Source organism: Phyllostomus hastatus, unplaced genomic scaffold, assembly GCF_019186645.2.
Source record: "Phyllostomus hastatus isolate PE091 unplaced genomic scaffold, TTU_PhHast_1.1 phas_contig_62, whole genome shotgun sequence".
NCBI lineage: Eukaryota > Metazoa > Chordata > Mammalia > Chiroptera > Phyllostomidae > Phyllostomus > Phyllostomus hastatus.
Genome location: NW_025333921.1, coordinates 18,423,583 through 18,668,218, shown reverse-complemented (window position 1 = coordinate 18,668,218; position 244,636 = coordinate 18,423,583). Strand labels below are relative to the sequence as shown.

At 52.1% G+C, this 244,636-nt stretch overlaps 4 protein-coding genes, 1 long non-coding RNA gene and 1 pseudogene across 7 annotated transcripts; 2 read left to right on the top strand and 4 right to left on the bottom strand.

Moving 5' to 3' along the window:
* Positions 1 to 15,446: 15,446 nt before the first annotated feature.
* On the bottom strand, positions 15,447 to 29,075 carry LOC123825287. 2 transcript variants are annotated; one of them, XR_006786864.1, is made up of 4 exons: positions 28,968 to 29,075; positions 23,065 to 23,327; positions 20,556 to 20,635; positions 15,447 to 15,729 (listed from the first exon to the last, which is right to left on the bottom strand). It is a non-coding gene; the product is annotated as an uncharacterized LOC123825287 (long non-coding RNA). The 2 variants fall into 2 exon arrangements; XR_006786865.1 differs by lacking the exons at positions 23,065 to 23,327; positions 28,968 to 29,075 and adding an exon at positions 21,165 to 21,280.
* Positions 29,076 to 52,561: 23,486 nt separating this feature from the next.
* LOC123825156 lies at positions 52,562 to 53,972 on the bottom strand (annotated as a pseudogene).
* An 11,023-nt stretch (positions 53,973 to 64,995) lies between these two features.
* Positions 64,996 to 79,768, top strand: LOC123825290 (cholesterol side-chain cleavage enzyme, mitochondrial). The gene is made up of 9 exons (XM_045848686.1): positions 64,996 to 65,264; positions 69,366 to 69,521; positions 71,062 to 71,258; positions 72,248 to 72,451; positions 73,237 to 73,394; positions 77,859 to 78,025; positions 78,302 to 78,380; positions 78,838 to 79,035; positions 79,637 to 79,768. The coding sequence occupies exons 1-9, from the start codon at positions 64,996 to 64,998 to the stop codon at positions 79,766 to 79,768; spliced, it is 1,560 nt and encodes a 519-aa protein (XP_045704642.1).
* A 1,878-nt stretch (positions 79,769 to 81,646) lies between these two features.
* On the bottom strand, positions 81,647 to 171,651 carry CCDC33 (coiled-coil domain containing 33). The gene is made up of 19 exons (XM_045848472.1): positions 171,643 to 171,651; positions 170,967 to 171,136; positions 158,245 to 158,378; positions 154,482 to 154,591; positions 152,417 to 152,533; positions 149,277 to 149,368; positions 147,985 to 148,105; positions 139,223 to 139,352; positions 138,450 to 138,583; positions 137,419 to 137,490; positions 122,576 to 122,770; positions 86,190 to 86,355; positions 85,824 to 85,912; positions 85,463 to 85,594; positions 85,287 to 85,378; positions 84,209 to 84,365; positions 83,104 to 83,190; positions 82,612 to 82,725; positions 81,647 to 81,754 (listed from the first exon to the last, which is right to left on the bottom strand). Exons 1-19 carry the CDS (start codon positions 171,649 to 171,651, stop codon positions 81,647 to 81,649), a joined length of 2,229 nt encoding a protein of 742 aa, XP_045704428.1.
* Positions 171,652 to 198,435: 26,784 nt separating this feature from the next.
* Positions 198,436 to 238,352, top strand: STRA6 (signaling receptor and transporter of retinol STRA6). Of its 2 annotated transcripts, XM_045848572.1 has the most exons (19): positions 198,436 to 198,469; positions 216,893 to 217,012; positions 222,000 to 222,066; positions 222,308 to 222,393; positions 223,492 to 223,631; positions 224,287 to 224,310; positions 224,494 to 224,660; positions 226,020 to 226,142; positions 228,266 to 228,333; positions 228,468 to 228,544; positions 228,828 to 228,889; positions 229,815 to 229,977; positions 232,835 to 232,910; positions 234,031 to 234,164; positions 235,268 to 235,385; positions 235,468 to 235,569; positions 236,306 to 236,469; positions 236,712 to 236,858; positions 237,525 to 238,352. In XM_045848572.1, exons 2-19 carry the CDS (start codon positions 216,906 to 216,908, stop codon positions 237,692 to 237,694), a joined length of 1,995 nt encoding a protein of 664 aa, XP_045704528.1. In that variant the 5' UTR covers positions 198,436 to 198,469; positions 216,893 to 216,905; the 3' UTR covers positions 237,695 to 238,352. The 2 variants fall into 2 exon arrangements, with proteins under 2 accessions (XP_045704528.1, XP_045704529.1); XM_045848573.1 differs by lacking the exon at positions 224,287 to 224,310.
* Positions 238,353 to 240,934: 2,582 nt separating this feature from the next.
* ISLR (immunoglobulin superfamily containing leucine rich repeat) lies at positions 240,935 to 243,946 on the bottom strand. The gene is made up of 2 exons (XM_045848566.1): positions 243,660 to 243,946; positions 240,935 to 242,858 (listed from the first exon to the last, which is right to left on the bottom strand). Exon 2 carries the CDS (start codon positions 242,848 to 242,850, stop codon positions 241,564 to 241,566), a length of 1,287 nt encoding a protein of 428 aa, XP_045704522.1. The 5' UTR covers positions 242,851 to 242,858; positions 243,660 to 243,946; the 3' UTR covers positions 240,935 to 241,563.
* Between the last annotated feature and the right edge of the window lie 690 nt (positions 243,947 to 244,636).

Below are 244,636 nucleotides of genomic sequence, written 5' to 3'. Positions count from 1 at the left end.
AGCCGGCCTTCCCCCTTCCCAGCCTCCACCTCCCACACTTCCTTGGGAGGCCTGGCCTTGCTAGAAATTGCCTCAGGCCTGCCTGCCTTCAAGGATCCTGGCCTAGCCGGGAAGCTAATCAAACAAGAGCTACAAACATGGGATAAACCTATGGCGATGGAAGTGTGTACACAGGAGTCTGGGGTGGGGGGCTGATGGGGTGCAGGAATGGGGGTAAAGCACTTACTCCAGGCCGGCCCACCAGGCGGGACAGGTGTCGGTCTGGTCTGCACGCAGAGGGGGCAGTGGGCAGGGTTTGTGTGCTCCCTGGAGCTTGACTGTTCAGCCTCAGGGCAGTGACAGGGCTGGGGTGGGACGTGTGACTTAGAAGCTCCTGAATTCCCTCAAAGATGAAGCAAATAGATTTCAGAGCCCAGAAGGTGTGTGAAAAGGAGTCTCTGAGGCTGGGGCGGGGGAGGGGGCTAGGGGCTGTCCAGGTGTACGGGTGGGCAGGACTCGGGTTGGAGGGTGGGGCAAGTGGGAGGATTGGGAGAGGAACCTGGAGGTCCTCCAGAGGCCTCCCCCCACCCCCGCCTTCTCTCCCCTCCCTTTTCCATTCTCACCTGCCCCTTGCCGCAGGGACCCTTGCCTTTGGGGGTTTGCTGGGAGGTTTTCCTGAACAATAACTGCTGGAGAGGGGATGTGGCAGTGGAACTTGGGACAGCTCTGAGCCTGAGCCCAGCTTCTGGGTGGCTCCAGCAGGCCCCACGGGGCTGGAATCACCCTCACCCACCACACTCCCTCTCAGTCTGACCTGGCATATCCTCGGCCAGCCCCACACTGAGGACTGTGCCCGGTCCTTTCCTCTCCACACCTAGCCTTTCTAGAGTGACCAACGTGGCAGCAGGGGCTGGGGCCAGGAGCCTGGGGGTTGGGATGAGCTCTGGGCAGGGGCACTGACTTGGAGCCTCCATCACTTTTCGTGATCCTGGGCAGGCCTTGCCTTTCCTAAGCCTCGCTCTCCTCGGGCTTCTGGGGGGCCCCTTCTGGCACACTGTCCTAGGGTATGAGACTAATCTACTTTGTCTTAGAAGGAGCTTAGAGTCTACATCTTGGCCTCATGTGTCTGTTTTCCCAGAAGCAGCAGCAGAAGCACAGGGGCTTCCCAGACACTCCCCACACCCTGCCCCAGCAAACCCCTCTAAACGGAAAGGGCAGGAAGAGTGGGTTTTAGGAGTAGCTGGTAAGGAAAGTGAGGGCTCAAGCCCTGGCCTGCCAGGATTGCTGGGTGACCTCCTATGAGGTCTCTGCCTTCTCTAGTCTCAGCAGGCCCCTCTTTCATGCAGGGATGCTTTTGGTGCCCTGTGGGCCTGTGGAGGGGAACTTGAGGTACAGAACACACTCCTTTGTTTGTACAGAGGCACCAGGAGAGGCCAGGCTGGCAGGCAGGTGGGAAGCCGTGTGCACGGAGGCATGAAATGAGCCCTTGTAAATTCATGTGAACGAACCGGCAGAGCGGCAGGCCAAGCACAAACCTCCCTGCCTCTGGCTTCCCCCGATGCACAAGTAATGCAAAGGGCCCAGGGCAGCGGGGGGTGCAGGGCCATAAGTCTGGGACTGGGGGCATGAAGATCCACACAATATGGCACCAGTTTTGGCTTCTTGGGGTCAGGCTGGGGCTGGGGTACCAGCCCAGCCATCTGCCCTCTGTCGCGTGCATTACCCGCCGAGAGGAGAGGTGGGGGTGCAAAAGAGGGAGCAAGACTGAAAAATCAAAGTTCAGCTCTCCCGGGAAGCAAGCAGGGAATGGGAAAACTCCTTCACGTCTCCCTCCCTTTCATAAACCTAAAAAGCCACTAAGGTTTGCCCCAGGCACGTCTACGTCTTGCTATCCTGTCCCCCTTGGGGAAAGGCCACTGCCTTCTCTCTCTCCCCACTGTCCCTACCCTTAAACAGCTCCTTGCATGTGTCGACCTGATATCCTGAGCCAATACTCACAGCCCTGCGCACCCTCTGTCTTTTCCATCCAGTCTCCCCTCAGTCCTCCAGCTGCCTTTGCTGAAAATACTCTGCACCATTGCTCCTGTGAGTCTTTCCACTGGGATGCCAGGAGTAGGATATTCCCAGACAGAGGTTCCAGAATGACCTTGAATTCTTCAGAGGAGTCCTGGACACACCTGCCCACCCCCCCCTGCCTCTCTGTCTCAGTCCTGAGCTAAGGGGGTGGGGGAGCTTTATGGCCCGTGCACCTGGAATCGCCCTGGGCACTGGCGAGGGAAGGCACAGCCCCTCCCCTCAAGACCCTCACAGCCTGGTAGCAGAGGCAGATGCGGGGCTGCATGGCGAGCATCTGTGTGATGATCCTAGGTGGGAGGATACCCAACTCATGGGGTGGGGGGGCGTGGTTAGGGAGAGTGTTGGTGGGCTTTAGAGGCTGAGCTCCCCAGGTGCCGAAGTGACTGAAGAATAGTCACTGAAGGGAACAGCACTTCCACGGGCCGGGATTGTGCGAGCACCTGGAATGTCGTGGGCTCGGCAGGAATGACGTGAGCTCCAGGAAGGCAGAGGGACTTTTGCTCACAGCAGCAACTCTAGCACTTAAACAATGCCCATGTAACCACCTCTCTGTTCTTTTAATATTCTGTTAAAAGTGTTTTGTAAAAGATGAATTGTTAACTTACATGTAACCTGTAGCTTATCAGCATATTTGTGTAAGAGTTCCAGGAACTAATGTCCAAGGAAGCTGACTCCAGTAACTGGACGTACCTGCTCCAGGACACTCGCTGATCTTGAGCCATGAAAACCAGACCTCTGCTTGACTGGTTTCGATATAATCACCAGAACGCACTGTACTGACTTACGTGTACACGTGTTCCGCTCTCTCTCCCTCCTAATAAAAAGCCCTGCTGCACTGAGATGCAGAGGTGGCCTTTAGGGCCGGGGTCCACCATCTTCTCAGGTTGGCACCGAAGAAACCGTTTTCCTTACACCAACCCTTGTCTCTCGAGCACTGGCTTTCGAAGCGGCAGGCAACCAAACCCGAGTTCGGTGTCACGTGGAATGCATTCTTGTTGAGTGAATGGATAAGGTGAAAGGAGAGAGTATCTGGAAGTGGGATTGAATGCATCTGTCTGTGCCCACTCCTGGGAGCAGAGGCTGTAGATCTTTGCCCTGCCAGGTATAGGGAGCCGTGAAAGGGTTTTGAGCAGCGGTGGGTGGATGGCGGCGGCGACGACAATGTGGACGATGGGGTCCTGAGCCTCGGCTTTTCTCACACCTCTTCCTTGCTGCCTCACTGCAAGCTCACGCCTCCCACACCCCAGGCACTTGTGGCTGCCTGCACAGCCTGATTTTAGCCTCATTGTCTGGAAAAGCAAATGGACATTCTGGGCTGGGCCATTTCAGCAAGGGTTCTGGCCAGGAGGTCTGCGGATGTGGGCTGGTGGGAGGAAGCTGGAGTGGCTTAACATAGGCTCAGGAAATACTTTTATGTTGGTATTGGTTAACAATGGGAAGAAAAGGCTTTGGGGAAAAAACAAAAAACAAAGCCTGTAGCATTCCCAGCTGACGGAAAGAACCTAGGACCACATCCAGAGGCCCTTGCTCAGTCAGTGTGATGGTGACTTTCTGGAGGGTGGTGCCCATGTCAGAACTGCGGGACCCACACCTGACTGGTGGCTCTTTCAGGTTGGGCAAAAGGAATATGGCTCAGAAGGGCTTAGGAGGAAATCACATGCTTGGGGTTGGACCTATAACACACGGGCAAACGCATGGCTGCAACTTTATCCAGCTCCCAGACATGCCCTGCCTGTAGCAGAAATCACTGCACAATTGTCCTTTCTCCTGAGCAATTTCCTCTGGAACTGCATTCTCCAAGGGCTACTGAGCCCTTGAAATGCGGCTCATCTGAGTTGAGATGTACTGTAAGTATAAGACGTACTGGATTTTTGAAGGTGTAATGAAAAAAAGAATTTACCTTATTAATAAAAAGTTATATTGGTTACATGTGGAAATTTAAATGTTTTGGATATATTGGGTTAAATAAACTATATTGTAAATGTTAAATTCACTTGTTTCTTTTCCCTTCTATTTAATGTGACTGCTAGAACATTTAAAACTGTGCAGCTGACATATATTTCTATTGGCCACCCCACCAGGGCATAAAATTTTGTCCTTTTTGTTCATAGCGAAATCTCCAGCACCTAAATAGTGCTTGGAACATAGTTAGGGGCTCAGTGGTATTTGTGGAATGAATGAATGAACTCTCATCAATATGAGAATGAATTCTCATTCTCTCTTCAGGGAGCCCCCACCAATTGGTCAGTTGGATTGTAGCTGCTGCCCTGCGCCTCTGCAGTAGTTCCAGCACGGTGCTGAAATCCCCCGTGTCTGCTTTCTGATTTTAGAGCTGGTCTCACCATCTCGGGGTTCGCATGAAACCCAGGAGCTGGAGGTGGACTTGGGTGAATGGGCTGCTCCCCTAAGGGTGTTCTGAAAGGGAACTTTCTGTTTCTTCAGATGAGGAAGTAGGACAGTGTGCAAATGATACGGAAATGGATTCTCACAGGCATTTGCATGCTTGAGGTGTGAGGGCGCTTCACATTCACATCTTGACCGTAGCCCCTTGTCCCTAGGGACAAAACAGGAAGCACAGGAGACCTTGAGCTCCAGGGAGAAGCAAGGCCACGTTGTCTTTCCCTAGTGAGCAAGGGTTGTAGCCCAGAGCATCCTTGTCTCTCCTATCCATCAGGAGCCTAAAAATAGTCTGCGGTTCCAGCCTCCCACACAGCCGCCCTTGGAGCTGGGCCCTGTGCCTGCCAGCTCCTCCGAAGCCCAGACTGTCTGCATGGTCCTGCCTCAACCACCAGCTCCCTGCCCCTCACCCTCTGTCCCGTCCTGACCCCTGGGGACCTGAACTCGGCACTCCTACCGTCAGGCCTGCCGAGGGTCTGCCTGTTGCCCTGCCTCCCCGAGCAGACTGGGCCCTCACCCCTTGGACCTCCAGACCCCATGCTCTGTCCACTCTCCTCTTCTTGAGGGGATGTTAGCTGGACACAGAGGTGGGGTGAAGGGGTTCCAGGCCGTAGAACCAGCACGCACAGAACCAAGCAGTGTGAGAGACCACGGCAGGTGTGGTGAGCCCTCTAGGAAGGGCTGGTTGAACGAGGAGGAGTGGGGGCACCAGGCAGAGGCTGGAAGGCAGCAGGGCAAGTCTGCTGGCTCCCACCCTCATGCAGGGGTCCCCTGGGCACCTCTGTCCTGCCTCACGGGGCAGGGGCTGTCCCTCTCAGATCTGACCCCACCCCAACCCATGACCAGGCCATTGCTGTCTGTCCATATTGCCTGTAGAGCCAGGGGGAACTCTCAGTGGCGGGGCTGCCCAGTTTGGGACTTCCACATCTCTGATTTGTGTGAAGCCCTGGTGCCTTCCAGGATCTGAGCTTTGGGACTTCCTTTCTGCTCATCAGGTCTGTGGGGGGCAGTCAGGGCTACCCACTGTGGCCCAGAGAGAGAAGGCCCTCAGGGCAACATGGATGTCTGGCAAAGCTGGGACCACAGCCTACAAATCCTGATGCCCAGATGGGACCCAGCCCCTCACTCTGAGGTCGGGCCATCATAGTTAGGCCACATCCTGGTCTGAGCGAAGAACGGTGTTTGGGAACCCACCCTGTGAGGGCCTTCCTGGTGGCAAGTGTGAATGCACAGTGACACTGTTGACTCATGATGGTTTCCCCTCCGAGCTGAGCAGGGTCCCAGCAGCAGGAAGTGGGGGCATCAAAATTCACATTTTCCTCTTCTGGGGACAAATTGGAAGGAAATGCTGAGTTCACGGGGTGGTTCTTTCCACGCCATGGTGGTTCTTTCCATGCTAGTACCAAAGCCCCTTCTTGCTCCAGCATCTCCCAGGAGCCTGGCCACAGACCTGGGAGGCAGACTGCCAGTGTGGGCATTATTGTCCCCCAGGAGATGTACCGGGGGTGAGGCCAGAGGGAGGGAGCTTTTTGCCCAGAGCTACCTGGCCCATCAGAGCCTGGCCTAGAACCCAGACCTCATGCCTCTCCCCACCCCCACACAGCACCCTCCCCCAAGGAAATAGAAGTGGGTGTTAGCTAGATGCTTCTTGGCTGAGGTATAGGTGTTGGGGAGGTTTTCAGACCCTTGAGGTTTTCTCACCCCCATGCCCCTCATTTCCTAGCACGTGGAAGCCCTCCTTAGTGTGCACACTGGCTGCTGTGAAGAGCCAGACAGTCTCAGGACACTTGACCTTGGTTCTGGGTCTGTCAGAGGTGTTCCCCTCCCCCAGCTACCTGAAGAGCTCAGAGACACCTGGAGCTCTTCTGTACCCTGGATAGCATCCTTGGGACCTCAGGCCCATTTATAGCTTGAAGAAACTACAGCCCTTGGAGGAAGCCCAGACTGTCCCCGTGAGTGAGGGGGTGTGGCTGCTGACATGCTAGCTCTGACACATCTCTTCCTGCTGCCTACTCACCTCCTCTGCAGGCCCACCTCGATCACAGGTGGAAACACAGGTGTAGTCAGAGGAGAGCCCACACCAGGAAAGAAAGACTCAAGAGTTGGAAATTTTTAGTTTAAAGTAAATAGTTATAAGCCTAGTAAATAATGTGTATGTTAAAGCTTTTGTTTCAAATCCTACAGATAAGGCCCATCCTGGCTCCTGGGAAAACAGCAGACCTCCTGGGGCACTGCTATCGATAACCGCCTGGGGACAACTGGAGGCATCCGGGCCTTTGTGTTGCAGGGAGACAAAGAGGACCACCTGACCACCCACCCCTGGGAATAGCTAACTGCCCAGCTGGAGAATACTGCAGTTTTTAATCTAATTTTTTCTGAATTTCAAAACCCCTCACCACACTTTGTTCTCTTGTTATAAAAACCTTGGCCTGGAAAGAAAATGTAAGATGGTCTGTTAGAATGTGAACCTACCTTCATCTCAGATCGCCGGCCATCAGGATTCAATCGCTGTCTCTGCTTATTGGGTTTGGTAGTGACAGGCAGCCCCAACACCCGTGTCTGTTCCAGGTTCACTCTCCTCCATGCCTTTCTGTGCCTCAGTCTCATTCTGTCTCTGTTGGCCTTTGTCTCTCCATGTCCCTCCTGATTTTCTCCGTGACTTGTTCTCTTGTGTCCACACATATGGGACAAGCATGCATACGCATAACACACAGGTGCAGAGGCCCATACACATGACCTGCTCACACGTGCACACAGTCAAGAAGCACATCTGTGCACATGTGCACCCTTCCCCCCTCACCACCACACAGAGCCCTCCCTCTTCGGGTCCTGTCCACATATTCAGAGAAGAGGGGCATGAAACTCTCTTTTTCTACAGATCCAGGGCAAACCCACAGCTGGTGTCCAGGCTGTCCCTGCCTTCCTGGCACTGGTGACTGGGAACTTGAAAACCTAAGCTAGTGTCCCCACTGGTAACAGGACTCTGGTGGGGTCACTGGGCCAACATGATCTGCAGGGGAGCACAGACAGTGGAACATGGAGATTGCTATGGGATTAATGTGCACTGGCCTGGAGCACCTCCAGCCCCTGTCCCATTTGATGCCCCTTCCCTGTGGTCCTACTAAGATAGCCTGCCACCCACCTGGGAGCTGGGGACAGAGGAGTAGGACTAGACCACAGGAAGCCCTAGGGTGAGGTGGCTTCAGAGAGGAAGCCTGAGGGACCGAACAGGACAGTGTACTCCACCCATGAAGAGTGGGGGGTGGGGGGGGGACAGAGGTCCCTAGGGGACATCATGATGACGTGAGACCTGTTTCTGTTCTTTCAAAACAATGGGCCGGATGAGGCCCCGCCAGGTATTGAATTTCCTGGGCGTGTGGGGCATTCCTGGAAGGCTCAACATTCCTGATCTCCCTGGATGTTCCCACGGGGGTGGAAATGAAGGGGTTGTGCAGGCAGGAAGCCCCTGTCGTCAAGTAAGTCACCGAGGACCTGGCATTCAGGCTCAGGCAGTCCCCAGATTCAGCCTCCGTCCACCTCCCTCAGCGCATGGGCCTCTGTCCAGGTCACCCTACTTCTGAGCACCTACTTATTAAGTGCAGGTTTTGACTGTAGGAGGCTTGCAAGGAGAAGGAGGAGCCGGGACTGGGAAACCTGGGAAGGGGTACCTCTCAGGCTGGGGCAGAAGGCAAAGCCCCTCACGGGTTGGGGCTGACCCAGCAGGAGCCCAGAAATCTTTCCGAAAGGTGTCCCTCATCTCCACCCTCTTTGCCAGAGACGCGCATGATCAGCCTGGTTCAGCCTCAGCAGGCAAGACTATAAATCACAAACAGTGATAAGTGGTGACCGTACAGGGCATATCCTGAGCGTGTCTGGACTGTTCTAGAAGTTTTACATGAGTTGTTTTAGTTAATTTTCTCACCAGCCCTGTGAGGTTGATAATACTCTTCTTGTTTCCATTTTATACTTAGAGGAACTGAGGTGCAGAGAGTGTAATCAGTTTACTAAAATTTCTCAGCAAAAAGATTCATCTAATGTTTGTCTTCAAGAAACTGGGATTTGGGAACGTTTTCTCCAGTTGCACTCACACACACTGCAGGGGTGTATTAACCTCCTCTTCTTTGCTGGGCTCCTGGGTGACAGGGGACATACATAGCAGAGGTGAGCTGACAGCGGGGTCACTCTGGCAAATGAAAGCAGATGCCCGTGGGGCAGGGGCAGCCCTCACACACCATCCACTCAGACTGGATGCAGGGACCTCCAAGAAAGGTGATAGGAGCATTGATTCCAAGAAGCTCAGACAGGAGAGGGCCACCTGCCAATCTACCCATCCTCTTGGTGGTGACCAGAGGCAGGCTGGGTGGTGGCCCCAGCCCTTCTGCTCTGGCTGGATACCACCAGGGGGCTGGGGAGGGGGCAGCCCTGTCCTTCCTTTCATTGGCTCCTGCGAGAACCGTCTCAGGGAGCAGCTGCTTTGGTGGCTAAAGGGAGCCCACATCCTGCTCCAATCACTGCAAAGTGAGTATCCAAGGGTGGAGGCCTCCATGGGAGCTGAATCAGGCTGACTCAGTGGAAACTTCTGACCATTGCTGTCTCTAAGCCAAGTCCCGCAGTCAGACCAAAGGAAGAACTTCCCAGTTGCTGGTCAACATGTTGCTGGAAGGCTTGCAAATGAGTGGTGTCTGGGAGGGTGTCCCGTGCCCTGGCACACTCGTCCTGCCTGTGAGACACTGCTGAGGGAGGAGCTGAAGGCCATGCAGACCCTGTGCCAGGGCCCAGACCAGAGCCACCCCTTGAGTCTGCTTGTGGGAGACCTGCCCTGAAGCTGAGGACACAGAGAGTGTTTCCTTAGGGCCCTTTGCCTCCCACCTGCTCCTTACAGGCCACTCTGGAGGCAGCCCTGGAGTGGGGGCGGGCCTCCCCAGGGCTAAGACCGGCTCCTGTGGGAAGGCGTTTCCAGACAGAGGGAAAGAGACAAGCTAACCGATGACATGGACAAGCATGGCCTTTCAGCTCTTCGCCAGAGGGAGGTAGTTTGCCTTTCTTTCTTTGTTTTTTTCATTAAGATAAAAGTCACCATTTTAAAGTGTACAATTCAATGGTTTTCTGCATGTGCACATTTACCAACATCTACTTGCAGAACATTGCATTACCCCAGGGAAATTTCGTGCCTGTCATCAGTTAGTCCCCCTTCCACCTGCCCGCCACGCCCCACCCCGCCCCGTTCACTGTCTGTCTGTAGATTGGTAGATGGGCACAGTTCATGTGAGTGCAATCAGTCTGTGTCCTTTGTATCTGGTTTTCTTTCACTTACCATGTTTTCAAGGTTCATCCATGTTGTAACACGTATCAGATTGGAGGATGTTTATTGATTTAGAGAGAGAGAAAGGTAGAGGGACAGAAACATCAATGTGAGAGGGAAACATCGATGGGTTGCCTCCCATACACTCCTTGACTGGGGATGGAACACACAACCTAGGCATGTGCCCTGATCAGGGATCGAAATTGCAGCCCTTTTGATGTACAGGACACTGCTCCAGCCAACAGAGGCACCCAGCTGGGGCCCATCTTTTTATTGCTGAATAATATTCCACTGTGTGGATATACTGCATTTTGTTTATCCATTCACTGTTCATGGACACTGGGGTTGTTTCCACATTTTGGATGTTGTGAATAATGCTGTATGAACATTGGTGTACATATTTGGGTTTTTAAAAAGATTTTATTTTTTAGAGAGAGAGGGGAAGAAAGGGAGAAACAGGGAGAGAAACATCAATGTGAGAGAGAAGCATCAATTGGTTGTCTCTTGCACGCCCCCAACGGGAGACCTAGCCTGCAGTCCAGGCATGTGCCCTGACCAGGAATCAAACTGGTGACCTTTTGGTTTGCAAGCAGGTGCTCAATCCACTGAACCACACCAGCCAGGGCAGTGTACATGTTTTGTACGGACATATGTTGTCAATTCTTTTGGGGCTATCACCTGGGGAGTGAAATTGTGGGATAATGGGGTAATTTTGTGTTTAATTACCAGGGAACTGCCGCACTACTTTTCACAATGGTCATACCATTTTACATTCCACAAGAGTGTGGTTCCAATTTCTCCATCTCCTCACCAACACCTGCTATTTTCTGTGCCCTTATTCTTTTGACACACATTTTGTACAGTACCTACCTGGTGCAAGGCCTGTGCTCGGGGAAGGGGATGCAGAGGGATTGAGACTCAGGATGCTCTGGCGGGGTCAGGGGGCACAGACAGGAAACAGTGGCCACTGGTGATTAGTCGAGTGAAGGGTGGGTCATGGGGGCCCTATCCGTGCAGGACGCAGGGCAGGCTCCAGAGGAGGCAAGGATTATGCTGTGGTCCCCGGTCCCCGCCTTTGCTCCCTTCCCAGCACCCAGGTACCTGGGAGGGGTGGTGGTCAAGGTGCCGAGTATTGCCATCTGAAAAGTTCCATCCTTGCCTGAAAGCCACCCATTAGAGCCTGTTTTACTGGGTTGCATTCTCATCTCCAGACCACATGCCAGCAGCCTAAACCAGATGAGGAAACTGAAGCTCAGAGGGGGAATGATTTGCCAAAGGTCACTCTAGAAGCCCAGAGCCCTGGCCTCCAGAACCCAGCCTCGGGTCCTTTTAGCTCTGATTGGGTGAGGCCTGGGACAGCATGAGACTGTGGGGAGGGAAGGGGGGGGGTGGCAGGAGGCTGAAAGAGCGGGTAGACTCGGGTAGGAGGAAGCCAAGCCTCAAAGATTTTCCCAGGCTGAGGGGAGGGGCTCTGGGCAGGGTATGTGGGGGGACAGGACAAGCAGGAGTGGTACAGGGAAGTGTTGAGCGATGGAGGCTCCCAGGCCTGCTGTGACCTAAGTCTCTCCTGTCAGTTTCAGCTCTGCCTCACTTGCCCCCTGAGCCCCCAGAGTTGGGGGAGAGTTTGGGCTATGTGGGGGTGACTCAGTCAAACCCATTTTGGTCCCTAGGGGGTAGATGTGGGAGATGAGCCCGACACCAGTCAGCCAGCCGCCCCCTCAGCCTCACTTCCTGTCTGTGACAGGTCCCTCAGTCAGAGGCAGAGGCTGCAGGCCTGTGTGTGTTCCCTCTTTAGCAGCTGCGAGGGAGTGAGGACTGGGCCTGGCTGGCCAACAGCGTCGATGGCCTCTCCTGTTTTGGAGCTCGGTGTGTCCAGTGGGTGATGACTGGCCCCGAAAGTAGATTTGGGAAATATTTGTTCAATGAACTCATACTTTATAGCACTGGATTGAAATGTGCTCACCCACTCACTCTTAGTGACTCACAGGCTTTCAGTTTAGATCCCTGGCTGTACCAGGTGCTGTGGGTATATGGAGACTGCATGGGATACGGCCTCTCGTCCTCCCGGACGGCAGGAGAGGTCCCTGTCCTCCTGTGGCCAGCATACTCAGTGGCGATGGCTCTGACGGGGTTGTAGACAGGAGGGACCAGCTGACCTGGGTGTTCATGTAGGTAGGCTGGCGGCCCCAGGCTCTGCCTGAACCCGGAGGAACATTTTCAATACCCCCATGGAATGGAGTGTGAGCTCAGAGACCGTACCCCAGATTTACCAAATTCAAGGCCTTGGACCCCCCTTGGGTTTGTCAGGGGCCTTGTGGTCCTGTGGGGGAGGTGTTGGGGCCACTTCCGTGTCTCTGGTTCATTCGAGTTTCTCCAGATGCGTCCCTCAGGGGCTGTGAACACTGGCAGAGAGAACTCAGGCTGCCTTGACTGCCTGCCCCCTGCCCTCCCTTGCCTAGAAGTCTCCTTCAAGGGGCCCAGTGGGGACAGGCTCAGAGTCTGGGAGCCATGCATTTCTCCAGCCTACCACCTGCCCTCTTGTCTCCCCGCTCCCTTGTGCCTCCTCATTTCCTCATCTGGGTCTCAGTTCACTCAGGCTGACGTTACCCTTTGTTCTTGTTCCCTGGCAGCCCCCAGGCCTGTTCCAGCAGCTGCTGTGAAGAAATGTGAATAAAACCGGAGTCTGGGGGGAAATCCAGACGATGATGCCCTCAGTGCCTCTTGCCACCCTGGCCTCATGAAGGCCTCACTTCCCCATCACGGAGCTCCTGTGGGACTTTGGGGGCAATTTTTAGGTCTTTAGCAAAGGGCCTCTGAGGGACTGGTTTTTCCTCGGGGCTGCCCTAGTGTTGTGGCCCTGTACAGTGAGGGATTTGGTAACCCCGGGGGCTCAGTGTGGCTGAAACTCCCAGGGTAGGCTTAGCTGTCCATGTCTAAGCCTCTATGCTGTCACAGCCAGGTCTGTGCCATTGTGAGGACAGATATCAGGACATCATCCATGCCTTTGGGACAAACCAGGGAGGGGACATTAAAATCAACAAGGTACTGTTAGTATAGTAGGTACTACTTTAACTGACCAAAGTGATTCTTGCATTCTGCCTTTGTGGGAAAGTAGGAGTTAGCAGGGCAAGGAAGGAGCCGAGGGAATCTACATACATGGTCAGAGGCCCCGAGGTAGGGAGCAGAGTGACCTATTAGGAAACTGCAAGTACTTCCACATGACTGAGTGGAGAGGAGAGGAGGTAGGACAGAAGGGCAGGGAGTGGGCAGGGCAGCTCAGAAAGGTCCCTGACAGCTCCATCTCTGAAGCCAGCAGCAGGGTGTGGAAGTGGGAGGCCTCCCACATGAAGCTGGCAAGGGCAGCCCCACCTTGTGGCTGAGGGCAGCTCACTCAGCTCTGCCTCTGTAAGGGCCAGCAGGCGGTGGCCCACATGAGCTGTATCTGAGCAGTGGGGTAGCCTGGGCTGGCTCCACAGGCTGGGTCCCTCCATGGGCTCAGGCCCCACTTTTGAGGGAGGCAGGTTGGAATAGAGGGGAGGGCGTGAATTTGGTGTAACCCAGCCCTGGGTCCTGATCCTGACTTTGCTGGGGTGCACCCAGGTCGGTGAGGCAGCGGGAGAGAGGCACGTCACACCACACTGTCCCGTTTCTGGAGCCTGTCCTCCAGCAATGCCCGCGTGCACATGGGATAGGCGAAGTGGGGTTATAGTCATTTCGCGTGGAAAAAGACTCGCAGGTTGGTATTAATCCTGTGGGGGAGGTGTCTGGGGCCGCTTCCGTGTCTTTAGCTTTCCTACAATTGCTTTCCTAACTCAAAAGAATTTCACTCACAACCGTAAACCTACTTTTGCCCACACCACTGTGTGACAGCAAGATTGGAAACACCCCGTATACCCATCGCGTGGAACTGGTTTCGACTGTGGTATGCCCCCATGATGGAATACACACAGCAGTAAAAGAAAAAGAAAAAAAAAGTGGAAGCTTTCTATGTATGAATGTCAAAACAGCTCTGGGATTTCTGTCAAGTCAAAAAGCAAGTACAAGCCTGGGAGAGAGGCGCGCCTGCCCAGGCTGGGTTGGAAGCAATGTGGCGTGCTCAGGACACAGGGGAGTTCAGTGCCTAGAAGGGAGGCACGGTGCCAGGCTAGTCAGATGAGACCAGCCTGGGAGGGCCCTTGGGCTCAGGGAAGAAACTGAAACCTACCAGGACCCAAGCCAGCGTTCAGCAGGTACTGATCTGCTTTACCTGGTCACAAGATCTGGCAATTGTAAAGCAATAACCACATGTATACTGTGCTTCATGTGCAGCTCCAAACTCCTTTAAGGAGGTGTTTTTTATTGTCCCGAGTTTATAAATCAGGGAATAGAGCATGGAGAGGTTAGGGAGCCGGCACAGTCACTTTCCAGCTGGTTAATGGCAGACCCAGAGAAAGAATCCAGCCAGTCTGGCTCGTGAGCCTGCACCTCAAGCATCTTGCGGCCCTGCCTCTCAGAGTAGTGGCTGAGGCAGCGTGTCCTGGAGGGGCCGGCTGCCGGAGAGGGAAGGTCAGGAGGCTGTTACAACAATCTGGACAAGAAGCAATGCGGGTCTGTGGGAAAGCAGTGACTTTTGGGATTAGGACTCAGGTGTACGTTTGAGAACTTCTAAGGAACTGGAAACAAGCCATGGAGGTGAGTGGGGTGTGGCTGCCGTGGAAGGAAAGGAACCCAAGATTTGTTCATCCATTCACTCGCATAACAAAACCACCGAATGCCTACTGGTTGCCAGCTGCTCTTCCAGGAGCTGGACTTGCCTCAGTAGCCAAGACAGACAAATATCTCTGCCCTACAGAAGCTTGTATTTTAGCTGATGGAGAAACCATAGATGTGTAAGTATGTCAATGATACAGTCTGTTAGAACTGAAGAAGCATAAAATAAAGATAAGGGTGATGAGTGGCCCTGGTCAAGGAGCTGCTGAGGGTTTCAGTCAGGTGGTCAGTGAAAGCCTCACCCAAAACGTGATTTTTGAGTGAAGAAAAGAGGTGAGGGGTGAGCCTTGCCATACCTGGGAAAGGGCATTAAGGCTGAGGAGCAAGGGCTGGAACATCCGAGATATCTGTTAGACGTCAAGTGGGGTGAAGACTGGGCAACGGGGAAGAAGTCAGGGTGGGGATGGTGGGTGCATGTTTGGGTGTCAGCAGCATAGAAGGTGTTTAATGCCTTGAGACCAAGTGAGATCAGTAGGCAGGGAGTGAAAGGTGGTGCTTAGTTTTAGACTTTGAGCCAAGGAAGGGGGAAGGAAAAGGGAGGGCAGGTTTCAGAGAGATGACAAGCTGTCAGTGCCCAAGGGTCGTCCTGGAGGTGGTGTCTAGCAGCAGGGGAAGAGCCAGGGGCTAATGCCTGGCAGAGGCAGGAGGAGGGAGGGGTGGGGTGGGAGAGGTGTGCCTTTTTGGGAGGAGGGGTGCCAGAAGAAAAGGCCCAAGGCAGAGCTGGCAGGAGGGGTGGGGGGGGAGGGGGGGCTCACTGAAGGTAGCACTGGGAGGAGAGGGGAAGCCACAAAAAGGACACTGGGAGGAGCAGGCAGGGAGGTGGGCGCAGATCTGGGTGCACGTCTGGGGGGCGGAGAGCTGCGTGTTTCGAGAGACTGAGTGGTCAGCAGTGAGGGACCGTGTAGAGGATGGCCAGCAAGTAACAGGCTGCCAGTGGGCTTGGTGGGGTGTTGGGACAGGATCTCAGAGGGTTAGGGGAAGTAGGTGGCGACAGAAGCAGTGAGGGGAGACAATGCTTTCAAGAGTTTCTGGGCAGAGGCTGGAGGTGGGGTGAGGGGCTCTGAGAGGGTTCCTGTAGGCTGCAAAGTCGAGAGCAGCAGGTCTGATGCCAAGACGCTGCAGCTGAAGGCAGAGGGAGGTGGGGACAGGGGAGTGTCTAGCTCCCCAGGGTCTCTCTGAGACAAGGGTGAGGCGACTTCCTCCTGCTCCACTCTGGCTCCTGAGCCCTGTGGAGAGAGGAGAGGAGACTAGGGGAGGGAAATGTCTGAGAGAAGGGACAGACAAAGGCACGAAGGTGGAAGGGGAGGGAAGTGTCAACATTTTTTACAGACAACATAATGGTTGTTTCCACTGTGGTAAGAAGACCTAAAGGAAACTAATGAAAGCAGGGACGTCTTGGAAAAAACTTTTCCAAATGCGAATGTGTAGGCCCCTCTCCCAGCCTGGCCCTGCCTTCAGGCCTATCCTTGCTGCCCTTGGAGGACCCCCAAACAGGAGGGCTTCCACGTGGGGCAACCCTGCAGACACCGAGGTGGGAGGAGGGCGGGCAGGGCCAGAGGGCAGCCTGGGTAGAGACAAGGAGGCAGGGAAGCTTTATGGTGTTTGGGGCAGAGCCTGAGGCTTGTCTGTGGGGACCAGCTAGCCGAACAGGCCAGGTGGATGCTCGTCAGCAGGCCTTGGCACCAAGAAGTCTTTGCTGATTGTGAGATGACCGGAAATGCCCACCACCTGGGAGGGCCTCTGGGCGGTGGGGGCGGGGCTCAGCACCCTCTCTAGGTCCCGGGCCGAAGGTCCCAGGAGAGAATGGACACCTGGAAGCAAGGCTGGGGCCAACTAGAACTCAGGGGACAGGTGTTGGATTTGCTAACTTGTGTCTGGTCACTTGTCCCTTTCTGGGGCATACCTGGACCTCACCTACTGAATCATCAGAACCGCCTGGGGGTGGATCTTCCCTTCTGGCCTACCACTTCTTCAGAATTCACCTATTTCCTCTTTTCTAAAAATAGGAACTTTGTTAACTTTAGGGAAGAGGAACTAACCTTTGCTGATAGCTCTCCCAGTACCTCCCCCTACACACACCGGGTGCGCTTGCAGGCACACACCCGGTGTGTGAGCAGGTACCAGGCCCCAGCTAGTTATTACTGCCTGGCATCGTCCTTATAAAGCCTCGTGGAGAGGACACTGTTGTTGTCCCCGCTTGGCAGGTAGAAGCCAAGGTCATGGGAGGTATAGTGACTCACTCGAGGATGCTTTACTTGGTGAGTCTATCAAGGTCACTGATGTGAGTTGAGTGTGGAAAGGCCTGCACACGGCGTTATCTGTCCCCTGCACACGGCCAGCCTGCCACCCCATGGGGCCGGGTCACTTCCTGCTCTTCCCTCCTATCTCTGGTGCTCGCTTAACAGATGCCGTGGGTCTCCTGCGGCTCTCACGGACAGAGGTCTGGCATGTCTGGTGACAGGCATTCCAGGCCTGAGAGAGGCTAGAAGGGGGGACTCGGCCATGGCCTGCTTCACAGAAACCCCTCAGTCCCTAGGGTACCCCACTCCCAGGGTTGGCGACCAGGGCAGGGGATTCCAGGCGTGGTGGCCTGACCTGGCTCCTTAGTTTTGACCCACCGAGTCCTGTTCTCCACTTGTACCCAGCCCCCCACAAACACCCCACACTTCTCTCTGACTGCTCAAGTGCAAAGAGCATGGGTTCTGGGCTCAGAGATGAGGTTTCAAAGCCATCTATGTGACCTTGGGCACATCCTGTAAACCTGCAAATCAAAGGCGCTAAAAATAACACCTTCCCCAGAAGGTTCCTGAGGACTGGGAGACTGATAGGAGGTGTTCACTAAGTATGTCCCTTCCCTCAGGCCCCAGCCTCCTTGGGCAGGCATGCCCCCTTGGCTCACAGATTTTGCCCCTGCTGTGGGAGAGGGTGAGGCCAGAGGGGGGCTAGAGCAGGTTCCTCTAGAGCAGGGGTGTCTAACTCATTGTTACTGGAGGCCACAACAGCCTTGCGGTTGCCTTCAAAGGACTGAATGTAATTTCAACTCCTTAATAGTTGAGGAGTAGTTACATTTATACAGCCCTAAAATTATTTCGGCCCTTTGAAGGCAACCGCGAAGCTAATGTGGCCCCGGTGAAAATGAGTTTGACACCCCTGCTCTAGAGTGTGGGCTCCTGGGCAAGGGTGCTGCTTCTTGCCTGGGCTCAAGTCCATGCTGCCTGGGGTATGTTGCCAGGACCTGGTTCCAGAGTGTCGCTGCTTTGCTTGCACCCTGGCTCTTGAGCCCCACTGGACTGTGGTGATGCAGGCCACATGCCTTGCTGAGCGCTCAGTCTATGGGGCTGCCCCGCTCTCCTCTTGACACCAGGGCTTCTCTCCTGCACTAGCAGACCCCTTCCTAACCAGGGTGACTCCCTTGTATCACACAGGCATGGGGAGGCACAGTACCTGCTACCATCTGACCCCCGCCTCTCTGGAGCCCTGACATTACCCTGCCTAGTTTGGCTCTGGGGACTGCTCAGCATTAGACCCCGAGGGCAGCGGGCAGCCCTCCCTAGCTTTGCCGGGAAAGTGGGGCACCAGCTCTACTTTAGCCAATGTTCTTGCTCACTCAGCTGAAAAGCCAGAGCTTCCTAACCCGCAGGCTCCCAACCCTCACTGGGAGCCAGCAGCCCCTTCCTTGGTGCTCTGTGACACAGTCCCAAGGCAGGGCTGCCGCACTTGTCCTGCTGCTGGGTGCCTGCCTCATGGGGCATGTCTGCCACAAGACTGTTCGTGTCTATAGGCCTTCCCCCCATCAGTGCCGATGGCCCTTCCTGGGCTCCCTCCTTACACCCTTGAGGGGGTTGGGGGAGGGCAGGGGGAGGTGGGGATGGTGAATAGACTCTGTTATCAGGGTGGACAGGAAATTCAGAGGCCTTTTCCCTTGGGAGAGGAGGGCCCTAGGCCCTGCGGAGGGGGTGACAGGGGTTTCCCGGGAAGGCTTAAGCATGCCCCAGCTTGGCCATGAGGAGCCTGTGCCACTGTTTGATCAGTTACATTGAACACTGGACACTGGACTGGACACTGAGGGGCAGCCTGTGCCATGCCTCCTTCCTCAGCCACATAGCTGTGGTGCTGCCTCAGGACTGACTCCTGCGGATGTGGTACCTTCTAGCTCTCTGTTCACTGCGGGCCTCATTCTCCTGGCTATGTCCCAGTGCGGCCGCTGTCCTGCAGCCAACGTGGCTCCCATGGGGTGGGGGCTCCCTGCTGGTAAAGACCAGGTCTGGGCCCAGTGGGGGGTGCCCACCTCATCTTGCCAGGGCAGCTGGGGGCCACCCTGGGTGGCCTTTCCTCCTCCTCCAATGGATGGACCTCATCTCCCTCCTGGCAACAGCCCCCTTGCCCCCCAGCTGGCCTGACAGGGACCAGTAGCCCAACCTGTCAGTCTGTGAAGAGACTCCAGGATGGGGGCAGTTAACACCCTGGGGGGCTCATTCAGGCCAAACCTGTGGTGGACCACGCACGTGCCCAGGTTCCCCTGCAGGCCAGCTTACCTGGCTGAGACCTGACGGGGGCCAAGGGCACTCTGATCTGAGAGGTAGTCACTGAGCCCTCCTATCCTCCACACCTTTGCACCTGAGGCGCTTGCCGTCAATGCTGTCCTCCTTTCTCCCTGCCCTCGAGACCTGCCCAACCCCCTTCCTGCAAAGCTCTCCCGACTACTGAGCTCCCCTGCTGGAGTTCAGGTGAAAAATCTAGCACAGGTCTTTCTTTGTTCTGAAAGTTGAGACTCCTGGGAACTGGCCTAGGCACCCTCCTCAGCAGGTGCGGGGCCTGGGGAATGAGCACAGGCTGTCACTGGGTGCTCCGGCCTGCAGACCTGCGTCTCAGCTGTGTCACAGCCCGGCCTGCCCCGTTTCCAGCACAGGCAGCCAGCTGCGTCCTGATGGGAAGCACCTCCTGCCTCTGGGAAGGGCTCAGGAAACAATCGAGGATGTGACCTCATGTTCGAGTCTATCCAGCCCTGTCAGTGCCGGATATCCCAGGAGCTTCTGCAGGAGAGGGAGTAGGGGCAGGAGATGGGGCTGCAGGACTGAGGCTGGAACTGTTCCAAGCCACTCCTGGGGTGACTCCACTTTAACTGGGGTCCCAAGTTGAGGAGCTGCCAAGTTACACAGCTAGGCTGCCATGCCTCCTTGCCCAGAACTATCCGTATGCTGGAGACTTCCAGGAAAGAACACCAGTGTGTATCAGGCCGCAGGGCTGCTCGAGGCACAGGGGCTGCCAGGAGCCTGCAGGGGCTGGAGGCTGACTTCATCTGGATGGGGGGGCGGGGGTAGTAGGGGACCCTCTGAGGTGAGCAGGCTACCTGAGAGGCTCCAAGCCAGAGCCTGGGGAAGGGAGCCTCTGGGACACTTGTCTCTCTGGAGCAGGCCTGAGATTGGCTGGTGGGATGGGCTAGAAGACTAGTCACTTCCTCTTTCTGGACCACACCTTTCGAATAAGATTACCTCTTACTTCACTGGCTGTTGCAGGATCAAATAAGGTGATGAAGAGACTAAAAAGCATAAAGGTGGTATTATTAGCAGGAGTGTTATTTGACTTGCTAATTAGCTTCCTAAAAATAGCTACGTTTATTATAGCACAGGGAGAATCCTAAACTGGAGCCAGCCGCCTGGATTCTTGGTGGGCGCAGTGGCAGTCTTGCTTGTGAATTTGAGCCAGGCCCTGACCCTCTCTGGTCACCTGGTTTCAGATGGAGCCTGGACAGTCCCCGCGGGCCAAGGCAGCCGATGCAAACTCAAGAAGGATGACTCCTTCCATTTGGGGCTGGTTTCTGAAGGACTGGCTTCATCTGAGTCACTGGGTCAGAGCAATTGGTATCACTGAGTTTATCATCAGCACCTGTGAGGGAACCTGAAGGGTTCTTGAGTTTCTGGGAAGCACCCTGCTCAGTCCCCACCACAAAGTCATTAGCAGGCTCCAGGGATTGCAGACAAGAGGTATCGTAGAGAGGAGTGGGGCCTGGTGGGCGAGGTTAGTGATGGGAGGAGAGGGGCTGCAGACTCACCTGTGAGACATCCAGCTGGCTGGGGAATCCATTCGCTCAATGCATGTTTACTGAGCACCGACCATGTGCCAGGAACTGTGCTGTGGAGGCAATGGAGGCAAATTAGACCCGGTTCTGATTTAGTGGGGGAGGCAGACACTCATTACCAAGCACATAACTAAACCTCACCATGTACTCAACTCTGACAAGAGCTACAGAGAGGCATGTTTGGTGCCGGGGGCACATCTACTGGGTGATTTGACTTAGTTGAAACCTCAGGGAAGGTTCCCTGGAGGAGGTGATGTGGGTTGGAACCTGAAGGGTGAGTAGGCAATGCAGGAGGTGGAAGGGAAATTCCAAGCAGAGGGAGCAGAGGAGCAGAGGTGGTGTGGGCAGGTGGGTAGAAGGGCTGAGGAAGGGAGGGCTGGGGAGGCCCAAGTGCAGAGGGGAGAGCCTGGAGGCCTGCTTTCCCTTCCGTGTGACAGGAGGGGTGGGGGGACTCGCCCTTTCCCTCTCCCCAGAAGGGAAAGAAGATTGTGACCGTAAGATCGAGAGCAGTAAAACGTGGCCAGACTCAGATGTCAGCGTCAGAGAGCAGGAGGGGTCACTGTGACTCACGGAACTTCGGACCTGGAAGTGCCACCTGGGAGGACAAAGGCTGCCGGACGTGGCGTCCCTCCCTCCCCGTCTGGTTTCATTGCTTGCTTGGGGGAAATGTTCCCTCTGTCAGTGCCTGTGAGTCACCCGCCCCTCCGGGGAGGGCAAGCCTGGGACCTGCCAGGATGCTGCCCTGACCCCACGTGTCTCCACCTCCATTTTCTTGGTTCCTGTCCCCAGGCTGCCTGGTGTGACTCTCCAGCCGCCTGCCTTGCTCTCTGGGAGGGGGTGAGCTTGTGGGAACTGAAAGGTAACTGGGACAACGGTCCTTACCGGGGGCTGTCCCTCAGACAGTGCTGTGACTTCGGTCATGTACTGACATCTACGGGAACCTAGGGGCCCCTGGGAGACCATCCGGTTTGATCCCCTTGGGACACAGCCAGGTTGGGTGCTGAGGACAAGGGAGGGAGGGTATGACTTACCCCAGCGGAGCACAGCATCCCTGCACGAGAGCCCACAACCTCCCGGGCATTTTAAATCTCAGGGGAGGCAGGGCTGTGGGTGTTGCCTTGCCCTCTGGCCCGAGAAGTTGGACCTCTGGGGGGTAGAAGGGAGGCCCCGGGAAACAGCGAGCTTCTCCCCTCTCATCTAAGGGAGGCCTCGGACAGCAGCAGAGACACCCAGCCCCTCTCTCACAGCAGCTTGACCATATTCCTCACCCCCGAGGGTGGGATGTTGATAAAAGGACAATCCTGGAATCCATCAGGGACACTCAGGGTGGAGACCTCAGAAATTCCAACTTAGGTCTAGCCATCTCTGCAAGACAGCTTTCAGGGCAAGGCTGTGGCCTAGGATGCATCCTCCTTCCCAGGAAGCGAGGCTAGATGGAGCCGGGTGCATTTCCAAATTGTTCTTTAAGCTGGTGGGCATGTAAAGTGGGGTTAGAAGCTTATTTCCTCCAGGGCTCAGGTGACAGGGCCCAGGAGATGTGGTGTTCGGCTCTGCGTGCTCCTCCAACCCCCGGAAACCCTCTTCTGACCCTCCCACCCCAGCCTCCCGTGTCCCCAGCCCTCACTCCTGCCCTGGGGCCTTGCTTGGACCATAGGGAGGCCTTAAGGGTGGGAGCTTTCACTCCTGGGGCAGCACTGCTCCCTGCTGGCCACCCAGAGAAGCCTGGGGCACTAGAAGTCTCATCCTCTCCCTGCCAGTCAATCTATTGTGAGCTGCTGGGGCCCCAGAGGGCTGGGTCCTTGTCTCCCCAAGGCCAGGCTGGGTTCTCCCTGGGACCCAGCCTTAGCCTAGGCTTCCTCCCCTTGAGCCCCAGCCTAGGAATAGGTCCCAGCTTGGCATCTAGCAGGCTGAGCAACCTTGGGCAAATTTCTGTTGCTGCCAGGGCATCAGATTCCCTATCTGTACAATAAGCAGGGGGACTTGGGGAGGCTTCCTCCAACCTTAGTTTCCCCCCCTCTCAGCCCGCCTCTCAGTTCTCCCGACCCCTCTCCGCCTCTCTCCGTGTCTGGCAGGCCTCGGTTCTGGGAGTCCTCACTAGAAGCATGCGCGCACCTCCCCCCACCCCTCTGTGGCCCCTCTCCTGCCCACAAGCTCTCCACACTTGGCCTCCATTCTGGGCCCATCTGGCTCTGCTGGCTTAAGGAGCAACCCTTCATCCTTCTTCCCACCCAGGCACTAACCATTCTGAGCAGACTCCTGATGGGCACCTAATGGGACCATGGCATTCAGTTTGCTTATAGTAAAATAGATAATGACACCCAGCTCCCAGTGCTGTTACAGGATTACACAAGCCAACACTATGTTTGCAAAAGAGCTTTGTGGGTGGTGGGCCTGTGTCAGAAGAGGGGCAGTGATTCCGGAAGGATGCTGTGGTTGGTCCCTGAGGCCACTCTTCCTCAGACCCCTGCCCGAAGGGTCTTACCAGCATGAGCGGCACTAGCTGGCTGCAAGTCTTCCCCATCCCCCCCAAAGCTGGAGCTCAGGTCAGACCCTTGGTTGCCCAGTTGTGCTCCCCTGTGGTGAGAGAGGACTGCAGTCTGGCGAGAGGAGAAGACAGCTCCATTACTTCTGGGTACTAAAGTGGACGCGGGGGCTGGTGGGGGGCTGGAGCAAGACCTCCCGGCATCCTGGGGGCAGGGCAGGCTCTCATCTTCTGCAGAAGGCAGGATGTCCCCTGGGCACCATCTAGGGCACAAAATTGATCAGAGCGAGTTCATGAGCTTTAGTAGAACACCGAAGGTCTTAGGGACCCGGACCCTGTGCCTCTTTCTGTCTCATTTTATCCCCTATTGACCGCTCCGAACTTCTCAGCAGCCCTACCATTCGCAGGCAGCCCTAGGACACAGGTGCCGTGTGGAGGAAACGAAGCACAGAGGCGACAGTGGCCTGCGAGCCTGGCTGTGAGTGGAGGGGCTGGGAATGGACTCAGCTGGTCCCAGGCACCCGATCCCAAGGCTCTGCTGCCTTCCAGACTCAGGTGGGGAGATGAGCTAGGGGGCTCTGCATGGTTCTAGGTGACAGAAGCTGGTAGCCTGAGTGGGGCAAGGCTGAGGGCCTGAGGAGAGAGAGATGACGTTTGGGAGAAGGCAGTGCTGGAGTGTGAGGCTTTGAAGACTGGAGATGAGGGTCAGGGCTGAGGAAGCTGGTGAGGCTGGGTTTGGGTACCCTGGGGGGTGGGGGGTGCAGGCCTGAGGGCTACTAAGAGGCAATGGGCCTGGCTCAAAGGTGGAGCCACCTGGGAGTCAGGAGCCCAGTGCTGTGGGATGTGATGTGGGCACCGGGAGTACGGGGAGAAGTCCCAGGGAGCTACAAATTGGGAGCCTCTCAGACACGGTTGGCACCAAGGAACCAGACAATACTCAGGGTCCAGGCACCTGCCTGGGAGAGGAGCAGCGAGTATCGGGTCCGTCAGTGCTCCTAGGACAGAGGAAAGAGTAGTTCTAAGAGCCTGCAGGTAGCAATTACAGAGGGATGTTTCTCGTGGTTTAGGAAGAGGCTTCTCACAAATGCAGCCCCCAAATGTAACAGGCTTCTTCTTGGGGTCCAGAGCTTCCTGTCCCAGGAAACGTGTGAGACAGGGCTGGATAGCCCCTCTGCAGGGCGGGGGCCGTTGCTGAGGGGAGTTTGCAGTGGGTGGTGGTAGATATGAGGAGAATCTGCACACAGCAAGGGTTCTGGGGGTGGGGGGGGGTGGTCTTGCGTCCTAAACAGTGAACAGCCCCTTTCCTTGGCTGTGAAGCCCTGACTGTGCTGATTGGCCCAGCACTGCTGCTATGGGAATGAAGGCCTCCTGCCTCCCCAGGGAGAGCCCTTAGCCCTCCCCAGGTCTCAAGCCCCTCTTCTTGGGGCACTTCCCCTGCTTCCCTTCACCCTGTGCCCACTCCAGGGCAGACCTCTAACCAGGGTCTCCTGCCTGGCTGGCAGCAAGGGGGCCACCGAGGGAGGTCCAACAGCAGCCACCAGCCAGCCGCTCCCCCCCACCCCCAGTGACCCCGACATTCTGGTTGGCCTGGGGGCTGTTACTGACCGTCTGGCTCTGGGGAGGGGCTGCTGAGATGTTTCCTTAAACATGGAATTGGAATTGCTCAGCTTGGTAATTAGGAGGCAGCACACTACTCTATAAATGACTGTAATTACAGCTACCTTTTCAGCCGCCAAACCAGGAGTTTGGGGGATCACTTGGGATCTGGATGGAAAGGGAGAGGGGAGAGAGGTGAAGGCTTGGTTGTGGAGGGCCAGGCCTCCACCACGGGCTTTGTGTGCTCACAGGCCCTGCAGATGCCTGGCAGCTCTAGAACACTAGCAGCCTCGGATACCATGTGCTCAGTGCCCCATGTGCTCAGAAACCTGGAGAAGTTTCACCTTTGTCACCTCAAGAGACAGAGGTGTCAGGGGCAGGACCTGCACTGGAACCCAGCCTTCCCCTCAGCCAGACTGAGTCTCTCATGTTTGATTATTGGCCCATGCCAAGTGCTTTCTCCTCTCCCGGTCTTTCCTCAAGGTTCCCTTCAGCCTGGCACATTCTCCGCTTGGTGCCTGGGGCACCCTTACTCTTGCCTCAGTCTCCGGTGACACCATCTCCTCCAGGAAGCCTTCCCTGAATATTTGTGTAGGGTCAGGGCTTCCTCGGGCTCTCCGTGGCCCCAGTGTGTTCCTCTGTGTGCCACCAATGACCCTGCTCTGAAAAGGCCTGTCTTCCTTAGAAAGTACAGTCTTGAGGTTATGGATCACATTCAGTGATGAGTGTGGGGCTAGAGCTGACTTGTTCTGGCAGGTGAGAGCTATGATTAAATTTGCAGAAATTCTGTGAACTGGTTGTTATATGCAGCCATTGTTAACAATTAAATTACATACATTTTACAATTAAATACATTATTAAAAAGAGAAATGCACATTAAAGTCTCCTCACTTCCTGCCCTGGCTGGTGTGGCTCGGTGGATTGAGCACTGGCCTCTGAACCAAAGGGTCACTGATTCAATTCCCAGTCAGGGCACATATTTGGGTTGCAGCCCAGGTCCCCAGTAGGGGGCATGTGAGAGGCAACCAACACATTGATGTTTCTCTCCCTCTGTCCCTTCTTTCCCTTCTCTCTAAAAATAAAATTCTAAACAAACAAACAAACAAACAAACAAACAAATACCAACCCTCATCACTTCCTAATCATTTTACTGTCATCTATCTTCATAAGATTATTTATGTCTATTGGGTCTGATGGTGGAGGCACTAGATAATGGTGCGAACTAACTCAGTGTTAAGAGACACTGCATTGGCAGCTTGCTACTCACCACGGTAGAAATACTGACACTTCGGAAGTGGGAAAATGCCATAGATCAGGGCTCTTCACTGCATCCCAGAAAGCTGATTGTTAAACATCTTTCAGTTTACCACCGAATTCACTGCTGCCTTTGACCCTTACAGCCGAGCTTGGCACATGGCAGTGCTCAGTGAAGGGCTGCTGGCCAGGAGAGAAAGAACACAGGCATTGCCTTGGGCTGTGAGGTTACTGGCTTCCAACATCTGCCCCCAGTACTGGCTCCAGCCCTGCCCACTCCTCCCAGTTCTCACGGGGCACAGGAAAGACTGATGACCTCATGGGGCCTGTGTCTATGGGCACTGGGGTGGAGGGGAGTCATCTTTCCCAGGCCGGGGCTGAGGGCCTCCAGAGAGCTGGCAGGTGTGGGCGGCCTTAGCAAGGTGAACAGAGAGCTGGGCATGGAGGAGATCCTGTTGCTTTCACCCCATGGTGTTGGGGACTGCCCTGCCTGGTCTCAGGAAGCTGTAACCACCCATAACGAAGACTGAGTGAGAGACCTCCGGACCAGGAGCCACTAAGGAGACAAAACTTATTTCCCTGGCATGAATGCTGCCTGTTCTGTGCCTGACCTCCTAAGCTTGATCAGTTAGCCAATGACGGGTAATATTTCCCAAGGAGGGAATCACTTAAGACAGGCATGATCATGAGGAGGCTTCTAGGAAGAGACTCGGGGCTGTGGAAATGAAGGGGTGATGGACATCAACTCCTGCCCCCTGGGCTTTGTCAAAGCCTGAGTCCTTGTTCTTAGATGTGAGAAATCCAAGTCTCCTGGCTGCCTTTGTCTTCTCTGTTAACTCAGGCCTGCAGAAATAGCAGGGGCGGTGCAGCCCAGACCAGAAACAGTGGACCCCCGGGGTAATCAGGCCTGGGACATAGAATATGCAAGATCCTGTGAGATCTGTTTGCTGGAGGATGTTGTTAGATTAGAATATGAAGGCACAGACAGGAAACCAAAACTAGCCCTTTAAGCAATATGTTAAAACTCCAAACTCTGCCCAGAATCACAGTGGCGGTTCTGTCTACACCTTTGTAAGTCACCTACTTCTTTTGATCTTTTCTGCTAGACTGTGAATCCACAAACCAAGTCTGTATTCTCAATAAAAATCTGCTTGGGAATGGATACGGGGCATTCCCCACTAGAGAGAGTGGTTGTTCTGTTCCTACTTCCCCTCCCCACAGGACCTGGTTGTCTCTGTGTATGTTTTTCTCGTGTGTTGATGAACCATCCGCAGTGTTCCGTGCTCACTGCAGGCCGGTGAGTGTGCATCACCATGGCATTATGCCACCTTCCTGCACTCTGAGGGGCAGCAGAAAGGCTGTTCAGCTGGGCCGACCTCAGAAAGGGCACCTAAAGTGCCCCCTCCCTTAGAACTCTGGGTAAGAATTGGTCCTTCCAGGCTCTTTCTTAAAAGTTGTACCCCCTCTTTTAAAAACAGAGTTAATTAATTAATTAGTTAATTTATAGAGAGAAGGGAAGGGAGGGAGAAAGAGAAGAAGAGAAACATTGGTCAGTTGCCTCTCACACGTACCCAACCAGGGACCTGGCTTGCAACCCAAACATGTGCCCTGACTGGGAATTGAACCAGCGACTTTTCACTCTGTGGGCTGATACTTATCCAACTGTACCCCCTCTTTTTGGGTAGCAGGCCCCGTAAAATCCAAGAAGGTCAGGGATAAGGAAGAGAGTGAGGCTGAGCACTTCCTACGCAATACTTCATTTAACAGTTATCACACACAAGGCCACCTCACTCCACCCCATTCTACAGAGGGCCACACATTCCTATCTGAGGTTTGTTACCAGCTGCGTGACCTTTAGGCAAGTTACTCAACCTATTTCCTCAACTGTAGAATGGGGTTAATACAATTATATCTACCTCATAGGGTTGGTGGGAGGATCAAATGAGGTGATCTTTTATAAAGCACTTACAAGGATTCCGGCCTAGAGTAACCATTCAATAAATGTGAACTATTATTGGTATTGTTTTTATTATGCTCCTCACACCCTCTGGTGTGGGTAGTAATTAACCAAGTCTCTTCTTGCAGCTCCATCTCTCTGCTGCCCTCTAGTGGACTCTGACTGCACTGTCCTGAGGACACAGGTTTACTTGGTGTGTCCAGAGAGGTAATTTCTTCCTTTAGATTTCAAAAGAAGTTTGCCATTTAAGGAAACCTTATGGTTGATTCTTGAATAGAGCCAAACAACTAATTTATTTCCTTTCTTACCAAATGAAACTCACCTGTGGTTGCACATTTGCATATTGGTTTTCTTGAAGCAACACCTCACTACAATGGAAAGGCAACAAGGAGGAGATTTTTCTTCTTGACATTCACGGTAATTGACCATTTTTAGATTTTACGGGGGTCATGACCTTTAGCCCCAACACATTTCTGTAAACCTCCTTAGCCCACTGTTTAAGTCAGACATTGCTCACTCACATCTCCAGTGTGGGGATAATTTATCAGTTTCCTCAAATTCTGTCTCTGTCTCTCCAGGTTTGTCCTACAGTTTGGTGTGAAAACTGGTAACAACAGTGACTGTTTCTGTTTAACTCCCAGCTCTCTCTGGTACCTATCCCAGTGTCTGGCACACAGCAGGTGCTAGGTACATGTCTGTGGAATGAATACTGCACTCACAGCATCCAGGTGGCCATGTGGCTCCCTAAACCTGCCCTTCCCCTCTCCAGACCTATTAGAAGTGGAAGAGCAACCCCCGAAGGGTGAGGGGAATCTACTGAGGCAATCCTGGTTGGGGGCTTCATGCTGAGCACTGGCTGTGCAAAGGTAAGTGTAATGTAAGGGTGGACTCTGGAAGACATTTTTATAAAAGGAAAGGTGAAGGTAGAGGTGGTTAAGGCTGCTGGTGAGAGAGGGTGGGCAGGATTGCAGAGGTCTGACACCTACCCGGTTCCTCTGGTCAATGAGAGCACAGGGCAAGGCAAGCCCGAGTTCTGGATTCAGGGCTGGGGAAACGGAGAGAGTCTGTGCTCAGGGACAACAGGGCTGATGCTTACCCCAGAAGCAGGATCAGCTCTGTAGCTTAGGCCCTGGACTGCAAGGAAGGTACTTCAACTGCGCTGAGTCTGTGTGTATTTTCCTGGCGTTCAGTTTCCAGGTTTTAGGGCTCTCAGCTCCGCCCTTGGTCCCGCCCCCTCATCCCCAGCCAATCCGAGAACCCCAGCAACCCCCAAGTCCACCCTCCACTTACTGCCCCGCAGTAAGGAAGCCTTTCCACCACAGTCACCTTCGCTGGTTCTCTCAAGTCCGGACTTCCATCTCGCCCCGCCCCTGCAGATATTGGAGGGGACAGCAGATCCGGCGCTGGGGGTCAAGTGTGTACCCCGGCAGTGCCCGCTCTGGGGGTCACCCTCTCCGGAGACAGCACCTTCTTCACGTGCTCATTCCCCAGTGGCAGGGTCTGGGTCCCCCGAGTGACTCCGGCTCTAGTCTCAGCCCTGTCCTGGCACCTCTTCACCCCCTCGCAGGGTCTCAGGCTCCTCACCTGATAAATGGGAGTTCTCGGTCGGCAGGGGGGTCCGCTCTGGGGCCATTAACCTTTACTGCTAGGACAGACAGGAAAGAATTTGTAAGTCAAATAAAGCCATCCTGAGCTAGGTCTGGGGCTGTCTGTCTCATACCCTTCCCAGGCCCCTTGGTAGGACCCAGATTCAGCCCCTCTCCTCCCAGCCCGCTGCCTCCCGAACCCGCCGCCCTCTTAAACTCAGGCGTCTGGGGTTGGGGATTGGGGTGGGGGTGGGGGGGAGTTACGAAGGTGGAGAATGGGCCCAGCCAGATGCTGTGGTTGTGGGCTTTGGCTCCACCTAGTGGCACAGGCGCTGGCTGAGGTTCTGGGCAAGTAGCCTGGATGCAGTGAGTACCTGGATACCTCAGAGATCATAGCAAGGACGAAGTGGCAGGTGGCGTTTCTCTGCCTCTGGTTCCAGGGAGGATGGGGGAGTGTGTGTGTATTGGGGCAATTGTTACCAAGCACAGATGCCTCTTCAGACCCCTCTGCCTTTGCCTTCCAGAAGGCTGGGGGTAACATCGTATGTCCTGCCAGCCCACGCCACCCCCACCCCTGGGCTGGCACTGACACCCAGCTGTGGCTGCTGCTGCTGTCTCAGAGCCACCACCATCCTGGGAGATCCTGCTTCCCTTCCCCCAAGCACTGTCACACAAACCAGCTCTCTATCTGCCTTTCTGCTGTCCTCATTCCAGTTCCTTTTCTGCTATTTGCTCCTCCCACCCCTTCCTTCTCTCCTTTTTGCACCACTGCACCCTCTGTGTGGCTGTGTCAGCATTTCCACACTCTTCTCATGGGGCACTGCCCTTGTGCCACAGAGAAGCCTCTCACAGCCCTCCAGCCCCAAGGTCTGCCTGCTTGGAACACAGAGGCCATAGTCCCCAAATAGTTTCAGGCAGTGGCTCTGTGGGTGACCAGTCCCTTACTCACCTCCCCTAGGAGGGAAGAAGTGCCCATGCCAACCTCCAAAGCTGGGTTGTCTCAGCCTCTGTGTTTTTAGCAGCTCTGACTGAGGTGGAACAGTAAGAAGCTGGGGAAATTCCTTGGCAAATTGAATAGGGAAACTGAGACAGACAGTTGAACACAATGGCTGAGCAGTTTACAGCCAGACACAGAAGGTCATCTCCTTAGGGATGACATCTAGGCCTCAGTTGAGTTTCAGCTCCAGGCCCAGAAAAGCAGCAAAACCAGGTGGGTGACCCCAGGAACAGCTGCAGTGACTAATGACCACTGTGCTGGTGCTGATCCATCAGTGGAAACAACCACCCTGAAGGGCACATCTGGAGAAGCTGATGCATATTCTATGGAGACCTGCCCTAAACTCCCAGCATTTAAAGACTCTCAAAACAAAGGACCCAGCATGTGTTCTTCCTCCCAGGAGCATGCCCAGGCCTTTTCCTTTGCCCTCTTTTTCTCCCACAGGTATGCATTTCCTAAACTATAAGGGACCCTGCAAGACTTGCAACCAGGGGATCAATGGATAGTAACAGCTTATCCCAAGCTAACCCTCAAACCTGTCCCTAAAGCCCCCTTTTCTCTGACTTCCCAGTGAGTCAACAGCCTGCCTCGGTCATTTCTTTCTTGCACCACTTACAGGGAGCCAAGGGAGACCCACCTAGTGTCTCCTGTTGCTTCTCTCTTAGTCCCGCCCATGTTCCACTGTCCTTAGCTTTAATAAATGTAGCCTTAGAATCACCTGAATCTTCCCTAAAGCAGCCAGAGGTGACCTCTGAAAATAGTTCACTATTCACTTGACCCAGAAAACCCCACAAAATCATACAAATCAAGAGGTTTATATCTTTGTGTTCACTTCAAGAACTCATGAAACTGCCCAGGCCATCAAGGGTATGCACATTTGAAAAGCCACCAAGTATGTGAAGAATTCCAGAAGCAATGTGTGCCTTTCCGTCATTACAACAGTGGAGTTGGTAGGTGTGCCCAGGCTGAACAGTGGGGCTGGACACAGGGTCGGTGACCCAAAAAAGAGTGCTGGATTTTTGCTGCACATGCTTAAAAGTGCAGTTAATGCTGAGCTTAAGGGTTTAGATGTAGATTCTCTGGTCATTGAGCACATCCAGGTGAACAAGGCTCCCAAGATGCAGCGCAGAACTGACAGAGCTTGTGGGCATGTTAACCCACACATGAGCCCTCCTTGCCACACTGAGATGATTCTGCTGAAAAAGAGCAGGTTGTTCCTGAACCAGGAGAGGATGTTGCACAGAAGAAAAAGATATCCCAGAAGAAACCGAAGAAACAACGCCTTATGGCCTGGGAGTAAATTCAGCATAAAATAAATATTAATAAAAGTTTTAAAGAATCACCTGGGCTCACGTTGTGAAATCTCTTCTGCACAAAGTCAATAACCCACACATTATGGGCAGGTCCAAGGTAGAACCCTCAGGGCTAGGTCCCCTTTCTGGTAACACAGCCACTGGTTGCAGTAAGGAAACCCCTCTCACATGACATGACATTGCTTCCATCCCTGCTTCTAACTGGTCCTGCTTGTTATAGGTGCAAAGTTCCTGTGCCTTATGTTTCCAAAAAAAAAAAAAAGGCGAATATTCAATACGTTAGAGTTTGGGATTAGGAAAAGTTTGTTGAGAAGGCCCAACTGGAGAAGATGGGGGTGCCTTAAAGCTCCCACAAATCCATCTTAAAAGAGATTCTAAAATGTAGGTATCTTTTATTGTCAAGGGAAGGGAGGAGGGGCAAGGCAAAAGGTAGGTGAGGGCCATAGACAGACAGCAAGACAGCTAGGTGTCGAAAGGGGTCCAAGGAAGAACTCGAAATTTCTAATCCCTTTAGTTCCGGGTCTGTTGATCCCCAGGTGATCTGAGTCCAGTTCTGGAGAGACTCCAGTATGTTTTGGGAAAAACAGTAATTACTCTGTGCATATTTTGAGGCTTCTCAAGCCTGAAGTATAATTCCTCTAGTTAATTAGTGTATCTGTAGTACTGCAGGCAGTTAGACAGATGAGAGCAGAGCAAGGATGATGGGCCAGGTACCGAGGGTCACCAGGGTGGAAAGACCCAGGTTCAAAGTGGGAAAGCAAGGACCTTGCCCCAGGTAACCTCTCCTCCCCCAGCATATCCCTGGTCCTGCAGTTTGGGCCCACTGACCTGTCATATCACTGGTCATAAAATTTAGACTCCCTGGCTTTTTCCTCCCTAAAGATAACATTTAGGCCTTGATAGCTCCAGGCCCAGAAAAGCAGCAAAACCAGCCAAGACATTATCTCTAAAAATGGCATCACAACTGCCTCAGGACCAGCTGCATTGATTCAAGACCTCCTGCCCTGGTGCCAACCAATCAGTGGAAACCAGGACCCTGACTGAGCCCACCTGGAAAGCTGATGAATATTCTAGCAAGATCCTCCTGAGACCTCCCCTAAGATTCACACCTGCAAGGGAGAGGTAAAACCCTTGGGATGAAGGACAGAGCTCATGGTCTCCCTCCCCCTCTCCCTCCACCTCTTCCCCCACATGCACGCATCTCTTAAACTCTAAGAGACCCCATGGACTTGCAATTAGGGGAGCAATGGGCAGTGGCGGCTCCTCCAGGGCCACCTCCCTGAACCTGTCCCCAAGGCCCCCTTTTTCTCTAACTTCCCAGTGAGCTCCAGCAGCCCAGCCTGGGCTTTCCTGTTGCTTCTTTTACCTGAGTGCACTTTTACTGCAGCCAATGAATTCTTGCTTGCTTTTCTATGTCTCTTGACTGAAATCTTTCCTTCAAGAAGACAAGAACTGAAGCCTGGTTGTTGCTGGTAACAATAGCAGGACCATTAGCTCCTGAAGGCATCAGAAAGAGCAAGTATTTAATTCTGTTACACACAGTCTTCCTCATCTGGAGCTAGACTCTGCCTGCAAAATCCAGTTGAGGCGCTGTTTTTCCTCAGTGTTTAGTGTGTGAGTGTGCATGTGTGTGTGTACTGGGCTGTGTGGTTTGTAAGGAGAATAGGGAAGACCTATTGACCCAGGTTACTTATGTGCTGCCCACTGGAGGGGTCACTGGCCCAGGCTCTCATGGGGACCCACTTGAAAATTTGACAGCTGAAAAAAAATTACTGGCTCTAAAATATAAACACTGCAAAATTAAAAATAATAAATTCTTAATCAAATGTCCAATTGTAACTTTATATCAACCTCATTGTTAAATTTAATATTGATAAAAATTTCATTGCATTGGAAAAAATGTGTGGGCTAGGTTTTTCTCATTTTAGAAAAATTTCACATTGTAATTTAAATCAATTAGCCAAATCACTTGGTTACCAGAAAGGGACAGGGCCAGAATGGTTCTGTCCCTGGAGGGCTTGTAGTGAGTGTGTGGATTCTTTTTTTTTTAATTTTAATTTTAAAGATTTTATTTATTTGTTTTTAGAGAGGGGGAGGGAGGGAGAAAAGGAGACATCCACACGTGATGTTGACCAGGAGTTGAACTGACAACCCTTTGCTTTGTGGGGTGACACCCAGACCACCGGGCCACACCAGCCAGGGCTAGTGTGTAAGTTCTTGCCTTCACACAGGAAAGATTTCACAGCACAAGTCCGGGTGATTCTGAGAGTATGTTTATTAAAGCTGGGGGCAGCAAAACCAGGAAGGGCCGAGGGTAGAAGCAGCAGAGGACAGAACCTGGGCAAGGCTGCATTGGCTCTCCGGGACTGTCTTGGGAAAGAAGCGAGCCAAGATGGGGCTGCTGTCGGCTCACTGGAGAGAGAAGGAGGCCTTGGGGACAGGCTTAGGGCTAGCCTGGGATGAGCTGCCACTGCCCACTGCTGCCCTAGTTGCACGTCTCATGGGGTCCCTTAGAGTTAAGTAGATGTTCACCCGAGAAGGAAAAAGCTGGGGAATGGAAAGGTGAGTGAGTGCTCCCGGGATGGGGAGTGCATGCTGGGTCCTTTGTCTGGAGAGTTTTAAAGTCTGGGAGTTTAGGGGAGGTCTTGGGGGAGAATCTCAATAGACTATTCCTCAGCTTTATGCTGATGAGCCAAAATGAGATTTATTCTCTTAACTTCATCTGTCCTTGGCTGTGGTTGCAAAATGGGCCTAATTGGATTTCTGGCATCTATCTCCTTGAGTAGGGTGGTACCCTCTGGGTGGGGAGGAGAAATGTAAACCATTCACTCCTAAGAGTCCTTGGTTAGGAAAGACAGGATTTTGACATTTGTGAGATGGCTGTAAACTGCTTGTCTGTTTGACTAACTGTTCAGTGTTCCTATTCCACTTGTTCTGGCTAACAAGCCTGTTTCAGTTTCAAGAGCAAATTATAAATATCCTTTCAAGAATTTTACAGCAGATTTTAAATATTTTATTATGTTTGCACTGATGTGGGGGTGAAGTTGTCAAAAACAAAAACTCCAGGGCTTACAGAGGTCCTTAAGCAGTCCTTTGTTTTAGGGTGAGGCAGGAGGCGAGAGTCTCTGAGGCTGCTGGGTGGGGGTGGGGACAGATTGGCCCCAGGGAATAGGTGGGGACAGTGGTGGTGATGAGGAGAGGAAGGGGTGGTGTCTTCTCTCCACTACCTGCAGGGAGCTCTTCTAGGCTAATCAGTGTTGCCTCAAGTTGGGGTACAGGGGCTCCTCTGGACTTACAGGGTATAGAAGAAAGGGTATAGAACAGTTTCTATGCAAAGTAACCTCACAGGTGGTCTGATCATAAATTCCTAAATGGGCAGGTCATGGTGATAGTAGAACTCAAGAGTTTAAGATTTTAGCCTTAGCTATAAGTTGGTAGACTTAAATGACTAATGCATGTGGGAAGCCATTATTTGAAGAACTGTAATGCATGACCTACCTGACTCCAGGAGGTCAACAAGCAATGGAGTCTTTGTGCCCCAGGGGTCTGCAAACAATGGAAAGGGTATATGAGCCACTCTGTTCCAGGAAGCAAATGCAGTGATCAAAGAATTTTGATCAAAGAATTCTTGATCAAAGATGTACTAGGAAAATTACAGCTGTATTGCAACTCTTAGTCAATTAACATTTTTTTCCCCAAACCCCTTACTTGCCCTTTCTTATTCTTATAAAAAGGTCAGCTTGAGATGAGATGTAAGATGGTTTTTGAGGGCACATTACCCGCCTTCTTCTCAGATCACTGGCATCTGGATAAAGCACCCACAGAGTCAATCCTCTACTTACTGGTTTTGGTAGTGATAGGCAGCGTGAATGCAGACTTTCCCCATTTCATTGGTGGGTAGTCTCACTCCAGGCATATAACAACTTCTTCTCATCCTCCCTCTTCTTCTCCTCTTCTGTTTTTTTAAGAGTTTATTTACTTATTTTTAGAGAGAGGGTAAGGGAGAGAGAAACATCAATGTGTGTTGCCTCTCATGTGCCCCCTACTGGGGACCTGGCCTGCAACCCAGGCATGTGTCCTGACTGGGAATCGAACCGGTAACTCTTTGGTTTGTAGGCCAATGCTCACTCCACTGAGCCACATCAGTCAGGGCTTCTTCTCCTCTTTTTAATGTTTATTGATTTTAGAGACAGAGGAAGGGGGAGGGAGGGAAGGAGCGAGGGAGAGGAGTAAAGAAAGAGAAACATGGATGGGAGACAGAAATACCAATTGGTTGCCTCCCATACTCACTCCAACTGGAGATCTAACCTGCAACCTGGGTATGTGCTCTGTCCAGGAATCAAACTATTATAGAACAGACCCGTGGGGACGGGGTGTATAGGAGACCATTCTGTGTGGCATGGGCCCAGCTCCCACTGGGATGCTCAGGACCCATACCCACGGATAGGATCTCCTGTGGGTAATCAAGCCTGCATTGTACCTAGGCTGCTATGAGGCTTACTTTTCCTAAAACTCCCTAACCCTGAATTGAGGCAGCAAGTGCTTACTGTAACTTCCTAAAGTCTGTGCTAAACCTCCCCAGTATGGAGTGTAACCGGTTCAACCACTTTTCCCTTTGCATTTGCAAATATCCTTCTTCTGTGATGTGATTAGCAGCACCCTCTCCTTTGTTTTCTGTAAAAGGTAACTACCTAAAGTGAATCTGTGCTTAGTAAATGAAGACCATCATGTAATGTGCCCAGAAAAGCAATAAAAGCTGCTCATGGCAAGGGCTAAGGCTTTTTCTCCTCTTGAGAGAGAAGCCGTGCTATCCCTTTTCCTCCACAGGACTTGGTAGTTTGTGTGAATTTCTCGTGCCTCATCCACAATGTTGCGGACCCCATGAGCTGGGGCCCACATCAGGGGTGAATAATATACTATTACTGAATGGACCCACCCTTGTGCTCCGGGGTCCCCCACCCCATACTAGGTTTGCCTTGCCTGCTGACAGGGAAAGACATCTCTCAATGCCAGAGATTGGTGAAAAGGAAAGGGATTATTTATTTAAAAAGTTATACAGACTTAGAGTAATGACTTAATGTCTTCATTAAAAATACTAAAGTCCTTTAGAATACCCACAAATGCACAGTCCATCCTTCTCCCCTTTGCCTAGTCCGGGCTACTGTATCTCAGGAAAAGAAGTAGAAGTCTGTGGTTCAGGCAGCCCCTCGGTTCTGGCACCATCTGCTGTGTTGCCACTGTGATCTCCAGTTAATGCAAAACCATGTGGCACCTTCTCATGACCCCCCAGCAACAGTCCTTTCAACCCCTTTTCTACCAGGCAAAGTCTCTCCTGCTGCCTAAGCCTCGTGACAAAAAGGGAGCACCCTAAAGCTGCATGGTTCCAACTTTTGCCAAAACTACATGGCCCCAAAAAGCTCCCACATGGTTGCTGTGCCTGGGTTTAAATCCCAGCGCCAATCTTCTTCTGCCGCACCATTTCCAACTCCTCCCACAATCAGTTACACCTGCCAGCATTCTGATACTCTTTCAGCTTTATTGGGCTGCCATAGTAAGTCTGGGCAGGCATGGCTCTATGGCATGGAGCCAATAATCTTCAAACTTTACGCAGGTGCTGTAACCAGGGGGAGTTACATCCCAGTTACATCTTGGGTTGAAGTCACTCCTATCCCCTTGGCTCAAAGCAAGGTCATAGCTGTTTGACATATCTATGACACCAGTTAAAGGCTATAGATATATAAAATGACTGCTCTAGAGGTTAGCTGCAAAGCTGTGGCTATGCAAAACAGCTCTCAATGGCCCTGCTCAATGTGTCCCATCCCCCAGCTCAGACTGGTGCGGGTGAGAACATTCTATATATATATTTCACTTTCTAATATTTCCTGGACACCCTGAGTTCTGGATCCCATTACAAATCCCCATTTGGGGCCTCCGCCTTGGCTGCATCCTGTTACAAAACCTCCAACCTTTTGGTGTATGGGACAACATTCCAACCAACTGAGCCACACCAGTCAAGGTAGAACATAACTTCTTTAGTAAAAGATTTTTTTGCCTTAAGCAAGCCCTGTCCATTGCTTCTTTGCATCTAGGTTAACACACCACATATATATTTTTTAAAGCTTTATTTATTTATTTATTTTTAGAGAAAGGGGGAGGGAGGAAGAGAGGGAGAGAAACATCAATGTGTGGTTGCCTCTCACACACCCCCTATTGGGAACCTGGCCTGCAACCCAGGCATGTGCCCTGACTGGGAATTGAACTGGTGACCCTTTGGTTCACAGGCCAGCAGTCAATCCACTGAGCCACACCAGCCAGGGCCACATCACATATTTTAAAATTTTCTTTAAATTTTATTTTTTCAAAATGTTTTCCTAAATTTTATTTTTAAATTAGAGTTGACATTCAATATTATTTTATATTAGTTTCACAGGTACAGCATAGTAGTTAGGCAATTATATAATTTACAAAGTGATACCTGAAAGGACAATGCCAGCCCCATCTGCGGTCGTGGCACCATTTGCTGAGTGGGCCTATGGCCTTGTTGAACATGACTGCCGTTGTACTCTTCTGAGATGACATCCCCACGACTGGAAATTACTGGAAAGCAAGAACACAGCTAAGCATTCCCTGCAGCCACAGGAGAAGATAACATTGGAACAAACTGCAGCCTCGTGTTATAACACCTGAACAGTCCCAAGGCCTCACAACAGCACCCCATACCCTTTTAAAATACAATTATAATTCAATAAAAGCTCAAAGCCCCCACCCCTCAATGCTGGTGTATCTCTCCACACCATGCCCCTCTCCTTTCTTGGAGTGTGAATAAAAACTTTACTTTCTATACTTTCTTCTCTTTGTGAATTCTTTCACAGCCCATGTCACCAACCACCCTAACATTTTGGTGGCCTGTATGGGATCATTCTCTATTTCTCCCTCTTCTCCAGCCTCCTGAGACTTGTGACCAGGGGAGAAGTGGGCAATGGAAGCTTGACCCAGGCTAACCCCAGCCCTGTGTCTATGATTTGGAGAGAGGATTCTAATCTTTGTCTCTCTCCACATTCTGGGGACAGCCTCCTCCTCACTCACCTTCATAGCCAGCAATTGGTAAATCTCTGAATTTTGGGATGAAAACATCCTATTGAAAGTGATACTTTATCCCCTTGTCTTGTAGTCATTATCATAAACCCTGGTACTGGGTCTATCACTTTCCCAAGGTTTTGGCTGGGAGGGATGCCTCCAACATCTCCCTGCTGGGTTTGCTCTGCTCTTGGGGCTCAGGGATACTTGACTCTAGATTTGTCTTCATGGTTCAGTCTGCTCTCAGGGACTGGAGACGCCTGGATCTGAGGCAGATCCTCTTGTTCAATCTGCCCTCAGGCTCAAGGACACTCAGCTCTGGCTGCAGATCTCTAGGTCATTTGAGACCTAGAAGAGGTCTCAATGGGCAATACTCAATCAACCCTGCCCAAGGACTCCCCACTGGGATATAACTGGAAGGCTCTGGGACTGAGGATCTCAAGCCCCAGTGCTTGAATTTCTATTGCAACACAGCCTGGCCTCAGTACACACTGGGTGACCAGGAAGTCTGGTCCATGGATGGATCTCTTAACTATGATACTATCCTCTCTCCATCCCCTCCTCAGGTTTTGTTCTGGAGAGGAGGAGACAAGATTTTAATTTTCAGCGGGGATTCCAGGCCTCTTTCTCCTTTTCATTCAAATTTGCCTCACTCTACGACCCACTCACCCCACCCGCCATACTTGTTTTCCAGTTGAGCTGTACTCTAATCCCCTAGGCAGTGGTCTTTTAGTCAATCTCACCCAGGGAGGGGTGATGTCATTCCTTACCCAAGTCCTAATTCAACTCCCCTTCAGAAGTAGGCTTGGCTCCGATGGGCCCACATGAAGTAAAAACAAGGGTACAAAGAGGGAGAAAATCTCACCTACCCCTCCCAGGCTGTAAAACACTCTGTATTCTCCTCCTGGAGACCTGGGAGCTGCAAAATCCTGGGAAAAACTGGGCCTGCCTCTCAATGCAGAGAAAAGAGAGGCATTTTAAACTCAAGCCACTTTTCTGCCCCTTTGCCTGATGAAACAAAAATACTTCTAGAAGTTTGCTTTTCTTTCCTTACATTTTTGAAATGCAAATACCTGGTCTTCAAGAACTCTTGTTGAGCCCTGGCCGGTGTGGCTCAGTGGACTGAGTGCCGGCCTGCAAACCAAAGGGTCCCCGATTTGTTTCCCGGCCATGTGCCCTGGCTGGATTGCAGGCCAGGCCCCCAGTGGGGGGGGTGCAAGAAGCAACCACACATTGATATTTCTCTCTCTTTCTTTCTCCCTCCCTTCCCCTCTCTCTAATAAATAAATAAGTAATCTTAAAAAAAAAACAAACCAACCCCTCTTGTCTAGGCCATCTTTTAAAATACAAATTTCCTAGCCCTGGCTGGTGTGGCTCAGTGGACTGAGTGCAGGCCTGCAATCCGAAGGTCACCAGTTCAATTCCCAGTCAGGGCACATGCCTGGGTTACAGGGACAGGTCCCCAGTTGGGGGCATGTGAGAGGCAACAGATTGATGTATCTCTCAAACATCAATGTTTCTCTCCCTCTTTTTCTTCCTCCCTTCCCTTTTCTCTAAATATAAATAAGTAAAATCTTAAAAAAAATACTAATTTCCATTATCGAAATGCATTTTGTCAATGCTAAACTAGAAGATCAGGCTGCCCTGTGGACACTGAGTCAACCCTACACGAATATTTCCAGGTGACACCTGGGACACGGGGTCCAGTGAGCCAGGAACCAGTCACCACTGACATTTGAAGGGACCTATTCATTCTCCACCGTTTGGTGCTCTGGACATTGGTAAGGCCACAGTCAGAACACAGAATATAGCCCCTGGCACGCGTGGAGTTGAGGCCCCTGTCTGAATGGGGTAAATCCATTCCCAGGGCATCTGGCTGATACCCTGGTCATTGGTGAAGCCACCCGCAGAGCACGGGGTGAACACATCCACAGGTCAAACGGGCTTGCTCTCTCTGCCAGGGTGGCTCTCTCAGGCGGGCTTTCTATTGAGTCTCCTGTCTGAGTCGGTCAAATCCATTCCCAGGGCATCTGGCTAGTGCTGTCATCATTGGTAAGGCCACCCCTGGCAGAGGGTAAACACATCTACCTCTTTGTATTTCTCTGCTGGTGGGGACTATAACTCCCAGTCCTCCATCTGGAGCATTTGTCTTCTGTCACCAGGTTTCTGACCTTTCAGGGGCCAAAGCAGCCTCCCCCATCCCCTCCCACCGCTCTTCCCTGCTGCCAGACTCCTTGGAGCCAAGACTGTCTCTGCCACCACTCACTCACTGACAGTCCTTGAAGCTTTTACCGAGAGTCTCACAGGTCTTCTTGCTTGGTATTTAGGACCTTCCATCCCTGTTCCAGTCTTCTTGAAAGTTGTCAAAAGCAAATAAGAGAAATCTTAAACTTTCTCTACAAAAATTAGTCATTCAAATTATGTGTATGGTCCTTATGTGTTCAGTCTTCCTGTGTGAGGTCTTTATGTGATACGTGTTTGTGTGTTATGTGTAGTGTGTTTTCTGCCTCCAGATGGCATAACTAGGGTGTAATATTCTGTTGGTTTAAAGAAATTAAATATTAAATAGTGTAAATTAAACAGGATCATGTGGTTTAGACAAAATATTTGGTATTAAAACTGGTTTCAAGTTAGATTAATATCTTTTAAGGTTATTACCATGTGTTGTTTTACCAAGTTTATGTTATAATCTTTTGGTTAAATATGACAACCTTCCAAAAATTTAAATTTTTAAAGCTGAGAAATGACTCTGAGTTCTTCAATGGGCCTCTGGAATACCTCCAGGATTTGTTCTCACCTCACAAAAGAGAAGTTTTTGCAACTAATTATGCCAATTTAATATGATCAAAATTACATGGGAAGCTTTGACAAACAGAATAATAATAACAGTTTTATTTGTATACCTATATTTTTATCAAAATAGATGTTCCAGAAATTTGAACCTGCCCCAGGCAGGAACTTGCAACAACTCAGAATCAAGTTCCAACAGGAAGCTCTCAGGAGTAACACGTGTCCCGTCAATGACACAGGACAGGCCAAGAGGGACGGCTCCCTGTGGGCACACCGAGCAGTGGTGTGCTGGGTGTTTGTGTCCCACACGCTGGGCGTGTGTGAGCTGTTCCCAGTGCTCAGTGCACACCCCGGTAAGTCCTGGACAGCGCTTGAAAACCTTGCATACTGTTAGGTCTGTATGTATATTAAGATTGTGTGTTAATCCAAGAATATGGGCTTTATATCATTCTTTTATGTCATTTCATAGTAATTATTATATGCCAAGAAACTGTCATCTTGATGTCAGAAAAGCAAAATTCTTCATCGATTACATTATAATCAAACCCATAACGATGTTATTTTAAATTTGGTCACTTACAAACAGTCACTGTTTAACTCTAATGTATTTACAAATGTATCTTTGAATAGGTTCATGAAAAAGATTCTGACTTAAATTACAGGTGTTGCCCTGGCTGGTGTGGCTCAGTGGACTGAGCACTGGCCTTCAAACAGAAAGGTCGCCGGTTTGATCCTGAGTCAGGGCACATGCCTGGGTTGCTGGCCAGGTCAACCAGTTGATGTACCTCTTGCATATCGATGTTTCTCTCCTCTTTCTCCCTCACTTCCTATCTCTCTACAAATAAATAAATGAAACTAAAAAAAAGTAAATTACAGGTATTTAAGTAGGTCACGTCTTTAAAGTAAATGAAGATTTATAGAACCCTAAAGAATAACTGAATTCATGGAAATACTGGCAAATAATCAAGACAAACAAAATTGGTTATATGGGACTAAATAAAAAAGATAATTGTTATTTTTAGACTTTTCCCCCAAATATTGCTAATTTTAAATCTTTTTGTTTTCCAGATATAAGAAAACTTGTTTTTTTCTCTAGAACAATTTGTAAATTTTGCCCTCATAAGCAATATTGAAACATTTATATTTTTCTCCCTCCCTAAAACAGAATTCAGCAACTCTTAAGGAGTATTATTTTCATGGCAATATGTTAGTTTGCATAAACCTAGCAAGAATTTATTCTCTGTAATAGCACCAGTTTCCCAATGTAGCTTTATTAACCAAGGCTTTTTTCTGGAATGTCATGATCGAAAAGAGTCATGCCTGGACTCTGCATGTCAGCAGAAAGCTTTAAAAAATTAAGATTGACTATGGAAGCCAAAAAGAGCCCCTTGGATACCTTGCTTTGTCACATGGTTCATGGCAGTCTTTCCAGGTAAGGAGCAAAGGCTGCTTTCCTGAAAGATGGTGAGGAGGGAACCTGAAGACATCTCAGATACCTCAAGAACTGGAGGAATCCACCCAAACTTACTGGTATTGCAGGCAAAGCCGATTGGCAACTGCATGGCTTGGCTTCTTTGCCCTGAGAGGCTGACTAAAACTCATTCTGAAGCTTTCTCACAAAATTCCAGCAAAGCAGATTTGAAAGAGCCCATATGACTAATTACTATTCTTGTGTTCATGCAAATAATCAGGCCAAATGGAAACTGGACTTATATGCCGTCTCTTTAATAAAATGAGGGTGATTTTAGGGAGAGAAATTGTGTTTCAGTGGAAATCATAATGTCCAGTTGTCACCCACAAATTGATTGAATCTGAGTTTTTCTAGTTTTCTTCCAAGCTAATGTTTCATTTTTTTTTCTTTCATCCTTTGACTTGGAAATACTGAGAACTATTGATGCAGTGTTATCCATACAGAACTTACCCACTGCTCTGCCTCTGTGTTACTGTGATTTGATATTACTGGTTTAGTGATCAAAGTTATGCATTCTGTAACAAATATCAAAGTGTATAATCAACCCTGTGCTTTTAATAAGCACTGTACTTTCACTCCCTTTTGCCAAGTTCTTGTTACAGTTGAATAACCTGTTCCCAGAGCCAGGGGGCTGACGCCAACAGCGAGCCAGTGAATCACAGATGTCCAGCAGTTGCACATCACAAGATAACATCAGAACAAGAAGAATAAGCCCAAGCGGGCATGGCATTGTTACCAAACAGCAGGTGGGGTTCTGCTGCCCACTGCCACCCTCTAGGCAAAGTTCCGGAGGGAAAAATTCGGTGATAAAGGAAAGAAGTCTTTATTCAAAACTATACAGTTTTGGAATAACAGCTTTCCACATGCATTAGTCCCTTAAGCCTATCAATTAAGGCTAAAATCTTTACTCTTTAGTTATAGCTTTAATTGCTTAAGCCTTTCGGTTAAGGCTAAACTCTTTAACAGCTGAGTTCTATCGATCCCTCTGTTAGTTTTTAATTATCTTTTTAAAGTATATTTTATTGATTATGCTATTAGAGTTGTCCCAAATTTTTTTTCTCCCTGTTCTCCCTCTCCTTCCTGCACTGCCCCCCTCCCACCAGCATTACCCCACCTTAGTTCATGCCTATGCATCGTACATATAAGTTCTTTGGCTTCTCCATTTCCCATACTATTCTTCATCTCCAACTGTCTGTTTTGTGGCTACCTATTATGCTTCTTATTCCCTGTATCTTTTCTTCCATTCTTCCCCTTCCCTCCCCACTGATAATCCTCCATTTAATTTCCATTTCTGTGATTCTGTTCCTGTTCTAGTTGTTTGCTTAGTTTTTGTTTTTGCTTTTTTAGGTTCAGTTGTTGATTGTTGTGAGTTTGTTGTGATTTTACTGTTCACAGTTTTTGATCTTCTACTTCTTAGACAAGTACTTTTAACATTTCATATAGTAAGGGCTTAGTGATGATGAAATCCTTTAACTTTACCTGATCTGGGAAGCACTTTATCTGCCCTTCCATTCTAAATGAAAGCTTTGCTGGATAGAGTAATCTTGGATGTAGATCCTTGCCTTTCATGGCTTGGAATACTTCTTTCCAGCCCCTTCTTGTCTGCAAGATTTCTTTTGAGAAATCAGCTGATAGTCTGATGGGAACTCCTTTGTAGGTAACTCTCTCCTTCCCCGCTTGATGCTTTTAGTATTCTCTCCTTATCTTTAATCTTGGGCAACTTAATTATGATGTGTCTTGGAGTGTTCCTCCTCGGGTCCAATTTCTTTGGGACTCTCTGAGCTTCCTGGACCTCCTGGAAGTCTATTTCCTTAGCCAGGTTGGGGAAGATCACCTTCATTATTTTTTCAAATAAGTTTTCATATCTTGTTCTTCCTCTTCTTCTTCTGGCACCCCTATGATTTGGATATTGGAATGCTTAAAGTTGTCCTGGAAGTTCCTATGCCTCTCCTCATTTTTTTTTTTCATTCTTTTTTCTTCATCCTGTTTCGGTTAGATGCTTCTTTCTTCCTTTTGTTCCAAATTACTAATTTCAGTCCTGGTTCCCTTTCCTTCACTGTTGATTCCCTGTATATTTCCCTTTGTTTCACTTTGTGTAGCCTTCATTTCTTCCTTCATTTTGCGACTGAGCTCAATCAATTCTGTGAGCATCCTGATGACCAGTGTTTTGAACCCTGCATCAGATAGGTTGTCTATCTCTTCATCACTTAGTTCTTTTTCTAGAGTTTTGATCTGTTCTTTCATCTGGGCCATATTTCTTTGTCACATTGCACTTGTTACATGGTAAGGGGTGGAGCCTTAGGTGTTCACCAGGGTGTGGTAATCCATGTGGCTGGGTTGTAACGCTGTGTGTGGGTCAGGGGTCCAAGAGGGAACAAAGGCGCTTCCGCTCTCTGCCAGATTTCAGTCACTTCCCTGGCTTCCCGCAAGCAAATTGGGCCCGTATAGTGCTGATTCCCATGTGAGTGGGTTTGTGTACATCCTTGGACCCTGTGGGTCTCTCCAACGAACTCTCCTGTGAGGCTGGGAGTTTCTCCCAGCACCTCAAAACCCACAGGTGTTTTCAATTGGTGTTTTGAGGCTTTATTTCCCAGTGCTGGGGCCCTGGGTTGCGTGGTCTGCGTCGCTCCCCAGTTTCGCCTGGTTTATCTGTGTGCTAATGTGGGACTGGATATGATTTGCCCCTCTACAATCTGCTGCCTTGCTGGGTCTGCCAGCTACCACTTTGTGCCCCTGGGGTCTGCCAGCTGCCCTGCTGTGAGCCCTCTCCACCCAGCTTTCCAACTCCGCCCCTCCTACCGGTCTGGATGAATGTGTCTATTTTCACTCCTTAGTTGTTGGACTTCCATACAGTTCAATTTTCTGTCAGTACTGGTTGTTTTTTTGTTTTTAAGTTGTTGTTGTTTTTATTTTGGTTGTGCGAGGAGGCACAGTGTGTTTACCTACACCTCCATCTTGGCTGGAAGTTCCTATTTATTTTTAGAGAGAGAGGAAGGGAAGGAGAAAGAGAGGGAGAGAAAGATCAGTGTGCAAGAGATACATTGATTGGTTGCCTCTCTCACACCCCAGCTGGGGACCTGGCCTGTAACCCAAGCATGTGCTCTGAATGGGAATCGAACCAAAGGTTCGAAAGTCATCACTCAAACCACTGAATCATACCACCAGCCAGGGCTCTCAGCTCATTTTTAATTGCATTTTTTTTTTTTTGGTATTTTTGGAACACACTACACCTTTGAAACACCTCTTTCAGACCCTCCTTCCAAAGAGGACCACCTTCAAAAGAGCACACAATTTTAACCAACCATATTCTGATCCCTACCTTGCTTTCTCCCACGTCCCTATAATCTTACACTCCCTCCTTAATTCCAAGTGCATACCCCCCCCTCACCCCCCCGCAAAACTGTTTATTCTCAGAGCATTTGAAATCTTGCACCTAGGCATATGTCATCGGTTTGGCTCAAATAAACTCATAAAATTGTCTGTATTTCTTACATCAACATTTACTTGGTATAGGCAGCATGACTCCAAAGAAAGCCACCAGGACCACCCTGCGGACCTGCACCTGGTGCTAGGGCCCGTTGTGCCCCGCTGGCCCCCGCTTCGTATGGCGTGAACTTCGGGAAATTTCTCTTGGAATTTCAGGGCTCTTTGCTTTAAGTAGCAGGGCATGACTTTATTTAAGCTGTTCTTAGAAAATCCTCAAGATAGATAAGGGTGGAGATAGCCCAGGGAAAGACAAAAATAAGTTGTTGCTTTTAATTTTAGCATTTAATTTTTAATGTGCTTTGACTGGGAATTGAACTGGCAACCTTTCACTTTGTGGAATGACATCCAACCAACCCAGCCACATTGGTCAGGGCCCAAATGCTTTTCATGTTCATGTGATCTAAGATTAATCCTTAGTAAGTAAAAGCTAGCTTAAATTTGTTGATTTAAGTAAAATAAATGTGTCTTTATTTTGCCTGGGTTTTACAAAAATAAGTCCATGTTAATAATTGACTTTGATGTCTGTAAAGTATGTTTCTAGAGGTTATAAAATGTCTTCATAAATTTTCCAAACCCTGGCCAGGTAGCTCATTTGGTTAGAATGTCAACCTGATACACCAAGGTTGTGGGTTTGATTCCCAGTCAGGGCACATACCTGGACGTCGAGTTCATCCCTGGTCCAGGTGTGGGCGTGTATGAACCCTGGTCTGGATGCATACACTGTCCCAGTCCCGGTGTGGATCCCTGGTCTGTGTGCCGGGTGAGTGAGAATACAACTCTCACACTGATGTTTGTCTCTCTCCCTTCCTCTGTCTCTCTCTAGAAAGGCAAATGAAAATGTCCTCAGGTGAGGATTAGAAAAATTGTGATTTTAAGTTTTAAAATCTTAATATATATAGGAATAACTTTGTGGTGTTCACCTTGAATGATTTGTCTTTAATGTTAGATTGTTGGGAAACATTGTAAAATAAGTGATGAAAAACTCTTATATTGTTTGTATAAACAATGTTGCAAATTAAACAAATAGTCAGGGCTGTGGGAAATCAACAACAGTCACTTGGTCCTTCCTGTTCTCTGGCATCATCTTAGTGCACTTAAGCTGAACTTAGATGAAGGAAATCTGAGCTGACATTACTGAACAGAGGTATCTTACACTATTGTTAAGGTTTTCATCTCAAGAAAATGCCAAATAGGTAACTGCTTTCTTTTACAGATAGCTCTCAGACTTTATTGTTTATTGGAATGGACATCAAATAAAAGACACTCTCCAACCTTACTGGACTTATCAGGTGCCTAACCACAAAGGACTTCTACCCCTGTTACTAACACTCGCCTCTGTCTACAACATTCATCAATGACTCTTCCAGGTCGAGAAGCTGCCGATGTCAGACTGCTATCCAAAGACAGCAACAAGGCCTGTAAACCTATGGATTGATGTTTAACTCAGAAACCAGTTGTTTGATTGTCTTTCCTGTCTGCTAATGATATTGGTATAATAATAGTTATATTTGTTATGATGTTTGTTATGATGTTTGAAGATCCAGCGATCTTCAACCAGTGTACTGAAAGACGTTTTTAAAAAACATGCAAACCTGACTATTTAGTCAGGTGTACTGACCTCTTTTCCCTTGGATTTTGAAATGTAAAAATGAAAATAATCAATGCAACAATAGCTATCCAGTATGAATGTATTGAAATTACATCTATTTTTGTCAGATAGGCAAAAATATATTTTTTTTGGTGTGCTGCAGAATTTTAGTAATTAGTTTATGTGTGCCATGAGATGAAAAAGGTTGAAAATCACTGCTGTACTCCAATCCCCGCTCACCTTCATATAATCTTCCTCTGTTCCCTCCTTGATTCCAAATGTGTGAAGGAAATGGCAACCCTGGCTGGTAGCTCAGTCGGTGAGAGAACTGTCCTCTTTCCCCAGGGTGGCGGGGTTGGTCTCTGGTCAGGGCACATACAAGAAGCAACCAATGAGTGCGTAAATAAGTGGAACAACAAATTGATGTCTCTCTCTTTCTCTTCTCTCTCAGATTAATAATTAAAAATGTTTAAAAAATAAAAGAAACTGCAAAACTGTTGTTCTCTAGAGCATTTGAGATCTTGCTTTCCGGCTGTGTCATCAGTTTTGCTCAAATAAACTTAAAAAAAATTCTGTTTCTTGCATCAACAAGGAGTTGTGCAGTCTTACAGGATCCGGGAAAGGCCCACAGGACAGCTGAGTGAAGAACAGGGCTGGACTTGCATTCACTCCCTGGGAAGGCCAGCCCCAGAGGACTAGGTTCTCATAGGAGGGCTGTGATGGGTGCGGCCTGAGGCCAGCTCTCAGAGGGGCCCTTTACAGGCTCTTCCAAACTGGGAACACGCCTCTGCTGAAGCCCTGGGGCTCTTGGCCTCCAGGACCCCTCTTGTCCCCTCTGCCACCCTGTTTACTCCTGCCCCAGGAGTTCTGACAACTCCATCCCATACTTCCCTTCATTTCACTCTCTCTAGCCAAAAGGAATAGCCCGGGATCCATGGTAAGAAACAGTGTCCAAAGCAGGGCCCCCTTTCCTCCAGGGCACGAGCACTCAGGCTTTATAAACCCTGGGTGTTGCTGGGAGGAAGGTCTCAAATGGCCACATGACCTCTCCCAGGCCTCCTCTCTTGCCCCCCTGAAAAAAAAAAGAAAGAAAAGAACAATGAAGAGCAAAAGGAATTTAGTGTTAGCTTAACAGCATTAAAAAAGTTTTCAGAGCCAATATTCTGCTCTTTAAGCTTCGGGATGCCACAACCTTGAGGCCTGTCTCCAGCGCTGGCTTCTTTCCAGTCATCTCCAGTCCTTCCCATGCCCCAACCCAGACTGTTTAAACTGTTCAGAGTCAGGTGGGATGAGAACACAGAATAAACCCACTGAGGAAGGAATGGGGGAGGGGGAGGGGTGCAGTTTGACTTAGTGTCAGCATGACACAGTCAATGAAAAAAATACATAAGTTTCATACATGGTGTCCATGCCCTGAACTAAACCACAAGAGGGTGGTGGGTGATAGTAAATACAGTAAAGTTAGGTGAGTTACTTTGACAACCTAGGAATTTTCTAAGTGCTTTATTATTCTGCAATAATCCAGAAATGCTGGTATGATTATCCCTATTTTAAAGACAAAAAATCAAGAATCAAGTAGTTCCCTCAGGGCTACAGGACCCCTCAGTGGTTGGCCTAGGATTCGAACTCATGTCCATTTGGATCCAAAGTCTTTGCTTGTTTTACAAGGCAAAACTGTTTTTATGTCTGTGGTCTGCCAAGCACCTCCCTGCTTTTAGATACTGACCTGGAACTGTGTGGTTCCAGAGGCTCCGTCAACCACAGAGGCTGCTGGTCCCTGGCTGAAAGGCTGGGTGGTGACACAGGCCTGCCTATTGGCCCTAGCATAGTGACCCTGTACACTGTGAGTGGACCGAAGGGGGACATGTGACAGGTTGGCCAATCAGAGGTCTGTGGGTGTCAGAGAGGGGGTCTGCCTACCTCTGGGAGGGAGAGCTGCCTGGCATCTTTCTTGCCACCTGCAGGTAGCTGCAGGAGGACACGGCCAATGGGGGAGAAACAAGAATCAGGAGACAGGGAGGTTGCAGAGAGAGAGAGCACGCAAGCCATGGAACACCATTAGATGGCCAGCTTCCCCCTGACTTTCCTATTTATGTCAAGAGATTTAAAACATTTATGTATTTATTTTTGTGTAAGCTAATTTGAGCTTGAATTCTGCCACTTGCTACTGAGAGAACTCTGACAAATACTATTCTTTAATGAAATGGGTTATAAACACAGAAGCTCTTCCCTACTGGAGAGGGACAGGCAACCGGAGTAGTCATAGTTCTTGACGAAAAGTGGCAGAAGGTGGGTGCCATAGACGGGCGGAGGGGTGCCAGAAGGACTGAGTTGTAGCTGGGCCTCTGGGGCTTTGGGGATAGGAATGAGGTCCTGGCCATGACCTTTGGTTCTGGCCTCTTCTCTTCGGTTTCCCTGGCTTCTTTCCCTCGTTGGCTCCCTCCCTTCAGGGTCACAGGCCACAGCCTTGCACCTCACTGCTTGGCCACCAGAGAAGGGTTGTTGCCCTTTCCTCACATGAACATTGAAGATCCTGGAAGGGACCACAAATGGCCCAGTCTGGGTCAATTGACATCAAGTAGAACTGTCATCAGTGGCCAGAGGGGAGGGTTACTCAGGACGCCCCTCTGAGTTTTAGAGTCTTTCTCAGAGAAGAGGGGTTATCATGAGACAGGGAATTACCCCACAGCGTGTCTGCTGTGGGAACAACAGCTCTGGTTGTCTGTTCTATGCCAGGCACTGTACCAGATGCTGAGGGCGTCTGAGGTTCCAGGCACCTTCCTGCCCCCTGCAAATTCTGCAGTGATTTGAGCAATGGACTCAGATGTTAGGGTGAGATTCTCAGCGTTTTTATTCTTGGATGAAAGAACCAGGCTTCCTTCCCCTTCTCTCCTTACTTATCCTAACTTACTATGGTCAAGACTATAAATAGAAACTACATTTCCCAGCCTCCTTATCGTTAGTTGCAAGTATGTGTTCTGTGCTGGCCACTGAGATGTAGTTGGATTTGTGTGGGACCGAGAGGAAGGTTGCTTTAATGGACCCGACTCAACAGGGAGGCCCCTTTTGTCTTCTTTTGTTCTTCCTGCTCCTTCTGGTCAGCAGCATGGTTGGGGCTCACGCAGCATCTTGGTGACGTGGCTGGGGGTGTGCAAACCAACTGTAGAATGCATGCAGCAGGAAGACGGAGCCTGAGTTTTCCATAGGGCTGACCCTGTAACCCTGGACTGCCCAGTTCTTGCTCCTTTTACGTGAGATAGAACAGGCTCCTATCTTGTGTAGTCCTGTGATTTGGATTTTCTGTTTATCCATCCAAATCTGATCCCAGTCAGTATTACCTCCTCAGTCACAGACAACATTTTAGATGGATCTAAATGCGTGCGACCTCCATCCTGAGAACAGCAGGGTAGTTACAAACTCAGGAGGTGGGCATGGGGGCGTGAGCACAGGCTTTGCTGGCACTAATCAACCATCCTGAAAGCCAAAGAGAGGTCAGCGTGCCCGCTCACTCATTCAGCCTTACCCACCAGAGAATTTAGAGTCCCATCGAGAAGGGCTTGGTGAGGGTGAGCCCTAGCTCCCTATCACTTCTGAGAGGGTGAAATGGCAGGAACAGAGAGAAAGGGAGAAAAATCATGATATACATATGTACATATTTATAAGAAAGGCATATATGATTTCATTACTTCCTGAAACAGTCCAGTGAGGTAGGTACTCAAGTTTCCATGAGCAGATGAGGAAACTGAGCATATTCACAGGGCCCCAGAGCTGGTAAACAGTAGATATGAAACACAATCACATATTCATCAGGCACAACATTGTGTACAATTTTTCCACCACACGCAGGCGTTTAACTGAGTTGGAGGCCGAAAGCATAGGGAGGCCCATCTAGAATGACCTTTTGGAGTTTGGAAGATGCAGGACCCACCAAGATCTGATTGCACAGATGCCCTCTTGTTACTAGGGCCTAACTAATGGGTCTCTGGGATTTGGTTTTGGTCCAAAAAATCTATACATAAGTATCCTGTCTGGGAAATGAAATGAGAAAATGTCAAGATATGTGAGTATCCTGGAATTTCTTCTAAACCGAGTCTCATCAGATGGACAGCACTCCCAGGCTGACTGTCACTTAGGTAAGGACATTCTGTGCAGCAGCCTAATGAGTGGGTGGCCAGTGTCCTGGTCCTTCCAACCCTGCCCAGAAATGGGTGGGATTGCCCTCATAATACGCTGTGGTGATGGTACCATGTGACTCTGCCATTTTCTTCTTCCTCCTCTTCTTCTTCTCCTTGTTGTTGTTGTTGTTGTTGTTGTTGTTGTTCTTCTCCTCCTCCCCCTCATTTTAAATTTTTAACATTTTAATACAAATCAGTGTGTCTGGTTTATTTCAGCTCCCTCACTGACAAACCAGGGGGAAGGGACTACTTTGGTTTCTCCACCTTCTCTTTGTGATGACCACAGTATAACGGTATCTGCTGCACCAGACTTTAAACTTTACATTGTCCTAATTTTTATTGATCTTGATAGATTTGGCATCCTTTCACCTGGCTGTGAGCAGGAGGTCTTTGATTTCCTCAATTTTGCGAGGTGTGGCCATGCAGTGTGGAGAGTGCGTGGCTGGCACTGCAAGCAGTAACAAACAAAAAAGGACAGAAAAGGGAGCCGCCATTTTCTTTATGCCTACAAGGAGACAGGAGATATTTGATTTCAAGCAGCAGACCCCTCCCCCCCCAAAAAAAAAGAAAGAGAAAAAGAAGAAAAAGAACTCCCAACACACCTGGGAGAAACTAGAAAGAGGACTCACTGGTTCATCTGTCTGGAACACCTCGAAGAAGGCCCAGGTTAGGACTGGTTTAGTCAAACATCTTTCCAGTGGCACCACGGGCTGTGTTTCTTTACGTCTTTCTAAAAACTGGCTCCCTTTTGTAATTACTAGATGGCGTCCTGAAATCTCTGGGGCTGTAGGCTTCATCAGTGTAGATTAAAAAATATGTCCATCAATTCCTCAATACTCCCTTTAACAGGTGGAGCCTAATGCCCTTCTCCTTGGGTGCCGGCAGGACTTAGTGCCGAGCTTCTGACAGACAGAAAAAGGGGGAGCGTAGGGCCACGAGAGAGAGAGAATGCAGCTTCCCGCCTGCTCTCACGCAGATGACCTGCTCTGGGGGACTCCAGCTGCCCTGTGAGCTGGAAAACCGAGGCCTCCAACCAGTAACCAGGGAGACCTGAGTCCCCTAACAATAGTAGCTGAAGTTCTTGAAGTAGGGCTGGTGTAACCCAGTGAGTGTGGAAGCTGATCCTCAGCCCTAGACAAACCCCGGGTGACAGCAGCCCTTCCGGAACAAGCCTGTGCTAGAGCCACTCCATAAGGCTGTTCCTGGATTCCTGGCCCACAGAAACTATGGGGTAATGTTTGTCTTTTTAAGCCACTAAGGTTTTGGGTAATTTGTTAAGCAGCAACAGATAACTAACATATTCAGCCTCATTCAGAGAGAACAATGTGCTTCTAGATGCTCTTTCAGAAAAGTGATAAGTTCCTCTCCCCAAAGCCTTCAGGAAACCCACCCTCGCCTTGCATTGGCACAGACTAGTCACAGCCCATCCTCCAGCCAGGGACTGCCCAGTGGGTAGAATGAGGCCTGGAACCTCCTGCCTGGGCCGCTCTTGGTGGTCAGTGGCCCACACACATGGGCTGAGGGAAGGTGTGGAGGCCACACTGAAGCTGAGGTGCTGCCAAGATGAGGAGCACAGGTCTCCGTGCCACACGAATCGGGGCTCCTTCTCTAGAGGCATGCGGGGCCGCTTAAAACAAAGAAATTGGCTTTGACTCAGGAATGTACAAATTTCACCTTGGTTCTGAGATTCTATGAGGAAAAACAAGTTGGCCACGTTCCTCTGCGGAAGATCATTGCCTTGGTGCTCCCTGTGAGACATGGCCTTCCCGGCTGATGTCATTCAGGCTCAAGGTCACCAGTGAGGCAAAACTGGCCCCTCCAATCTCTCTTTATCAGGAAGCCCAGGCTTGGGAGGGGCAGTGGTCACTCACCCAGGGAGAAGAGCAACCACTCTTTTTTTTTTTAAGATTTTATTTATTTATTTTCAGAGAGGGAAGTGGGAAGAAAGAGAGAGAGAGAGAGAGAGAGAGAGAGAGAGAGAGAGAGAGAGAGAGAGAGAGAGAAACATCAATGTGCGGTTGCTGGGGGTCATGGCCTGAAACCCAGGCATGTACCCTGACTGGGAATCAAACCTGCATCACTTTGGTTCGCAGCCCCCACTCAATCCACTGAGCTACTCCAGCCAGGGCAGCAACCACTCTTGATAAATGCCAGTATTTGTTTTATTTTATTTTTCTGCTAAAAACCTGCTGCTCTAAGTTTGTGTTGCAAGTGGTTTAACATGATTGGAATCCTGAGTCAGTGGCTGTGAGTGACAGCTCTTACTGTCATAGGCAATGTATTCGTTAACAGACACAATGGAAGGGGCAGGTCGCCAGCTCCCGTGTGTGCATGTGTGTGTGCCTGTGTGCACGTGTGTGTGTGCATGGGGGGCAGCAGCTTTATCGAGTGATAATTCACATACTACACAGCTCATCCACTCAAAGTGTACAATTCAGTGGTTTTCAGTATATTCACAGAGTTCTATAATGATCATTACCATTAGTTTTTGAAAATTTTCATATTCCTCACCCCCAAAAGAAACTCTGCACTCTTTAGATATCATGCCTTCAGCCCAAAGCAACTGCCACTCTACTTTCTGCCTATGTGTGTTTTAAATATATCCTTTATTTGTCTGCAAGTAAGATTTTGAAAAAATGGAGTCATATTATCCAACGTAAAACCTAAGGTATGGTGAAGGTTGTTGTCGTGAGAGGTTCTACACGGCAGGTGCCGGAGTCCAGCTCCAGCAGGTCCAGGGATTCCCAACGGATGGACGGTGTTGGCGAAGGAATGACACGAGAGGTGCAGTTTCCAGCTCAATGGCCAGGCATCTCTGCCTGGGCTCTTGAGTTTTTTATTTTTATACAGTTGGGTGTGTACATATGGCATATGTGAAAGCAATAAAAAAATGAGTGTTTTAAGTCATATTTGCTTTATCCTTATTCTGAAGGAAATAGGAAGCAGCTCTCTACTGTATGTTATTATGCAAGCTTTTAGCTCCTAATCTTTGCAATTAATCAGTAACAATTTTACCACATTATATAACACCTTAATTTCTTAAAGCTTAACTTAAGTTTGATCTATATATTCTAAAGGTGCAAGCTGGGCACGTAGCTGGGCACAGGACTATTTTAGCTCACTGGTAAAGGCCATGTGGAAGGCTTTTGTGGTCAATGTGGTTAGTATCTGTCTCTCACTTCTCACTTCAGCACCAGAACCCTGTCATCTTGTGCAAGTAATAATCTTTATTTTGCTCAGTCCATTCGGCTGCCTGCCATCTACCTTGGTGTTGATGTATTTTTATTATTTGTTTCTATCTTTGATGTCTGACTTTTTAGGCAATAAACACCATGGGGGTCCTGATCGCTTAAGCATTTCATAGAAGGGGAGTGTATAATAATCTTTCCAATACCCATTCTTTGAACTCTCTAACCCACTTAGGAGGACACTCTGGTGGGGAGTCACTCTCCAATGAGCTGTCATTTTCTTGCTTACTTTCAAAGAACTGTACTTCTTCTGTGGAATTGCCATTTGTCCCAGTCCCATGGTAAATCACATAGACCCTAAGCACAGGTAGTAATACAATGATTAAGCAGAGGAGTACCAAGTACTTTGCCCCGCCGTGTCTGCTGTGCGGACGTACGGCTCCCTCTGTGACTGTGTCAGACAGCAGGGCTGGGTTGGCTCTCGGCAGGCAGGTGTGTGCTTTCTGACCCACATGCCCTTGTTGAGTGGGCTGTAGCTGTGTGGGAACTCTGCTGTGCTGGACCCTGTTTCCTGGGAAGGTGGTGCTGGTTCAGAGAGTGATGTACACAGGGAGCGGGCTGGGTCTGGGGGCTGTGATGGGAGGTGTGGAGGCAGATCAGAGAGCCAGTGTGTGGTCAGGGAGGAGTTGACATCCTGGTGGTAACCTGATTTGTCAAGATCTTGGAGTGAGCCCAGGGTGGTCTGACTACAGACCTCAGTTCAAGGGACCCAGGGCTGCCTGAGTCAGCCATACGGAATCATGGCCCCAGATCAGTGCCAGCTGTGAGGGGATGATGAAGATTGGTGTTCAAGGTAAAATCCCTTTGTTTCTTCAAGTTCTTCCAAAGCCTGGGGGATGAAGACCTTCTCATCACTTCCTCATCCTCCTCTGGCCTTGCCTTTTGTCATCAGCCAGGCGCCTGCTCTGTGGGAGTCTGCAGTGCTTGTCCACCCGGCCTCACACTGGGCAGGCTGCATGGAGGAGCCAGCCACACCTCTCCAAGTGGCCACTCTTCCTTGGGCCCCCGTGGCTCTTTGGGAGGCTTGGGGCTTTGCTACAGTTATCCAGTGTAGGTCTCTGCTCCTTTCTTGACCTCAGTTTTCCCATCTATTTAATGGGAGACCAAAGAAATGGTACCTAAGGGCCTTTCCAGGTCTCTCAGCCTTTGACACCTGGTTCAGCCACCACTTTACAGTCTGCAGGGTGTTTCATAGCATTGTTATGCCCTCATTTAGTGTCCTCAGGCCCACTTCTCAGCAGTGTGGTGAGGGGACCCAGAGCTCAGCCCTGGGTGAAGGTCCACCCGGGTTTGAATCCCAGTTCTGTCAGTGGTTGGGCATATGTCTATCTAACCTGACCATACCTTCGTTTCCTCATCTGTAAAACAGGGAAAGTATTAGAACTTACTTCATAAGGAGCGTGTGAAGATTAAGTGGAAAACTCATTTAAAGTGCCCTGTACATAGTAATGTTCCATACATTCTATCAATATAGACATGGAAATTTAGGGGTCTTGCCAAGGCACAGTGTGGTAGAAATGTGCTCTTTCTACAATACTGTGCTACCTCTCGTGAGTGCGGAAGTTGAGAAGCAGGGTCTCCTAGATGTTCCCAAATCCAGATGCTTGGGACATGGGCCCAGACTCCCTGACCTGGGCCTCCCACGACCATACCTGGGCCTGGCAGCACACCCCTCCATTCCACCAAGCTCTGGCCTAGTTTGCTCCCAGCTGGAAACATGTTCTAGGCGCTGTGGAAGGGTCTGGAGCCTTGGGCCAGCAGGCCACGATGATACAGGAATACGGGAGGCCTGTGGGGCGAGCTGCAGGCAGCTGGACAAGGCCATGACCTGCTCACTGGAGGCTGAGTTCTTTATTCTTGGAGGGGTGCAGTGAGGTGAAGACAGGGCCCCAGATGAAGAGACAATGCCTAGGGAATCATTTCCTGTCTTGCCGTTTCTCCCCTCCCTCATCCTAAGCCCTGCTCATCATTTTCTGACGTGGTACTACCTATTCTGTCCCCAGTTGCCTTGCTCCCTCCTTCACTACCCCTCCACCGGGCTTCTGCCTTTTTCTTCTCTCTGGCCTCTCCTTCTCCCTCTGCTGCTCTGTCTGCACAGGTTCCCTTGTTTTGCCCAAAAGAAGGAAAGTACAAGGCAGCCTGACTCAACTTGTCTGCCACTCCAGGTGCTCCATGCTCCTCCCATGGAAGGCCTGCACCATGATTCATGGAGCGCAAGGCCCACGTGGAGGGTTCTGAGGACAGCATTCCTCAGCTCCCCGTGGCCCTGTCAGGTAACTCACTTGAAAGAGGTGGACATTCGCTCTCAGAGAAGATGGGAACACTTCTCACCCTGGCCCGATAGCTCAGTTGGTTAGAGTATTGTCCTGATATGCCAAGGTTGCAGGTTCAATCTCTGGTCAGGCCACATACAAGAATCAATTAATAAATGCATGAATGGGTGGCACAACAGACCAGTCTCTCTGTCTCTCTGTATCTCTCTCTCTCTGCCCCCCTTCTCTACAATCAATAAATAAAAAGTTTTTAAAAACTGGGAACATTTCTCAAGGTCACCAGCTAGTACAAGGCAGAGCCGCAGCCTTGGTTGGTTGGATTTCCGAGCTGTGATAGGTCTCTGTGTCATCGCCTCCCATTCCTTTCTCACTTGTTCTCTGGAACTGGTCCTTCACCTATTGCCTTGGGGGAGGGCAGGAAACCAGCAGGCTGCGGAGGGTCATTCTTTTTTAATTCTCACCTGAGGACATGTTTATTGATTTAGAGAGAGAAGAAGGGAAAGAAGGAGAGAGATTCCTTGATGGGAGAGAGCAACATTGATCAGTTGCCACCTGCGCACACTGTGACCAGAGATCAAACCTGCAACCTAGTTATGTGCTTTGATTGCGGATCGAACCCGCAAACTTTTGGTGTATGGGACAATACTTTGACCCACACCTGGCTAGGACATCATTCTTTAAAAAATTTTTTAACTGTTTTTTTTTTTCTTTATTGATTCTAGAGAGAGGGGAAGGGAGGGAGAAAGAGAGGGAGAGAAACATCATTCAGTTTCTTCTTCCACTCCACTGGGGACCAAACACACAACCCAGGCATGTGCCCTGACCTGGAATCAAACCAGTGACGTTTGGTTTGCAGGATGACGCCCAACCTACTGAGCACACCGGTCAGGGCTAGGGCATCGTCCTTAACTTAGGCAAATGCCCTGATCTAGCTGTCCACAACGCAGCTCAGTGTCCAGGACACAAATGCACAGGAATGAAATGCCCACACTGTCTGGCACAGACACATGCCTTAACCTCAGCTCTCCTCTGAAACTCAGGCCTGTTGGCTCTCTCCCAGTTCTCTCCTGCCTTCTCCAGGTGCTTTTCCTTTGTTCTCTGGGCAGGATTCTCACCTTCCCTCACTCCCACCGTAAGAGCCACCAAGCCTCAGCCCTCAAATCCTGCTTCTTCCCTCTCCATGGAGGCCAGAATCCTTCTAGCCTCCCCTGACTCATGGCTTTCTTTCAGCTTCCCACAACATACCACCATGGAGGGCAAGGCCTCCCTCTCTGCCATCACCTAGACTAGTGCCTGCAACCGAGGTGTGGAATGTTGCAGGTGTAGGAATACATACATTTGCCTGTTCCCATGGTTGTTACCTCACTTGGGCTGGACTCACCTACCCACCCAAGTTGACCTCTGAACCTCAGAGTTTATTTATTTATTTATTTAATTTATTTATTTTTAGAGAGGGGAAGAGAAGGAGAGAGGGAGAGAAACATCAATGTGTGGTTGCCTCTCGTACACCGTCCACTGGGGACCCAGCCTGCAACCCAGGCATGTGCCCTGACTGGGAATCGAACCCGTGACTCTTTGGTTCACAGGCTCGTGCTCAAACCACTGAGCCACACCAGCCAGGGTGAACCTCAGAGTTTTGAATTTGAAAGAATAAGGCACAGATAACCTCACTCACTGAATGTGATGCAGCTTTTCTAAGAGATAGTTCAGGAGCATTTAATAATGAAAGGGGAATGTTTACAACAATTGGGGTGAAAATGCCGCAGCACAAAACTGTGTGAACACGGTGACCACAGCTGTGGGCTCACGACACCTGGAGGGCTTCTGGATCAACTTGGTGAGATCTGTTCTCATGAGTCATTGAACCAGAAAGGCTCTGGGCCCAGGACGTCAGGCGCAATGAGGTGAATGAGAGGCCCTGTACCGAAAATGTAGAAGATTCTCCTTTAGGGAAATGATCAGCTGTCTGACACGTCACACAGACACGGACACAGGAGATTCGTCAGAGTCTTCCTCGCTGGCCCGTCCCAGCACCGCAGCTGGAGGGGCCCCACTTACGTGCTGCACACTGGCTAGCCTTTTGGGTCCTGACTCTTAAATTCGGAGTGCAGACAGGACTCCTAGGGGACTGCCAACACTCAGTAGACGTTTGAGGAGACTTCTAACTTAAAGGGCAGAGACCAACCCAAAAGGAAAAGGAACTCAGAGGAAATGGGGACAATACAAAGAGCAAGAGAAAAGTAAACAAAAACCAAACAAAAAACTCTCCAAACCAACAATTAGAAAACATTCCTATGGTTAATATCTTCAGAGAGTTTTGAGAAGCTATCATGTTCTTATTATGTCTATACCCAGATACTGGAAAAGTCCCTAGGAAATTAAAAAACAGAATGTGGAAATAAAAATTGCAACAGAGGGATTGAAAACTGAAGGAAATGTCTCATTAGGTGGAATAAAAAGACAAATGTAAAATGGGAAAGAAAAGAAAAAGAAAATGAAAGATAAATCTGAGAGGTTAACTTATGAATAATAGGAGTTCCAGAAATAGAGAAAAGGTAAATGGAAGGAAGAGATTATAAAATAAATTGTACAACAAAATGTCCAGAATTTCAAGGACATGCGTTTTGAGGCTAAAAGGGCTGACCAGGTGTCCGGCCCAAGGACGGATGTGGCAAGATGCATTGTGAAATGCGAAGAAGCTGAAGATAAAGAGGAGGCCCTAAGAGTGGCTGCAGGGAGTCAGCACAGTGAGGGCAGGGGCCCAGGGGTCAGAGTAGCATGGGCTGCTCAAGAGCAGCTCCAGGAAATGGAAGATGATGGAGCTCTAGTTTCACACAGTATTTTTTAAAATGGGAAATGATTTCCAACCTAGCATTCTATACTCAACTAACCTCTCCGTCAAGGCAGAAAAAAGACATTGTCAGATGAGCAAGGCCTCAAAATTTTCCTTTTCATACATCCTTTCTAAGAAAGGCTTTGAAAACAGGAGACATGGGATCCAGGAAGCAGGAGTGAGAAACAGGAAATTTCCAAGGTGACAGGGAAGGAGGTCCCTGGATGGCAGCTGCTCGTGGCTCGGAGACTAGCGGCACCGAGCGGGGCGAGTGAGCGGGAGTTGTCTGGAATGGAGGTGCACAGGAACCTCATGGGCTTGACTGCTTTGAGGAAAGGTTTTCATTACCTTCCAGGAAGTGACACCAGGAGCAAGGAGGGTTGGAGCAGACGATTGCTGTATTTCCTTACAGACTTCGTGGTGCTGTGATGGTTGGTTTTATATGCCAGTTATCTAGGCTGCCGTCCCCAGTTATTCCTCAATTATTCCAGCGGTGATGGAGGGGTAGTGGTGAAGGCACTTTGTCAGTGTGATTGATCTCCATAATCAGTCAATTTAAAGAGATTCTCCTAGACAATCTGGGGGCCTGATTCAATCAGTTGAAAGGCCTTAAGAGTAGAGCTGAGGTTGGCTGAAGAAGAAATTCCTCAGCGGACTGGAGCTTCAGCCCATGCCCGAGAGCCCAGCCTGCCCTTCCTGACTTCCTCACTGGTGGACGTCAGACTTGTCCCGCCGGCCCCACGGTTGCGCAAGCCAATTCCTTGCAACAAATCTACTAAAACATATCTCCTCCTAGTTCTGCTTCTCTAGTTGAACCTGCATTTTAAAATCATCTATACAAGTTATTTGTACAAAACTATACATTGTAGTAAAAAAAAAATTCAACCACTCAGAAAAAAGAAAACAGAAAGAAGTTAATTAGAAAGGGACTGGAAGGAAATACATACATCAAAGTGTTTTTAACAGGGTGAGTGTTTACCTCAGGGTGCTGGAGCCACAGCTGTGCCAGTGCAGTCAGTCTCTGTGACAAACCTTTTGCCCCCTCTTTCCACCAAACACGCCTTGGCGTGAGATGTTCTCTCTGGTTCCTGCAATGTGCCCTTAATGAATTAAAGTTTATGGGGCGTAATTTTAAAGCAGACTGATATCAAATGATGCAACTTAGCTGCATTCGTTTGGTATAAATAATGTTCGAAGTGTGGGCGTGTGATGGACTTTTAGCAGCGGGATTGGTTGTTTACTGTAAACAGCAACGTAAAAGAAGCGTGGAGCTGGCACTGGCACTGTCACGCAGAGGGGCCGCCCAGCACATCTTCCACCTCAATCCTCGGAAAGCTAACAGTGGCGCAAATAACCTTCGCACGGGGCCTAGGAGGGCATCGTGTTCCAAAGAGCTGTTTGTGGAGATAAGAGAGCAGTTGACCACTGGACTGATGACTCCTGGACTGAAAGTTACAGCAACATTGTTTAGAATTGACATCACTACCGCACCATGGAAATGCCTTAGTGAGGTAACTGTTCCTTGCCCTTGCTCAAAAATACCCATTGCCTTTGTCTCCAATTCAGGATGCTATTTGGCCTTAGCTATTCTTGTCGATCTCAAATGCTCGTTGCCTCTAACTCTGAAAGGCTTTTCTTTGTAGATTAACATTACTTTTGTATCACTCAGAGTTCTTAGTTGTCAAGAACAGAATTCACTCTAGCTAATGTTTTGCAGTGAAGGGATTTATCAAGGGATATGATGCAGTTCCACAAAATCTCCAAGTGGGCAAGGTAATGAGACTTATGGAGCATAATTTACAGATTTTATTTATTTATTCTTAGAGATAGGGGAAGGGAGGAAGAAAGAGAGGGAGGGAAACATCAATCGGTTGCCTCCTGTACATGCTCTGTCCCAACTGGGGACCTGCCTGCAACCCAGGCATGTGTCCTGACTGGGAGTCAAACCAGCAGCCTTTTGGTTTGTAAGACAACAACCAACTAGCTGAGCTACACCGGTTGGAGCTGGGGCATAATTTAAAAATAAGTTAACTTTAGCCCTGGCCAGGTTGTTTGGTTTGTTGGAGCATTGCCTCGAATACCAAAGGTTGCTGGTTCGATCCCGGTCTGGGTGGGGAAGGGAGGCAACCGACTGATGTTTCTCTCACTCGCTCTCTCTTTCCTGTCTCCATTCCTGTCTCTCTAAAATCAGTAAACATATCCTTGGTGGGGATTAAAAGAAAAAAGTTTATTTTAAAATTATCCGTGTCAGGAATATCTCCCACTTCACATCCCAGGGCTGCCTTGGTGGCTACTCACGACCCCTACAGGCCTCACACGCAGCAGCTGGTCCAGGTGACAGGCCTCCGGCAGCCACATGTGCCAGAAAGGGTCTCACATGGGGTCCACTTCCTCCTCTTAACCAAAATGTCAGTAGGGGGTGTGTGTTGGGGGTGCCCCAGTCATCCTGCTGCATTCCAGTTGCAAGGGGTGCTGGGCAAGTGAGTATGAAAAATTATGTTAGAAAATGATTTTGGGGGCATTTTTACTGTGGTAACTTACATTTCATAAAATGAAAATATCACAAATTGATACCTCAGGTGAATTTTTACATCTGTAAACACACAGATCAAGAGAGAATATTTCCAGCCCCAGAAAGTTCTCTCATGCCCTCTCCCAGTCATTCCCTCGCAAGAGAACCACTTCTAACACCCTAAGTTCATCTCACTGATTCTTGAACTTTGTCAAAATAGAAGCCAACTTGTCAACATAGGGAATGTCCAAAACTGCAGAAAATTTTTATAGCAATTTATTTGAGCCAAACAGAGGATACACCTGGAAGCAAGACACCAACAGACTGTGAAAAACACTCCTCGGAGTGGCAGTGCGCAGCTTCTTTTCTGCATTGAGAATTAAGGAGGGAATGTGGGGGAGGTTGTAGGAAGGTGGGAGAAAGCAAGGTGGGGTTGGACTGCAGGGTACACATGCTCTGCTCTGAAAACAAGGCGTTTCCAAAGTGTATTAACCTAGAGACATAGAAACAAAGGGCAGAGCTTGCTTAAGGCAAAGATAAACCCATTACTAAAGAAGTTACAGGCTCGGGGCCAGAGTGCCTGCCCTGACCTTCTCAGTTAGGAATTTATGATCAGATCACCCTGTGAGGTGACTTTTCATGGGACATTTTATATTCATTTACAATCAGTATTTACCAGTACTCTTTGTGTCTGGCTTCTTTCACTCAGCAGTAAAGACTCAGGAGATTGTAATTTTTCTTGTTTATTCTTTCTTAATCTTCTTTTTTCTTAAAAAAAATTTTTTTTTAGAGAGAAGGGAAGGAAGAGAGAGAGAGAAACACTGATGTGAGTGAGAAACATCCATCTATTGCTTCTTGCATGTGCCCTGATTGGGATTAAACCAGCAACTCCCAGGTATGTGCCCTGACTGAGAATTGAACGTATGACCTTTTGGTCTACAGGACAAGACTCAATCAGCCGCGCCACAACAGCCAGTTTGTCCTTTCCCTCAGTGTTCTGCAACGAGAAAAGTATAACTGTAACTGAATATACTTTTACAGTTAGTAGTTAGTATCTTTAAAAATGATAATAGTGATACTGCCAATTACAGCATTTTCAGAAAATAGTGTATATATATATTAAAATATATATATTATTATATATATATACATTATTAAAATGTATTATATATATATGTAATACATTTTTGGGGGGGTTAAGCAGAGAAAGTAGGACTTCAAAAACCAGGGAACTATAGAAGAAAGAATAAGAACAAAAACAAATTCAAGGAACTATATTTTATGTATTTATAATGGGGTCACAATTAAGATGTATGTTGTCCCAAAGCTGCAAGGTGCCTACAGCCTCCTCTCAGGCCCCCACTGTCCCCAAGCCCAGGCTGTTGGCAGGTCCTGATGGATGTCTGCCAGCAGCTGAGTCCCACTGTAGAGGTCAGCAAGAGGCCCCGGCAGAGGAAAAGCACAAACCTGTACCATTTCTGTACCACTTTAAGGGCCTGCTGGGGCTGGCACTGAGGACAGAGACAGAGGGGTCTCCTTGTACTTTGGAGAACCTCTCTGGCTGCAGAAACTCCAGACTGAGCCTTGGTGACAGTCTGGGAGGGGCTCTGTGGGAGAGAGCCAACCCAAGGAGGAGGAGAGTAGTGCCTGCTCTGTCAGCTTCCGCCTTGACCTTGAGCTGGAAGATAATAAGCTGGGCCCCAGGGGCCCACAGCCAATCTCTTGTCAGGCCCTGCTGCAGTAGGAGTAGGGACAGTGGTCACTGTGGGGACAGCATGCTGGTCAGGGGGCTTCCTCTGCGCTCAGTCCTGATCAAAGGCTGCCAGCCCCTCCTGCAGGGCACTCAGGAGGGGCCAGGGCACACCAGGGTGCCCACTGGAGAGGGAGCCCGAATCTCCACTCGCGTGCCTCGCCCTTTCAGTGAGATCCCCTCCCCTGGTGACAATGGCTGGCTAAATCTGTACCATTTCTGGAGGGAGAAGGGCTCACAGAATTTGCACTATCACCAAGCCCAGAACTTCCAGAAGTATGGCCCCATTTACAGGTAAGCCTGACACAGGGTGGGGGCTGGTGGGATAGAGGGGGAGAGGTACCTGGGCAGCCTTGCTGGGCTCCCCCTCCCAAATTGTCTGCTTGCCCATTTCAGGCTCTTGTCCACCTTCTGATTTTAATTTTTTCATGCCTGGTGATGGTAGGAGAATGGATAAGGCTTCCCAGACAGTCGGTTGAGTTCCCAGTTCCCAGCCTCAACCCTTACCAGACCCTACATCCTTTGAAACTTTGTGGGGATGGGTGGGAAGATGGTGAGAGAACAAGCCTGGTTAACTGCTTCCCTATATTCACATCCTCAGGACCCCTTGGGAGGTAAGTTTATCATCCCCATGGTCGGAAATGGACTAAAGGTCAGAGACGTGGGGATACTTGCTCTGCTCACTGAACTAGATCCCTATCCTGCTGGGGTGCTGGCCTTGCCCCTCAGTTCTGTGCATCTCCGGAGCTGCTGATTTTGCCCCTTCCACTTGGCCTGGCTAGAGCTCCTCTTCTGCAAATATCCATCTTGCTTTGTGCCAGGAAGAAGGGGTTTTGTTTTTTTGGCCTCTGAGCACTGCCACTCCCGGTGGTAGGGTGATGAAGTGGTGCAGCGGAGGGCAGGGGGTGGGGGTGGGGTGGGGGTGTTGACAGGAAGCGTGGGGGGTGGGGGACAGGTATCTGAGGGCTGTCCCCTGTGGCAGGCCTTGCTTGTTCTGCTTAGTAGTTTCTAAGGTGAGTTGCCTTCAGGCCATGCCTGGGTTCTTTTCTGAGAGCACAGTTGAGCAGAATAGGAGGTGGTAGAGGTGGTGGTTGGGACAAAGAGGGAACATGAGGAGGGATGTGCATTCTACTGTGAGTGATGGGGAAAACGCATCATAGGACATGCTGGTTGGCTGGCTGGGGGGGGGGGCTGGAGGGCAGGCTTGTTTGTGTAGGAGTCCAGTGGCTCGCTCAACACCTCCTCCCTCTCCCACAACCCATTTGGAAGCCTAAAGTGCCTTTTTTACAGCTGGTTGGAGGCCGGAAGCCCCCAGGCTGAGTGTCAGGCTTGGGAGAAGATTGCTTCTGAATCTGTCATCTCCCTCTCTCTCTCCTGGGTCTGTCAGTGCCTCTATTACTCAGTCTCACTTCAGAGTAATTTCTTGCTATACCCTGCTTCCCATGCCCCAGTAGAAACTCTTTATCAAACCCCTTTCTGTGTCCTGAGTCACTTTTACCTGAGCCTTGCAGCATGTCCTTGAAGTTGGTATTATAATCCCATTTTACTGATGGGAAAACTGAGGCTCAGGGAGAAGAGTCTTACAAGGTCACATAGCTCATCAGGGCAAAGCCAGTGCTGGAACTCCAGTTGTCCGACCTCCAGTTCAGCGTGTCACCATTATATTCTAACATATAGCCTAGAAATGATCAACTTCTGAATAAACATAAGGCATTTAAAATACAAATTCTGCAGGTTATTCTTTCTGTTATTTAAAAAATATTTTATTTATGTATTTTTAGAGAGAGGGGAAGGGAGGGAGAAAGAGTGGGAGAGAAACATCAAAGTGTGGTTGCCTCTTGCACGCCCCCTACTGGGGACCTGGCCCGCAACCCAGGCATGTGCCCTGACTGGGAATCGAACTGGCAACCCTTTGGTTTGCAGGCCAGCACTCAATCCACTGAGCCACACCAGCCAGGGTCATTTTGTTATTTTTTAATCAAACTTCTTGGTGTGACACTGGTTAATAAAATTATATAAATTTCAGGGATATAATTCTATAATAAATCATTTGTATATAGTATTGTGTGTTTACCACCTCAAGTCAAGTCTCCTTCCGTCACTATTTATACCCACTTTACCCTCTTCTATCTCCTCTCACCCCTGAAGGTTTTTTCTTAGTACAAAGGCTGGTTTTATTCATATTTATAGAACAATTTGGAAAGTAGAAACATGTACAAATTAAAAATTGAAATCAGATACAATCTCAATTTCAATAATATTTATGTACCATTAGGAATGTGAATATATTGTATATGCTGTTTGGTGTTGTCCTACAGCAGTATATTGAGGACTTCTTTCCTTTTTTCTCTCTTTCATATAGTTTTGAAGGGCAGCATTCTAGCGCATAGTTTGGATAAACCATACTTTTTTGGCCAATACTTTAAAGTGGACTCTGGGTTTTTCTGCTATTAGACATGATGGCGGTGAACGTCATTCATCAGGCACCATTGTCCCATGTCAGATCATTGCCTTGGGCTAGATTCCCAGAAGATGAGTTGATAATAATAGCAGTTCAAGGACACTGCTGAACCAGGGTTGGGATATGGAGCTAGTGGTGCGAGGACTCCAAGTAGCTGGAAAAATACTGAGGGGATTTCCTGGGAGACTTGGGAAGGTAGGCCCAGGGTTTCTAGGTCAGTGGTTAAAGTAGAGAGAGCTCTCTCCCTCTCCTCCACCCCTCTCCTCCCCCTCTCTTCCTTCTGGGAAGGAGGAAGGTGAGAGGGAAGGGAGGGGCAGAGTGGGAAGGAGGAGGGGGAGGGATGGAAGGTGGGGGGAGGAGAGAGAGAGAGAGAGAGAGAGAGAGAGAGAGAGAGAGAGAGAAACTGAACTAATACCTGTATATATTTCTAGTATTTTGCCTTGAAGTGTATCTTGAATTAACTTTCCTATGCAAAAGGCACACACACACACACACACACACACACACACACAAAGGCAGGTGCTAGTAAGAAGCGGAATTTTCTGTGGTTTCCCAACAGCTGTATTTTAAAAGAGACTAGTTGCAAAGTGCTTTGTGAGGCATATCTTGAGGATGAAAAAGGGGTGTTGTGAAAATTAACTTTACTGATCATAGATTCCTAACTGGGCAGGTCTGGGGGGTAGTCGCACCCCAGACATTTAACTTCTTTAGTAAAAGGTTTGTCTTTGCCTTAAGCCTCCCCTGTCCATTGCTTCTGTGTATCGAGGTTGACACACCTTTGAAATGCCTCTTTCAGACCCTTCCTTCTAAAGTGGACCAACCTCAAGAGAGCACATGATGTCAACTCTCCTGTAATCCAATTCCCACTTTGCCATCTCTCAGCTTCCTGTAATCTTCCTTACTTCCCTCCTTAATTTCAAATGCATGAAAGAAACTGCAAAACTGTCATTCTCTGATCTCCAGAACATTTGAGATCTTGCTTCCTGGCAATTCCTCAGTTTTGGTTCAAATAAACTCTTATGAAATTCTCTGCAAGTTTGGATATTTCTTTTTTTTAAATCCTCACTGGAAGATATATCGATATCTATATTTTATTACTGATGAGAGAGAGAGAGAGAGAGACAGAGAGATTGGATGGGTTGCCTCCCCTATGTGCCCTGACTGGGGATTGAACCCACAACCTTTTGGTGCATGGGAGGATGCTCCAACCTGCTGAGTCACCCAGCCAGTGTTGGATTGTTCTTATGCCAACAGTCTGTACCTGGGTCAGTGTTATTTTAATAGAGAAGTGCTTTGTCAGGCCTGTGACCCTTGGAGGCAGATGGCCACTCCTAAAATTTCAATCCCAGAGCCTAGGATTGACTGGCCTGTGGATGATCTGCCTAACAAGCTACATGGAGCCATTCTAGTTCAGGGCCACTCCAGTGCTGACCTGGAGGCGCCCTGTTTCTGAGTGATGCACTGGGTGAGAGGGTGCCGAGGGTATGAACACTCAGGAAGAATGAGGATGGGATGAGCTTGGGATGGAGGACCTGATGGCCCATGGAAGGTGAGTGGGCACGGGCTGGTCCTGGAGGCCATACTGTGGTGTGTCAGCAGCCAGGGGCTAATAAGAGGAGAATAAAGCTGTCACTTATACAAAGCCATAGACTCCTTCCTCTTATCCTTAAGCAGCCCTGTGACACAGGTGCTGTATTCATCTCCATTTTATAAAAGACGAAACTGAGACTCAGAGAGGGTGAGAGGCACAAGAATGTGTTGGAAACAGAATCCACTTCCTGGGCCGTCTGCTCTGCACTCTCACCCGTGGAGTGGTTACAGCTGAGTCAATGCACCCTGCCACCCCCCACCCCCGCCCCGGCCCCACCTGATGGCTCAGGGTCTACGTAGCTCTCCTGGAATTCTTACGCTATAGCCCTTCTCTTTTCCTCCAGGGAGAAGTTTGGCAACATGGAGTCGGTTTTTATCATTGACCCTGAAGATGTGGCCCTTCTTTTTAAGTGTGAGGGTTCCACCCCAGAACGATATTGCATCCCACCCTGGGTTGCCTATCACCAGCATTACCAGAGACCCATCGGGGTCCTGTTCAAGTGAGTCCTGGGACATCTCCCAGGGGCTGGAGGGAGATCATGGGCAGCTGTGGCAAGGGCAGAAGCAGGGGAGTGGGGCTGGGGCGATGCTTGCTCTGTTCTTTCTAGCTGGGGCCTCTATCTTCCTGCCTCCCTAAAACAAGTGATAGTGACGGTGAACTGCTGTGCCAGCTGAAGATCTGAATGCATAATTAAAGACCTTGCAAAGTTCTCATTTATTGGTTCATTCATTAAGTCCCATCTTATTGAGCACCTGCTATTTGCCAGACTTTGTGCAAGGTCTCCAGGGGTTCAGTGACATGTAGGGCAGGGCCCCACCACCATGAGTACTGTTTCCCACGATGCTGCTCCTCACAAATTTTGGTGAGAATATGGAGCAACTAGAACTCTCACAGATTGCTGGTAGGATAAGAACTGGTGCCAGCACTTTGGAAAACAGTTGGACATGACCTGCACTTGAATGTACACGATCCTATGATGCAGCAGTTCTGCTCCCTGGGACACACTCTAAAGAGCAGCCTGAGGGGAAGATGCCGGAATGCTGGCAGCAGTGCTGTCCATAAAGCGCAAAACTGAGGAAACCACCTAAAAATGCCCAAGAGGAGAACAAATGAGTGAGTGGTGGCATATGCCACTCAAAATGAACAAACTCAGTGACCCCGCCCATCCCACAGTACAGAGGATACTGAGAGAGATAAAATTGAGTGAAAAAAAGCAAATCCCTCAAGGCACGAGAGCTATTTAAAGAAGTTATTTTAAGGAAGTGTGTTTTAGAAATATATGTAGATCAGGTAGAATTAGACACACAAGTAGGCAAGGGAGTCAGATTGGTGGTCCCCTTAGTTGGGGAGGACCAGGTGAGCACACAGAAATTACTGTAATGTTCCTAGTTTTCCTATTGGGTGGTGAGTTTATGATATTATTCTTTTTTAAATTTTTTTTCTTTTTGTTCTTTCTATAATACCATTCTTACAAACAAACAAAGCCTCCAAACTAGAAAGAGGGCTTTATGTGGATCTATTTTCAAGAGTGGGCTGTAAGCTGAAGTTTATCATTAACCCAACCCTGGAAACCTGAGCTCCCCACCAGCGTCAATAATGGGATGTGCTAAGGGGTGCTGCGGAGAGGTAGGCCATTTGTGTCTGTGCGGTGATCAGAGAAGATGACATACAGGGGCCCTTGAATGTCAGGAGGTGAGCAACAGCCAGGAGGAAGTGGAAGTGACGGGGAAGACACAGCTGCAGCCAAGGCAAAGACTAGGGGGCTTGAAGGAGACTTAGTTCCTGGCTTGCAGCAGCAATAGGGGGCAGTCAGGTTCTCTTCTCCTTCATCCAGTTTCTTCCCGTCTCTTCCCTTGAGCCCAGCAGAAGAAGCGAGCTGGTGGGGAGCCAGAGGGTATTGGGAGGAGGTGAGGGTGGGTGCATGTGAGCGCTAAGCTCTGAGCTGTGGCTTGGCCTCCTGGGACAGCCCAGTCAGTCCCTCTGGTGTGCCAAGCCTGGGGTTTGTGACCATGAGGGCCCAAGGGCCTGTGTTTCTACAGGAAGTCAGGAGCCTGGAAGAAAGACCGGCTGGCCCTGAATCAGGAGGTGATGAGTCCAGATGCCATGAAGAACTTCATTCCCCTGCTGGACACAGTGTCCCAGGACTTTGTCAGCGTCCTGCACAGACGCATCGAGCGGGGCTCCGGAAAGTTCTCAGGCGACATTAGTGATGACCTCTTTCGCTTTGCCTTTGAGTGTAAGGGGCTTGTACCTGCTTGGCAGCTGTCTTGAGGTTGGGAGAACTCTGCATGCCACCTTGAGACCCAGCCAGCATAAGAAGTGTTAGGACTGGCCTTGGGGATGAGCTAGTAGTGAACATACCCTCTGCCATCAGTTGCCCAGCGGGAGCTGAGCACTCTTATCTAGCATTCGTGCCGTGCGGGCGAGGATCTCCAAAATGTAGGTCCCCATGGCCACACTCAGCCCTACATCCTGCAAATTTCTATCTCCTAGGACATAGAATTTTGAGGTCTTGGAGGGGAGGGGAGGGGAAGGCTGGGTGGTTAATATGAATTGGGTATGTAAGGATGTATAGAGGCTATCCAGATGAGGTAAGGAGGTTGGGCAGTCTAGGCAGAGGGAACAGCTAATGCAAAGGCCCTGTGGTATGATGTGGGGATCATTTGATCACTGAAGGGGGATTTGGGGTACCCACAGTTTGGTGTAAACTCAGCATTCAAATTCTTGACCTCATAGGTGGGGAAAACTGGGGGCTGTTGTGACTTCTCCTGTACAGGCAGAGTGGGTCCCGGACGGCCAATTGTCAGGGCTTTATGTCTCCTAGTCTCCCATATGGCCTGTTTCAGGAAGTATTTAGCCAACTTGGTCAATTATAGGAGAAATATCTCTTCCCAGGAGCAAAGCCCAGAGCCTGCTTGGGGTGCTGGTGGAAGGGTGGGTGAAGTAGTTTCATCCCAACCTGGGACCACAATGTTGGAGACTGCTTCCCACCCAAATGATCCCTTGTTAGGGTCTTCTGTTTGCGCCTCAAAAGGACCTGAGTGGTTGCCAGGACAGTTTTCTTCAGCCCTGAAATTTTAGCCCCATAAACCTTGGGCTTCTGTTTCTTTACTGAAGGAGACTAGGTTGGGGGCAGGAGATTCTATGTGTTGGCAGGTTCCTGGGAGTCGAGGCTCTCAGGTGGCCAGGTTGGAAATGTCCCTCAGCTTTTGCCTATCCCTGCAGCCATCACCCATGTCATATTTGGGGAGCGTTTGGGGATGTTGGAGGAGATCGTGGACCCTGAGGCCCAGCAGTTCATTGATGCCGTTTACCAGATGTTCCACACCAGTGTCCCCATGCTCATGCTGCCCCCAGACCTGTTCCGTCTGCTCAGGACCAAGACATGGCGGGACCATGTGGCCGCATGGGATGTGATTTTCAGTAAAGGTGAGGATTCCTCTGGCTGTCCCCTGGGCAGCTCAGACTGGGGGCCTGGGGGCCTTGTCTACCTCAAAGGGTGGGAAACCCAGGCCCTGGTGGGGACATGGACACACACACATACACACACACACACACACACACGGCTGGAAGCCCCAAGTGCAGGCTTGCCTCTTTGTCCCAAGCTATTTCAGTGGGCACTGACTTGCCACGTAGGAAGTCCATCTTCTGGTGGGCAGTGATGGGCCTTAGGGAGGTCCGAGAAACCCTGGAAATGGTGGGCTGAAGGCCAGCCATTGGGGATGGTTAGGTTTTTAAGGAGAAGGAAGATCAAAGATGTCCATCCTTTTCTTCCAAGGAGCCCATGATCCCCAACATGGGTTATGGACCAGTGGTTTAGACCCAGCTGTGCTTGGTGACAGACTGGGGCTTGGGTGAGAGGGATCAGTAAAGTAGGGTGGAGAAAGCTGATGGTGTGGTGACCAAGCCAGATCTGGAGTCAAATCCCACTCTGCTCCTGATGCCCGTCCGACCTTGGGCAAGCCACTGCCCTCTGTGGGCTTCTGTTTCCTTACTTGTAAAATGGGGATGGTATCACTTACTCCATCAAACTGGTCAAAAATTAGAGAGAAGCAGATAGGAAGGACTTAGAAGATAGTATGTGCTCAGTAGAATGGCAGCCTAGAAAGCACAGGGTCCCAGAATCCCAGAATGCCACCTCTCACCAAGGGTCCCTTCCTTCCCTCCAGCCACAGAGAGCCTCACTCTTTTTCCCCCCTCCTGTCTGTCCCCAGCTGAGAAATATACCCAGAACTTCTACTTGGACCTGAGACAGAAAAGAGAGTTTGACAATTACCCGGGAATCCTCTACAGCCTCCTGGGAAATAATAAGCTGCTCTTTGAGGACGTCAAGGCCAACATTACGGAGATGTTGGCAGGAGGCGTGGACACGGTGAGGTGACTGCAGGGACACACTCTGTCTTTTTCTGTGCCCCCGGAATCCCTTCCCCATGAGTTTGCCTCATCCGAAATCCTGCCCATGTCAGGTAGATCTCCCTGTCCTAGTACCATTCCCTAAATATTCATGTCCTAGGAGGCTGAGATCAGGTCAGTCACCTGTGGAGCATCCCTTGAGGTTGATCCAACAATTTTTCTTCTTTAAAATTTATTTTTATTTATTTATTATTTTTAAATGTATTTTATTGATTATGTTATTACAGTCTTCCCAATTTTCCCCCCTTTATCCCTCCTCTGCCCTGTACCCTCCATCCCTCCAGCATCCCCCCCTTAGTTCATGTCCATGGTTTGTACATATAAATTCTTTGACTTTTCTGTTTCCTCTACTGTTTTTGACCTCTCCCTGTCTATTTTATCCCTATAAACTATGCTTCTTCTTTCCTGTACCTTTTCCCACTGTACTTCTCCTCTCCCTCCCCCTGAAAACCCTCCATGTGATGTCTGTTTCTCTGATTCTGTTCCTGCTCTAGTTGTTTGCTTAGTTTTTGTTTTTGTTGTTTTTCTGTTTTTTAGGTTCATATGTTGATAGTTGTGAATTTGTCACTTTACTGTTCATAGTTTTTGATCTTCATCAATTTCTTAGATAAGTCCCTTTAACATTTGATATAATAAGGGCTTGGTGATGATGAACTCCTTTAACTTGACTTTGTCTGGGAGGCACTTGATCTGCCTTTCCATTCTAAATGATAGCTTTGCTGGATAGAGTAATGTAGATTGTAGGTCCTTGTGTTTCATCGCTTTGAATAGTTCTTGACAGTCCCTTCTTGTCTGAAAAGTTTCTTTTGAGAAATCAGCTGAAAGTCTAATGGAAAATCCTTTGTAGGTAACTGTCTCCTTTCCTCTTGCTGCTTTTAGAATTCTCTCTTTATCTTTAATCTTGGGTAACTTAATGATGATGTGCCTTGGTGTGTGCTTCTTTGGGTCCAACTTCTTTGGGACTCTCTGGGCTTCCTAGACTTCCTGGAAGTCTATTTTTTTTTTCCAGATTGGGCAAGTTTTCCTTCATTATTTGTTCAAATAAATTTTCAATTTCTTTCTTTCGTTCTTCTCCTTCTGGAACTCCTATAATTCTGATATTGGAACATTTTAAGTTGTCCCAGATGTTCCTAAGCCTCTCTTCAGTTTTTTGTTGTTGAATTCTTGTTTTTTCATTCTGTTCCAGTTGTATGTTTATTTCTTCCTTTTGTTCCAAATTGTTGATTTGAGTCCTGGTTTCCTTCTTGTCACTGTTGGTTCCCTGAATATTTTGCTTTATTTTACTTTGGGCATCCTTCACTTGTTCTTTCACTTTGTGACTGAGCTCAGTCAGTTCTGTGAGCATTTTGATTACTAGGGTTTTGAATTCTCCATCAGATAGGTTGGCTATCTTCTTATCGCTTAGCTCTCTTCCTGGAATTTTGTTCTGTTCTTTCATTTGAGCCGTATTTCTTTGTCTGGGAGCACCTGTTAAGTTGTAAGGGGGTGGGGCCTCAGGTATTCACCAGGGCAGTGCAACCCTCTTGCTTCCCTTGGGTGCTGTCTGTGGGGGAGGGGTCAGAGAGGGAACAATGCGGCTCGCCTGCTCAGCTCTAATGCACTTTCCAGTGAATCCTCATGTGAGACTGCCAGTTTCTCCCCTCGCGGCAACCCTCACTGTAGTCCACAGTCAGCCCTGAGTCTCAGGGTCCCATTTAGCCAGCCTCACGGTCCTCTGCCTGGCCTCAGGTTCTCTCCATCCACCTGTCTTACAGGTCTAGTTGGTCTTGTTGACTGTTTCTTTAATTCCTTGGTTGTCAGAGTTCCATGCAGTTTGATTTTCTGGCACTTCTGGTTTATTGATTTTAGATTATGATCCTCCTTTTCGTTTTGCAAGGAGTCAAAGGGTTTCTACCTATACTTCCATCTTGGCCGGAACTCTCCAACAATTTTTCTTTGCCTATGAGAAGGGAGTGACTAGACATAGGTGGCAAGCCCAGGTTCTGCATGGAGTCTTTAAAGAAGTCCTTCAGTCACACGTCAGGGACACAGCTCACTGGATTCAGGAAGGCAGGCAGGAAGGCAGGCAGAACCTCAGACAAGCTGGCAGCCAGTGGGATTTGCCCTGGCTCTGCCTTCTAGGGTCTTTTTGTTGTTTTCCATCCTCCCCCACATTGTGGTGTCTCCCTCGGGCCCTCTCACAGGCAGCCCAACACCCCAGAACATTCTCTCCTTGAACTCAAAACCTGTACTCCTGCGTACCGTTCCTTTCTCTAGTATCTTAATCCTTCTCATGCTAATGTGATATAGAAGGTTAATTACTTAGTGTTTATTGGTTATTAGTTATGATTCAGGTACTAAGACCATAAAAATGAATATGATAGACCCCAATTGTTTCAAATGGCTCAGAGAGGAGGAGGAAGAGGTTAGTTTGCTAGAGCTGCCATGCAAAGTACCTACACAGAATGGCTTAAACAACGGACATTTATATTTCTCGCAGTTCTGGAGGTAGAAGTCAAGCCAAGGTGTCAGCAGGGTTGGTTTCTTCAGAGGTTGCTCTTCTCCCTATGTCTGCACACAGTCACCTCTGGGTGTCTGTGCCCTGACTGCCTCTTCTTATAAGGACACCAGTCCTGTTAAGTTAGGGCCATCCCAGTGACCTCATTCTACCTTATCACCTCTTCAACACCTTGTCTCGAAATATAGTCACGTTGTGAGATCTCGGGGGTTAGGACTTCAACATATGGATATGGGGGGAACACAATTCAGTTCATGACAAAGAGATAGCACGTGCACAGATGACCACCACACTTTGTTATAGGGTGGGATGAGCAAGCCTGGACTGGGCAGTGATAAGGCTGAGGACAGGGATGGGGGAGTGCTCCATAGAGAAGCTAAAATTCAGCTTCTGTCTTCAAGGCTGCTTCCAGGGGGAGAGGGGAGAAACAGCATTTCAGCACCAGGGAGAAGTATGTGTCAAAGTCCCCTGGGTGAATAACTTCATTTTCCAGGTATCTTATTTATATTGTGCTCTAATGGAAGACTTTCAGTCCCTGTGGCAGGCTGCAGATGGGACATTTGAGTGTATCTTAAACCTAGTTCTTGTCAGCTATGTAGAAGTGATCCCCCAAAAAATGCTTGCCTGCACCGAACCAGCTGTTATTGTTAGGTAATGTTTATTGAGCATGCATTATGTGCAGGTAGAGCCTAAGCTTTTCACATGTATTGATTCATTTGGTGTTCACAAAACTATGAGGAATATTATTATTGCCCCCATTTTTCAGGTGAGGAAACTAGGGCACAGAGAGGTTGACTAACTTAGTTAAGGTCACACAACTATTAACTTAGTTGACTACCTACATGAACACGTATTTCCTGGGTAGCCACTCTGTCCAGTCTTGAAAACAGTGAGGGCAAATGCAAAGATTTGATTGGAGCCTTGAAGGAGTACAGACTGGCTTCCTAGACTGGGAAGGGAATTCTGGGAGGACGACACAGCTGGAGGAAGATTTTTGGGTTTCTGGGGTTGTGTTTAGCTCAATACAGCTGGAGTAGAGAGTGCATATTGGAGAGAGCTGGTGGCTAGGCTGGGAGCAGTGGGCAGCTGTTCGGGGATCCTGTACATAAGGTCAGAGCCTCTGGACTTGACCTGTGGGATCTGGGGGACCAGGCAAGGATTTCAAACTGGGAAGTGGCTGGATGGCACGCTTTAGTGATTTCTCCTACTAGAAGAAGGAGAGTGTTCAAACCTCTTGGACAAAAGCATGATTCTTGGTAAGATATTTGCAACAACACATGTTTTAACCCTAGGAAAAAGGGCTGCACCAGCCTGGGGCCCTGCCAGGGAGGTATGTGGGACCATGGGGCTTGGTGAGGATCACTCAAACCTCCAGGGAAGGGCTAATGCTCACCCTGCTGCTAATATTAATATTAGCAGGTTTGTGTCAGTATACACAACATGCTAATTGCAACATGGACAGGAGCCAGGGCAGTGGTCCTGATTTCATTATCTGAGCCTTCTTCCCTGTTTGGCTGCTATAGGCAAATGTTAAGGCTTGGGAAAGTTCTGCTGGGGAGAGGGCTGCTCATTTAACTGGCATTTCAAAAGGCATGAGAGCCAGTCAGTGGATAGCTGTTACAGAAGGGCACTGGGGCCTCCTGAGGCTTCTGAGGTCCTCTGGAAGAAGCCATTGTCGTGCTCTGTGCTGGCTGGGGAGCTGTTGGCCTCTGGTGACATGAGAGGCCAGGGTAGGGACAGGTGCTGCACCAAACATTTCTGCCTGGGCTGGAGAGAGCCTTCTGGGACATTTGTCTTTAGAATTAACTTTGCTTTTGTAGGTAATGGTCTCTAGATACTGGGATGAGGGTGGGGAGAGGTTCTTGGAAATGAAGCCTCAGGAGTAATAGGCCTTTCTGGTCTTCTTCTCCCCATACCCCTTGCCAGACATCCATGACACTGCAGTGGCACCTGTATGAGATGGCACGCAGCCTGAGAGTGCAGAAGATGCTGCGGGAGGAGGTCCTGGCTGCCCGGCAGCAGGCTGGGGGGGACATGAGCAGGATGCTGCAGCTGGTCCCGCTTTTAAAAGCTAGCATCAAGGAGACACTGAGGCAAGTCCACACCCACTCATGCCTGCCCCCATCCCCAATCCTAGGCAGGGCTAGCGTGGTGCCTGGGGACAGGGTTATAAGAATGGACTGGTGGAGATTGGTAGCAGGAAGTGAGAAGTCTGGGAGAGACAGCTGGGAATGGGGAGAAAAGACTAGAGTCCTGGCCCTGCCTCCAGATTCCCCTGGGGTGCTGCCACTGGGCCTGAGATGCCATGCTGGGTGGGGGGCTTTGTCCTGGCCTCTGGGTGTTAGCTTCTGAACATCTTCCTCTGACAGACTCCACCCCATTTCCGTGACCCTGCAGAGATATCTTGCAAGTGACTTGGTTCTTCGAGATTATATGATTCCTGCCAAGGTGGGTACAGCAGGGCTGCAGGCCCTGTCAGCCAGACAGGAGGCTGGCCCCACGGCAGTTGCATATGGACAGATTCTGCCTGTCTTCCTGGAGCTGGCTGGTGGGTCCTTGGCAGCAGCAAAGTGTGAAGGGCAGAGGTGGTAGGCACAGCGGGTGATCCCTGCAATGTTGCTGGAGCCCAGGGTTAGGAGGGCAATTCCACAGGCCACACGGGTCTTGGGGGCCCTCTGATGCTGAGGGAAGGACAGGAAAATCCCCTGGGCCATTCCTGGCCTAGTGGCATCAGTCTTGGGCGAGGCTCAGGAAAGAGTGGGGTTTTGTTCAAGGTCACACAATGGGCAGTGTCTGCTGGACAGCTGGGCAGCGAGGCTGGGGAGTGGGGGTGGGGAAGACTGGATTTCGCTCCTGGCTGTGAGGAGGTGAGGCCTACTGAGGTTTCTGCTCACCTTGTCCTCAGACATTGGTGCAGGTGGCTGTCTATGCCATGGGCCAAGACCCTACCTTCTTCCTCAATCCGGGCAAATTTGACCCCACCCGTTGGCTGGGGCAAGACAAGGACCTCATCCATTTCCGGAACCTGGGCTTTGGCTGGGGTATTCGGCAGTGCGTGGGCCGACGGATCGCCGAGCTCGAGATGACTCTCTTCCTCATCCACGTGAGTCTAGCCTGGGGACCTCTGGGCACCGCAGGCTGGTGTTGGCCCTAATGAAAGCACCACCCCACCGGCCCAGGCTGAGTAGCTCAGTTGGTTAGAGTGTTGTCCCGATACACCAAGGTTTCGGGTTTGATCAGGGCACATACAAGAACAACCAATGACTGCATGAATGGGTGGAGCAACAAATTGATGTCTCTTGCTCTCTGTCTTTCTCTAAAAAAAATCAACATGGAAAAAAAGCACCAACCCTCCTACTCCCATCTCTGTCCAGAGCCCTCCCCCACAATTCCTTCCTGCCTCCTTTTTTGGACTAATCCACTTGTTATCCATTGGTGCCCCCATCCATCGGTGCCCCCACAGTGGTGATGAGGTGGGGGTTGGGTGGGATAAGGTTTTGTAGAAACTAAAGTGAAAGCCTGAGTCAAGGAGACAGCACTAGTGGTGTGTTTTCAGGCACTGAGCAGGGTTAAGTAGGAGCTGGTGTGGGCTCTTTGGAGCTCCCCAAATCATACTCAACAGGCACTGCCTACAGGTGAATGAACCTGGCCTAGGGGAGATGGATCCTCCCCACCTGTCCCCTAAGCCCACCCCTCTTTCTCAGATTCTGGAGAACTTCAGAGTTGAAATCCAACATCTCAGTGACGTGGGCACAACATTCAACCTCATCCTGATGCCTGACAAGCCCATCTTCTTTACCTTCCGGCCCTTAACCCAGGACCTGCCCCAGGTCTGATCATGGAGAATGGTGTGAAAGGAGGGCGCAGGGTGGGGCCAGGCCCATGGAGGTGTCTGCATCCTCAACCCCCATTTCCTTACCCCTCCTCCTTTCTGCCTCAGCTCAGTGGAGGCACTCCTCTTTCATCCACCTCTTTCCCCTCGTCTTCCACCCCATGAAGGCAATAAAGGGCTGAACTATGTGAAGTGTTTTCATTTCTACCTGGCCCCTAAGGCACCCATCACTCCTGTGGAGATGCTCTCTGACCTGGGTCAACAGTTGGATCTGTGCACAAATGGGGTAGCCACACCTGAAACCACTTCTGCTGGGATCGACCCACCTACAGTAGCTCAGGAGCCAGCAGGATCGAGCCTCCTGCTGACTGGAGACGAGGACGAGGCAGAGCAGATGGGGGCTACTGCTGCTGTGCTGGGGCGGCAGGCAGAGGGACAGAGGCCCTGGTGGAGCTCTGCTGAAAGAACAGGGCAGCCTGAGAGGTGTGAGAGGTGTGGACCAGTCCTGGGTTCTGGGGAAGGCCCACCTATCAGAGGTGAGGCTTGTGCAGTGCTCTGCTTGGCTGAACTTTGGGTAGGAGTTCCAGGTGGGGTCCAGGTGAGGACATCTGCCAAGGTCCAGAGAGTCTTAGGCATGGTCAGGGCCGAGGCCTCTGGGTGAGGGGCTGGTGTGAGTTGGCTGACCCTGGGGACAAGAGGCCAATCTGCTTCCTCCGGCCCATCTGACCCTTCTCTGAGCTTCCTCAAGGCCTCAATGTCCTTCTCTAGGGGGCCACACCCACTTCTAAGCTCTGGGCAGAAGGTGTGGAGAATGCAGCAGAGTCTTTGGTCCATTATTTGAATTTCCTGACACTGGTTCCAATTTTGGCCCCCTTCCCTCTTCTGAGTTCCATAACCCCTGACCTGAACCAGGTGCCTGACACTTCCTGGCCCTCAGCTACCTGAGTCTAAGTCTTGCCAGCAGACAGGGGAGCTGGTCCTGCCCGGGACAGCAGCCCAGCTAGCTTGAAGTCTTCTACCAGAATCTGCATGTTCTGAGTCCACTGTTAGAGCCTTTCTGCTTTTCCCCACACAATCCTCTTCCTTGTCTTTCTCTATCCTTCCTCCTTCCTTTCTCTTCTCAGAGTCACCTTTGACTCAGAGATGTTAGAGCCGGAAAGGGGTTTACCATCAGAGGTCAAGCTCTGCATGGGATAGATAGGGAAACTGAAGCCTAGAGAGGCTGCTTGAGTCACCCAAGGTCACACAGCGTGCTTGTAGCTAGAACCCAGGCCTTCTCTCTGTGGCGGACCCCTTCCCTTTAATGCCACCTGTTTTACTATCCCTGGCTGCACTGACTAAAATATGGCAGGCTCAGCCTGGCCCTGGTTCATGGGCTGTTTCAAACTAACGTGTAATGATTGCCACAGGCAGGCTTCAGGTTTTTCCCTTCTTGAGAGACAGATAAACCAAACTTGAAAGAAGGGATTTTAGTTGTGGTAGATGTTTGGGGGCAGGTAGAAAGTCCCAACCTCCCTCACATCTCCCAAAAGAGTTGGACTCTGGTGGTCTCACTTCTTCCAGAGGTCTGGAAGAAGCTAGTCTCCTAGGCTCCTGCTTTGGAAGGAGTTTTCTCCCTGCCCTCCTTGGTCCACTGTGGTCTTCGACTCTCCAAAGATGGTAGCTCCTGGGACAAGGCAGGAGACTATTGTGCTGCAGCAGAGCGCCCGGGGTAAAAAGGGGTCCGGGAGGAGGAAGCTGGGCCACTCAGGCCACCCTGATCCAGGGAAGAGGCAAATGTTCTCTGACTTACAACTTTTAATGAAGTCATTTTTAGGGGGTAGGGACGAGATGCCCCAGCACACAGTGAAGGCACTGCTCCAGTAGCCAGGTCCGCTGGAACTCAGGTCTGCTGGGAGTTTGAGGGCTTGATGAACTTAGTTTCTGAGCTGGGCATCAAGGGGTCCGGTTCTGAAGCTTCCCTGTGGTCTTTGGCATTAGTTGAGGGATTCTGTGTTGCACAAAGCAAGGTGAAGTGAGTTTGCCCTTCTCCCCTCCCCCCAGGGGTTGGGGGTGAGCATTCAAATACAACTTGCCTAGCCAGCCAATGGCTTAGAGGGCCATGACTTCTCAAAGATTTCCAAACCCATTTAACCACAGCAGGTCATATCCAATTTATCCAGGAGTCTCTGGGCCCCAGCAAGTGAATTTGCAAAGGAATCCCTGTGTTCCCTGTCAGTTCCCCTGTATTTAAAGGCCTGGCTGGGAGCCTGGAAGTGAGCTGAGGGCTAATGGCTCAAGAGCAGGAGCAATCAGGGGTTTTGTGTTGGGGACTGGGTGGCCTGGGCTGAGCTGGAGGGACAGTTGTGAGCTGGTCTGTTTGTTTTGGGGAAGCTGGCAATGCTTCTCTCTGGCAACGCACTCCCAATTTCTAGCAGGTCTGCAGAGTTGCAGTTGCCCAAGATGGGTGTGCTCATGGGACAATCTTAGGCATTATGGAGTTGGGTGGTGGTCACAACTACTTTGCTTATGAGCAAATCCAGTCCTAAAGTACAACCAGTGCCAGAGCATTAGAGAAGTGCCCAAGTGGGCAACACTTCATCCACAGCCATCTCCTTTTTCATTCTCACCACCATTGTCGGGGAGGAGGTAGTTGTGGCAGGGTTTTCTAGTTCCCTTAGAGAGGTAAGGAATTGAGATAAGGCAAGGACTTCTGTTGGTAATAGAGTAGAGGTTGAGATTTGTCCTCTGAATTCCAGCCCGGGAGCTGGCCCCCTGGACAGTTTTTCTCAAGGCCGGTGACTCAGGGTGGGGGTTGCCAGCTCCACTGCCCAAATCCCAGGGAGAAATTCCAGAGGGATCACTCACTGGCAGGTCTGTGACCGTGGAGTCTGAGGGGTGAGCCAAGCCGTGCTCTTGCTCCTGCAGCCGTGTGACCAAGTTCTGCTTCTCTCGTCCCCAGCGTCGAGCCGAGTCCTCTAACTGCCACCAAGGAGAGGGACAGGTGGGGAAGCTCTAGTTAACAGGGCCCACCTCTGAGATCTGAACCAGAGACTGAGCCTACTCTTTGGGTAGAAAGCAAAACCCTGGGCAATGTGAGCTTCCCAAGAGTCCTCAGGGGTGGCACGGTTCAGTGGAGAGGGGCCAAGTGACAGTCTGATTAAGACTCAGATGGATCTTCCCTGAGTTCCAACAACACACTGAGCCCCAGCCCTGCTCAGAGTGATCCCCGACCCTGCTCACACTGAGCCCCAATCCTGTTCAGTGAGCCCCGACCCTGCTCAAACACCAAGTGCTAACCCTGTTCATGGACCAAGTGCTGAGCTTGTCCAGCCTGACCAACTGCTTTGCCTCAGCTACCTGTCTTTCCAGGGACAGGATCCGGCTCTGAGCTCGTTCCAGCTTGGCCAGGAGGTTAAACTTGTCTGAAGTGTCGTCCAGGTGATCCTGCAAGCAAAGCAGAAACTCACGCATGGCCCCAGCTGGGGGCTGAGACTGTGTGAGCTCAGGAGGCCAGGAGACGCTGAGTGAGGAACCAGCCAGGTCTGAGTTCCAAACTCATCTCTGCTATGCAGAGCTCAGACCCAGGGCTGAAGCCCCTTCCTAAAGGTCAGACTTGGCATGGCATGTGCTTTTTTTCCACAGCTGTTCTCCACGCAGATTTTGGGTACATGGTTTTTGCACGCCAATTTTTAAATGTGAAATGCACAAGGGAGTGCTCATTGGTGTAGGAAGTGAAGAATCTCTGTGAAACAAGGGCTCCCCTGCCCCCGGCAACTGTACCTGGGTGTCCATTCATTAGCTGTGTTTTCAAACACAACTCACCTCCTGTGACTCCTGGGATAAAGAGGAAAACTCTCCTGTGCCCTGAGCCACCCCCCTTCTGTAATTCAAATGTTCTGTCTCGGGTTTGCATAGGGCAGGGCACCTGCAGCAGCCTCAGAAGTGCAGTGGGGCCAGGGCGTGTCTGGAGCCTGGGGAACCCGTCTGTCAGCAGGGTTTTTATGCCTTTGGAGCGGCCTGGGCCATCGTCTCTTGCAGCCCTCTGCCAGGTCCCCTGCTCCCAACTCCCTGGGGTCTATCTGGGAAGGCGGAAAAGGGCTCTCTAAGGCTGTACCAGTCTCAGGAGATGCTTCATACTGGAGTTTCTGAGAGGTCTCAGTGGAGTCCAAGTGGAGGGCAGCCAGGTGCCAAAAGGAATCAGGGGCCCAGGGCCAGCAAGGGCTTGCCTGCTCTCAGAATGCTAGATAAGGGTCAAGGTGTAGCTTTCAAACCCAAGTGTGTCCCCCAAGGAGAAAGAGCGAGGCCTGAGGGCTGGCACTCCTGGAGACACCAGGCACATTGGAGACCCTGGGAAGCCTAGTTCCTGGTCTTAGCCTTCAACTTGGACTATGCTGAGGACCTGATGGGCACCTGATGACCAGCGCAGGCAGGCCCAGGCTGAGCCTGTGCCGGTGGCTCTTACCGGCAGGGCCTGCTGCTGCTGAATGTTGGGCGCTGACCGGTGGCGGCTCTTATCCAGCTCGGCCCGCAGCCTTGAGTTCTCTGCCAGCAGTGCTGTGTACTGGTCAGCAGGCAGGTTCTCTCCTGTGGGGCCCGGGGAAGTCCCCAGCAGGTGAAATGGTTGCAGATGTTTGTGAGATGGGTTTTTCTGCTTCCATGTCCCTGGTCTGATCTGCTCCAGCATTTTGCTCCATTCTCCCCTCCTTTGCTCCCAAGCCTTCAAGGGCTCCCCACTGCCGATGGGATCAGTCCCATACTCCTCAGGCATTCCTTCTCCATTCTTTAGCATCTGACCCCAGTGTTTTCCCTGCCACTCCCTACCGCAGCTGTTTGTCCTGGGTCTACTGCTGTTCTTCACCTCTCTACCTCTCCTCCCTTCTCTGCTTCTGGCATGGCCACTCCCTGGGCCTTTGCCCCAGCTGAGTCCCCTCCTGAGGCTGCCTTCTTATCTCTCATTCCACTCCTGGGTGACCTCAGGGTTCCTGAAAGGCAGGCCTTCAGAAAGGCCTGCCACCCCCAGCCCCGTGCAGTGGAGGCCGAGTGCAGGCTGGGCACGCAGGGGCCCTGGCGAGGCTGCGCAGTCAGGCTCAGGGAGGTTCTCTGCCTGGGCCTGACGTAGGGGACCTGGTTCTCTCCCGCTCACTAGAGCCGCCTCCGAATGGCAGTTCTAGGTAGCTTTGGTTAACGTCAATGGAGAAAACAAACCATTGATTTACCCAAAGTGTGTTTGCTTTATAGAAGCAGACTCTTGGGAAATATGGGAGAGGAAGAAATAATTGGAAGGGTCCTGGAGTTAAGAAATGAGGGACTTCCTGGGGAGCCCCTCTCTGCATGCTCTGGTCTGCAGGGCTTCTCCCCTGCATCTTTCTAGCCTGGCTTACACACTGCGTGCCCTGGCTTCCTGGGAGGAGGAGAGAGTGTGAGGGCCTGTGAGTGGGGGAGTGCCACCACCTGCCGCAACGGGAAGGTGCCACTGGAACAGGGAAGCCCTGGGAGGCAGGGACTCCAGGGACTGGATGACACCCTGGGGAGCAGCCTCACCCCTGCTGGGCTTCCCTGGCAGCCTGTTGGGTGGGGGCGCATTCCTCTCCTGAAGCTTGTCCTCCAGCACCCGCTCCATCTTCTCAATCACCTAGGGAGCAGAGGCAGGGGCTGGGCTGGGGCCTCCACACACTCCCTCCCTGGCTGGCCCCTGGCTGTCTGACCCCGGCCCTGCCTTCTCCTGGTGCCGCACGGTCTCCTCCAGCGCTGTCACCTTCCGCAGCTTGTCCTGGTGCCGCTTCAGCAATGCAGCCTGTGGCTGCTGAGCCTGGTACCAGAGAAGAAGCTCCTTCTCTCGATCATTCTTCTGGTGGTGGGGGAGGGGTAAGAGGGAACGTGGGAAGGAGGGGTGCCAGGAGCAACACTCCCCTGGGTGTTACCCTTGGCCTAGAGGCCTCACCCCAGGCCCCTCTCCTGAGTCCTCCATTGTGCTGACCCCCGGCCCTCTAAGCCCTTCCCCCTTCTGCTCCCAGATGCTTCTCTGCAGACTCCTACCCTAGCCCCCCATGTCCTCTGACTCCCAAGCCCCAGCTCACTCGAATCAGCTCATTCTGTAGATGCTGCACTTTGCCCTTCAGTTTCTTCATGTCCAGCTCACTCAGCAGCAGTTTCTGTTGCATGGATCCTGTGGTGGGGGCAGGTGGAGAGGTGGCTCAGATAGGGGGCACCTTCCAGCTCAAATCAGAACAGTTTGGGGGTGGAGACAAGTGTCTTCCTCAGTCCTAGGGCTTGAGAAGGGACCAGACTCTGTTTCCCACTGTGGAAAGGGCCCAGCTGGCTTTTGTCAGCTTGTGTCCAGTAAGGTGTACTCCTGGCAAAGGTTCCCCACCACCTCATCCCAGAATTAAGAGCTGAGGCTCTGGCAGGCACCTGGATGCCCTCAGTAGCCTGTATGCCCTCACCCAGTGTCTGGGTCTGGTCAGCAATGTCCTGCTCCTCCTCCATCTCCTCCTGGGTCAGGTGGCTCCTCAGTAGGCGGTTCTCTGCCTTCAGGACACTGGCCTGTTTCCGCAGCAACAGGATGTCCTCAGCCATCGTCTCCATGGCCCGCCGGTAGTTGTTTATCTCCTGTGGACCCCAGAGCTCAGAGTCGAGCCTCTAGCCCACATCTGCACCCATACTTGGAAGTCAGTGGTCAACCCCAAGACCAATGAACAGAATGCCCTCAAGCCTTAGCAGCTCCTCAGAGGGGTGGTTACGACTTGGTCTGCACCCCTTCTGGCTACGTGAGAGAAGTCATGCTCACGTTCTTTCCCAGAGGTCACATCTCTTTCTGTGATGCCGGCTAGGGGACCCGGGGCTCAGATACCAGGTGAGGAAGACCCAGAGCAACAGAGGCTCGAAGAGCCTGCAGCCAGGTTTCCAAGGCCGCTGCTCTGCCTTTGCCCCGCTCCTTTCTCCCTTCTAATTCCTCTCCTTCTTCATGCCGCTGAGAACTCAGGGGGAACCTCTCAGAAACCCCAATGAATGCCACTTGGGACCTGACCCCAGGGATCAGTCCCCTCACCCCGGCTCGCCCCAGCAGGCCCTGAGATCAGGAGGGACGCAGAGTAGGCCTGAGGGCCCAAATCAGAGCCCGGGATTGGGATCCAGCTCCAAGATGTGGGGTGGAGGTAGGGCCAGGATGCCAGGCTCTGACATTCGCTTAGGAGTAATAGCAACCCTGCTATCTGGTGTTCACGGAGCTTTACTGTGTTCTTGGGGAGAGGAGGGCTTCCCTTATTTAGTGCTCACAGCAAGCCTGTGAGGGTCGGTACTATCATCATCCTCATTTTACCGACAAGGAAACCAAGACCCAGAGAGGGGAGTAACTTTCTCAGTCACAAAACTGAATGGCAGAGCCAAGGTCTGAAACCCATGCCTGGGGGCACTTGAGTGTGTTCTTAAGTTCTGTGCAATTCTGCCATGATGCCTCTCATGGAAACATTGCGATATATTGGGAAATGATACAACAGATTATTTAAAAAATTATCAGTATGATCTCAATCTGGGAAAAAATTATGTCTGACCTTATGTATGCATGAAAGAATTAATAAGCGATTTTACAAGCATTTATTATATAATGAGAAATACCCTTTTGTGATTTAGAAAAAGTTTCACAAAGGGAGTTTCTTAAATCTAAACAGCACAGGATATAATAGAGGGCCCCCAAACCTGAAGCCAGAAAGATGCATGGGGGGCAGAGCTGGGTGTGGAGTCAGGGGGGGAGTGGGAGGAGGGAAGTGGGGGCAGCAGGAGACCACTGAGCCCTGGCTGCTCCGCCTCCCTGCAGCTGTGGAGGACTTGCCTGTGGGGGCGGGCTCCTACAACAGCTGGGGCCCCAGGCCCCTGGAAGCAGAGCTCTGCTCCCAGCTTCCTTCCGCCTAGGTCTCATGCTGACTGGGGATGTGGCTCGCCTCCCAGCCACTGCCACCAGCCTGCTGCAGGGTGGGCCACTGGCTTCTGGGGAGGAGCTCAGGGCCAGCGGGGGCTCACCAGACACTAGTGGTCACCTGCTGCTGTCTAGCCTTCTGGCTGGACTTCCTTTAACTGGTGCCAGTGTGGGATCCTTCTCTTTAGCACCTGCCCCAGAGGAGTTCCAGGTCTTGTCTCCTCCAGATCTGCCATCTGGTGTCCTCAGCCAGCCCCGTTAAGTAGGTGCCAGCCCCGAGACTGCACACACACAGGGCTCTGTGGTCAGGCCCCTGTCAGAGCCCAGGCTGGCCGAGGATTCACTGAGCGAGCTGAGACAGGCCCTTTCTGGCCTGAGCCCCAGGTTCCTCACATGGGACAGCCCAGGAGCTGCGGGGCTCAGAGTCAGCGTGTGTGCGCAGCTGGCACAGGGCCCATAGGGGCAGGTGTGCCCTGGAGGGAGCCGTTCTCGTCCCACCCCATTTCTGTGCAGTGGCTGCTTCATCAGCAGGTCAGACCCCTTCCTCTTCCTCCTGGCTGCCCCCTCATCAGTTTGGAGATCTGCTTGGATACTGGATACTATTAAAGTTGAACATACGTAGAGCCTATGATCTAGCGATGGTATTCCTGAGCACATACCCAATAAACACACAGAAGCAGGGGAAGAACATTGCTACCAGTCTTATTCATAATAACCCCAAACTGGACAGGACACAGTGTCCATCACAGTAGAACGGTGAGAGAGTGGCACAGTGGGTGCTGCACAGCAACACAAAGGGGCCAAGGTCAGCTGCGTGAAACCACATGGAGGTATCTCAACATCAAGCACAAAAGAAATCCAACAAAAACACCCATTCTAGGATTCCATATAGATTTGGTTCACAAGCAGACAAACTCAATAACGTTAGAAGTCAGTGGATGAGATCCGTTGGGGGAGGCGGGGTGTGACTGGGAGGCACCAGGGAGCTTCAGGGCTGTTGGAAATGCCCTACCTCTTGAGCTCGTTGAGCATTTACTATGTACTTTGTAATAAGTCACCACAGTGAATACACTTACGTTTTGTGCATTTGTCTGAATGCATGCTTAAATAAGTTAAAAACATTTAACAAATTAAAAATGAAAGCCTGGCTGAAGTTTGGTTAAGTACACGAAGTGTCCACACTGCTACCCTCCTCTGGGGACCCTCCCAGCTCTCAGCAGCAACGGGCTCTTCTCAGCCCAGAGCTGGGGATGCTTCTGAGGGTCCTGCTCCCAGGCCCTCACCACAGGCTCTGCACCCTGGGAGGCCTCCCAATTCAGTGAGGCTTCCTCACAGTGTCCTCTGAGGATGAGCAGGCATACATACTGATCCTCGTTGAGGGCTGGCATGATGCCTCAGAACACCCTCAGACTCACACAGGTTCAGTGCTGTAAGGGCACTGCCGGCAAACGTGGAGCTAGCACTGGAACCCAACCTCTGCTCTAAAACTTGTGTTCTCTGCACCCACTTGATTGACGGATGGTGGAGACCTCTCTCAGAGGGAAGAAGAATGACTTGACTTTGGCCGAATCTATCTACAGAAATGAAGGGACATGGATGGAGGAGGCGGCCAATGTAGGTACCAATGTCCATCTGATGTCCTGAGACCCCATTCTGCCCTTTGTCCCTGAGGCCAAGGCTGCCTTGGGGTGGAGGTGGAAGAAGGGGTTCTCCTGTCTGCTGTTCAAGGAGGCTAACGTACCGAGGCCTCTCTGTGTCAGGAGAGGTGGGCGTGTGGCTCATCTCACTGTTCCGACCTGCACGTGGCCCACTACAGGGCGCAATCAGCAGATGTGAAAAAGCTAGCTTGATCCCACTGCTGACTCACCAGCTTCTTCCTCAGGTGGGGTCTGCCCAAGGTAAGGGTCAGGGAGAGAGGCCTCAGGCAAGGGAGAACCCTGCTGGACACTGCAGTGTGGGCACCTTATCTAGGTGTGTGCTGGTGGAGGCCTGAGATCTTCACGGCTGTGGTTCAGGGTGAGCTCCTGAGTTTGGACCAGATGCAAAGTCTAAGTTCTGGCATGCGAGGCCCCTTATAAGCTTCCCCCTCAAGCACACTGACCCAACCCTTCCCCTCCCACACTCTAATTCCTCCCTTCCCACCTCCACTCCTGCTGAGCTATCTGTAGAGAGACCCCTAATTTCCCACAACCTGACCTGTCCTTTTATGGTCTACCCAGCAATTTGTAATCGCACGAAGACTGCCAGTGTGTGTGTGTGAGTGTGCATGCATGTGCACATATGGGCATGGAGGGAGTCTCAGGGGAAGGGGCTGTCAGCCCTGCCACCTGACCCATGAATTTGATTATCCCCCTTCCCATTCAGGGCTTGCCCTTCCTAGGATCCCATTGTTCTTCATCCCAGCAGTCCCAGGGGTGAACAAATCTCTGTTCTTAACATCTCCCCTTGATAGACAAAGAAAGCTGAGGGCCAGAGGAAGTGGTGTCTTTTCCTCGGCCATGTGGCTCCTGCTAGAAGAAGGGCCATAGTGTCTTCAGGACTCTACCCTTGGAGATCAGCTCTGTAGACCTTCCCCAGGCCCCTATGTCCCCCCCAGCCTGGTGGTCTCTGAGCATGGGGTCTCCCCAGGAAGACTGAGAAGGACCTTGGTCCTGGCTTATCCCCCTCAGTCTCTACCCTGGCCAGTACCCTCTGTCCATGGGACTCCGAGAGGTGGCAGCACCCCCTGCCCCCAGTTTTGCCTACCCTCAGAACTCAGAGGCAACCTTGGGCAGCACAGCTGGACTGAGAGGCTGCAGCCTGACCTATCCCAGCAGCCTGGGCTAGGCTCCCCACTCAAGGCCACATTCTGCGTCACAGCCCAGCCTTGAGACCACACAGGACACCATGTCTCAGATTCCTCTTGTAGTTCTATCCCTCTGTCTGTTCCCTCATTCCCCCAGTGCCCAGCCTGTTTGATCCAGCACATCCTCCAGGGCACTGACCCTGAGTGCCCTCTGCACCCTCTCCCCATGAGGGTCCCAGCTCTCAGCAGTGTGCCCAAGGTCACAATGATGAGTTATAAAGCCCAGGGTGGAAGAAGATCAGTAAACACCCAGCCACTCACAGTCGCTGAGTGCCACTATGAGCCTTGTGTGCCATGTCTGTGCCCAGCTGGGGTCATGAAGCACAGAGGAGCCCAGACTGTCTCTGCCTGTGGTGCTGTCACCTGTACACTGAAGAGACTAACAGGAAGTGCCTGTGCCAGAGGGGAGTTCATCCTGGTGTCCAGGAAGGCTTCCTAGAGGAGGTGATAATTTGAGCTGACTCTTTGAAGATGAGTAGGTGTTACCTGGGGTGGGAGAAGTCTCTCTGGCAGAGGAGAGACATTGTAGTAAATGCAGGGAGGCGAGAGAATGTGTGATGAGGAACAAAGCAGGCAAGTTCCCAGACAGCAGGGTGTGGGGAGGAGCGGTAGGAGTATGGCTGGAGAGGCGTCAGGGAAGACAGAAGATGGTCTTGAAGGGCAGTCTCAGGATCTTAGATGCTGTCCTGCAGGCCACTGTAGGGCCTAAGCTGGGGTTGCGGGGTACAGATGACAAGACCCCTGTGGTTGCTCAACACAGAGAATAAATGAGGGGATGGAGACCCGGAACAGTGGGCCAGGTGACACATAATGAGACCTGCCCAGGTAACGGCAGTGGGTGTGGAGATGAGGGCAGGAGCTACAGGAAGGACAGCGAGGAGGAAGTGGAGGAGGAGTATCTGGGGTCTTGGTGGAGGGTACATGTAGGAAGTGAGGGGGAGAAGGTTCTGACTTGGGGAGGGGAGGGTCATGTTGAGTGTGAGGTGCCTGTGTGGCCTCCAGGTGGAGGTGGCCACGGAAGTTGGTGGTTGTCAAGCTTGGTAGGCGGGCAGCCCTCAGAGGTGTGAGTGAAGCCTTGGAATGGAGGAGATTTCCATAGTCAGGGGAAGTGTGGAGTAGAGTGAAGGATGGGGTTTAAGGACAAGGTTGGGGGTGGTAGTGAGAGAGGAGTCCTCAAGATCAGGGCAATTGTCAGAGAAGTAGGAGGAAAAGGGGCCAAATCAGGCTGGAAAAGCAGAGCTTCACGATGGAGGGATGATGGCCTTCTACTTTGAGTAATGGCACATTGGGTAATGTAGAACTTCCGACGCCAGAAATAACCTAAAAACCTGGATACAAAGTAAAAACTACCTTCTTAAAATTATTAAAGAGCTGGTAAGATGGTAAGGAATTATTGGCCAGAGATAAGGGATAGATGGGGACCCACGTGGTAGGATATCACACAGTGATGAAAAAGAGGAGCCACAGCACAAAGCAAACACACAGATAAATCTCACACAGGAAATTGAGCAAAAAAACCATACATAAAATAATGCATATGGTGTGATGTTTTTTAAAATTAACAACAGAGACTACTAGGCCATAGTAATTAGGAAGGCACAGTTAGGTGATTACACTACAAAGAAGCAAAGTGCTGTGGTTGGTGTGGCTCAGTGGATTGAGCACTGGCCTGGGAACCAAAGGATCACCGGTTCGATTCCCAGTCAGGGAACATGCCTGGGTTGCAGCTAGGTCCTTAGTAGGGGGTGTGCAAGAGGCAACCACACATTGATGTTTCTCTCCCTCTCTTTCTCCCTCACTTCCCCTCTGTCTAAAAATCAATCAATCAATCAATCAATCAACCAATCTTAAAAAAAAGAAATAAGCCCTGGCTGGCATAGCTCAGTGGATTGAGCGCGGGCTGCAAACCAAAGCATCGCAGGTTCGATTCCCAGTCAGGGCACATTCCTGGGTTGCAGGCCAGGTCCCCAGTGGGGGCCACATGAGAAGCAACCACACATTGATGTTACTCTCTCTTTCTCCCTCTCCTCCCCTCTCTAATAAATAAATAAATAAATAAATAAATAAATAAATAAAATCTTTTAAAAATTTTCTTAAAAAAAGAAACAAAGCAAGATAGTAAGCTGGCACAGTGGTTATGTCTAGGAGAGGAGAGCTGTCTAGGAGGTTCTGGTGATGTTTTATTTCTTGACCTGGGTGATGGTTTCATGGGCATTTAATTTATAACTTGGTTGTGTTTTATTTTTATGTTCAGTGTAATTTTATACATGTGGGTTATACTTTACAATGAAAAAATGTGCTGTTGTTTTTTTTTTAAAAAAAGGAGAGAAGGGTTTACTTCTAGTGAAGATGGGTATAGCAGTCCCCCCTGGGGAGAGATGGGTCCCAGCCCTACACTTGGCTCCCCAGCCTGAAGCACCAGTGCCCAGAGGAGGAGTTCTCACATCTTCTCATTGAGAAAACAAGCAAGGACAGCAGCTGAGTGAGACACAGAGTTACTGGAGGCCCAGGCATTCCTCTTGAGAAGCTTGTGCACATACTTACTGGCTCACAAACTCACTTTTTCTAAGTTTGCAGGGAAAACAGCTCAAAAAGCACTAGGGACATAAGGAGAGGAACTGAACTGACTGGCTTCAGGGTGAGAGCTGGAACGGCAGTTGTCAGGGCAGCCCTCTCCGGGGATGAAAGCACTAGCAGGCACCATTGGTCTGTCGTTGAACTTTCCCCTCACCCAGCCTGCAGGTGAGCTAGCACTGTTCACCTGCCCTGATGATTTCCTGAGACTCTGTCCTACCCAACCCATGTGCGCAGCTCAAGCTATTTTCAGAGGTTTTCCACATAAGTGACCTGCTTCAGCACGTGCTGGGGACTTTTCTAAAATCTCTCAAAGATCCACAAACCCCAAACAAACAATGGCTGGCTTTGGCATGCCCCGTACCTCCTGCTAAGTGGCTCCAAGCCTGGAACAAGCAGTGACAGGGCTCCTCTTGCATTATAACACCTGTCAGGTGGCTCCAAGCCTGGCACAAGCTGCAGTCAGTGTTGGCTTGGAACATAACTTAAACTAAGTGGCCACAAGCCCAGTACAAGTGGTTGCTGGTCTCAGCTCACAATGTGGTGCCCACCAAAGGGTCCAAGCACAGCACTAGTGGCAGCCAGCCTTAGTTTGCACCATAGCATCTCCCAAGCACCTCCTGCACAAGTGGCAACCAACTGCATATTACTCTATAGCTCCCACCAGGTGGCTCCCATCCAGGCACAAATGATGGCTGGCATTAACCTGCATCAGAACCCCTTCCAAGAGCCTCCAGAACCAACACACCTGGTGGCCAGCTTGACCACACCAGAGCACCACCCAAAGGGTGGCACACCCAAAGGGTGGACACAGCAGGCATTGGAGCCCCACTAAAGAGACTCCTGGTCCATGGGATGAGCTCCCACAAAGTAGCTGTCTGCTATAGTCATGGTCAGTCCTCCTAGCCAGCCAGACACTGACTGATTTGCCAACAGAAATCAAGGCTCGACTATAACAGGAAGGCATATACAACTCACACAAGAGACACCCCTGGAACACCTGGCTCAGGTGAACAGTGAAATTGCACTACTGGGTCTCACAGGACACCTCCTAGATAAGACCACTCTGCCAAGCCTGGGAAATGTAGCAGCTCTACCTAATACATAGTAAGAAACACAGGAAGGCAGCCAAAATGAGGAGACAAAGAAACATGGCCGAAATGGAAGAACAAGACAAAACTCCAGAAAAAGAACTAAACAAAATGGAGAAAAGCAATCCATTAGCTACAGAGTTCAAAACACTGGTTACAGGGATGCTCAGTGAAGTTAGGGAAGGAATAAATGAACTCAGTGAGAACTTACACAAAGAGACAGAAACCTTAAGAAAAGAACTAGTCAGAAATGAAGAATACAATAACTTAAATGAAGAATATGTTAGGGGAACCAACAGTAGTGTAGATGAAGCAGAGGATCAAATCAGTGATTTGGAAGAAAGGTGGCAGAAAACACCCAATGAGAACAGCAAAAAGAAAAAAAAGAATCTAAAAAATCTAGGACAGTTAGAGGGACCTCTAGGAGAACGCCAAGTGTACCAATGCACATCATAGGGGTACCAGAAGGAGAAGAGAGAGAGAGAGAGAGAGCGCGCACACAAGAGACTGAATACCTATTTGAAGAAATAGTGATGAAAACTTTCCTAACCTGGCAAAGGAAATAGACATACAATTTCAGGAAGCACAAAAAGCTCCAAACAAGATGGACCTGAAGAGGCCCACACCAAGACACACAATAATGAAAATGACAAAAAGTAGAGACAAAAAGAATCTTAAAAGTAGCAAGAGAGCAGTTAGTTACCTACATAGGAGCTCCCATATGATTGTTAGCTAATTTCTCAACAGAAAATTAGCAGGCCAGAAGGGACTGGCACAAAATATTCAAACTGATGAAAAACAAGGACCTACAACCAAGATTACTCTACCCACCAAAGCTATCATTTAGAATCAAAGAAGAGACAAAGAGTTTCCTAGAAAAGAAACAGCTAAATGAATTCATTGCCACTAAACAAGTATTACAAGAAATGTTAAAGGGACTTCCTTAAATAGAAAAGAATAGGTAAAAAATATGAATAAATATAGGAAACTATGGGAAAGAAAATTTTCACTGACAAAGGCAACCATTTAGTAAAAGCAGTGGATCAACCAACTGCAAAGCTAGTATGGTTACAAGGCAAAAGTAAGAAGAGCTCATGTAATTACAACAGATCAAGGAACACACACACACACACACACACACACACACACACACACACAAGTAACAACAAAAACATAAAGAGGAGGGTAGGGGGCTGGGTGAAAAGGTGAAAGTATTAAGAAGTACAAATTACTAGTTATAAAAATAGTTACAACAAACCGTGGCTGGGTAGCTCAGTTGGTTGGAACACCCTCCCCATGAATGAGGGTTGTGGGTTCGATTCTCAATCCCCAGTTGGGGCACAAATGGGAATCAACCAATGGATGCATGGATGAGTGGAAAAGCAAATCGATGTCTCTTTTTAAAATTAATCAATCAATGAAAATGTTTAAAAAATAGTAATGGAGATGTAAAGTACTACAGAGGTTGTATAGTCAATGCTATTGTAATAACTATGTACCGTGCCAGATGGTGCTTAGATTGATCAGGGCCATCACTTTGTCACTTACATGAATATCTAATCACTATGTTGTACATCTGTACAACATAATATGATATTATCTTCCAACTGTAATCAGAAAAACAATTTTTAAAGGAAATAAAAAGACCCCTGGTGGGGTGGCTCAGTTGGTTGGGGTGTGGACCTGTACACCAAAAAGCTGTAGATCCAGTTCACGGTCAGGGCACACACCTAGGCTGCGGGTTCTGTCTCCAGTCAGGGCATTCACAGGAGGCAACCAATCAATGTTTCTCTCTCACATCAATGTTTCTCTCTCTCTCTCCCTAAAAATCAATACATCTTCAGTGAGGATTTAAAAAAGAAGAGAAGGTTTATAGCTTCCAAATCTTCAGAGGAAGCCTCTGGGTGTGGTCTGGAGAACGTGGCCCCTGTCACTTTGGCCAGTACTCTGGATGCCAGGGTGCGGGAGAGAGAGGGCTGAGGGGGACAGCGAGGTTGTGAAGGGACAGAGGTAGCTGGGGACACAGAGTGGAAGAGAGGCTTGGGGGAGGGTGCAGAGAGAGGATCTTCTGGAGAATGAGGAGACCAGCAGGGCAGGGTGTGTAAGGGTTTCACTCTGCTACGGGAGGGAAGGAGGCCTGAGCCCCAGGCAGGTGGAGTTGGGTGTCTGGATCAGAGGCAGGGTGGGTGGTAGGGCTCTATAGGAGTGGAGCGGGTGGAGCGGGTGCAGTGGGTGGGCAGCAAGGCTGACTTATGGCAGAGAATTTGCTGGGTTGCCATCCAACCTCTGGATCCCCAGGCTGGCAGGCCCAGGCTACCTGCCCTGTAGTTTGCCTTTCCAGCCAGGAGAGGGCAGCAGCCTTCCACAGATGCTCCAGCTTCAACCTGTAGTGGAAGGAGGCCGGCCTTAAGGGCCCCACAGCTCATGATAGGGAGGGTGGCATGCATAGGGGACTGTCTTGCTGTCCATCCCCAGGCAAACATGTCTCCACTCCAGATGATCCATCCTGCCCTTCCATACCTCCTGTCCTCAAACTCCCAGATCTGAGATTCTGATGGATACCCTCTGCTGAGAACCACCTATGGAGTCCAGAGAGGTGTAGTGACTTGCTTGAGGTCACACAGCAAATCCTAAACCTCAACTTTGGCCTCTGTCATGAGCCAACATCACGGCAAATAGTGGGGGTAAATGATGGGGCTTGGGACACAAGCCATCCCACAGCACTGAAGCGACTTCATTTGAAATAACACCTGCATAAGCAGTGGACACCTGAAGCTCAGCCTTGTGCACAAAGAATGTTGAGAGGAACTTGAATGTGGCCTTGAATGTGGCTTAGAAAATGTAACACACACGCACACACACACGCCCCAAAGCCTAAATCTTTGCAAATCAGACCAGATTCTTCAGTCTACCCAGGAAGATACAGCATGAGCACTCAGCCCAGGCAGGGCCTGCAGGAGTCCCAGGGCCCAGTGCGGGCAACTCCTTTGTTGAATGCCCTGAGCAATGAGTCTGTGCAAGGGGGCCATTTTCAAATTTTTATTTAGGAGAAGGGAAGGAGAGAGGGAGAGAAACATCAATGTGTGGTTGCCCCTCATGCCCCCTAGTGGGGACCTGGCCTTGCAACCCAGGCATATGCCCTGACTCGGAATTGAACCGGTGACTTTGGTTTGTAGGCCAGCGCTCAATCCACTGAGCCACACCAGCCAGGGCTACAAGGAGGCTTTTTTATTCCTAGTTTTCTGAGGAGGAGGCTGAGGCCTAGAACCGGAAGGTCTGGGTCATTTGTTCAAGGCTGTCCTGCTGCCAGGGTCAGAGCTATGTTCTGTTTGGGTCTTTCTGGGTGCTGGTGAAAGCATGTGCTAGTAGGGAGCCCACACAGAAAAGCCTGGGGTGGGGCATGGAGCTGTGGTCTCCAAGGAAACTCAGTAAGATGCTATCCTGCCCTTGACCTTCTCCTTGCACTAGGGACTGGGGCTATTTTTCCTAGGCAAGGTGTCTTTTGGGGGAGGGCAGGTGCACACAGCACCCAGGCCCATCCCATACTCTTCCATCTGTGAGGTACTCTGGGGTCCAGGAGGGCTGCTTTTCGGAGTCAGGGGTAGAAAGATACCTGGTCCCTTGGATCTGGCTAGGCCTGTTTTTTGGTGTCCCTGGACCCCTACCTAAGGCAAAGAGGGTCCAGTTCTACTCAGGACACTCCTCTACCCCTGATAAACCAGCTAATAATATAATGTTTCCACTCTCTTCCGGGAAGTTCCTCTGCCCAGGCGGCATCTCCTGGCTGAAGAAAGTGCCCTGGCACCAGGGTGGGCAGCCCTCTCCCCCTGCTCCTGGCTCACTGGTCTGATCTCTGCAGCCTCGTTCAGGCAAGCCGGCTAGTCCTCTGGGTCCCTTAAGGTTGGGTTTTCTTTGTGCTGCCTCAAAACCCAGCCTTCCTCTCTGGTAGATGAAAGATGGCTGAAAGGGTTGTGCTACTGCTCTCACTGAGAGGTGGGGTCTAATTCCCTTCCCGTAACCGAACTGACCTTAGAGACTTGTAGAGTGCAGTGTTGTGATGTGGGACATCTGAGGCCGGGTCATCAGAGGCGTCACAGCTGCCACCTTTCCTGCTGGAATGCTTGCTGTTCTCCCCAGAGGACAAGCCTCCCCACCCCTAGACCGCCACGCTGTGAGGGAGCCCAAAGTGACAGTGTGGGAGGCAGCCATGCCCATCTGGCCTCAGCTGCCGCAGCCCTGCCCTGGGGGCTGGTCAGCTGAGGACCCACCAGCCCTCCCTGCTGTGCCTCAGCTTGGCGGCTGACCCACAGAACTGTGAGCTAGGGTAATAAATGTAAAATGATTTTCCTAAGTCACCAAGTTTGGGGGTGGTTTGTCTTGCTGCAGTAGATGACTGAACATTCGCCCCGGATGCAGAGCCCTTCAGTGGCTCCCACATGCCCTCATGATAAACTTCCAAAACTCACTTTCGAGGCAGTCTGTCTCAGCACGGGACCTTCTTTCCCAAATTAACTCTTGGTCACTCTGCTCATGAGCCCGCCGGAGCCTCCTTCTGTCTTCAAAGCTTCACCTGCCTCTGCCAAGAAGCCATCCCAGACCCACCCCCACCTGGCATTCCTCATCCCATGAGGGGACACCTGCACCGCAGGCAGCAAACACTGGGCCCGAGGGCCAAATCCGGCCCTCCATCTTGTTTGATCCGGCCCTGCACCTTGTTTCTACCCAGCGGAGCTCTTGCTTAACTGCTAAGGAGTAGTTACGTTTATATAGTCCTAAATTCCATTGGACCCTTTGAAGGCAACAGCGAGGCTGACGTGGGCCCCGGTGAAAATGCGTTGGTCACCCCTGGGCTACACTGTCTCCCTCCCGCTCTCAGGAGATCCTGACAGCTCCTTTCTGCAGCCCCTGGTTGTTGTCCTGAGTTGGGAAATAGGGCCAAGCAGACCCCCAGGTCTTGTGTCAGGGGTCCCTGCTCCTTCCAGATTTGCCTTCATCTGACTCAACTCCTGCAGGTCCCTCGGGATGTCCTGGAGGCCCCTCTTGGCTAATCTAAGTGATCTAACACTGTTAATGGGAATTGACCACATGTCTTTAAAAGGAAAACATTCAGCTTGTGCAAACCGGTGCTGGCCTCCAGAGCGCGGCTCCCGTGGGGGCTGTCTCAGGGACAGGAGAGGACCACGGCTGCGCTGAAGATCTGCTGAAGGAGAACAGTACTTCCTGGGGGCAGGGCTCACCACAGCTAAAAAGCCTCCTGCTCCCAGGACAATGCCTCTCTATCTGTGGCCCCCTTGTCCTTAGCCACAGCCCACCCAGCCTGGCACCCTTTTGCCTTGTCCAGGAGAGCATGGCAGCAGAACCCCACAGTCATGAGGGTGAACCTTCTCCATTTCCCCACAATGCGCTCTCTCTACCAGAAGGCAGACCAGGGAAGCCTGTGAGCACCATTGCCAATGGGGATGTGAAGCCCAGGGCTGGCCCACTCAGGCCAGGCAGCGAGGGCAGGGCAGAGGGCAGGCCTGGAAGTGGGAGCCTGGAGGAGGTGTGATTCTGGAGGACCAGTTCTCCACCTGCCCCTACTCTTGAGGCTCAGCTGCTCTGCTTCTGCCCTGAGGGAGTTCACTGCCATAGAAGCCCTAGGACCAGGGCCTGCTCACTCCAGACCCTTGCTCTTGGGTTGCCCTGAATGTTGGCTGAACTTCCCAACTACAACTGAATCTGTGCAAATTGCTGTTTAAAACATGCTCCCTGGGTGGCGAGGCGGGGCGGGGGGCATTGCTTCTTTGTTCAATCCAAGGTTATAGCAGAGAAACAAAAGGAGTGAATTTCCCTTTCTTCTGTTCTTTCTTTCCCTTCCTGCTGCAGCAGAGGTGCCTGGAAATCTTTTGTGCTCAGCATGGTGAATGTGAAGTTCTGAGGGGTGGCGAGACCTTGGCCGCTGGCCCCAGCCCCTGTCTAATTGGCCTTACTGGAGCTGGGCCTGGACAAGGGGGCTGGGGGCGGGGTCTCCTGAAAGATGGCCTCTCTTGCCACTTTCAGCTTCCCCTCCCAGGCCTTCCAGAACCCTGCTCAACCTTCAAGTCTCCACTCTGGGCTCTCCGCCTCCAGAAAGACTCCTGGGCCACCCCAAAGGTTTGTGGCTCAGGGTCCTGCCTCTCCTGGACTCAACTTGGAACTGGCTTTTGCCCTCCGCCCAGGGAAGTCTAGGGCCAGGCACTCAGGGACTGTTGAGGGGACAGAACCCAGCCCTGGCCCCACAGGTCCTTCTTACTATCCCATAAAGTGACCTTTTCACCATTGCTCACCTCCTGCTATAATTCCGCTTATTAGAACTCTGAACACCCCATGTGCAGGGGTAGGGAGAGTCCAGAACCTTGGCTTCTAATACAGCCTCTCTCCACACCTGCTGTGTGACCTTGAGCATTTCCCTGGCCCACTCTGTTCCGCATCTGCAAGCTGGGGAGATGACTCCTGCTGGGGTGTATGCTGGGGTATACTCTGGGGTTCTTGCCACAATGGAAAAAGCAAACGTCTTGGCAACTGGGGTCCCAGTGAGAAGGTTGTTGTCATGAAGCCAGACAATGCCAGCTCTAATGACCTGGGTTAGATGCGCCTCCCCTTGGATGTCCCTGTGTGCCTCATCCTCTCCCCTCTCTGTCCTGTGTGAGCTCTAGACTGCCATCAAGCCACCAGGCCCTACTCACCAGGCTAGCCCAGGCGCACCCACTTTCTAGGATATAGGGCTGGACCTCCAAGAGGCCAGAGCCAGGGCCTGGATTGGCAGGAGACAGTGCTCACTCACTTCGAAGCATTTTTTCCAGAGCCCTGCCCTCTTCCCTCCTGGGTTCCTGAGCTCGGGGGCTTGGGCAGGGACTGGAGGCCCCAGGGAAGTTTCCTGTGACTATGGGCTTCTTGGACAACGTCTACTGGTCTGATCTTCTGGTCCTCCCCCCCCGCCACTTGCTCTGGGAACAACTCTACTGGTTGCCAGGCAACACACTCCAACACAATTCTCTGCTAGGTTAGCCAGCCCATCCTTCCAGAACTGGTGGGTGTGGGGGCAGACTTACAGAGTGGCTGTTAAGGAGGCCTGGGGCAGTCTTGAGGGCTGGAGGGGATGGGGAGCCCGGCTCTCCCATCTTTCCTGTTAGCAGTCCTGCTCCCCAGGATGAGTCAGCCCCCAGGGACCGTTGCTACAACAAGTACCTGCCTGGTGACAGAGCCCAGCCCTAAGCTGGAAGCAGGCCCATGGGGCCACTGCCCCTTTGTTCCAGGGTTGGGGGCATCTGGGTAGGGTGACTGAAGTCAGGCTAGGCTCATTTCTTGGCCGGGAATTACGAGGAAGCACAGGGCCTGGGAGAGCTGTGGGAGCAGAAGCCTAAGAAAGGGGCTGTTGTCTTCAGCCCCCTCCTCCGCCCCAGTCAGCACCCGTCCTCCCCTGCCCTGCCCTCTAGCTACACCTCAGTCTCCCCCCTCCACTCAGTGCCCCTCCACCTCCACTTTCTCTGCCCCTTGATTGCCCCTTGCCCTCAGCTCCCCTCCCCCTGTGGCTCTCCCCCTCAGTCACCCCTTATTTATGTCTCTCTCCTTTCCTCCATCGCCCCCTCGCCCCCTCGGCAGCCTGGCTCCTCCCGCACTGGACGGCGGGGCTGGGGCTCCAGGGGCCGCCTGGGCCTTCCCATCTCTCCTTTCCCGATCGTCTGGACACATTCCTATCCCTTTAGTTCAGCAGAGACATGGGTGGATGTTTTTTAAAAGAAACTCACTGGGAAGCAAAGGGAAAACAAACCCAAACAAGGCAGCCCACCACCTAGAAACGGCTCTGGTCACTAAGGCGGGACCATCTGCTTTAACTGTCCTGGGCCCGGGTTGCAGAGACCCCTCCTAGGGTGTGGAGGGGTTCTTTCCACCTTTTCCCCAGCCACGCTGCAGCCAGCCTGTCTGTCCCAGGTGAGCTTGGCCCCAAAGCCTTTCCTGACAGGCATGCCTGTTGGCACTGAGCTAAGTGCCTACACAGAGCCGGGGCTCCATAAACAGTTGTTCACCTGCCTAACGAATGGTGGACAGGTTTGGAGGTCTCTAACGGCACAGTAAGCATCCCTGACTGTGCAGTCCAGGACAGATAGCCTCACGTGTTTCAAAAGCTCCACCCCTCAGGCATCTCCTACCCCTGGCTACTGGGTGCTAGCTCCGGACTCTGCATGGGGGTGGGGCGATGCTGGCCCCTGTCAGTGCTGCAGGGGGACCTCGCCCTTCTCATTTGCAGCCCTAATTTTTCACTTAGTTCATTCCGAGACCCTGGAGAGTTCTCTTTTTCTTACTGGGATTTCTTCCTTTGTATAATAGAGAAGACGCAAGGAGCTGGTCAGGACAAGCCCCATTCTGCTCAGTGGCTCAGTCTGAGTCGGCCGGGAGCAGTGGGGAGGCAGTGCACCTTGCGTTCGCTCAGCGTTGGGCTCAAGTCCCTGCCGTCCTGCTACCTGTCTGTGTGACCTCGGACGGGGCATCCGCTGGCCCTCTGAACCTCAGACCCCTGCTCTGTGACGTGGAGGGCATGACCAAGCCCATTTCCTAGAGCTGCTGGGGGGTTAATGAGGTTGTGGGTGTAAAGCTCCAAGCAGAGTTCCTGGCACAGGAGTGGGCCTGAAAATGTTACTCCCTCCTCTGTGACTCATAGGGGCCCTGAAGGATCTAATATTCTTCTAGAGAAATGAACATTAGGTTTGTGACAGAGATGGCCATCCTCTCTGGACAGCACCAGCCACCCAGACGGCACCCCAGACGTGGCCTAGACCTTCCCCGTCCTGCTTCTCAGCCTGCACCCCACCCCCACCCCCCAGGGAAAATAGGCTCTGCTGTTTCCTGTGTGTGCCCCTCCAGCCCTAAGATCCTGGGCCAGAAGCCTGGGATAAAGGCAGAACCGGACTGGTACCCCCTCCCAGCCCAGCCCTCAGCCACCCCTCATGGAGAGAGGCCCAGTGTTCTCGTGCCTGCTGGGCTGCCAATCGATTGAGTGTGCTCCCGTCCTCGGGCGTGCCATGAATTTTTCATCAAAGGCCTGTAGACTTTGGGAAATGCACAATTAGAAGCCCCATCAATAATGCACCACGTGGAGGCTGCGAGCAGTCAGGCCCAGACGTGCCTGTGTTCTGGCCCTGCTCTGATAGGAGGTGGGCGGCACCAAGTGAAGCCCTTCAGGGTCCTCCCTGGATACAGATCCAGTGTGGGATTCTAAGGGGGAGGGGAGGACTATCCGAAGAGTGGAGTCTGCCCCCTGAAGCCCCAGTGGGCCCTGCTGGGTCTCAGGGGCTCCATCTATAAAATGGGTGCTAAGCAGACCCCCTCCCCTCTTAAAGTGTGGTAAGATGCAGCAGACAGTCGCTACAAGAATGTCAGGGTTCTCTGTGGGGCCGGTGCACGTGCTTCTTCCGTGGGGTCCTAGGAAGCAGGTGGGCATTAGGCTGGGGTGAGAAGGAAGAGGAGGCGAGCACAGAGATACCTAGTGCCATTGGGGGGCTTTATTCACCCAGCTGGCAGGCAGGGTCCCCGGTGACCTGGCCCCGCCACCTCCCAGCCTCACAGCACAACCCCTTTTCCACAAGCGTCCGTCCACTTCCTGCCGCCTCAGAACATTCGGGGCCAACAGGTCTGTTCTCTGCGGTCTCTGCCTTTGCAGTTCCTCCCGCAACAGGACAGAGGCACCCTCGCCCTGTCTCTGTGATCATCCTTCAGAGCTCACCTCCAGACAAAAGCTTCTCCCACCCTCCTTGCTGGAAGGGGGGGTGACTTCCTTTCCTGAATTTCCAGAGCCTGAACCAGGCAGGTAGTAACAAGCGCTCACCATGGCAGGAAATCTTCTAAACACTTTATATGATCAATTTAACTTCACCGCCCCCCCTGCCCCCCCCCAAGTAACTGGACAAGGCAGATGCCCATTCTACAGAGGGGGAAAGTGAGGCAGGAAGACATCAGGGAACTTGTCCCAGTGGGGAACTGCTTCTAGAGTCCATACCCTTACCCACCTTCCCAGACCCTGGGGTGGTTCTCCTGTCCTCAACTGGCCTTCGCGTCCACAGGGCAGAACTCAAGCTCCTGCTTCCTCACTTACTACGGCTAGGACCTCCCGTGCTCCCAGCTCAGGGGAGCTCAGGGTGGGGACACTGGCTGTGAACGCCCACTGGCTCTGCTTCTGCACCCTCACGGGCTCCAGGCCTGGCTCCTGCCTGCTGAGGCTGACCCTCCCTGCATAGGCCGCCGCAGACACACAGGGGAGGAGAAGGGGAGACTAGGGCTGAGGTGTTTCATGCTGCTGACTCCGGCGTGCTGCCAGATCTCTTGGGCCCTGTCTAGCTGTGGGCCTCTGCTCCAGAGTGCGTGAGGGTTTGTGGGGATCCAGGGTTCTGTGTCCCTGTCCATGAAGTGTCACAGGGAGCACCTCATGGCCCGGCCTGTGCCCAGGGAGCACAGACCTACATTTTTAAACCCTGTGCAGGCAGAAATGCCACCAGTGGCCCTGACACATAATGGAGGTCATGATCATACCCTCCCTCCCTGCCCTCCACCCGCCCCCCAGAGTCAGAGTCCAGCCCTGGGCACCCATGCAGGACACATGCAGGACTATCTGCTGCAGAGGACTCACTGTGGTTGCAGCCGCAAGGCTCCTATTGGAGCCTTGGGGTGGGCTCTGGGGCAGGTGTGGCTGAAGGAGGGTGGGAAGGGAGCTGGGTGTCTCCTGGGTTGTGCACTGTCTTTGGCCCTAATGCCTGCCCCTAAGACCTCCAGGACTCTGTCAGTGGGCGGCCAGGGCGGCAGGATGGCGATGCTGCCTGTCCCCCGACACAGCCTAAGGACACTAGGTCCTTCCACTTTACTCTCCAGCAGCTCCATGCTCAGGCCCTGTACTGGAAAGTGGGAGTACAGATGTGAACGAGCCCTAGTCTTTGTCCTCTAGGAGCTTGCATTCTAGTGGACGTGGCAGCAGGCACATTATAGCCGTCAGCGAGGCCCCTCGCCACCCCAGGGAATAGGCAGGGACATAGGGGAGGGCGTCTCAGAGCCAGAATGGGTTTTGAAGGGTGAGTAAGAGTTTGTCAGGTGATAAAGGAGTGATGAAGGGGCATGTTCCCAGCAGAGGGAACAGTAGGAGCAAAGGTGTGAGGTGAGAAGTAACCTGGCATAGTGAGGAAGGGTGGTGGGAGATGAGACTGGCATGGCCGCAGGGCCCGATCCCAGGGCCTTGAATGCCAGGCTGATGCCCCTTGAGGACCCTGTGATAGTCAGGGGAGGTGGGCTGAGCTAGACGCTGGTACGAAGCATGACTATGAAGACTCTTCTAGGACAGGGCCCGGGCACCTTAGAAACATGCCCAGTGTGCTGTGCGGGCCACCAGAACCCAGGCAGGGGAGGAGGCTGCCCAGCCCCCTGCAGCGCCTTCGTGCCACAGCTGGCTCAGATTCATATCCTCCAGGGCCAGGACAGCCATGCTGTCTGGGCGTCTGTGCTGGGGGCTGGCAGCCCGGGCTGGCAGCCCAGTATGTCAGGTCTGGGAGGGGCCAAGATCATCTGGGGGAAAGAGCAGCTTCAGAGGCGTAGGGGAGGGCTGTCAGCCACCAGCAAGCATGGATGGGGAGATAGCCACGGACAGGTGAACTTACGGTGCTGCCCTTTCTCAGTTCTTGGATAGTCTACCTGCCTTGGTGTCCCTGAGCTGCCAGGCCATGCCCATGCTGCCCCAGAGGGCTGCCTGAGTCCTGACTGCCATGCCACCCTTGCTGTGTGAGAGAAACAGGCTTCACAGTGGCTTCTCCCTGGCTCTGACCCAGTGATTCAATGACGTCACTGTTCTTGGAGCAGGACCCAGAGCCGGTACCAGAAGTGGAGACCTGCCTCTTGGACCCCGGGGGCAGCCGGCCTTCCAGGGGACAGCTTGATGTGGGGTCAGGCTCTGAGGGGGCCTGTATGGCTTCCAAGAGTGAGAGGCCAGGGATAAGGAGGGAGATGAAGGAAGAATAAGACTTAGCCCCACCCTCAGGAGTCCTAGACTGAGGCAGGGGGCAGTTCCCCACCTCGAGGAGCCCTAGTCTGGGGTGGGATTCCCCATCTGAGGCAGGTGCCAGGTCCCTTCTCTGGAGCACATCTGAGGAGGAGGCAGGGCCCACACACACTCTATAAGGACACATGTAAAGGACAGATGGTCCCAACAAGTGCAAATTAGTTGAGCGAAACCTGTGCACACAGGCGCTGTGAACAGGCGGGCTGACAGGCGTGTGGGGGGTGGTGGCGGCGCAGAACAGAGGGCGTGAAGAGCTGTAACGAGCACTGATCAATGTCTTGCTGGATCTGCAGCAGGCAGTACAATTATTGACCCAGCCTGTCTATAAATTTCCTGGCCATGTCTCCAGAAACCTTAATTATGGGGCCTCATTACCCCTCACACCTTTAGGCGCAGGAGACCAGCCTGAGCCAGAGTGGCTGGTGACACTGTGGCTGGCCTATGGCAACTGAGCAGAGCCCCTGCGGCAAGGGATACCCTGCTGGGATGCCCTGGGGGACACGTTTAAGGTCCTGTTACCAATAAGTAGAGTGGATAGAGGCTCAGCCTCCAGGCCAACCAAGGTCGGGGGATGGAAGAAAATTAGAAGGTAGGGCGCTCGGGGTTTATGTCCCAGTTTTGCCAGTTATTTATGACTCCCATGAGCACTTTGCCTCTCTGAGCCTCAGTTTCATCATCTGCACAGTGGGGAGGGGCCTGTGGTAAAGGTTTAGTGGGCAAAGACTGTCTAGGGTTGAGCACAGCACCGGACGCTGGACCGTGTGGGACATGGGCCCTTCTCTCCTCTGTCACTACGCCTGAAGCTGTTGAGAAGGAAAACAGCAGCCTCTGATGTCTGGGAGCTGGCCTGCATGCACTGCTAGGCCTTGGTTTTCTCCTGTGAAACATAATTTCACAGCACCCTACGAGACCACTTTCTGACCAGCATGGAGCAAGACAAAAACAAGACCACATGAAATGTGGATTTTGTCCAAACCACCAAAATGACCGACAGCATCCTGCCCTGTATAATCTGAGTGTCTGCTGCTGCTTTACCAAGGGCAGTCTCAGCCTCTTTTCGTTCCTCCTGCCTTTAGGGTAAGATTCACAATTCCCACTCAGAGTTATCGTGCCTCCCAAGAGCATCTGACCAGAGCAAAGCCCTGCGTCCTTGAACTCTCCTCACATCACCTAACTCAGCCTATTCTTTTCTGTCCTTTCTGACACTGTTCCTGATGCACTCTGCACCGTCCCCCTGTGGTGGGTGGCCTCCTGGCTGTAGTGAGTTAATAAACCCAACTTGTTTCAGTTATGGGTGTGTTCCTGGTCATCTTGGCTGGAGGGAACTATGATTCTACCATTAAAGCATCATCTCTTTGGTGTGCTCTCCAGGTCTGAATTCTAGGCTCTCCTTTACTCTCCCCCATTTCATTATTTCTCTGAAGGTGTGGGACACCGCTTTTCATTTATTGTCCCCTCCCCAGGCATGGAGAAAAGACCCTGGGAGCAGGACTCTGTGTGTGGGGAGAGGTCCTGGAGCCACCTGCTAAGTCTCTGGTGTGGTGGAAGGTGCTCAGCCAGATGTCTTGGACTTTTGGGGGATTCAGGAAGGCACAGTGGATGGGGTGGGACTGCGGGCAGGGGAGCTTCAGGTGGGGCCTCCCTTCCCTCTGTGTCAGGCTCATCTTAGCTCCTGGAAAAAGGCAGCACTGGGAGGGCTGGTGGAGAGGGAGGGGTCCGCTGTGCCAAATGCCCAAGCCCCGTGGGCGGCCAGAAGCAGACCCCCAGGGCTTGCTGAGGAGAGGCTGATGCGGTTGGGCAGTGCCTTAGGGAACTTGGGCACAGGACACGTGTGTGTAGGTGCTCATTCCTCAGCACTTGCCTGCCTGTTTCTGCCTCTCCAGCCCCATCTAGATTCTTCCCCCCTGCCTAAAGATATTTATTTTTAGAAAGAGGGGAAGAGGAGGAGAAAGAAAGGAAGAGAAACATCAAAGTGTGATTGCCTCTTGCATACCCCCTACTAAGGAACCTGGCCTGCAACCCAGGCATGTGCCCTGACTGGGAATTGAAAGGAGACCCTTTGGTTTGCAGGCGGTGCTCAATCTACTGAGCCACACCAGCCAGGGCTAGATTCTTTTTTAGGGACCATTATGTCTTTTGCACCCCCATCCTCAGTTGCTAGACCCTTCCTGCCTTCAGCACAGGCTGGCACACTCTCCCCAGCTCTGCATTACTGGAGACCCCACTCCATTCTGCAGGGCTCCAGGCTCACCCCAGAACTGCAAAGAGTGTCTGTCTCCTCTTCTGGACTCCTGGGCAACGCTTCTGGAAATCCATGCTCCCCACTTACCTTTGGCCACCTGAGCCACAAGACAGTTGGTCCCTTCAGAGCCCCTTCTCACCCAGCTTGTTAGCTGGCCCTTTTTGGCCATTTTCCCTGAATGACTAGCCTTTGCTCATCAGTCCTCCTTGGCCCAGACCCTCACAAATGCCAGCAGCAATGAAGGGAGGGGGCTTCGTGGGGGTGCTCTGTTGCTGGGAGGCACCCTCTCCTCCCAGTCTCTCGGGATGTCTGGGCTCCTGCCCACCTCCAGTCAGTCTCAGAATGCAAATCCTGATGACGCAGACCCTTTCACCAGGCCCATCTTCAGCCCTGGGACTTCTGAGATCCATGTGTAGTGGAGGAATGGACTCCCCAAGGCAGTGGCTGCTGCTTGTCTGATGTGAGGGCTTTAGAGAGGCTGAGAGGGATGGAATTTGGTCTCTGACCCTCTTCTCCACCCCCAACTCTTCTACACTGTCCTCCTCACCCCTGCTGTGAATGATCAGGCATCAGAGTCCCTTCATAGCTCTCGGAGGCCTCCCACCTTGGGGTATGGGTTATCATTTCTGTAGACACTGGCTGCGAGCTGAATAGGAAGCAAACGGCCCCTCTCTGATGAAGGTGTCATCGCTTCTGGCCATGTGGCCGCTTAAGAAGCGGACATTTTATGTATACATTGGACCCATTTACTGAGCACCTACTGAGTGCTGGGCACCTGGGGTGGGTGGACAGGGGGTGTAAGGCAGACAGAGTAGAGAAGCAAAGGCCTGGAGCTGGAAGTACCGTTAGGGGTGGGTGTGAGTAGAATATTCTGGGTTGGGCACAGACTTCAGAAGTCAGAGGGCCTCAGGCTGAGGGGCTCACAGAACAGGTGAAGGGGTCATGAAAGTGTTGAGAGCAGTGGCAGCCTACTTTGTGCTTTGGGTAGGTCACCTGGTGGCTGTGTCCTGGGCTGGAGGGAATCAAGTGGGCAGGAGGGCCCCATCTGGACTATCAGCTCCTGGGCCCTGAGGCAGCCTCCTGAGGGAGCCCCTCTGGCCATCCACAGGAGCCTCCCACCCACATAAAGGTGAAGGTGGGAGGGAGGGCCCTCACCTTGGCCTCCACGAGACTCTCCCAGTTGGTGAAACAGGGCTTGAGTGGGCTCCCCATCCAGCCAGAGGAGGGGGTAAGATGCCTCCAGTTTCTCACACTAGTCCTTGGAGGGGGTATAGCCCCCTAGCCCTTGCCTCTCCTGGCCCTTCCAAATCCCTGAGCCACCCCTCAGGGTGGCTCAGCCCTCCCCAGAGTCCACCTTGCTGAGTGACATTTGCATATCTGAGAGTAAAAACAATTCTTTGTAGAAGCTTAGCAGCCATCAGGGCTGCAAAGCCTCCTTTTGTCTGTTTGAGTAAGAGCTGGCTAAAGGCTGAAGGATAATTAGTCCCCCATGGGCAACACTGCCCCCCTCCTTGCAGATTTAAAAGCACAGCCCACCTATTCAATCTGCTTCTAGCTGCTCAGGCCCCCATGGTTCCCACTTATCTCCAGCCCCTCTCCTGCAGCCACCTCCCACTCCCACCCCCATCCTCTGTCCTGGTGTCACTGAGGAGGGGACATCAGCTCCTGGCAGGAACCAATGAATGGGCATTTTATCTGATTAAACTGGGAGTGAACTGGCCTTTCTCTATTATCTTTGGACCTGATTGTATGTTTAACAAGGAATGTAGTGTGTGTGCATGTGCATGCACACAGGCACACAGAGAGGGCTTTTCTAGTCCATGTCAGGAGGAAATTGGATTGTACTGAAAAGCATTTAATCTGAGCTCAGGAGTCCACCCTAATGGAGTCACTAGGCTGGGGGAGGGACAGTCCCCCCTTAGTCTTGGACAAGCAGAGACCCTGCCCACCCTGTGTGTTGGAGGATCCTGTTCTGGCCCTCCCAGGGCTGCAACTCTCTCCATGGGTGAGGAATTGGTGGGCCAGGAGGGTGTGTCAAGCCAGAGCTTGAGCACCCTTTTGGACGTCAGCGTGGCTACCTGGCACCCTGAAATTTTCTTCTACTTCCTGGCCTGCCCTCCTGAGGGTGACAATGTACCCTTATGCACCTTATGTGAAAGGTCTCACATGGTCATTGGGTCATTAGGGTGTGGGACTGAAACAGCCAGATGAGAAGGGCACAGATGGGGACGTGGGGGAGGGGACTGGGAGCTGCTCACTCCATGTCACCAGGGTTCAATACGGAATCTGAGAATTCTCTGGAGATGTTGCCAAGGTGTATTTGTCAAGGAGGAAAAATAGACCATATTTAATAGTTTGTTAGCTACAGCCTGATTTTAAACTTTTCATTTTTTGAAATTTAGACATACAGTATGTAGGCCCCTCAAAGGTTTGGGGCATGCCTGAGGAGGGGGCCACAGTACAGAACTCTGGTTTGGTGTTTACTGGGAAACTAAGGCAGCCCACCCACCCAGATGAGCAAGGAAGAGGGTGAGCAAGCTCACCAGGCTCTTTCCTTCTGAGTCAGGAGGTGTGGCCAGCTGAAACTGTGGCAGCTGAAGGAATGGGCACTGGGCTGGGAAGCCCAGACCTGTGTTGGACCAAGGCTCTCCTTCCATGATGCCCATGGCCTGAGAGGGCTACTGAACTACTAGCAGTTTCTCTACTTATAAAATGGGGATGATAAGTGTGAATTCTTCATCAGACTGGTGCAGGAATAAAATGAGATTATGATTAAAGTTCTGGGAGCAGAGTAAGAGCTCAGTAAAGATTGTTGGATAATAAGAGTCTTCTGGTCAAGATGGAGGCATAAGTGAACATGCTTCCCCTTTTTGCACAACTACAGAAAAAATTACAACTAGACCACAAAACAAATATCACCCAGAACCATCAGAAAACAAAGATGTATGGAAGTCTGACAACCAGGGACTTAAAGAAGCTGCATTCATCCAGATGGGTAAGCAGGGCAGAGATGCAGAGATGGGAGGAGAGATGCAGAGACACAGTGTGGCGTGCAGAGAAGGTGGTGGAATAGGCAGCCCAATATTTATGTTTGGTAGATACAAATCAGGAGGGATCCCTTGGGAGTGAGGGATCCCAGTCTCAGGCCAGACCACACAGCCCAGGTTCCAGCACCAGGAAGCTAAATTCCCATAGCTTCTGGCTGTAAAAACTAATGGAAGTTGGAGTGGTGGCAGAAACTTCTGGATTTTCAGAAGACTCCTCTTAAAGGGGCTGCATGGACTTAAGACTTATTCAGACTCACCCCTTCCGAGATTCAGCACCAGGGCTACAGATGGAAAGGTACCACTGTCATATGGGGAGAAAGTGAAGTGACTGGAAACAGGGTGAGTGCCAGAAAACAGCTTCCTCCCAGGGAAACTTCCAGAAGCCAGGTAGTGGCATCATCCCCTCTCTGAGCCCTCCCCTCACACGGGGCCACAAAGCAGTCAAACAGGTTGCCCCACTCTGGTGATTGTATAACTCTCTGCCCCATATAACTTACGGGTGCACTTTTCTACAATAGACCATGCTACTGAGACAGGGAGTCAAAGTAGCTCTACCTAGTACACAGAAACAAACACAGGGAGGCTGCCAAATTGAGGAGACAAAGAAATATGGCCTAAATGAAAGAACAGAACAAAACTCCAGAAAAATAACTAAACGAAATGGGGACAACCAACCTATCTAATGCAGAGTTCAAAACACTGGTGATTAGGATGCTCAAAGAACTCATTGAGTATGGCAACAGCATTAAAAAGACCCAGGCAGAAATGAAGGTTACATTAAGTGAAATAAAGAGAAATTTACAGAGAATGAACAGTGGAGGGGATGAAGCCAAGATTCAGATCAATGATTTGGAACATAAGGAAGAAAGAGAGCATTCAACTAGAACAGCAAGAAGAAAAAAGAATGAAAGAGAAAAAAAGCAAGGAGCCCTGGCTGGTGTGGCTCAGTGGATTGAGCACCAGACTACAGAGCAAGGGGTCGCTGGTTCATTTCCCAGTCAGGACACATGCCTGGGTTGTGGGCTAGGTCCCCAGTGGCGGGGGGGGGGGGTGTGAGAGGCAACCACATTTTGATGTTTCTCTCCCTCCCTTTCTCTTCTCTTTAAAAATAAATAAATACCCTGGCTGGCGTAGCTCAGTGGATTGAGCGCGGGCTGGGAACCAAAGTGTCCCAGGTTCAATTCCCAGCCAGGGTACATTCCTGGGTTGCAGGCCATAACCCCCAGCAACCGCACATTGATGTGTCTGTCTGTCTGTCTGTCTGTCTGTCTCTCTCCCCCCCTCCCTCCCTTCCCTCTCTAAAAAATAAATAAATAAAATATTAAAAAAAATAAATAATTTTTTAAAAAGCCAAGGATAGTCTAAGGAGTTCTGGGACATCTCTAAACATACCAACATCCAAATCATAGGGTGGCCAGAAGGAAAAGAGGAAGAGCAAGAAAATGAAAGCTTATTTGAAAAAATAATGAAAGAAAACTTTCCCAATTTGGTGAAGGAAATAGACATATAAGTCCAGCAAGCACAGAGAGTCCCACAGAAGTTGGCCCCAAATAGGATCACACCAAGGCACATCATAATTAAAATGCCAAAGGTTAAAGATAAAGAGAGCATCTTAAAAGCAGCAAGAGAAAAGGAGAGAGTTACCAACAAAGGAGTTACCATGAGACTATCAGCTAATTTCACAAAAGAATTCTTGCAGGCAAGAAGGGGCTGGAAAGAAGTATTCAAAGTGATGAAAAGTGAGGACATACAACCTTGATTGCTCTATCCAGTAAAGCTTTCATTTAGAATGGAAGGGCAGATAAAGTGCTTCCCAGACAAAGTAAAGCTAAAAGAGTTCCTCATCACCAAGCTATTGTTTCATGAAATGTTAAAGGGATTTATTTAAGAAAAAGAAGATCAAGCCCTGGCTGGCGTAGCTCAGTGGATTGAGCACGGGCTGTGAACCAAAGCATTGCAGGTTCGATTCCCAGTCAGGGCACATGCCTGGGTTGCAAGCCACAGCCCCCAGCAACCACACATTGATGTATCTCTCTTTCTCCCTCCCTTCCCTCTCTAAAAATAAATAAAATATTAAAAAAATAAAAGAAAATGAAGATAAAAACTATGAACATTAAAATGGTAACAAATTCACAATTATCAACAACTGAATCCAAAAAACAAAGTGAACAACTAGAACAGGAACAGTTTCACAGAAATGGAGATCACAAGGAGGGTTATGAGCGGGGAGGAGGAGGAGGGAAATGAGAAAAAAGGTACAGGGAATAAGAAGCATAAATGGTAAGTACAAAATAGACAAGGGGAGGTCAGGAATACTACAGAAAATGGAGAAGCCAAAGAACTTATATGCGTGACCCACAGACCTGAACTAAGGGGTGGATTGCTGGAGGGAATGGGGATACTGAATTGAAGGAGGGCAAAGGGGAAAAACTGGGACAACTATAATAGCATAATCAATAAAATATATTTAAAAAATAAAAATAGAAAAGAAGAATAAAACAATATCATTATCATCAAAAAGAATATTGATGGATATAATTAGTGTTATTAAAAGGAGGGCTAAGCTGGAGTTTGCAAAAGGGGTAAGCCTTATTTCCCAGGTTATCAGATCTCCCCAGCCACCTCTGGTTCTGCACTCCCTCCTGCCCTCACCAATAGATGATTCCAACCCTCAGCAATTTATGGTCTCATCATCTTGGCTTTATTTACTGAGAGAGCTGCACTTCTGCCCACCCACCCACCATTTAATCAAGGAACTGAGATGGACAGTGATATGGGGCAGCAGCAGACATCTTGCTCAGGAGCAGAGCAGGAGGCCGTACCATTTCTGCCTGCTTTGATCGCCAGGATAAAAGAAGAAATCATCAAGACCAGGCCCCTCACTACACAGAGGGGGAGACTGAGGCCCAGGAATGGGGGAGGCAACCAGAGTGAGTCCTCAAGTCAGCGGCAGAGTTAGAAATGGACCCCAGGTCTTCTGGGGCCCTCCCACACCGTACTCTCTCAGGTGTTTTCTTTCCTCCTGGGGGAACCTGTGCGCCAGTGACCCTCTCATTTGTATCTCCTCTGATCTTTTTGGTGCTGGAGCTAGGCCCTGGTGTGGTCAATCCACTTGCACACTTCCCTCCTCAGTTCTCTGCTCCACAGTGCTGAGACGTCCTCATCCCTCACTGGAGAGAGGCATTCTCTCCACTTCACAAATGAAGAAACTGAGGGCCAGAGAGGGACTGGTTAGCCCAAGAGCCCCACAGTGCCTCTGGGTGGGAGAAGGATACGCAGACACACACCTTTCCTCAGATTCCTCTTGTGGAAACAAGTTCATCCACCTTCCCTGGGCTTCTACCAGCAAATCAAAGATCTATCATGGTTTTTATATCAATGGCCATTGATGACAGTGACATCTAGGGACCAGTCCCTGGCCTTCTGCATAAAGTGTGCAGGGTGGGGTAGGGGTTAGAATTAGGTACACTTCCTTTTGTGCTTCTGTAATCCCCCGAGCAAACTGCACCCCAGTCCCAGATGCACCCTTCTCCACTGCTTCCCAGTGTGTCTTTCCTGCTGAACTTGGCTTCCTGAGGATAGGGACCTTTGCAGGAGGCCACTTAGCTTGGAGAAGACCTTCTGGAGAGGGGTCAGAAGGGAAGGCCTGGGTGAGCTTTGCTGCTTCCCCTGTCTTCCTCAGTCTGGGAGGGCCCCATGAACACAAAGACTATTAATAAGCTTCCTGCAAAGTGGACAGTCCTTCACAGTTTTCAAGACACTACCATCTACACTCTTTAATCCTCTCAAAAGCCTCAAGATTCAGGTAGAGAGAGTATTCCCTCCACTTAACAGATGAGATAGGCCCAGAGAGGTGGAGTGATTTATCCAAGGTCACACAGCTCTTGAGTGGTGGAGATGGGACTCAAACCTGCTACAGCCACACAGATGAGTGGAGGAGTCTATGAGGGCTATCATAGAGCATGGCACAGAGCAGATGCTTAAAACGCTGGTCAAATGAATGAGTGAGTGCAGGGGCAGACTGTGAAGTCAATAAGAAATAGGCAGGCAGCCCAGGATCTGTTTTTGTTGCTGGTGCCCCCTTCTTGGCTCTCCCAGCACTGCTCATACATGGGCAGAGCTCTTTTGCCTTCCCTGCCCTTGGGGGAGGCGCTCCTTGCTCACTAGCCTCCCCAGGACAGCCTCATTTCCCTCAGCCTCTGCTGACTTGGCTGGGGCTCTCTCCAGGGAAGCTTGCCTCCCCCTCCCCAGTCCACCCCTAATGGCTGTGGGGTCCAGGACAAGAACATAAAGGGAGCCTCTCAACAGCCATCCCCCAGGGCCTAGGGGTGCAACCCCCTGAAACTGTTGGACCCTTGGGAGAATGGACTTTGGGAGGAAGTCTACAGCCCTCAGAAGCAGGCTCAGGCCTTTTTGGGCAGGGAATTCTGGGGTCTTGTGTCCCCAGAGAAGTTGCTGGGTTGGCCCCATGGACCCTTTGCTCTATGGGGAGAGGTGAGGTTGGCTGAGGCTCAGAAAGGGCCCCCTAAATCAGCTAAGGATGGATCCCCTCCCATCCTCGCTAATACCTCGCTCCATGGGCCTTGGGGCCCTTTCCTGGGCCACTTGCCTCTCTGGTCAAGTTGGTCAGGAAGATAAGCCCACTGCAGTGGCCAATGGCTCCCCACCAGACTCCTGGGACTGGGTGGGGGTGGAGAAGTGTGGGGGTGGTGAGCCCACCAGGCAGAGTATGGAGTGGGGGAGGGGTTGGCCTACAGGGGGCCTTGCCCAACCACTGGCGCACACACACATCAAGAGACAATAAATCGACAAACACTTAATCTCTGCAAATTGAAAAGCAGCCGTAAATATCTGCTACACCCCAGCAGCTGAGTTATGAGTCTCGTTTATTAATCTCTTTAGTCCCAGGTGATGGATGGAGGAGGAGAACAGCTCACCAGGGAGATTCTGGGGATGGCTGGGGAAGAGAACAGCTCTGTAGAGAGGGGGTCAGAGGGGAGGCCTGGTGATTTGTGCTTCTTCCCTACTATTCTGTCTGGAAGGGCCCCATGAACATAGTGACTATTAATAAGCCTCCTGGAAAGGGGACAGCCTTTCATAGTTTCCAAGCTGCTGCATCCACTTCTTGTTAATCCTCGCAGCCTCAAGAGGGGAGGTATTCCCACCAGTTTATAGTGAGGAGACAGGCCCAGAGAGAGGGAGTGATCTATCTAAGGGTACACGCCTCTTGAATGTTAAACATGGGCTCAAACTTGCTAGGGCCACATGGATGAGAGGGGTGGCAGGAGGGGCCTGCAGGGGGAGAAAACAGGGACACACTAGGGTGAATCCTATTTCTTTCTCCCTCCCTCCCTTCCTTTCTCAAATGCTTGGTAAGCATTTTTTCTCTCTCTCTGGAGGAGCTTGTAGGAGAAAGAAAAGAATGAAGTGGGGAGAGGAAGAGGAGCAGAGCTCCCCATCTTGAGGGTTCTCAGCAGAGACCAGGAGTTGTGACTGTTGCAACCTCACAAGACTTATTTTAGAGTCTCCCCCTGCCCCCAGGGCTTACAATTCGGGGGCTGCCAGAGTGCAGCAGAGAAGTGGAGGAGGGCTGAGAACCCCCCTCCCTGCAGGAGTGGGGCCCAGGAGGGGCAGGGTGTGATGTGTCGTGTCTGATGAACACCTGTCCTTAGGTGGGCCTTGCAGCCAGGTGGACAGATTAGGGGAGCTTGTAGAGGTGACTGAGACAGAAGACTGACCTGGCAAAGTGGGACCACAAGCCTGGGCAGTGGAGTCAGGGCTACAGAGCCTGGTGTGTTGAAGCAGGTGGGATAGGTAAGCGTATGTTTCAGGAGCACAGCTGGTGGCTGGTGTGAGTGGTCTGGAGGGGTGCTGAGTCAGGGGCATCTGATTGGAGGTTGTTGAGGTGGGCACTAGGTAGGTGACTGTGTTTTCTTTGTCTCTGCCTTGCCCTGTTTCTGTTGTGTCTTCTCTACCCCTCCAAAACCCTTGAACTCTCAGGATCCAGGTGAGCTGCCTTCCAGGTTGGGCTGTGTGTCACTATGGCTTGTGGGAGCCAGGCCCAGGCTCTAGGGCCTTGTGATGCTGTCACTCTGCACTGATGTTCTTGCTACTACTGGCTGGCGATGGGGGTAGTGTCCATACTCAGGTGACTGCTGCTGGTGCTGCTGGTGCTGCAGGTGGCTCCTGCTCAGACTCATCACCTGCCCTGGGTGGTACCAAGGGAACCAAGACTGAGTCTAAGCCTCAGCCTCACCAGTCTGCAGACCTCATTCTGGGTGGGGGCCTGGGGCCAGAACAAAGGCCCTGGTCATGGCAAAGGAGCCCCAGGGGACTGGGGATCATCTGCTCCAACCTCCTCTACTGACAGAGGAAGATACTGGGGCCCCCGAAAGGGGAAGGGAGTTCACGGTCACTCCAAGGAGCTGATGAGTGCAGAGGACAGAGTGGAGCTGGGCTGGTGAGCAGAAGGTTTGTACCCTGTGGCTATGTGCGCAGAGGGGCCCAAGGGTGTGGCAATCTTGAATGGAGCAGTGCTGGGGCAGGGGAGATCCCACACTATGTAGGGTGAGCTGCATCCTGATTTGCACTGTTGCACCCCTCAGTCCTGGGCAAACAAAAACTGTTGGTCACCTTATAGCCATGCCAGACACATGGGACCAGGCTCATAGGGTCACTGCTACACTGCCAGCCCTTTCTGTAGGCCCCACACCTGTTGCATTTGACCCTGAGAAGCAGATAGGGCAGGTAATATCCTGTAACATCTTGTGTTACAGATGGAAAAATCAAGGCTCGGGGGTAAAAGTGCTCCAGGCTACCTGGGGAGCTGTGGCAGAGTCAGCACCTCTCTGCTCACCTGGGAAGGAAGTGGTCCCTGGGCTAGAGGGCCTGCCCTCCTGTGGCCCCAGCTCCTGTCTCCTCTGCTGTGTGACCTGGGAGGAGCATAGCTTCTGTGGCCTGCCTTCCTCTCTTCACCTGGAATGAGGTGCCCTCATTTTCTCTCTCCCTTCTCTTCTCCTTTCCCTTCCTTTTTCTCCCTCCCCCTCTCCTCCTTCTCCCTCTTCTTCTCTCTCTTTCCCCTTCTCTCAGAAATGGTGTCCAAAGGACCCAAAGTCAATTTACGTAAGAGTAGGTTAAATGGAATGGGGCAGTTGGGGAAGTGGACACAAAGAAACTGAGGGATCAGCACTGGTTAGTGTGGCTGAGTGGATTGAGTGCTGGCCTGGGAACCAAAGGGTCACCAGTTCAATTCCCAGTCAGGGCACGTGCCTAAGTTGCAGGCCAGGTCCCCAGCAGGAGGTGAGTGAGAGGCAACCACACATTGATGTTTCTCTCCCTCTCTTTCTCTCTCCCTTCCCCTCTGTCTAAAAATAAATAAATCTTAAAAACAGAGAAACTGAGGGATTGAGATATCATTCTGAAGGAAGGGAAACAAAAGCCTTATGCTCAGAGGGGGGTAGATGTGGGACTAGAGGGGGAGAGATAGAGGGAGGAGGGGGAGAGATTGAGGGAGGAGGGAGAGGCTTTCAAAGAAAGAAATGAGTTATTCCAGTGTGGGGAGGTTGGAGAAACTCCACTGAATCTTTAAACAACCCTTGTCAATTATTCATCTCTGGTATGAGGGCCTCTGGCCTGCCACAAATCTCTGAGCAGCAGAGGAAAGGAGGGAGGAAAACAGAGGGAGTCAAGAGAGAAAACCAGAAAATCAGGAAGAAACGGAGATAACTAGAGAAAGACAGAAGCAGGGAGAGACAGAAATAGAAAGGGGGTGGGGGAGAGACGAGGGGAGGACCAGAGAGAGGAGGGGAGATCGTCTGCTGGAATTTCTGCATTCAGAGCAACACTGAGCACAGACTTTTTGAATAGCAACTGAGTACTTCTGTCTGTTTATCCAAAGCATAGCCTTCCTCCTCCATGAAGACTTCCTTGCTCTTCGCTCTCTTCACTGAGGTCTCACCAGGTGTGCCCAACAATGCTGGGTGGGTGTGACACGTAAGAAGATACCCTGTTTTGGCCATGCCCCTTTGCCATCCATCCCTCACCAATGTTTGTATGTGCCTGCTCTGCGTCACTTCGTTCCTCTCCCCGACCCACCCCGTCTCCCTGGGTGTGGCTCACTCCTGCTGGCTGGAGAACTCCCAGAGCTCAGGGCCTTGGCTTCTTCTCGCCTCAGCATTCCCCTTCCTCACTCCCTGCACAGCTGGACAGAGGTGGGCACCTGGCAGGGGTGGGGGTTCTGGTTTTCTGGCTGGTTAGAGGATTGCTGATACAGCTGCCGAGGACTGGGGAACCAGGAAAATGGCGGGGGTTGTATAAGCTCTGTGTGAATAGAACCAGGCTGTCTGCACACAGCATGGAGCCCCTCACTCACCTGCTCTTCCCTGCTGTGTGTGTGCGGATATTGCGTGGCCCAGCCTCAGGTGGGCTGGGGTGGGGTGTCTGGGGCTGAAGGAGGATGCCTTTAAGTTGTTAATGTTTGGAGAGCTGTCATGTTCAGAATGACTTTCATTCTTTAACCCACTTAAAGCCCACTTATTTCAAAAGACTTCCTGAGCTGTTCAGAGGGAAACTGAAGCCTTCTTGTAGCTCTGCCCAGGCCCTACACTTCGCTTCAGATCACACCCGTGGGACCCTGACCCCAGTGGGACATTCAGGATGGGAGACTTGCACCATATTGACGAAATAATGCTGAATGGTGGTGTCTGAGTGCACCTAACCCAACAGCAAACCAGGGGGAGCAGGCAGAGCTTGCGGCCTCGCCAGGTGCCCAGCAAGAGGAGCTTAGAGGGACCAGCCCATTGACAGTTGTGTTAGGGTGGTGTTTAGCGAGGGCATGCTTGAGTAAGCGCTCCATCTAGACCCACTCACACCTCTGACAGTCTGTGGGTGTGGGGCAGCCCTGAGCCCCTTGTTTGCACTCAGAGACTCACAGAATCCTGTTGTAGTGCTCTTGGGCCACTTATTTCGCCTCCTCCCCTCTGTCACTCACGATGGTTATTCAACCTCTTGCTTAAAAACAATTGCTTCTCATGGCTAACCTTGACTTTTAAAGGTGCAGTCTCATCCCATCTCTTATGGTTTTGTGATAGGCAATTAGACAGACATGAGCAGAATAAGGACAATGGCCAGGTACAGAAGATGAGCAGGGTGAAAACTCCCAGGTGCCTGGTAAGAGGCAAAACTGGGGAAACATGGACCTTGCCCCCAGGGTAACCTGTCCTCCCCAGCATATCACTGGTCATGTGGTTTAGAACCCCTGACCTTTCATATCACTGGTCATGCCGTTTGGACCCCCTGACCTTTCCTCCCTAGGGATAACATGTAGGCCTTAGTTGTATTTCAGCCCCAGAGGCCCAGAAAAGCAGTGAAACAAGACAGGTGATGCCATGGCTGCCTTAGGACCAGCTGTGATGACTAATGCCCCCCTCTGCCTTGGTGCCAACCAATCAGTGGAGAACAAGACCCTGAAAGGACATGCCTGGAAAGCTGGTGAATATTCTGATAAAATCCTCCCCCAAATTTCCCACCTGCAAGAGGAAAATAAAAACCCTCTGGACAAAGGACCCAGCATTCACTCTCCCTCCTGGAAGCATGCCCATGCCTTTCCTTTCCCCATCTCCTCCTGCCACAGGAGTGCATCTTTTAAACTATGAGGGACCCCATGAGACTTGCAACCAGGGGAGCAATGGGCAGTGGTAGCTTGTCTTGGGCTAACCTCCTGAACCTGTCTACAAAGCCCCCTTTTCTCTAACTTCTCTGTGAGCTAAGCAGCTGAGCCTGGGCTCTCCTGTCATTTCTTCTATGCTAAGCCCTTCCTTGTTTCACTGTCCCAAGTTGTAATAATCATCCCATCTGAGTGCACTTTTGCTGTAGCCAATAAATGCTTGCTTGCTTTAGTGCACTTTGTCTCTTGACTAAAATCTTTCCTTCAAGAAGGCAGGAACCAAGTTCTCACTGTCTCGCTGATAACAGTTGAACACTTTAGAAAAGATCAGGACTAACTGTAGGTTTATTCATACCACCCCAAATCTCCAAAGACAAAGTCTGAATCTTTATTTCCAAGCTGTCTAAGCTGGAAGCTCAGGACAGACAGCGGCTTTCCTGAGGAGCAGAGGTGAGAGGAAGGAGTGTAGGAGGTGGTGGGGGACTGCTCTGGCACCTGCCAGGGAGAATCCTGCATTGGGGTGGGCAGGGGCACTTCCTGTGGGAACACTCTGGGTACACCCAGTAAATAGCAACCCTTCCTATTCATCCAATGGGACATGTTCCAGAAAGGTACAGAAGTGATAGGGGAAGAGAAGAGGCTGCTAGTGGACAGGGACAGATCTTGAAAGAAGAAAGCCTGGGGCTTCCGTATTGGCCAGAGGCCTTGGCTCAGGCCTTTTCTCAGGATCTTCTGAACAGGGATCCCCATGAGAGCCACTGTGGAAGATGGAAGGATGCCACACTTGAATTCACCCCTGGTCATCGGGGTGGTGCTAGGGACTTTGACTGGACCATCTTTTTGGTGGCCTGCACTCTAGCTCTCTGCAGCAAGGGGCCAGGACCCAGGACTGACCCCTCCCCAGGTTAAGACACAATTTCAGCCACCTTCACCGGTCCTTTCCCAGGATTTGGTCAACTGGCAACAGAAAGCCATGCCAGCCCTCACAGCCAAGGTCACAGACTCTGTGCACAAAGACAGTGTCCTCTTTTCTTCAAGACTCAATTTCCTCTTTTAGAAGCCAAAACTAATCTCTTGGGGGGCTTCCCATTATCTAGTGGATGTGCTCCTGAGGAAGTTCTGAGTTGAGATTACTTGAGTAAATGGAACCAGCTCATATAAGTGTTGCAAGGTTTGTTTTGAAAAAAATCATATGGGCATTCAATTCAAAAGATAAAGAAACTCTGTAAGATAAAGAATCCACAGCTTCCACAAGTTTACATTTGCAGTAACTCATAAAATGAGGCCGAGGGGAGGTCTACTTGCCACCTGAGGAGTGAACCAGGCCCACAGGGGCAGTGAAGCCTCTTTCAGATCACCCCTTGCTGCTTTACCCCCCTTGCCCAGAGCGGAAGACACTCACCGTTTCATGGGACATCAGAGGCCTCCGAGGCTCTTCCTCTTCTTCCTGACAGGTGGATGTGCTGGAGTTCATCCTGGGGCTCACTGTGGCCTTGGACCTGGACTCACGGTTAGAACTCAGCTTCTCATCTAAGATCTGAGGGTGCAGGATGGGCAGAACCTTGCTGTTGTTTGGTGTTAAGAAGTTTTCTGGCCTCTGGGAAGAGAAGGTGCAGAGAAATTTCTCTGTGCTCCTTACCATAACTGCACCTTCCACACCCCAGGCCTCTCCTGCTCATGGTTCAGGAGGCCCTGCATGCCTGGCTCCTGTCTACCTCCTGCCCTCTTGCATACTCGGCCCTAACCACCCTGTCCTTGACATTTCTCTAACAAGTAAAGCTCTTTCCCACCTCACGGCCTATGCATCTGCTGTTCCCTCTACATGGAGTGCCTCGTGGGTTTTTACATAGCTGTTCCCTTCTCTTCACTCAGGTCTCAGCGAAAACGTGATTTTCTCAGAGAGGCTCTGCTCTTTGAGATAGAGGACCATCCCAACTAAAGTAACCCCTCCTCCAATATACTCTCTCTTCACATTATACCATTTTACTGGATTTGTAGTACTTACTCTACCAGAAAATTAACTTTCAAAAAATATGTTTAGTTGTTTACTGTCTGCCTCCTCCCTCTGTTTCCAACATTAGAATATAAGTTACATGCAAGCAAGGACCTTGTATATCTGCTATGTCTGCCTCATTGTAGGGGCTCAATAAACATTTTTAAAAATATTTTATTTATTTATTTTTAGAGAGGAGAAGGAGAGGGAGAGAAACATCAATGTGTGGTTGCCTCTCACATGCCCCCTACTGGGGACCTGGCCTGCACCCCAGGCATGTGCTCTAGACTGGAAATTGAACTGGTGACCCTTTGGTTCCCAGGCCAGGGCTCAATCCACTGTCACAGCAGCCAGGGTGGTATGTGTGTGTGTGTTTCTGAAACAATAAACTATGCCACTTATGACTTTCATACTCAATGCAGTAACTACAGCTTCTAAAACCTCTACACTCTTGTGATGCTCTTTGCTGTGTGGACTTATTCTCCATTTTATCTCCTCTGTCATTCTTTCCTCTTATCACCCCTTCTCTCCCCTTTCTTTGAAGGTCCTCTTTCTCCTATTCTCCTTCCTGGACATGACTTGTAACTCTCATCTCTGCTTGTCTAGAATTTGAACCCATTCAAATACTAGCCCTGGAAGCCCAGCGGCCTCTACTCACACTTGTGCAAAGCTTTTCTGGATTCTTCCAGCCTGGCCACTGGCTCCCTCTGCTTACATTGGTCTATAACACCAGGTTTATTTGCTATTTTTCTCTTTTTTAAAAATATATTTTATTGATTATGCTATTACAGTTGTCCCATTTTCCCCCATTCACTTCCGTCCACCCTGTACACCCTCTCCCACCCACATTCCCCTCCTTAGTTCATGTCCATGGGTCATACTTGTAAGTTCTTTGGCTTCTAAATTTACCATACTATTCTTACTTTCCCCCTGTCTATTTTCTACCTACAATCTATGCTACTTATTCTCTGTACCTTTTCCCCTCTCTCCTCCTCCCACTCCCCTGTTGATAACCCTCCATGTGATCTTCATTTCTGTGGTTCTGTTCCTGTTCTAGTTGTTTGCTTAGTTTCTTTTTGTTTTTGGTGTGGTTGTTAATAATTGTGAGTTTGCTGTCATTTTACTATACATGTTTTTTATCTTCTTTTTCTTAGCTAAGTCCCTTTAACATTTCGTATAATAACGGCTTGGTGAGGATGGACTCCTTTAACTTGACCTTATCTGAGAAGCACTTTATCTGCCTTTCCATTCTAAATGAAAGCTTTGCTGGATACAGCAATCTTGGAGGTAGGTCCTTGCCTTTCATGACTTGGAATACTTTTTCCAGCCCCTTCTTGTCTGCAAGGTCTCTTTTGAGAAATCAGCTGACAGTCTGATGGGAACTCCTTTGTAGGTGACTGTCTCCTTATCTCTTGCTGCTTCTAGGATTCTCACCTTCATTTTAATCTTGGCTAATGTAATGATGATGTGCCTTGGTGTGTTTCTTCTTGGGTCCAACTTCTTTGGGACTTTCTGAGCTTCTTGGACTTCCTGGAAGTCTATTTCCTTTGCCAGATTGGGGGAGTTCTCCTTTATTATTTGTTCAAATAAGTTTTCCACTTGTTGCTCTTTCTCTTCTCCTTCTGGTACCCCTATAATTTGGACGTTGGAACGTTTAAAGATGTCCTGGAGATTCCTAAGCCTCTCCTCATTTTTTTGAATTCCTGTTTCTTCATTCTTTTCTGGTTGGATGTTTCTTTCTTCCTTCTGGTCCACTCCATTGATTTGAGTCCCAGTTTCCTTCCCATCACTTTTGGTTCCATGTGCATTTTTCTTTATTTCACTTAGCATAGCCTTCATTTTTTTCATCTAATTTGCGATCAAGTTCAACCAATTCTGTGAGCATCCTGATAACCAGTGTTTTGAACTGTGCATCTGATAGGTTGGCTATCTCTTTGTTGCTTAGTTGTATTTTTTTCTGGAGCTTTGATCTGCTCTTTCACTTGGGCCACTTTTTTTTTTGTCTTGACACGCTTGTTACATAGTGAGGGGCGGAGCCTTAGGTGTTCACCAGGGCAGGGCAACCATGTCACTGTGTTGTGATGCTGTATGTGGGGCAGGGGTCTGAGAGGGAACACTGGCGCTTGCTCCACTTTCTGCTGTATTTCAGTCACTTCCCCCACTTCCCACAAGCAAATAGGGCCCTTCTGGTGCTGATTCCTAGGTGAGTGTGTTTGTACATATTCTAGGACCCTGTTGGTCTCTCCAACAAAAACTCTCCTGTGAGGCTGGGAGTTTCTCCTGCTGCCACCTCAACCCCCTCAGGTGTTTTCAATCAGTGGTTTGAGGCATTATTTCCCTTTGCTGGAGCCCTGGATTGTGTGGTCCATCCTGCTCCCTGGTTTCACCTGGTTTATCTGTGTGCAAATGTGGGAACCACCAGCTGCCGCCTTGCACGATGCACTCCACTCCACAGTCCACTGCCTTGCTGTGAGTCCTCTCTACCCAGGCTGCCCAACCCTGCCCCTCCTACCGGTCTGGATGAATGTGTCTTTTTTAACTCTTTGGTTGTCAGACTTCCATACAGTTTGATTTTCTGCCAGTTCTGATTGTTTTTTTTGTTTGTTTGTTTTTAAATTGTTGTACTTCTCTTGATTGTGCGAGGAGGCACAGTGTGTCTACCTATGCCTCCATCTTGGCCAGAGTCTCAATTTTTGTTTTTCTAACAGAACTTTAAGTTCTTGGACTCAGGGACATGTCTTATGTTCTCTCTGGGGAGAGGTTGCTTTAAAACTCTGTTGTAAATCCATAGTTAGCCCTAAAAAGTGCCCGTTGTTCAAAGAATTATGCAATATCAAGTTTGTAGGGACCTCAAAAGTGACTTACTTCCACCCTCTATCAGCTGATGGAGTTCTGTCTAAGCCACACAGCAGATGAAATGCCACTGTCTAGAGTGTTTTTCTAGAGGTAAATAGAAGAATGGGCACAGTGCCAACCAGGACAGATGTGTTCAGGGTTCGAAGTGTGTAGACGTCTGACCTTGAACTAACAGAGTGAAAAGTGGATATTTTATATGAAAATCCACCATATGAATTTGGTGGAGAACAATGAATTGATGAATTTGGACAAGAGCCCTTCGCTTTACCACTGGGAGCCTTTAAATAATTATTCCTTTCTGCCATTTAAAAATAAAATTTTGTGTGCAGAAACTCATTAACACATGCTGGTAGAGTAAGGGATTATCACAGAGGTAGACAGGTATCCAGTCCAGCCTGTCTTCATTTTCCCCTTGTCAAATGGGTACAAGGATAAATAATTCCAAAGAGAAAGTAGCTCTATACAGACTCTTGGAATGGGAAGAATGAAGCTCAAGTGACCCTGGGGCTGACTATGGCGCCTACTGCACAGTAAAACCAAGACTTCTGGGCCTGCTCTGTCCCTGGGCACTAGGCCTGGGTGTCTTCCTCACCTGCTTTCTCAGTAGCTGTGGTTCAGAGAGGGCAAGATTCACTCAAAGTCTCCTCACTGAACACATCCATTGTCTCTGTGTAGCATCTGAGTCAGATGGCTTGGGGATTTTGGACTGCCTATTTTAGACAAGAAGAAGTACCATATCTCTGTCCTGTTCAGAACAGCTGAACACCAGATTGGCTGCAGAGGACAACAGAATGTGTATTGGATGGATGGATGGATGCAAGAGAGAATGAAGGAAAGAGGAACCACCCAGGGCAAAGATTAACTCCTCATTGACAAGGTGGCCTCTGGGGCTGGGGTGAGATGCTGATTCAGGACCCATAATGACATTTCTTCTCATTTCCAGGCAGCAAGCCAATTTTGATGCCCTGGATTTCATAGACTGCCATCTAATCCTGTTAGAGAAGGAAGTAGAAGTAATGAAATAAAGGGAGAGGTCTCCGGAGGTGCCCCATCCATTCTGAAGGCAGAGACACAATGCTGAGGAAGTCCCCTCCCCCACAGCCCGTCTCCTTGACATAGACCCTGTGTGGTAGCCTTGGCACCAGCTGGGTCAGTGATTCAGAGCTGACATTTACTGGGCTCCTGACTAGAGCTGGACATTTACCAGGTTCTTTTATGTTGATCTTGAAATTCATTGTGTATAATTCATTTAATTCCATCACAAAGATAACATAAAAATGAGACTGACCCCAGTCCAGTCCAGTGCCTTCACCCATCAGCCTCAGGTGAGCAGGGGTATTTGGAGAAGGAGGGAAGGACAAGCAGAGTATCTATGGACTCCAGTCTATTCTGCCCATTCCATGCCCTCTGACCCCTACACGCTTTTCCTGTACCTCTGCCAACTCTGGCTCTGTACTGTGCTGAAGGCTCCATGGCTGGCCCTGTATCTGCTCTCATATCTGCTTATGCCAGCACCTCCCCACCCCACCCCACCACACCACTGCAGGTCTCCTGCCTACATTTCCAATCAACTTTTCTGGGACCCATTGTGGCCTGGGGGTTGAGGCAAGATGGGTGGGTAACTTTTGTAGAAAAGTATTTAGGCCTCTACATAGTATACATACACCCGACAGGGAAGATCAGAGGCAGTTGATCTTGTCATGTGAGGCAAGGGGCACCAGGAAAAAAAGCCCACAGTGACTCATAAAGTGCCTAAATTCTCCCTAACAGTCCCATTTCTTAACTCTCCAGACTTCAACCTGCCCTGTTTTGGGAAGGGGATTGTACCCTCCCCTCCTTGCTCCTTATGGGAAAAAAGCTTTTTTAGGGCTAAAGGGAGGGGCCAGCCTGCTGGCACTGGTGAGTCAAGGTGGAAGATGGGGGATAACTACTGAGGCCCAGCCTTGCCTGGCTCTCCCTCTTCCTCCAGGTAGGGATGGGAGTGGGGGCTACTGGCCCACCCCACAAGCCTGCTTACTTGTGTGTCTGCTTGGCAGACCCTACCCTGCCTGCCGAGGCAGCTTGGGACTGACAAGTGGCCCCTCGCTCTGTGGCTCCATGGCTGCAGCATGTCTTGCTTCATTAGGGCTGTGATTAGAGACCTACTTTGAGAGCTCAAAGTGATGCACAGCCACACACTGGTTCAGACTCGTAGCTCAGCCCGCCACTCCTCATGCTGCTGCACCAGCTGTCCCACAAAACATGAGGGCCATGGTGGGGAGGGGGCACACCCTGTCTTTATGCCTCTCAGCCCTCAGCTCACTGCTGCCTGCAGAAGGGTCTGTTGAGACGAACCAGGCCAGTAGCATCCCAAGCTCAAGGACTTTGGGGTTACCTGTCCTCCCCCCTCCGCTTATATTGTCTGCTTCTCCCCTACCCACGCCATCCCTTAGATCCCTAAGGAATCATGCAAAATGCAACAGTTCCAGCTTGCCCTGGCAATTAGACAAGCCAGGTTGCAGCTGCTGTCCTTGGTGCTGAAAGTGTCCTCCTACCCGACTGCTTGCCTCTCACCCCGCCCTGAGCCTTCCCGCTGGAGTGCACTGCTCCTAATTCAATTAGCTGGTCCTGAACCCTCCCCAGGGAGCCAGGAGCGGAAACTGACAAATTCTGTTTAACAAAGACATTTGTCCCTTGCCACACCAGCTTTGGGCTCTGCCCTCCTCTATCACCCCCTCCCCTCACCCCAGCTATTAGGTATCTAACAAAGTGCATCCTAAGGAACCTGCTTCCAAATGCTAGTAATTCAGGGGGTCTGATGCAATTTTCTCCCTGATAAGGGTGTCTCGCCCGCTGGCAAGCGCCATAATGAGTCTCCTGCAGAGGCTCCCTGATCAGTTACTGCTTTGTCATTTCCTGTGGCAGAAGTTGTAGGTTCTTATCTCTTCAGCTGAAAGCAAGGCTCAGGCAACAGGCCCCTTCAGGAGGGCTTGTTGCCTCTCCTGCACATTGCAAGCCTCATTTATAGCATCCTGCATTGTCTTGTGGCCACAATGAGGTTTGAAGCTCTGAGTCTGTCTCCCAGCCAAGAAAGACCCAAGTGTTAATCCTCACTAGGGCCATGATTCATTCTTCAGAAAATGGTGTCAGAAGGTTAATCTAGAAGCAAGTTGTAAAGTCAGGGGTGGGGAGCCAGTGATAAGAACTTAAAAATCTCTGGCAGGGATTTTAATATTAAAGCCTTGCCTATGGCTCAGTGGATAGGCTGTGGGCTCACTCTTGTGACCCTGAAACATGATCTTTCTGCATTTAATCTTTACCCTTGTGTTCTCATATTTACATCCAGAGAGATTCTTCCAACATATAGGTCAGATCATAGCCTACTACTGCTCAAAGACTTTCCTTAGCTTCCTATCACTTTATGAGAAAGTCTAAAACCTGTACCCTGACATGCAGGCCCTCCAAAATCCTGGCCCCACCTAACTCTCCAGTATCACTGCCCACAACAGCTTCCCTATGTCACATGCACTCCAGACACTGTCATGCCTCCATGGCTTTGTACTTGTGGTTTCCTCCACCTGAAGCACCTTCCCTTGTCAATTTCCAAGCCACTCTTTGAGGCAGAGCTCACCATGCTTGTCTATGACTTTTCCCTGACTTTTGGATGCTCAATGCACCTGCCTCAACTAGAACCCTTAGCAAGATAGGTGGTGATGATCTATGGGGTTGCTTTACTGCTTAGCACAGGTTAGGAATATAATAAATGATCAAGGAATTTATGCCTTAATGACCTTGGCTGAAGCAGGTGTTCATCTGGTTTGGCTGAAGGGAGGTCTAGGCTACAGTAGTCTGATTGTGACATGAGGAGAAACCCAGGCACATCTCCCACTTTCTGAGAAGCTTGGTCTGGAAGCTTTTGCCCACCCCACTGGCACCATCTCCCTTCCCCCCCCCCCCACCCTTCTTCAATCCACCAATTATGCATTAGGCTCATGGGCAAGCAGAGCAGGCCAGTTTCCTTAGCCATCCTTGCATCCTAACCCAACATACTGCATCTGTGGGCTGGGATTCACAGGTTCACATTCTCAAAACAACACAGGATCTTGTGGTTGGTGAAACATTTGGCATAAGCCTGCAGTATAACTTTTGCTCCAGACCTGCCAAGCATTCAGAATGCTCTCAGGCCAGAAAGCAGGCCTTTAGTTTCTGCATCTCCTCCACAGCCCCCAGCTCATGGCAGAGCACACTGCCCTTCAGCAAGTCTGTCCCTAGAGAGGTGATTGTCTCTTCCATTTCTTCATTCCCTAAAGAATTGCTGTGAGACCAATGTGGTGCTAGTGATGTTTATCTTCAGCACCTGACCAGTCCCCTGATGTCCTAATAAATGTGACTCTGGTCAAGTGGCTGTCATGAGGGGTGGGTGCCAAAGGTTAGCAGGGCTCCACTGCTACTCTCCCTCAGGATCCCTGTCCTCATCCCTGATAAGTTCAGCATGTTTGTCAGAAACTTGGGTGAACACTCGCCTCACTGAGTGCCTGTAAGACACTGTGATGAGCACTCACACGTGTTCCTTCACTCAATGTTCACTACATTCCTGGCTGGTGGGAGTCACAGTTTCCTTCTGTAGAAGAGGAAAGTAAAACTCAAGGTAGCTAAGATTGAGTGGAAGATCCAGGATTCAGACTCAGATGTAAGGGTGCACACTTTTTAGTGTACATCACAGTACTGAAAGTGTCCAGATTGCATCTACAGATGACCTGGGGTGGGGATGGAGGTGGGATTGTGAATGTTATATATAATAAAATCAGGGCCCACCCTGGCTGGTGTGGCTCAGTGGATTGAGCACTGGCCTGTGAACCAAAGGGTCACAGGTTTGATTCTCATCAGGGCACATGTCTGGATTGTGGGCCAGGACTCTAGTTGGGGGCATGTGAGAAGCAACCACACATTAATGTTTCTCTTCCTCTCTTTCTCCCCCTTCCTCTCTCTCTGAAAATAAATAAAGAAAGAAAATCTTAAAAAAAAATCAGGGTCCAGAATGATCTCAAGCCCAGACAAAGGGCTGAGATGAAGGTAGAATAGCAGTGGTTGATAGTTGTGAGTTTGTTGTCATTTTAATGTTCATAGTTTTGATTGTCTTCTTTTTCTTAGGTAAATCTCTATAACATTTCATATAATAAGGGCTTGGTGATGGTGAACTCCTTTAACTTGACCTTATCTGGGATGCACTTTATCTGCCCTTCCATTCTAAATGATAGCTTTGCTGGATAGAGGGTGCAGGGCAGAGGGGGATAAAGGGGATAAGAAAAGGGACAACTGTAATAGCATAATAAATAAAATATACTTTAAAAAAGAAGGTGGACTATATGGAAGGGTATCGTCGCCTAAGCTCAAAATAGAGCAGCAGAAGTGCAAGGTAAAGATGTGCTGCCTGACAGTGTCTCACATGCCAGACTGGACCCACAGGCTCCAAATGGACCCCACAGCCAAGGGGGTATGTATTTGGAGAAAGGGGGTGATGGTCTTATTTTATCCTCCAATGTTGATCCAGCCCCACAGTTTTAGGGGAACACCTAAGAAGAACCTTGTTAAGAGGAAACAGCCAAGAGGATGAGAAGCAGAAACCAAGCATGACAAAGATCAGTCAGAGGCAGGAGAGGCAGGCCGGAGATGACATGACAACTCTGCAGGCAACAGTAGAGTTGATGTGGGCATGGGAGCTGACTTCTCTAGAGCTGGCCTCAGGAAGGGAAAGGTAGGGTCACAGGGAGGAAGCTGGAGAGATACAGAAGAAAGAGGTTTGCAAGGTTGCTGACAGAGGCTGGAGAGGGCATTCTGGAAGGTAATGAGCTCCCTGTCACAATAAGTAAGCAAGTAGAGTCTTTAGAACTATGTTTTTAGGGGCGTGTCAAACTCCCTCCTTGAGGTAGGGAACATGGGGTGGGGAGTTGTGTGATAACCAAGAGACTGATTATCGTACTGAACAATATTTGTCCCCAAGGTATGGAGCACTACTGGGAGGGGTTCAGGCACTGTGAAAAACAGGCAGGAGCCTCTTATGGTGTGATGGTGAGCCCTGCTCGAACATCTGTGAGCCAAGGGCCAGGCTGGCCCTGGAAAAGTGTGGCCTTTTGCCAGCTTCCTTTGGGTTAACTTGGACCTGGAATCTGAGAGGGCTGAAGGAAGGGTATCTGTGAGCTGGGGGAGGGATAGACTGTTCCTGTTTTCTGCCATCTGGCCTGGGAGAGTGGGAGGACAGGGACAGTAGGGGCTCGGGGTGGAAGGAAGATAGGCAGGGATGGTGTGAGGTTGTGAGAAGGGAAATGGTCTCTTTCTCTGGACCCATCATTGTTTTTATGGTAGTGTTTTCAGAGCTGGAGTCTCGGGATGGGAGCAGGACCTTGCATGGAACAGGGCCAGCGAGGAGGGTGCTGTGCTGCCCTGGACACGGGGCCTCCCTGGCAGCTGTGTGTGTGAGGAAGTAGAGGCAGGCTTGTGTTGGGGCTTCTCGGAGAACCAGCCTGTGGTTGTCATGTGTGCCTTTCGAAGAAACTCATAAAAATTCATCAAAGCTAGCACAAAAATTAATCAAAACCAGCATCCTATGTCCTGCTCTTCCCTCCACATTTGCTAAATAGCCACTTGTCCCCACTCTGGGCAGGTCACCTGAGAGAGTTTTGGTGGTTTGAATTAAAACACCAGAGCAGCATGGTATCAAAGACCCACCTGCTTCTTTCTGTGAGAGGTACGGGGAGGGCGGTCCAGATAGACTGTGGGAGTCACCTCTTCTCCTAGGGGTGGCAGCAGATTCCACCTCCCCCTTCCTCAAATGTGCCCTCCCTGTACCAAATCCAAGGAAGCCAGTGAGTTTTAAATCCTGCCCGCATCTCAGGGCTACGGGTTAAGGAAGGTGTGGCCACCCATCCAAGAGGCCCTACCTCTGCCTGGTGCCCTGGCACCCTGCCTAGACAAGACTCTGGACCCCAAGCCCCAGCCCTAAGAGGGGATGCGCTGCAGAATACCTAGAGGACTACATGGATTAGTCCCACCTCACAGGAGGCTGGGGCAAAACAATGAGCACCTACTGTGTGCATGTGAGGCTCCAGTCCACATGGCTAGGCCTAGGAAACCTGGTCAGTATGGGCCTCACTTCAAAGAGGACATCTGCAAGCTGGAAGGCACCCAGGATGCTGTGGGATTTTGAAGCCAGTTCATTAAAAGAGGAGGCTGCTTAGCCTGGAGAAGAGTAGACTCTCAGGGGACCAGATCACACTCTTCAAAGAGAAGAGGCTAACATCAGAGAGGGAGTGGAGGAGACCAAAGGTTTATTTGTGTATGTGTGCATGGAGTAGCCATAGGCTCAGGGATTCTTAGAGCCCAAAGGACCTCCAAAACCAACCTCCACAGAATGTGCAATAAGGAGAAGTTTTCTGTGTATCTATTTTTAGTTATACACACACTCATCTGTATACACAGCTCCAGCTTAAAGTAGATCACTTGAAGCAGCAGGTCCCATACAGAAGGAGGGAAAAAGCACTGGCCTATCACCAACAGAACCAGCTTCAAGCACAACATCCCAAACCAGGAGACTACCCATTTTTGCCATTCTTGAAACCGCTGGCTTTGCTGCCTAGTCTGCCCACCAGCATGCTGGATGGTGGACTGTGTGCCAGTGTCCCTAATAATGTTACGTGAGGCTTGCTGGGGTTGCACCGTAGCCCCAGAGGGCAGAGCCAGGAACCTGGAGTAGAAGAAGGGCCCTGGGAGGCAGGGTGAGCTCAATGTGGGGGTGAGTGTTTCTATCAGTCGTAGCCACTGAGGCAAGGGATGAGCTGCTTCTGGAGGCAGGGAGCTCCTGGTCACAGTAGAGCAAGAGGAGAGGCTGGGCTGACCACTCATAGTAGATATCATCAAGGAAATTCCTGTCCAGGGTGGGCTGTTGAGATACCTCTGTGTTCTCTGTCTATTTGGGAGTTCCACAGTGTTCTTGTCCCTAGAGCTCTGAGAATGAGTGACATAAAAGCAGTGGGCATGGGGAGACTGTGTTCACCAAAATGCAAATTAACCAGGATAGCCAGTGCTGTCCTGCGGAGGTTCCTGGGAAAAGAGGCTGTGTCTTCAAACAGAAAGGACCCAAATAGGGCACGGGTATTTATTTTTTCCCCAGGTATTTCCTCTCAATAGCACACCTGACCATGAGCATGGAGCTGCACCTAAAACAGAGTTGTCAGCCATAGGGACGAGGGGCAGCGAGGAGCCCCATACCACAAGTCCCCCTGCCGCTGGAGCGTCACAGTACTCTAAGACTGCCAGGCTTCAGGCGTGGCTCCTGGAGCTTTGAACAGTGGTTGATTTAAATGGTGGAAGATTCAATGGTTTTGGTCCCACAGGCTGGAATACAGATGAAGGCCAGGTACCTTCGACAGTGAACTGGCAGCCGGTAGCTTGGGTGGAAGAATAAGATGAAAGGAACCTGGTCTCTGTTACTGTAGCCACATTTACAGAGCCTGTGTGAGCACTCCCCATCACTTGAGTTGTTTGGTTTCATCAGACCTCTGATCAGGAGCCAACATCTGCTCATGAACTGATTTGCTCATTGTCTAGTGCACATTCCCTGTTCTCTAACAATGTAAGCTTAAGGAAGACACGACCTTTTTTCTCATCTCTCTCAGTGGAAGATCTATGAAACCAAGATGGTATCTGCTACATAGCAGGTGCTCAGTAAGTGTTCGCAGCTGCATGGAGGGCAATGGTGGGATGACAGTGAAGGCGATGGTGAGGGATAAAGCTGGGGACAGGCCTTCAGACTTAGCTGCAAGGCCATCTAACCTGCTCATCAACTCTCAACCCTCTCCCTCCGCTCTGCGGGGAGAAGGATGCCAAAAGGGCTCAGCTGCTAGTGGAGAGCTGTGTTCAGGTCTGGTGAATGTGAATTTGAGTCAGATGTATTCCATGCTGCCGGTTCCTCCCTTTCCTCACTGCAATCCACAAGAGCAGCCAAAATTCTAGTCTTCCTCAAACACGTGTGGAGTTAAAAATAAACAGAAGGGAGCTGTGGCTGCAAGAGCCTTAGGCCAAGTTCACCCACATTAGCACTTTACCCACAGGCCTCCAAATTGGACTTCAAGGTTCTAGAATCAAAGTGAATCAGTTATTAGCCAATTCTCAGATTGTTTCACCAAGAAATAGTGGAGTCACAAACAGATTTAGCTTCTGTGTGTGCCAATGAGGGTGTGAAGACATTTCGGTGTCAGTTTGCACATGTGTATGAACATGTATATATGGATTAAGTGTGTGCTCCCTTGCAAAGGTGCGTGTGTGCGCGCACATGTGCATGTTTGTGCACACATGACTGTTGTGTGTGGGTATTTGAATGCCACTGTGTGAGTGTATTATGTATGGAACTGTGTGAATGAATTCTCGGCTGCAGAATTTGAATATCCTCTAGTACTATTTTCCTGGTACACACCCAATCTTGATTCTTTTTCTTTTTCTTTCTTCTCAGAAATCCATTACTGAAAGGTTTTTGCCTGCCTCCAGGGGGAGGAGGGCTGGGGGAAGGGGAAGCTAAAATCACAAAGCCCAGATCAAAACACTCAGCAGCTCAATGAATTCACAGCGTTTTCCCGCATGACTTGGAGGGATAATTTAGTGAGGTCGCCAGCTGGAAGGAAAGGGATTAATTCTGCACTTAGCACAGCTCCGGTGAATAATTCATCACCAAGACCTTTGTACCCAGCCCCTGGGCAACTAGGGAGGTATCCTACCTACCTGCCTGTTGCCTGCCTGGGTCCCTGAGTGCCTACCTGGCACTCCTATGGGTCCTCAGGACACACGTGCCCCAGTGAAAGGTCAGGAGGCAGGGGGAGGTGAGGAGGAGGTGGACTGTGGCCACTGGCGGACTCTGGACCCTGAGAAGAGGGTATGGAGCATTGAGCTCCAATCTGGGTAATCTGTGACATTATTTCCCAAAGGCTCTCCTTCTCCTTTCTTGGGCCTTTTGCTGCTTCTGTGTGTCCCCTCTTGGTACGTCTTGTGTCCTGCACCTGGTTTAGTGTGTGCTTAGGGGTGTCAGGTTGTTATCTTCCAAACTCTCTCACCAGGTATTAGAGGAAGCCCTAGAGAGCAATGCAGAACATTGCACAGCAAGGAGTGCTAATGAGAGGTCTCAGGCACTCACTGGAGGCCTGTGGGGAGATATTTGCTGGCCGGTACGTTCCTGGGTATATACCTCTTACCCCACACCATGGCATTCCTTGTGTTCTTCATGGGTAAGGTCACAGGACCAAGCAATACCTCAGAGCTAGTGGCTATTTTTTCCTGGCATGGGAAGCTGGCAGTTGTGGGCTGACCCAGACATCACACCTGTCATCATTTCCTGGGTTCTTAATTCTAAACTGCTCACATTCCAGGGTCATACCTGTCTCATCACCACGGAGCGGACAATGGGAAGATCTGCAGGTGCCTGCAAGGTACACTGGAGCCAAATGACCAGGGTCCATCTGGACTTGGAGCCCAGGAAAAGCGGGCAAGAGGCAGAGATCTCCTCTGTCAGCCAGGGCTCTGCCCTGGTATTTGCCCCTTGGACCAGCCCAGCTGTAGCAGGTAGCATTCCAAGAGTCCACATCCTGATCCCCAGAAACTGCGAGCATGCTGAACTGCTGTCAGTGGCACAGTGTACCTTAAGATGGGGACATTATCAGGGCGGATCTGGCCTAGTCACACAAGCTGCTGTAAAAGCAGAGTTTTCTCTGATTGCAGTCAAAGAGGAAGTCACAGTTGTGTAGTGTGAGGGGGATTTAACATGCTGCTGGCTTGAAGATGGAGGAGGCCATGTGAGAAAGAAAGAGGGCAGCCTTCAGGAGCTGACAGCCCGCAAGGAAACAGAGACCTCAGTCCCACGACTGCCAGGAACTGGATTCTGATGACAACCTAAATGAGCCTGGAAGCTCCGTCTCCCCATAGCCTCCGGAAAGGAGTGCAGCCCTGTCAACATCCGTGCTGTGGAGGACTGCCTGCTACAGAAGTTTGAGCTCATACATGGGTGTCGTTTCCAGATGCTAAGTTTGCAATAGTTGGTTACACAGTGACAGAAGCTGATATCCTAGTTCACCCTTGTGGACCGTGGGTCCCAATGAGCCAGGCTTGGCTGAGCCAGGTCAGAGGCTGACTTCCAGGTCTGAGTGACCCTTTGCTCCAACTCTCCTCTTTCTAATCTACACTTTCTCTCTGGTTTTCTGGAGCCTCAAAGCAGGCTCAGAAATTTCTGCTCAAAGCATCAGTTCCCTCTTTGTGAAACCCTGACCACAGCCCTGAACAATGTCAGCAACTGTGAAGGAGGCTGGAACCTATTGAGGGACTACGGGAGGTGGCACAGGGCTTCCAGGCCCCGATCTTCCCTTGCCCTTCAGCCTTACCTCGGAAGAAAGCAGCTGAAAGGAGAGATCCACTGTGGGGGCCTCACCGGTTATGGTCTTCAGCTTGGTGTCCTGGAAGGAAGAAGGGAGCAGTCAGAACAAGCCATCCAGCGCAGCTTCTGCCTCTGCTGCACCCACTGATTACTCGAGAAGTGCCTGCTGAGTGCTCTGCTCAGAGGATCCGAGGGAGGCAGGAGCTGGCCTCCTGCCTTACTCACCCTCACCGCCTGTGCACATCCTTCCCAACTCCACCGGAGACCTGACTGGCGCCTTTAGACTTGCCTCCTGGCAGAGTAGGGAAGCTCCCATTTGTGGAAGTCTGTTATGACCATATGGCCAGAAGTATTTTAGTGAAAAAGGTGGCATAGAAGTAGACAGTGATAATAATGTATTTATTCTTACTGGGAACTTATTCCATTCTGAGTGCTTTACAGGTATTTCCCAAATAAATCTTATAGCAAACCTATGGGGAAAAAAAGCACTATTATTATAAACCCATTTTACTGACAAGGAAACTGGGGCACTGAGACTTTAAGTAATTTTTCCACAGTCATGTAAGCAGGTAAGTGGTGGAATGAGAATTTGAACCCAGATAGTCTGGCTCTTGAGCTTGGGCTCCTGATTCTTGGCAAACAGAGGGATTATATACAAGCATGTTCCCATCTTAGAGATGGATCTGAGGTTCAGAGAAGGCAAGTAACTTGCCCTGGCTTCTACATTGAGGACTAGGGCAAGTCAGAATTTGAACTCAAGTCTGGTTGGTTAGAGGCCTGAGCTCTTGCTGCTATCCTATGGGGTATCCCTGTGCTTCTTCCCAAGTTGCTCTAGGGCAATTTCATCACTAGCCCAAGAGTAGGACTGACTTTTGGTATTCTGAGAACTCCTCACACTGGACAGTGGCCAGCTTCCATGGTGGGAGGGCCCTGCTGGAAGCTGCCAGAAAAGCCAGATTTGCCAATGTTGGTGAGGCAAAGAGGAGCAGGATGGGGCAGTGTGGGACCGGGTGGAGCTGCCCAAGGTCGGGGACTCACGGTGATGGGGAGCTTCTCTACTCGTAATCCATTCAGGCCTTTCCCTGTCAGCATCTCGTGGTACAAATGGCTCTTCAGTGGCAACACGGAGACACCCAGGGGCTTGCTGAGGGTCCATGACTCACCAGCTTTCACTGTGGGGACAGCAGGGTGGGGCGGGGCTGGATCACCTGGGGCACCTACGGAAGTCTCCACCCCAGGCTTCTCAGATTCCCACATCTGAGGCTCCACCTGGGCCCCATCCTTTGGTACCCAAGACTTAATTCTCCCATCCTTCACCACCCACCTCCTGCCTTTGCTCGCACAAATATCCTCCTTCTTCTCTGCTCTTCAGGGCTTCCTGAGTTTAAGGCCAGCTCTAACCACATTCCTGTCTCTCCATTTATATGGAGCTCCCTTGTCCCTGTTCTTTGAGTGCTTCAGTCTTACAGTGTGGACTGAAGACTGTGGATCAGCTGTTTTCTGAATCTAACTCCTCTTGACACCCTAAGCTCTTTGCCCTGAAGCCTCCACCTCCATCCACCTCACTGATAGGTGCATGGGGAGGGGTGGTGGTGCAATAAAAGCACATGGAGACAGTATAGGAGTAGGGCCCTTTCCCACAAGCTGCCATCTGGACAAGAGAGCCAGCCTGGCGTTCCCCTGCCTATCTGCATGAACTGGGGGATTGCCCTGGAACCCATCCCCACAGAAGGCAGAGGCAAGATGGACTGAAAATCCTTTCATACCTGCTCTGATACACAGCTGCCCTGGCATGGCTCCGTGGCACTTACTTGAAGTTAAGGGGTAGTACTCCAGCACCAGGGCGGTGTCTTCTGAGAAGTTGGTGGCTCCATCTCGGCCTTGGAAGAGGAAGGACTGATTCCACAGGGGCAGCTCCGGGGATCCCCCGGACTTGGACAGCTGAAAGGAGAAATTGGGAACAGATGGTGGGACCATAGCTTCCCCCCAAACAAGAGATGTCCAGATATTGGGTTGTGTGTATGTCTACAAGATCTTTCTGGAAAAAGTCCAGCCATTATCAATACAATGAGAACGGTTTACGTGACACTGATGAACCTGGTAGCCAAGGAGAGTAGGTTAGAATGCACACACTAGAATAATGACAACTTCACTGTACTGGTCAGTGGGGGTGATAGATGCTGTTGAATGAGCATGTGTACTGTGTGGCTGTCACATTTGAAATGACTGAGCTAATACAGCAATGAATCTGCATTAAATTTTGCATTAAGCTTGAACATTCCTCTGTGGAAACTATTCAGATGATTCAGAAGGCCACAGCTGTGGGCAACTGGTGATTGGCAGCTTCAACACAACAATGTGTCCACTCATGCATCATGTCTCATGCAGGGATTTTGACGAAACATGAAATCACCCATGTGACGCAGCCCCCCTGCAGCCCAGATTTGGAGCCCAGCCACTCCTGGTTTTCCCCACACTAAATCACCTTTGAAAGGGAAGAGATTTCAGACTGTCAATGGGATTCAGGAAATAGGACAGGGCAGCTCATGGCAATTAGGAAAACTGTGTGAGGTCCCAAGGTGCCTACTTTGAAGGGGACTGAGGCGTCATTGTCCTATGTACAATATTTCTTGTATCTTGTATCTTCTTCAATAAATGTCTCTATTTTTCATAGTGCATAGCTGGGTGCCTTCTGGGTGGACCTCGCATATGTGTCACCAATGTTTGTCTCAATTATAAAAGCAGCATATACTTAATGAATAAATTTTGGAAAATGCAGAAAAATAGAAAGATGAAAAAACCCCTAAATTCCTATACATAAGACAGTACATTTTTCTAGTTTTTTCCTATACCTATTTTGTATATAACTATTATTCTAACATCCTGCCTTTTTCATTTAACGTGAAAACCTAAACATACCCACAGTCAGAGTGGCACTTGTTTCCCAGGACCCTGGTGGCTGGGTGTTCTGTCATGTTCTGGTGCCCTGGTCTCTCCCTTCCTGTTTTTTCCTATAATAACACTGCATTGAACGTTCTTTGACACATATCTCTGTATCTCAAATGATTTCCTTAGTTCCCAAAATAGAAATCTGAGTTAAAGGAAACACATATTTTAAGGCACTGGATTCATTATGGGTAGACTGTTTTCCTAAAGAGTTGCACCAGTGTGCCCTGACCAGTGTGGTTCAGTGGGTTGGGTGCCGTCCTGCAAATTGAAAGGTCACTGGTTTGATTCCTGGTGAGGGCACATGCCTGGGTTGTGGGCCAGGTCCCCAGTTGGCAGCGCTCAAGAGGCAACTGATTTGCCCATAGATGTTTCTCTCCCTTTCTTTCTCCTTCCCTTCCCCTCTCTCTAAAAATAAATAAATAAAACCTTTAGTTAAAAAAAAGAGTTCCACCAGTGTTTACGCCTGTGGCTGGTGATGTCATAGAGGCCAAATTGGACATGACCCCTACATCACCAGCCCTCCTCTGTCCCACACAGGTTTTCCAGTCCCTTGCAGAGGTCACGACAGTTCTTCATTAGACTTTCAGGGGACTTGACCACACATTAAGCCAGCAGCTGGTGCATAATGTGAGTACTATTTAAACAATGAAACAAGACAGCACTATTAATAGCCTCCAAATAAAGGGCTGTATGAGACTTTAAAAATTTTTTAAAAATATATTTTATTGATTATGCTATTACAGTTGTCCCATTTTCCCCCATTCACTCCCCTCCCCCCTGCACACTCCCTCCTACCCATATTCACCTTCACCCCCTTTAGTTCATGTCCATGGGTCATACTTGTAAGTTCTTTGGCTTCTACATTTCCCATATTATTCTTACCCTTGCTCTGTCTATTTTCTACCTACCATCTATGCTACTTATTCTCTGTACCTTTCCCCCCCTATCCTCCTCCCACTCACCTGTTGACAGCCCTCCATGTGATCTTCATTTCTGTGGTTCTGTTCCTGTTCTAGTTGTTTGCTTAGTTTGTTTTTGTTTTAGGTGTGGTCATTAATAATTGTGAGTTTGCTGTCATTTTACTATACATGTTTTTTTATCTTCTTTTTCTTAGATAAGTCCCTTTAACATTTCATATAATAAGGGCTTGGTGCTAATGGACTCCTTTAACTGGACCTTATCTGAGAAGCACTTTCTCTGCCCTTCCATTCTAAATGAAAGCTTTGCTGGATAGAGCAATCTTGGATGTAGGTCCTTGCCTTTCATGACTTGGAATACTCTTTCCAGCCCCTTCTTGTCTGCAAGGTCTCTTTTGAGAAATCAGCTGACAGTCTGATGGGAACTCCTTTGTAGGTGACTGTCTCCTTATCTCTTGCTGCCTCTAGGATTCTCACCTTCATTTTAATCTTGGCTAATGTAATGATGATGTACCTTGGTGTGTTCCTCCTTGGGTCCAACCTCTTTGGGACTCTCTGAGCTTCCTGGACTTCCTGGAAGTCTATTTCCTTTGCCAGATTGGGGGAGTTCTCCTTTATTATTTGTTCAAATAAGTTTTCCACTTGTTGCTCTTTCTCTTCTCCTTCTGGTACCCCTATAATTTGGACGTTGGAACGTTTAAAGATGTCCTGGAGATTCCTAAGCCTCTCCTCATTTTTTTGAATTCTTGTTTCTTCATTCTTTTCTGGTTGGATGTTTTTTTCTTCCTTCTGGTCCACTCCATTGATTTGAGTCCCAGTTTTCTTCCCATCACTATTGGTTCCCTGTGCATTTTTCTTTATTTCACTTAGCATAGCCTTCACTTTTTCATCTAATTTGTGACCAAATTCAACCAATTCTGTGAGCATCCTGATAACCAGTGTTTTGAACTATGCATCTGATAGGTTGGCTATGTCTTTGTTGCTTAGTTGTATTTTTTTTCTGGAGCTTTGATCTGTTCTTTCACTTGAGCCATGTTTTTTTTGTTTGTCTTGACATACCTGTTACATAGTGAGGGGCGGAGCCTTAGGTGTTCACCAGGGCAGGGCAACCATGTCACTGTGCTGTGATGCTGTATGTGGGGCAGGGGTCTGAGAGGGAACACTGGCGCTTGCTCCACCCTTTGCTGTATTTCAGTCACTTCTGATACTTCCCCCAAGCAAACTGAGCCCTTCTGGTGCTGATTCCCAGGTGGGTGGGCTTGTGTACGTTCTAGGACCCTGTGGGCCTCTCCAATGAACTCTCCTGTGAGGCTGGGGGTCTCTCCTGGCACCTCAACCCCCAAAGCTGTTTTCAATCTGTGTTTTGAGGCTTTATTTCCCTGTGCTGGAGCCCTGGGTTGCGCGATCCCTCTTGCTCCCCAGTTTCGCCTGGTTTATCTGTGTGCAAATGTGGGACCACCCGGTCCACCAGCCGCCTTGTGTGCCGGGCTTCTCCACAATCCACTGCTTTGCTGGGTTTGCCAGCCACCACTTTTTTTTTTTGCTGCGACCCCTCTCTGCCAGACTCTACCTCTCCTACTGGTCTGAATGAATGTGTCTACTTTCACTCCTTGGTTGTTGGACTTCCGTACAGTTCAATTTTCTATCAATACTGGTTGTAATTTTGTTTCTAAATTTTTGTTGTCCTTATTTTTGTTGTGTGAGGAGGCACAGTGTGTCTACCTATGCCTCCATCTTGGCTGGAAGTCCTGTATGAGACTTTGGGAGTGGTCAGAACAGCCATTCTGTGGGAAGAGGGATCAGTAGAAGGCTCAGAAGGAAGATTGGCAGGGTGATAGAGAGAGGAAGCCTTTCTGGGTGGAAAAACAGCCCACACAAAAATGTGGAAGTGGGACTAAGTACAGCTTGGGTGAAGGATGCCTGGAACAATGAGGGACTCCAGGTGGATGAGGTCTAGCTTCTGTGAAGGCCGGAAGGGGGACAGTGTCAGCTTATAACCCCAGCAGGCAGTCCTGCACATCCCATCACAGGGATGGACTGGCGGTCATCTTTGCAGATTCTCCAAGTGGCTGTCTTGTCTCTGCCCCCAGCCATGGCTGTCACAGCAACAGTGGCAGCTGCTCCCACCTCCCATTCCCCTGTGGGAACCAGTCATCACTCAAAAGGTCAGCACAAATGCATCACTGGCTCCAGGAGCTATTGATGCAGGATTGCAAAACCTCAGTGTGGGTCTATTCCCCCTGTGGTGGCAGGACCCTGATGCCTGTCACACTAATGGGCCTGCTCCAGCTCTCCAAGGCCCAGCCTGAGACTCAGCTGTGTCTGCCCATCCCTACCCCTCTGGAGATGGGTTATAGTCACTTTGGGGGCCTGAACACAGGGACAGTGACTGCAGTAATGGGAGTGTTCTTGAGAGCAGGTTATAGCCACTTGGCCATCAGGCTAGGCAGAGAAGCTGCTTCTGGGTTCTGTGGCATGTGGGAGTGATGTTTCAGGATTGATCCCCAAACCATGCCCACCCCAAAGCTATCCCATTTTCCTGGGTGGCAGAGGGGCATCCACATAGCCTGGACCATCTGCCAGACACTGACTGGGGCACTAAAGGACAGTGACTCAGTCTCCCTGCTGCCTATCTGTTGCTTCTGCTCTGAGAGAGGAGTATTTAGTGGACCCTGGCTGTCCTCTTTGTGGTCTGTTCATGTGTCTCATGAAGTCTACAAAGAAAGAAATGGTGTCTGACTGCCAAGTATGGACAGCTCCTTCCCTGAATGGTTTCCCAGGATGCATCCCCAGAAGAGATCTCTTCAGACCTAGAATTGGGGAGGGAAGGTCAGCCTCTCTCATGTGTGTAGTGGGCAGGGAGTGGGGTGGGGAGCAAGGAATCAAGGAGGGAATTGCGGCTAGAGCACCTTCAGAGTCTGATGCCAGGACCCTGGTCCAGGTGCTGGTGGCATGTGTGAGGGACTGGGAGGGGGAAGAGGAAACCAGTGTCCACAGGTGCTAACAGGAGAGACCATGGGCCATGGAATTCAGCAAAGCTGAATTAACCCCTAGCCACTAGGCGGACCTGCCTTCCCTGGAGACGGATGGAGTCTTCATTACATGGCCCATGGTCCCTTCTTCCATTTCTCAGGGCCCGTCATACCTACACCCACACCCACTGATGCCTTCTCTGCTCAGGCATGTGGTGGCTGTCCTGGGAAGAGCAGCTGCCGATAGGTGGTGCTGAGTGGAACCTCAGGGGAGCTAGGATGCCTTGGCTTGGGGCCTGGGTCTGCCTCAACCTCATCCTTGCTGTGTAACCGTAGGCAAGTCCTTTCTCCTCCTCTAGATCTTAGATTTGTCACTGTCCAATGTCTTATGCTCCCTGCTTTGATAAGCTGTTGTGAGGGTTGAAGGACACAACAGGTGTTTTGCTGTGAAGGTGAAAGTTCAATTCAGTTGAACTCAGCAAATGTTGACCGGAGGCTTCTCCATGCTATATGCCTTTGGGGTGCTGCAGGGTATATGGGGGAGCTAGAACCAGAGCCTGCTCCCCTCTGGAGCTCATTGCCTTCCAAGGGGATAAGACACCATGCCCCGCCCCCCCCCCCCCCCCCATGATCCATGAAGAGGCCTAAGCAAGCTGTGGGTTGTGGGAGCTAGAGTAACAGGGAGAAGACCATTCAGGCTCAGAGTACAGCAGAGGTGAAGACTGGGAGGGAGAGAGGACAGTGCAGGTGTGAACAGCCAGTCACCCAGTGAGACTACAGAATGCCAGTGAGGAGTGGAGCAGTGAGCCAGGAGGCTGGAGGGAATGAGGCTGTGTATCTGGCTGACAATGAGGGTTTTGTCCTGTTGATGACAGGGACCAGGGGTCCAGGGGAAGGGCCTAGCCCTAGGCAAGGGGTCACTATGGCTGCTTCTCACCAGATGGATGTGAGGGGCTGAGTGGAGGCTTTGGCAAAGGCCAGCACTAGGGCAGGATCTGTGGGAATACAAGGAGGCCCACGAGAGCATGGGTACAGACTGGCTGTGGGGGGCTGAGCCAGGACGAGAGGACGCTGGGTACAGACACCTCCTCTCACCACTGCTTGTGTTTCACTAGTCAGGAGCTCTGCAGGAGGCCAGGGTGATAAGAGCAGCCTGTTGGGCAATGTCCCCCCTCAAAGGTGCTGGGTACAGTGTCAGAGTAAGTCCTAAGTACCACCTGTGCTGGGTCCAGCAGACTCATGAGAGCTCAGGTTTTGCCATCATTACCAGGTTCCAAGAGGGGTGAGCAGACACTGGGGGCCACCTACATCTCAACCATTCCCCTCCTTCCTCTGACAGAATGCACTTTGGGCCGAGTGGCCCCATTCTCCATACCTGCCTGCATTAGCTGCTGGCACGGTGATGCCACATCCCTCCTCAGTTAATGGCTGAGAGAAATGCATGTGACTCAATTCTGGCCAATGGGATGAGAGGGGTGGTCTGCCAGGGGCTACAAAGGAGGTTTCCAGTTCCTCACAAAAGCCCTCTTCCTCTGGTCCTGGTCATGTCTAGATGGGATGCTGGGCACATTTTGTCTGCATGAGTTGTTTGCCAGCTGAAGATGGCAATTTAGGGATGTTGGAAAGATCTTGAGTCCTTGGAGATACCGCTGAGCTGACACATTGACCAATTCTGGCAGCATCCTATATGGGGGACCCTTGCGATGTGTGACAATAAATCCCCTTAGAATTTAAGTCCATGTGATTTGGGGTTCCTGTTACTTGTAGCCAAATGCAACAAGGGCAAAGGCCAGGCTGGCCCCAGAGGGGCATTTTGTACCAGGGGAGGGGCAGCTCTGAAAGGGATGGAGCCCACTCAGCTTCCACTCTAGGCTCGGGCACTTTGCACAGGTTAGCCCTTTGAATTCTCCTAATAGTCCAATAAGGTAAGAATCAGGTCTGGAGAAATGGAGAAGCATGTCAAAGGTCACACAGGAAGTCACAGAGCTGGAATCCACCTCAAACCCCTGCCCATGGTGCTTTGGCATGGCAGGCAGCTGGTGGGAAAAGCCCAGGGCTGCTGACAGGTGTCTCTCCCAGGTGCAGCTCTGCCCACTGCCCTCCTTTCCACCTTGTAGCACAGAAGCTTGCCTCTCACTGCTGGCACCTGGGCATCTCTGTGCCAGTTGCTGGTGAGCTCTCACCTGGCCCATCTGCCATGGTACTGGGCAGCCTTCAACAAGTGTTCTGCCATGGTTGGACCTCTGGCCTTGAGTCCCACACATGCAAGAGGCACTGGGGGCAATTCTCTGTGGTGAGGGTGCCTCCCCCACCAAGACTGGTTAGGTAGCAAAGGCAGCCAGAGAGGAGCTGGGGGTAGGGTAGGGCTCACTCATTAAAGCAACCAGTGCCTCCTGCCCCTTGGGACTGCCTGCTGATTGGTTTATTATTTTCTAGGCAAATGCAGGGCCATGTGTGAGATGACTCTGGGGAAATCAGGCCAAGGATTAGTTTGGGTTTGAAGCCTCTGTCCCCAGGGTCCCCCTTAGTCCCACCCCTCCCCACCACCATCACTCTTGTTCATGTCTGAGCCTTCTTCAAATCTCTTTGCCTTCAAATAAAGGTTGGGGCTCCAAAGGGATACCTTGTCCTATATTTGCCACTCCAGGCATGAACATTGGTGGGCAGACAACAGGAAGGATTTCCCAAGCACCCCTGCCTTCTTTAAGGCCCAGAGGGATTCGGGACCCATCGTGTAGGACAAGCTCCCGCTGAAGTGAAGGCCATGGGAAAAGGTGAATCTGGCCATTTGCCTGGACCCAGCCATACTCCGTGTAACCTCCCTAACATACTTAGACATACTGGCCTGCTGGCCTTCTCTCCAACCCTGACCTGCATCCCCACCTCCACAACTGTGTTTTGTTCCTAATTTGCACCAAACCTCCCTACTAAAAACCCAAGTCTTGCCCTGGCTGGTGTGGCTCAGTGGACTGAGTGCCGGCCTGAGAACCAAAGGGCTGCCAGTTCAATTCCCAATCAGGGCACATGCCTGGGTTGCAGGCCAGGCCTCTAATAAGGGGTGTGTGAGAGGCAACTCTCTCTCTCTTCTTCCCCACTCTCTAAAGATAAGTAAGATCTTAAAAAACAAACAAACTCCAGTCCTGTATCTGGATGCCCAGGCTTCATACCCCCCTCATCTCTAATTAAAACACTATTTTTTATTGTGGTGAAAAGTACACAACACAAAATGTATCCTTTTAACCTATTTTAAGTGCACAATTCAGTGTTATTTACAATGTTGTGTAACCATCACTACTATCTATTTCCAGAACTTTTTCAACACCCCAAACAGAAACTCTGTACCATTAAACACCAGTTCCCCATTCTCCCTGCCCCCCTCCCCCAGTCCCTGTCAGCCATCATTTGACTTTCTGTCCGAATTTGCCTACTCTAGGTACCACATGTAAGTGGAATCACAATATTTGTCTTTTTCTGTCTGCTCTCCTCTGATTTTTACAGCTCTGACAACCCCCACCCACTGGTTTGTCATTAGATTACACATCACCTTGTGCTGCTGTTTAACTTTCACCAGACCCAGAGCCCCTGTGGGCGCCTTCCCCACAGCACAGAGGGCCGGCCCCGGGCACGCGGCGGGACCCGTGGGCAGCTGCCTGACCGAGTGACTGACTGGATGAGTGTGTGGGTGAGTCACCAGAGGTCTGAACCAGAGAGAGAATGAAAGGGAAGGAGCCATACCTGAGGGCACCCGTTCTGGGTGACCTGAGGAACATCGAAGTTGATCACGGATGGGATAGGGAAGGAAAGTGGGGTGATGGGCAGCCCTAGGGAGGCTGGGTCCTGGTTCATCTGACTGACCCTGGGAAGGCAAGGGGACAGGGGTAAGGATAGGAGCGCTTCAGGCATCCAGCACTCTTGGTGCCGGGCCCAAGCCTGGCAGTCAAGGACCCCCAGGTGGACTCTGGATCGATGTGAGAGAGGACAGTGCCGCAGCCTACCTAGGACAGATAGTGGGCTGTGGTCCCTTTGATCACTAATTGGGCCTCGGGAAAGCTCATCTCGGTTAAGGGATGGGCTGCAGCTCCCAGGTTCCCTTCCCCATGCCTTACTGCAGCCTTGGCCACATCTGAATGCCTCGACCACCCAGCTCTAGTGGGCCTTGCATCCCCGCCTCACCTGGGAGGGCCTTGCCAGGACAATCCACCCCACGGTGGGAATCCTGGCTTAGGCCTGGGGAGCACGGAGCCTGCAGGAGTGGGATTAGGGGTGTGTATGTGTGTGTGTGTGCACAAACACCTGAACTCTCCGAGCTCATAGGAGGGCTGGGAGTGAGTGCCCCATTATCTTCATTCCTCCAGCCAGCAAGGAGGGCTCATAGGCCTTCAGAATTCGACAGGAGGTGCAGGTGAGTCAGGCAGTCCTCCTGGGCCACCAGAGTCAGTGGCAGTGACAGAGGCAGATAGCCCCAGGAGATGGTTCTGACACGGAAGGCATACGTTCACTGTGGAACTGCTCACACTGTGTGGTCTCCAGTGGCCAAACTAGCCTGAATCCCCTCCTGAGGACTGTGAACACCCCAAACCCAAAAAGAGGTCTGGGAGAAAGGGAATGAGCCAGGGCTGGGCCAGGGAGACTTTCAGGAGGGCAAGGGAGGAGGCCCCTAGGCAGGGCTAAAGGTCATGAAATTCTAAGATGAGCCTTAGGCTGCCTCCTTTGGGGACAACCACCAGCTGGTGAACCACCTTGGCCCTGAACTCAAGTGAGAGGGGGGGACTATGGTTATGGTGGGCATGAGATGGGGAGGTAGATCTGGAAGAGAGAAGGACCCCCTTTCTTCCTCTGTATGCTGCTCCCACCAGCCTGCTGTCAGGAGGGGTCTGAGCTGCCCCCTTCCAGGGACTGTGGGCAGGACCTCAGTCTCAGTGGGGAGGCTTGAAGGGCCTCGTGGGGAGGGCAGGCTTCTGGCCACCCCCCCACCCTGTCCTCTGTCCTCCCCTCCCTCCTTGCTCCACCACTGGGGCCCTACTCACTTAAACTCCCTCCAGTTGGGAACCACCCGGGCAATGACCACCATGGGGCTGGAGTTGTTGACTAGGGGCTCGTTGATCCCCCGAAGAAAGACCTGGGGAAGAGAGGAGGCAGGTGAGCCCCAGGTGGCCCTCCTGCCTGCCATCTATCTTTCCAACAATGGTCTCATTCCTGCCTCCAGGCTTCTGCACCTGCTCCCACCTGCTCCTGCCTCACAAGGGTCTTTCTCTGATCAAGGCTGCCCTCCTTCAGGCCCTGTGCCAGGCACTGGGTGGGCAGGGGCAGAAGACACAGACACTGCCCCACATGCCTCCACTGCCATCCCAAGCAGCTTCTGACCCTCTCCGGGCCCTCGCCCCTCACCCACCTATGGACTCCCACTATCCCCTCAATCCTCGCCCAACTCTCCACAGCTGAGATTCCGGTGGCTTCTTTTACTTCTCTGACCCCTCAGTGGCCTCTGCTTCTACTCCTGCCCCCAACCCATCGCCTTTCCCAGGCAATTTGATACACAGTGGCAAAAACTACCTTCTTAAAAATAAATTGGATCAAGACATTCTCCTGCTTGAGACCCTGCAATGACTGCCCCCCGCCCCACCCTTAGGCTGAATGTTATCATTCTCAGCATTCATTCAGTTATCACTGGAGCAGGTGCCAGGCCTGCATGAACTGGCCTGTCTGCCCCTTGGCCCAGGTCTCCTGCTAGCCCCTAGCCTCCTCTTTTTGCTCTAGTCTCTTTTGTGTCACGCTTTAACATGCCCCACTTGTTTCTGCCTTGGGGTCTTTGCACATTCTGATCCCTCTACCTAGAGTCCTCCCTGCCACCCCACCTCCACCAACTCAGTGGCAGCTCCTCTTCCTTTGGAGATTACATGTCACCACTCTTCTGTGAACACTCTTACTAAAGTAGTCATCCCATTCTCAGCTCCTGGACGGCCTCTTCTGTAGCTCGTGTTTATTCTAACTGCTGTCTTCTCTTCTAAGCTAGAACCCAGTCTCCATAGGGGCAGGGACATACCTCGGTATCTACCTCACTGACTGCTGTATATCCAGCTTTTAGCAAAAGCACCTGGCCCAGAGTAAAAGCCTCATGTGTGCTTGTGGAATAAGTGAATGCCATTAATGAAGGAGAAAGGGAGGAAGAAGCTGGCTGTGTTTATGAGGGTGAGAGAGACAGAACCGTAGAGATCTGGAAGGGGAAGGAGGAGGAGACTGGCAGAGGCCTCGGGAAGGGGCTGGGTGGGGTTCCTTACCACAGTTCTACACCAGCTCAGCTACTCTCTATGTCTAGGTCACTATGTCACTGTGGCCAGTCCCTGCTCCACTCTGGGCCTCAGTGTTCCAAGTTGTACAGTGAGGGGTTGACCATACTCTCCCTGGTCCTTCTAGCTCTGACCTTCAATGGGAGGAGAGGGCCCAGGAGTGGGGACTTATTCTGGACCCCTCTCGCTTTTCTCCTTCCCTCCATCCCCAGCACTCTCTCCTAAGCCCCTCAGCCAGGACCCATCTCAGTTGGCTGCCAGCTAACTCCACACAGGTGTGAGCTTCATCAGGTTTAAAACAGTGCTTAGGACCTTTCAGTTGTCACCGGGGCCTCTGGAGACTGAACCCCTTTACCAAAATTAAAGGATGAAATCTCTGGTGATGGCATTTCAAAGTTTGGGTGGGGGTGGGGGTGGGACCTGAGGGGTTCCTCTGGAGTTCTGTCAGGCCGTATTGCTCACAGGGACTCCAAGGGGTCTGAGGGCCAGGAGGGGCGCCTGAGGGATACTAACGCACCGCTGTTCTGGGCTCAGTGGGCAGGTGTGAATGAGATAGCTGCACGGGCAGGCCTACTCATGACAGCCCCGTGAGTAACAGGAGCCATTTCTGCTCCTGCTGTGCTCTCTGGTCTGCCCTCAGGAGCCTACAGGGGAGTGGGGGGACAGCTATGCTGGGGCAGGGGGGAGGGCAGGCTGCTGGAGGGCAGAGGGGCCCCGATTCTGAGGATGGGGCAGATCCACAGTGGGCCCCCTGCAGGGCAAGCTGTTCTGTGTGCAGCTACTGGTCATCCTCAGGAAAGGACATGAGAGAAGAGCGGGGAGGTAGGAGCAGAGGGTGCCTGCAGGTCTGATATGTGTTGCCCTCCATGGGGGGGGGGAGGGGGCAGTGGGGAAACAGATGTGTGGGTCATGTCCCCAGCTGTGAAATGGGGCTGAAAACACTTCTTGCCCTGCCAGCTCACAGTGTGATGGGGAGGATCACATCACCCATGTTGGTGCAGGGGAAGCCTGACCCCTGGCCCCACACTGATCATACTCAGGCCAAGGCTAGACTCAGATCTGTCACTTCTGGGCAGATTGAAGGCTAGGCGGAAAGGGAGAGGGGTTAGATCCCTGGACCACACCTTCCTGGAACATCGATAGTCTTCCTAAGGCTGTGAAAAGCCCTAGGGGTAATGGTGGGGGTATGTGTTGGAGGTAGGACCTGGCCACAGCTTATTTATGGAAGAGGCTCCATAAATAGTTGTTGAATGAATGAATGAATGAATATCTAATTAGACTGACCCAAGTTCTTTAGAAACAGGACTCAAGGAAATGTGGGGTGGCCCTAACACTTTTGCTTGGGGGATGTAGGCTCTAGGTGAGGGGCCACTACTCTAGGGGGGACAGTATAGGAGAGAAACCATCAGGAGATGTGAGCGAAGGTGGGGGGGTGCTTTTCCTGCCCTGATGAGATTCAGACAGACATTGGGCTTTGGGAGCCACCGTCCTCCCTGCAGCACTCCCTGCAGTACTCCCTGCAGCACTCCCTGCAGTACTCCCTGCAGCATGCCCTGCATGGTTTGTGAGGAGCAGAGCAAGGGAAGGCAAGGCTGGGGCGGGGCTGTATGCCTGGAAAGTACTGGAAAATGTGAGGCATCATTATTCTCATCTCCATCTCCATCAGCCCTGCTATCCTAGGGCTGTTCTTCACAAACCACTTAGGCTATTTTTGAAAGACCCCGTCGCTTTTCACTTCTTTATTTCTTCCCCCAGATACCTCTGCCCACACTCAGGACAGCCAGAGGTGGCTAAGGGCCAAGGCTGGAGGCTGTCAAAGCTTGGCCCCTTCCCACTTGCCCCGCCCCACCCCACCCCACCCCAAGGGCCCAGTCCGGCACCTCCAGAGCTGTGTGGTTACAGCCGATGCAGCGGGGGATGAAGCTGCCCTTCCGGACAACTGTTGCGTACAGTTGGGTCTTGGCAGTGGCTTCATCAGCTTTCCCAGTCTCAGTGGGCTGGGGATCGGGCCAGGGAGGAAGACACACACAAAGGAGCATGACTAAGGAGCAGACCTTGGCCATAAATCCAGCCCTCTGCAGATGAGCACTGGCATTGCTCCACTGGGGCACCGAGCTGATAATTAAAGGGTCCCTGTGAGCCCTTCCAGGGAGATCAATATGACGAATCTTCCCTTGTCTATTTGAATATTTCATCGTTCTCACAAAGACCACAGCCTGCTGTCTCTCTTGGTAAAGATGTGATAGCTAGGCCTGGACAAGAGAGCCAGGAGGCCTGGGTGATGCTCCCAGAACTATAGCTGAAGTGCTGAGTCTGCCAGGTGAGTCACTAGTCTCTCTGGGCTTGTTTCCCTGTCCCTTCCTGAGGTCTTGAGTGTGGGGCTCTCCTTGGGGCTTAAGGAAGGTCCAAACCCCTGAGGTCATGGTCGAGGAATCACTTGGAAAGGAGGTCAGGCCCTGACTGGTGTGGCTCAGTTGGCTGGGCATTGTCTGGCAAAGCAAAAGGTTGCTGGATTGATTCCCAACCTAGGTACATGCCTGGGTTGTGGGTTTGATCCCAGTCAGGGCACATGTGAGAGGCAACCAATCAATGTTTCTCTCCCTCTCTTTCTCCCTCCCTTCCCTTCTCTCTCTTAAAAAGAAACTTTAAAAATTAAAAGGAAAGAAAGAAAAGAAAGGAAAGGAAAGGAAAGAAAGAAAGGAAAGGAAAGGAAAGGAAAGAAAGAAAGAAAGAAAGAAGGAAGGAAGGAAGGAAGGAAGGAAGGAAGGAAGGAAGGAAGGAAGGAAAGAAAGAAAGAAAGAAAGAAAGAAAGAAAGAAAGAAAGAGAAGAAAGGAAAGAAAGAAAGAATAAATCAGGGCTTGGGGAAGGAAGAGGGGAGAGGAACTAGCCTGAGCTGAGACCCTACTATGTGCTGAGCACCTTGCTAGGTGCTTTATGCCCGTGATTGCACTTGATCCTTCAAATGGCCATGTTAGAAGGTATATTGTCTTAATTTTGTTGATGAGGAGTGGAGGCCTGGGGTTAAGCACTTCCTGTGGATATACAGCTTGCAAGCAGAAGCCCTGAGATCAGAACGCAAACAGTCCAACTTCACATTGTTCTTTACTCTAAACCACTGTAAGAGTCTGTGGTGCACAGTGGAGGAGAGGGAAATGATGCTTCTGCTTATCTCTGATCCAGTGCCTGGCACTCAGTAGGTACAATAAGTACTTGAACAATGAGGGAGTAAATTCTTCTTTCCACCAATCAGCCCTGGGAAGAGGAGGTGGGCAGGGGAGCTGGCCTGGGAGGTTCAGATCACAAAATAAGGGGCCTGAGGCCCACTAGATGGGTGAATTCCAGGGAACGCATTATCTCACGCATACCCCACTTCTCCTGGGGCTTCCTCCTGCCAAGGCAGCATGTGGAAGCAGCACAGGGAGAACTGGTTGGGAGACAGCGTGACCTGGGTTCACCCTTGACTCTGGTCCTCACTTGCTCTGTGACTCAGGAAGAGAGGATTTCTCTCTCCTCCGTCTAAGTCCTATGTATGCAAAATATAATTCATCTTGAGGATTAGAGGTGATGTGTGGATTGTCTAGTCCAGGATCTGGAACATAGTAGGTACTTTGTAAACACTGCCTTGCTTTGATTTTTAGATACATACCCACTCTCAACATCCATGAAATCAAAATGCACCTTCAGTTGGTGTATTCATTTGTAGTGGTAGATGTTTTATACCAACTGGGCCATTTTATGAAGATAAATTTGGAGAATTACGAATTTTTGTGGATACTGTTCCTGTCTATCTGCCAAGAGCTGTGTTTCCTGAGCCCCACATGGCCTAGACTTGTCATATTGCAGGGTGGGCACGGATGCCCAGGGCTACTCTGAGGGAATAGCTAGAGGCTCTCTCCCTACCCATCCCAGGCCCCAGTGGGCCAGAGCTCAGGGCTCTGACTCACCTCTACCAGTTCAAAGTGGTAGGGGTGGAAGACACGCAGGTACTTGATGGGGATTTGATAGGACAAGAGCTCCTCATTTTTGTTGTTGTCCACCACCTTGAGGGCTACGTCTGGAGAGAGAAAAAGTGGACACAGGATCAGGATCAGGCTTAGCTGACCACCATCCCTCCCACCGAGGTGGGAGACATTGCTGAGAGTAGGGAAGCAGGAGCTTCATTGAGGGACCCACACACATGCGCACATGTGGAACACACACACACAGGCACTCGTCACAAGCACTGTCTGAGCCCCTGTACAGGGTAAGGCTCTATGATAAGTGCTGCTAGAACCCAAAGATGCAACTCTCAACTGCAGTCGAGAAACCCCCAGCCCAGGGTGGACACGTGCAGAGCGGAGCCCAGCTCCCTACAGCAGCAGACACACATGAGCACGTGAAGGGACGCACAGGCAGGCAAGGATAGCGCCCTGTCCAGGAATAAGGCTCCGTCCCTTGGTCATGGACACTCTGACCCACTCCTCAGCCAGGGATTACGTCTCACACTTGCAGATGGGGGAAAGAGATCTGCTCAAGAGATCTTCAGTACAAATACTGATAAAGGTATACTCCAAGTAAATGAAAACTAAACACTGAGAATGATATACCACTGAGAAAACTCCCTCCAAAGAAACTACACTTTGCCATAAAATGCATGAACTTTGGGATGAACTCTGAGGAGAGCACCAACGACCTGGAAGTAATTATGGCAGCACTATTTTGCAAACACCTACTATGTACTAGGCATGAGGACATGCGCTCCTGAGCTGTTGCCCCAACAAATCCTACCACCACCCTTTATGTAGGAACCACCACCTCTGTTTTTGAAGTGTGGACACTGGATCTCTCGGAGGCTATATGACTCAATCAGCATCACACAGTCATAAATGGCTGGTGGGAAGGCCTGGATATGGTGACTCCTGAGGCGCTTTCCCACTCCAGAAGTCTATAACTTGAAGAGGAAGTGGAGATGGGGAGGGAGGAAAAGAGAAGGGGGGAGAAGGGAGAGAGAAGGTTTGGGGGAGATGGAAGAGGAAAAGAGATAAATGGGAGATTTAGAGAAGAATGAGAGGATTGAGGTGGACAGCTGTCCTCTTGGGTACACCCTTGCCCTCTGCCCCCCTTTCTGAGACAATGGCATTTCAGGACCAGAGACAGCTGCCCACTCTGTGGGCAAGGCATTGTGGGAGCCCAGTGTTATTGGGTCACTTGGAGCTGGGTACGTCATTTGGAGGAGGGGCTGGGAATGAAAGCTGAGGGCTTTGCTGGTTACTCTTGCTTGCTTGCTTCTCCCACAGCTATCCTGGACACATAGAGAGGGAAAGACACTTGCCAAATTCCCTCAAAGCTGGCCATACCGGATCCATCCTCAAAGGAAAGAGGAGGGGAAATGGGCACCAAAAGGATGTGAGGATGCCTTGAAGAAAGTAGAGTAAGGCAAGGGTGTTGAAGTCAGCAGATCTGAGTTCTAGTACCAACACACAAACCTGCTCTGTGACATTTAGCCAGTCACTTAATGTCTCTGAGCTTCATGTTCCTGCTCTGCAAAATGTTAAAACTTCAGAAAAGAAAACCCCTGTCCCTCTCCTAATCTTGTTATAGGGAGGGGAATGTGCTTTTCAGGCCATAAAATTCTAAGCAAATGCTCCTCATAGTTGTTACTATTTTCCTCCTCATTACCATCTGTAGCACTGCACACATTCACCTAGCCCTAAGCAGACTGAAAAGACTCAGCTGGAGGATTCCAGTGTTTCCAGCCAAAGCTGCAACAGTAGCTGTGGAGGCTGCAGCCTCTCATGGCCACTACACATGGGCCCTGAGTCCCCAAATCCAGCTGGTCAAACAAGGGGTCAGTACCCTGCCTTTCTCCCCCATACTCAGTCTCTGTGTGGGCAGCCAGCAGGTGAGCTGCGATGGGGGGAAATGGGCTGCCACTGTTCCCTGTTACATCCCTCCCTGCTCCCATCTCCATGCCACCAACACGCTTCTTCTCTGGGCACTGAGCCCCTGAGCCTTGCACTGTCCTTTGTGTGGTCAATAAACTTAGCCATTTCTGCTGCCAAACTTGGCCCTGACACAGGATCTGCAACTCCCCTTTGCTTTTCATTAACACATCACTGAGTTACCTCCTGTCCTTCCCCCACCCCTTGGCCTGAGCCCCATCTCCTTCACCCCTTCTGCAGACGTCACCACAGCAACCATTTCCAACGAGCATCCAGCTACTTCAGTGTGCAAAGAGGCATATGCCAGGACTCCCTGCCTGCCCAGGAGGGTCCCCATCTCCTGTCCCTCCTACTGCGAGTGTTGCTTCCCTCTCTGCTGCACAGACAGGCCCAGGGCCGCGCATCACATCCTTCCTTGTGTTGCCCTGGGTGTGTGCAGTCCAGGGCAGGATCCTAGTCCAGTTCACTCACCACAGCCCTGAACTTCCCATCAGCCACATAGATACACGCACACCCCCCCCCACTACACACATGCATGCACGCACACAGACACACATGCCTACAGACACAGTTACAAGCATGTTTTCACACATGCACAATGTCCACACACACACATGAACCAGCGTGCAGACATCCACAAAGACATGCACACAGGTGCACACCTGCATTTGCATGAATTCCTAGGTCAGTTTTTCCCTCCTCCACGTTTTCTCATGTCATCCCGCCAGCCTCACCTATTCCTTTATGGTGGAAAAAAAATCCTCTGGCTTGACCCAGAACCAGCCTCTTTCCCATTTATAGATGTCCCTTTTCAATCTTTTCCTCTTTCCCTTTCCCTGTCCTTAGCAGCTGGCTTTCTGCTCTTTGTGAGGTTTGGTGAGGTTTCAAGGAGAGAAAAAACCCCTGCCCTCAGCGAGAGGGATCACCTGCAAGATGGGAGCCCGAAGTTCTGGCTGGAGAAGACCAGAGACGTCGTGGGCACCTGTGGGTCTGGCATGGGCCCAATGCCAGTGCCCATGGCAGTCCTGGTGTCAGCCAGTCAGTGCTCGTGGGAGCTGAGTCCGAGCTCCCGCCTGCTCCAGGCCCCAGCGAGGAAGTGAGTGTACACACGTATGTGCGTACGCCGGTGCCTTGGCCTTTGCCAAGTCGTGGGGAATGGCAAAGCTTCTGGGGGTGGGGGAGTGACAGTTACTAGGCAGTTTCTATGAGAGTAGACTGCCCCCCGCCCCGGGAGCACAGGAACGCTACCGTGTGGCAGTGGGCAGGGCCCATGAGGACAAGGCAGGATAGGAAGCTATTCTAGGAAAGCAGCTGGAACACTGCAGCGGCAATGAGAGTGTGTAATGCTGAGTCCTCCATCCTCTGCTGACTGATTCCTTGAGCCTGAACCCATCTCTTAAGTCCCTGAACCTCAGTGTTCCCACCTAAGCAGTGGGAGCAGCATCACTCCTGCTGGGAGTGTGGCTCCTCTGAGCCACCCATGGTGACGTGCCAGGAAGCTGTAACATGCTGTTTCAGTGGGAAATGCAGTAATAACAACCATGAAAATAATAACAATGGCCATAAAGAAGATAAGCTTTCATTGTCTGGAAAATTCATTTATGTAGGACAACTCATTTTTCCAGCAGGCTGGGTAAATGAGGCATGACAGGATTATGATTTTTTTTTCTTTAAAGTGCTTTTAACTGAGCACAAAGAGGTGTTCAGGCGGCTTCTAGCTGAGTTCAGAGGGAGGCTGCTCTTGCCCTCTCCCACACAGGCCAGGCCCACCCAGCCCCTGCCTCACCTTCTCGCCCTGCGTCCTCAGCTTGGATCTCCACTTGGACTGTCTCCCCCCACATGGGGGCTTTGGTGGGCTCTGAGGTCACAGATGTGACTGCCTTGGAGTTCTGGTTCTTTGCTCCCTCAGATGTGGTTTTCCTGGGAGGGGAGGAGAGGGGCAGGCGGAGTTAGAGGAAGGGTCTCCTGTCTGCTCTTCACCCCTCCCCACTCCACAGTCCATAAATCAGAGCAAAGAGTGCACGGAGTGTCTTCCTTCTCAGGCAGATGCTCACGTCATCCCAGGCCCAGGGGATGCCAGGTCTCTCTCTTCCACTGCTCTGCCTGCTCGGCTGAGCGCACTGTCTTGCTGGCCACTTCTGAGGCCGCCACATGCACTCGGGCACCAGAGCCTGGAGTGGGGTGGAAGTTGGGGAGACACCTTCCCTGTCTGTCTTCCTGCCCCTGTCAGTGCAGGCTCCTCTGCAGGTGCTCGTGCACAGAGACCCTGTCATTGTCATGCTGACTGTCTTCACTAGGTTCTGCTCTGTGGGAGGACACCACTGGGCAGGGTGGCTGTGTGATGCTGCCTGGCTGGCCTCGCCTTTGCCCTTCCCTTCTGTAAGCTTCTGGCCCAGCTTCCCCCGCTCCGAACACTTTGAAGGAAGCACACACAGGCTGCTGCCTTCTGCAGCACCCACAGCGTGCAGGGCCGTGGGCCGGGCACCTGGGACTGGCCATGGGCGGGGCGGGGCGGGGTGAGGGGGTTCTGGCCCTCAAACACTCACAGGCGGTGCAGTGCCAGGCTGCCCAAAGTGAGGCGGGAGCTGGGCCCCCTGCATCCCAGTGCACCCCACAGGTCGGAGCCCTCAAAGAGCTTGGCGAGACTTAATGCTTGTCCTATTGAGGAGGTTTCTGTGTCAGGCTGTAAGTGGTGCAGCAATCACAGGTAAGGGGTCATTGGAGAGCTTGCTGCAAGGGGAGCCCCACCACACACTCGGGTGGGCACAAACAGCACCCCAGGGAGGGAAGCAGAGATGGTGTTCCGCCATCCCCACTCCCAGAAGTCCCCAAAGGAAGTGTGGGCCACGTGAGTCAGCCCAGAAGCTTATAGTGGATCTGCCCCAGGTGTTAGCAGCACCAGCCTGTGGGCCTTCCTAGCCTGGCTTGTCCTTTACTTCTGTGAAGCCCTCTGGACGCCCTGGCCCTCACTGCTCCCTCAGTCCTCTGGATTTGAGTGACACAGTGGCCTGGTTCCTTGTTCCCTGCTTGTCACAGCTCTACACCTGTAGATAACCAATCTTGTGGGAGACCCATCTCTGTGCTCACAGGTCTGCTGAGCAACCCCCTTCTGCTCTGACTGGTTTAGACCACCTGGCTTCCAAATCCCAGCTCTATACCTTACTAGCTGTGTGACTTCAGGCAAGGTATGTAACCTTGCTGTGCCTTGCTTCCTTCATGTGAAATGGGGGTGATAAGTGCAGGGTTGTTGTGGGCATGGAGTGAAGTAACATGTGTAGAGTGCCCGCCGCATTGTTAAATACCATAAAGTGTTTGTAATAACAATAATAATAATAATAATTGTCCCAGTCCTGGTGTCTTCCCACTGTGCCCCCAACTCTGGATCTACAAGTGGGGATCTTTGGCTGTTCAGACCAAGGTGTGAAGTCCTAGAAGGAGCACAGGCTTTGAAGACTCACAAAGCTGGGTGTTGAGCCCGAAGTTCCCTCTCAGCCAGGTCACACCCCTCCCCCAGCCGCAGTGGCTTCCTCTGTGAGTGGCGCTGCCCTCCTGGGGCGCTTGTGAGGGTTGGGAAGAAAGAGAGCAAAGCTCCTGCACACAGAGGCCCAGTACAAGGCATCTCCTCATTTGTGGTACAAAAAAACCTGGGTGTTTCTCAAAGGGACCTGACTGAGGGCCGCATAAAGGAGAGAAAGGGAAGTGCTGAAGGAGGGCTGAGAGGACAGGGGTGGGTCTCCCAGAGAGCTGCAACCCAACGCAGACTCAGGGCCCAGCCCGCCGTGGGGGCTGCCAGGCTTGAGAGGAGAAGGCATCACAGCTGGAGGGCCGAGGAGCTCAGCCTGCTCCATCCTCAGGTCCCTCCCTCGGCTCTGTGCCCTCTGCTGACTTGGAGGGTGTCCTCCACAGCCCTCCTTCTGCCACTCTGTGCCCTGGTTCTCTCTCCTGACAAGCACCCCTTGAAATCAGAGGTGCGAGAGCTCTCAGCAGCCTCTCACCACTCTCACCTGCCCGCTGCGCACCCCCCACAGGGTGCCCCCTCACTCTTCCGGGGAAGCACTAAGGGAGGGGGTGTTCAGGAAGGCGTGTGAGGAGAAAGTCCTTCTATGCCCCAAACGTCAAAACTGCTCCTGCACCGTGCAGTTTTTTGTATCCCCTGGGGCTTCCCAGTGCACCGAGAAGACAGGACCAAGAGTGAGTGAGGGACTTGTCACAAGCATGGCAGTGACAGAAGCCAGGTTGGAACTCATGACCATACTTGTCAGCCTGTCTTCCATCCTCCTGATATCTTTGCCTCTTGTCCCCTCCCCTTCTGTGCACAAGCTCCTAGATGTCTGGCAAGAGGAATGCCAGGCGGATAAAGGAAGGACCCTGGGCAAGGTCAAGGGAGCCTATTCCCGGCGCTGGCTTCATTCAGGCATAGAAAGAGTTAAGCAAGCTTCTCCCCTCCCTTCCCTCAGACACACACCAGAGAGGTGGGCCAGGGGAAGGTGAGTGGGGGATGAAAGAACTCCAGACAGAGCTGCACCCCTACAAGTAGGGAGCTTTTAGCAGGTGAAGGGAGCCTGTCAGGGTGATGGCTTTTCCTGGCATAGCTGATTCCCTTGGGCCTTGATGCTATTCTAGAAACTGAGGAGCTAGAGGGGCCTCTGATTGCACATAGAATTGGAGAAGGGGACGAGCTCCTATCCTGCTCGCAGCCTCTATTCTGTGCCCCCAGCTGGGCACATGGAAGGCTGAGCTCTAGGACCCTGAGTTCCCTGAGGGGACTCAGGTGTCCCACTGCAGTCTCAGAGCCTAGTGTCCTCTCCAGGACCTGCCTCCTCACAGCCATCTGCAAGACTGATACCCATGCCACCCCCCACACCCGTCTCCAGAGCCCCGCCTGGCCTGGCTCTAGCAGGGCCTTGGGGGAGCTGCAGACTGCCTGCTCACCTGGGACAAGCTTCTGAACCACACCCACTCTCCACTGTCCTCTGACTGCTCTCCAGGGCACACCGCAGGGGTGGAGCCTGCGGGCCACAGTCCCTGCGCACACACACACACACACACACACACACACACACACACACTGCCCCAGAGAGCTTTGTGCGCCACACTCTACCTGATCTCAGATCCCACCCCCATCTACCAGCCCTCAAGCCACCTCCGAGGTCTCTAAGGCCACCTGCACCTGCACAGCCTGTCCTCTTGGGCTTCCACACTCCTCAAAGCCTCAGAGCACAAGCAACTGTCTGGGTCTGGCCTTTGCCCAGGAAGGGCTTTGGAAGCCCAGGGTACAGGCCACCTGGCTTGTCCTGACTGCCAACCCCACACAGCCCCCAGAAGATCAGGGCACAGGAGAGAGCCCCAATTCAGGTCTGTGTTGGCTGCTGGGGTCCTGGCTGGGCAGACCCCTGAACCTTGAAAGGCCAGAGGGGTGCTCCTAGGAGCTCCTGGGGAAGGAGACAGTGGGCAGACTGAGAAGGAGGTGTGCCAGGCAGAACTTTCACATGGATGGTGGTAGAATGAGTGGCCCTGTGACCTTTGACCATAGCCCCTGTAGGAAAACAGATCCAGATTCAGATTGGTCCAGGCCAGGTGCCAGGTGTGTCATGATTGGGCCTCATTCTCTTCTGACAAGGCAGGACAATTCCCCTGTACTTGTACCCTCCGTGCTGGCCTCTGAGTCAGAAGGGCCCGCGCCTGCCCACCCCCTTCCGCCCCCTCCTCAGTCCTCCAGAAGGCCAAGAGGCAGCGAGACTCCCACGCCTCTGGCCGGCCTCTGTCCCTGAAATGCACAGACCAACACCACTCGCTGCTCCCTGACCCCGCCTTCTGCAACAGGAACAGGGTGGAAGAGTTGGCCCTAGCAGCAACAGTCACCTAAGCAGGGTGAGCAAAGGCTGGATTCTTGAGTTTCTGACACTTCCTGAGCTAGGCCTGGGAGGGAAGCTTTCCTGGAGGAGGCAGGGGTTGGATAAAGAGAGGGGAGGGGGCCTGAGCTGCTCCTGGGCAGGTCTGGGGAGGGGCTGGCTGGCTGACCCAGGTCTGTGGGTTGGGAGCAGGGCGTGAAGTAGTCAGAGAGGAGAGCAACACTTGTGGTCCTCTCTGACCTTGTTCTCTCTCCAGGCCCCTTCTTTCCAAGCCCATGCGCAGTGTCCTCTGGTCTTGGCCAAGCTCCCTGGGGATCGCTGGGCAAGAAGATGTGGCCAGGGGCTCCTCGAAGGAAGAGCTGAGATGGAGGCAGGGAATGTCTGGTCTCCCGCCTCACCAGACAACAGCCCATCAACAGCACCCCCACTCCATGCCCACACCTCCCCCAGCCCCCACTGCCGTGGGTCCTTGTGGGTTTTAAGCTCGTGGGAGGCTGCCACCTAAGACGGGGGCAGGGCTGTTATTCTCAGCAAAGTGATGGGCTCTCCTAGTGGGTTTCTTTTATTAATTGGACTCCAATGAACCGTCACTAATTACTGATGGTGCCACGCCACTACAGATGGGCCTCGATTGGAAGATAACTGACTCTGGAACCAGAGGCCAGCCAACTCCCCGTGCACAGGGGTGGGGCAGGCAGTGGGGAAGGCTCTGCAAATCAGACGTGGCACATCCCAAGAACCTCTGAGACGAGCACTCTGGCAAAGGGAACTGTCCTGTAAAACAAGAATGCTGCTCCGCACATCCCCACCTGCACTTTATTTGAAATAGCCTCGCTGCTCTTAAAGGAGCCCCTCATGGGCAACAGGTCCCCCTCTCCCCAGCAGCTCCTGGAGGCAGGGGTGTTTTTTCCACGTGGCCCAGGGGAGCCCACAGACCACACAAAGCTGTGGGCACTACAAAGTGAGACTCAAGCCCTGTCTTTGGGAACTATCTCACCCTCTTTCCTCTCCCGGGGGAGCTTCCTCGTTTAGAGAAACCTTTTTTCTCTGTTGAGGCAAGAGATGGTACAGGGTCAAAAAGGGCCCGTGACTGTGTCATCTGTCAGCCAACCTTTGGAGTGTCCAGCAGTGGTCTGCTCTGTGGCCTTGCTGGGTGAGGGGCCCTGGGGGCCACCTTCTTAGGTGGAGAGGGAAGGCTCAGCTGTAATTCAATCCCACGACCCTCAGGGATGGAATGACTGTCCCCCTGGCAAAGTATAGGACTGGGTGAGACAGTTCTGGAACATCCTGCCAGGAGTTAGGATCCTTCTCGATGAGTTGCTCTGAATACCCACTCTTCCGAGTACCCCCCTCACCATGAATGCAGCCTTGGAGCAGGAGGAGAGGGGCAGACACAGAGGTGAACTCCCAGACTCACAAGAATCACCCGAATCACTGATTCTAGTTCCTTGCCTAAGGTGTGCGGTGTTCAGATCAGGTTCTGAGGTCTGGGGCATCTCAGACACCAAGCCCTGTCTCCCTGAGGGCTCCTGCTACCCGAGTGTGGGGACCTGAAGTCTGCTAGGCACTTTCTTCCTTGGGAGACTGTGGACAAAGGGTGGGTGAGTTGATTTATCTACCCTTCCAAAGGAGGGGGTTTGCTCACCACCCCTCCAGAACTAGCCTATGAGCTCCTTGAGGACAGGGGCCTGCCTTGACACCACTAGCACTGTTCCCAGCTCCCAGCCTGGCACAGTGGGACCCATGGGTGCTTGTGAATAAAGGAAGGGACTCTTGGAAAATTCTGTGGAGACAGAGGCGGCCCCCTTCTCTCTGGCTCTGCGAGGCCGGCCTGGCGCAGACTGCTGGACCCTGCTCCACACAGCACAGTTCCTCTAGACTGCCCTAGAAGCAGCTCCTGGGCTGGAAGGAGGGTGCAGATCCCCCCAAAGAAAAGAAGGGGGTGCCTCTCAGACACATACAGAGGCCATGCAGCTACGTGAAGGTCACTGTCCCCTGGGAGAAGAGGACATGCAGCAAAGCTCAGTGGGTTAAGGGTTCGGGAGGAGGGGATGATTAGGAAAGGCCCAGAGATCCTAAGCAGAGGCAACTGGTCTGCATGTAAAAACGGGCTGGTCTTACGCAGCAATCTGGATTTCTGGTTCCTCTTGGAAATCTGAGAGAGCCGCTTGCATTCCTGCAAGGCAGAAGTCCATGGTGGCAACTCGAGCTACTCCTCTGAATGACTGTGTGCCTGCCAATTTGCCACTGTCGCCCCTATTGTCTACTGCATCACACACCTGGCTGACTGCAGCATTTATACAACTGGCTGGAGCCTTGGAGGCACTGACTGCCACCCCTGGGGCCATTCCTTCTGATGGAAGCTCATGGTGTGTGTAGGACCACAGGTGACAGAAATGGGACGAGCACAAGCAGGATGAGTGGAACCCAAGCCTCAGCTTCTTGCCCAGTGGCCTCCCTCACTCTTTGATAGATGCTGGACCATGTAGCATCTGACTCTGAAGCCCATGGAGGCCAGGCAAGGGCAAAGGGAAGTCAGACAAAGGCTGGGTGGAGAATCAAGCCACCTGGCCACTCCTGGCATCCTGGGAGGCAGGAGGAACCCTGCCAGCAGCTGTGCCCATGCTCAGAAGCAAGTAGGCAGCCCGGGCAGAATGCCATGAGGACACCAGGAAGGCACCCACTGGCCTGTCTCACTGCCTGCGGTCTCCCCATCAGTACTTACTTCTCTTGGTAAGCACTGCCCTCTTGGATGGCTCCTCCAGGATCCCAGGGCCCCTTGGGGGCAGCTCATGCCTTTTGGATCTGAATAACTACTTCAGGCATAAGACATCAGGGCCTGCATACTGGTGACAGGGGAACATCTGGGAAGAATTCTTGTGGCTTCAGTCTCGCTGGGGGTCGCAGACCAACCCTCCTTTAACCATTGGTGCCAGCTGTGGTTATAGCTCTGGGATACAGGGGTGTTCTCACTGAACAAAAGTTCTGAACTCTGAGCCTGGAGGGACCTCATGGGAGGGTCAGGCCACACTGTAAGCTAGGGAACCTGTAGGGCAAATAAGACCCAGGATTCCTAAGTGCCAGGGCCTTCTCCTTTACCATGTGCCTTTCCCAACAGGCATCCTGTTTAGAGAGGGAAAGAGCTCTGGCCTCTGTCAGACTCAGTGGCCAGTGGCTAGGTGAGGATGGTCATCTTCATGTGTTCCACTCCCACTGGTCAGCCATATAACCTCAAACAAGTCCCTCCATTGCCACAGGCACTCCTTGGTCATCACATGGAGCCAAGGCAACCTGCCTCCCGGCCACCGCGTTCGAGCCGCAGTGTGGGAGGCCAGGCTCTGAGTGAGTACAGCCGGAGACTTCTTCAGCAGTGGGGCTGCTTTATTCCTGTGCTGTCCATGGTCACTGCCACTGTCATGTTGAATGTTACTGGTTTTTTCCTCCTGAGATCAACCCTCTGGCTGCTGAGATAAGCCCACAGGTCACCTGTGAGTCATGCCAGGCCTCCACCCCCTCCACCCAAGTCCCTGCCCTCTGAGGCCCTTTGGCCAAGGCCCTTAGCCAGACAGAGGAAGGAATAGGCAGTCCAGGTCCTAGGAGGGGTCCTCAGACTGGCCACTGGATCTTCTTTGGTGTCTGGTTTAGGGCCCTGGTGCTAACAGTCCCCTTTCAGGAGGCCAACTGGTGCGTGAGGATGAAGGGAGAGATGAAGTGGAAGGAACTATTGATCTTGGAATCCTGGGTCCTGGCTTGGGTATTGACCAGTTCTGTGACTCTGGACAAGTCACAGAAATGCTCTGAGCCTTAGTAACATCATCTATAAAATGGGGACAATATTTCACCTAGTTCACAGGACTAAGCAATAATTAAATTACACAAAAGACTCCAGACACACATGCTTAACACATTGCCAGGTATACGGTAGGCACTAGATAAATATAACCTATTTTAACCTTCCTCTCTTACCAGGACCTTCGACAAGTGTCCTACTTTCAATATCTTGTTCAGTTAGTCGCCAAAGTCAGGGTTCAGTCTGTGATCAGGGCTGGGGCTCAGGGTGTGACCAAGGTCAGTCTCAGTCTAGGACCAGGGTCAGGGCTCTCAGGCTCATGCAGGAAAACCAAAGATCCTCAGTATGACTCGATGGCCATGATCTGTGCACTGCCCTTCCCACCCAGGCCGGGGCCAGGCATGCCCATGTGCACGGAGGGAGCAGCCCTCCCCCTCCCAGTGTTGGCTCTGTCCCTGCTCATTAGCTCTGGGCAGCACGCTTCAATTGGCAGCTCAGCCATCCAGCCTTTGGCCAATGGTCAGAACCCCACAGGCTGTCTCTGGCTGGCTCCTTCCCCACACACTGCCCACTGGGGCATCCCACCTGTCAGGACCACTGCCTTCCTGGTCCCTGCTGTGCTCTGACTGGCAGATGTCTCTGTGCCAGGCTTGGAGGCAGGTGCTGGGGAGACTCCAGGCCTGAGCACTGGCCCAGCAGGTCTGGGCGTAGAATCTGTCTTGGGTGGTATAGCTGGGACTCCTACTGCCTCTAAAGAACTGAGATTGTTTCCCAGGCTAGAGCACAAACCAGCCTGCAAGACTGGAGCAGCATGGAGGCCAAACCTCACATCCTGACCACGGAAAGATTGAACTCAGAGAGGGCCAGGGACTGGTCTGAGATCACACAGGGAGTCAGGGGCAGTGGGCCAGACTCTGGGTTTTCCTGATCCCATTCTGGCTTCTCTCCACTGCCCTGAGGCTTTCTTCTAATAGGTCTCGCTTGCCCCAGTGAGTGCTACGGGGCACTTTACCTGTCAGCATCTCCTCCGTGTGGCTCCACTGTCTCTACAGCCTTCTGAGGCACGTTCCCAGGTGAGGTATTCAGCCATTGAAAGGTAAAATAACTTTCCCTAGATCAAGCTTTTTCTAGATCAAGCTAGAAATGGGGCCAGATTCATTCATTCATTTGTATGTTCATTCATTCAATATTTGTCGACAGTTTCCTATGTTTCAGATACTGTGTTTAATAGTAGGGATGAGGCCCTGGCTGGTGTAGCTCAGTGGATTGAGAGCTGGCCTGCCAACCAAAGGGTGGCAGGTATGATTCCCAGTCACGGCACATGCCTGGGTTGCCAGCCAAGAGGCAACCACACATTGATGCTTCTCTCCCTCTCTTTCTCCCCCCTTTCCCCTCTCTAAAAAAATAAATAAATAAAATCTTTTTAAAAAATAGTAGGGATGAGAGGGTGAGCAAAACAGATGTGGTGGTTGCCTCTGGAACCAGTGGGGCACAGTGGAGGGAGACACTGAGGAAGAGAAAGCCAGTGATCACATGAAAGCACAGAAAACATGTGAACCTCTGACTGTGACACTGGAGAAGTGCACAGTCCCATGGAAGCATGTAATGGGCGTTGGGGCTTGGATTTAGCCTGGTCTGGGAGGTTTGGGAGGGCCTCCTTGAGGAGGCAACGAATGAGCTAAGATCCAATGAAGCGAGGGAAAGGAATAATGTTCTGGGAGAGGCAGTGTGCAAAGGCCTGGGATGGGAAGAACCAGGGTGTTTTCAGAGAACAGTGAGATGTCTGGTGTGACTGAAGCAAAGAGAGGGAGGTGCGGGGTTCATGTCAAGGAGCCAGCAAAGACCCACCCATACTGGACCCTCATCCTCTTTATTCTGGGAACAATAAGAACCCACTGGAGGGTTCAAAGACTGGATTTCTACTAATTCTGTAGTGTGGTACCACAGAATTAAATAGTAACCTGCCTTTGAAGTGGGTTTGAAGAAGGGCAAGATCAGAAGTACCAGGAGTAGAAAAAGAAAGCAGTGGTCCAAGGTAGTGGAGCTGGTGGAGAGAAGCAGCAAAGTTCAAGTTAGGAGAGAAATTGACAAGCGTGGGGATGGATTTGATGGGGGTGAGGGAATGATTACTGATGACAGAATTGGGGTGTGACAATGTGGATAGTATAAAGAAGAGAAACCAAGGGTCGAATCCCGGGGCAGGTCAACATTTAACGCTAGGCAGAAGAGATAGCAGGTGCACAGACAGGAAAATAAGAGAGGGTGCATCTTGGACCTGGAAAAGAAAGAACTTCAGGCAGGGTGAGTGTTCATGAGGGGCTATTGCCACTGAGAGATCACGAAAGGGGAGATGGCTGCTGAAGGTAGGGCAAGGCAGAAAAGTCACTGTGGCTTTAGAGAAAGCTGTTTGGTCGGAGTAGTGGGGTCAGACTGGAGGCAGGTCAGTGGCTCCCAGGGAAAGACGCAAAGTCACAAGATGAACCAAGTGGAACTGTTGGCTGGGACAGTCGTCACTGGAGGATGCATCTTATTACTAGATTGGCTCAAGGCTGGAGCCTGCTCAGTGCTGAAGCGACCACACCCCAAACTAGGGAGGGCCCCATCTTTGGACTGAGCCTGCCCCAGTTCCCCTCAATGGGCTGAATGAGTGAACAGCTCTGGCCCTTGTGCTTCAATCCCAACCCCACCCCCCACCAGCATGGGCCTGTCTGTTGGGGAGGGTGGACGGGCAGACACAGGCGTCCCCAGCGTCCCCCCTCTAGTTTGAGATGAGACAACGTGGGGCAGCAATGGCGGAGAGGAAGAAGCTAAGCCAGGAGCCCAAGCTGAGGGCAGGAGAAAACACAAGCAACAGAAAGATGAGGAAAAATATTTTGGAAGAACGTGAAATTACACATATTTGATATATATTATTTAATATACTGTTTAATGTATAAAATATATGTATATTTTAAGCATCCAAATATTTATCATGAGAAAAGTAAACACTTAAGCGGACTGAACAATGACTACTGCATGCCTTGTTACCGTGTATTTGGAATCAGACAAGCGGCGCCATCACGTTCTTTTTAGGGCTTAGGGCTTCCCTCTGGGGTTCTGCCTGGGCTTGGGGGCTGGGGAGCTCGCAATGAAAGCTCTTTTCAGGTCCCACCAGCTGGGTCTTCCTTCTCTGAAGCCTGCCCCCCCCACTTTATTTGCATCTCATTAGCACCAGGGGCTTGTAGTCGCTCAGCCGCAGAGAGGCGGGGATCGCAGCTCCCTGCCCCCTCCGGGGTAGAGGTGGGTGCGGCGACGCGCTGCCCCGCCCCCACGCCCTACACTCGGATTCCCGCCCGCTTGGCTCCTTAGGAGTGTTCCCATGGCAACCGGGTGATGGCGCAGGTCGTGACGCCTGCCGAGGAGCAGCGCGGCCACCCAGTTCCCCGCCCGCCGCCAGGCTGAATTGGTGATAGGCAGGGCCTCAATCTCCCGAGATGATGGGCGATAATTGGTTTATGGAAATAGCTGAGCGGAGAAGGCGAGCTCCTTGCCAAGCCCGCTCTCTGCCACCTGGCCTCGCTCACCGCAAAAATAGGGGTGGGGGAGGGGACGTGAGGGGAGGGGCCCGGGAGCTGGGCGGTGGAAATGAAGCTTTTTTTGAGACAAGCAAGTGTTTCACCTGTTGGTCTGCAGCGCAACGTCTACCCTCCGGCCACTCTGTGGGGCTACGGTAGTTGTTACAGTAACCTGGTGTTCGTCTCAGTTCCTCCTTGGGCCTTAAGCCTGTGCTCAGGCCTATGTTGGGTGCATCATTAGGAAAATGGAGAAGAGACCTGAGGTTTGTGGGGGCTGGGGGGGAACCCCAGTTTAGGGGACAGAGGAGCTACACATAACTTTATATAAGGTGCCTGTGACAGTGTTGACACTGCTGTGGGGCTCCGGGGAAGAGAGAGCTCAACTCAGGTGGTTACTTGGAGGAAGAGGCATCATGAACAAAGCTTTGAAGGTGGGATTTCAGCAGGTGCTGGGGAGAGGGATGGGGCAGGCACTCCCCAAAAGAAAATGTGGGGAAAAGCCAGCAGGCAGGTACTGAGTGAGGCTGTTATTGGTGAAGGAGGGGAGGTACAGGGAGGTAATGGGAGGCCCTGGTGGCTCCCAGTGTCTTGGGAGGGAGCACTGCACAGTGCTTTACTGAGCAGATGATGGGCATCCATACAGGAGGTTAGCTGGAGACTCTGTGGCCTTTCAATGCCCCCTGAGAGAAGTAAGGTCCCTGGGATGGGCAGCAGACATGGATGGCATGGCAGGCCTTGCTCAGATACCAGGTTGTGAGAAGTGTGTGTTCCGACTGCAGCTAGCTGGAGGGGGGATGTGGGGGTGCATTAAAGGACAAGAACTAGGGAGATCCCCATGATAGAAATGACTAGAGTGTAGTGGGAGCCAAGGAGGAGGAGAATGGTGGTTAGTATCTTACCCTAGGATTGGGCATGGTGGGGTGGGGCACCCAGAGTCTGGGAGAGGCAGGCCCCAGATCTTCTTCATTTGACCGCCCCACCCCCACTCCAACTGAGCCTAGCCCAGGCCTCTGCAACCAGGGGCCCTGCCTCCTGAGGTCAGGTTGTGGCCAAGCCCTGCCCCAAAAGCTGTGGGATCAAGGAGTGGCCCTTCCTTCCTTCCCTAGCCCCAGTGAGCAGCATCTGCGCAGCAGGAAGATGCCAGACTTCCCATTTGCAGGGGCCCCAGCCCCTGGGTGATGCACACTTGACTTTCCCTTTGGGTACCGCAGCCCCAGCCTCAAACCTTTGGGTGCTCCTCTTCCAAATACCCACACCTTGGTTTCTGATCCAGGAGACAGCAGGCCCCACCCCACTCTCAGTAGCTACTTACACTATCACGTAAGGCCACGGCTCAGAGCCATCCTTGCAAGCAGGGAGGTTGGTGGCCCCATGGAGAGTGACTGTGATGATCTCCTTATTGGAGGGAGACAGGTGGTTGGTGACAGATTCCACAGTCTGGGTGGTGTTTAGGGGGTCCTTGGTGTCTGGGCCCTTGGTGACCTGTGGAGAAAGCCAGGGCTGAGTGGCTCTTCTGGTGGGTCACCTTCTCTTACTGCCTCCCTGTAACTCTAGTCCTTGTGTACTCCTTTCCCAGTGGCTGTTTCCCTCTCTCATTCCCCCACCCAGTCTAGAACTACGAGTCCTAAAGGGCAATTAATTGTCCTTGACATAATTTTCTCCCTACCTCTGTCCCACAACCCACATCTCTCCGTTTCCTTCTTGCCTTCCCCCAGTCCTGGACCATCACTTCCTGCAGAATGAGATGGGCCACTCCACCTTTCAAGTCCAGTCCCACCTCTAAGCCCTTACTTTTGCAGGTACTCCTTGCCTGTAATTTCCAAATCGCTCCTGCTTTTGAAGTCCTAACAATTGTCCTTCTTCTGTTTCTCCTGTAATCTCACCCCAGTTAACCTCAGGTACCTGTTTATAGCACTCTACAGTTTACAAAGCTTATCCATGGAGTTAATGCATTAACAGAGCTGAATGAATGTGTCCATTCCACATACCTTGTCCATCTTCAACCCAGAGAAGGAGAGAGGTACCTGCCCACACATGGCCTCCTAGACTGGTTGCCCCAAGCAGGCTCTCATGCAGGGGCTCAGCAGCTCAATAGTTTGTGGATTCATGGCCCAAAGGGGTATGGTGATGAGAGCAGCAGAAGCTGTGGCCTGGAGCAGTCGGGGAAGGCAGCTGGGAAGAGGAGGCCTTAAAGGGTTGGGAGAACATGCATGGGTGAAGCAGGGAAGACAAACTGGGGAGCAGAACACTGGAGCTAAGACAGCAGAGTGGGAAGGGGAGGGAGCATCTGGAGGCCCGGGGCAGGCTCAGAGTGCTTCTGGAGGCTTTAGGGAGTTGGGGCCTGGCAGGGTGTTTTTAGTGAGTTAAACACTGGGGTGGGGAGGGTGTGAACATGGGACCTCTGTGACTTGGGGTATCCTGGTCTTCCCTCTGCACTGAACCACTGACTTTCTCCCAGTGCCTGGAATTGACATTGACACAGTTGACCCCACCCTTTGTCCCTCCTGCCAATTAATTAACACTGCTGATGTTGGGGGCTACAGAGGGGCCCTCCTGGACCTTGGAGAGGAACTGTTGACCTCTTCAGGTTGGAGATGGAGCTGAGGGGGCCACTGAGAGTTGTCCCTCTTATCGAGAAAGCTCAGCTTGTCAAAGCCAGCATTTCCGGGCAGGCCCTGGTAAGGGTGGGGGAGTCCTCAGGATGGGAAGGGTCTGTGGAGACCATTGAGAATGATGACCTATTACATAGAGGGGAAACTGAGAGAGGACCTGGGTGGGTGGGGTGGGCTATGAGCTGGCAGCAGCCCCAGCAGGGAGGGTACCCTGGCTCTGTCCTGATAAGTGTCAGAGCTGGGTTTAAACCCCAAGCCACTCATGCTCTGACAGTCATTTTTCAACCAGTGAGGGCTCGGACAAGCTTGCCTGGACCCTGCTCTGCTTCCTGTATGGTGGCCCAGGTTTCCCACATACTGCCTGTTCCCTCCTTGAGCCTAGGGGTCCTATATAGGAGACCATTCCACATGGCGTGGGCCCAGCTCCCACTTGGAGATGCACAGGACCCACACCCACAGATAGGTTCTCCCATGGGGAATCAGGCCTGCTTTGTACCTAGACTGCTATGAGGCTTGCTTTTGCTAAAACTCCCTAACCCTGAATTGAGGCAGCAAACATTTACTGCATATCTTTAAATTAATTTCCTAAAATCCATGCTAAACCTTCCAAGGATGAGTGTAACCAGTTCAACCACTTTTCCATTTGCATTTGCAAATATCCTTCTTCTGTGATGTGATTAGCAGCATCCTCTCCTTTGTTTTCTGTAAAAGGTAACCACCTAGAGCAAACCTGTGCATAGTAAATGAGGACATCATGTAATGTGCCCAGAAAAGCAATAAAAGCTGGTCAAGGCAAGGGCCAAGGCTTTTCTCCTCTTGAGAGAGAAGCCGCGCTGTCCCTTTTCCTCCACATGACTCGGTAGTCCATGTGACTTTGTCTCATATCTAATCCACAATGTCCCGGACCCCACAAGCTGGGGTCCACATCAGTCCTAGGCACAGTGGCTCCTGGCTCCTGGCTCCTTGCAGCCTCCAGGCAGAGGGAAAGGGAAGGGCTGCTCTTGCATTCAGGTCTCACAGTAGTGCTTTGGGGCGACCACAGATCTGAGCCCCACCAATCCATCAGCAGATCCTGCCAGCCCTATCTTCAAACCATGTCTAGAATCTGACTCCTTCTGTCTCCACTTCAAGCACTTGGGTCCAAGACACTGGAGTTCTATACTTGCCTCTTAATTGCTTTCTTGCTTCCCTCTGGCTTTCTTCTGCCCTGCCCACCTCACAGAACAGCCAGAGTAAACCTTTACAAATTTCAAGCAGACCTCAGTCCTCTGCTCAAATCCTGCAGTAGCTCCTCATTTCACTCAAAGCCTCTCAACGCTGTAAGGACCTGGGCGCTCTGGCCCAGGAACTGACCTCACCTCATCCCTCGGCCCCTTGCCCACTTGCTCAAATCACACTAGCCTCCTGGTGGTTTCTCACAGCTGTTTCCCTGGCTGCCCTATCTGCCTGGCCTGTCTGACCCTACACAACTATTTCTGTGCCTTGTTCCCTCACTTCCTACACGTCTGACTCATCAGAAAGGCCCTCCTGGTACAAGCTGGCGTCCTTGCCTAACAGGATGACTAATTAGGAGGTGAGAACCCCTTCCCTAGCCCCAGAAGTGCCAGCCCTACAAGGAGACCCCTCCCCTTGACTGCCCCCACCCCGTCCTCTACCTCAGGACCCAGCAGGCCCTCTCACCATCTGCAGAGGTGTTGAGTTACCCCTCCTCCTCTCCCCTATTCCTCTGTCAGGCCAGGGTGGAGGAGGGGGTGGGGGAGGTCAGCAGAAGGAGCAGAAGGAACATCTGTCTGGTGGAAGGGGCAGGGAAGGAAACAGCCACAGAGCCACCTTCTCCCCGCATAGTCAGAGAGGCTGCCTTTCCCAGGTCCCACCCTCACGGCTACTCCATACCCCCCACCCCATCCTGCTTACTCCCCAGCAGGTTTGCTCTCCTGGTTTGGTGGTATAGGAGCAAGACTAGCAGCCTGGATATCCAGAGACCAAAGTTTCAGCCCAGCTCTGCCCCCAACTCTCTGTACGACCCTAATTTTCCCTTCTGCTCAGTGGGTATATCTGGAGTGGTTTGTAATGCAGTCTTCCCAATAATTAGCTTAAGGTTTCTGAAATGATGTCAGGAGAGGCAACTAACATCCCTATCACCCCCAGATTCCCAGGTGCAGCCTTCAGTGGTGGCCCCAGCCCAGTCATGGCTGTTGGGGCACAGAGCCTATGGCAAACACCCTTTGGCCCCAGATATGAGGGCCCAGCTGAATGGCAGTTGCCTAAGAGTTCTCACTGACTGACTACCTGGCAGCCCCAGAGCCCAACCAGGTCCCCCTCCCTGTCCTCTATATCCTCTGCCTCCTCTTTGCCTCCGCATGTGGGACAGCCTTCTGGGGAAATAAAGCTTGCAGGGGTTTGGGAGGAAACTGCTTGTGCTTCACTTCTGGGCTTGAGACCAGCTGCCAGGCTGGTGCCTTCTGGTGACACTGCAGGCACGTGCCTCTGGGCAGTCTGGGCCCACGGCCAGGGAGGCCTGGGGCCAAATGGGAGGCCACAAGGGGGTGGAGGGGGTCAGTGGGCCAAACCTTCTGCCTTCCACCGCATCAGGACCAATGAGTGTCCTCTCCCACCCCCACCCTCCTGGGCCTGCACTGAGGAATGATCAGGGAATAGAAAATGCATGTGCTGAGTTTTGCAGGTGGGGCAACAAGTAAACTGTAGGTGATGGTGAACCCCCTTCAGTCTCAGGTCCCACAAACCCGTCTGTGGGAGTCAGATGGACTCTGGAGAGGCAGTTCGCTTTCCTGAATATACTGCCTGAGGCTGGCAGCAGAGCTAGGTACTTACTACCTAACACTGCTGGTGTAGACATCGGTGGGCAGGTCGTGGGCTGCATTTGCAGGTTGGGGTTTAGTTGGCATACAGAGCAGTTCTCTTAGCTCTTCCACCAGGGCCTGGCACACAGAAGTTGCTCATTCCAATGCCTCACGCTCAGACAGTTGGCCTTACCCTCAATAAGCCAGGATTAATGTCCCAAGGGGCCTGGGCTGCCTATTTTGGAATATGTGTGCTGGGGGAAGGGGTAAGGGTGGGAGTAGGAAGACCAGACCAGCAGTGGAGTTAATGGCCCATCCATTCAGCTTCCAGGGCTGGGGCTTACATTGGTCCCAGTGGGGAGCTGATGGAAGGAGACTCCTTCACCCTTCCAGATCCTGTTCCCAGCCACCCCTCCGTCCCAGCAATCTGGGAGGCCAGGAAGCCCAGTTCCACCTCCAGAAGGGTCTTGCATCTGAAAGCCAGGGGCCAAAGGAGGGAGCACTGGGCTGGGAGGCATGGGGTCTGGCTTCCTCTGATCAGTAATTTGGGCAAGTTATTAGACTGCAGAGGTCTCAGTGTCCCCAGGTGTATCACAAGGGCTTTGAGTTAAAAATGGCCCCTCATGTTCCTTCTAGCTTTTCAGCCTCTAAACTTGCCTGGGAGTCCTGGTGGCCATGACAGCTCTTTCCTAGCCTCCTAGGAAATGGCACACCGCTGAGCTCACACGCACAGCAGGAAGTGGGGCTGCCATCTGCCTGCACTCGCTGCTGTCCCTGCTCTGTTCTCACCGGCATTCTCTGGATGTAACCTGCTTTCCCCGGGGCCATAGTGTATAGATACGCCTTAGGCTCATAAGCCGGGTAGCCAGTACTCACGGGTACTAGCAAGGAGTTGTGTTTGGAGCAAGAGAGGCTTTTCAAAGGATGACAAAAAATTCAGAAATAAAAAGATTGATAGATTTGATAACTAAAAAAGTTACACAAACTTCTACAATGGTCCAAAATTCACCACAATACAAAGATAAACAGGAAAAAACATTTGGGATTTATATAAATGTATGAATATCCCTAATACACAAAGTGCACTGAAATCCGCAAGCATTGCCACAATAAAGAGACATGAATATGAATATGTAATACTATGTGCACATTATGAACACCCTTATAGGGATTGTTTCCCAAAGCTATCAATCAAATAAGCCTGCTCCTCCTCAGGGCACTCTTCCTCCCACACACATCTAGCTTGAGTGGGCAGGTGGCGATGAGCTTCAGGAACCAGTTGGCAGCTTAGGGCCCTCAGGTCAGGCCAGCCTTGTGCTTGACCCCTGTGGGTCACTTACTGAGAGGAAGCTTAAAGGGGGAGGTGGAGGCAAAGAGAGGAGCCAGCTGTGGGTACAGGACACCCAGAACCATAGACTCCAAAGTCAAGGGTAAGAGAATATAAACCACCTTGGGGTATGGCCCCCCCTAGCTATCTGATTTATTTGATCTAAGAGGGTGTTCCCAAGGACCTGTGTGGCCTTGGTCTTATCTCTCTCTCTCCATCATCCCTGCTGGTGGGTGGCACAGCCGAGGGCATGGCCTGAGCTTTGCCAGTGAGCAGAAGGCAGAGGAGCCCTGACAGGGAGCTGTTTGCCTTTCATTGGCACTGAGATTCTAGTGTAGGCAGGGTTGTGCTCTGTCTCACAGCTATTTATTAAACACCTGCTATGTGTCAGGCACTGTTTTGAGTACTGGGGATACAGCAATGATGGCAATGGATAACAATCCCTTCTTTCCAGGTATTGGAGCCCCTGTGACCTGGGGCTGGGGCTGGGTGAGGGGTGGGAGGGTATGGGACAGTGGAGTGCAGGCACTGCCAGGCTAGCAGCCTGGGAAACCCTTGGAAGATATTGGAGGGTGAGAGCGATGGTGAGCCATCTCCTTGGGCTCTCTGAGCCTCTGTGATCCCAGCAACAAGAAGGCAGAAAATCCTGGTTGTGGAGGTGAGACACCTGGTTCAACTACCTCTCTCTCTGGGTCATGTGGAGGCAGACAGAAATCACCAGGTGAGGGCAGTTGGGCCTGATAACACCTGTGAGCAGGCCGTCTTTCAGAGCCCTGTGGCCCAAGAGTATATAGGACACCTGACCTGGAGGAGCCACAGAGGTCACCTCAGTCTCCGTTTCACAGCTGTGAAAACTGAGCTGGAGAAGAAACGCTCCTGCCATGACTTCGGAGCAAGCACATAGGGCTTGAAGGGAGAGATGAGTTCACGTGGTGCATGTCCCATGCCCCTAGGCCTCACCTTTTTTTGTGTCCAGCACATCCTTTTGAGGGCAGCAGTGTTTGGCCTTATTTAACAATCTCAGGGACCAGGACCTGATGTGTTGGGGGAGCGGGGATAAGACATCAGTCCTGCCCAGACAGCTGGCCTGGATTCCAGTCTTTGGGGGCAGTGAGCAGAGTGGGGTGTCAGTGTGGTCTCCGGGGTGCTGTACTCCGACTCTGGGACCTGGCCAGGGGAAAGGGAAGGGAGAGCGGGGCAGGGGTTGGGGTGGGGTGGAAGGGGGTAGGGATGTGGAGCTTTCTCAGACAGACATACTGTGATTGGAGATGCTGTGGGGAATCTGGGCCATGGCCAGCCAGGGGTCAACAGCTGGCACTCCCTCCTGGCACCCCCGGCAAAGTAAAGCCAGGGGTGGCCCTCTCTGCTCAGACCTGGAAAAGCAGTGAGCTTTTCCACCCAGCTGGGTCACCTGGGCAACAGTGTATGATGTCACAGGGCAAGGCAGAAATCACACAACCACCTGCCCAGGGGCAGTGGGGAAATCCAGAGCCCTGCTTCCTGTTCCTGGAGCTGCGTGCTGCCTGCTGTCTGCATTAGGTCCTCATCCTTCCTGGCCTGGACCCCAAGTGACCCATTAATCAAGATTCACCAGCACTCTGTGTGCCCAGCCCCCTGCTGGTAACACTGCAGGAGAGGAGGAGACACTGCCCCCAAAGAACTTGCAACTTGGTTGGTAAAACAGGTATTCTTTGGTTATTCTTGGTATTCTTGGTTAGAAAACAGGTATTCTAAGGAATCTGCAGCCATTCTCCTTCTTTGGGTGTCTATAGCCTTTCATCTGCTTAATAATAAAAAACCACAAAGTTCAAGAGAATGGTTTCTGCTTGGAGTATGGGTGGGAAGGTGGGGGAGACAATTGAGGATATGTAGGTCTGTTATTGTAATGCCTCTTCAATTGGGTGGTCAGTTAATGGGTGTCCATTATATTATTGAAAAGAAATTACAGCTAACTAAAGAGGACCATGTATGGGTCAACAGTACTTCTAGGGTGTGGACCAAGGCCTATGCTTAATCCAATTCGAGTTCCACAAGAAATTATTACAAGGATAACCCTTTTGATCTCTGGTACTTACTACACACCAGCTCTGGTTCCATGTGCTTTCACGTGTGATGAGACAGCAGGAGGAGGGTGACTGGCTCTCGGCCTGCAGTGGGGCCTGTTCCGTGGGCAGTGAGTCCGAGGTGGGCCTCTGAAGGTGAGCAGGAATCTTGGAGTTGCAAAGGCAAGGTGTGGAGTGCTGGGTGGGGTTGAGAGGTGTCTGGAAGATCCCTGTGGCCTGCCTCATTCTTCTGCCAGCTGTTTTAGACGCCACGTTCAGGGTGCTTCCCATCTTTTTTGGTTTGGGAAGCAGGAGCAGGCCCACCTGGCAGCAGGAGGCAGGAAGCCTCCAGCTTCTCTTTCTACCCCACTACTACAGAGAGAGAGGCAGGGGGGATGTGGTTCTGCCCAGTTTAGACAGAAAGGCTGAGGCCTCACCATTGTTAGAACAGAAGGACCTGCCAAGGTTATCCAGACATTTGGGGGTGGAAGCTGGGAGGCCCATTCCATTTTCTTCCCTTCCAGGGAAGAAAAGGTACCTGCCTCTGGCTCCTGGGCCACACTGTCACAATCTTTCCTGCACAGAGAGGGTCTCAGAGGACCCTTCTTCAGTCTCCCTAGAGTGCCCCCTTCCTCTCCATTGTGAAGGCTGCAGCAGCAGGCTAGGGGTCGGGGGACCAGTGCCATCCCAGTTCCTGCAGGTCGGGCCAGCGCAGCAGGGTTGGGGGAGGCCAGCAGGCGAGTGGGGGGGGGGACACTTGAAGAAGATACTGACTCAGGGCTATGCCAGGGCTCCTGCCCCCTCACTTCCTTAGGTGCTGTGCCCTAGCTGCCTGGCCTGCGTCACTGTGGCTCCTGCCCCACCCTGCCACTCCTCCTGGCACCTAAGCAGCCTTCTAGGGCAGGTTGTCAAACTCATTTTCACTGGGGGGGGCGGTGGAGGGGGTGGCACATCAGCCTCGTGGTTGCCTTCAAAGGGCTGAATGTATGTAATTTCAACTCCTTAACAGTTGAGGAGTAGTTACATTTATACAGTCCTAAAATTATTTTGACCCTTTGAAAGCAACCGTGAGGCTGATGTGGCCCCTGGTGAAAATGAGTTTGACACCCCTGCTCTAGGGCCCCCCTGGCTCCAGGCTCTCACTTAGCTACCCTCCTAGCATCTGAGCTTTCTGCCATGGCTGTCACCAGCCCGCTGGCCTTCCTGACTGGGAAGTAGATAATGCAGGGGGCTGGTTCCAGGCTGTCTGACTCCAGAGAGCTCAGCCAGCAAGCCCTGCACAGTCAGCAGTCACTAGAAGGAGGGCCTTCCTACCACCTCACTTGCTGGCTGCCCAGCTCTCTGGACCATGGACCCCTACCTCAGACACTCACTCCTGTGCTCACTAACCTTCCCCCAGAAATGCTTCCTCCTCACCAGTGAGAGGGCTGGTGGCCTGGGGGCTGAGTGTGGATCTCCTGCTTAGGAATGCTGTGAACCTCAGCTACTCTACCTCCTCCCAACTACCCTACCTTTCTCATTCTCCTTTTCCAGGAGAGGGGAGCTCTGCCTCTTCCAACCAAGGGAAATGAGTCTCCTCCCAAATGTCTAAGGGAAATGGATACTCCCATGCCCAGGGACCAGCCCCAAGCTTTGATGACTCAGGGAGATTCTGGTTTTGAGGGGAAGCAGGTTAGGATTGATTCACAACCTCCTCCCCCAACCCTCTCCCTCAGGAGAAAGCACTTGTAGCTGCTTCGCTTGGTGGGCCCAGGAGTTAGACACAGCCCTTAGACAGCTCTCAGCTAGAGCTGAGGGTGGCTAGCTGCCTGGATCTGAGGCTGACTCTTGGGAAGGAGGGTCCTGCTTTCTCCCTGGCTTCCGGGGAGGCAGCCATTTTGTAATAGGGTGCAGAGCATGTTGGGGGTGGGCCCTGAAAATAGGAGAAAGTCCCCAAACCTTTGGTTGGGGAAGGGGGAAGTGGAGGATATGGCAGTTAAGATACTTTGCATAACAGTGGTAAGTTAATAGCTGTGCCTTTCTTGAATGGAGAGGGCTGCTACCCAGAGTGGAAGGTGTATGTGACTTTAAGAGCATATAGTGACTTGTGGTGTAGCCAGGGGAGGCAGATGCTCACCTCGGATATCCATGTGTCATGAGGAACTCTGGCTCTGACTAAAGATGGCAGGTAAAAGAAAGTAAGAGGTATGGGCGAACTGCAAAAATGGCATATCATAGGAGGGGCCAGATGTGAGGTCACATAGGAAGTTCTGGACCAAGCATTTAAAACAAGGGTGGGCTGAGAGAGAAGGAAGAAGAAGCCATGCGGCCTGAGAGAGAGAGGAAGCAGCCATGAAGTCTGAAAGGGCGTAAGACAGGGTCTGGTCCACTGTGAGGTCTGGTGTGTAAGGCGATGCCATGCAGTTTGGAGAAGAAGCCATGTGGGCTGAGAGAGCAAAAGCAGCCACGGGGTCTGAAAAGAGCCCTGGCTGGCGTGGCTCAGTGGATTGAGTGCCAACCTGTGAACCAAAAGGTCGCCGGTTCGATTCCCAGTCAGGGTGCTGGTTCGATTCCCTGGCCTAGGTTGCAGACCAGGTCCCCAGCTGGGAATGTGTGAGAGGCAACCATTTCTGGCACATCGATGTTTCTCTCCCTCTCTATCTCCTTCCTTCCCCTTTCTCTAAAAATAAATAAATATATATTTTTTAAAAATGAAAAGGTGTAGGATGGGTTCTGGTCTGCCATGTGGTCTGGTGTGTAAGGAGAGAGCTGATGGAGCTGTGTGGGGACCTGCCTAACCACCTGGACTCGTGAGAGATGCTTGGAGCTGAGCTGTGATGGGGAATGCTGACTTGCAGATTCCTGCTTCTTTGAAGGACATATGGAGAAGCCCCTGTCTTTGGACATGTGCCTGCCTGTGTAACAGGGTACAGCCAAGAGGGGGGACCCTAAAAAGGGATTTGGAATGAGGTCCAGAACTCAAGGTGTCCAGGAAATATTAGGATGTCCTCCCCCCCTCCCCCCACCACACAGGTGTGGGTTGGGGGAAGGGACAAATGGAGCAGGGCCATTGAGAGCTGTTTTGCATAGCAACAGCTTTGCAGCTACCCTCTGGCATGGTCATTTAACACATCTATAACCTTTAACTGGTTGCACAGATATGTTAAATAGCTGTGGCCATGCTCTGAGCCAGGGGAATGGAAGTAACTTCCCTACCAAGATGTAACTGGGGGACAGGTCCCCCGAGTTACTGCACCTGCATGGGAGCTTGGAGAAGATTGGCTCCATGACATGGGGCCACATCTGCCCAGACCCACGATGGCAGCCCAGTGAAGCTAGAAGGATATGGGAGTGCTGACAAGTGTAGCCAATTGTGAGAGGAGTTGGAAATGGGGCTGCAGAGGAAGATTGGCGCAGGGACTTAAACTGAGCTGTGGCAGCCATTGAGGGGAGAACCACGTGGTTTTGGCTGAGTGGAGACTCCTGCGGCCATTGTGCAGGGAGAACCATGCAGCTGGGGCAGTGGAGAGAGAACCTCTCAGATTTGCCAGAGTGGGGACCCCCGCAGTTTTAGAAGAAGGAACCACCACTCGGCTTTAGCAGAGATCCCGGCGACACAGCTGAGGGTGCCAGGAACCAAGGATGGACTACCAGCTGAGATGGATTACTGGGAAGAACTGGGGGCTGCCTGAGTCATGGACTTCTATTTCTTTTCCTGAGATACGGTACCCCAGACTGGCAAAGGGAGAAGGAAGGACTGTGTGTGTTTGTGGGTGTTTTAAGGGACTTTGGGATTTTGATGAAGACATTAGGTCACTACTTTAAGTTTGTATAGCATTAAATAAACATTTCCTTTCCTTTTCATGAATCTCTGGCATTGAGAGATGTCTTTCCTCTGGCAGCGGACATAATGAACCTGGGGGGCTTCCTTTTGGGTAATAGTATATTGCCTTCAGCGCCCCTTGGCCCCTTGTTGTTCTGTAACACCTGGACTCTACCATGATCCAGTGTAACTTGGCACATGCTTTCCTGAACCATTACACAGAGGCTGAGGACAGCATACCCCAGATCCTGAAGGAGAGAGCTGCTGCGAGAGGATGGCGACTCTGAGAACCACAAGTGCACATTTCAGAGGGCTTGGAGATCTGTTTGCACAGTTGACTTAAGAACAGATAAGGATATGGGGAACTTCTGGGCATGGTTTTGGCTTATAGCCTTTTGGGGAGCATGGGAAATGCTGGGTCTCGTGTAAGAGGAGGGCTTGAACAGGAGTACTCTCAGCACCCCCACCTGAGGTTGGAACCCTGTTGATAAAAACCTGTTTCCTTCAACACTAATTGTTGAGTCATGTGTCAAGGTTCCACTTGGCTGAGCCCCGTGTTTGCTTGGCTAACCTTTGGCCTAACTATCCCTGCAGCAAGTCCCAGGGAAGTCTCCCCTGTGTCTCCACAGAACCCCAAACCCAGCCTTCCTTCCCCCTTAGTCCTGTCCCACTCCCTGTGACAATGGTAACTCCCCGCTCTCCAGCCCCTCCCCCACATACTTCCACATACTTCCCCATCACTTTTTCTCCATTTCTTTTGGGCAGCTGAATTGGGCTTCTGGGAAAGGGAAGGGATGGACAAGGTAGGAAACTTAGTGCAATTTTGTAGCAAATGGCAGCTCACAGATGTGTGATCTGCCATTGGCTCAAAAGATCCTCTCTGAGCTTTGGTTCCCTTATACAGTGGGGAAATTAGCACTGCTCTGAGGACTGAATGAGCAAAGGCAGGTAAAGCACTTAGCACTGACATTCAGGTAGTGCTCTGAAAATGATTGATTTTTCCTGCTAAGCAGGTGGGCATCTGCCTCCCCTGGCTACACCACAAGTCCCTATATGCTCTTAAAGTCACATACACCTTCCACTCTGGGTAGCAGCCCTCTCCATTCAAGAAAGGCACAGCTATTAGCTTACCACTGTTATGCAAAGTATCTTAACTACCATATCCTCCACTTCCCCCTTCCCCAACCAAAGGTTTGGGGACTTTCTGCTACTTTCAGGGCCCCCCACCAACATGCTCTGCACCTTATGAAAAACTGGCTGCCTTCCCAGAAGCCATTTCCTGCTAAGCTTAGACTCAGCAGGTTTTCCCCAGCAGAAATGGGTCAAAAAAGCAAACAACATAGGCAGAGTGTTTGACTAGTGATTTTCAACTTTTCATGTCACGCATACATACTAATTACTAAAATTCTGCAACACATCAAAAAATAGAAGTTTTGCTGATCTGACCAAAAAATCAGTATAATTAGAGGTCCGCCATGCTGGCCACTCACCTACCCCCTGCTCTACGGCCTGGTTCCTAACAAACCACGGACTGAACTGGTCCGTGGCCTGGGGAATAGGGACCCCTGTCTTGGGGGGTGTCTGTGCTCCTGTTGCCATTTCCCCTCAGCCCCAGGGGTGTTTACAGCAGGTGCTTACTTGTTGGTCAAAGGATCATAGGCTCCAAGGAAGGTCCCCAACTCTGATGACAGCAATGAGTGCACAGCCTGCCTGGCCAGGAACTTCAGAGCTGCTCTGACCTCACATCAGCTATAAGGCTCCACCTGGAAGTTTCTAGAGAGATCTGGGGAGCTGGCACTTCAACTATGCTTCCAGTGGGCCCCCCAGTTCACGTCCTGCCCCTTGAGGCTGGGCTGAGTCTGAGCTAAAGGCATTGCTGCCAGAGCTCTGCCTGGGGAGTGTAGGGGGCACTTTAAGCCCCTGTCTCTGTGGTTCTGCCCTCCCACCTGCCCTCCTTCCTGTCCCGAGTCCCTCTCACACCCAACAGCAGCCTAGGACTGACTGTCTACTTCACCTGAGTATTCATATTGGTGAACAGTGAGTGTGGCTGCAGGGTACAGCTGTCTCATCTCCTCTCACTCACGGTGCTGCATGTCTCCCATTTGCCCTGCAGATAATTCTCCCTCTGCTCTACCTGTCTCTGGGTCCCAGCAGGCTGACCATAGCCGAAATCAGTGGGTCCTGGTTGGGTGGGGTTTACAGAAAAGCCAGCAGGGATCTAGGAGGCTCCCTCCCAGCTGGTTCTCAGAGTTGGCTGGCCCCTCTACCCAAGGCTCCCTTGTCTAACCTGCAGAGCTCTCCATGCAGCTGCTCCCGGACTTGTGGTTGTCATTCCTCCTTGTGCCTGTTCAGCCCAGGGGTGGTGAATGTTCCTCCTGTTAGCCCCCGGATACAGCACTCTCCCTCTTGTTTTTCCTAGACCTCACCCTCAGCTTTGCAAAGAGTCCCTCTATGCAACTCCCCTCAAATGACCAAGTTGGTTTTTTAACAGATTTTATTTATTTATTTATTTTTAGACAGAGGAAAAAGGAGGGAGAAAGAGAGGGAGAGAAACATTAATGTGCGGTTGCCTCTGGTACACCCCCCCGCCAGGGCCTGGCCTGTAACCTGGGCGTGTGCCTTGACAGGGAATTGAACCAGTGGACCCTGTGGTTCACAGGCCAGCGCTCAATCCACTGAGCCACACCAGCCAGGTCAAATTTGAATGCCACCTTCTTCCTTCCCAGCCCCTGACTGACACACCTGCTGTGTGAGCCCCCCCACCGCCCATGGGCCTGAGCTCTCCTGGCAGGCCGCCATCATCACTGCCACCAGCACCTTCACACCCCACTAGCATGTAGTAAGCACTAAACATGTGTCAGGCACTGTACCCAGAGATTAGCTGAAGTCTCATTTAATCCTCACATTCCTGCTCCCCACGAGTTATTGTTTTTCCTTTTAGATGATGAAGAAATAGATGTTCTGAGCAATGAAAGGAAACCTTTGAAATGATAGAGTTGGGATTTGAGTCCAGGTCTGTTGGCTCCAAAGACAGTGATCACAACCACCAAAGCATATTGCTTTTTTCTTTAATTTCAGGAGTCACATCTCTCCTTCTTCACCTCTGAAACTGGGGCAACATGGAAAAGGTCAAGTGCACAGATGAAAACGCCTGGCCTTTCGAATGAGGCCCTGTGGCAGTGCAGTGCACGGACACAAGCGTTAACAGAGAGGGAAGTGCCCCGCAGAGGCGCCCCTGGCCCCGCCGGGGTGAGGCCCCTGTAAGCCAGGGCAGAGCCAGGGTGTGCGGAGGAGGCCATCCTGTTCTACACAAATAGGTGGCAGGTTCTGCCCTGGCCGGGTAGCTCAGTCCTTTGGAGCTTTGTCTTGCACCAAGGTGTCAGATTTAATCCCTGGTCAGGGCACACATAAGCATCAGCCAGTGAAACAAAAAACTGATGTCTTTCTCTCTCTTCCTTCTTCTCTCTCTAAAATCAGTTTAAAAAATTGGTGGCAAGTTGTTTAGTGGGGTCAAAGCACCCTGGGACTATGACTGGGATCACTAATGGGAGCTTGCTTCCAGTTCTCCCAAGCCCCTTGGATGCAGGCTGCCTGCACACTGAGTGGACCAAGGTGAGGTCCTAGAGGTACTGGGTGGCTACCCCTCTAACCTTTCTTTGGTCCCTTACTGTGCAGAGGAGGCTTCTGGGCTATATGCATGTGCTCCTACATTTTGTCTTTTGGACTTGGTAGTCCTGATCCTGTCCCTGAAACCTAGTTCTTGCGGGTCCCTGGGAATGACCAGTCTGGCACAGCACCACCACTCCAGGTAGCAAAAAGGCAGGACTCCTTGTAATCCACCAGGTCCAGCTTTATTCCTGGCTCTGCCATGCTTCTCAGAGGGCATCTGGGCAGGACCCTTGACCCCTTGGGCCTCAATTCCTCATCTGCAAAGCAGCAAGAATAATCCTACCTGCTAGGGACATGAGGATCGGGTGAGAAAACAGGGACCTGGCATGTGGCAGGCAGCACAGAAATGAGCTTCCCACTTTTATGCCAGTGTGTGCCAGTCTGGAGCCCCTACGGCCCAGCCTTGCAGAAACAGGTTTGGGGTGACTGAATGGACACACTGTTTTCCTTGTTGGCCGACAGCACGTCCACTTATTTGCTCAGCAGGCACAGTCATTGATCACCATGCTGAAGGAGTCCGCTCAGCGTTTGGTAACCAGAGCTCTCATTTGCGGCAGGCAGCCCAGGTCCCATTGTCATGTCATGAATCACTTTGCTAAAGATGCAACATGGTTTTTGGGTGTTTTTCTTTTGCAAAATGAATAATATTAACAGGGGTCTGAATGAAGAAGTAAGTGATGAAAGCCACCTGCCCGTGCCTCCATGGGGTTGGGGGGGTGGCACCCAACCACCCTGCCAAGGTGGAGTGGGGGGCTCCACTCAGGACAGAAAGGTCTGGGAGGACAGTAGGCTCAACCAGTTCCCTCACCTTTATGTTTCCAACCCACAAATCTGACCCAGTCACTCCTGTGCTTCAATAAACACTTCAATAGGGCCCCACTGCTCCCAGGAGACTCCCGCAGGCCTCACGGTCTGCTCACACAGTCCCCCCAGCCTTTTTGCAGCCGATCCCTGCCTCACACCCACCCTTCAGCCACACTCCACACCTGCGGTCCCCTGGATGGCTGGCTCTGGTCTCTCTAGCCTCTGGATTTTACATATGCTGTTCCATCTATCTGGACTGTCCTTCTCCCTCTGCCAGTTGGAATAATCCATGGTGCCTCTTCAAGACACAAATGGAACAACTGGCAAATCTTCCTTGAAACCTTCCCTCCTGCCTGCACCCCACCCAGGGACATTGGGTCCACAGCCCCTGGGCCTCTGCCTGCCCTAGCTCAAGACCAATCACTGACTTTCCTGGGAGAGAAAAGTGTGTCTGTCTCCTTCAGGCGGGGCTGCTGCCTGGTGCAGTCAGTGCCCAATGGGTGTTCACTGGGTAAGTGAGGTGTGACACTGTTACAGGGTGCAGCCAAAAAGGGGGACCCCAAATGCGCATTTGAAATGGGGTCCAGAACTCAAGGTGTCCAGGAAATATTAGGATGTCCTCACCCCGCCCCACAGGTATGAGTTGGGGGAAGGGACACATGGAGCAGGGCCATTGAGCGCTGTTTTGCATAGCAACAGCCTTTCAGCTAACCTCTGGTGTGGTCATTTAACACATCTATAACCTTTAACTGGTTGTATAGATATGTTAAATAGCTGTGGCCACGCTCTGAGCCAGGGGAATGGAAGTAACTTCCCCACCAAGACATAACTTGGGGGCAGGTCCCCTGAGTTACAGTGCCTGCGTGGGAGCTTGGAGATGATTGGCTCCATGACATGGGGTCACACCCACCCAGACTCATGATGGCAGCCCAGTGAAGCTGGAAGGATATGAGTTCTGGCATGTGAGGCCGAGTGTGGAAGGAGTCGGAAATGGGGCTGCAGAGGAAGATTGGCGTGGGGTTGGGGGATTTCAACTGGGATGTGGCAGTAATTTGGAGGGAGAACCATGCAGCTGTGGCAGTGCAGGGAGGACCGCAGCCATTGAGGAGGAGAACCACGCAGCTTTGGCAGAGCGGGAATTCCCACAGCCCTGAGAGAATCACCATGTGGCTTTAGCAGAGAATCGCCACTTGGCTTTGGCGAGTGGCGACCCCTCCCACCCCCCTGCAGCTTTGTGGAGAGAAGCACGTGGTTTTGGCTGAGTGGGGACTCCCATGGCCCTGGGAGAGAGGACCACGTGGCTGGAGCAGAGATCCCAGTGACTCAGCTGAGCATGCCAGGAATCCCGAGGGAGGCCTACCAGCCTAGCATGGCTGAGCCGTGGACTTCTATTTCCTTTCCTGAGATACGGTACTCTGGACTGGGCAAAGGGGGAAGGAAGGACTGTGTGTGGGGGTGTTTTAAGGGACTTAAGGATTTTTGATGAAGACATTAGGTCACTACTTTAAATCTGTATAGCATTAAATAAACATTTCCTTTCCTTTTCACGAATCTCTGGCATTGAGAGACATCTTTCCTATAGGCAGCACACATAATGGACATGGGGGTTTTCTTTCAATAATAGTATATCGTCCCTGCCCCCCCTTGTTTGTTCTGTAACAGCACTCGCAGCAGATGCCTTGCTCCTTGCCCATCCGCAGATGCCCCACTTCAGCCTGAGATAGTGATACTGTTACAGGGTACAGCCAAGAGGGGGGACCCCAAATAGTCATTTGAAATGAGGTCCAGAACTCAAGGTGTCCAGGAGATTTTTGGATGTCCTCAATCTCACTCCCCAGGTGTGGGTTGGGGGAAGGGACAAATGGAGCAGGGCCATTGAGAGCTGTTTCCCATAGCAACAGCTTTGCAGCTACCCTCCGGTGTAGTCATTTAACATATCTATAGCCTTTGGCTGGTCACTTAGATATGTTAAATAGCTGTGGCCATTCTCTGAGCCAGGGGAATGGAAGTAACTACCCACCAAGGTGGGACTAGGGGGCAGGTCCCCCAAGTTACAGCACCTGCATGGGAGCTTGGAGAAGATTGGCTCCATGACATGGGGTCACACCTGCCCAGACCCACGATGGCAACCAGAAAAGCTGGAGAAGACAGCAGATTGAGGGCAAGTGTGTCCAAGTGTAGGAGGAGTCGGAAATGGGGCTGCAGAGGAAGATTGGCGCGGGGATTTAAACCCAGACACGGCAGCCATTGAGGGAGAACCATGAGGCTGTGGAAGTGCAGAGAAGATTACAGCTATTGAGAGGGAGAACCACGCAGCCTTGACAGAGTGGAGACTCCCACAGCCCTGAGAGAGAGAATCACCATGTGGCTTTAGCAGAGAACAACTGCCACTCGGCTTTGGCAGAATGATGCCCCCCCCCCCCGCCTTTGCAGCCATTGCACAGGGGGAGAAGCACGCGGTTTTGGCTGAGTGGGGACTCCCGTGGCCCTGGGAGAAAGGACCACGTGCCTTTGCCAGAGTGGGGACCCCCACAGCTTTAGAAGGGGGAACCACCACCTGGTTTTAGTAGAGATCCCGGCGACTCAGCTGAGGGTGCCGAGAACCCAGTGAGGTCTCCCAGTCGAGATGGAGGACTAACTGGGAATAACCAGAGGACTGCCTGAGCCATGGACTTCTATTTCCTTTCCTGAGATACGGTACTCTAGACTGGGCAAAGGGGGAAGGAAGGAAGGACTGTGTCTGTTTGTGGGTGTTTTAAGGGACTTTGGGATTTTGATGAAGACATTAGGTCACTACTTTAAGTTTGTATAGCATTAAATAAACATTTCCTTTCTGTCAGGATGGGCAGGGTAGGACAAGTGGGAATCTAGTTACAATTAGCATTTTGGACTACAAATATGGCCACCGTTTGGACTACAAGTAATATGGTAACTGAACTTTGACCCAGAAAAGGTGACTGACATCAGACCAGGAACCACCAATGCTAAGTTGCTTCTTTGTTCACCAAGAACCAATCCTTGGCTCCCGCGGGAAGTCCAGCCATATAAAACTCCCAGCCTTTCCCTTCTCCCGCGAGGTCTTTTCTTAGCCCCTTCTCCGGGCGGGAAAACGTCACTCGGGAGCACAAACTTCCAAAATAAAGCTCATCTGCCTGTTTCCATGGCTAATTGGCTGTTAATTTCCTTGGGGGTCTAAGAAAAACTTACACTTTCCTTTTCACAAATCTCTGGCATTGAGAGACGTCTTTCCTCTGGCAGTGGACATGATGGACCTGGGGGCTTTTTTTTCCCAATAATAGTATATCGTCCCAGGCCCCCCCTTGTTTGCTCTTGTTTGCTCTGCTTCCCAAATAGTCTTCCCTCCTCCAGAGTCCAAGCCATCGGGGGCCCTCTCCCCACTTCTAGGGCACCTCATGATAGAAGGTAACAATGAACAAACACCTGTTATGTGCCAGGTACTATTGTATGCATTTTACATATGCTAACTCAGTCCTCACAATCACACAGAGGTAGGTACTACTGTAGTCCCCATTTTACAGGTGAGAGCAGATGAGAGGCAGAACCAGGAGCAAAAGAGCCAAGCTTTTTTATAATCTCAGCCCTCTCTTTCCTGAGGTCTCTTGTTCGGAGTTTGGGGATCAGGGAGACAGCCCAGAGCACCCCATCCCCCAGACAAGGCCTCAGGGTTGGCTCTGGAGCTGGGAGGAGCCAGTAGGTCCTGGGGCTCCAGTTACAGGAAACTGTGTCTTCGGGCCTGGATCCCTGATCGCCTCCCTCAGATTCCTTGCTCAGCTAGGCCCTTGCCCGCCCCCACTGCTACCCTCATCTCTACCAGAAAGCAGAGCCTCTGGCCCTAATCTCATCTGAGGCCATGAAATCACATTTACAGCATATTAATGTAACACTGAGCTGGTCTGGGCCTGCCTGTCTACTGGAGGAGAGGAGCCTGGAAAGCAATCTCGTGGGGAGGCATCTCCCAGAACACCCGCTGACAAAAAGCAATTATGCTTTAAGAGGAAGATTAAAATAATATCCACCTCTCCCTCCATGCCCACCTTGAGGACTGCAGCTCTGCTGGGCCCCCACTGCCCCCCAACTGTGATTCAAGGGCTAGGCTTCCTGCTGGGGTGAGGGTTGGGGCAGGCTCAGGCCTGTCTTTCCCAGGTGTACCCCCATAGCCTTGTAACAGGGTGCAGCTAAGAGAGGGTCCCAAACAGGGATTTGTAATGGGGTCCAGAACTCAAGGTGTCCAGGAAATATTAGAAAAAAATATATATGTAAGATGTCCTCACCCGCACCAGTCTGAGCTGGGGGATGGGACACATGGAGCAGGGCCATTGAGCACTGCTTTGTACAACAGCTTTGTAGCTAACCTCTGGCATGGTCATTTAACATATCTATAAACTTTAACTGGTGTCACAGATATGTTAAATAGCTGTGGCCAAGCATTGAGCCAGGGGGATGGAAGTGACTTCCACCCAAGAAGTAACTGGGAGGCAACTCCCCTGGTTACGGTGCCTGTGTGAGAGCTTGGAGATGATTGGCTCCCTGATGTGGGGCCACACCTGCCCAGACTCACTGTGGCAGCCCAGTAAAGCTGGAAGATTGTAGGAGGAGTCATAAATGGGGCTGCAGAGGAAGACTGGTGCTGGGATTTAAAACCAGGTGCGGCAGCCATGCAAGGGGAGAATCAGGCAGCTTTAGCAGAGTCGGGACCCTGTAGCTTTGGTAAGAGTCAGGACCATGCAGCTTTGGGGTGCTCCCTTTTGCCAGGTGGCTTAGGAAGCAGGAGAGACTTTGCCTGGAAGAAAAGGGGTGAAAGGACTCTTGCTGGTGGGCCGTGAGAAGGTGCCACATGGTTTTGGATTAACTGGAGATCATGGTGGCGACACAGCTGATGGTGTGGGGAGCCTGAATCACCGACTTCCACATCTTTTCCTGAGATATGGTATCCGGACTGGAGAGAGGGAGAAGGAAGGGCTGTGTGCATCTGCGGGTATTCTAAAGGACTTTAGTATTTTAATGAAGACATTAAGTCATTACTCTAAGTCTATAACTTTTAAATAAATAATTCCTTTCCTTTTCACCAATCTCTGGCATTGAGAGATGTCTCTCTCTGGCAGTGGGCAAGGCAAACCTAGTAGGTGCGGGGGGAACCCCAGAGAGAAAGGGGGAGTCCTTTCAGTAATAGTATATCATTCACCGCCCCCCGCCCCACTTGGCTCTATTCTTTAACAGCCTGACCCCTCGCCTGTCCCCACACTCACCACCTTGTACCTCTCTCAAGTATCACTTTCTCACGAGCCCTCTGGGCCTTTGCCTAAGCTGTTACCTCTGCCTAGAATGCAGGCTCCCAAACCTTGTCTATGTGGCAAGCTGCTGTCCACCTGGCATAATAATCATAGCTAATGTTTTGTGAGTGTTGGTATGATCTTCAAATTTACTACACACTCAATTCTACGATTCTGTCATGGGGGTGCTGTCATCATGGCCATTATATAGATGAAGAAAGGAGGCACAGGGAGGTTAAGTCCCCTAGCCAGAAGGTGGTAGAGCATGGGGCAGGCCCAAACGTCCACCCTTCCGACATCTAATGACCACAGAGATATTGCTGTGCTGTCTGTCTTCCTGAGAGCTCTGAGAGACCAGGACTGGCAGAGTCTGGGCTTAACAAACACTTCTTGTACTGAAGAATTGATACTCTCACCCTGCAGGAATGGTGTGGGTGCAGACATGTGTTCCACTCCCCATGTGTCACCTCCCCAGCTGAGTCCGGGTGCTTTCCAGTGTGGCTGTATTCTGGGAGTCTTTGGAATTCCCTCTCCTCCAGGAAGGGCTCCTGGACTACAGTCAGGCTAGCATATTATTTATCCCTCACAATGACACTGCAAAATAGGCATCGTTATCCCCATTTTATTGAGAGAACAGAGGGTCAGAGAAGTGAGGTGACTTGCTCAGGAGCACCTGGTATGAGGCAGAGCAGGGATCTGAATTCAAGCTGAAGCCCATATCTATTCCCTGCACCTTCTTGGCTGTAACTGACTCTTACTCCTCAGGCTAGGCAAGGGCTTAATTCTAGGGCTACTTATGAAACATTTTCTTTCTCATTGTCATCAGCCTACTCCAGTGGGCCAGGGTGTTTGCCTGGGCACTGACTGAGTCACTGACAGCTCCAACCCCATCCCTAAACCAGTCAGGACAATGAGCACTATTTGTTAGGGTCAGCTTAACACTGAGTGATCTGTCTTAGCTGGACCTGGTGTGATATGAGGCTGCCAGGCAGTCCCCAAACTGTGTCCCCAAACTGCTTCCCCATGATCCTGTCACATTGCCTAGAAAGCCCATTAAAATATGAGTCTCCCTGGGAAAGACTGCTGAAAGTCATCCTCACCTCTGTATTGATATCTTATCAGAAAAAAAACAACCTATATGGCAGAGACCTCCATTCCAGCCTGGCTTTGCTATTGACTCAAGGGGAAGCTGTTTACTTCGACCAGGGGCTTATTTCCTGCTTCAGAAAATGGGCACCTTCACCAGCCTGGCTCAGAGCAGTCTGGGAAAATACAGGACGGCAGAGGGCTCAGAGCTGGGAGCTGGCACCTACCCTCCATTCCCTTGGCATCCCCTGCAGCTCCTCACCCCACAGACACGCTCTGCACACGTCATCCTTTCTCCCTGCCTTCTGTTCCCTCCAACACCTCCCATTCTTGCTTCCATGCCATCGTCACACAGTCCTCTCTACCTGAGCACCTCTCTCTTCAGCCTCTGCCAGAACCCTACCTGTTCCTTGAGGCAGGGATCAGATGTCACCCTGATGGGTTTGAATGAACTGAGCAACTTCCAAGCCTCTTGCCTAGCTGAGCCTCTCAACTTCCCTGTCAGGAGGCGCTGCCCTGCCCATTGCACAGATGAGGAACCTGAGGTTCAGGGAGGTAAGTGATTTGCTCCAAGTCACACAGCTCTAACACAACTGTGAAATGAGGTCCTAAACCAAGGTCTTTTGAACTGGTTTTTCTACAGCCAGTGGAGTCCTTGATGATCACTCATGCTCATCTTGTCTCCCCAGCCCTCACAATCAGCTTGGAAAGTTATTGTCTTCCAAGTTCTCCTACTTCCTCTCCCCACCCAGCCTGGCAGCTCCTCCCCAAGGCCTGGAGGATATAGCTACCTGGTTTAGGAAGGGCGTGGATGGATGGATGGATGATGACCATCTGTGGGACCCCTTGGCAGGCTATCTGATCTAGATAAAGGAGGGGTATCCCCCACTTATCAGCTGCTCCTGAGCCCAGGTACTCTGCGAAACTGGTCTAGGCCCAGGTATGGGTGTGTCAGCCGACTCCTGACAGGTCAGTCCCTCATCAGGGCCGGGCTGGGCTGATGGGTGCTGTCAGGCTCCCTTCCTGCTGCCTGCCTCTATCTGCTCTCAGAGTTTTATTAAAGATCAGTGATTAAAGAATTGGTTTAGCAGGGGGTTTTAATTTCACCTCATACATCACACATGACATGTCACTGGAGCCTCTTTCTCTTCTGGTATAGGCTGCATTTGGGGGGATTTGTACAGGGATGAAGCCAGGAGGCCAGTAGGCCAGGGGGGTCCTGAGGAGGTGTGGGCCTGTGTGTGGGTGGGTGTGCACCCCCTATATGTCCATCAGTGAGTCAGTGTGAGTCTATTTTTGTGATGGGGTGGTGGGGCATCTCTGCATGTCCAGGATGTGGTGGTGTTGCAGGAGGCAGCATAGGAAGAGCTCTGACTCTATGCTGCTTTTGCTGGCCAGCGGCTAGAGTCCTGGTTGCCAGGCAACATCTTTTAGCCCTTAGGTAGCAGCTAGGAATGAGTGGCCAGAGGGGAAATAAAGGCAGGGTGCTCACCATGGCAGTCTAACAAAGAACTTAATTCAGGAGGTTAAAAGCAAAGGAAGACATATCCAACTCATTGATCCAGTTGTCCTGAGTCTGGTTGGATAAGGCTGCCAGGCATTCCAAACAGCAAGATAGTGCAGGGGAAAGCCCTCAAACGTCTGTGTGTGTCATCTCCACTGGCTGGGGAAAGGAAAACCTTCAGACTGTGTGTTCATCCCAAGGTCTGGGAAGCGGAAAAAGGGGAAGGTCTATAGTACCCAAAGAAAAGCCCCTAAAACAACTTTGGTTAACTGCCTGTTTCCCGTCATGTATGAAAAATGAACAAATGGAGTCTAGAGTAAGATAAGGATTCCGGCTAACAGACTCCCACACATACCCACGTAGTCACATCCCCCTGGGAAAGCTGGCACCACTTTTACCTGTCAATCAACATGTAATTTCTTCACCCCCACCCCTCGAACTATGTAAGTCCTCAGAACAAAGGACTCTCTCTTCTCTTGGCTCTTTTTGCCACAAGGGGGGCGGAGAGGAAGGGAGGGATGGGGGGAGGGGGAGGACATGGTCACTCAGCCTCTGGCCAGAGGGTCCCTGGCCACCTGGCTTCTGGACACCCTGCTTTTGTTACCCCTGCTCTTGCCTCCCTTGTGTTTGCTCTCCCATTAGATCTTAGCACTCATAAACTTTGCATGCATGCGAATAGGGCTTACTGATCTGTAATTCTTCACTGCGTCAGCAAGAAGAACCAGAGTTTCTCCAGTAATAGTAGTTATGTGTATATCCACATGTGTGTCCCTGTGTGTTGTGGCTATGTTCTGGAGTGTCTGTTGGGGCACAACCACCTTCCAGAGGTGTGAGGAAGAAAAAGAGGGAGATGACCTAAAGGGCCATGAAAGCTGGACCCTCCTGCCCCTTCTTCCTCCTTCTTTCACCTGTAAGGTAATTTGTGGACATGAGAAGGCCACCATAGTCCCCTCTCCTGGAGCCCATCGGGTGCTCACTGGTGCCAGGCCTGGGCTGGCGGAAAGGACTGCAGATAGGGCACCCTCTTTCTTCCCATCTCCCTCACCACCCAGACTTCACACACCCACACACACAGGGCCTCTAGGAAGTGTGAGTGGGGTGGGGAGGGCAGCCGGGGGGGGGGGGTCGGCAGGGCCATCTGGGACACTCAGTCACAAAAATCTACTAACAGGGCCTTTTCCCACACCAGCATCCAGACTGGGCCAGGCTTCTCCACCTGCAACCTTTCCCTAAGCCCCAGAGACAGTGGGGCTCACAAGTTCTCAATAGACCTCCCCTGGGAGGCCCACCGAGCAAGAAGGAACAACACTGTTTTCTAGATGCAGAGACTGAGGCCCAGACTCACCTGCTTTGCCCAGTGTAGACACCCCAACTGCTTACTAGAATGGCAAGCATTATCAAACACTTCCTGCAGGGCAGAGCTGTCCTAAGCTGGCTCATTTCATCCTCCTGGCAATAGAGGACACAGAGATAGCTCTGTGGTACAGATGGGGAAATGGAGGCTGAAGAAGGTTACCTAACCCACACAAGGTCACACAGCTACTAAATAAGTGCCAGAAAATGGTATACCCAGACTCATCTGACCCCAGTGCACCTGCCTCTTGATGTAAGCTGGTTGAACCCCAAAGCTCCCCTTTGGCTGAACCCCAAAGCTCAAGTATCCTCTACATGTTGAACTCTAGGCACCTACACTGATCCTGAAAGGACTCCAAAGGCACATGCAGATGACTTGGAAATCAGGCAGAGTAGGGGTGAAAGGACAGTCTTGGACAGGCATAAAAAATATGGGACTCCTCCCCCAAACAATTAATGCATTTTCAGGTCTTATCCGCTAGACCCAGGAACCTCTGATGTCTCCTTCAGAGGCCCCTGAGGGCAGAAAGCCTTTCAGTGCCATTGAGGAGGAAGAGGGGACAGCAGGAGGCCTGCAGGGTAATTGCGGTACTTTCAGGGATGGTGGCCTTTCTCTTCCTGAAGGGGCCGGCCACGTCCCCCACCTGCCCTTCTGGGGGCCAGCACTGGCCAGCCCTGCCTCTCCTGCCATCCTCGGAGGCTCTCTGCTATCCTGACAGGGCTACGCCCTTCCCTGCGCTGGTGACAGCTTCTCTGGAGCACCGAGACAGGGCCTTTGTTCCCCTGAAATAAAAGAAAATAGAGCTTCAAAGAGAAGCCTCAGGTAGCTTTTAACAGGGCTCAGCTGCCTGGGGCAGAGTGTGTTTAAGCTGGAGGCAGTTGTCACAGAAGCAAAAGGGGGAGCCACCTGCAGTCCCTTTCCTTCCCCTCTTGCCCCCCATGATGGAGTTCACTCGAGGAGGAGGCTCTTCCAAATAGCAGCAAAGGAGAAAATCAATGAAAATTGATAGAGAAATGTAAAGCAGCTGTCCACCCGCCCTGAGTGTGTGTGCGTGTGTTGTGTGTGTGTGTGTGTGTGTGTGTGTGTGTTGTGTTAGGCACAGCAAAAGCATGCTGCCTGGACCCAGCTGACCTGCTCTGGGCTGGAGGGAGGAGGAGGGGTTGGGAGTCACTCCCTGGCACGTGCTGGTGGAGGGGGCGCTAGTGGCTGGGGGAGGGGCGGCAGCCAACGTTTTCAGTCAGTTAAGACAGAGATTAATATATTCAATCCGCTCAGTAATTGAGGGAACAATTGGAGTGTTTTTCTAAAGCCCATAAAACTGCCTCATTGGCAAGGAGGAGCTGACCTGTTCACATCCTTTGCATTTGATGGAACACAGGAAAGGAGGAGGAGGGTTGACACTGAGGTCTCAAAGCAGAGGGCCTGGGGCTGGGGGCCTGGGAGGGGGCTAGCAGTCCAGGTCTAACCTGTTCTCACCTTTCCCACCTCTCACCACTTTGTTGGTAGCAATTCAAGCACCGCCTTCCACCACCTCTTCTACCCCCTCCACCATGACATGGGAGGGAGCTGCAGAGGGGCGGTGGTGACACAAGAGCAGGAGGTGAAGGGGCCTAAGCTAAGAGGTGCCCAGCTCCCCACCCCCACCCCAGGCCAATCGGGCAGTAAAGTTAACGAAATCCACGTGGTGTGCCTTTCTCTGATTGCACCAGTCCAGCCTCCAGGGCAATAGAAATCGTATCTGCAATAGGAAACAATAAAAGGCATAATGAATTTAAAAGCAGAGCGAAGAGGGAGGGGAGGGAAGACCTGGAGTAGCTCGGCCCCAAGGCGGAAGGATGCCTGGGGCTGGGCGGGTGCAAACCTGAAGCTCCAGCCAGACTAGGGACCGAATCCTCAGAGGAGGGTCGGGAGAGGTTGCAGGAGAGGGAGGGAGGGAACAAAGGGAGAAAGACTCAGAGAAAGAGGTTTAGGGACAGGGTAGAGGGGCGCTAAGCAAGCCACTGACTGCTACGTTTCCTTCCACTTCTCCGTAATGAAAGCCCCCAGCCTGTTGGTGCCAAAGCGACAATCAGAATCCACAGGCTTACAGCCTAGTGCTCAGCGTTCGGTGATTGCTTTATAAGCTTTTTCTTCCCTTTTTCACCCTCCAGGGTTAAAAAAAAAAGTATTCTAAATGGAAAGAATATAAAAGACCCTTGAAAGCGTCATTTAAAAGACTCCTGGGGAACAGATTCGTCCGGTGAAACAAAAGTGCGATTGTTTGGAAGAGGTAAATGCCGGAGGGAATGGGGGAGGAGCCCACCACACCCCCCTCTTCCTCCCTCTCTGCTCCTCTTCTGTGTGGGAGGGAGCTTGGGGCCAAGGTGAAGGAGCCTCCAGGCTGGCTCCCAGAGCTACAAGCAAGGAATTTTTAAGTTCATGTTTCCAGAAGTTTCATCACTGGAATTTCCAGCCCAAAGATTCTCTCTGAAATAGCTCTGCTTGTGGGAGGTTGCCCTTAAACCTTCAGGATATCTAAGAGAGGTAAGTGAGGTGCCAGGAGGAATGTGGCCCCTGAGGCCTTGCTGTTCCAGGCCCAAGGCTGCTGTGGCTTCCCCCTGTACCCCAATTTCCCAGGCAGCCTCATTGGGTCTTAAAAGAGTTGAGTGGGAGTCTCCCTAGCTGGCCAGGCAGGCAGGCTTTGCCAGGACCTTGCTGTTTCCCTCAGACTCAGGGAGTCACTTTGCCCAGCACTGGACAGGCCACCCACATTGTGGTCAGATAAACTCCCTCTCACCCCGGGAGGAGGGCCTGGGAGGATGCGGTGGTGGGGGGTGGCGGGTAGCCAGGTAAGTCTCAACCCTGCTAAGCGGTAAAGGAGGCAGCATCATGGAACAGGACTGATCCGGTAGAGCTCTGCCCAAAAGGAAGCCGCTAAGCACCCAGTGTGGCTGTCAGAGGAACTGGAGCGGGTTCCCTCCTGTGCACGGTAAGCTTCCCTCTGCAGCTCCTGCCTACGTGACCCAGGACCCTCATTTGTGGGTCTGGGGCTGAGGGTGTGACCTTATACTGGCATCTGGAGTGTGCTGCCAGAAATAGTCATGGGGGATATAGCCTTTACCACCTTCCTCTACCCAACACATGCAAACGCACACACACACACATGCACATGTACATGCATGCATACACACACACACGGAAACTTGGGGACCGGAGATGGGTAGGTGTTCATTGTCCATATAAAGTTAGCTCAGGAGAATTGATTGCCCCAGTGGAGTCTCCAGGATTTAGGGAAGGCTGTGACCAGCACTGGCATGGCTGTTTAGAGCTATGTGAGCTGTGGGCCATGGCTAAGAAGCAAAATGATTCAGATTCAAAGTCAGTTCCTGAAACTCACAATGAATTCTGTCTCCTGCTCCCGACTCATTCCGGATCACTGCATTCCTAATCCCCCTGCCCTCTGCCCCTTGCTCCACCCTCACCCTATCCTTCATCCCATGACCACTGGGAGTTCTGGTTTTAAAACTTGACACAAGTTGAAGCACAGCTTGTGAGCTTAAAATAAAATTCTCAACCAGATTCGATAGTGGAAATAGCTGACAGACAGGACAGCATAGTTTGGGAGGGGAAAAAAAATCAGTGCAGAGAAAGCTTCCTGGAAGAGGTGTTCTTGAGCCTATGCATTTGCATCTGGAACCTAGAAGTCTATTCCTGGCCTTGAATTAAAGATGGTTGAACTTAGCTCCTCTCCTCTCCATCCTTTCTGCTCACTGCCTTTGCTTCTCAACCCAATCCCACCCCTTTCAGTTCCCTTCTCCTTCTCTTCAGCTGGGAGCTGAAGAGGCCTGGGTTAAGTCCTTCCCTCCTGGGCTTCATGTTCCCATCTACAAAGACGAGAGGGAGAGTGGTTTCAAAGGTCCCTGTGGTTCGAGGCCACATCCACTTTCCCAGAGAGTTGGCCACAGGCCAGAAGGACAACCTGTGGCCCCCCTCTCACTGAGAACCCTGTCTTGGTCTTCCTGCTGCTCTTTCAGCTGTGTCTTTGAATCTCTAAGTTAAAACCCCAGAAAGGTGCCAGCCTCCTTGGCAGAACAGCTGGATGAGTCCATTGAGCTGAAAGTAGCAGCTTAGCTCTTCTCTAAAGGGCCCCTCCCGTGTCAGGCCCCCACCAGCTACTGGCCCTGTTGTTAGGGTTGTGATTGCTGACACCACCATCCCCCAGGAGGGAAGCGATTTTCCCCTCCCCTAAAGCCATTTTCTTTTCTCTCTGAAAGCAGACATCTGACACTTAAAGACCGAGAATGCCAGAGAGATGATGGCATTAAATAACAGAAATTAGAGCTGCCTAGGATGGCTCAGCCACCTCTCGGCCCCTTTCCCCAAGCAGTTCCACCCCTCCCTCACATGCATTCACAAAGGCAGCCTGCAAAGCACTCTCCACCTGGCCTCTGGCTGGGGTGGCCAGGGCATGCTGGCACCTCGAGAGCAGAGGTCTGCTTCTCCCTGAGCTCTGAGCCTTTTGTGTGTCTAGTCCCATGACAAACTCTTGGACAGAGGGCCAGGGCCAGGGCCTGGCCTTGAGGCCAGGAGCTTGCAGCCTGAGGAAACAAAATACCGTGTAGGAAGTATGAGACCCAGGCAAGCTGGGCCCTGGGGCCCTGGCTGTCCTTGCCGTTCTTCCGGCACAAGCTGCCAGACCATCCTGTCTAAAGCATAGCTCAGATCCTGCCTTTCTTCTGCACAAACTGCTCCAGTGGTCCCCCACTGCCTCCTGAATTGAATATTCACCTTACTGTGTTGATACTGTACCCTGATTCCTTCCACTGTCTCCTACCCACCCACCTCCCTCTCCCAACCCGACTCAGCTCCCCACCCTCAGGCTTCACTTCAGCCGCAGATCAATGCACTGCTGGGAGACAGGTGCTACAGGAGAGCCAGCCGCCCTAGACTGGAAACTTTTGGTTCAACCTCAGTTCTTTGTCCTGCTGCCAGCCAAAACCTTTCCTTCTCCTCAGCCAGCTTCTTCTGGTCTCTTCTTTCAGAATACTCTTTAAAGCCTGGAACTGCCATCCCAAAGTGGGGTCTGAGAGAGTCTGCACTTAACAGATATTTGATGGGTGAATGAATGGCCAAGTCAGTGTATGAATGAATGAATGAATGAATGGGAGATTCATCTCAAATAACATCTCTTCTGAGAAGCCTCTCCTAGGCTCCAAAATCAGACACACATCCTCCTACTAGAGCTCAGCACATGCATTCCAGGACAACGCCCACATTGTGTCTGAGGCAGCTTTAATTTCTGTAATCTAATGTCTTCAAGCCAGGTAGCACATCAGCCCAGAGACTTACCTAGCTTTGGATTCCATGTACTGTTGTGCACTGAGGTCTCCAGCATATACTGTTGGCTTTAAATGGGATCAAGCATCCTTGGGGATGGCCCTGTTTCTCCACCTCAAACGGGCTGCCACTTGCTCTGCTAGTTCCCATCTACACTGGTTGTGAGGCCCAGCAGACACATGCCTGGTTGAAGAACACAGCCATATTAGGAAGCCCTCCTACAGCTTGGACAGGAACAAGACCCCCTCACCTAGGCCCGAGGCTGCCAGGGCCCTGGTTCAGAGTGAGTCCCTTATGGTCATGGTGGGAGCTGGATGGGCTTGCGGGTGGGCACATACAGGCTTCTGTCTCCAGATCACTCCGGGCCTCCCTCAAAACCTGGGGAGAATGTATGAGATTTGAATAGGGGACTGAAGTGTCTCAGGAGACACTCACCCACTGTGACAAACAAACACCAGCCAGCTGTGTCCCTGCTCTGTATGAGCATTGCACTATTTTCTGTCTCCCCCTTTGAACTGGGACTCCCTGTCTCCATCCTCAGAAAGCTTGTTCTCCAGAACTGAATGAGGCCACCTTGGGAAGTTCTGCTGCTCTGCTTGGTGAGGGAGGGGACAGTCAGGCATACCAGAGATACTGGGTCTTCTGACTGGGGAGTCAGGGATGCCAGAACCTGAGCTGACACCCAGGAAACTGCCACCTGCCACCCGGGCAGCTGGGGCTCTGGGCTAGGTGACATCTGTTCTGGCTGGCCAGCCCCCAGAGGGCACTGCCTCTGGAGCTGAGGGGTTGGTGCAGGGAGAAGGCCGCACTTTAGGCCAGGGCCCCGCAGTGGCAGGCCCAGCCGTGGGGTCCTCACCGGCCCGGAGCAGAGCCAGGCTCTGCAGTAGTGGTGCATTTTCTCCTGCTCCCGTGGAGAGGTTCATAGAGGGATGGTCTGGGGTCCGGGATCTCGCAGATGGAGAAGATGGCCTCCCTGACCCGTCGGGCCTCTCCCAGCCTCAGCACCTCCACCAGCAACTGCACATAATGCTGCCCTGATTCTTGCAGAAACCTGGGCAGGGAACATGAAGCTCAAAGAGCCTCTGGGGTCTCCTTGCCTCCCGCACGGGTGAGAAGGCCTCAGGAAACCTGGGATCTGAGCACTGAATTAAAGCCAGGCTTAGCTAAGGTTTCCCAGTGGGTGACACCCTCTCAGGCCCCACCCAAGACTCCTACCTTTGCTGATGGCCAGTCCAAGCCCGGGGTGGGCTAGGGAGTTGCGGGCCCCTAGCCTGTGAGGTGGTTATGGGTCCTACCACCACCCAGAGGGAAGAGTTCAATCTGTCGCCGATTTCTGGCCATCTAAAGGCCATGGGACCTGGTCTTCTCATTCCCTCATATCCTACCCCCGTCTCCAGGAAGCCTGCCTGGATGGACTTGCAGTCCAGGCATGGATCTTCTGCTTCTTCCAGATTACTAACCTATTTTCTGGTTAAAATTTCCACTTTTCTACAGAATCCGGAAACTTTCTGAAGGCAGGGCCTGGTCTCCACCTCTCTGTCCACCCCCCATACGTATAGTCCAGTGTTGCTCAGGGTTGGGCACTCAGGGTGCTGGCTCTAATGTTACTCCGTGCACCATCCACTGCCAGGACTGGCCCCCAGACCTGCTGTGCACCACCCATTTAATGCTTCTTTAAAGTCACAAAGCCATTTCTTAGCATTCCTTTCATATCTTCCTCACCTGACCCTGAGTGGCCATAGTGAGCATCCCCAGGCCACACAGAAGGAGGGCCACAGGTCACACAATCAGAGCTTTAGGGTCCCATCTAAAGCTCTGACCCTGCCTTTCCCAGATCCTCTGAGGCTCCCTGGGGTCCTTCACAGGGGCTGGGGCTGGAGTTACAAGGTCCTTCCTCCCCAACCCCAACCCTTGCTTTGTACCTTTGGGCAGTAAAGACAAACTTACTCCTGGTGAGGGTGATGCTCTGGTCAGGATGTTGCTGCTCAATGACATTGGGGACAAGCAGGAAAGGTGTCCCCATCATTCATCTGGAGCTGAACCCCAGCCCCAGGGTGGCCTGCAAGGGTTCTCATCTGACAGCTGAGGGTGTATTTGCCTTCCTCACCAAACCCCACACTTAGGACCTCTAACTCCAGGACCACGGGCTTCTCCTCTGCCTTCAGCCTCTGGCTCAGCAGGGATGCAGCAACTGGAGGTTCAGACCCCCTGAAGCCCACAGCCATGACAGAGGCTGACCCCTGGGCTGTGCAATGCCTCCTCCTGCCCGTAGTTCCAGCCGGAGCCAGTCTAAGGGCCTGCACCCTGGCCACACCCACCCCTCTCTGTTTCTGTTTGAGGAGAAACCAGGTAACAAGTTGGGAAGCTGGGCCTGACCTGGAGAACAAAGAAAGCATCGATCCCTTCCTTTCAACATTTGTTCATTCAACAAATATTTATTGAGCATATACTGTATGTCAGGCACTATTTTAGGCATTTGGAATATGGCAGTGAACCAAACAGAGATTCTTGCCCTCCTAAAGCTTATCTTCTAGTAGAGACAGATAAAAATAAACACAGAAAATAAGTAAATAATAATGTCTACTAGAAATAGTAAGTTCTGTGGGAAAAAATAGAGCAGGGTCAGGGACAAGGTCAGGTACTGGTGAGGGGAACACTGAGGTGTGGGGTAAGCAGGACGTCCTGTTTCTGAGGGAGCCTGCCTCCACCTGCTTGTTTACTCCCAGACTCACAGGGAGAGATGTACCTCAAGGGGAGAGGGACAGTGTCTGTCCTGGGAGCATGCCCTGAGCACCTGCCTCTGGAACCAGTTTACTTTCCTAATCAAAACTCACAATATGGAGCACAGCTTCACTTGACAGAATGCCCAGTGCTTCTCCTAGCAACGAGTTGTCGAGTTGGAACCGATCCTCCTTGATCCTGACATACCCAATGGGAGAGGGGAGATTCTGGACCCTCCTCAGTAAGAACCATCTCTACCATCACCATCATACCATCACCACCACCATCGTTACCACTGCTACCACCACCATCATCACTATCATCACCATTGCCATTACCATCGTCATCACCATCACCACCAGCATTACCATCATCACCTCCATCACTGTCATTCTCATCATTAATGAATACATCATCATATCATTCACAATACTCTTCATTGAGCAGCTCTCGGGTACCAGGTGCTCTACGTGACTCTGTAAGGTAGATACAATTATCCCCATTTTACAGACAAAGAATTTGAGGCTGAGAGGACTTCAGAAGCAGAGCTGGGATCTGAACTTAGAGATGCTATCTACACTTAACCCTATTAAACATGTCCTGAGTCTGGCTCAAAGATTTAAATTTATTCTTTTAGAGACTGTGTACCCTAAAATTATAGAAGTACAGTTCTAAAGAGCACAATAATGGACAGCATAGATTTCATTCAAAAGATTCATTTGAAGTCACCGTAACTGGAATGCATCATTTTCATAAAGTAAAAGATAACCGGTCTAAGTGTGGCATTAACCAGCCCAGTAAAGAGCCCAGCACATGTGGTAGGCTTCTTCTGCAATGATAAAATTCAGTTTAAGGTCCCCTAAGAAGAAGGCAAGGCAAAGAGGGTTTAGAAGACCTTAGTTCTAGTCACCTGACTTGTGGGTGAACTTGGGCAGATCCCCTCCCCTCTTTGGGTATCAGTGACCCCATCTGTACGATGGGTGGGAGTCAGGTAGATGCTTTGATGGTCTGAAACTCTCTAAGTCATATTAAGAAAGGCCACAGTCTGGCCATTGGGGGAGAGAGGGGGTAGCAGAGGCTACTTGGAAACCTTGACCTCAACAGATGGGCCTGGCAACCACCCTGGAGCTGAAGGCCACAGTGTCTGCTAGGTCTTAGAGATACAATGATTCTGCACAAGCAGTTTTCTTCCCTTGCATGCTTCAAGTGACCCTCAGAGATGTTATAAGGTGGGAGCCAGTCCCTTCTGCTGGAGGTCTGACCTCTGTGCACTGCACCCAGCCCCATACCCCTGCAAGCAGTCCCCATGCACACACCGTTCTTACCTCAGCACTCCCCTCTTCTCCTTTCTTTCCTTCTTTTCTTCCCTCTAACCTTCCACAAAGGATGTGTGGTGATTGGGCTGGCCTTAGCTTGGTTTGAGGGTCCACCACTTCTGACCTCCACCCCTCCTATTCTTGACCCCTCCCCACCCCCCAGCCTCTGGGGCAGGCTCTTTTTTTTTTTTTTGAGCAGCGGATTTTTGTTTTGTTTTGTTTTAAATTGTGGTAAAATAGCCCTGGCTGGTGTGGCTCAGTGGATTGGATGCAGACCTGTGAACCAGAGGGTTGCCAGTTCAATTCCCAGTCAGGGCACATGCCTGGGTTGCAGGCCAGGTCCCCACTGCAGGTGTGTGAGAGGCAACCACACACTGATGCTTCTCTTCTCTTTTTCCCTCCCTTCTTTTCTCTAAAAAATAAAACCTTTTTTAAAATTGTGGTAAAATACACATAACGTAAAATTTACCATCTTAACCATATTTGAGTGTGCAGTTCAGGAGTGTTGAGTACATCTACATTGTTGTGCAACCAAGCTCCACAACTCTTCACATCTTTACACTGGAACTCAACACCCACTATACAGCAATCCCCACTGCCCCGCCCCCAGTCCCTGGTAGCCAGTGTTCCGTTGTCTCTGTCTATCAGTGTGACTACTCTAGAAGTCTCCTACAAGCAAACCGCCCAGTATTTGTTTCTCTGTGCCTGGCTTGTTCACTCAGGACCGGGCTCCAGGACGGCTCACTCTTGCCCCAAGCCAGGTTTGCCCGGTCCTCCAACCCTGCCTCCTGCTTCTGTGAGCACTATGACCTCTGCCCAAACCTCAGCCCCATCTGATGCCACCTTACACATCCTCCAGACGGCTAGAAGCCTGCTTCTCTGGAACCTGGCTAGTGACTTTTCTCCACCACACTCTGCACCTTCTTCTTCCCTTTCAAATGACTGCTTGCCCGCACTTAACTGAACATCCTTCAGGGGTCATGTCTGTGTGCCCAGGACAGGATAGGGCATGGAGGAGGTGCCTGGGGGGCCATTAATACATTACACAATGAATGAACGAACAAAGGAACAAATGAATGGGAGGATAAATGTATTAATGGACAAACTTGACCCAGCTTCTCCTTGTGCAGAAAAGTATAAGAAATGGTTCTTTCAGCTGTTTCATTTGGATTCTATTTGTGAGAAATGAAGACCCTTTTGGACTTTTGAACCATATTTGAACTCAGAGATGCATCCTGGTGTCCAGGAGAGAGGGTAGCAGCATGGGGAAGGGGCGGGGTGTAAGCAGGCCAGAGTCAGTAGTTCCTACTGCTCAGGCTTCTTCTGGCCTGGCCAGTCCCACACAGAAAGTCTGGAAACCTCAGCGAATTTTAGCAGGGATGGGTAGCACTCCCATTTTACAGATGGAAAACCTGAGGTGAGGACAGCAGAGCAGGACCAGATCCCTACTCCCTTCTGAGGATTCCTTACATACCCAGCAGCCTCCCTGATTCAGCCTCCTGTGGTTTTCAAAAGGTCTGAACTCCAGGCAGAGTCCTGGCTTCTCAGAAGGAGTCGAGATGGGGTGGGGGGTGGGGTGAGCAGAGGAGGCAACAGCGCTGATTTCTAAGCTGACTTCCTTCCGCAGCTCCAGTGTGAAAGGCCTTAAGGGGCCCTTCAGTCTTTCTTCCTCAGAAAAATGGCTACTCAGAGGCTGCTGGCTTTGTCTAAAACAGCCTGGGCCTGGACTCAGCTTAGAGGGCGCCCTTCCTCCTTCTTACAGTAGCCTCCCCACTCCATGGCTCCTGTGGGCCCTCAGATCCCCATCCCAAGGACCCACCTTCAACTGCCCCCACCCCACCCCACTCCTAGCCTCTGTTCAGAGCTGAATTCTTCTGGTAGGGAGCCTATGAGTTCACCAGACCCTCCCAAGGGCTGGTGGTGGTGGGCAGGGTGGAAGAAACAGAGGCACAGACAGATCAGGTAGGTGGGTGAAGGGATGGATCTGCACCTTAGGCTTCCAGATCCCAGGCTGGTGTGATCATGTGACCGTCACTGCTCCACACTCGGACTTCAGTACTCAGCCCTCTAAGGCAGCTGTCCATCCCCACAGTGAAATTGTCTCAGGCCCACACCTCACTCCATCCAAGTCCACAATGCCAGCGGCTCATGGAGTGATAGAGTCTGATAGAGCCAGACTAGCAAAGTGGAGCACAGCAGCCAGGCTCTCCATTGCAGGGGTGGGAAAACAGGCCCAGAGCAGGAAGGGGCCTCGTCTGTGGTTACTCAACTAGTAGGTGGTAAAGGCAAAATTAAAACCTTAGTCTCTTGCCCTGACTGGCCCTGACTGGTATAGCTCAGTGGACTGAGCACTAAGCACCAGCCTGTGAATCAAGAGATCACTGGTTCGATTCCCAGTCAGGGCACATGCCTAGGTTGGGGGCCATGTCCCCAGTAGGAGGCACGTGAGAGGCAACCACACATTCATGTTTCTCTCCCTCTCTTCCACCCTTCCCCTCTGTCTAAAAATAAATAATTAAAATCTCCGGCATAGCACAGTGTGGATCATCCCTGAAGCCCTCTCACTGGGCTGCAATGAGCAGGAGCTGGGCTGCACCCATGATCCCTGGGCTCGCCCTGTCCTCTGCCAGCTTTGCCTCGGAAGAGATAAAGTTCCCGGGGTGGCAGGAGGAAGAGGGTGCTAGTTTTTCTGCCAGCATTGGCAGCACTGACTTTTGGCCATCAACATGCCTAGTCGCCCCACTGCTCCACTTGCTCCAAGGACTCGGACCCCTGCTTGGGGATCCTGCAGAATCAGAGGTCCTGAGGCCATCACCGATTCTACAGCATCAGAGACATTTAGAACAGGTAAGGAGGGTGGGAGCTGGAGCTGGCAGGGGCAGCACCACGTCAGCACATAACACAGTCCAAGAAAAGGCACTGCCTACAAGCTTTAGGAGGAGAGACCAACTTCACAGCCAGGCTCAGAGACAGGGAAACAAAGCGAGAGAAAAGGAAAGACAGAGAGGGACCGAGAGAGAGAAGAGATACACAGAGATCAACAGAGAGACAGGCAGAAGGAGAGGCAGAAAGGTAGGAGAGCCCTGGCCCCGCTGGCCGGAGTGCCTGCCACTCTGTGCATTGGAGGTTGCAGGTTCCGTTCTCAGTCAGAGCACGTACCTAGGTTTCGGGTTTGATCCCCGATTGGGGTGTACATCGGGACAGGAGGCAATTGATCGATGTTTCTCTTTCACATTGATGTTTCTCTCCCTCCCCTTCCCTCTCTCTAGAATCAATGATGGGAGATAGGCAGACTGAGTCAGAGAGAGGGTGGGAGGGAGAGACAAGAATGGGATGGAAGGAGAGACTGGTGGACTGGGACAGACAGGCAAACAGGACAGAGAGAAAGAAAGAAGCCAAACAGGAGATAGTGACAGACAAACCTAGGAGTGGGCAGAAGCTCTCTCCTCAGCAGACAGAATGCTGAACGTCCTATCTCAGGCCTGCCGCTAACTCATTCTGGGGCCTTTGCTCAGCCCCATGGACTGAGCTCCCAGCCACAGAATGGAGCAGCAGTCAAGCTCTGGAAAAGGATGTTTCTAGGGAAAGAGAAAGAGCCCTGTGGGTGGGGTGGTGACGGTGGTGGGGACCTCTGGCAAAGCATCTCCTAACTCAGTTACCGTTCCTGGACTATCATGTGGCTTCTGTGGGCCTTGGTTTCCTCTGGATGTGATGATGAGTATGGTTAGAGCAGGGGTCTCTGAGGGTTCCTGTAGCCCTAAGATCTGATCTTAGCTCAGGCTTTGTCTTTGTAGCTAATTCACTGCTCAATCCTATTTGACGCACAACCTCCACCTCATTGCCCAAAATGGCTGCTTGAGATTTAGCCATCACAACTGAATTTCAACTAACTGGAAGGAGGAAAAGGGTAAAGAAAACACCTGTGTTTGGAAGTTAATCTAAACATTTCCATCTTGATCTCACTGGCCACACTTGGCCCCAGGGCTGCATCTAGCTTTGAGGGAGGCTGGGGGATGTGCAGTCCTAGGCTTCAGCAGTGCCTTCACAGCAGGCTTCAACACAGCCTTACGTTTTGCTTTGGTTACTACATAAATTTTATTTTATTCACAAGATTTTTATTTTTGAAGGGAGGGAGAAAGAGAGGGAGAGAAACATGGATGTGTGAGAGAAACATGGATTAGCTGTCCCTCACACACCCCCACCAGCAGCAGCCGGGGACCTGGCTTGGGCTGGGCCTCTCCCTCATCTTCCGCTGAGCAGGCGCCGTCCTTGCTGCTGTGTCTGCTGCTCTGGAGTCTTCAGCGTTACCGAGGCCAGCCTCACATCCTAAAGCTTGGGCTCCTTGGGCTGCCCCACTCTTTCTCCTTCGAGGAGGAAGATGCCTTCCCAGGGGTCCTCCTCCTGGGGATTTAGGGTCCCACCTTTATCCTTCCCATCCCTCCCCACCTGCCCCAGCACCACATTTCAGCACCTTATGAGCTTTTTTCCTTCCTTGGTCTTGTTTACAGCCCTCTAGGAAGGGGAGGGGAGGGGAGAGTGGGCTCACTGATGGCGACCAGGGGGCTCTCCCTGCAGCCTTGGGGGAGGGTAGCTGGGAGCATGGCTGCCCCAGAGCCTCATCCCTGTTCTGGGGGAAGACTGGGCTATGAGGAATTGAGAAAGCTCTCTGAGTGGGCCTTTTGGTGCTCCCCCTGGAATGGATCATACCAAAAATTTGAGCCCCAAAGCCCCATGGAAGTAAGATAAACTGCCCTCTCCTCCAGTTCAGGGCTCTTTCTGCCCAGCTGGGCAGCAGGGGTGGGGAGGGTTGGGTCAAAAGCTTAGCTGGCGGTACCCCTCTGGCTTGGTGCAATTCCTCAGGTAGTCCCTTCCCCCACCCCTGTCCCCAGTGATGGATGGTGACAAATGAGGGTGGGTAGGGGGTTCCTGAGCCCATCCAGGACAACAGCTGGGGAACTCAGCCATCAGAGCCCTTTGCTGGCTTCTCCACCAAGGTGACTCTGATGGCCAGAGAGATCAAGTTTCAGGCAAATGGTCTGGGAGATAGAGAGGCTCCTCTGGAGACAGACTGTCCTGTGTGATGTGGGGCCCCAGCCCTGCTGTGAGCCTGAGTTGGAGAGGTGGGGGTGGGGTGGGCTTCTCTGACTCTGGAATTACAGGGGGGTGGTGAAGGGGGAGGAGGAGGGGCCCTGGCAGAGCAGAGCTGGTGGGAAGGAGGGAGCTGCCTTTCTGGGAGGAGGAGATAAACCACCTTTGAGAGCAGGTGCTGGGGACACTGCCTAGGGCCAAGTGCTGAGGCTACACAACCAGTCAGCCCTCTGGGACCCCAACCAGAGCTGGTGCTGGCGCTCAGAGGAACAAGCTCCAGTTGTTGGGTTGCACACTGTCTGCCTGGGGTACCGGTCTCCTCAGGGCGATCAATAAGGAGAGGAAATGCAGAAGGGAGAGGTCCAGAGAGCCCCAATAGAGGTGGGTCAGGTAGGATTGGAACAGATGGGGGGGCAGGGAAGGGGTAGGAATGCCAGGACTGAGCAGTTCCGAAAGATGAGGTTGAAGATCTGGAGATGGCTGTACCTGGGGGACACTGGGAAGGTAGTGTGAGCTCCAGAAGGCTGGACAATGTCAGGAGAGTCATATTGAGTAGGGTCTGCTGGGGGGCAAGAGATAGGAGAGCCCTGTCCTAAGGGGGCAAGGAGCGGGCACTCAGGAGACGCACCCAGCAGCCAGCGTTTTCTGTGGGGGAGGAGGGCGGCACAGAGCCAACGTGACAAACCCAGGCTGAGATGGCGGCCCCAGAGGGAAGGCGAGCTGTGAAGGGAGAGTCCAGGGCTGTTACAGTTGGGGCAATTGTCATGGCCTTTGGGCCAGTCCTCCTCCGAAGGCAGGCTCATCTTGATGTTAACGGTCTCTTCTTAATTGTTCCCACCAACCATGGTGGCGCTCACTACCCTGTGGAAGTAGGAAAGCTACTTTTGTCCTGAGCTGAAATCTGTATCCCCACTTCCTTCCTCTATGGAGTCCGTTCTGGCTTAGTCCTCTGGGAGGGGAAGAACACGCTGCTCCCCTCCTCCCACTCCTCACTGGTGTCCACATTCCTGCCAGAGCAGTCTGATCTAAGTCCCTCACGCTCTGATGACACAGGAGGGTTCCTTTAGAAAGGGCATGTCACATGACACTTCTGAGGCTCCCTCTTGACAAGGAAGGTAGGAAGTAGAGAGCCCGCTGGTTACACTCTCCTCCTATGAGTTTAGCAGCCAACTGCCCTCCTTTCCCTGAATGGGATCAGGCTGGGTCATTGGCCAGGGTTAGGCAGCTGTGCGTGCCTGGGGCAGTTCCAAACATGTGAGCATACTGTGTAGGTGAGGGCAGACTCTGAGCTCTCCGGCCTGCATGGGGTTGAATGTACCTTGGCCCCTAATCTGTGGGCTCGTGGGGTGGGGGTGGGTGGAGCTCTACAAGCAGGCACATGGGCTATCGGTCCCCTACTCCTGACCAAAGTGCCCCTTGGGAGTTCCCTACCGTGCTGCCGGGGATAGAGTGATGCTGAGGCTCTGGGGCTTTACCAAGGTTGGGTGGTGTAGAATGTTTGAGGAGCACAGTTGGACTCAGGGAGCCAAGGGCTCGGCTGGGAGGGTCTCTGGGTTTCTGTAACTGCTCATCAAGGTTTTGGTCATCTGGCCCCAGCCCATGCTTGGTTTGCCAGACCTTGAGGGTCCTTGGAATGTGCCTGAGGTTTGATGTGTTTTAAATGTTCTGGTGTGTTCATGAAGTTCTGGGGGTCCATGGGGGTGATACTGAGGTTCTGGGGTTCTTGTGATGTAAAATTCTAGGGATATTGCTGAGACTTTTGAGCTACTCTGGGAGTCTTGGGGGTCTTTGGGGATTGTTTGTGAGATTGTTGGCTGCTGCTGTCCTCCCCCGTTCATTCTGGCCCACTCCTTCTAAGTTTAACACTTTGCCCTTTGAGAATTCTGATAGCCACAGGCAAAGGAAGGCACATGTGGGTCTCTGTTTCTGGATGCGAAAATTCCTGAGATGTAATCAACTTAAACAAAAGCATGGGGAGGAAGGACACCCTGTCCCAAGGCCTTCATGAGCCAGCTCCAGCCTAAGGGGACTGGAAGCTCTTTACTAGACCCAGATGGCAGATGACCTTCGTTTGTTCAGAGCCCAGAAGCTTTTTGGGGCCCCCTCTCACAGTGAGCAGGGTTCAGCTACCCCAATCTGTGCCCAGCTGGGAGCTCTGCTTGGCCTGGGCTGATGCTTAGATACAGCGCAGCCTCATCTGAACAGGCCACAGTGGGCAGACTGACTGCTGCCCTGCTCTCTCCCATTCTCAGTTCTCCTAAGACACTTGCACCTCATTCCAGCTACCACTGCTGATCTTATCTGATATTAGGGCCTGCTCCAGGCCCCTTCCTCCAGGAAGCCTTCAAGACTGCCCAAGTTATCTCTTCATTCCTCGTACCTGTTCCTCTTCTCTGAGCTTCTGCAGGCCGTCTCCCAAGTACCTCCTCTCTTTGGTTCCTCTTCTCCTGATGGCAGATGCTGGTCTCTTGCTCGTCTAGGTGTGAGTCCCCCTGTAAAGTCATCTCCAGAGGGCAGGCCCTGGACTCTGCTGCCAGGCCTTTAGAGAAATTCTTTGGGAGCACCTCATTACTGTTTTTCTCTTCTCATTACTTTTCCTTGCCAGTTTGCAGTCCTGAACACCTCAGAGCTAACCCTCCCATTTTGCAGATGTGAGCTGCAAGCTATTCTAGCTCCAAGCTGAGAAGGTACCTTGGATTCAAGAAGTTGGCTCACCCTCCCAGCTTGAGCCATGTCCCCACCCAGTATCCATGGATCTTTGACCAGCCAGCCTCCCTGCTCCCAACAGACTGGATGTGGGAGCTGGAGGCCAGGAGGCAGGGGTGCCTGCGCAGTCACAGTTGCTCTCTTTGACCTCTTGCTACAACCAGTGACTAGTGTGCTGGCTCCACATTCTTGGGTTGTAAAGTCATTGTGGGTAAGGAACCGGTGCCTTGGGGGAGAGGAGAGACCACAATCAAAGAGTGGCTAGACTAGATGACCCGCCCCTCCTGGGACAAAAGCAGGCTGAAGCCCAGAATGGTGAAGAGAACCCATTCAGGGTCCCACGGTCAGCCCAGACCTGAAACCCAGGTAGGGCATTTCTCACTGACAAATAGAAACCCTGCTCTAACCTCCTGGATCTACTCCTTCCTGTTCTCAGCCCGGATCTGAGGTGAGGAAATTGGAGAGTGGATAAAGCTCACACCTCCTCACCTCTGAAGGTGACATCTGCATGGCCCCACTGAAGATGGAGGGGCTATCCTGGGCACTGGGCCATAGCCAGGGATCGTGGTGGTGCCAGTGGGAGTCCATCTGGGGCACAGCAGGGTTTGGTTGAGGGGTCAATGCTATGGGGAAGGGCCGGTACCTGGGCTTGGCTGGGGCCCCTGAGGCTGATGAATGACCTTCCTCAGTGCCCAGCTGCATACCTTCCCCACTTCCTTTAGGCCTCTGCTCAAGTATCTCCTTAGCAAAGCCTTTCCTGACTGTCCTGCCTAAAACAGTCAATTCCTGTTTGTCTGTCTGTCTCTCTTCTCTTATTCCGCCTTATTTTCCCTCGGCACTGACACATTTTGTCTCTCCACACCCCCACTGCACGGCAGGTCCTCTGAGGTGCAGGACGTGATCTGCCTTGCTTGCTGTTGTACTCTCAGCATGTAGAACCTGGAGAGGCACACGTTCTGCATACAGTCTACATTTGTTGAGTGAAAGAGGAAGGAAAGAAGGAAGGAAGGAAGGAAGGAAGGAAGGAAGGAAGGAAGGAAAGAAGGAAGGAAGGAAGAAAAAGAAAGAAAGAACTAAGAACGAGGCTGGGGGGCAGGCCCAGGCTTCCTCCAGGGAAGGCAGCTACTCGGACCCACAGAGGGGCCCCATCACAAGCGTCTCTGCCTTGCTGGGGAGGTGAGCCCCCTGTGACAGACTGGACCTCCACTGTGGGAGGTATCATGAGGAGGATTTAAAGTCCATTGGGGGTGGGGTAGTAAGGCTAAAGGAGGCCAAATCCATGGTGATGGAAGAAGATGATTTGACTTTGGGTGGTGGGCACACAATGCAATATACAGATCATGCATGTATCATGGAAATGTATACTGGAAACCTGTATGATCTTATTAACACATGTCATTCCAGTAAATTCAATAAAAATAAATAAAATGAAATAAGGGAAAAATTCATAATAGGGATGAATATGATACCACATATGAATGGAATTATTTCAGGTGTTTAAAGGTCATCCATTTCTCAAGGCAAAAATAAAATAAAATACTGCCAACGGAGCAGAGAGGGGGTGTCAGGCTCTGGAAAGCTCAGCTGGGGAACCAGGGAGCAGCTGCAGCCAGAAGGGGCAGGCCCGTGGAGGAGCAATGGTCGCCAGGAAGAGCTTGGGTCTGCCCAGCCCAGTCGCACAGCCCCTGTGGACTGAACACTGTGCGTCGGGGAATAAGGGCGGTGGAGGAGGAGCAGCACAGCTGTGCTCTCGGGAGCTCACAGCGGGACTGGGACACGGGATTCACCCCAAACCCCTGGGATCGGATGGGCAGTGTGGACTCCTGCAATGCATCAAATAAAGTCCAGGTTTGGCTCTGAGTCAGCAGATGCTGACATCTCTGTGGTTTAGGGAGGCTGGGCAGAGCCATCTTCCCAGGCCCCTGGAAAAGGGGCCATTTAGGAAGGACGGGGAGGAACCAGGGCCAACAGGGCACACAGGCCCACTCGCAGGAAGGCCTCATGGGTCTGCCGGCTGAGTTTGGAGCGGCAGCCTTTAGGAGTCCAGGCCCTGTCCCCTTGGAGCCTTCACTTGTGCCGTTCCCTCTAATGGGAATATGCTTCCCCTCACCCTACTCTTACCTTTAACAGCTTCCCCAACCTTCTGCTCAGCTTACTTCTCTGTCCTCAAATCTTCACTCCAAGGTTACTTTCTTCAGGAACCCCACCCCCTTTTGGACCAAATTCAGCTTCCCACAGGACATGTCAGGGCAATCTGCCCTCCCCTTAGGACCCTCCAACACTGGAGGTCACTTACCTACCCATCTGTGTCCCCCGAACTGTAAAGCACACATCCCAGGGTCCAGAACAGTGCTGGCACTTAGTAGGCGCTCAGTGAATTTATGTTAAGACTAAATGGATGAATGCCTTTAAAAAAAAGGCTTGTTGAACAAATGCCTAAGCTGGGTAGGGCCAGGGCCCAGGCCCCAGTGGGGCACTGGAAGGACCCTCAGAGCTTCAGAGGTCCTGACCCCCACTGAGGGGTAGGGGCCTGAGACCTGATCTCTGCCTTCCTCTGCATCTTGCCCCTCACCCCAACCCTCGCTTGAACTAGGAAGGGGAAGGGAGCAGGCCAGGGCTGGGGGGGGGGCCCTTCTCAGGGGGGCAGAATGGAGAGGTACCCCCAGTCCCCATCCAGGCCCTGTTTTCCTTACCCTTACCCCACACCCTGGAAGGAGCAGGAAGTAGGCAGGCCCTACTTTCCTACCCATGGGTCTGTGGGTCTGGTTCGTGTTTAAAGGACTAATTTTTGCCTTGTGGGGATGAGTTATCTCCTTGTGAAATCAAGTTGGAAAAACAGAAAAGCTTTACCAGTAAGACACATGTTGCCTCCCGCCTCATGGAAACTGGGGAGAAGGAATGGACAGGCCCTCTCCCTGCCTCCGTCCTGCCAGCCCCTTGGATTGCTAACGTGCCAGGTTGCCAGACCCGGTTTGTGTGAGCATGGGCACAGCAGATGTGGTGAGCAAAGGTGCGGGAACTTGGGGCAGGCACCGGAAGGCAGGTACTTGTGTTGGAAGTCAGGTGCGGGTCCCTCCTGGCCACACCCCTCCAGGGCTGGGAGCCAGTGGAGATGGGGCCTCCTCCCCTGGGAGGAGTTTTTGTCAGGACCATTGTGGGTTCCCACTGCTCAGGCCCAAAGGGGTGGTCTCCAGAGAGCCTGAACAAAAGGGGGGGTTGGGCTGGGCCCCGAAGAGCAGGAGGGACCAGGAGTCCAGCTGGGAGGGTCCAGCAGACATGCTGGGCCCTCCCCACAGCCCGCCCACCCTTTCATCTCTGTAGCTCCTTCCTCCCTGGCCCTTCCTTGAGTCTGTGTCTGTGGGTCCTCTCAGTGGGTTTGGGGAGGGGGAAGGAAGGGGGGTTTCTCTGTGGGCAGCTCGGATTGGACAGACCTACTTTGAAAATGGTCCTCTGAGCAAAGACCTGCTGGTGGTCAGTCACACAAAGAGATAAGAGCCCAGGGACCCCAAGGGAGCGCCACTCTCAAGGGGATAGCTACCTCCTGCAGCGCCAGGCAAGACTGGGCAAGAGGGGACAAGAAGGAACAGGAGAAGCCCTTCCCCTCCTCCTGAGCCAGCCACCCAGGCCCTCACTCCCATACAGGCTTTTATCAGAGAGCTAAAGGCAAGATAGTAACCTTTAGGATTAAAGAGAAAAGTTTCTTTGTTTGAGTTTCTTTTTCTTTCTTTCTTTCTTTTTTTTTCTTTCTAAGCCTCTTTTCACATCTGTAGTGACTTTCCCCCTCTTGTCTGGAGGTCAGAGGAGAACAGAGAATGTCCGGAGCTGCGGGGAACCAGTCCACCGGGACCACAGAGGACTACTCCTACGGCAGCTGGTACATCGACGAGCCCCAGGGCGGCCAGGAGCTGCAGCCTGAAGGGTAAGTGGAGGCCCCGGCTCTGTGGCCAGCAGACTGCGGTGCAGCAGGGATTACCGATGGGGGAGATGCAGGGACGGGAAGAACCAGGCAACAGCTGCCAGGACGAGCTCTGCCACCCTTTGCTGTGTGGCCCTCGGCAAGTCACAAGACTCTCTGGGCTTCAGTCTCCTCATTGCTTACATGGGAGCAGCCCTCGCCCAGGTGTTAAGGTACTTGAGGTGGGGACCTGGGCCAGACAAGTCACCCAAAAAGCACCTGTGTGGTATGTCTAAAACAGATTCTGGGGCCCCATCCTTAAAATGGGTGACTCTGGCCTGCAGCCAGGCTGGAGGGTGCTGGGTGAGCGGTTCAGGGAAGCCGGGCCTGCCTTCAAGGAGTTACTGTGCCCTGTGGCGACCATCTGGGGTGTGGGTTAGTGAGTGTCAGGTTCTCTGGGCAGGCGGGGGCCGGGGGAGGCCGAGAGCCAAGGAAGAAAGCCCCGTGAGGAGTCCCTGAGGAAAGGGGCCGCTCTGTTTTCTTTGGCTGGCCTCAGAATCCCTGTGAAGATGAGGAGGTCCTGTTCCTCCCAGCAGGACTGCCCGGGCCATTGGGGGAGGGAGGGAGGCTGCCCGAGCACAGTACGGTATGCCCCAGGAGTCCGCCTTAGCTGCCTTTGCCCAGGCCATTTCTATCATTGTCTAGTCTGGGCACCCTGGTGAGGGAGCTGGGCCCGCTGTGTCCCCACATGCTGCCAAGGACACCTCACCAGGGAGAGCCCCAGAGCCCAGTTGTCCCTTGCTGTTCCAGCCCTGGCCCCATCCCCCACCTCCTACTCTGTCTGAGGGTTGGGGGAAGTGGAAAGGTGAGGCTGGGGGTTTTGGAGCCAGATGTCTGCACATCTGTTCTCCATCAACAAGAAACTGGAGAAGGAGAAATGCTTATATACCTGGGGCTGGGGCTGGGGCTGGGGCTGGGGCTGGGGCTGGAGCTGGGGCTGGAGCTGGGGTTGGGGCTGGGGCTGGGGCTGGGGCTGGGGCTGGGGCTGGGGCTGGGGCTGGGGCTGGGGCTGGGACTGGGGTTGCAGCCTGGTCAGACTTAGGCCAGAGGCCCCACCGTGGCCTGGGGGAAGGAGCAGTTTGCAGGACTCCAGGCTCTGACCTCAGGGAAAGCAGCCCTGCTGGCAGCAAGGGTGTGCCCCTCCCCTCCTTCTCTGGCTGACCCTGCTGCAGATATATGGAGTGGGAGGAATAGCAGAATGGGGAGGGGCCCAGGAGCCCCAAGAGGACACAGACCCTGACCTCAGTTAAGGCCCTAGTCTGAAGCTGTGCCCTTTAGCTGACTCAGGGTCTGGTCATTGGCCAGGGCCAGGAGCTTTCAGCCGGCCCTGCGGCTGAGGTATTTAGGCATGGCCCTAGAAGAAAGTTGGGTGTGCAGCAAGAACTGGGCAGTGGGGAGTACTGCTTCTAAGGTGGGTGGCATCTAGAATTTACAGCTCCCTTTTTCCACTGCAGGAAAGAATAAAGAGGTTTGTCTGAATCTCCTTACTCAGCCAAACCAAGTCGAGCTGGCTGCCTCCTTCCCACCACCCCCTCAAAGGTGGGAGAGTAGGAAGCAGGTAGCCCAGGGGAATCTCATGGGGGTGAACTTGGGCTCACCTCGCCCTGTGTGAGTCAGACACCCAGAGAGAAGGGGCATTAAATTCTGAGGAGCTCTGACAGTGGTCTTCCTCTGTGCCTCAGTGGGCCTCTGCAGGCTTGGGAGTTGGGGTTGGTAGGCACTGGTGGCGGTGGCTGGGATGGCCTGTCTCCTGGCCACGCTTATCCATGTGCCTCTGTGGTACCAGGCCCTGGTCGAACAGGTTGTAGGGCAAGTCTGATGGGGACAGGATGTGTCATCCGGGGTCTTCCGTGGGCAAGGGATTGATCTGTGTAGGCTGAGCTGGCCCTTTCCATCCCTAGGGGTCCCTCTGGCCACACAAACAGGGGACACACATATACCTATGGCAGCTGTCCAGGATGTCACACACCTCCCCATGTCTTCACAGGGCTGCCTGAAAGGTGGGATCAGAGACTCTCCCCACAGACTCTGCACAGGAGGCCCACGCCAGGTCACTCACAGGCCCTCCTGTCATGGGTGGGGGAATCGGGGAGCAGGGCTGAAGGTCTGCTGGGACCTTGCGCCCCGGCCTCCACCCCAGACAGCTAGGCTTTCCCTCTCACCCTCAGAGGTGTGTCCTGCCCTCCCCCGATGGGGCCCTGCACAGGCTTCTACTCAGAGTCCAATTTTAGGAACAGTTGCATGGTTCTTTCTGTTCCAGTGTCCTTACCACACTGCAGTCTGGCCTCCTGTCCAAGACCAAGTCTCAGCTTCTAGGGCTATGCTGAAGCTGAACTCTGGTGCTCACTCCCTGTCTTGAAATAAGGCCCAAACCCCTACAGTCATTCTGGAAACGTGCCTTCCCTCTGCTCCTCCGCACCGAGGCGTGTATATTCTTCCTCCTAAACACTCATACCTCTGAAATGCGGCCTGCCGTTTCCACTCCCCAGGGACTGCGTATGCTGAACCATTCGAAAATGTTGACATTGGACTATTTTTGATGCACAGAAATGGCTATTTTATATGGTTCAACTTAACTCCTCACCTCCCAGTCAGATGCGGAGCTGGATCCAGACTACCTCAGTTCAAATCCTGACTGCCGCCTCACTAGCTGTGTGATTTGGGCAAGATACTTAGTCTCTCTGAGACTTAACCTTCTTGTCTACACCAGGGGGATACTAATAGTGCACACCTCTTGGGTAACAACTGAGTTAATCCATGGAACAAACAGTGGCTGGCATTTAGTCAATGCTTAGTAAGCACTGGTTACCGCTGTTATTTATATGCAAGTCTAGTGACAGAAATCTCCCAACATCCTGAATGATGCCCTGCTCCAACACCCTTAGTGGCTCCCTAGTGCTTCCCATGCCTGTGTGGTCTGCTCTCAGCCTCCCTTCTGGACTGCTCTTGAGCTGAAAGCCTTGCCCAACCCCGGCCACGTAACCTACTGCCTGTCACTCCGCTTTTCTGTGCTCTCCCCTCTCCACAGAGCTTCCTCTCCCTTCTCTGCCTAAAGACATGCTACGAACCTTTCAAACTAGAAGCATATTCCACTGCCTCTGACGCCTTGCCCCGAGGTTCCCTCCCTCCTCTGCACCCTCTAGCACCTGCTTGTGCCTCTTCCAGGGTCAGGCTCCCACCCGCTGGGGCGGTGTCCTTTGTGTCTGCGCCATTCTGTCTGTCCCACAGCACAAAGCGTGGGCCCATGAGCTATCAGCCAAATTTCTGTTCCTCAGACCTCAGTCATGTGAGGGTCTGCGAGCCTCAGCTAAACTGAGCTAAGAGGTAGAAGGGGGGTACAGAAAGGGCTGGCCCAGAGGCTCCCCCAGACAGGGCCTGGAGAAGATCCTTGGGGGTGAATGGGAATGTGGCCAGGCTATTGCAGGGACATTTTGCGAGCCCCTGCCTTGGCTGGCCTAGGGGGCACGTTTGAGCAGGACCTAGTCAGGGGATGAGATGCATGCTGAGAGGGCTCAGAATGGTGGCTCTGAGCTCTTGGGGCTGAGACTGGTCCTTTCTCACCCAACCCCTGCCCCATATGCTGGAGTAAGGGGCCTCAGTGTTGGAAGTAGGGAGTGTACGGCCTGAGCTCTGACAGTGGGACTCTGGTCCCCTACATGGCACCTGCCCTCCCCATAAGTACAATTCTGCTTTGGGAAGAGGCCACTCTGCCCTGGCCAAGAAGTTGTGAAAAACAGACTTATTCTGTCCCTTCACCCCAAGAACAAGCTCAGTGACCAGGTTCTTTCCTGCTTCTCACTCTCTGGGATTTCCTGAGGGAAAGCAGGGGGAGACCAGGCTGTTCCAGAGGAGTCATAAGGCTCTGGGCTTACCCTGCAGATGAGGTCTTGGAAACCTTATTTTGTCCCTTAGCAGGAGTGTGCCCAGGTGGTTAGGAGAACCTCCTGGGCAGGGAGGGCTCAGCTGCAGCACCTTGCTGTTCTTGCTCGCACGGGTGTCCCCCCAGGGTCCAGCAGGGCAGGCTCAGAGGTCTACTCTTCCCCAGGGGCCCAGTCCTGTCTGCTCTCCCAAGTCCAGGTCCAGTTCTGAGCTTAGGGCTCCTACTCCTCTCTCTTTCATGACCCAGCTGTGGAAGTGGAAGCCTTTATTGTGCCTGTCAAACTCTTTGTGTCCACCATGGGCCTATCTCTGCTCAGCTATGGTGAGAGCCAGTCCTCTATCAGGCCACAGGGACCCTTTATGGTAATTAGAGAAGGGGACCCACATTTACATGCATGCAGCTCAGTAGGTGCAGGGCTTGATGAACAGTGTGGCCTGGATTTCAGACCACACTCACTCCCTTGCTGGGCACTCGGGTGCAGTGTGCAACCCGCCCAGCTGCACATGGAGCCCTTAATGTAAGGGAAACGAGAAGAGACGTAAGTCCTGAGGGACCAAGGAACAGTATTCCAGTCAGACACAGACTGAACTCAGATACCGGTGGAGGGAAGGCAAATTGTAGGGCCAAACACTTGGTTGTTTGACTGGGGAAGTATGCTCACCACAGTTCTGAGAAGAATTCTGTGAGGCCTGGAGCAATCAGGGAGGCTTCCTGAAGGAGGGAGAGAGGAAGTGAAGGCTTCCTGAAGGAGGGAGCCTTGAAGGACAGGAAGGATCTGGGTGAGAAAGAAGAGAGGTTTAGCCCAGCTGGCCCACTGTTTCTCCCAGGTCTTCCCCTGGAAGACCCCTGTCCTTCAGCTCTGGAACCTCAGAGCTTGGCATGCGGCTGGCACGCCGTAAAAGCATGAGCGCCCCCAAATGACCCCAAGAACGAGGGACTGTGCAGGCTTGTGTAAGAGATCAAAGGACTGAGGGAGGAGGAGCCCCAGTGTGGACAGCCTGGAACCCCGGACCTGGTGGCATAGCTGCGGGTCCCTACCCAGGCGTGACCCAGCCTTCACCCCATCTGCAGGGTAGTGCCCTCCTGCCACCCCAGTGTGCCGCCTGGCCTCCTCCACACTTGCTTGGCTGTGCTGTCGGTGAGTCTCACCTAAGTCCACACTGGCTTGCACCCTGCTGCCAGCCCGGGCCGGGTGACTTGTGTTCCCTGCTGGGGTTGATGAAGGGAGCGCCTGGAGCCCAAAATGTGGGAGGGGGTTCTCGCAGTCCCTAAGATACTGCGTGAGTGTGCGCTGGGGAATAGGGGCCTCCTGGGGGCTGAGGTCAAGCCGTCAGGGAAGGCCTGGGCACCCCAAGTCCTCCACTGTGCTCTCCTTGCAGATTGTTGTGTTGCTGCTGCTGGCCGTGCTGGTGAGGCGCTGCCAGCTCCGGCCCCACTGTGGGCATGGCAGGCCTGGGCTGCCCAGGTTGGTGCTGTGACCTGGACACTCCCACTCAGGGGGCCCAGCCAGGGGGATGGCAGTGATTTGTTACATCCTAGAAGCCAGCTCTGGCCTCAGGGTACCCTCTCTTCTCTCAGCCTGAGGTTCTCTCCACCTCTACCCAGACCTCCAGGTTTAGTTGGGACCCCCAGAGGGAGGGAAAGGAACCCACTCCAGCCTACCTGCTTTTGTTCCAAACCCCAAAGAGCTGTGAGCCCACCAGGGCCTGGCTCTAGGACAGGCTTGGTCAGGCGGCCCCTGAGGGCTTCCTTGGGACACTGATGCTAAAGGCAGGTTTCTGGGAGACCCTCTCCCTGACTCTTCAGCCTTGCAACCCCAGAGCCCGGGACAGGGAGGACCCTGAGGAGATGTACTGGTCAGGCTTGTGTGGGAGAGACCAAAGGGCTGAAGGAGGTGGTGGGTGGGTCCCCAGTACAGGGGCCCTTGCACCCCAGGCCGAGGCTCCACAACAAGGTGGGTTTTGCATGACGGTTTCGTGGGGACCTGGGGCTTTTGCCCTGCCTGGGGGAGGGCTTGAGGGAGAGTGAAGCAGGACGGAGCTGTCAAGGCATGAGGGCAAGCTGGGCCCCAGAAGCAGGGGGTCTTTGTGGCCTGCCCTGAGCCCAGAGAGGCGATGCCTGGGACAGCTGTGCCCTCTGTCTGCCCTCTGCCCCGGGGCGTTGACCGTTATGCAAGGATGTTGTGACTCCCTGAGCTCTCTGAAGATCTGCCAGCCCAGACAGACCAATTAGTGTGGAGGCAGCTGTTTCCTGGAGCGACCAGGATGGGTGGAGGGAGCTGTACTCAGGCTTGTTCCTGCGCGCGCGCGCGTGTGTGTATGTGTGTGTGTGTGGTGGGGGGCAGGGGAGAGGATGTTTCCAAGTCACTGTGCCACAGAGCCCAGAGCTCGGTACAAAGGAAGCACTCCATACATATCTGTGGAGTGAATGGAGAAAGGGCCTCTGTTTCCCTATCTGGAAAGTGGGCCTGACTCTACTTTCCCAGTTCATGGATCATGGCACAAAGTAATGGTGTACAGGGCCTGAGCAACTCCCTCCTGCCCTGTCCCTGCCCCTGCACCAGCCCTGTGGATTTCTTGGCTGCGGATGGGCCCTGGACTGTGCCTGCTGCTATCTTCATGGTCCTCTTCAGCTCCCTGTGTCTGCTGCTCCTGGCTGAGGCCCCTCTGCCCTTCCCGACCCTGACCTCACCATCCAGTCAAGGTACATAGCAGCTGAGTTCTGAGCCTGGACTGACGGGCTGCGGTTGGGGAGGGAATCTGGACCACTGGAGGAGAGCTCTTCTGTAGTGAACCACGTTGATTCCCATTCCATTCATGAGTCACTGCCAAGAAGACGCTGTCCCCTTACTCTTCCCAGGGCCCCTCCACAATGCCTGACTCCTCCATTTGTTGGTCCCAGTCACTGGGTCAGTGCCGCCCTCTTTGCTTCCTCTGTTCTCGTGCAAACCCTGCCTGAGGAGAGAGGGAACTCCCTTGTTCGTGGGCACGGGCTGAGTCCCCTGGGTAGCCCAGCCCCTGTGAGAATGGAGGAGGCTGGGGAGAGAAACAGACAGGGGCCCAGGAGAACTGAGCTGGGCTCAAGGAGGTGATGGTAACAAGGACAGCTGCCACTGACAAGGAACACTGTCCTGTGACATGACCTCCTTAGATCATCCATCTTCACAGTGACTCCACACAGTGTGGATGTGGATATTAAACCCCACAATATAGTGAGGGATGCTGAGGGTCACAGAAGGATGCAATAATAAAGTAGTAGCTTGTGTCTTCAGTACAAACTTAGGCACCATGCTGAGCACTGTACACAGACCTCCTCATTTTGCCTTTGCTAATCTAGTACTATTATTTCCATGTTACAGATGGGGAAACTGAGGCTCCAGGAGGTAACTGGCCCAAGATCACAGAGCTGACATTAGTCAGAGCCTGGATTTAAGCACAGGACTCTTGCTCACTGAACTAGCTGAGAGGCTTGGAAGATGGAGACATGAGAAAGGCCTGGGTGAGCTGGACTCAGTGGTCCACGGCTGCCCCTCCATTATTTTTTCTCTTCCCGTCTTGCCTTCCAGGGCCCTGGAAGATGCTGGCCCTGCTCTATTACCCTGCCTTCTACTACTCCTTGGCTGCCTGTGCCACGGTCAGGCATGAAGCCTCACACCTGCTTGGCAGTGTGCTGTCCTGGGCTCACTTTGGCGTCCAGGTCTGGCAGAGGGCAGAGTGTCCCGAGGTACCCAAGGTAACAACTGACTCATGATGGACCGGAGTAGGGGGCACGGAGGAGTTGCTGACCTCAGCGTGGCTCCTTTCATCTCCGTACGCTGGGCTCTCCTGCAGCCTTCTACTATGCACAGGATTCCAGTCCTTTAAACACATGCCATTCTGGGGCCACGAAGCTGGGCCAGCCCTCAGGCGCTGCCAGTCTGAAGGGGGTTGGGGGGCAGGGGCGGAGGTAAAGGAAGCCTAAAATCCTCCCCACTGTTGATCCCCTAGCCTTCTGTAGGCCAAGCTGGAGTGGGAGTGGAGACTGATGGAGGACGGCAAGCACTGAGGGGGGAGATGGTCTCACAGGGCTAAAAAGAGAATTCCAACCCTTACCTGTTTCACTGGTTGCCGGCTGGGGGTGTGAGGCTGCTCAGTCTGGAGCCCAAAGGGTGGAGCTGTAGGCTTTGAATTCAAGCAACCCAAATTTGAATCTGGCTTCATTCATTCACTCACTCATCCATTCATTTATTCATCAAACCTATCTGAAGCACATAGTCTGTACCAGGGACATTTCCAGGCACTGGAATATGGCTATGAACAGCGCAGACAAGGCCCCTGGCATCATAAGAGCTGCCATTTCAGAAGAAGAGACATTATAAACAAACAAACAAATGCACAAAAATGATGCCATGTGGTGCTAAGTGCTTTGAGGGAAGCATGTCACCTTCCTGAGGCTCAGTTTACCTCCTGTAAAGGGAGTCGATATCACGGAACCCCCAGGTAGAGGTGAAGATTAGCTGGTTTCTCTGAGAAGAGGGACTTGATCGGTCTCTGTTTACCCCCTGGCACGCACTAAGCTCTCAATAAAAAGGTAGTGAATAACAAATAAATGGATGAATGTGTGCGGGGCCCAGCCCTGGGAGTTCAGGGACAAAGGCCTCAACACCAGAGGCAGGGCATGCCCTTCCGTGATGGCCAGGTTACAAACTGTGCGTGGACTAAATTAGGCCTTTGTCTAATTGTCAGGGGCCTGCATCCAAAGTGCCAGGAACATAGGAACACAGGAAGAGTGTATCCCTGTTTCCGGCCTTGCTGCAGCCCCCTGAGTGGGGAAGAGGGGATTATATAACCTCCTCCTTTGGGCTCCTGACCTGGGAGTCCAGGGCCTGGGGGAGGGGCAGGCATCTTTGCAGGGCCTGAGAAGGGGAAGTGGGAATGACTGTCCAGAGTGGCTCTAGTTGGAGGTAGGTGGGTGGTGATAGAACCAGAACTCTTCCAATGGCACCCCAGACCACCCTTAGTGTCCAGGGTAAGGCGGGAAGGGAAATGGATCCTGGCCTTTGATTGGGGGAGAAAGGCAGAACATAGGTGTTTCTGGTGTCTGTCTGTCCAGATCTACAAGTACTACTCCCTGCTGGCTTCCGTGCCTCTCCTTCTGGGTCTTGGATTCCTGAGCCTTTGGTACCCTGTGCAGTTTGTGAGAAGCTTCAGCCGTAGGACCAGAGTGGGCTCCGAGGTAAAGGGGCTGGGCTGGGCTCCCCCTGTCTGTTGCTTTCCTACCTCGTGCAGTGATGCTTAGTGGAGGACCCAGCATGCCACAGGTTTCAGAAAAGGTTTGCTGAGTTGCCAAGTAACTAGTTAGTCCTCTCTCCCAGGCAAAGGCTAGGCCAGGCTCTGGGATGGCACCCAGGATGCCTGGGGCACCAAGCTATGCGCACAGCAGGGACTCAACAAAGGAGAACTGGGCCAGAGGCAGTAAGTCGTAGCTCTGGTTCTGAACCCCTGGGCTCCAGCTGGAGAATTGAGACAGGTCAGGAGTCTTGTCCCTGCTAGGAACTCTGCAGAGGCTGACGCAATCCAGGAAGCACTCAGGGAAGAATTGCATTCTGAATCAACACTCAGTTAGATAATATCAGATAAAGGTGGGGAAGGGGGCTTCCTGAAGGAGGTAGACTTGAGCAGGGGCCTGGAGGACAGGCAGGATCTGGGATGGAGAGAGGTAAGGAGAGAGAAGGTGCTGTAGGCACAGGAAAGAGCATGAGTAAAAGGCAGAGGTGGGTTGCGTCTGTTTTGTTCATGCTGATTTGCTGTACCTGGCAGTTCTTAACACAAAATAAACACTCAGCACATTTTTCTGTCACAAAAGAAGTCTTACAAGATATGGTCACCTTACTAAGAAGCCTTCTGAGCTCCCATCAAGTGCCAGGCCCAGGGCTGGGTGCTGTGGGCTTGGAGCTGACTGATTGTCCCGCCCTCAGGAGCACCAGTGCGCAGGGGGAGATGGATCCAGCAGCCTCTGTGACAGCAATGTGAAAAGTGCAGTAGGGGCACATCCAAGTGCATGGGGGTGCAGGTGGAGGTGGGGTCAAGTACATTTCCTGGGGAAAGAGGAGGAAGAGGAAATTGCTCCACAGAGGCTCTTGAGAAAGGCTGAGGACTCTTCCTTCAGCGGGGGAGGGTGAAGGAAAGACTTGGAGGGCGGCATCTAGGATGGAGAGCAGGGAGGCAGTGGTGCCAGTTGCTAACACAGAACGCTGGATGAGAGCAGAAGTGCAGGGGACCCTGGACAGTTATACCGGTGTGGATTTTAAGGGTCTGGTGGGCAGTTGAGCCCCATGGCCCCGGAGCTCAGGAGAGGAGCTGGGACTGAACCCCGAGGAGGGATGGAGGGGGAGGGGAGAAGAGGCTGGAGTGGGCTCACGTTATCCAGGGGCCACCCTAGGTCTCCATGGGCTCACCTGACAGGGTTTGGCTCTCATGTAGCAGCAGCAGAGTTCTAAGTATTTTTCACTACTGCCTCCTGATCCTCTAAGGAAGCCTGTTGACCCCTCATCTGGATGAGAAGAGGGGACCAGCTTCCCAGGAAACACACTGCACCAGGCATGGCTCTGCCTTGCCGAATCCCTCTCCCTCTTCCAGGCATCTTCTCTGCCTCGCCTCTCACCCCATTGCATGCCTTTCCTCTTGAGAAACTTAGGAGAAGTAAAATCCTCTTTAGCCCTTAGTTAAGCCTCAAAGGACACAGTTAAGCTTTGAGCTGACTCACACCTGCCCTGGACCCCAGGGTTGCTATGGTAACAGGTGACAATGGCCTATATTCTCCTAATGATGGGAGCAGGGACTTGTTCCCATGGGTCTCTGCCACTTGGCAGTCAGTTTTAAGGTCTGGAATGTGGTTTAGGCAAATCCTGTCACCCCTGTGACCTCCCTTGAGTAGAGGGAAAGGCCTGGGGTGTCTGACCTGGAATGGCCCCATCCTGTATCCTGATTGGGGATGTGCCCATGGGACATGGGCCCCCTGTGCCCCGTGCCCCAATCTCAGTTAGCAGAGGTCTGAGAGCCGAGAGGGAAACAGTGATGAGATGTGACTGAGTAGAGTAGGAGAGGGTTGGAGCTAGACCTCGGGAAGAACTCCCCAGCATCAAGTGTTTTTAGACAGGAGATCAATTAGTCTTGTATTTGTGGAGGAGGAAAGGGCAGCCTTGGGGAACTTGGGCCTTGTCCCACAGCTTGGCCCTTCTTTGCAATTCTCCACAACCAAGAGGTTTTTGTGGAGCACCTACTGGGTGCCCACTCTGGTACCCTGAGCCAGGTTCCCGGGGATGGCTCCAGGCAGGTCTCATCTCTCTGTCCCCACAGAGGCTGCAGAGTAGTTACCCTGAGGAATATCTGAGGACCCTCCTTTGCCTGAAGAAGCTGAGGAGCAGGTGAGGTTCTAGGCATACCTTCTGGGCCATTGGGCAGGGCTGGCGCTGGGCAGGCTGGTGGGGGATGAATCAAATTCTGGGGCTCAGGGAAGGGGCCACCCTGAGTCCCCTTCACCCCCTGGACCTTTCTGCAGCTCCCCTGCCTCCAAGCATGGCTTCCTGTCTCAGGCCTGGATCTGCATCAGACACTACGTCTATACTCCACAGCAAGGTATGGAGGTGGGTGCTGAGGTCAAGAGTGACAGGTGACCTCCCCCTCCTATGCACAAAACAGCTACAGTGGCAGGTCAGAAACTTCAAACCCCAGAACCCTGTCATTAGGAAGAACAGCTCCAGCTTGGGACAAGGGGAAGCCCTTGGCCTGGCCTGTCCTGGCCTTGGTGGCTCAGGTTTCTGTGAGCCGTGGCTCTTTTCCTGGGCCTCTGGGGAGGGATGGGGGCTCTGGGGCCTGGGTGGTGCTCGGCTCACCATACCTCCCTTTTTGGGGACTGCAGGGTTCCGACTCCCCCTGAAGCTCGTGCTTTCAGCCACCCTGACAGGAACGGCCATCTACCAGGTATGTCCTGCCTCTGCAGTGCCATTTGCCTCTGGACTCCCAAGCCTGGATGCTTCAGGTCCAGCTCGCCTGTCCAAAAGTGTGACCCACAGTCCTGTCCAGCTGCTTCTGATGTCTTGGGGACACTGGCCTACCCAGAGGGAGGAGGTGTTAACTCTCGCTGGGCTCACACAGAGTCAGAGCATGAGTTTTGGAGTCGTATAAACAAGGGTTAAAATCCGAGCTCCATTATTTACCGCCTGTGTGACCCTACACACATTACTCAACATCCTTAAACCCACTGGCTCAGCTAAAAATGGAGGAAATTACCTTCCTCTTTGGGAAGTTGGGAAGATTTAGGGAAAAATGTGTTTGATAAATACCCACCATCCCTACCACCATCACCGCCACCCCTAACAAACAAACAAACCCAAATCTCAGGAGGTAGGTATGATTTTTCTTCATTTTACTGATGGGAGAAATTGAGGCTCAGAGAGAGGGATTTGATTGGCCAAGTCCCTACAGCTGGTATCGCAGGGCAGCCCAGGTCTGAATCCAGACCTGCCCAGCTTCAGTGCTTCTGCTCACTTACAGGAACTTTGCTTTCTCCAACTTGGAAAAATTGAAAATTTTATATTCTGAATTTTAGACAGATGATTGACAGATTGACAGACAAGTATACAGTTGTGCTGCCTGGAAGCACAATACGTACCTGTGGCCTGTTAGGCTAGAATCGGATCCGTCTGTAACATGCTGACCGGAGGCATGAAGGAGCACACGCTGCTCTCGAGGGCAGGGCAGAGCGCTGATGGGTGCTGGCAACACGCGTGCAGCCAGTGTGCTGCCCTGAAGTCTCCCCTGCAACTCAGAAGACACTTTCCCTGGGGCGGGAGTGCCTGGCTCAGCATAGCTAGGCCCTGGTGCCTTCATTCTGGGGTTCTTCCAGGTGGCCCTGCTGCTGCTGGTGGCTGTGGTACCCACCATCCAGAAGGTGAGGGCGGGGATCACCACAGAGGTCTCCTACCTGCTGGCTGGCTTCGGGGTCGTGCTCTCAGAGGACAGGCAGGAGGTGGTGAAGCTGGTGAAGCACCATCTGTGGGCTCTGGAAGGTGAGCCACACCCCCCCCCCCCACATTCCCCGCAGGCCTGGGTGGGCGTATATGAGCTAGGTGGGACGCCTGAGCAGCATGCCCTCGGGCACACTCCTTCCCTTCTCTGGGTTTTGACAGCCTCATCTCCAAATTGGGGGAGGGGGTTGCAGCTTCCAGTCCCAAGTCTGAGACCTGAAGGCATCATCTCAGCAGCCTCTTGTCAGTTTGTGTGTGTCTCTCACCCTCACCCCCAATGTCTTTTCCCAGCTCTGCAGGCTGAAGATGGGGAAAGCCATGGTGTATTGGAGCTGAGGGGACAGCCTCAGGGACCTTTGCTGAGGGTGGGGGAGGAAGAGAGGAGGTGGAAATGTGGGACTGAGCTGGGTGGGCTGAGGTGACATCCCCAGGGAGATTTTCCAAGTTGGCTGTGATCTAGGCACAGGCAGGAGTAGACATGGCTCACATCAGCCTGAATCCAAGCATAGACCTCATAGCAGCTCCATTAGGTTAACATCACTGATGCCATCTATCAGAGCAGGAAATCAGGGGTGGAAGGCAGGAAATGATGTGTCCAGGGCAGAGGATTCTGCTTCTACTCATTACACCTGGCATCTATCATCGCATGCTGTAGTTTCCAAGCCCGAAGGCTGTGGATCTTCTCAGATGCAGGGTCAAACAGCAGTGTTCACTCTCCTAGCTCCCAGGTGAGGGCAACTGAGGCCCAGGGGCATTAGATATATGTCCAGAGCAGCCAGCAAGCCGTATTGGAACTGAGATTATATCCAAGCTTGGGGCCCTTTGGCCTGTTCTTAGGCTAAGGAGCCAATGCTGTCTGAGCTCTGAGAACCTGTTTGAAGGCTGCCCGTCTTCTTCCCTGGCACCTGGTTAGTAAGCCTGGCGCTGTTCACAGGAAGTTCACACTCTGAGTTGGGCAGACTAGATTAGAATTTCTGCTCCATCACTGACTAGCAGTGTCCCTGGGCAAGACACTTATCTTCTCTGGATCTCAAATTTTCTGTCTGCAAAGTGGTGCTGAAGTGACAAAGGAATCTTGTCCTTGAGGCCCTGGATCTGACTGGGGAAGATGAGTGGATCCACACAGAAGGTCCCATAGCGGAGCAGGTGCAGTGTCCCAGAGGAGGCAAAGCACAGGAAGATCTTACGGGCACTAGGGTTAGGAGGGACACAAGTTTGAAACCAAATGAAAAGAGAGAGGAACAGGATATAGATAGAGGTCAAAGGCCAGGCCCTAGGCCCCCGGCAGGCTCAGCAGGCAGGCTCTCCATCTTCTGGCAGAAATGGTCTGAATGAACCTTGGCTGGTGCTGAGCTGGCTCCTGACAGGTGGATGGAAAGGGCAAAGCTGTGCATGCTCAGAGCTTTCTTCCAGCTTTACCTTGCAGAAAAGTGCCACCCCTTGCCATTGGAGGAGCGAGCCCAGGACAGGCAGGGAGGCTCAGGTTTCTGAAACAGTTGTTCACCTAAAAATCACCTGGTAACTTCAAAAATCCCAAGGCTCAAGCCCCAGGCCTGACTTCACAAACCCTGAGGATGGGGCCCTGGTGATTCTGATGTGAGCCTAGGGCCTACTTTTGTTTGAGAACCACTGTCGCAGGCACTCTGAGCACATAAATTGGTTAATTGATTTCAATCAATTGCTGATTGAAATAAGTCATTAAGGCTCTGCCTTTTGAAAGCCCCCAGTGCAGTGGTCCTCAGTGCTGGCTGCATGTCAGAATCACCAGGGTTGCTTTTACAAAAGCTAAGGCCTGGGTCCCACACCCAGAACTTCTGGTTTAATTGGTTGTGGATGTGGCCTGGGCCACGGAGGTTTTAACCTCTCCCAGTGATTCTAACCTGTGGCTAGTGCCCAGCCCACTTCTCTAGCCCCCGTGACTGTGTGGAACTAGTGCTTGCCTATTTCACATGCATCTGTCCCCCACCCACCCCTGCTCTGGTGGGGACTCGGAAACCAGGAGCACTTTCCTGGGCTAGCTGAAATCAGGGTGCAGCCACCCTGGGCTCTTTCTGGGTCTGCTTGGAAATGGTTGTGTGTTTGGCACTATCGCTCCCTAGTGTGGGGCTGGCAGGCCAGGCCCTCTCTCGGAGTCTCAGCCTCTTCCTTGCTTCCATGTCGTCCTGCGAGTCTCCTGTGGGGCTGCTTTGAGGGTGCAGGGCAATGCTGGATGTGCAGGTAAGGTGAAAGGGGTCTACCTTTCATCCCTGCTATGTTTAAATACCAGGCTTGCTCACAACACACTATGCGTTCTCTCCCAGCTGCTGGTGGGAGAGCAAACTCTTGATCTTTGCTCATGGCCGGGGTGGACAGGGAGCCCGAGTGGATGGGTAGCAGCGGTCCCTTCTCCTCATTCTGATGGACTCAGGCCACACTGAAAAGCACTCGCATCCTCTGATCCCAGATCAAAGGCCGGTGAGGTAGGCCTAGATGGGGTTTTATGGCTCCCTTCGTGCTGGAGCACGGGCAGCACAGCAGTGTGCCCGACACGAGCAAGGTGAGGCTGGGAGAGGAAATGACCCCCGAAGGCCGCATGATCAGGGAGCACCGGAGCTGGAGGCAGGCGCCAGGCTGGGTCTCACAGCAATGGAGGCAGCAAGACCTGGGTGAGAGCCAAGTCTGCAGCCTCAGAGGTGGCCTCTCCCCATCTTGGCTACCCTATGTCACCTGGCAGTATGGGGCCAGCTGCAGTCTTCAGCTTACACTGGGTCTGAGAACGGGGAGTGTGACGAGAGGCTTCTGCTCAGAGCGGGGTGTGGGGCAGGGGTGCCTCTCACCCCGGCACGGCCTGATGGCAGTGGGAGGCTCCAGGAGACCCTGCAGGCCCGGTCTCCCACTTTGCTCCCTCTTCACCCTCTAGTTTGCTATGTCTCGGCCTTGGTCCTGTCTTGCTCACTCACCTTCCTCGTGCTGATCCGCTCACTGGTGACACACAGGTTAGTGGCTGGCTCTGACTTGGAGAGGAGGCCAGAGTCTATGGGCCTGCAGGACCCCGACCCAGAGGGCCTCTAGGGAAAGCCCTGTGCTGGAGGGAGGGAGGGTCTCTGTAGGCCCAGGTTGTCACTGAGCCCAGCTGTCCTGTGGTGGGCAGAGAAGGTGGGTATTTCGGCTGCGGGGGTGACCTAGGGCATGACTGAGTCGGGGCTGGAGTGTGGAGTCCATCCCCTGAGAGGAGTCCACAGGGGCGGGCTGGATTTGACAGGGAAGAGCCCTGGGAAAGCTGGCCTTCTGCCTGGGAGTGGGGGAAGAGGAGGGAGCTGAGGGAGGAAGGGTGCTACAGACACGAGTGCTTTGAGAGCAGGGGCGCAGTGGCTCCATGAGCCTGCCCTGGTGACTGGGTGAGGAGGTGGTCTGGCTGGCATTGGGGCACTGAAGAGATTGTTATCATGGTGAATGAAAGGAGCACTGAAGAAGTGTAGGCAGAGGGAGAGAAGGTTCTAGTTGGGAGAAGGGTGGGTGGGAGGGGCGGTGCAGGCACTCAGCAGTGTCAGAGAACTGGTCCCCATGCCCCGAGCATTTATCAGACCTCACAGGTCCTGCCCAGGGATCTTTCCCCACAGGGTTAGCTCTACTTAGGCTGGCATTCAAGGCCCTTAGGCCTCTGCCTTGAGGGCTTATGTACAGGCACATTCTAGCTAATGTGAGGGGGGTTATGCCACAATGGGCTTTCTTATGAGGTGATGAGTTCCCTGTCATGGGGGGTATTCAAGCAGGGTCCATGGCCATGGATGAGGAACCTTGCCTCCCACCCTGGTGGCCAAGCTGCAAGTCACTTTCCATCTCTTCTGTTGCTTCTCACTTTTCTGACTTGGCTCACGTTGAGCCTTCTGCCTGAATTTGTCTCCCTTGATCTCCACCCCACCAGCTTACTCTTATTCATCCTTGAAGGCACCTCTGAGAACTCACCTCCTCTAGGAAGCTCTCCCTGACCTCCCAGGCTGGATTAGCAGCCTACCCTGGGCTCCTGCGGCCCTGGGCTTCCCTGCCCTTGGGTTGTAATCAGCCTGGGAGTGTATGTGCTCCCTGAGACCCCTGCCTCCCTTGCCCGCATCCCAGGGTCAACCTGCGAGCTCTACACCGAGGGGCTGCCCTGGACCTGGGCTCTCTACCTCAGAGCCCCCACCCCTCTCGCCAGGCCATATTCTGTTGGATGAACTTCAGCGCCTACCAGACTGCTTTTACCTGTCTTGGTGAGTCCCCCAGCCCACCCTACTGGGCTTTGGCTGGTCCCCAAGCTGACTCCAGTGAGGGTGGGGGTAGTGCTCAGCAGGTCTTGACCACTCCTGGGTGTCTGCCTCTGCTGAGCAGGATCTGGGACCAGAGTGAGAAGAGGGACCCCCCTGGCCTTCCCTGCATTCAGAAAGCTCACTCTGATGGCGGCTGGGGGACACAGGAGCCCTTGGGAAAGGCTGTCCCTCACATGGGGATGGCCCCTGGGTGCCACCAATTGTTCACACAAGGAGTGAACCCAGGGTTGGAAGGTGTCCCACTTGTGTTCAAGTAGACACATTCCCACTTGTGTGAGTGGGGCTGTGCCATCACGGGCTGTCTCAGGAGGTGCTGAGACCCATGTCACGGGGGTATGCAAGCAGGGTTCCAGGGCCATGGATGGGGGCTGCAAAGGGGGTCCTGCTTTGGGGGAGTTGGACTAGATTAATTTCCAGGACCCTCCCAGCTCCTAAATTTCTAATCCTCCCCTTGGGCACTGGAGTGAAGAAAGCCCTCTGAAATGTGAGGGGCTGGGGCCAGTGCTGCAAGAGCAAAGGCCTGGAGAAGGATGGCCAAGGAGTAGAGGGATTACTAGCACTGGAAGTTATAACTCCTCATCCTGGTAGACTTTGTACCTCCCAACTCCTCTTGTGTCCACGTGATCCCACGTGATCCCACGTGAAGAATTAGCCAGTTGTTTCAGCAGACAACTGTTGGGCTCCAACCACGTTCCGGACTCTGGCCAGTAGGAATGCACTCTGGCCCCCAAGGAGTCAGGAAGAACTGGGGGAGAATAACATTTACAAAGCATCTGGTGGTTTTCAAACAGTTGCCACAGACATGATCTCACTAGGTCCTCACAATAGCCCTCTGTGGTAGGGGCATCCCCCCATTTTATAGAGGAAGAAACCGAGGCTCAGAGCAGTAAAGTAACTTGCTCAAGGCGGCTCAGGCAGGCAGCAGCAGAGCAGGGATCTGAAACCGGGTCTGCCTGATTCCAGAGCCTTTGGGTTCCTGGGAGTGTCAGGGTGGTCTGCGTCCTGCAGAGCTGAGGTTTGCCCCCCACCCACTCCCATCTCGGCAGGGCTCCTGGTACAGCAGGTCATCTTCTTCCTGGTGACTGTGGCCCTGGCCTTCCTGGTGTGTATGCCCGTGTTCCACGGCAGGAACCTGCTGCTCCTCCGATCACTGGCATCCTTTTGGTGAGAGAGACATGGGGCCAAGGACCCTGGGACCCCTTCCCAGAAGACCACTCACAGTGACACCCTCCTACCCCACCTGCAGGCCCTTCTGGCTGACCTTGGCCCTGGCTGTGACACTGCAGAACATGGCAGCCCACTGGGTCTTTCTGAAGACTCACCACGGATGGGCAGAACTGACCAACCAGTGAGGCAGCTCCCGGGCTTATGGCTCTCTCAGGCCCTCAGGCCTCTTCTCCTTTGGTGTCTCTACCTGTGCCCTTCTTGCTCCACTGCCATTCTCCCATTCCTCGCAGGCAGCCCAACGGTAGTGAGGAGAGCTTGTCTTGCCCACAGAGAAAGGGGCAGTGGCCCAGCCTACTCCACATACCTCTCTGTCTGCCTGTCACAGAGCCAGTCACCCCATGAGCCTTTCCTGCTTTGGGGATGAGCAGTGCTCTCCCTTGGATCCTCTGTGCCCTCAGCACCGTGCACCTCTCTCTCTGCAAGATGGAGGTTAACAGAAATATCATTTCCCTGGTAGATGGCAAGGCTTTGGGAGGACTCAGAGTCAGTGGACAAGGGACCCATAGGAGGGAGGTGAGAGACACCGGGTCATAGAAAGATGCAGGTGATACTGGACTTAAACCCTAGCTTCGCCACTGGCTAGCTAGACAGCTTAGCTAAGTCCCTCAATTTCCCTGGGCCTCCACTTTCCTTCTATAGGAAGGAATGGCCTGTCTCCCGGGGTGGTAGGGAGGGCCAGCTGGGTTGAGAGTTGGCCTAGGGTGGGGTGCGTACACGGTGTACTTAATAAATATTAGGTACTCAATAAATACACAGTAGCTGTGGTCATCTAAGTCTGACCTCATCTAGCTTCTAACTCCAAGGAAGGAGCTGTGCGTGTGAGGACCTGTCTCATCCTTCCTTCTCCCCCACCCCAGCTGTGTGCTCTACGCAGCCACCTTCCTGCTATTCCCCATCAACGTGCTGGTGGGCGCCATAGTGGCTGCCTGGCGAGTGGTCCTCTCTGCCCTCTACAATGCCATCCACCTTGGCCAGATGGACTTCAGCCTGTTACCACCTAGAGCTGCCACTCTTGACCCTGGTAAGGTCGCAGGGCAGGGGCCATGGTGGGGGTTGCTCAGGCTGCCCAAGTAGTAAGGGAGGGTCTGTTCTGACCTGGTCTGTGTTCGAATCTGTTCACGGAGGGTGTCTGGAACAACCATGTGGTGTGTGCAGTGGGCCGTGTGTAGTGCGTGTGCCAGGGTGTGCAGGGTACCCCTGTGGGTGTGTTACATACTGTCTGTGCCCTCCTCCCTGAGTGCCACCATCCCCCATCTACCCCAGGCTACCACACATACTGCAACTTCTTGAAGATTGAGGTCAACCAGTCACATCCAGCCATGATAGCCTTCTGTGCCCTGCTCCTGCGAACGCAGAAGCCCCAGCCCCGCACAGTCCCCCAGGATGGCCTCATTCTTGGGGCAGAAGAAGGTGTGTCTTCCCACTGGGGATGGGAGAATTGAGCCCACCCAGCTTCTCCTGGGAAGGAGGGATGCACCCCTCCCCAACACTGAGTGCCAGGAAAACGCTCACTCCTGCCCTGGGGCTGCCTGTGGGAGAGAGGAAGTGAGAATTTTCCTGGTCCACTTTGGTAATTTTTCCCATCACACATGTGTACGTGTGCATGCACACACAAAGACACACTCTCTCAGTGCACATGCATGCACACACATACCCTGTCACACAAAGAATGAGGTGACCGTCTTGCTAAGGGGTGCTGTTGCCCGCCCCCTCCTGGGCCACCTTCCGCCTCTCCCTCTCAGGCAGCATGTCCACCCCCTCCCCTCCCCCTTCACTACCATCTGGGAACTATGTAGTGGAGAGGGGGACACTAAGCTGGCTTCAGACCATGTCCCAACCCAGCCTCCAGTCCCCTTCACCAAGCTCCGTCTCCCCCTCTGTCTGCCACTTGCAGGATGGCATCCTGAGCCTTTACAAACTCTCCTCTCGCCCCCACACTTCTGACACCCAGAACTCCTGTCTCACCATCCTCCTCCACATGCGCAGGGGATTTTCAGGCTGGGCTCGGATCTGTGTCCTGGGGTGGGGCTTGGCTGGGTTTGCTGAGTGACTTACAGAAGGTCTCCCCTTTCTTAGGGATGCAGTTGCTGCAGACCAAGGACCCCATGGCCAAGGGAACAGGGCCCAGAGCCCACCAAGGCAGGGCCCGCTGGGGTCTGGCCTACACACTGCTGCACAACCCAGCTCTCCAGGCCTTCCGGAAGAGGGCCCTGTCCGGTGCCCAGGCCAATGGCATCCAGCCCTGAGGATGGGGAGCACCAAGGCACTCGCATTCTCGGCTAGGCAGGTGCTTCCCCTCTTCCCGGCCCATTTCTCCCACGGCTCTCCCAGCGTCACCCTAGCCATGGTAGCCTCTCTGCTTAGCATCAGATCTGCCAGCAGGTACTGGAGTCAGGATCCCAGTGGCAGCCCCCGAGGCTGGAGGTCACCGGGCTTGAGTGGAGGTCTGTCTACACTATGAGCTTTACTAGGGCTCTAGTCTGCCCCCTTGGCCTGGGAAGCAGCAAAAGCTCTGAAGAAGGCACCTGGTGGCTTAGGTCTTGGTCCAGGAGCCAGTGGAACCAGAAAAGCTACATGTAGGTCCCTCCCCAGGGTGACCCTGCTGCCAGCCTCCGGGGACTTACTGAAGCCTTCTGCTGACCTGGGTTGGTGATTCAAGCTGGGACCGCCTGACGTTCACAGAGTTTGGCCCCACTCAGCCTTGACCTGACCCTCTCCTCTCTGAGGTCTGGTGGCCTGCAGGAAGCCCAGGAGGAAACCGGTGGGCTCCTATTGGCAACAAAGTCATAGCTCACACCAGTCCCCACATTGAGCTTCCCACACTTGAAAGCCTAATATTTTTGTAGTTGGTATGCCTTTAGATATTATGAAAGAGGCTAGTGTGCTCCCTGTAATAAACTTGTCCTTGAGAAATAGTCCTCCTTGTGGGGGGGGTCATGTGGGGAAAACTCCTTACACGGGGTTTATGGGGCTTGGGTGCAGGTGGGATATTCTAGTCACATGCTGGGCTGGGACCCCCCTGGGTGGGGGGCAGAGAAGAAACCCATGGTCACATCCTTTTGGGTGATGGAAACTGGGGATCCAGTGATGCTATCCCGAGCTATCCTGAGCTGTGTTAGCACTGGGTTTAGAAGTAGGACTTATTCTGGGTTCTCAAGAATGGACGGGACTTGGGGAGCAGGAGAGATTTTAGGAAGCTAGGGGAGGAATATGAATAAAAGAGTGGAAGTGGGGGGCACACAGTGAGGGAGCTGACCTGATGGGAGCAGCCGGAGGATGCAGAGGAGAAGGGCAGCTGCGAGGGTCCCAGTCCTGCTGGCGACTGGTGGGGCGGGAGGCTGTGTTGGTGAGGGTGTGGGGTCCACTGTGGGCTGGGGGCTACAGAGGGTGAGGAAATGTGGCCACCCCATAGATTGAGGTCAGTGGGACCTCAAAAATGTCTGCTCGGTTAGTGGAGACCAACCCCCCTCCACGTTCCTGCACCACAACTACAGCCCAAAACACACAAAGCCAAGGCAGGGCCAGGGGGCTGGCACCCAGCTTTGAGGCTGCCTGTGAGGAGGGCAGTCCCTGAGCCCACTGCAGCCTGTGAAAGGTGTCTCCTGGCCCTGTGTCGGTGGCTGTCAGGATCACAGGGATGACGGCAGGGTCTCAGTCCTTCATAAGGAAGCAGTCACAATAGAGTGTGACCAGGCTGGGACACGACACCCAGGGCTGTGTGAGCCAGAGGCAGGGGCATAGTCCACACAGGAATCGGGGGGCAGGGCATCCAGGAAGGTTTTCTGGAGGAGGTGGTACCTTTGCCAAGTCTTAAAGGCTAACTCAGCCAAGTAAGGAACAGGGGAATTGTCCAGACTGAGGGAACGGCATGAGTAAAGGTGCAGAGCGTGTTACAGAGTATTTAGAGAACAATTAACTAGCAGGTCCCTCAGAGGCTGGGAAGGGTGGGAAACGTGAGAGCCAGTCCAGGAGGCCGTGGCTGGCTGGCTGGCTGGGGGATCCAGAGCTTCACCCCAGGGCAGTGGGGACTATGGATGACTTTAAAGCAGGTCAGTAGCCCCCTGGCCGGGTAGCTCAGTTTGTCAGGGCGATATCCCAATACGCCGATATGTGGGTTTGACCCCTGGTCAGGGAACATGCATGAAGCAACCAATGAGTGCATAAGTAAGTGGAACAACAAATTGATATTTCTCTCTCTAAAATCAATTTAATAAAATGTAAGCAGGGGAGTAGGTAGTTCATTCCGAACACAGGTGCCCCTGACTTGCGTCTGAGGCCCACACCCTACTCCCAGAAGCCAGGGCTGCCGGACTGTGAATGGAGCCAGAGACATCAGGAGTCCCAGTCAGGTTAGGGTTGTCAAGCCTTAGCTGATCAGAGCCCACTGGACCCTTAAGCATGACCAAGTCCTACCCTGTCTTTTGCTTTCTAAGGAAGCTGAAGTCCAGAGATGGGCAGTGACTTACTGAAGGTGGCACAGTACATGGGCTCGGCTCCCTCTTTCTGCTTTCTGCCGCACATGCAGCCCTCCCCCTGGTTTCACACGTGCTGCTGCTGACATTGCTCAGTGGGAGCTACGGGGTGACGAGGGGCCGGGGCAGTGCTGAATGGGGGCCAGGTGGAGCGGAGAGGGGCCGGTCAGCCTCTCAGGCTCACAGAGGCCACCTCAGGCTCCTCTGTCTCCCTGCCTCCATTTGGCTGGGCTCAGCAGTCCTGGGGGCTCTGGCAGAGGTGACAGACCCTCTCTCACAAGGTGTTGTCCTATGTGTAGCAACCTTCAGTTTGGAAAGGGACAGGGGTGGAGGCGGAGGGGAGACATATCTGACCCAGTACGTATATGGGGTTCTACAGCCCCCAGGTCTGGACCCCATCCACCTGTTCCCTGTCCTCAGGGACCCGCAGGCTTCTCCCAGGCCCTCATCCCACCCCTCTGCCAAGTCAGGTACTGGTCCATCTGCCCTGTGGGGAAAGACTCCTACAGAAGACTTTCCTCCAGGAAAATGTCACCTGAAAAGGTGGGAGGAAGTACATCCATTTCCTTTGGCTTCTCTCTCAAATCTGGTCTCTTATTCTCAATCTCCCTGGGTCCTTTTGGTTCCCCCCTTCTCTCACTCCTCCACGTTACCTTGCCTGTCTGCCCTTCTGTCTATACCCTACCATCTCTTCCATGGACCAGGAAGAGGAGCCACAAGCCAGACTCTTTCTTTCCCCGCCTCTCTACAATGCCTCTGCAGACCCCTACTGGCATAAGCACCACTCAAGGTCCCAGGGAAGCCTTTGTAATGGTTGTCAGGCTAGTGCCCCCATTTGACTCATGGCTAACTTGGGGAGAGGCCCAGCCGTATGACCCATCTGCCACATGGTTCGTGTGCACCTCACAGGCCCCATCCCACATGGACAAGCAGGCTGGCTGTCCTAACTGTCTGGACTTGGTCCTACCACCGCAGAAGCTTCTAGATCAGACAAAACTCCAGGCACACACAGGAGAGCATCAGAAATGATATTTATTTCTCCGTAGCCCCCAAGGCTGGCTGCCTCTTCCGAGGGGCAGGCTACAGACACATATCTGGAGAGAAAGGAAGGATGTGTCCAGGAGGGAGGGCCACAGGCTGAGGGAGGAAGAGTCAGGAGAGGAAGGCCATCTTGGGTCCTCCAGTCCTGTCTGAGATGAGGGCAGAGACTCCAGAGCCCCCTGGTCATCAGAGAGTGCCAATGGGCATCAAGAGCTCAAGCAGGTCACTGGGAACCTCAGAGCCACGCACGCCACTGCCCCTCCATCCCATCTTTCCCCTGCACCCTGCCTGCATCCATCCCCCCCCTGGAATTCTATCACTGAGGCTTTGCCCCGCTGATTAGGGCAGTATCCTGCTAGCATGCTGCCCCTATAGGGGAGCACGGGCCATGTGAGTTACGGGATCAGATTCTGTCTTAGTCACTAGCTTTGATCAAATCTAAAAGCTGAGGTGGCAAGTGTTCCAGAAGAGGTGAGAAGGGGAGGTAGGAAGATGTGATGCCCCCCATGCAGGCCTTGGGAGTTGCCAACTCCAGACCTCAGTGGGGATATCCACAGAGTCAGGGGGAGGAGTCAGGGGGGCCCCGCTGGGTTGGGGCAGGGCTAGAAGGAGGTGAAGAAGAGGAGGAGGAGGCTCTGGCCCACCAGGAGCAGGTCTGGGGTCTGCTGCCCAGAGACCCCTTCTCCTGCTGCTGCCACCTCTGGGCCCCCAGTTCGGCTGAGGTAGATGATGACCACATTGTCTTCGGGACCTGACGGCTGCACCTCGTTGTCAACCGTGTAGCAGCCCTTACCCTCAGCTGCTTTGCTATGGAACCTACGCCCCAGCGTATCCTCGTGCCCTTCGCCCGGTGTAGCCAGTGCCACGTTCACCGAGCTTTCCGCACTGCCCAGCTCATTGGTAGCCAGACAGCTGTAGGTGCCTTCCTCCAGCTTGCCAAAGTCAGGGATGAGCAGGCTGCCATTGGCAAAGGCCTGGAAGCGTGGCTGGCTGCTGGCTACCAGGGCACCAGGCAGGGCACGCCCATCAGCACCCACATTGGGGCTAATGATCTCCACCGTGCCACCGGGTGTCTGGATGTGCCAGTGAAGCTGGGGGGCCGGCTGACCCTCTACGTCACAGTGGAGCGCCAGCACGAAGCCAGGCCGCAGCTCAGCACCGTCCTGGCTGGGCTGGTAGGTGAGCTGCACCAGGGGTGCTGAGCAAGGCAGTGGCAGCAGGCGGTTCAGTGGTGTGCCCTTCAGCACATGGGGTGAAGTACAGGTGATGTTGTCCTGCTCTGGGATGGATACAGCTGTGGTCAGGGCCCATGTCTTGAACCACATGATGCCACAGGTGCAGTCGAAAGGGTTGTCATTGATCTGCAGGTGGGACAGTGCAGTGAGTGGTGCAAAGGTGCCCTCCGCCAGTGTGTGCAAGCGGTTGTGGTTGAGCTGCAGCGAGCGCAGGGCACGAAGGCTGCCGAAGGCATCTCGGGGGATGAAGGTCAGCTCGTTGCTGTCCATCTTGAGTAACTGGAGGGCACTGAGGTTGTGCAGGTCTCTCCAGGCAAAGTCAGAGATGAGGTTGTGGCTGAGGTCCAGGCTCTTGAGATGGCCCAGAGAGGCCAGAGCACCAGCAGCCACCGTGCGGATCTCGTTGTGTGCCAGCCACAGTGACTGCAGCAGGGGCACCTCCCTGAAGGCACCCTCTGGCAAAATGGACAGCCGGTTGGCTGACAGGCTCAGTGTGGTCACGTTACCTGGGAAGCCGGGAGGCACAGCCTCCAGGTCGCGGTAGGCACAGTCAGCTATCTGGAAGCCGTACTTCTCCCCACAGTCACAGGGCTCAGGACAGGCCTGCCCCAGGCCCAGGAGGACCACCCAGCACAGCAGACACAGCTCTTGCATCCTACCTCCTGCAGAGAAAGACATGCCACCGAGGTGACTCCAAGGACCCATGGAAGGCAGTCATCCCAGTCAGGCCCCCAACCCAGAGCTCTTCCCCATGAGAGCCCTGTCCTACGTAAGCCAGCTAAGACCCAGCACCACTTAGCCCACCACCCCTATTCTACAGAACGGAAAACTGAGGCCCAAGGAAGGGCCAGGACTTGCCTGAGGTCATGCAGCTAGGAGAGACGAAGACAGGATAGAAGAGAACCCCAGCTCCTCCTCTGAGTGGAGAGCTCTCCCCGCCTCGGCCAGCTCCTAGCTGACTTTATGACTTGAAATCTGTTTTCCAGGCGCCCCCTCCCCCAGCACTCTGCAGAACCTCCCACATCCTGGCCACAGTCCCTCCCACCGGAGCCCCCCATAGGTATGCTTTGCCCTGGCCCAGACAGGGCCCCTTGTGCAGTGTACACCCCCCCCATCCACCCCCCCAGCCCCCTCCTGCTCCTGCAGGCCCTGACCACAGCAGACACCAGACCCTTTCTACAGAATCACCCCTGTGGCCTGTTCTGTTCAAACTACACCAGGCAGCTGCCTAAATAAACCCCACCAGGACCTCTCAGCTGACTTGGGCAAGGCCAGAGGCTCAACCCAAATGCTGCTGGGATTTGCGGGGCTGTCGTTGGAGGGGCAGATGCCCCCCGGACAGGTCCAAACAAGGGATTGTCCCAAGCACCCCGAACCAACAGGAAAGTGCCCAGGGGGTCCTGGGCCTAACAGGCTTCTCTCTTCTCCTGTTGGCTCTTGAAGCCCTCCTCCCTCTGGCTTACCTTCAAAGTACTCTTTCTTAGTCAAGCAGAGCCTCTCCTAAGATGGAACCAGAAAGCAACAAAGGCTGAGGTTAGCCCAGGACGGTCTGCACAGCCAAGGGCTCCCCAGAGAAGGCGAAGTTGCTGGAGGAAGGGCTAGCCTGGTCCCTGCACCAGGAGCCGCCGCCCTTCCCTGCAGGGTGAGGGGCCCAGCTGCTGAGCGGCTGCAGGAATGGAGCCCAGGCAGCCTGCGCGCCTTCTTCCAGCAAAACAACTGCTTTTCTCCAGCAACGAGGACCTGTGTTTCATAAGTGACACCAGAAACTTGAGGGGGAAGATGCCAAATTTTTTTTGGCTATTTCTCTCTCTCTCTCTCACTCACTTTTAGCAGCTTCAGCTTCCTTAAAGGCACAGCACTAGCTGGACAAGACCCAAGAAAGGATGCGGCAGAAGGGTTTTTATGGTGGGAAGGGTAAGAAATTGAATCTCAAGGAAGGCGAGAGACTTCTAACCTCACCTCAGACAAGAAGAAGATGGGGGGCCATTTTCTAAGCTATGGCTGTATGAGTGACGATGTGTGTGTACGAATGTGGGTATGTACTTGCAGGCACCACATCTTCGTGAAGGGATGAGTGTGAGTGTGTGTGTGTGGGTGTGTGTGTGGGTGTGTGTTTGTGTGTGTTTGTGTGTGTGTGTATTTGGGCACATGCCTGTTTGTGTGTAGGAGTATGAATCTCTTTGTTAATATGTCTGTTTGGGTGGAGGGTGTGTCTCAGTGAAGAGCTAAGACGGCCGAAGTGTATAAAACGCCCACCAGGTCCAAGGCTTCAGAGGCGAGCCAAAATGTTAGGCCTGTTTTTGTAAGAAAACACACCCTTCTCCCCTGTGGCAGTCCTGCCTGCTGGCTCCACAGCTGGGCTGCCCTACATACACGCTGTTATCCAGGGAGGTCCCGAGGCTCTAGCCCTTTCTCCCCATTGCACTGGTGGGTGGGTGGG

Excerpts from the sequence above, each read along its gene's own strand:
- LOC123825290 (XM_045848686.1), top strand. The coding sequence starts at position 64,996 with ATGCTGGTCAGGGGGCTTCCTCTGCGCTCAGTCCTGATCAAAGGCTGC. Across the intron at positions 73,395-77,858 it reads TGGCAGGAGGCGTGGACACG|ACATCCATGACACTGCAGTG; the intron begins GTGAGGTGACTG and ends ACCCCTTGCCAG. Across the intron at positions 78,381-78,837 it reads ATTATATGATTCCTGCCAAG|ACATTGGTGCAGGTGGCTGT; the intron begins GTGGGTACAGCA and ends CCTTGTCCTCAG.
- CCDC33 (XM_045848472.1), bottom strand. Across the intron at positions 84,366-85,286 it reads CCAGGGAAGCCCAGCAGGGG|ATTTCACCTGCTGGGGACTT; the intron begins TGAGGCTGCTCC and ends ACATCTGCAACC. Across the intron at positions 83,191-84,208 it reads AGCAGCAGCAGGCCCTGCCG|GATCACCTGGACGACACTTC; the intron begins GTAAGAGCCACC and ends CTTTGCTTGCAG.
- STRA6 (XM_045848572.1), top strand. The coding sequence starts at position 216,906 with ATGTCCGGAGCTGCGGGGAACCAGTCCACCGGGACCACAGAGGACTAC. Across the intron at positions 234,165-235,267 it reads GACTGCTTTTACCTGTCTTG|GGCTCCTGGTACAGCAGGTC; the intron begins GTGAGTCCCCCA and ends CCATCTCGGCAG. Across the intron at positions 236,859-237,524 it reads CATTCTTGGGGCAGAAGAAG|GGATGCAGTTGCTGCAGACC; the intron begins GTGTGTCTTCCC and ends CCCCTTTCTTAG.
- ISLR (XM_045848566.1), bottom strand. The coding sequence starts at position 242,850 with ATGCAAGAGCTGTGTCTGCTGTGCTGGGTGGTCCTCCTGGGCCTGGGG.